Source organism: Ranitomeya imitator, chromosome 2 (genome assembly GCF_032444005.1).
Source record: "Ranitomeya imitator isolate aRanImi1 chromosome 2, aRanImi1.pri, whole genome shotgun sequence".
NCBI lineage: Eukaryota > Metazoa > Chordata > Amphibia > Anura > Dendrobatidae > Ranitomeya > Ranitomeya imitator.
In genome coordinates this window covers 30,468,361-30,753,420 of record NC_091283.1, presented here as the reverse complement: position 1 = coordinate 30,753,420, position 285,060 = coordinate 30,468,361, and the positions used below count along the sequence as shown (strand labels likewise).

Below are 285,060 nucleotides of genomic sequence, written 5' to 3'. Positions count from 1 at the left end.
AATCAATATTTAAACTATTCACCACCTCAGACCACCAGGGATAGATATTTAACTTCTTTCACCATGCCAGACCACCAGAGAAGCCAATATTTCACTACCCCAGACCACCAGGGATGTCAGTAGTTAACCTTTTCACGGCCCCAGACCACCAGGGACGTTGATATTTAATCGCTTTCAACTCCCCAGACCACCAGGGACATTAATATTTAACCCTTTTCACCACCTTAGATCACCAGGAGCATCAATATTTAAGCTTTGCAATACCTCAGACCACCAGAAACATGGATATTTAACTTTTTCAATTCCCCAGACCACCAGGGACTTTGATATTTAACCTCATTCACCACCCCAGACCACCAGGGACATTGATATTTAACCTTTTACACCTCAGACCACCAGGGACATTGATATTTAAGCTTTTCAAGACCTTTAACTTCTATCACCAACCCAGACCACAAGTTACATTGATATTGAACCTCTTTGACCACCCCAGACCACCAGAGAAGTCGATATTTAACCTTTTTTTCACCACTCCAGACCACTAGCAACATCAGTATTTAATTCTTTCACCACCCCAGATCAAGGGGGACGTTGATATTTAACCTCTTTCACCACCCCAGACCACCAGGAACATGAATATTTAACCACCAGGGACGTTGATATTTATCCTTTTCACTACCCTAGTCCACGAGGGACATCAATATTTAACCTCCTTCACCACCCCAGACCACCAGGGTCGTTGACATTTAATCTATTCACCACCCCAGACAACCATGGAAGTTTATGTTTAATCTATTCACCACCAGGGACGTTGATATTAAACCCTTTCAATACCGCAGATCACCAGGTTTGTTGATATCACATTCATCACTCAGACCAGCAGGAACGTCAATATTTAACCCTTTTCACCTCCTCAGGCCACTAAAAATTAGTTTTTTAAATGTTTTCAGCAACTCAAGCCACCAGTGCTGTCACCATATAACCATTTCAGAACCCCAGATAGCCAGGGATGACATCATTTAACGCTTTCACTACCACAGACCAGCTGGGCTATCGCCATCTAATGCTTTTGTTACCACAGACCCCCCTCCGCACACACGTTACAATTTGCTCATTTTCCACCTTCGGGAACCAGAATTTTTACATTCTGCAGCATCCAGAAAAAACTGCTAAAGATGTCCAAACCCTCCTCTGCTACAAGCAACCTCCTAATTTAAGAAACATCATGCTCCGAAGTTCAGCGCCCTCGGATACATCATTCTCTTAGCTCAGTTTCATTGTTTATGTCAGTGCCCATTTATTATGCCATAGCTCTGCTCTTTTTGTGGACAGATTTGTGTTTCTTCAGTTACTTTGTTATCCCATGCCTGAGGAAGAGACCTAAGACGTCTGGAAAGCTGCTGCGTAACATCATTTATGTCATGTAGTGACCTAAGAACTGTGACCGCTGCAGCCAATCATTAACCTTTTCCCTACCCAACTGAGGACGGCAGCAGAAAAATGATCCCTCCTGCAATTCACATCTCAGGATTACGAAGCAACAACGTTTAAAGTTTTTAAAACTTTTTGAAAAAATATTAAAATTGACACAAATTCTTGTAATCAGTGTCCTTGATTATTTTCCTGCATGTCACGGATAACACCGTAGAGATCATGCAGGTCCCACCGCTGCCTCCAATCGTCAAGATAATTACACAATTAACTGACGAGTGATGGACAAGGCCATGGCTATTTCCACTTCTAGGCCGGTTATCGGGGAACCCACAGTGAGCGTATGGTATATACTCCGCCGATTCCAGGGTGGAAAATTATACGGTCACTGCCAAATCCACAATAACCAAAGAGCTACTAGCTGCCACCACCAATTATTTATACCGGCCGATTGGACGCATGTTAGGCTGCTTTCACACATCAGGTTTTTTGCCGGATGCGGCGTCGCGCCGCATCACCGGATCCGTTTTTTTTTTAAAGAAACCGGATGCAACCGGACGAGCCGGATCCGGTTTTTTAGCCGGATCCGTTGTCCGGATCCGGCAAAAAACCTGATCCGGCTCGTCCGGTCGCATCCGTTTCGTCCGTTTTTCTTTCCGGTTTTTTACGGATCCGGCTTTAAAAAACGCCCCCTGAAAGGCTAAGGTGATTGGCCGGCTGAAAACTATATATACAGTGTTCTTAACGGGTTGGAGAGGAGCAAGCTACAGAGCAAGATGGAGGGCATTATTGCAAAGATTCTGCAGAACAACGTGGATTTCATCACAGAGGCGAATCGATTAAAAGCTATTGTGATTGAGAAAGAGGAAGAGAGACAGCGTGTCATGCGTCTGCGACGACGCCGTTTGTGGATCCACCCCATCACGGCACAGAGAATGACCCGGGGAGTCTTTTCAACGTTGTATATGGAGCTTCGAGGTGACCCTGAAAAGTTTTTCTGCTATGTTCGGATGAAAGCGGAGAACTTTGATATATTGGTGGAGCGGGTTCAACATCTGATAAGAAGGAGTGATACCTATTGCCGATTCTCCATTACCCCAGCTGAGCGTCTGATGGTGACTCTTCGGTAAGCATTCTTTTTGCATCAACTTTTGTTGTGGACTCTTTATTTGATATTTTGAATTTGTAGTAATTTCTTCCTTCCTTTTCTTCACAGATTCCTAGCAACTGGTGAATCCCTGTCTTCCCTACATTTTCAATTCAGACTGGGCATTTCCACAATATCAGGAATAGTGAGGCACACTTGCCGTGCACTGTGGAACTGTCTGCATGAAGAATACATTCCACATCCCACAATGCAGACATGGTTGGAAGTAGCTGACAGATACCTGGAAGTGTGCCAGTTTCCCAATTGCTTGGGTGCGGTGGACGGGAAACACATCCGTATCGTGAAACCGGCTGGTTCTGGATCTCAGTATTTCAACTACAAGAAGTACTTTTCCATCGTGCTCATGGCCATCGCCGATGCGGATTACAAATTTGTAGCGGTGGACATTGGGGCGTATGGTCGTTCTAATGATTCGCAAGTTTTCAAACTGTCCTCTATGGGGCGGCATTTATATGGAAAAACCTTTCAATTTCCCCCCCCCAAGACCACTGCCTCAAACTTCCGATCCACCAATGCCATTTGTATGTGTTGGGGATGAAGCTTTTCAGCTTTCAGAGCATCTTTTGAAACCCTACTCCAGCCGTGGTTTAACCAATACCAAAAAAATTTTCAACTACAGACTCACACGTGCAAGGAGAATGGTGGAGTGTGCGTTTGGGATCCTAACCGCCAAATGGAGAGTTCTCTTGACATCCATAAACTTAAACACAAACACTGTGGATGAGGTGGTGAAAGCGTGTGTTGTCCTCCACAATTATGTTATATCCAAGGAACAGCTTTCCATTGAGGACCATTCTGCCGAAACCACCTTGATGGATTACAGCATCCATACATACAGAAGTTCTGCCACAGTGTCCAGAATACGGGATCACTTTGCAGAATATTTTATTTCACCCCAAGGAAGAATACACTGGCAGGATGATATAGTTTAAACACTTTGTGTATACCTAGTAATAACTTTAAACTTTACCCATGTTGCGTACCTGTTGTTTTTACCTTACCCATGTTGTATACCAGTTTGGTTTTTACCCTCATGTTGCGTACCTGTTTGGGTTTACCTTTTAACCATGTTGGGTACCTGTTTGAGTTTATTTTTAAATCAAGATGTGCATACCCAAAGTTCTACTGTTACCAATAAACCTTTTTTTTACACAAGTGTTATTTGTTCCTAATGAATAAATACAAGAGATTTTTCAACCAAAAACTTTTATTAACAATGTAACACACAAAAAAATGGGGTACTAAATGTTTTCATACGTCGGGGTGGAGATACTATCGGAGGCACTGTCTGATAGGGACACTTCGACAGTGGGAGTGTGGAGAGAGGAATGTGATGGTGGTGGAGAATGTTCACCGGTTAGGGGTGAAGGAGTGGAGAAAGCTATTGAGCGGGTGGACAAGAAAGTGGGATTGGGGTTAGAAATTTGGTAGGGTGGAGGGGTGTACGAAATGTTTTGGGAGGACTGGGTGGCAGAATGAGTGATGTGTGTAGAAGATGTTTGGGAAGAGGGTGATACAGTCTGTTGGAAGTGGGCAGGGAGAGGAGGTGAGGATGAAGTAGATGGGAAGTTGTATGGGTCTGGATCATCATATGGGTGTGAAGTGGCACGGGAGGGATGCTGATAGTGTGGATGGTGGGAAGGGGCACGGGGCTGGTGGTGTGGCTGGTGGGACGGGGCACGATGTGGATGATGGCGAGTTGGGCGTGATGGGGCAATGTCTGTTTGGCGATACGGGTCAGGAGGATGGTACTGGCTGTAGTGGTGGACAGTGGAGGAAGGGGGGCAAGTTGGAGGATGGTTGGAAGAACTATCTGCTCTAGAGGCAATTAGCGCTAGAGTAGACTGGCAGGATTCCATTACTTGCATCTGCTGAGAAGTAGATAGCGTCTCCATTTGCTCAAGCACCGACTGAAAAAAAGTGTTGTTCGGGGACTGTTTTGCCTCTGAACGCATCGTTACCAGAAGTGTATGCATCTCGAGCATACTTTTATTTATGAAATTGAATCCTGCAGCCATTTGCTCGGACAAAACTTTCAGACAGTTCTGGAACGATGCGTTCAGGTGCAAGAACTCGGGAGCATAACTATGTATCTGACCCCTCTGGCGAAACCGCCCCGATGATACAGGTGTACTAGAGGTAGCTGCAGCAGAAGGGTGGGGTACAGGAAACGCTATGTTCTCACCAGCAGCTACATGCAATGGAACCGGCCAGGATGCTCCAGTGCTCGTGGATGGGAAAGAGGGATCGGTAGAGTGGGAAGGTGCAGAGTGGGAAAATGCAGAGTGGGAAGGTGCAGAGTGGGAAGGTGCAGAGGGTTCCTCACTGTCAAAGTGTCCCTCGGTGGCGGCCTCTTGAGGGATCGCCCCAGAAGTGTTCAATTGTGCTGCAGGCTCCAGAGTGCTCCCAACGGTACTGTGGAAAAAGAGAGAAACAAACAATTAATATACTATCATTGCATGGCCCTGGCTGAAAGAGCAAAAGAGGTTAGACATGTAAAACATTAGTGCATGTGGTGGGTAATATTTACCTTCGGGTGACCATCGTTGACCTGAGGAACGACAGGGCCCTTGCGTATTTGTACGTGCTCCTGCGTCCTCCAGATCCACTCCGGGCCTGCATCTCTTTATTGAACTCCTTCTTAAAGCGATCCCTGATCGACCGCCACCTTTTCACAATCCGCTCACCTGTTAAAATAGGAGAAAGACAACTTGGTTAGAAACAGCATTTTAGAATGCATCACCAAAACTGAACTGAGGATACTTACGTTCTTGAATCTGGGCCTGAACATCTAGGTCCTCCCACCTCGGAATCAGTTCACTGCAGATTTGCTCCCAGAGTCGACGGGTCACTGAGAGATCAGCATGGCGGCGGTCACCCATATTCCACAACGGCTCCCTGTCTCTGACAAGATCGATGACGAGGTCAATATCAAGGCCGACCTCCTCACCGTCCGAATCTGGAGCACGCTGTGAAACCTGTTTGAAAAGGGGGAAAAAATTAACACCAAATTTGAAACATTGCTAACCTGCACCCAAAAAATAACAAAAAACCTACATGACGACGGCCGCCACGTGAATGTCGCCGACGACCCCAGGAGCCACTGGAAGGACCTATTGCTTGGGCACCAGATTCAGAACTCTAGAATACAAAAATAAAAAATTATGGGGTTGTTGGTAGCCATTCTATGTGTTGTGTGCCATGTGATATATATGTTTTGTATGTGTTGTGTGTGGTTTGAAAGTATCAGTTTCTATGTATTTTGTTGTAAGCATCTAGTGTTATGTTTTGTGTGTAGTGTAGGGTGTGTTTCCGCAATACATCACAGATACATACCAATTGTGAGCCCTCTCCGTGGGTTTCTCCACCCCTTCCCTCATCTTCGGGGACCACCTCTTCTCCGGGGGACTCAGCCTCATCAGATTCCTACGATGAAACATAAAAGAATAGATGATACACACACACACACACACACCTTTGGTTCATACTAACCTCTGTGCGTGGACGGCGAGGAGGAGGAGGCCTCCCCGGAGACATGGCTCTCAGCTCTGTGGAAGTCTCTCGGCTCTGTGGCAGGCTCTCGGCTCCCGGCTCTGTGGCAGGCTCTCGGCTCTGTGGCAGGCTCTCAGCTCTGTGGCAGGCTCTCAGCTCTGTGGCAGGCTCTCAGCTCTGTGGCAGGCTCTCGGCTCTGTGGCAGGCTCTCAGCTCTGTGGCAGGCTCTCGGCTCCCGGCTCTGTGGCAGGCTCTCAGCTCCCGGCTCTGTGGCAGGCTCCCGGCTCTGTGGCAGGCTCTCAGCTCTGTGGAAGGCTCCCGGCTCTGTGGCAGGCTCTCAGCTCTGTGGCAGGCTCTCGGCTCCCGGCTCTGTGGCAGGCTCTCAGCTCTGTGGAATCGGCTCCCGGCTCTGTGGAAGGCTCCCGGCTCTGTGGCAGGCTCTCAGCTCTGTGGCAGGCTCTCAGCTCTGTGGCAGGCTCTCAGCTCCCGCCTCTGTGGCAGGCTCTCAGCTCTGTGGCAGGCTCTCGGCTCTGTGGCAGGCTCTCGGCTCCCGGCTCTGTGGCAGGCTCTCAGCTCTGTGGCAGGCTCTCAGCTCTGTGGCAGGCTCTCGGCTCCCGGCTCTGTGGCAGGCTCTCGGCTCTGTGGAATCGGCTCCCGGCTCTGTGGAAGGCTCCCGGCTCTGTGGCAGGCTCTCAGCTCTGTGGCAGGCTCTCGGCTCCCGGCTCTGTGGCAGGCTCTCAGCTCTGTGGAATCAGCTCCCGGCTCTGTGGCAGGCTCTCAGCTCTGTGGCAGGCTCTCAGCTCTGTGGCAGGCTCTCTGGCTCCTTCCGTCTTGGCAGGGTGTTGGCTCTTCTGCTTTTGGGCTGGAAATGGCTGAAGGCCTCATGGCCCTGCTTTATATATAGTCCAGGGGGCTGATCAAAGTTTTTTGAGCATGCTCAGTGTAAAAAGCTGGATACGGCCGCCGGATCCGATTTTTACCGGATCCGGCGCTTTCCGGCATCCATAGACATGCATTGTTGTAAAAAGCCGGAAAGACCGGATCCGGCCTTTCCGGCTTTTTCGCCGGAGACAAAAAACGTTACAGTACACGTTTTTTCCAGACGCCGGAATCGACTTGACGCCGGATCCGGCATCAAACCGGAAGGAACGCTGGGCTATCAGGCGCCATCCGGCACCAATAATATTCAATGGGGGAAATGCGGGATCCGTCTTCTCCGGTTTTCTATTCCGTTTTTTGTCGGAAGAGCCGGAATTCGCCTGAAACAAAAAACCTGATGTGTGAAAGCAGCCTTACAGGCAGCATACAGCTTCAGGGGTGCGGTTTACAGAGCAAGAGGAACAGAGCTATTACATTTTATATGTTTAATCCAGAAAGGCAGTGTTTATAAAAAATATACAAAGATGAGACAAAATGGGAACAAAATACAATATATACAAATACATAAAAGGGATAACAAAAGAAAATTACTAAACCTGATGACACAGAAATAGCTCAGAGCTTAACGGAAAGAGGTACAGTAATCTCTACCTTCTAGGACTGACAAATGGCCAAAACCCAAACTCTGATTTTTATTGGATCAAGGTTACTCCCACATACCTCTCCTTGGTGAGCTCGCATGTGGGCTGGTTGTGGGATGTGCTAGGTCTTTTAGAAGTTTATGAGATCCCAAACTTACAGGATATCTTCGCCCCCCCTGGAGGTCCCAGGCAGTAGATATTGTTGTCATGTTTTCTATCATGATTTTACCTTTCTATAGAGATGAAACATGGCATGTGCAGCATGATCCATCTGAACGATATTAAGTTTTAGGTCTTCGGCTGGTCTTACGGGGCGGTGAGAGAATGCGTTATGTTCGTCCCTTTGCTATGACGTCAAAATACACTGCTCAAAAAAATAAAGGGAACCCTTAAACAGCAGAATATAACTCCAAGTAAAAAAATTTCTGTGAAATCAAATTGTCCACTTAGGAAGCAACACTGATTGACAATCAATTTCACATGCTGTTGTGCAAATGGAATAGACAACAGATGGAAATTATTGGCAATTATCAAGACCCCCTCAATAAAGGAGTGGTTCTGCAGGTGGGGACCACAGACCACATCTCAGTACCAATGCTTTCTGGCTGATGTTTTGGTCACTTTTGAATGTTGGTTGCGTTTTCACACTCGTGGTAGCATGAGACGGACTCTACGACCCACACAAGTGGCTCAGGTAGTGCAGCTCATCCAGGATGACACATCAATGCGAGCTGTGGCAAGGTTTGCTGTGACTGTCAGCGTAGTGTCCAGCTGGAGGCGCTACCAGGAGACAGGCCAGTACACCAGGAGACGTGGAGGGGGCCATAGGAGGGCAACAACCCAGCAGCAGGACCGCTACCTCCGCCTTTGTGCAAGGAGGAACAGGATGAGCACTGCCAGAGCCCTGCAAAATGACCTCCAGCAGGCCACATGTTAGGTGTCGAGCCCCACCGCTGTACAGGGGGAATCTTGAACCATGTCCACTGCGGTCTCCCATTCTCCAGCCACAGTGGAACCTGCTCAGTGGAGACGTCAGTCCCAACGTCTGGCTCAAGATGATACTGTGCGAATGGTTACTGCTGCCTTTCCAGGCTCTGCCCTTGTAGCCAGCACTGATCAGCAGCAAGCAGGCCTTTCTGGGACTAAGTCCTGCTTTTCCCATACTGAGCATGCCCACGGGACGACCTCCCATTGGAGGTCGGGGGTCACATGCTCAGGTCCTGTTGCGGCACCTATTGGACCATCAGGAAGGTCCTGGAGTGCTACTGCTATAAAAGGTTCGGTCGGCCATGCGCTAGGGTAAACTGATTTACTTGTGCGTGTGTAGATGAATGCCTGTTGATGGATGGAAACTCCGAATCATTCCCATCCCTAGTGTTGTTGCCTGCTCGCAAATGATGGAAGCTACCTAGCGCCTGACTGTGCTACTCTGCACATCCAGCACACAATTCAGCGTCTCTTAGCAGTGACCGCCAGTGCGGCGCCGTGCGCTTTCCGGGCCCTGGTTAGGGTGGTTAGTGGCGTCCGCCAGAGCGGCGTTGTACGCACTCTTGTGCTATAAATTATTATTATTAGTTCAGTTCTACCCCTGACACCACAGTAACGGTGTCGAGCATAAGAGGTCTAGAAGAACTCTTTCCCCGTGTCTTGGGACAGAGTTCTGTGACCCTTTACTTGCTCTCTCTGTGCGGTATCGTGGCCCTGTGACGCAACAGGGTTCGCTTCATACCAGGTGAAGCTAACCCGTGTGTGTATCCACACTATACCGCCATCTAGTCCGCCATTACCGAACAGCAGGTGTCCTTTCTGCATGGTGGACCCCGGAATGTGAATGCACCACATATCCTCTCTAAATATTATTTGGTGCGTTCCGCCAGTCCTAACACCACAAATGTGCATGTGTCTGCACAAACTGTTAGAAACCAACTCCATGAGGATGGTATGAGTGCCCGACGTCCACAGATGGGGGTTGTGCTCACACCATGCAGGACGCTTGGCAAATTCGCCCCTGGTGCCCTGTGCTCTTCACAGATGAAAGCAGGTTCACACTGAGCTCATGTGACAGAGTCTGGAGACGCTGTGGAGAGCGATCTGCTGCCTGCAACATCCTCCTGCATGACCGGATTGGCAGTGGGTCAGTAATGGTGTGGGGCGGCATTTCATTGGAGGACCGCACAGCCCTCCATGTGCTCACCAGATGTAGCCTGACTGCCATTAGGTACCGAGATGAGATCCTCAGATCCCTTGTGAGACCATATGCTGGTGCGGTTGGCCCTGGGTTCCTCCTAATACAGGACACTGCCAGACCTCATGTGGCTGGAGTGTGTCAGCAGTTCCCGCAAGATGAAGGCATTGAAGCTATGGACTGGCCCGCCCGTTCCCCAGACCTGAATCCGATTGAGCACATCTGGGACATCATGTCTTGCACTATCCACCAATGTCACGTTGCACCACAGATTGTCTTGAGGCATTTCCACTGAAGTTGGATCAGCCTGTAACTTCATTTTCCACTTTGATTTTGAGCATCATTCCAACGCCAGACCTCCGTGGGATATTAGTTGTGATTTACGTTGATCATTTTTAGGTTTTATTGTTCTCAACACATTCCACTATGTAATGAATAAAAATTTACAGTTGGAATATTTCATTCAGTGATATCTAGGATGTGGGATTTTAGTGTTCCCTTTATTTTTTTGAGCTATCTCCCATAAATAACGGATCTATGCAAACCCCAATATTCATTACTGAACATTGGCTCCAGAGAGTCTGAGACAAGCCCTTTGAACAGAGGAAGCTCTTGCCTTGGGGAGTGTACTTCTCCTCCGAGTATAGGAATCCTAGACTTGTTGGCAGGTTCTTACACATCTCTTGGTGTAATTACCTGTTCACCGCAGGAGGTCCTCTTTACTACTGTAGCTGTACAAATACGTCACCAGCAGGAAGAGGATTATAATTGGCAGCGGTGATCTTGTACCGATGGCCGAACCTCATGATTCCCGGCAGAAACGGTGCAAATCGATTTGCAGGACCCTGTCCTGTGGCTAACTAAGCAATCTGTGACCGCTCTTCCTTTGATTAGCCAGTCTGGCACAACGTCACACGTGGGTCGCACAGCAGCGATGATGTCAGGCCGGCGAAACCAAAGAAGATCATGGAGGGATGGCGTCGGGTTGGAGGCTCCTGTTCAGTGGCCACAGATTACAGACGTGGGGGCAGGACCGGCTCCTTCCAAGGTTCACACAATCTTTGGTTCCCCAACGTATCTTGAAAACAGGAAGACGTCTCACTCTGGTCTGAGAAGTGGCTGCACAAGCGCAACTCTCGTGCCCCTCACCGACAATTAGGGGGTCACCTCGCAGTTCCAGAATCGCTGCCCCGTAGATTATGACAATAACAAAAATACAGGAAATGTTTATATAAATAATTTTTATTAAATAAAATGTAGTTAAACATTAAGAACAAAGCTCCAGATCCTAAACCGCTACATCTGCCGTGGAGCTTCTGACAAAGATGTGAACATTGCCTAAAAGTCTCTCTGATTAATTTTATTGTACGTTCTCTCCCTTTTTTTAGTTGGTGTTTGGCACTGTGCAAATTCTGTGCTTGAGTTCTGACTAATTCTGATACATTTTTTTAGGATCCCAAAAGGAAGATTATTAATTCAGGCTTTATTAATCTTTCCATGTTTTGGATGATGCATGTTTTTTAACCAAAGGCTCAGAGTGGCATAAAATCCCCCGCAGTGCTTAGCACACCGCTCCCAGACGCTCAGGTGGGCTGTACGCCGGCTTTTATTCACAGTCCAGTATCAGGCAGGACATGCTAGGAAATGCCACTCCAGGGTGGTCTTTGTGCATTTCCCAGTATTTCCTTTGTACAAGATGGCACCGGAAAGCAGAGACCTGAACAGACCTGTAGTGATGGGGATGATCAGTGAGACAAATATTGTTCCTATTTTTTTTCTTGCCTGCTTGGACCCACACCACGGTTCCTATCACCAGATATGGACTATGCCATGCTTTGGACTTGAATGACTTTTTCTGCCATCTGTGGTACCTTGATAGAAATGAACTAGTGTCTGTAATCTGTTTTTTTGTTTTTCCAGAATATATGACTTCTAAAATGTTTAAAAGTTAATTTAATTTCAGAAACATGAGAACAAAAGTCAAGAGATTTGAGAGTTGAATTGTCTCCCAAAGTTTTGGTTTGGTGGCAAATAAAGTAAAGTAAATTACCAGGAACTTTAAAATAGTGTTGAAAAAAAAAAGACTTTAGAAAACAATGGAGCCAATCCAAAAGGTCCAGTTCTCCTCTACTCTTGGACAATGCTTGGGTCATCGGTCTCATCCACATCTTCCCCTAAGGGTATGTGTCCACGTTCAGGATTGCATCAGGATTTGGTCAGGATTTTACGCAGGTAAAATCTGCACCTGAGGTCACTGGCAGGTCACCTGCGTTGTTCATGCGTTGTTTCAACACTGTAAGGACATGCTGCGTTCTGAAAAGTTGCGCCGCACATCCGTTTCCGTGGGTCTGCCGCATGCGTCTTTTACTGCATAGTGGAGATGGGATTTCATGAAATCCCCTCCACTATGCTGTAACATCTGGACGCTGCGTGTTAGACGCTGCGGCTCTACGCAGCGTCAAAAACGCAGCGTTTCCTGAACGTGGAAACATACCCTAAGGTGTTTTCAATATGGACCATGACGGGGGCAGGGGGGGCGGCTTCATCAACAATTGTCAACAGTGGTGCTAATACTCTGGGGGAATCATATGAAGTTTGAAATAGTTCAGTTTTTTTGTTTCCCAAGTTTTTGCTTGTTGATGAATTACTAGTAAACTTTTCCACAACTCATTTTTCCTTATGGGCGTAAAGTGTCAGTCCAGATCATCAGATCTTTCAAAACAAGAACAGAGTTGGAAAGTGTGTAATCCGTCTGCGTTCCGGTGTTGCAAAATCCGATTTTTGTCAATTGTATATCCTGAAGCAATTCTTCGTCGTAGTCGTCGTCATCTTCTTCTTCAGTCTTTACAATGATGTTAGCTGAGGTAGTAGGAGCGGCTGCGACAAAAGGTCTCTTCCTCGCCTTGGCACGGTCTTTTTTTAAGTTTTCTTCGATGATAGTTTCCCCTTCGTCGACAATTGGAAAAATAGAGGGCATGGCATCGACTCGTAAAGTTCTGCCGCAAATGTTCACAATGTAGGAATCCGGGCTGAAGTGGCAGGAGCACAGGCGGTACCTGTTTTTTTTGTTCTCGTTCAATATCCTTAGGGCCACGGCGTTCAGATCCTTGAAGACTTGTCCCGTCTGCTGCAGCCATAATTTTATTCTGGTGATGTCCTTGGGGAAAGGGTGTAATGTTATCTGCTCACTTTGGCCCTTTTTCCCAGTTCGGCTAAGACACTGGTTTACCAAACAGCTAGGCATGATTCTGATTAAAATCGTCCTATAGAACAAAAGAGAGAGAATAGGCAATGCTTTATACACAAAGGAAAAAAAACAAGAAGGTGTTATTGCACATATTCACACAATAGAAATAAAATAAATTACAGCTTAGGAGTGTAATGTGCTGACGGACACGAGTTGTTTCTTTTTTTTTTCGTGGGGTTTTTTTTTGTGCGGGAAATGTTTTACAGTAACGGCAAAGTCAATGAGAAGGTAATGCCAGTGGGATGATGGTGGCCTGCCTGCGGCTTCCTCACGTTCTCCACCTGCCTGCAGTTTCCTCACGTTCTCCACCTGCCTGCAGTTTCCTCACACCCTTTGCCTGCCTGTAGTTTCCTCACGCCCTCCGCCTGTCTGCAGTGTCCTGACGTCCTTCGTCTGCCTGTGGTGTCTTCAGGTCTTATGCCTGCCTGCGGTTTCCTCAGGTTCTCCATCTGTCTGCAGTTTCCTCAGGTTCTCCACCTGCCTGCGGTCTCCTCAGGTTCTCCACCTGCCTGCTGTCTCCTCAGGTTCTCCACCTGCCTGAAGTCTCCTCAGGTTCTCCACCTGCCTGAGGTCTCCTCAGGTTCTCCACCTGCCTGCTGTCTCCTCAGGTTCTCCACCTGCCTGCTGTCTCCTCAGGTTCTCCACCTGCCTGCAGTCTCCTCAGGTTCTCCACCTGCCTGAGGTCTCCTCAGGTTCTCCACCTGCCTGCTGTCTCCTCAGGTTCTCCACCTGCCTGCTGTCTCCTCAGGTTCTCCACCTGCCTGCGGTCTCCTCAGGTTCTCCACCTGCCTGCTGTCTCCTCTGGTTCTCCACCTGCCTGAGGTCTCCTCAGGTTCTCCACCTGCCTGCGGTCTCCTCAGGTTCTCCACCTGCCTGCGGTCTCCTCAGGTTCTCCACCTGCCTGCGGTTTCCTCAGGTTCTCCACCTGCCTGCTGTCTCCTCAGGTTCTCCACCTGCCTGCAGTCTCCTCAGGTTCTCCACCTGCCTGAGGTCTCCTCAGGTTCTCCACCTGCCTGCTGTCTCCTCAGGTTCTCCACCTGCCTGAGGTCTCCTCAGGTTCTCCACCTGCCTGCGGTCTCCTCAGGTTCTCCACCTGCCTGCGGTCTCCTCAGGTTCTCCACCTGCCTGCGGTTTCCTCAGGTTCTCCACCTGCCTGCTGTCTCCTCAGGTTCTCCACCTGCCTGCGGTCTCCTCAGGTTCTCCACCTGCCTGAGGTCTCCTCAGGTTCTCCACCTGCCTGCTGTCTCCTCAGGTTCTCCACCTGCCTGCTGTCTCCTCAGGTTCTCCACCTGCCTGCGGTCTCCTCAGGTTCTCCACCTGCCTGCTGTCTCCTCTGGTTCTCCACCTGCCTGAGGTCTCCTCAGGTTCTCCACCTGCCTGCGGTCTCCTCAGGTTCTCCACCTCCCTGCGGTCTCCTCAGGTTCTCCACCTGCCTGCGGTCTCCTCAGGTTCTCCACCTGCCTGCGGTCTCCTCAGGTTCTCCACCTGCCTGCGGTCTCCTCAGGTTCTCCACCTGCCTGCTGTCTCCTCAGGTTCTCCACCTGCCTGAGGTCTCCTCAGGTTCTCCACCTGCCTGAGGTCTCCTCAGGTTCTCCACCTGCCTGCGGTCTCCTCAGGTTCTCCACCTGCCTGCGGTCTCCTCAGGTTCTCCTCCTCCCTGCGGTCTCCTCAGGTCCTCTGCCTGCCGTCCCTTGACTGTACGTGTCCCGCGTGCTCCAACTAGTTGCTGCACTGACACCTGTGTTCCCACATGGACCTTGGGCTTGGTGGATCCACCTCGCCGTGTGAGCCTAAGGTAACGTTCACACTAGCGTTATGCTAGTGTGCGTGGGTTAGCGTCGGGCGACGCAGCGGCGACGCACGCGTCATGCACCCCTATGTTTAACATGGGGGACGCATGCGTTTTTGTTTGTTGCGTTGTGCGACGCATGCGTCTTTTTTGCCGCAAGCGTCGGACCAAGAAAACGCAACAAGTTGCATTTTTCTTGCGTCCGATTTTCGGCAAAAAACGACGCATGCGTCGCAAAACGCAGCGTTTTTGCGTGCGTTTTGCCGCGTTTTTGCGTGCGTTGTGCGTTGCGTCGCCGACGCAGCGGCGCACAACGCTAGTGTGAACGTAGCCTAACATGTATGATTGGCCGGGGATGGTACCTCTGCCTCATAGTGTGAGATAGAGGTGAGCGGACTGATTATCGAGACCCCGGTGCAGTACCGTCAGTAGTCCGAGGCCACCAGACAGGAGCCATGTGAGCCCACTTCTTACCTGCTGGCATCGGCTGCTCTTCTGATTAGCAATCCTGCATGGATGATGGGCCTGTTAATCAGAAGATGCCCCGGCAGGTAGAGCACAGTCCAGTGTGGTGTCCACAGACCACTAACGTGGCCGCTGGACCAGGGTCCTGCCGATAGATTTGCTCATCTATAGTGTGAGCCTTTTTGCTGACAAATTCCCTGTTAACGGGCTAAATTTGTAAAAATAAAAAAATAACAATAATGTATAAATGTAAAACAATGATATAAAAGATAAGAGAAGAGACACTGACCAGGGACATGCCAGGAGATTCCAGGGAGCAGGGGGAAAGGACCTGTGGTGATGTCATAATCATGTGATCAGCGAGGGGAGGAGTCACAGGCTGGAGTGACAGCTTCATGACTGCCCACTCTAGAGCATGTGACTGATCACATGACAGTGACATCATCACAGGTCCTCTCCCATGTTTATTGTGTTCTGGGCTCTTTAGGTGTCAGATTTGTGAATTATTGGGCCCCTCTGATTTATCTCCATAGGAGAAATATTCTCTAATTATAAGTCGTGGGTTTCCGGGCTAACAGGGGGCTAAGGGGTATCGTTTCTCCTTATGGAGAGTGACATACCAGCTCTGGCTTGTCAAGGTAAGGAGGCTTATTCGCCGTGCAATGCTCCTCTGGGAAACAATATGCAAATTGCCTCTTCAGAGAGAAAGAGGACTTAAACTCTATAGCGCCACCTGTTGGAAGTAGTGAGTAGAGGAGCATTGCACGGAGAATAAGCCTCCTTACCTTGACAAGCCAGAGCTGGTATGTCACTCTCCATAAGGAGAAACGTTGCCCCTTAGACCCCAGTCCAGAGCCTCTCACCTAGCCAAATCATATACTTCATTAATATGGAGTCGCCCCTCTGCAGATATATCAGCTCCGCTCTTCTGGGGAGGATTTCTACAAGATTTTGGAGACGTCTGTGGGAATTTCTGCCCCTTCATCCAGAAGAGCATTTGTGACGTTAGACCCTGATGTTGGGGGAGGGGGGGTAGTCATGAGCTCCAGTATAACATGGGGCTGAGGTCTGTGCGGCCGCTCATGTTCTCCCCTCATGTCTGTATGGAGCTTGTGCACTGGGCACAGTCATTGGGGGGCAGATAAGGGTCTTCACCAAACTGTTCCCACAAAGCTGAAGCTACAATTGTCCACAATGTCTTGTGCTGAAGCAATAACATTTCTTTTCTCTGGAGCTAAGATGACGAGGCCGCCTCCTGATAACGGCCCCTAGCGTTATCCTCCTCCACCATCTGTACAGCAGGCACAATGCAGTCAGGGGGTAACTGTTGTGAATTCCGCTCTTGGGCTCCCTCCGGTGGTTGTAAGTGGCACTTTTGTGAGTTCTGCTCTTGGGCTCCCTCTTGTGGTTTCAAGTGGTATGGCTGCTCCTTGGATTTAGCTGTCAGCAGCTGCTTCTACTGATTGTCTTTTCTGCTCGGCTATTTTTGCCTGTCTCTTTCCTTCAGCCAGTGCCACTTGTCAATGGTTCCTGGTTGGATTCACATCTCTTTGGATTTCCCTGTTATCCTGACCAGTTCAGCAAAGCTAAGTTCTTGCTTGCTCTTTTCTGTCCACAGATTGTGGACTTATCCGTTCTGTGCTTTCTATGTTTGTCCAGCTTATGAGTATGAATTATCTCTATGTTGCTGGAAGCTCTGGGAAGCAGATTTACGCTCCACACCTTTACTCAGGTGTGGAGATTTTTGTAATCTCTGCGTGGATTTTTGTAGTGTTTTATACTGACCGCACAGTATTCCATCCTGTCCTATCTATTTAGCTAGACTGGCCTCCTGTGCTCATCTTGGTTTCATTCTGTTTATGTCTTTTCCCTCTCCACTCACAGTCATTATTTGTGGGGGGCTAATCTATCCTTTGGGGATTTTCTCTGAGGCAAGATAGTTTTCCTGCTTCTATCTTTAGGGGTAGTTAGCTCTTAGGCTGTGACGAGATGCCTAGGGAGAGTTAGGAGCATTCCACAGCTACTTCTAGTGTTGTGTTGAGCTTAGGGACTGCGGTCAGTACAGATACCACTTCCTTCAGAGCTCGTTCCATGTTGCTCCTAAACCACCAGATCATAACAGTACAAGTGGCCATAAATGAATTAAATGCATCTCAAAAAGAAGGAAAAAATTCTGAGCCATTTTTTTTCCTGTGCTCTCTTTTTGTCTTTTTTTTTTTTTTCCTCTTGACCTTTGGGTGGTGCAGGATTTGTGCTCTGGCATGGATGTTCAGGGTTTGTTTTCTCGTGTGGATCAACTTGCTGCAAGAGTACAGAGTATCCAGGATTATGTTGTCCAGACTCTGGCTTTGGAGCCTAGAATTCCTACTCCTGATTTGTTTTTTGGAGACAGATCCAAGTTTTTGAACTTTAAAAATAACTGCAAATTGTTTTTTGCTTTGAAACCCCGTTCTTCTGGCGATCCCATTCAGCGAGTAAAAATCATCATATCCTTGCTGCGTGGTGACCCTCAGGACTGGGCATTCTCCCTTGAATCAGGGGATCCGGCATTGCTGAATGTTGACGCATTTTTTCAAGCGCTCGGATTATTGTATGACGAACCTAATTCTGTGGATCATGCAGAAAAAACCCTGTTGACCTTGTGTCAAGGTCAGGAAGCGGCAGAGTTATACTGCCAGAAATTTAGGCAATGGTCTGTGCTTACTAAAAGGAATGAGGAGGCTCTGGCTGCTATTTTCAGAAAGGGTCTTTCTGAAGCCCTTAAAGATGTTATGGTGGGCTTCCCGTGGGCTTCCCTACGCCTGCTGGTTTGAGCGAATCTATGTCTCTAGCCATTCAGATTGATTGGCGTTTGCGCGAGCGCAAAGCTGTGCACCATATGGCAGTGTCCTCTGAGCAGAGTCCTGAATCTATGCAATGTGATAGGATTTTGACTAAAACAGGACGGCAGGAATTCAAACGTCAGAATAGGCTGTGTTTTTACTGTGGTGATTCTGCTCATGTTATTTCTGATTGCCCTAAACGTACTAGGAGGGTCGCTAGGTCTGTTAGCATTAGTACTGTACAGCCTAAATTTCGTTTATCTGTGACCCTGATTTGCTCATCGTCGTCCTTTTCTATCATGGCATTTGTGGATTCAGGCGCTGCCCTGAACCTAATGGACTTAGAATTCGCCAGGCGCTGTGGTTTTTCCTTGCAGCCTTTACAGAGCCCTATTCCTTTGAGGGGCATTGATGCTACTCCATTGGCCAAGGATAAACCTCAGTACTGGACACAGATGACTATGTACATGGCTCCTGCACATCAGGAAAATTGCGATTTTCTGGTGTTGCATAACCTGCATGATGTTGCTGTACTGGGTTTTCCATGGTTACAGGAACATAATCCGGTGCTGGATTGGAAAACTATGTCGGTGACTAGTTGGGGTTGTCGAGGAGTACATAGTGACGTTCCTTTGATGTCAATTTCCTCTTCCCCCTCTTCTGAGGTCCCTGAGTTTTTGTCGGATTTCCAGGATGTATTTGATGAGCCCAAGTCCAGTTCCCTTCCTCCGCACAGGGACTGTGATTGTGCTATTAACTTGATTCCTGGTTGTAAGTTCCCTAAGGGTCGACTTTTCAATCTGTCTGTGCCAGAGCATGCCGCCATGCGGAGCTATGTTAAGGAATCTTTGGAGAAAGGGCATATTCGGCCGTCTTCATCACCATTGGGAGCGGGTTTCTTTTTTGTTACTAAGAAGGATGGCTCCTTGAGACCCTGTATAGATTATCGCCTTCTTAATAAGATCACGGTCAAATTCCAATACCCCTTGCCTTTGCTTACTGATTTGTTTGCTCAGATTAAGGGGGCTAGTTGGTTTACTAAGATTGACCTCCGAGGGGCATATAATCTTGTTCGTATTAAACAGGGTGACGAATGGAAAACTGCATTTAATACGCCCGAAGGCCATTTTGAATACCTTGTGATGCCATTTGGGCTCTCTAATGCTCCATCTGTGTTCCAATCTTTCATGCATGATATTTTCCGCAAATATCTTGATAAATTCATGGTCGTATATTTGGATGATATTTTGTTTTTTTCCGATGATTGGGAGTCTCATGTGAAGCAGGTCAGGATGGTGTTCCAGATCCTTCGTGATAATGCTTTGTTTGTGAAGGGGTCTAAGTGCCTATTCGGAGTTCAGAAGGTCTCTTTTTTGGGTTTTATTTTTTCTCCCTCGTCTATAGAAATGGATCCTGTTAAGGTCCAAGCTATTCATGACTGGATTCAACCCACATCTGTGAAGGGCCTTCAAAAATTTTTGGGCTTTGCTAATTTCTATCGCTGTTTCATTGCCAACTTTTCCAGTGTGGTTAAGCCCCTTACTGATTTGACGAAGAAAGGCGCTGATGTGACGAATTGGTCCTCTGAGGCTGTTGAGGCCTTTCAGGAGCTTAAGCGCCGATTTACTTCTGCCCCTGTGTTGCGTCAGCCAGATGTTTCTCTTCCTTTTCAGGTGGAGGTCGACGCTTCTGAGATTGGGGCAGGGGCCGTCTTGTCTCAGAGGGAATCTGATGGTTCTTTGATGAAACCGTGTGCTTTTTTTTCCAGAAAGTTTTCGCCTGCGGAACGCAATTATGATGTCGGCAATCGGGAGTTGTTGGCTATGAAGTGGGCGTTTGAGGAGTGGCAACATTGGCTTGAGGGAGCTAAGCACCGCGTTGTGGTCCTGACTGATCATGAGAATCTGATTTACCTCGAGTCAGCCAAGCGGCTGAATCCTAGACAGGCTCGGTGGTCCCTGTTTTTCTCCCGTTTTGATTTTGTGGTCTCGTATCTTCCGGGATCTAAGAATGTTAAGGCTGATGCCCTCTCTAGGAGTTTTTCGCCTGATTCTCCTGGAGTCCTTGAGCCGGTTGGCAGTCTTAAGGAGGGGGTGATTCTTTCTGCCATCTCCCCTGATTTGCAGCGGGTGCTTCTGGAATTTCAGGCTGATAAGCCTGACCGCTGTCCAGTGGGGAAGCTGTTTGTTCCTGTTAGATGGACAAGTAAGGTAATTTCTGAGGTTCATTGTTCAGTGTTGGCTGGTCAGCCTGGGATTTTTGGTACCAGAGATTTGGTTGCTAGGTCCTTTTGGTGGCCTTCCTTGTCGCGCGATGTGCGTGCTTTTGTGCAGTCCTGTGGGACTTGCGCCCGGGCTAAGCCTTGCTGTTCCCGCGCTAGTGGGTTGCTTTTGCCTTTGCCGGTCCCTGAGAGGCCCTGGACGCATATTTCCATGGATTTTATGTTGGATCTTCCTGTTTCCTAGAAGATGTCTGTTATCTGGGTTGTTTGTGACCGGTTCTCTAAAATGGTCCATCTGGTACCTTTGCCTAAGTTGCCTTCCTCCTCAGATCTGGTTCCATTGTTTTTTCAGCATGTGGTTCGTTTGCATGGCATTCCGGAGAATATTGTCTCTGACAGAGGTTCTCAGTTTGTCTCTAGGTTTTGGCGGACCTTTTGTGCTAGGATGGGCATTGATTTGTCTTTTTCTTCGGCGTTTCATCCTCAGACTAATGGCCAAACTGAGCGAACTAATCAGACCTTGGAGACCTATTTGAGATGCTTTGTGTCTGCTGATCAGGATGATTGGGTGTCTTTCTTGCCGTTGGCCGAGTTTGCCCTTAATAATCGGGCTCGTTCGGCTACTTTGGTTTCACCTTTTTTTTGTAATTTTGGTTTTCATCCTCTTTTTTTCTTCTGGGCAGGTTGAGCCTTCTGATTGTCCTGGTGTTGATTCTGTGGTGGACAGGCTGCAGCAGATTTGGACTCATGTGGTGGACAATTTGACGTTGTCTCAGGAAAGAGCTCAACGTTTTGCTAACCGCCGTCGGTGTGTTGGCCCCCGGCTTCGTGTGGGGGATTTGGTTTGGTTGTCTTCTCGTCATGTTCCTATGAAGGTTTCATCCCCTTAGTTTAAGCCTCGGTTTATTGGTCCTTATAAAATTTCAGAAATTATTAATCCGGTGTCTTTTCGTTTGGCTCTTCCAGCCTCTTTTGCCATTCATAATGTTTTCCATAGATCTTTGTTGCGGAGATATGTGGTGCCCGTTGTTTCCTCGGTTGACCCTCCTGCCCCGGTGTTGGTTGAGGGAGAGTTGGAATATGAGGTTGAGAAGATTTTGGATTCTCGTTTTTCGAGGCGGAGGCTTCAGTATCTTGACAAGTGGAAGGGTTATGGCCAGGAGTAGGGTTGAGCGACTTTAACTTTTTTAGGGCCGAGTCAGGTTTCGCGAAACCCGACTATCTCTAAAGTCAAGTCGAGTGAAATCGGCCGATTATGGCGAAAAGTCGGGGATGGACTTTTTTTTTTTTTTTCCTCTCTCTCTCTCTCTCTCAACAGAAAAGCTGGTGTTACACATTTCAAATCGCTACAGCGCACAAGCGACAAGATGACGATAGGCGGCCACGAAACAGCGAAAGTCGCGTACCGCATGGCCGACCCCACACAGGGATCGCTCAACCCTAGCCAGGAGGATAATTCTTGGGTTGTTGCCTCCGATGTCCATGCCGCCGATTTGGTTTGTGCTTTTCACTTGGCTCATCCTGATCGGCCTGGGGGCTCTGGTGAGGGTTCGGTGACCCCTCCTCAAGGGGGGGGTACTGTTGTGAATTCCGCTCTTGGCCTCCCTCCGGTGGTTGTAAGTGGCACTTTTGTGAGTTCTGCTCTTGGGCTCCCTCTTGTGGTTTCAAGTGGCATGGCTGCTCCTTGGATTTAGCTGTCAGCAGCTGCTTCTACTGATTGTCTTTTCTGCTCGGCTATTTTTGCCTGGCTCTTTCCTTTAGCCAGTGCCACTTGTAAATGGTTCCTGGTTGGATTCACATCTCTTTGGATTTCCCTGTTATCCTGACCAGTTCAGCAAAGCTAAGTTCTTGCTTGCTCTTTTCTGTCCACAGATTGTGGACTTATCCGTTCTGTGCTATCTATGTTTGTCCAGCTTATCAGTATGAATTATCTCTGTGTTGCTGGAAGCTCTGGGAAGCAGATTTATCCTCCATACCTTTAGTCAGGTGTGGAGATTTTTGTAATCTCTGCGTGGATTTTTGTAGTGTTTTATACTGACCGCACAGTATTCCATCCTGTCCTATCTATCTAGCTAGACTGGCCTCCTGTGCTCATCCTGGTTTCATTCTGTGTATGTCCTTTCCCTCTCCACTCACAGTCATTATTTGTGGGGGGCTGTCTATCCTTTGGGGATTTTCTCTGAGGCAAGATAGTTTTCCTGCTTCTATCTTTAGGGTAGTTAGCTCTTAGGCTGTGACGAGGTGCCTAGGGAGAGTTAGGAGCATCCCACAGCTACTTCTAGTGTTGTGTTGAGCTTAGGGACTGCGGTCAGTACAGTTACCACTTCCTTCAGAGCTCGTTCCATGTTGCTCCTAAACCACCAGATCATAACAGGTAACGTCCTCCTGGAATCACCAGACTCCTCCATCAGACACAGATAGAGAAGTGTGATCTGTCACCGCACAGAACATGTTTTCTCCAAGGTCCAGTGGTGGCTTTACACCACTCCATCCGGCACTCATCATTGTGCTTGGTGATGTACGGCTGCAGGCAGCTGCTCGGCCATGAAGCTCCCGGCGGGGGGCGCAGAGTTTGTGCTGATGTTATACCCGAGGAGGTCTGGACTCTGCAATTATGGTGTCAGCAGAGCGGTGGTGACTTTTCTGTGACATGTTAGTAAAGGCAGACAGCACAGCGAGGGGCCGGATGTTATACACTGTAGGCGAGGGGATGAATATTATTCTCCTGTGGTGATGGGACTGAATTAGAATCCTGAAATCAGTTAATAAGACTTGTAAAGCAAAGAAGAAAAACAATCATGGACCTGATGACCGGATCGGTGGCTCAAGGCTCATTGATATATTTAGGGTCCGAGGGCTAACGCAAGTGGTCCAGTGGAGAGAAGAGCACCATGCTGCGTATGGCCAGTGTAGCTGCAGACTCATCAGCCATGCTGAGTCCTGTCTGTCATCTGCCTGAAAACCCTGGAATAAATAGTGATGAAAAAGTTGCTTGTATCCAAAATGGTACTAATAAAACTTATAATTTCTCCCACAGTAATCGAGATGAGATCTCATACATCTACATACATTGAAGAAAAAATAAAACGTTATGGCAGCACATAACAGATTACTGTGCAAGAATAGCAACATGCCCCAAAACATTACTCAATGCCAGAATTGCTGCTTTAAATAGTGAATAAAAAGAGTCATTGGTTGGTGATAACTTATTTTAATTGGAGAAATGATCCATATGAAATATTTTGTAAAAATGTTCTTGAATGTTTTTAAAATTGCCGCTAACTTTATAACCTTTATAAGAAGTAAAAACAGATTGAAAAAAGGATTCCAAGACATAGGGAAAAACAGCTTAAGGCTATGTGCAGACGTTCAGGATGTTTTGCGTTTTTTTAGCTATAAAAGCACGATAAAACCGCGGAAAAAAACGCTCACATTAAGCATCCTATTATTATAATGCATTCCGCAATTTTTGAGCACACGTGTTTTTTTCCGCGGCGGAATCACATTCTGGAAAAAAACGCAGCATGTTCATTCTTTGTGCGGAATCATGGCGATTCTGCACACATAGGAATGGATTGATCCGCTTACTTTCCGTATGTGACTATGCACACCATGCGGGAAGTAAGCGGATCATGTGCGGATGGTAACCAGGGTGGAGGAGAGGAGACTCTCCTCCAGACCCTGGGAACCATATAATTGTTAAAAAAAAATAATTAAAATAAAAACTCGTGATATTCTCCCCTTCCAGCGTCCCCCGCAGTCTTCCCGCTCCTCGCGATGCTCCCGTTCCCAGAAATTTCCACGGCAATTCCAGACGTGTGCACATAGCCTTAGATGTAGATGAGAAAAATGCAAATAATTGTGTTTTACCACATTCCAAGAGCAGTAACTTTTTGTTGTTCTTATGTTGATGTCGCTGAGTGGGATATTTTTGGTGGGATGAATTGTAGATTTTCTTAACCCATTATCTAACAATGCCCTTTTTTTGGGACACCTAATCTTTAGCTTCTAGCAACTAAGATTTTATAATTTTTATAATTAGGTCCAATTTTTTGTGTTGTGTTTGTAAAATGAATGTTTTCAAAATAGGAAATCACGCCATTGTCATTTTTAATTGAATATTGGGACGCCCTTTTCCGAAAAATCCGTACTTGTAAAAATTTTAATTTGGCAAGTAATGGGTTAATATCAATTGATTGTTTATTCAGTGCCCTAAAATATTGATTCTGCCGCCCCAGATTCTTTCACAGCACCCTGCCACCTCCGGGGTCTGTCTGGACACTTTTCATAAAATGAGACGCCTGTTTTTTATGGATTCATGGACATTGGGTGCACTGCTCAGGGCCTGTTTTTTTATGGATTCACTGGTGGGCCGGTCCGATCCTGAGTTTGTAAACCTTCAGTTTGATCCTCCTTGCTCCATTACTCCTTCATTCACTTTATGCTGCCGTCTATTCCACAGGAGATTAAGTTAATTCATCCCTTATCCATCTATCCACCTTCATTGACATGATGTTCATGGTAATAAACGACAATCCAGATGATTTTATTTTTGACCACCAGTTTTGATAAACTTCCACCATTGTGATTGCAGCTTTTGAGCACCTTTTCAAATAGGCATTGTACTAAGGTCCAGATATAAAGCCTATCAGCTATAATAATGATGATATTACATGCATTATCTTCTTTATATGTGATTCCCAGACTTATAATATGCTTTTGTATATACTTTGGTTTGATTTCTTTATTATTTTTTGTAGTACTTTGATGAAGGTCGCTGTGACCTGTGGAGATCAGACTGAACTAAAGGAATCCATCTTGTCTTCTTCCTGAGAAATCTCGCTTACAACAAGATACATTTCTGCTGACTTGACATTTCCTTTTATGGAAGTAATCATGTGTGCATTCCTTCTTTCAATAGCAGCCTTTCATTCACCTTCCAGATGATGTAACTTTCTACTGATAAAGACTGGTATAGATTGTTTATGTAAGAGATAGTGAAATATGAGCGCTTGTGCGCATGTTTGTAAAAGAATAATTCTTTTCTATATAAAGGGAGGGCAAAGCCCAGAGAGAGAGATGTGCTCCTGGGCTTCCCCGGTATATGATCACACAATACCTTGTTTGCGTGTCATTTACTCAGGATCCCTACCTCTAGTAAGCCAGGGACTGAGAAGGACTTAACATTTCTTTGGCGCACCGAACAGGGACCCGAGATGAGAGTATTTGCTCGAGATTCACCTGCAGATACGGACAATGGAGATCTGGGATAATGGACGGCAAATGAACTGAAAAACCTGGCCAGGTAAGAGACATTATTAGTTCTCTTTTATCTGCCTTGTATTATCCGAAAGATCTCTATGAGCCGTGTCACGCTGGGTTAGTCTAGTAGTGAGTAGATACCTATAAAACTCGGGTTACTATATTGTATAGATTTATGAGTCCTGTCCCTGGCAGTGTGTGAACAGTGTGAAGGTTGTGGTATGTTGTGAAAGAAGAGCAAAAGTGCGTAGAAAAATAAGCCGAAATAGTTGGGGTATAAGCCTTATACACGGAAGTCAGCCTAACTGGGTCATGTGGTTGCGTCCTTTCGGGGAGACCTCCGCCCATGCTTGACTCTCATTTAAGTGCTTAACCTCCTTCATTTCTGGATAAGGTTTGATAGAATGAGCCCAGGACGCGGGTCCATGAGCCTGGGACAAGTATGCTAACTGACACAGAAAGTTTTGTGATCTGTATGGTGTTGCTGGGTCTGTTTGCGTGCATAATAGCACTTAAGTACATTCTGCACATTAGAAAGAATGGAGCAGATCAGCCCTTCAATATTTTAGCTCCCTAGGAGAGAAGGCAACGAGACATCACCTAGGATAAGTGATTGTCCAAACGTCACCTGGGGTAGAAATAGCTAATATTGAAAAAAAAATAAAAAAGAAAAATGGGAAATAAACAGACAAAAACCGTCTTAGGACAAGTGGAAGCAGCAGATATCATACAGGAAAGATGTGGGAAGACAGTCAGAAGTCAGATTAGAAGGGTAAGAGAAAAATTGGGAATTTCAGAAGCACTTATGTTCAGTACAGAATGGGAAAAACTGAGTAAAGAACGAGGTGGAATTATCAAAGACAATGGGTGGGAAGAAATCATACACTGTATGATAGAGGTCTCAAAAACAGCTAAAGAGGAGAATTGGAAGTATGATCCAGACACTTCCAAATGGATTATGGGGAAGGGAAAAAGTTGTGACATAATCCCACCACCTTACCTAGATCCAAAAGCCCAATCATTTGTACCATCTGGAGGAGCAGAAGGAGGAAAACAATTTCCAGCCTTGTATCCCAATCTTGGTGGGGTAGGAGGATGGGTATGTTCACACTGTGGACAACAAAATCCAGATTGGAGAAATGATTGCCTAGTCTGTGGTACACCTAGACATGGCGCTGTACTTGCCCCTGTTAGGGTAGTACCAAGACCCTTTAGGGAACCTGGTGCTGACGGGGTAATGGGAACTAGATATCACCAGACCCGACAGTATTTTCCTTGGTCCCCTGCTGAAGGTATGTCCCTCCTGCATAATGCGCCTGATCCCACTCAATATCCCATCCGATTTGCACAATACATACAACAAATCATGCAGACTCATGCTGGGGTCTGGGCGGACGGGGAAGAATTATGTAGAATGAAAATGTCCCCCGGACTTTTTCAGGAATTATTGACACACCTACAGCCCAATAGACCAGTGGCAGAAGGGGGTGCCTTACAGACAGAAGCATCAGGTACCCAGTTCACAGAGGCATTAATAATTTTCATGAGAGAAAAACAGAGGGAAAGGGGATCTACGGGTGTGATTATGCAGAAATTTGGGCAAAGTATTGAAGAATATAGTCAAGAATTAGAAAATAGCTTTAGGGATGAAGGATTGGATTTGACTGATGCTTCAGTAAGGAGACTTTTTACAAAACAATTAATAGAGGGGCTAGATCCGAAAATCAGAGAAAAATTTAAATCCTCTACTCCAGATTGGAGAACAATTGAACAACCAAATATTGTGAAACAACGATGTTTAGGAATAGTCATGGATATGAGAGAGAATCGTAAGCCTGTTAGAATAGCACAAGCTAATACAGGAGGAAGAGTGAGACACAACTTTCCTTGCCACTACTGTAAAAAGCCAGGTCATTTCCAAAGAGAGTGCAGGAAGAAGTTGGCAGATATAAAGTCAGGCAAATTTGTTCCCAGAAATAACCCTCCCCAAACGGACAACCAGCAGAAATCTACCATCATAGATGGTCCCATACCAGATTCAGATTGACTCGATGTGTTACAAACTTCCCTACCAGCTAGAAGACCTATGATACAGGTGAATGTGGGGGGGAGAGAGATTCCATTTTTGATAGATACAGGTGCAACTTCCTCAATTTTGAATCAAGATTTTCTTCCGAATCCGGAAGATATTTCAGAACAAACAACTTTTGCTGAGGGTTATGATGGGGTAATTCGAACACTGCCATATACTGTGCCCCTAGAGGTCTCATTAGGACCTAAATGTTTTGCATCCAGATTTTTGTATGCCAGAGGTGCCCCAACATGTTTGTTAGGAACTGATGTCCTAAAGAAATTAGAAGCTAACATCAATTTTAGGGAAGATGGCACAGTTATACTGACTATCCCTGATGATGCAGAAACATTAGAACAATATGTTAGAATTCAGGCTTTTGAGGATTATGCTGAAGAAAAAGAGTACACCACAGATCTAGACCTCTCAACAGTCCCAGAAACACTGTGGGCACAGGGTGACACTGATGTGGGATTATTGCATATCTCTCCTGTAAAACTATCTGTGCAACCAGGAACTGTTCTCCCACAGCTCAGACAATACCCTGTGAGTGCCCAGCAGGAACTAGCGATTACAAAACAGATAGAGGGATATAGAGAGAAAGGGGTTTTGGTAGAGATACAATCACCTGCTAACACTCCTCTGTATCCAGTCAAGAAGAGAACTCTTGATAAGAGTTCTATGCCCAAATATCGTATGGTACATGATTTAAGAGAAATAAACAAAGTTCTAGATCCAATCACCCCAGTTGTACCCAATCCTCATACGTTACTATCACAGATACCAGCCAGTTCTCAAGTGTTTACTGTAATAGATCTTTCAAATGCATTTTTCTCGGTTCCTTTACACCAAGATAGTTGGCATTTGTTTGCATTTACATTTAAGGGCAAACAGTTGGCGTGGACACGCCTTCCACAGGGAATGATACACTCCCCTACTCTTTATTCAAATGCCCTACAAACAGTCCTTCAGAGGTTTGAACCCGAACCACAGGTAGTAATTTTGCAGTATGTGGATGACCTACTACTTTGCTGCCCAGATCTAGAAACTGCAGAAAGGTCCACTGTGAGTTTACTATGTTTCCTAGAAAAAGAAGGGTGTAAAGTGAATAGACAAAAGCTACAAGTTTGTCAGACCAAAGTGGTCTTTCTAGGTCATTGCATTTCTCAAGGTAAAAAGCATCTTACACCACAAAGAACTGAAGCAATAAGACAGATGAATGAGCCTAGAAATCATAAACAGCTACGAGCATTTTTAGGAATAGTGTCTCATTGTAGACAATGGATTATACATGCCAGTCGACTAATGCAACCACTGTATGACTGTGTAAAAAGTGAACCTTACATGTTGACAAAAGAAGGTCAGATTTCGTTCCAACAATTAAAAGATGCCCTTGTTTCAGCTCCAGCATTAGGGCTACCAGACTACACCAAACCGTTTCAGCTTATGGCTGCAGAAGTTGATTCCCATGCTACAGGAGTTCTTACCCAGAAGCATGCAGGGAAACAAAGACCAATTGCATATCTTTCAGCAAGGTTAGATCCCGTAGCTAGAGCAGCGCCAACCTGTGTACGTGTAGTTGTTGCTGTCTCACTATTGTTGGACAAAGCATCAGAAATTGTTCTAGAGTATCCACTCACAGTTCAAACTACACATGATGTTTATGGGATATTAAACCAGGTCCAACCAAAACACATTTCCATGGCCAGACATTTGCGGCTGCAGTGTTCTTTGTTGCTCCCCTCTACTATCACATTTGCTAGGCTTCAGACTCTCAATATAGCTACACTGCTACCTCTCGAGTCTGAAGGGGGGAATAAGGACACTGATCCACACGCAAATTTTTTCCCTACAGACACACATGATTGTACAGAGCTCATTTTACAAGAAACGGTAGGCTTACCCAATGTATCCGAAACACCACTTCAAAATCCAGATTTAGAGCTGTTTATAGATGGTAGTAGGTTTGCAGATGACACAGGTAACTTCCATACAGGGTATGCAGTTGTGTCAGAATCTGAAACTCTCAAAGCAGAACCACTTCCACCGAAACAGTCTGCACAAGAAGCAGAACTAACAGCATTGATTGAAGCTCTTAAAATAGCTGAGAACCAGACAGCTAATATATACACTGATTCTAGGTATGCACATGGTATTGTGTTTGATTTTGGAGTAATCTGGAGAGCTAGAGGTTACATGACAGCGTCAGGACAACCTGTAAAACATGCTTCTCTGATCAAACAGATCTTAGAGGCTGCACAAGAAACAAAAGAAGTAGCAGTAATCAAGGTAGCTGCACATGTGAGACTCGACACTAGGGAATCTAGGGGAAATGATAGGGCTGATAAAGCAGCCAAAGCAGCAGCTGTCAAACCCTTACAACAGGTTCATACTGTAAACCCCACAGAAAATACTGAAGATAGACTGAGACAAGCACAGGAAGATGCAGGAGAAGAGGAGAGGGACAGGTGGAAAAAGGAAGGGGCAGAAGAACAAGCGGGAATTTGGAAGAAAGATGGACTAATATGTCTACCTAGAGCCTGGTATCCGATTGTAGTTGGTGGACTGCACCACCCTACTCATGTGTCTGCAAATGCAATGACACTACTGGCAAAGCAAGTCTGGTTGGCTCCAGGTTTTGGCAACTATGCAAGAGACTATTGTGCTGCATGCGCTATATGCCTGACACATAATCCCGGACAGACAACAAAGACCCCTATGAAGCACCACGTCCGACCTCTCTACCCGTTTCAGCGATTACAAATAGACTTTATCCAGCTGCCAAAAAGTAATGGGTATGAGTATGTGTTGGTATGTGTGGACATGTTCTCGGGGTGGCCAGAGGCCTATCCAGTTCGGAAGGCTTCAGCTAAAAACACTGCTGTAAAGCTAGTTGCCGAACTGATACCCCGTTACGGTCTCCCTGAAGTGATCGAGTCAGATAGGGGTACTCATTTCACTGGAGAAATATTTCAAAATGTACTGAAAATGTTGGGTGTTGAAAGTCAGTTACACACTCCGTACCATCCTCAAAGTTCTGGTAAGGTGGAACGCATGAATGGAACTTTAAAATTAAAAATACAGAAAGCCATGGCTGAAACAGGAAAGCCTTGGACAGAATGCCTTCCACTGGCCCTTTACTCAATACGCAATACCCCAAGGGGTAAGACTAAACTGTCTCCATATGAAATTTTGTTTGGCAGGACTGCCAATTTAGGATGTTATTTTCCACAGCAACTTGTGTTAAATATTGAGTCATTGACTTCTTATGTGCAAAATCTTCAGAAACAATTAACTAAGGTGCATGCACAAGTTTTTGCTTCCCTTCCAGATCCTGACAACACAGAAGGAAGTCACAAGTTGGAACCAGGTGATCAAGTCTATGTAAAAAGACACACCAGAAAGGCTCTAGAACCAAGGTTTGACGGACCCTTCCAAGTCCTGTTGACAACACCTACATCAGTCAAGCTTGAAGGAAAGGCATCATGGATACATGCAAGCCATTGCAAGAAAAGCAGTATAAACTCATGATATTGATGTTAATAATGATAACCTCAACGGAGGCGTGGGATAGACTGAATTCTCTAGCCCCTTTGAACAATAGATTCGTACAACATCATAGAAAATTAGTGCATGACTTGTTAAACAATACACAAACCCTGACAGATTGTTGGATCTGTACCCATTCGCCGGTATCAGCCACAAGTATACCTTTTCTAGCAGTTCCCGTATTAGCAGAAGAAATATTCGCTTGGCCTAATTGTTCAGACAACCTGGCCAACAACCAAATTGGTAATGCTAGGCTGTGGAATACTACAATCGCCATACCAATTGTGGGATGGGTAGAATTTCCTTGGTGGCAGGGTAATCTCTCAGGGAGTAACACACATCTACAATATTTAGCATTTAGGGGAGGAAAATGGGTACCTAGAAATAAGACTGGATTAACTAATTTAGGACAGGTCCCCACAGAAAATCTACAGCTTAGTTTCAGTACAACCGTCCCCCCCTCTGATGCTTTCAAACCTGTAGTATTGGAAAGATACATACATAATAGAAAATGGAAACATTCTAAATTGTTCCCCCAAGGTGATGCAAACAGTTGTACAAGTAAGCTGGGGAACCTGGTTTGTAATAAATCCGATGAGTATATCAAAGGAATGCCTGTATGTGGGAATCCCGCAGCCGGGTACTGTAGCCCCTTGGGACAAAAACCCTCTTGGTGTATGCTTCAGAATGTATCTAGTTTTGTGGACTTGGCTCACAGATTGGTATTGCAGCACTCAGCTCTATGGGATCTGCCTGAAGGTACATTTTGGATATGCGGAGAAGGAGCATATAAATGGCTTCCCGTAGGTATAAAGGGTACTTGTACATTAGGACGCCTAACCCCGGCTACATTCATAATTTCAAATAAACAAGTGAATATGCAAGCCGTACCCAAGCACACACTATATAAAAGAGCTGCAGATAACTCACCACGTCCCTCGGGGAGGCCACATATAGTACAAATGGGAATTCCTAACAAAATTGCTAGTACCATTTTTATTTATCCTATGTTAACACAGATGTGGGATAAATTAGTTAGAGCCACGGATTATCTAGATGATCAGATCTGGGATATATTAGATATACTAAACACTAGTATAGCTGTACAGAATCAGCTTATAATAGTCACTAACCAACATACCCTGGTATTGGATTACCTAACTGCCTCACAAGGGGGTATGTGTCAAATCATCGGACCCACCTGCTGTCATTATATAGACCCGAATAGTACTATGAGTATGACATTTAAATTAAAGGACGTACAACGACTCAGAGATCAGTATGACAAAGACAATGACCAGAATAAGGATAGCTGGTGGTCAGATACCTTTTCTTTTCTTAACCCAGCCAACTGGTTCAGAGGAATCGGTGGGTGGGTTGCTGGGATTAGGCAGAGCATAATACATATAGTTATGATTATTGTAGTCATATACGTACTATTCCAGATTGTGCTCAAGAGTATCTCAGTATGCACAGATAAACTTTGTGTAATAGATGCAAGAGTATAAAGTTTTTTTTCCTTCTTCTCTTATGTTATCCTTTGCTAATACTGATTATTGCGCTTATTTTGCTATCCCTTTGTAATATCTGTACTTATTGCAAAACAAAGAAAAGGTTGCGAGAGTTAAACGGAAGAATTAATACTAGATTTGATTCTCTTATTGAATACAAGCATGTACATGTGTAATACCAAATAAAGGCTTTGTCTTTGGCCCTGTGGTAATAAAATAAATAAAAGAAAATGTCAAAGGGGGGAATTGTGGAGATCAGACTGAACTAAAGGAATCCGTCTTGTCTTCTTCCTGAGAAATCTCGCTTACAACAAGATACATTTCTGCTGACTTGACATTTCCTTTTATGGAAGTAATCATGTGTGCATTCCTTCTTTCAATAGCAGCCTTTCATTCACCTTCCAGATGATGTAACTTTCTACTGATAAAGACTGGTATAGATTGTTTATGTAAGAGATAGTGAAATATGAGCGCTTGTGCGCATGTCTGTAAAAGAATAATTCTTTTCTATATAAAGGGAGGGCAAAGCCCAGAGAGAGAGATGTGCTCCTGGGCTTCCCCGGTATATGATCACACAATACCTTGTTTGCGTGTCATTTACTCAGGATCCCTACCTCTAGTAAGCCAGGGACTGAGAAGGACTTAACAGACCGAAACGTCTACTGTACGTACTGCACGTGATTAAATGTTTCCGCTGCATCCACACAGTGTGTGCCAAGTTTATATATAAACCTTACACGGATTGGGACCCTACTTGAGCACCACAGACATAGTTGTGCTAATGGCTTCGCCTATAATTGTATTAACCCTTACGTTAAGCACACTATCCTCTGGGCAATGACCTCACTTTCTCATATAATGCTGAACAAACGTCTAACATTCTAGCACAATCCACTATACCTAGTGATTTCCTCGAGTTCCCCCTAAGGAGACCAGGGGACAAAATCTAGAGAGAGAACTACGATGGAGCACCAATTTTGAATTACATTGTGCCACCCTCACCGAGTATTTGAAGGTCCAAAGAATACATAGAGGCCTTCGAGTCCCTCTGCGACCTACCCTTTTTTAGTGATTCCCCAGAGTTTTGCTCCCGTTTTGAACAAATTCTCAATAAGTGTTCTTTCGACCTTATAACCCTTACACTAGAACATCTCCATCAAGGGATCACCAACAGTAAAGAGCAAATCACTAACATTGAAAGTCAACCGGCTTCATCTAAAACAGCAGAGGAACTCAACAATTTGAAAGCCAAGATCAACGCTACCATACAACAACATCGTCGAGATACTGAAACAAGGAAACGGAACAAGTTCGCAAGAGATACAGAGGACTACGAATATAACAGATTATATAAATTCTTCCAACTCCGGGAACTTCTCTACTCGTTCAAATTACAGGTCCTCAACTTCCGGCTCAGACTAAGAAAGACAAGACAGATCTCCACCGAGAGGACGTTTTTTAGGACAAGGACGAAGACCAACAAGAAGAAGAGGACCCGCAGAGGCAAGAGGCACTCACAGGCACATGGACTTCACTCGTATAACCCGCTCCCAGGTAACAATCCCCTTGTTGTAAATATTTCGTCCAAAATCTTAGCTGAATACCAGGTATTACAAAAGCGCCTCTCTTTTTGCTCAAGCTACAAATATAATACCTTCAATTTGGAGATGGATTTACAAAGATTCTATAGGTTACTCTGACTTAAATTACATTTTGCCGAATCTGACACCATCACAACATGTGAAACTTCATCACATGGCCTGCTTTTGACCTCTGACAACCTGGGCCCGAGAAACAAAAGCACTTATAGACCACCAACAGGCTCCCATGGCCTCGAAACATTAATTTATTTCATTGATTATTATTATTGTACATTTTTATAGCGCCATTTATTCCATGACACTTTACATGTGAAAAGGGGGCAAATTATGATGCCTTTTAAAATCTGAGACAAGATTTAGACAGAGGTAAATTCCACTATCCCTCTAATCTTACATCTTTAGACCAACAAGACTTAAAAACCCTCCAGGACGACAAAAAACTTATCATTAAACCAGCGGACAAGGGCAGGGCCATAGTGATTTTAGACAGGTCCACTTACACGCCAGGGGTTTACCACCAATTAAGCGATACCTCTGTCTACAAGTCACTCCAGGGTGATCCGACCCATGAAATAAAACACCTCATTCAGGAAACACTCACAAAATACACCAACTTAGGCATTGTAGATATAAAAAAAAACTGTGAGTTTCTAACCAAACAGTTCCCTTTTACTCCCGTATTTTATGTACTCCCAAAAATTCACAAAAGTTTGAACAATCCACCAGGGGACCAATTGTTGCATCCACGGACTCTATCTTGTCAATGATTTCAAGATATTTGGAAAAAATCCTAACACCATTGATAAGACAAACAGCTTATTTTCTACACAGAAACAGAGCAATAAAGAAAGCAGCACTCACCCCAATGCTTCAGATGTGAACGAGTCCTTTAATAGGCATGGCACAATCTTCCAAACTTGGTACAGTACAGGCTACGGCATGAGAGGGAGGCGGTGCGGGAGGGTGCAGTGACGAGACAGACGACGGCCGTTTCGCGCAGAGGCGCTTCTACGGGTCCATGTGAGTTGTGCTGGTGATGTCAGTTCCTTTTATAGGAGTGGGCATCACACATGTGCTACATATAAACATAATTATTAAAAACAACATCACTTGATCTTCTTACACTGTAATTCAAACGGATTAAATAAATACTGCCATGTCTAATTTATCATTTAGCCCCCATGGACCTTGTGCATTCGTTCTAAGAATCCATCTGGCTTCGCACTGCAATAATAATTTATTATGATCGCCACCCTGCTGGGGAAATTTAACTACCTCCAAGCCGGCGAAACTCAGGGAACAGGGGTCGCCACCATGCGCATCATGTATATGCTTCACTAGGCGTACTCGCCCCTTCCCTGTCAGAATAGAATTATAGTGCTCCCGAAACCTAACCATTAGGGGTCTAATAGTTTTGCCGATATAAAATCGGTTACATGGGCAGAAAATCACATACACTAAAAATTTACTTTTACAAGTCACGAAGTCTCTCACGGTGTGATATAGAGTACCCACTTTAAGCGGATTGTTTGTTCTATGCAAGTGACACATGCTGCAATTGCCGCACTTGAAATTACCTTGCGGCAAAGATTTCTTAATCCAATTATTATTGTCAGCAGTAAGGCGGTTTTTTATCACTAGATCCCCTATATTGACCGACCTTTTATAGGCAAAACGAGGGCTACATCTGGTTAAATTACGAAAATCTGAATCGTTAGTTAGCACATGCCAATTTTTGCGTATAGCCGCATGAATCTCATTGTCAAGAGGACTATGCTTAAACACGAACGAAAAACTACCGCTGTCATTGCTGTTATCAGGCCTGCTGTACTTCTTTTTATTCTTACCCCTTCTCAGGAGGTCTATTTGGGACAAGTTAGCCACCCGTAATTCCACCTGTTGCAATATGTGGTAAGGATACCCCCTGTTTTTAAAGCGCAATTTTAATTCCTGTATCTGATTTTTATAGCTTTCCTCGCAGTTATTAATTTTCCTCAGTCTTACCATCTGGCTGTAAGGGATACTATTCTTCGTATGATTAGGGTGGGCGCTATGATAATGTAAAACATTATTGGTCGCCGTAATTTTCCTATGGACACTTGTATTTAATGTCCCCTCCCTAATTTCTATTCTTACATCGAGAAAATCCAGCTCATTGCCTCCAAAAACTGACGTGAATTTCATGTTTTCATCATTGTTTTCATTCAGGAACATCACAAAATCATCAAAGGTCTGTTCTCCTCCATCCCACACAATGAAGACATCATCGGCAAAACGCAGATATAATCGTATATGTTTCAAATAGGGGTTATGGGTCCCGGTGACATGCTTCTCCTCGAACGCTGCTAAAAACAGGTTCGCGAAAACGCATGCCACCGGGGTACCCATCGCGGTACCAACCCTTTGACTGTACCACTTGTCCATGAATTTAAAGGTGTTATTAGATAGAACAAAATCCAACCCCTCCAAAATAAAAGACACAAAGTCCTGATCTTTCTCTGTGTTTGCCAGAATACGCTGAATTGCTTCCAACCCCTTTTGCTGCGGGATTCTGGTGTACAAGTTGACGATGTCAATTGAGGCTAAGGAGAAAGTGGGTTGCCAGATGAAGTCCTTGAGGGCCAACAAAAAATCCCCTGAGTCCTTGACAAAAGAAGGTATTTTTAAGAGCAAGGGTTTTAACAGCCAATCCAAAAATTGAGAAAGCGGTTCTGTCACGGAATTCTTTCCCGAAACAATTGGGCGTCCCGGAGGTTTTTCCGCATTTTTGTGAACCTTCGGGATGCTGTACCAATTTGGATATTGTGGGAATTCTGGTATTAATTTTTCTGCTCGTTTTTGCGTTATCGTCCCTTTTTCTACGTATTTCCGCAAAAAAGTCCTCAATTTTACTTTGATACCATTCGTAGGATTATTTTCTAAGAGCGAATAAGTATTGGCATCGTTTAGCTGGGATAACGCCTCTTCATGAACCTGCCGCTCCTCTTTTCAAGAGTGTGAGAAAGCTGCATCTGTACAAACACTTTTGTAAGAGCAAGGGAAATACATCAGCACCTGTCACCACAGATACACCGACTATAGTGGGACCTCTGGGCTTTATGGCGTACCCCACTACAGATCAAAGGGATATAGAAATGACTACTTTATTGGCTGAGTTGTGCTATAATCATGAAGAAGCATCCGAGGAGCGGCAGGTTCATGATAACCCCACTCTTATGGATCCTTTTGTGGGGGTAGTTCAATCCAGTTGGATGCCTCCTATTTCTCCTGGGAATAATGTAGATCTCTTCCAAGATCTAGTCATCAAAGACGTAGAGGCGATTCTATACAAACAACCGCCACAAAATTTATCTGTGCAGGAGAAGAGAGCACTGGGGGAAATACAAAAATGGGACGACGTCATTATTAGAAAAGCCGATAAAGGCGGCAATATAGTAATTTTAGATAAATCTTATTATATAGAAGAGGCGTTATCCCAGCTAAACGATGCCAATACTTATTCGCTCTTAGAAAATAATCCTACGAATGGTATCAAAGTAAAATTGAGGACTTTTTTGCGGAAATACGTAGAAAAAGGGACGATAACGCAAAAACGAGCAGAAAAATTAATACCAGAATTCACACAATATCCAAATTGGTACAGCATCCCGAAGGTTCACAAAAATGCGGAAAAACCTCCGGGACGCCCAATTGTTTCGGGAAAGAATTCCGTGACAGAACCGCTTTCTCAATTTTTGGATTGGCTGTTAAAACCCTTGCTCTTAAAAATACCTTCTTTTGTCAAGGACTCAGGGGATTTTTTGTTGGCCCTCAAGGACTTCATCTGGCAACCCACTTTCTCCTTAGCCTCAATTGACATCGTCAACTTGTACACCAGAATCCCGCAGCAAAAGGGGTTGGAAGCAATTCAGCGTATTCTGGCAAACACAGAGAAAGATCAGGACTTTGTGTCTTTTATTTTGGAGGGGTTGGATTTTGTTCTATCTAATAACACCTTTAAATTCATGGACAAGTGGTACAGTCAAAGGGTTGGTACCGCGATGGGTACCCCGGTGGCATGCGTTTTCGCGAACCTGTTTTTAGCAGCGTTCGAGGAGAAGCATGTCACCGGGACCCATAACCCCTATTTGAAACATATACGATTATATCTGCGTTTTGCTGATGATGTCTTCATTGTGTGGGATGGAGGAGAACAGACCTTTGATGATTTTGTGATGTTCCTGAATGAAAACAATGATGAAAACATGAAATTCACGTCAGTTTTTGGAGGCAATGAGCTGGATTTTCTCGATGTAAGAATAGAAATTAGGGAGGGGACATTAAATACAAGTGTCCATAGGAAAATTACGGCGACCAATAATGTATTACATTATCATAGCGCCCACCCTAATCATACGAAGAATAGTATCCCTTACAGCCAGATGGTAAGACTGAGGAAAATTAATAACTGCGAGGAAAGCTATAAAAATCAGATACAGGAATTAAAATTGCGCTTTAAAAACAGGGGGTATCCTTACCACATATTGCAACAGGCGGAATTACGGGCGGCTAACTTGTCCCAAATAGACCTCCTGAGAAGGAGTAAGAATAAAAAGAAGTACAGCAGGCCTGATAACAGCAATGACAGCGGTATTTTTTCGTTCGTGTTTAAGCATAGTCCTCTTGACAATGAGATTCACGCGGCTATACGCAAAAATTGGCATGTGCTAACTAACGATTCAGATTTTCGTAATTTAACCAGATGTAGCCCTCGTTTTGCCTATAAACGGTCGGTCAATATAGGGGATCTAGTGATAAAAAACCGCCTTACTGCTGACAATAATAATTGGATTAAGAAATCTTTGCCGCAAGGTAATTTCAAGTGCGGCAATTGCAGCATGTGTCACTTGCATAGAACAACCAATCCGCTTAAAGTGGGTACTCTATATCACACCGTGAGAGACTTCGTGACTTGTAAAAGTAAATTTTTAGTGTATGTGATTTTCTGCCCATGTAACCGATTTTATATCGGCAAAACTATTAGACCCCTAATGGTTAGGTTTCGGGAGCACTATAATTCTATTCTGACAGGGAAGGGGCGAGTACGCCTAGTGAAGCATATACATGATGCGCATGGTGGCGACCCCTGTTCCCTGAGTTTCGCCGGCTTGGAGGTAGTTAAATTTCCCCAGCAGGGTGGCGATCATAATAAATTATTATTGCAGTGCGAAGCCAGATGGATTCTTAGAACGAATGCACAAGGTCCATGGGGGCTAAATGATAAATTAGACATGGCAGTATTTATTTAATCCGTTTGAATTACAGTGTAAGAAGATCAAGTGATGTTGTTTTTAATAATTATGTTTATATGTAGCACATGTGTGATGCCCACTCCTATAAAAGGAACTGACATCACCAGCACAACTCACATGGACCCGTAGAAGCGCCTCTGCGCGAAACGGCCGTCGTCTGTCTCGTCACTGCACCCTCCCGCACCGCCTCCCTCTCATGCCGTAGCCTGTACTGTACCAAGTTTGGAAGATTGTGCCATGCCTATTAAAGGACTCGTTCACATCTGAAGCATTGGGGTGAGTGCTGCTTTCTTTATTGCTCTGTTTCTGTGTGGATCATCCTAATCTTTAAGCAAGCACCTCCCTACCTTCAGTGGAAGCTTGATCCGTCCAGCCTTCTATTGGGATTTTTTCCCCCGCAGCTGCTGTGATTCACAAAAGCTCCTTCAGTGCCGATCAGCTGTGTTTCTTTTTCGCCTGAGCTTATTTTCTATTAGATACAGGAGATTTTCCTGATCTGATCCATAGTCTTGGTCCCATCCATAAAGAAGCACTTTTAGTTACCTTTGACGTAAAAGACCTATATACATCTATACCTCATTTGGAAGGGATTAAATCAGTACATCGCTTACTCTTTTCTGCAAATTTTGATCCCGAACAAATTAATCTATGCTGTGACCTACTTTCTTCTCTTTGAAGACACTTTTTACTTAAAAATTAAGGGCACAGCTAGGGCACAGCTATGGGCTCAAATACTGCCCCACCCTATGCAAACTGTTACATGGCCCACTACGAGGATAGCATCATTTACATCGATGACCTCTTCCGCTCACATGCCCTGGTGTGGAAGAGGCACATTGATAATATTTTCTGCATTTGGGGTGGCTCTCAAGACTCATTAAATTCCTTTTTTCTCCGCCTGCGATCCTCATGGCCAGGCCTTGATTTTACCATGACTCCAAACAAATCCATTTTTTTGACACATCTATATATATAATTGTCTAAGGGGTACTTCCGTCTGTCTTTCTGTATGTCGGCAACTTCCGTCACGGAAATCCAGCGTCGCTGATTGGTCTCGACAGCTGCCTGTCATGGCTGCCGCGACCAATCAACGACGGGCACAGTCTGATTAGTCCCTCCCTACTCCCCTGCAGTCAGTGCCCGGCGCCTGCATACTCCCCTCCACTCACGGCTCACACAGGGTTAATGCCAGCAGTAACGGGCCACGGGTACCGCACATCGTAACCGCTGCTATTAACCCTGTGTGACCAAGTTTTTACTATTGATGCTGCATATCGGGAGCATCTTATTTCCTCTCCGATGGTGACGTGCCCCACGCATGTGCTGTGTTGACCTCACCTGTGGTGAACGGCAGCCCACCCCGCCATCGGGGTGTACACATCATGATGGGTCTCCGTGTCGAATCGCTGAGGGTCCTTCTCACTCCCATATAAATATTCCAGCCCTTTTTTACTTACCATGCCTCCTGATGAAGCCAAGGCGGTGAAACGCGCGTTGAGGCTCCATTCTGCCCTGTCAGAATTCTCCTGCCATCATGTCCCAAGGTACTAGTATATAGCCATCCCTGGCTGAGATTTTGTACCGGTTACCCTAGGTTACATTAATGCTTGTTATCCATCATTTTGGGTCACTAGTTGACCTTTGTAAGGCTATGATGCCCATTTACTCTTTTTGCATGGTCCTCCTAGCACTCTGATTACTGCAGCCATGATTGTCTAGCATTGTATTTTGCAGCTGTTGTGCCAGGACATATGTGCTATTTACCAGTGTACCTTTTTTCCATCTCTTCACACTGGTTGTTTTAGCTGTCATTTCCTACTCACTCCTTATTTTGTCTGTGTGAATTTATATTTTTCTAAATAAAATTGTGCATTGATTAATTATTTACCCCTATCTGGTATGGATTTTGTGCACAACTACATTGTGAACAAATTAACACTCTCCTGATATTACTCATTGATCCATCCTTTCGTTTGTTTGTTGGTTCATAGGAGTGACAGAATCCAGTCTGTAGACAGGGATTAGGCCTGTGCAGTCCGTTGGCAGATACTGTGCATAGCTGCTGCTTTTTTGAGGGGGGGGGGGGAATTGAATATATTTTGATCCATCGTGTATTACATGATTTGTGTTACTTTTTTGTGTTATAAAAAAAAAAAGTTGTTAAAAAATTTCTCTGGGTTAAATTCTTACCCATACACTATTCTGTGTACTGGATTCATTTTTTAATACATAACACTCCAAAAAAGCATTTAAAAATTTTGCAGTCTTAATACATTTGACACCCGTGTGTTACGTGGTCTGGGGTACATTTCCTGTAATTTATAAAGCTGAAAAAAAAAGAGATAATATTTTTTGCAGGCTTAAATTCCTCGCCATACAATTTCACATGGTCTGTGGTACATGTCTGTGATATCTAACACTTTCAAAAAATTAGCTGGATTACCGTTCTCATCCATACACTATTCTGTGTTCTGGGGTAAATTTACTGTGATCTATAAAACTGAAAAAAAAAAACGTTTAAAAATATTATAGGGCTACATTTCTCAGCCACACAGTATTGTGTGGCTGAGGTACATTTCTGTGATTTATAACACTCCAAAAAAGTGTTCAAATTTTCTTCGGGATCGAGACAGTCCTACACTGTCTAATATTAAAATCTCAGTGTGAATAAGGGCAGACAACAGGACTGGGCCCAACCAGTGAAACACCAGTCTAGGGAGGCCTTATATACAATTTCTAGCTCAGGAAAGGGAGGCCACACCCTGGCTTGCATAGAATGCAATAATACAAAGAAAAAACACAAAAATTGAGCTTCATTTGAGTTGTTACACATGCAGCTCATAAAGGCTATGTTCACATCAGCATTTTGCGGGGCAGCGTCGAGCGCAGCTGTGGCGACGCATGCATCATGCGCCCCTACATTTAACATTGGGGGCGCATGGACATGCGTTGTCTTGCGTTTTGTGCAACTGTCAGGGCGCAGAGGACGCTGCATGATGCAGTTTTTTCTGCGCCAAAAATCATGAAAAAATGAACGCATGTGTCACAAAAAGCTGCGTTGTGCATGCGTTTTTGCATGCGTTGCGTCGCCGACGCTGCCCCGCACAACGCTAATGTGAACGCAGCCAAACGCATGTTGACAGTAAGTAAAAAGCAAAAAGTGCTGGCCCAACCTGTGGACTGTCCCATCAGAGTTACCTTGTCGTGGTGGGATGGGTTTTATGCTATTTTTGATCAAAAACAGTACACTGTGTGCAGAATTATTAGGCAAGTTGTATTTTAGAGGATTATTTTTATCATTGATCAACAACTATGTTCTCAATCAACCCAAAAGACTCGTAAATATCAAAGCTTAATATTTTTGGAAGTTGGAGTGGTTTTTTTTTAGATTTGGCTCTAGGCAACGTAATAAAAACCAAATATATTCCCATCTCACTTGTTTATTTTCACCAGGTAAACCAATATACCTGCACAAAATGTAGAAATAAACATTTCTGACATGCAAAAACAAAACCCCCCAAAATGAGTGACCAATATAGCCCCCTTTCTTTATGATGACACTCAGCAGCCTCCATCCATAGATTCTGTCAGTTGTTTGATCTGTTTACGACCAACATGGCGCGCAGCAGCCACCACAGCCTCCAGACACTGTTCCGAGAGGTGGACTGTTCTCCCTCCCTGTAGATCTCACATTTTATGAGGGACCACAGGTTCTCTATGGGGTTCAGATCAGGTGAACAAGGGGGTCATGTCATTATTTTTTCTTCTTTGAGACCTTTACTGGCCGGCCACGCTGTGGAGTAGTTGGAGGCATGTGATGGAGCATTGTCCTGCATGAAAGTCATGTTTTTATTGAACGATGCCGACTTCTTCCTGAACCACTGCTTGAAGAAGTTGTCTTCCAGAAACTGTCAGTAGGTCTGGGAGTTGAGCTTCACTCCATCCTTAACCCCATAAGGTCCCACAAGTCCATCGTTGATGATACCAGCCCATACCAGTCCCCACCTCCACCTTGCTGGCGTCTGAGTCGGAGTGGAGCTCTCTGCCCTTTACTGATCCAGCCTCTGGCCCATCAAGAGTCGCTCTCATCTCATCAGCCCATAAAACCTTTGAAAAGTCAGTCTTAAGATATTTCTTGGCCCAGTCTTGACGTTTTATCTTATGTTTCTTGTTCAGAGGTGATCGTTTTTCCTGCTTTCTTACCTTGGCCATGTCCCTGAGTATCGCACACCTTTTGCTTTTTGTTACTCCAGTAACGTTGCAGCTCTGAAATATGGCAAAACTGGTGGCAAATGGCATCTTGGCAGCTTCACGCTTGATTTTCCTCAATTCATGGGCAGTTATTTTGCGCCTTTTTTGCCCAACACGCTTTTTGCGACCCTGTTGGCTATTCGCCATGAAACGCTTGATTGTTCGGTGATCACGCTTCAAAAGTTTGGCAATTTCAAGACTGCTGCATCCCTCTGCAAGACATCTCACAATTTTGGACTTTTCAGAGCCCGTCAAATCTCTCTTCTGACCCATTTTACCAAAGGAAATAAAGTTTCCTAATTAAGCACACCTTATATAGGGTTTTGATGTCATTAGACAACACCCCTCCTCACTGGCGGACACAGATAGAAAAGGGAACCTAAATAACCTAAAATATAACCTTTATTTATCTCTTTAAAAAACACTTTCTAATGGATAAAACAAAATGAAGTGCATATAGTGCTCAAAAACAACCAGTGCTCAATTAAAAAATGGTTTGATCTCACCACATCAGCCGCTTCTTTAGGAGCATCTTCATGTACATTAGCAGGGAAGGGAAAAGTAGAAAATAACTATGCTACCCGGTCGTGCCCCTGTACTGCTCCCGTCCTGACAAGGACAGTACCCAAGTCAGACTAAATTTTGTACCCACCATAAACAGATAGTTTTCCCTACGCGTTTCCTCTCCCATAGGGGAGATTCCTCAGGGGAACAGAAAAAATCGGGGGTATGTCTCTAATACGATGTGCTATTAAGAGATATAAAGCCCCTGCATTGGCAGGTGGCTCCTATGTGTCCAGTGCACCTGACTTTTAGTGTGGACTAAATAGCACATCGTATTAGAGACATACCCCCGATTTTTTCTGTTCCCCTGAGGAATCTCCCCTATGGGAGAGGAAACGCGTAGGGAAAATTATCTGTTTATGGTGGGTACAAAATTTAGTTTGACTTGGGTACTGTCCTTGTCAGGACGGGAGCAGTACAGGGGCACGACCGGGTAGCATAGTTATTTTCTATTTTTCCCTTCCCTGCTAATGTACATGAAGATGCTCCTAAAGAAGCGGCTGATGTGGTGAGATCAAACCATTTTTTAATTGAGCACTGGTTGTTTTTGAGCACTATATGCACTTCGTTTTGTTTTATCCATTAGAAAGTGTTTTTTAAAGAGATAAATAAAGGTTATATTTTAGGTTATTTAGGTTCCTCCTGGCTTTATACATATTTTCTATTAGAGGACCGTATAGGGGTTCCATATCTGGTTACACCCTAGTATCTAGCTATTTTTGTGCTACAGATAGAAAAGGGCCCTGTGCAAGAACAATATATAGACCCTTTGTAGCCCAAGAGCTCCTAAAAATGCAAAATTGCACCTGCTTTGGAGGTTGAAGCGGGCCCCCTTGCCCCTTGGGCCCCTGTGCGGCAGCACAGGTTGCACCCATGATATGTCCGCCCCTGCGCCCTCCTCATTACAGAGATGCACATCACCTGATTTACTTACTTGGTAGTTGGCTCTCAAGCCTGAACAGCTTGGAGTAGGACAACATGTATAAAAAGTATCATGTGATCAAAATACAACTTGCCTAATAATTCTGCACACAGTGTATTACTAAAAACTCTGTTATTTATATGCACCTTTTGCGTTTTATTTACTTAGTTACAGCAGGGTTTTTGCTCACTTTTTTCTTTTATAGGTTTTATAAAGCCTTTATGAGTGTAGGAGTACAGCAAGTGCACATTTAAAATATTTGAATGAGGCCCGCCAGTTGTTACATTTCAGGGGTCTATGGCTGATCCTCCTATTTTCTGTCTGGCTGTGTACTTCCTGCAAAGCCTTTATGACTGTGTAAGTACACCAACTGCAATTTCAAAATATTTACCTTCAGAATTTTTTTATGGATTCAGTAACATAGTAACATAGTTAGTAAGGCCGAAAAAAGACATTTGTCCATCCAGTTCAGCCTATATTCCATCATAATAAATCCCCAGATCTACGTCCTTCTACAGAGCCTAATAATTGTATGATACAATATTGTTCTGCTCCAGGAAGACATCCAGGCCTCTCTTGAACCCCTCGACTGAGTTCGCCATCACCACCTCCTCAGGCAAGCAATTCCAGATTCTCACTGCCCTAACAGTAAAGAATCCTCTTCTATGTTGGTGGAAAAACCTTCTCTCCTCCAGACGCAAAGAATGCCCCCTTGTGCCCGTCACCTTCCTTGGTATAAACAGATCCTCAGCGAGATATTTGTATTGTCCCCTTATATACTTATACATGGTTATTAGATCGCCCCTCAGTCGTCTTTTTTCTAGACTAAATAATCCTAATTTCGCTAATCTATCTGGGTATTGTAGTTCTCCCATCCCCTTTATTAATTTTGTTGCCCTCCTTTGTACTCTCTCTAGTTCCATTATATCCTTCATGAGCACCGGTGCCCAAAACTGGACACAGTACTCCATGTGCGGTCTAACTAGGGATTTGTACAGAGGCAGTATAATGCTCTCATCATGTGTATCCAGACCTCTTTTAATGCACCCCATGATCCTGTTTGCCTTGGCAGCTGCTGCCTGGCACTGGCTGCTCCAGGTAAGTTTATCATTAACTAGGATCCCCAAGTCCTTCTCCCTGTCAGATTTACCCAGTGGTTTCCCGTTCAGTGTGTAATGGTGATATTGATTCCTTCTTCCCATGTGTATAACCTTACATTTATCATTGTTAAACCTCATCTGCCACCTTTCAGCCCAAGTTTCCAACTTATCCAGATCCATCTGTAGCAGAATACTATCTTCTCTTGTATTAACTGCTTTACATAGTTTTGTATCATCTGCAAATATCGATATTTTACTGTGTAAACCTTCTACCAGATCATTAATGAATATGTTGACGAGAACAGGTCCCAATACTGACCCCTGCGGTACCCCACTGGTCACAGCGACCCAGTTAGAGACTATACCATTTATAACCACCCTCTGCTTTCTATCACTAAGCCAGTTACTAACCCATTTACACACATTTTCCCCCAGACCAAGCATTCTCATTTTGTGTACCAACCTCTTGTGTGGCACTGTATCAAACGCTTTGGAAAAATCGAGATATACCACGTCCAATGACTCACCGTGGTCCAGTCTATAGCTTACCTCTTCATAAAAACTGATTAGATTGGTTTGACAGGAGCGATTTCTCATAAACCCATGCTGATATGGAGTTAAACAGTTATTCTCATTGAGATAATCCAGAATAACATCCCTCAGAAACCCTTCAAATATTTTACCAACAATAGAGGTTAGACTTACTGGCCTATAATTTCCAGGTTCACTTTTAGAGCCCTTTTTGAATATTGGCACCACATTTGCTATGCGCCAGTCCTGCGGAACAGACCCTGTCGCTATAGAGTCACTAAAAATAAGAAATAATGGTTTATCTATTACATTACTTAGTTCTCTTAGTACTCGTGGGTGTATGCCATCCGGACCCGGAGATTTATCTATTTTAATCTTATTTAGCCGATTTCGCACCTCTTCTTGAGTTAGATTGGTGACCCTTAATATAGGGTTTTCATTGTTTCTTGGGATTTCACCTAGCATTTCATTTTCCACCGTGAATACCGTGGAGAAGAAGGTGTTTAATATGTTAGCTTTTTCCTCGTCATCTACAACCATTCTTTCCTCACTATTTTTTAAGGGGCCTACATTTTCAGTTTTTATTCTTTTACTATTGATATAGTTGAAGAACAGTTTGGGATTAGTTTTACTCTCCTTAGCAATGTGCTTCTCTGTTTCCTTTTTGGCAGCTTTAATTAGTTTTTTAGATAAAGTATTTTTCTCCCTATAGTTTTTTAAAGCTTCAATGGTGCCATCCTGCTTTAGTAGTGCAAATGCTTTCTTTTTACTGTTAATTGCCTGTCTTACTTCTTTGTTTAGCCACATTGGGTTTTTCCTATTTCTAGTCCTTTTATTCCCACAAGGTATAAACCGCTTACACTGCCTATTTAGGATGTTCTTAAACATTTCCCATTTATTATCTGTATTCTTATTTCTGAGGATATTGTCCCAGTCTACCAGATTAAGGGCATCTCTAAGCTGTTCAAACTTTGCCTTCCTAAAGTTCAGTGTTTTTGTGACTCCCTGACAAGTCCCCCTAGTGAAAGACAGGTGAAACTGTACAATATTGTGGTCGCTATTTCCTAGATGCCCAACCACCTGCAGATTTGTTATTCTGTCAGGTCTATTAGATAGTATTAGGTCTAAAAGTGCTGCTCCTCTGGTTGGATTCTGCACCAATTGTGAAAGATAATTTTTCTTGGTTATTAGCAGAAACCTGTTGCCTTTATGGGTTTCACAGGTTTCTGTTTCCCAGTTAATAACCGGGTAGTTAAAGTCCCCCATAACCAGGACCTCATTATGGGTTGCAGCTTCATCTATCTGCTTTAGAAGTAGACTTTCCATGCTTTCTGTTATATTTGGGGGTTTGTAACAGACCCCAATGAGAATTTTGTTACCATTTTTCCCTCCATGAATTTCGACCCATATGGACTCGACATCCTCATTTCCTTCGCTAATATCCTCCCTTAAAGTGGACTTTAGACAAGACTTTACATAGAGACAAACCCCTCCTCCTCTCCGATTTTTACGATCCTTTCTAAACAGACTGTAACCCTGTAAGTTAACTGCCCAGTCATAGCTTTCATCTAACCATGTCTCGGTTATTCCCACTATGTCAAAGTTACCTGTAGATATTTCTGCTTCTAGTTCTTCCATCTTGTTTGTCAGGCTTCTGGCGTTTGCGAGCATGCAGTTTAGAGGATTTTGTTTTGTTCCAATCTCCTCACTGTGGATTGTTTTAGAAATGTTCTTACCTCCCTTCTGAGTATGTTTTCCTGGGTCGTCTTTGTTCGAGTCTAATGTTTTTCTTCCCGTCCCCTCTTCTTCTAGTTTAACGCCCTCCTGATGAGTGTAGCGAGTCTTCTGGCGAATGTGTGTTTCCCAGGTTTGTTGAGGTGTAGTCCATCTCTGGCGAGGAGTCCATCGTACCAGTAATTCACACCGTGGTCCAGGAATCCGAATCCTTGTTGTCTGCACCATCGTCTTAGCCAGTTGTTTGCATCAAGGATCCTGTTCCATCTCCAGGTGCCATGCCCGTCTACTGGAAGGATAGAAGAAAAAACTACCTGTGCATCCAGTTCCTTTACTTTCTTCCCCAACTCTTCAAAGTCTTTGCAGATTGTCGGTAGGTCTTTCCTTGCCGTGTCATTGGTGCCAACATGTATCAGAAGAAATGGGTGGATGTCCTTGGAGCTGAAGAGCTTTGGTATCCTATCGGTCACATCCTTGATCATCGCACCTGGAAGGCAGCATACTTCTCTTGCAGTTATGTCCGGTCTGCAGATGGCTGCTTCTGTGCCTCTCAGTAGTGAGTCTTCCACCACCACCACTCTTCGTTGCTTCTTGGCTGTACTTTTTGCTGTCACTTGTTGCTGTGTGCCCTTTTCTTTTTTGCTTGCTGGTAACTCATCCATACAATTTAACACAGTTATCGATGCATTACGGTGGTATGTAAAGCTTACATAAAATGTAGAAAAACATTTTTCTGGATTAGATTACTCATTCATACAGTATTACGTGGTTTGGCACATTTTTATGGTATATAACGCTACAAAATAGCAGTTAAAAATTTTGTATGCTTCTTAACATTTCTTACCCATACACTATTCCGTGTTCGGGGTACATTTTTGTGATATATGTGTTAGGACTGGCGGAACGCACCAAGTACAAGATGGAATAGAACAAGGTGCGTTCGCAGTCCGAGGTCCACCGGGCAGGAGAAACCCTGCTGCTAGTAAATAGCAGACTATATGGCGGTACACTAGAGTATATACACATGGGTTCAACCTCACCCAGCGTGAAGGAAGCAATCCTGTTGAGTCACAGGACTGCGGTACTGCACCTAAAGCGCGAGCAAGTAGTCAGCGTACTTAACCCCGACTGGGATTGAAGTCCGATTAGACCCTTGCTGGCACTACACCGCAACTGGGTGTGTAAGGAAACTAAATGGAAATATATAATGCACAGGAGTGCGAGCAATGTCGCACTGACGGACGCCACCAACCACTGAGGCTTGGGTATGGAAAGCGCAAGGCAAGCGCACGGCGCCGTACAGGCGGACACAGCAAGAGGACGCTGTAATGTGTGTATCGTGCAGATGATAAGTCGGGTGCTAGATAGCAACCAACATCCGCGAGCAGACAACAACTCTAGGGAGGGATATTTAGGAGCTTTCATCCATCGACATACATCCATCTACACACACACATATATATCATAATAAAACAATACTAGCGCATGGCCGTGCGGTCATGCGCAGTTTATATAGTTGCAGCACAGGAAGTGGCCACAGAACTTTTGCCCTTCCAAGACCTGTCAGGAGGGCCAATGAGATGTGCTGCAGCACCTGAGCATGTGACCCTCGATCTCCAACGGGAGACCTTGCCCTGGGCATGCTCAGTGTGTGAAAATAAGGACTTAGTCCCAGAGAAGCCAGCTCGCCGCAAATCAGTGCAGGGTACAACAGGAGAGCCAGAAAAGGCAGCAGTAACCCTCTGCACAGAATCAGTCCCAGCGAGACGCTGGGAGCGACGCCTCCGCTGAGCAGAACCCACTGCAGCCGAAGCAGAGTGGGAGACCGCAGCAGACACGGATCGAGATTCCCCCTGTGCAGCAGAGGAAACTCGACTCCTAACAATATGAGACTCAAAAAAAAAGTTTCAAAATTTTTGTGGGTTACATTTCTATGCCATACATTATTACATATTCTCAGGTACAAGTCCTTGGTATATACGGTAACCCTCAAAAACTTGTTTAAAGATGTATCAGTATCATCCATAGGGCATTACATCTTCTTGTGTACACTTCGTTGCTATATAAGTCTCAAAAAACTTGTCCAAAATTTTAGATTGTGTGTACACATGCAGATTTGTTGTGTTTTTGTCTAATTTTTTTCTGTGTGGAATTGTGATGCCAGCAACGTGAATGAGTAACCTGAAGTGTCATGCACACGTTGAGAATTTTTGAGTTGCAAGTTTGGTACAGAACATAATCTGCAGCGTGTCAATTCTCTGCGTTTTTCACCATTCACTTCACTCAAATCAATAGAGAAAGCGCACCAAAAACTTGGGACTTGTCAGTGCTGCTGCTCCCATATCTTCAGCCTCATCAGATGACAAGTTTGATTTTGAGAAGTATTTAGAAGACGTGGAGCCGGCAAAAGAAAAAAAGATTCCTCTCCCATAGCCAAAAGATTGACCATATTTCAGCAAAAATGTTTCACTTGCTCTCGAAGAAGTAGAAGAGTTCAACCATTCATCAAAACTGACTGCACGAGGCAATTCCTTTATACCCTGAGATTGTTAGAGATGTGGTCAGATGTGAGGTCATCTATGAAGGAGGATCTGATGGAGGCGATACTATTTCTCAGAACAAATTCAGTACGTTTTTGTTGAATACTGTTTTTTTCCCCACTTAGGCTTCTTTCACACTTCCGTCTTCCAAATCTGCGCAGGATCCGTCAAGATGTTAAACTACCGAACCAAATGAAAAAAGGATATATTCTATCTAACAACCAAAAAGACAACAATATCCTAAAAAATATCTGTTTAATGAATAATATTAAAATCTAAATAAATAATTACCACCGACATCAAAAACACCTAGATCCGAACTGGGTAGAAAAAATAGAAAACATACCACAGGAACTCTTTGGATGAAGAAAAAATATTCCTGACACAGTCCCTGTTAGTGGCCCTAATAGAGCTCACACCTTCCTAACAGCTGAGGTTGGCACCCTAAAATTCGATGTGGCGCCCCTGCTCCACGTAGACTGTCCCTTCTTGCCCTCGCTGGGCCCTACCAACTACCCACGCCCGAACCCCAACATGATACACACACAAAGACCTAGGTCACACTAACAAGTGAAAAAAGTGAAAAAAACAAAAACCTAAAAACAGGGCAGCAAAATAGTGCTGCAAAAACGTCACGCAAAATATGTAACCTAAGTGCAGAGCTGTTTGAGACATGTAGGTCTCCAATATATCTATTTTGCTGTAGTAAAACAGTAAAGATACTATGATCTAATAATACCTATAATATAGGATGAAGCTAAATACACAAAGTTACTCATAGCCAGTGGCCAGAGGGTACAATAGAGCACAAATCTCTTATGCTCAAAAGACTAAGAGATCATGTAACAAAGATCTCTTATGTGTATATTCACACGCCGCTGTCTTCAAAAATAGATACAATAGTTTAGTTATGACCTAGAAGTCATCAAGGCAGACTTATACTGAGGCATTCAGATATATAAAAAAACTGAAAAAAATTATTAAAGAAAAGATGAAAAAAACAACACAATGAAAAAAATTATCAACCTTAGTGTTGCATATAGGTACATATATTTTCCATCAGATATCTCATATGGTGTATCTCATATCCGGTTAGCCAATATGATATGAAAGCCCTAGATAGTATATATCATATATTTGTTAATAGCCTAGCAATCCTCAAGGCAAATATGTGTATGGGGCTTGAGCAGAATCAAAAAAATAAATAGAATGATTAAAGCAAAATAGAAAAACCAAGGAAACAAAAAAAATAACTATTGCTGGTTAATACCTACTATTATGCTGCACATGGATACATCTGTATCTTTCAAATACCTTATGCAGTGTATCTCATATCAGGTTAACCGGTACATATAGGAACCCATACACATGAGACCAATCCCTCATGGATTTCCCTCATCTTTTGAACGTAATAGCAACGCTGACGAGTGGCATTTCCCTTATATTGGCTCTATATAGCTTCTTTGAATGGCAACAGGTTACATGAATTACGGTAATTTGAACCTATAAGTATAGCATCGTCACCTCCACATGCTCATATCCTCTTTTCAAGCCACTGCTGCTATATCCCAAATTATCCCCTGATGAGCCCCCATACTGGGAGGGGGCGAAACGCGTAGGGATGGCGATATGTGACACATTACGTCACATATTCAGATAAGTCTATTGTTGTCATGGCAGACTGTATAGAATATTTACTTAGAGCAATATAGCTTTACCTGCGGTATGATGATCATGAGGGATTTTTTCATCTTTTCTTTAATCATTTTTTTTCAGTTTTTTGATATATCTGAATGCCTCAGTATAAGTCTGCCTTGATGACTTCTAGGTCATAACTAAGCTATTGTGTTGTGAATTCTGTGGCAGAGTTCACTCCTGTGGTCACAAGTGGTACTTCGGCTGATTCTCTCTGGGATCTTCCGTTTGTGGAGGAAAGTGGTACTGCAGCTTCTGAGTTTCCTCCCTCAGGTGATCTGGTGAGCTCGTTAGCTTCTTCTCTACCTAACTCCACCTGATGCTTTGATCCATGCTTCCTGTCAATGTTTCAGGGTAGGACTTGTTTTTTCCCTGGATCGTTCCTGTGGCCTGCTGCTCTGCAAAGCTAAGTTTTGCTATTGTTATTTTGTTGCTATTTTTCAGTCCAGCTTGATTTATTTGTTTTTCTTGCCTGCTGGATGCTCTGAGACGCAGAGGGACCACCTCCGTACCGTTAGTCGGTGCGGAGGGTCTTTTTGTCCCCTCTGCGTGGTTATTTATAGGTTTTTGTGCTGACCGCAAAGTTATCTTCCCTATCCTCGTTCTATTCAGCTAGTCGGGCCTCACTTTGCTAAATCTGTTTCATCTCTATGTTTGTGCTTTCATCTTACTCACAGTCATTATATGTGGGGGGCTGCCTTTTCCTTTGGGGAATTTCTCTGAGGCAAGGTAGGCTTATTTTTCTATCTTCAGGACTAGCTAGTTTCTCAGGCTGTGACGAGGCGCCTAGGTTCTGGTCAGGAGCGCTCCACGGCTACCTTTAGTGTGGTTTGATAGGCTTAGGGATTGCGGTCAGCAGAGTTCCCACGTCTCAGAGCTTGTTCTATTATTTTGGGTTATTGTCAGATCACTGTATGTGCTCTGACCTCCATGTCCATTGTGATTCTGAATTGCCTTTCATAACAGTACAGGAAGCCAAAAGTGCTAATGATTCTCAATAGAGGGAAAAAAGAAGTTCTGAGACCATTTTTTTTTCTTTGCACTGTGTTTTGTCTTTTTTTTCCCCTAGACATTTGGGTGGTTCAGGACACAGGTGTAGCAATGGACATTAAAGGTCTGTCTTCATGTGTGGATCAGCTCACGGCAAGAGTTCAAAATATTCAGGATTTTGTGGTTCAGAATTCTTTGTTAGAACCGAGAATTCCTATTCCAGATTTGTTTTTTGGAGATAGAACTAAATTTCTGAGTTTCAAAAATAATTGTAAACTATTTCTGGCTTTGAAACCTCGCTCTTCTGGTGACCCAATTCAACAGGTTAGGATCGTCATTTCTTTTTTGCGCGGCGACCCTCAGGACTGGGCGTTTTCTCTTGCGTCAGGAGATCCTGCATTGAGTAATATCGATGTGTTTTTCCTGGCGCTTGGGTTGCTGTACGATGAGCCTAATTCAGTGGATCAGGCAGAAAAAAATTTGCTGGCTCTTTGTCAGGCTCAGGATGAGATAGAGGTATATTGTCAGAAATTTAGAAAGTGGTCAGTGCTCACTCAATGGAATGAATCTGCGCTGGCAGCAATATTCAGAAAGGGTCTCTCTGAAGCCCTTAAGGATGTCATGGTGGGATTTCCTATGCCTGCTGGTTTGAATGAGTCTATGTCTTTGGCCATTCAGATCGGTCGACGCTTGCGTGAGCGTAAATCTGTGCACCATTTGGCGGTATTACCTGAGCTTAAACCTGAGCCTATGCAGTGTGATAGGACTTTGACCAGAGTTGAACGGCAAGAACACAGACGTCTGAATGGTCTGTGTTTCTACTGTGGTGATTCCACTCATGCTATCTCTGATTGTCCTAAGCGCACTAAGCGGTTCGCTAGGTCTGCCACCATTGGTACTGTACAGTCAAAATTTCTTCTGTCCGTTACCTTGATCTGCTCTTTGTCATCGTATTCTGTCATGGCATTTGTGGATTCAGGCGCTGCCCTGAATTTGATGGACTTGGAGTATGCTAAGCGTTGTGGGTTTCTCTTAGAGCCCTTGCAGTGTCCTATTCCATTGAGAGGAATTGATGCTACGCCTTTGGCCAAGAATAAGCCTCAATATTGGACCCAGCTGACCATGTGCATGGCTCCTGCACATCAGGAGGTTATTCGCTTTCTGGTGTTGCATAATCTGCATGATGTAGTCGTGTTGGGGTTGCCATGGCTACAAGCCCATAATCCAGTATTAGATTGGAAATCCATGTCGGTGTCCAGCTGGGGTTGTCAGGGGGTACATGGTGATGTTCCATTTCTGTCAATTTCGTCATCCACCCCTTCTGAGGTCCCAGAGTTCTTGTCTGATTACCGGGATGTATTTCATGAGCCCAAGTCCGATGCCCTACCTCCGCATAGGGATTGTGATTGTGCTATCAATTTGATTCCTGGTAGTAAATTCCCAAAAGGTCGATTGTTTAATTTGTCCGTGCCTGAGCACACCGCTATGCGCAGTTATGTGAAGGAATCCCTGGAGAAGGGGCATATTCGCCCGTCATCGTCGCCATTAGGAGCAGGGTTCATTTTTGTAGCCAAGAAGGATGGTTCGCTGAGACCTTGTATAGATTACCGCCTTCTTAATAAGATCACGGTTAAGTTTCAGTACCCCTTGCCATTGTTATCTGATCTGTTTGCTCGGATTAAGGGGGCTAGTTGGTTCACAAAGATAGATCTTCGTGGTGCGTATAATCTGGTGCGAATTAAGCAAGGCGATGAATGGAAAACTGCATTTAATACGCCCGAGGGTCATTTTGAGTATCTCGTGATGCCGTTCGGACTTGCCAATGCTCCATCAGTGTTTCAGTCCTTTATGCATGACATCTTCCGAGAGTACCTGGATAAATTCCTGATTGTGTACTTGGATGACATTTTGATCTTCTCGGATGATTGGGAGTCTCATGTGAAGCAGGTCAGAATGGTTTTTCAGGTCCTGCGTGCTAATTCTTTGTTTGTGAAGGGATCAAAGTGTCTCTTTGGTGTGCAGAAGGTTTCATTTTTGGGGTTCATCTTTTCCCCTTCTACTATCGAGATGGATCCTGTTAAGGTCCAAGCCATCCATGATTGGACTCAGCCGACATCTCTGAAAAGTCTGCAAAAGTTCCTGGGCTTTGCTAATTTTTATCGTCGCTTCATCTGCAATTTTTCTAGTATTGCTAAACCATTGACCGATTTGACCAAGAAGGGTGCTGATGTGGTCAATTGGTCTTCTGCTGCTGTGGAAGCTTTTCAAGAGTTGAAGCGTCGTTTTTCTTCTGCCCCTGTGTTGTGTCAACCAGATGTTTCTCTTCCGTTCCAGGTCGAGGTTGATGCTTCTGAGATTGGAGCAGGGGCTGTTTTGTCACAGAGAGGTTCTGGTTGCTCAGTGATGAAACCATGCGCTTTCTTTTCCAGGAAGTTTTCGCCTGCTGAGCGAAATTATGATGTGGGCAACCGAGAGTTGCTGGCCATGAAGTGGGCATTCGAGGAGTGGCGTCATTGGCTTGAAGGAGCTAAGCATCGCGTGGTGGTATTGACTGATCATAAGAACTTGACTTATCTCGAGTCTGCCAAGCGCTTGAATCCTAGACAAGCTCGTTGGTCGTTGTTTTTTGCCCGTTTTGACTTTGTGATTTTGTACCTTCCGGGCTCTAAAAATGTGAAGGCGGATGCTGTCTAGGAGTTTTGTACCCGACTCTCCGGGTTTGTCTGAGCCGGCGGGTATCCTCAAGGAAGGAGTAATTGTGTCTGCCATCTCCCCTGATTTGCGGCGGGTGCTGCAAAAATTTCAGGCTAATAAACCTGATCGTTGCCCAGCGGAGAAACTGTTTGTCCCTGATAGGTGGACGAATAGAGTTATCTCTGAACTTCATTGTTCGGTGTTGGCTGGTCATCCTGGAATCTTTGGTACCAGAGAGTTAGTGGCTAGATCCTTTTGGTGGCCCTCTCTGTCGCGGGATGTGCGTACTTTTGTGCAGTCCTGTGGGATTTGTGCTCGGGCTAAGCCCTGCTGTTCTCGTGCCAGTGGGTTGCTTTTGCCCTTGTCGGTCCCGAAGAGGCCTTGGACACATATCTCTATGGATTTTATTTCTGACCTTCCTGTTTCTCAAAAGATGTCAGTCATTTGGGTGGTCTGTGATCGCTTTTCTAAGATGGTCCATCTGGTACCCTTGTCTAAATTGCCTTCCTCCTCTGATTTGGTGCCTTTGTTCTTCCAGCATGTGGTTCGTTTGCATGGCATTCCAGAGAATATTGTTTCTGACAGAGGTTCCCAGTTTGTTTCGAGGTTTTGGCGAGCCTTTTGTGGTAGGATGGGCATTGACTTGTCTTTTTCCTCGGCTTTCCATCCTCAGACTAATGGCCAGACCGAGCGAACCAATCAGACCTTGGAAACATATCTGAGGTGCTTTGTTTCTGCTGATCAGGATGACTGGGTGTCCTTTTTGCCTTTGGCTGAGTTCGCCCTTAATAATCGGGCCAGCTCGGCTACCTTGGTTTCACCGTTTTTCTGCAATTCTGGGTTCCATCCTCGTTTCTCTTCTGGACAGGTTGAGTCTTCGGACTGTCCTGGGGTGGATACTGTGGTGGACAGGTTGCAGCAGATTTGGACTCAGGTGGTGGACAATTTGACCTTGTCCCAGGAGAAGGCTCAACTTTTCGCTAATCGCAGACGCCGTGTGGGTCCCCGACTTCATGTTGGGGATCTGGTTTGGTTGTCTTCTCGTCATATTCCTATGAAGGTTTCCTCTCCTAAGTTTAAACCTCGTTTTATTGGTCCGTATAGGATTTCTGAGGTTCTTAATCCTGTGTCTTTTCGTCTGACCCTTCCAGATTCTTTTTCCATACATAACGTATTCCATAGGTCATTGTTGCGGAGATACGTGGCACCTATGGTTCCATCTGTTGAGCCTCCTGCCCCGGTTTTGGTGGAGGGGGAATTGGAGTATATTGTGGAGAAGATTTTGGATTCTCGTGTTTCAAGACGGAAACTCCAGTATCTGGTTAAATGGAAGGGTTATGCTCAGGAAGATAATTCCTGGGTTTTTGCCTCTGATGTCCATGCTCCCGATCTTGTTCGTGCCTTTCATGTGGCTCATCCTGGTCGGCCTGGGGGCTCTGGTGAGGGTTCGGTGACCCCTCCTCAAGGGGGGGGTACTGTTGTGAATTCTGTGGCAGAGTTCACTCCTGTGGTCACAAGTGGTACTTCGGCTGATTCTCTCTGGGCTCTTCCGTTTGTGGAGTAAAGTGGTACTGCAGCTTCTGAGTTTCCTCCCTCAGGTGATCTGGTGAGCTCTTTAGCTTCTTCTCTACTTAACTCCACCTGATGCTTTGATCCATGCTTCCTGTCAATGTTTCAGGGTAGGACTTGTTTTTTCCCTGGATCGTTCCTGTGGCCTGCTGCTCTGCAAAGCTAAGTTTTGCTATTGTTATTTTGTTGCTATTTTTCAGTCCAGCTTGCTTTATTTGTTTTTCTTGCCTGCTGGAAGCTCTGAGACGCAGAGGGACCACCTCCGTACCGTTAGTCGGTGCGGAGGGTCTTTTTGTCCCCTCTGCGTGGTTATTTATAGGTTTTTGTGCTGACCGCAAAGTTATCTTCCCTATCCTCGTTCTATTCAGCTAGTTGGGCCTCATTTTGCTAAATCTGTTTCATCTCTATGTTTGTGTTTTCATCTTACTCACAGTCATTATATGTGGGGGGCTGCCTTTTCCTTTGGGGAATTTCTCTGAGGCAAGGTAGGCTTATTTTTCTATCTTCAGGACTAGCTAGTTTCTCAGGCTGTGACGAGGCGCCTAGGTTCTGGTCAGGAGCGCTCCACGGCTACCTTTTGTGTGGTTTGATAGGCTTAGGGATTGCGGTCTGCAGAGTTCCCACGTCTCAGAGCTTGTTCTATTATTTTGGGTTATTGTCAGATCACTGTATGTGCTCTGACCTCCATGTCCATTGTGATTCTGAATTGCCTTTCATAACACTATTGTATCTATTTTTGAAGACAGCGGCGTGTGAATATACACATAAGAGATCTTTGTTACATGATCTCTTAATCTTTTGAGCATAAGAGATTTGTGCTCTATTGTACCCTCTGGCTATGAGTAACTTTGTGTATTTAGCTTCATCCTATATTATAGGTATTATTAGATCATAGTATCTTTACTGTTTTACTACAGCAAAATAGATATATTGGAGACCTACATGTCTCAAACAGCTCAGCACTTAGGGTACATATTTTGCGTGACGTTTTTTGCAGCACTATTTTGCTGCCCTGTTTTTAGGTTTTTGTTTTTTTCACTTTTTTCACTTGTTAGTGTGACCTAGGTCTTTGTGTGTGTATGATGTTGGGGTTCGGGCGTGGGTAGTTGGTAGGGCCCAGCGAGGGCAAGAAGGGACAGTCTACGTGGAGCGGGGGCGCCACATCGAATTTTAGGGTGCCAACCTCAGCTGTTAGGAAGGTGTGAGCTCTATTAGGGCCACTAACAGGGACTGTGTCAGGAATATTTTTTCTTCATCCAAAGAGTTCCTGTGGTATGTTTTCTATTTTTTCTACCCAGTTCGGATCTAGGTGTTTTTGATGTCGGTGGTAATTATTTATTTAGATTTTGATATTATTCATTAAACAGATATTTTTTAGGATATTGTTGTCTTTTCCGTCAAGATGTTGAAATGGGGACTTCCGGAAGGCGGAGCCTCGAGATGGCCGCCTTTTAGATGAGCTCCTGGATCGCTGGCTCCTAACGAGGTGAAAACCCCGATTTCAATCAAGCCCAGTGCCAGGATAAGGTCCGGACAAGGGTCGGTGGCATCGACCCAGCTTTCCGGCTGCCCCGGAGTCACAGGGCGCAGGCAGCGCCGAAGTTAAAGCGGCGCATAGCGGAGCCTCCACAGCGGGAACCCGCGACGGCGATACACCCGCCAAGCTCCCACTCAGCTTACCGGCCAGGTGCGATACACCGGTGAGCAGCGCCGACGAGACCGAGGGATCCCCCCGGCTGGATCAGCAGTAAGAGCGGTGCAGAGGAGGAGAAGGCAGGAGGCGGAGTTAGACCGGCGCCATTTTGCAGGCCCACGTGTCGGGCTCTGGGACAGTGTACAGAGCTGCAGCTCGGAGGGCTAGACGCCGGCACATCCCTCCTAAGCCACCCTAACAGCGCAGCCCCTCTCAAATCATCACACCGCTGACTGTGTTTACATACAGGCTGCAGGATTGCCACTGTCTGGGATAAAGGGGACCATACATAGCTCTTACAAGAAGCTGAATTGGGAGAGGGGAAAGAAGGCAGCACTGACTGACACATCTTCTAATTTAGCTGCTACATGTGAGTGAAGTTTATCGCAACATCGCTGACTCCCTTATATAATATAACAGACTCATCTCATCTCATTATGGATAAATATATGGGCAAAAATGTGAAAGCTGGCAGAAGCTCCACGCGCAATCAGGCAGGTGCATCTCCAACTCCACAGGCTTCGGAGACCAATAATGAGAATACACAATCTATAGTAGATGCCATCTTGGATCGATTAACGCCCGTAATTGATAACCGCCTGGCGGCCTTCCAGTCCTCCTTAGATTCAATTCTGTCACAAGTCAATGCCCAGGGAAGGCGTATAGCAGAAGCAGAACAGAGAATCTCAGACTTGGAAGACTCCACTAAGGCTCTCAAGGACAATTACTAAGAGAACTAAGTAATGTAATAGACAAACCATTATTTTTAGGGACTCTATAGCGACGGGGTCTGTTCCGCAGGACTGGCGCATAGCAAATGTGGTGCCAATATTCAAAAAGGGCTCTAAAAGTGAACCTGGAAATTATAGGCCAGTAAGTCTAACCTCTATTGTTGGTAAAATATTTGAAGGGTTTCTGAGGGATGTTATTCTGGATTATCTCAATGAGAATAACTGTTTAACTCCATATCAGCATGGGTTTATGAGAAATCGCTCCTGTCAAACCAATCTAATCAGTTTTTATGAAGAGGTAAGCTATAGGCTGGACCACGGTGAGTCATTGGACGTGGTATATCTCGATTTTTCCAAAGCGTTTGATACAGTGCCGCACAAGAGGTTGGTACACAAAATGAGAATGCTTGGTCTGGGAGAAAATGTGTGTAAATGGGTTAGTAACTGGCTTAGTGATAGAAAGCAGAGGGTGGTTATAAATGGTATAGTCTCCAACTGGGTCGCTGTGACCAGTGGGGTACCGCAGGGGTCAGTATTGGGACCTGTTCTCTTCAACATATTCATTAATGATCTGGTAGAAGGTTTACACAGTAAAATATCGATATTTGCAGATGATACAAAACTATGTAAAGCAGTTAATACAAGAGAAGATAGTATTCTGCTACAGATGGATCTGGATAAGTTGGAAACTTGGGCTGAAAGGTGGCAGATGAGGTTTAACAATGATAAATGTAAGGTTATACACATGGGAAGAAGGAATCAATATCACCATTACACACTGAACGGGAAACCACTGGGTAAATCTGACAGGGAGAAGGACTTGGGGATCCTAGTTAATGATAAACTTACCTGGAGCAGCCAGTGCCAGGCAGCAGCTGCCAAGGCAAACAGGATCATGGGGTGCTGTTATAAAAGGCAATTCAGAATCACAATGGACATGGAGGTCAGAGCACATACAGTGATCTGACAATAACCCAAAATAATAGAACGAGCTCTGAGACGTGGGAACTCTGCAGACCGCAATCCCTAAGCCTATCAAACCACACTAAAGGTAGTCGTGGAGCGCTCCTGACCAGAACCTAGGCGCCTCGTCACAGCCTGAGAAACTAGCTAGTCCTGAAGATAGAAAAATAAGCCTACCTTGCCTCAGAGAAATTCCCCAAAGGAAAAGGTAGCCCCCCACATATAATGACTGTGAGTAAGATGAAAACACAAACATAGAGATGAAACAGATTTAGCAAAGTGAGGCCCGACTAGCTGAACAGAACGAGGATAGGGAAGATAACTTTGCGGTCAGCACAAAACCCTATAAATAACCACGCAGAGGGGACAAAAAGACCCTCCGCACCGACTAACGGTACGGAGGTGGTCCCTCTGCGTCTCAGAGCTTCCAGCAGGCAAGAAAAACCAATAAAGCAAGCTGGACTGAAAAATAGCAACAAAATAACATTAGCAAAACTTAGCTTTGCAGAGCAGCAGGCCACAGGAACGATCCAGGGAAAAAACAAGTCCTACACTGGAACATTGACAGGAAGCATGGATCAAAGCATCAGGTGGAGTTAAGTAGAGAAGAAGCTAACGAGCTCACCAGATCACCTGAGGGAGGAAACTCAGAAGCTGCAGTACCACTTTCCTCCACAAACGGAAGATCCCAGAGAGAATCAGCCGAAGTACCACTTGTGACCACAGGAGTGAACTCTGCCACAGAATTCACAACAGTACCCCCCCCTTGAGGTGGGGTCACCGAACCCTCACCAGAGCCCCCAGGCCGACCAGGATGAGCCACATGAAAGGCACAAACAAGATCGGGAGCATGGACATCAGAGGCAAAAACCCAGGAATTATCTTCCTGAGCATAACCCTTCCATTTAACCAGATACTGGAGTTTCCGTCTTGAAACACGAGAATCCAAAATCTTCTCCACAATATACTCCAATTCCCCCTCCACCAAAACCGGGGCAGGAGGCTCAACAGATGGAACCATAGGTGCCACGTATCTCCGCAACAATGACCTATGGAATACGTTATGTATGGAAAAAGAATCTGGAAGGGTCAGACGAAAAGACACAGGATTAAGAACCTCAGAAATCCTATACGGACCAATAAAACGAGGTTTAAACTTAGGAGAGGAAACCTTCATAGGAATATGAAGAGAAGATAACCAAACCAGATCCCCAACACGAAGTCGGGAACCCACACGGCGTCTGCGATTAGCGAAAAGTTGAGCCTTCTCCTGGGACAAGGTCAAATTGTCCACTACCTGAGTCCAAATCTGCTGCAACCTGTCCACCACAGTATCAACATCAGGACAGTCCGAAGACTCAACCTGTCCAGAAGAGAAACGAGGATGGAACCCAGAATTGCAGAAAAACGGTGAAACTAAGGTAGCCAAGCTGGCCCGATTATTAAGGGCGAACTCAGCCAAAGGCAAAAAGGACACCCAGTCATCCTGATCAGCAGAAACAAAGCACCTCAGATATGTTTCCAAGGTCTGATTGGTTCGCTCGGTCTGGCCATTAGTCTGAGGATGGAAAGCCGAGGAAAAAGACAAGTCAATGCCCATCCTACCACAAAAGGCTCGCCAAAACCTCGAAACAAACTGGGAACCTCTGTCAGAAACAATATTCTCTGGAATGCCATGCAAACGAACCACATGCTGGAAGAACAAAGGCACCAAATCAGAGGAGGAAGGCAATTTAGACAAGGGTACCAGATGGACCATCTTAGAAAAAGGATCACAGACCACCCAAATAACTGACATCTTTTGAGAAACGGGAAGGTCAGAAATAAAATCCATAGAGATATGGTTCTTTTTCCATAGACATGTCTTTCTCTTTTGCGGTTCACAGGGGGTTAATCTAATGAATGTTCTGATTGCCCACCTGAATTTTAATTTAAGCACTTGTTGTTTTAGTGTTTTGTGTTGTATAAAATGTTAATATGTGGTCCCATTTTCATGCCATGACTAAGACCTGATGGTCGAAACGCGTCGGCGTTGACCACCTGGGACCCCCATCTCTTTTTTGCAAATGTTTGCATTTTAAAGTGTTTTCAATAAATTGACTTTTTAGAAGATCCATGCTGGAGATTGTTTTTTCTTTTTCAAAGCAACCCACTGGCACGAGAACAGCAGGGCTTAGCCCGAGCACAAATCCCACAGGACTGCACAAAAGTACGCACATCCCGCGACAGAGAGGGCCACCAAAAGGATCTAGCCACTAACTCTCTGGTACCAAAGATTCCAGGATGACCAGCCAACACCGAACAATGAAGTTCAGAGATAACTCTATTCGTCCACCTATCAGGGACAAACAGTTTCTCCGCTGGGCAACGATCAGGTTTATTAGCCTGAAATTTTTGCAGCACCCGCCGCAAATCAGGAGAGATGGCAGACACAATTACTCCTTCCTTGAGGATACCCGCCGGCTCAGATAAACCCGGAGAGGCGGGTACAAAACTCCTAGACAGAGCATCCGCCTTCACATTTTTAGAGCCCGGAAGGTAAGAAATCACAAAGTCAAAACGGGCAAAAAACAACGACCAACGAGCTTGTCTAGGATTCAAGCGCTTGGCAGACTCGAGATAAGTCAAGTTCTTATGATCAGTCAATACCACCACGCGATGCTTAGCTCCTTCAAGCCAATGACGCCACTCCTCGAATGCCCACTTCATGGCCAACAACTCTCGGTTGCCCACATCATAATTTCGCTCAGCAGGCGAAAACTTCCTGGAAAAGAAAGCGCATGGTTTCATCACTGAGCAACCAGAACCTCTCTGTGACAAAACAGCCCCTGCTCCAATCTCAGAAGCATCAGCCTCGACCTGGAACGGAAGAGAAACATCTGGTTGACACAACACAGGGGCAGAAGAAAAACGACGCTTCAACTCTTGAAAAGCTTCCACAGCAGCAGAAGACCAATTGACCACATCAGCACCCTTCTTGGTCAAATCGGTCAATGGTTTAGCAATACTAGAAAAATTGCAGATGAAGCGACGATAAAAATTAGCAAAGCCCAGGAACTTTTGCAGACTTTTCAGAGATGTCGGCTGAGTCCAATCATGGATGGCTTGGACCTTAACAGGATCCATCTCGATAGTAGAAGGGGAAAAGATGAACCCCAAAAATGAAACCTTCTGCACACCAAAGAGACACTTTGATCCCTTCACAAACAAAGAATTAGCAAGCAGGACCTGAAAAACCGTTCTGACCTGCTTCACATGAGACTCCCAATCATCCGAGAAGATCAAAATGTCATCCAAGTACACAATCAGGAATTTATCCAGGTACTCTCGGAAGATGTCATGCATAAAGGACTGAAACACTGATGGAGCATTGGCAAGTCCGAACGGCATCACGAGATACTCAAAATGACCCTCGGGCGTATTAAATGCAGTTTTCCATTCATCGCCTTGCTTAATTTGCACCAGATTATACGCACCACGAAGATCTATCTTTGTGAACCAACTAGCCCCCTTAATCCGAGCAAACAGATCAGATAACAATGGCAAGGGGTACTGAAATTTAACCGTGATTTTATTAAGAAGGCGGTAATCTATACAAGGTCTCAGCGAACCATCCTTCTTGGCTACAAAAAAGAACCCTGCTCCTAATGGCGACGATGACGGGCGAATATGCCCCTTCTCCAGGGATTCCTTCACATAACTGTGCATAGCGGTGTGCTCAGGCACGGACAAATTAAACAATCGACCTTTTGGGAATTTACTACCAGGAATCAAATTGATAGCACAATCACAATCCCTATGCGGAGGTAGGGTATTGGACTTGGGCTCATCAAATACATCCCGGTAATCAGACAAGAACTCTGGGACCTCAGAAGGGGTGGATGACGAAATTGACAGAAATGGAACATCACCATGTACCCCCTGACAACCCCAGCTGGACACCGACATGGATTTCCAATCTAATACTGGATTATGGGCTTGTAGCCATGGCAACCGCAACACGACTACATCATGCAGATTATGCAACACCAGAAAGCGAATAACCTCCTGATGTGCAGGAGCCATGCACATGGTCAGCTGGGTCCAATATTGAGGCTTATTCTTGGCCAAAGGCGTAGCATCAATTCCTCTCAATGGAATAGGACACTGCAAGGGCTCCAAGAAAAACCCACAACGCTTAGCATATTCCAAGTCCATCAAATTCAGGGCAGCGCCTGAATCCACAAATGCCATGACAGAATACGATGACAAAGAGCAGATCAAGGTATCGGACAGAAGAAATTTAGACTGTACAGTACCAATGGTGGCAGACCTAGCGAACCGCTTAGTGCGCTTAGGACAATCAGAGATAGCATGAGTGGAATCACCACAGTAGAAACACAGACCATTCAGACGTCTGTGTTCTTGCCGTTCAACTCTGGTCAAAGTCCTATCACACTGCATAGGCTCAGGTTTAAGCTCAGGTAATACCGCCAAATGGTGCACAGATTTACGCTCACGCAAGCGTCGACCGATCTGAATGGCCAAAGACATAGACTCATTCAAACCAGCAGGCATAGGAAATCCCACCATGACATCCTTAAGGGCTTCAGAGAGACCCTTTCTGAATATTGCTGCCAGCGCAGATTCATTCCATTGAGTGAGCACTGACCACTTTCTAAATTTCTGACAATATACCTCTATCTCATCCTGAGCCTGACAAAGAGCCAGCAAATTTTTTTCTGCCTGATCCACTGAATTAGGCTCAGCAACCCAAGCGCCAGGAAAAACGCATCGATATTACTCAATGCAGGATCTCCTGACGCAAGAGAAAACGCCCAGTCCTGAGGGTCGCCGCGCAAAAAAGAAAAGACGATCCTAACCTGTTGAATTGGGTCACCAGAAGAGCGAGGTTTCAAAGCCAGAAATAGTTTACAATTATTTTTGAAACTCAGAAATTTAGTTCTATCTCCAAAAAACAAATCCGGAATAGGAATTCTCGGTTCTAGCAAAGAATTCTGAACCACAAAATCTTGAATATTTTGAACTCTTGCCGTGAGCTGATCCACACATGAAGACAGACCTTTAATGTCCATTGCTACACCTGTGTCCTGAACCACCCAAATGTCTAGGGGAAAAAAAAGACAAAACACAGTGCAAAGAAAAAAAAATGGTCTCAGAACTTCTTTTTTCCCTCTATTGAGAATCATTAGCACTTTTGGCTTCCTGTACTGTTATAAAAGGCAATTCAGAATCACAATGGACATGGAGGTCAGAGCACATACAGTGATCTGACAATAACCCAAAATAATAGAACGAGCTCTGAGACGTGGGAACTCTGCAGACCGCAATCCCTAAGCCTATCAAACCACACTAAAGGTAGCCGTGGAGCGCTCCTGACCAGAACCTAGGCGCCTCGTCACAGCCTGAGAAACTAGCTAGTCCTGAAGATAGAAAAATAAGCCTACCTTGCCTCAGAGAAATTCCCCAAAGGAAAAGGTAGCCCCCCACATATAATGACTGTGAGTAAGATGAAAACACAAACATAGAGATGAAACAGATTTAGCAAAGTGAGGCCCGACTAGCTGAACAGAACGAGGATAGGGAAGATAACTTTGCGGTCAGCACAAAACCCTATAAATAACCACGCAGAGGGGACAAAAAGACCCTCCGCACCGACTAACGGTACAGAGGTGGTCCCTCTGCGTCTCAGAGCTTCCAGCAGGCAAGAAAAACCAATAAAGCAAGCTGGACTGAAAAATAGCAACAAAATAACATTAGCAAAACTTAGCTTTGCAGAGCAGCAGGCCACAGGAACGATCCAGGGAAAAAACAAGTCCTACACTGGAACATTGACAGGAAGCATGGATCAAAGCATCAGGTGGAGTTAAGTAGAGAAGAAGCTAACGAGCTCACCAGATCACCTGAGGGAGGAAACTCAGAAGCTGCAGTACCACTTTCCTCCACAAACGGAAGATCCCAGAGAGAATCAGCCGAAGTACCACTTGTGACCACAGGAGTGAACTCTGCCACAGAATTCACAACAGGGTGCATTAAGAGAGGTCTGGATACACATGATGAGAGCATTATACTGCCTCTGTACAAATCCCTAGTTAGACCGCACATGGAGTACTGTGTCCAGTTTTGGGCACCGGTGCTCAGGAAGGATATAATGGAACTAGAGAGAGTACAAAGGAGGGCAACAAAATTAATAAAGGGGATGGGAGAACTACAATACCCAGATAGATTAGCGAAATTAGGATTATTTAGTCTAGAAAAAAGACGACTGAGGGGCGATCTAATAATCATGTATAAGTATATAAGGGGACAATACAAATATCTCGCTGAGGATCTGTTTATACCAAGGAAGGTGACGGGCACAAGGGGGAATTCTTTGCGTCAGGAGGAGAGAAGGTTTTTCCACCAACATAGAAGAGGATTCTTTACTGTTAGGGCAGTGAGAATCTGGAATTGCTTGCCTGAGGAGGTGGTGATGGCAAACTCAGTCGAGGGGTTCAAGAGAGGCCTGGATGTCTTCCTGGAGCAGAACAATATTGTACCATACAATTATTAGGTTCTGTAGAAGGACGTAGATCTGGGGATTTATTATGATGGAATATAGGCTGAACTGGATGGACAAATGTCTTTTTTCGGCCTTACTAACTATGTTACTATGTTACTATGTAATCTGACTAATAAAGAAAAAGACATTTCAGACCTCCTGGATAAGGTGGATGATCTCGAGAATAGATCCCGCCGCAACAATCTGAGGTTCATAGGCATACCTGAATCTGTCCCCTCATCAGAATTGATTAAACTAACTTCAGAATGGCTCCCGAAATCTCTTGGCATCTCACTACCATCAGGTGCAATGGCCGTAGAGAGAGCCCACAGGCTGGGACCTCTCAGAGATGGAGACGGAGGCAGACCAAGACCAATCATTTTCAAAGTCCTTGATTTCCAAGATAAAACCCGTATCCTATCAGCTTACAGGAAACAGAGATCCCTGTTATATGACAATCACAAGTTACTCTTGTTCCAAGATTACTCGGCTACCGTGGCAGCAAAACGCAAAGCCTTCAACCCAGCCTGCAGAATTCTTGTGGAAAATAACATTCGTTTCAGCTTGCAGTACCCTTCAATTCTGCGATTCATCTCGGCAGGGAAAAGCTGGGTCTTCAATGACTCAAATAAGGCTTTAGAGTTTCTCCGTGGGGAGATCCATCCACCTGCCAACTCTAGCCCTACTTGAACGATGAGTTCTACCAGGATTCTTTCATCGTCGGCGATGTTGAGTACTTAATGTAGATCTTTTGCCCATTGAGTGGCACGTTTTATTCTGTAAGATGCTTATTTTACAGTTAAGATTTCTGATGATAGTTACAAAAGTTATTTGGGTTGGGGGGGGGGGGGATCACTGTGTGCGCATCCAATCTGTTTCTGTAAGGCGCGGTCTCACGCTTACTCGCTGGGATGAGCAGGGATCTCATTTAAAGTATTTACATACTGTACAAATGTATAACCGAACAGGTGTGGGTTGATGACAAACCAAGATAATGTTAAAGATACCACAATCCATTCTCTACAATGGTGTTCATGGAATGTTAATGGGCTGAACTCCCCCATTAAGATGAAAAAGGTTTTAAATTTTTTACATAAACAAAATTTCCATATTATCTTCCTGAAGGAAACGCACTGGATAAAAAAATAATCACCCTTCCTTGCTTAGTAGGAAATATACACTTTGCGCAGAAGCATCGTACTCCAAGAAACAACAAGGTGTGGCCATATTAATCTACAATGGCCTTAAGTATGAAGTTATTGATACCTTAGAGGACCCGCAGGGCAGATTTCTTTTGGCCACGATTGTAATTGAGGGGATAAAATATAGTCTAGTCAATGTGTACGCTCCAAATGTACCGGACGCACAGTTTCCAGTCAAAATATTGGAAGGTATGGCGGGGTGGGATACATCTAGGGTGATTATGGGAGGTGACTTTAACGAGGTGGCTGATGCCTCCATGGATAGATCTGGCTCGACAGTCGCTCATAGACTAGCACAAGGAAACAGCATTCATTCACTTTCGAAACATCTGGACCTGGTGGATATTTGGAGACTACAACACCCTCTTGAAAGAGATTACTCCCATTACTCTCACGTACATGACTCTCATGCTAGGATAGACTGCTGGCTCCTACACTCCTCATTGCTCTCCACACTAATTCAGACAGACATACTCAACATCCATATCTCAGATCATGCTCCAGTGACATTTAAATCAAGATTGGTATCCCCTATACATCAAGAGAGGGGGTGGCGTTTCCCATCTTACCTCTATCAATCAGATGATTTTAAGAAACATTTACAAATGGCATGGGAAGTATACAAACAGGACAATCAAGTTCGTTGTAACGACTCACTCTTGTTTTGGATGGCGTCAAAAGCAGTAATAAGAGGTCAGATCATCTCTTATGTCAGTCATAAAAAGAAAGATCTAATGAAAAGAACCATAGATACACAAAATTCGTTGAAACGGGCCTATAAGACATTTAAGGCAAATAATAACCCTCTAACAAAGACAAAGTTTTTAGAGGCTAGAGAGAGAGCGGAGGCTTTGGCACAGGAAAGGGCTATGTTAAACTTGGATTACCAGAAACACAAATTTTACAGGTGGGGCAATAAGCCAGGTAGGGTTCTGGCCTCACTTACAAAGCCCTATAGGAAAAGAGCAAAGATTCACAAAATACAACACCGCAACGGACACCAAGTATCTAATGACGCAGAAATAATAGAGGAATTTAGACTTTTTTTCAGCGAATTATACAAATCGGAACCTAGGGGGGGAGCAGAGAATGAGAAATTCCTCAAAAGTCATTTAGCACTAACATTAACTGAGGAAGAGAGAGAGACTATTAATGCCCCTATATCCACTTCTGAAATTTTACAGGTTATCAATAATCTCAAAATCTCCAAGGCCCCAGGCCCAGATGGGTTTAGCAATGAACATTATAAGATTTTAGGACCTAGTCTGGCACCCTACCTCTGTGATTTTGGGGGCATCTCCCAGATCGTTTTAATGAAGCGGTCGTCATAGTCCTTCCAAAGCCGGGCAAAGATCATATGCAGGTGGAAGGGTATAGGCCAATATCTTTACTTAACTCTGACTTTAAGATTTTTACAAAAATTTTGGCTGATAGACTTCAAAGAATTATCCCTAACTTAATATCACCACAAACCGGATTTGTTCACGGGAAATCCATCACTTACAATATTAGAACAGCCTTGGGAGTCATATCATATTGCAGAGCACAAAAACATACAAAATCAATTGTGGTCAGCTTAGACGCTGACAAGGCTTTCGACAGGGTGGCATGGGATTATCTGCATGACCTGTTAGCATTCCGCAATTTTGGCCCCTGGTTCTGTGAGGCTATAAAAACAATCTATAAGAATCCGATGTCTAGGTTGTCAGTGAATAACATCTTATCTAAACCATTCGAAATTCAGCGGGGAACTCGTCAGGGATGTCCTTTGTCCCCCCTGCTATTTAATTTGGCTTTGGACCCGCTCCTGAAAACTCTGCAGAATGAAGCGGTTTTTGAAGGGGTTAGGGTGGGAACAAACTTTGTTAAACTCTCAGCATTTGCAGACGACATACTTTTGTTCATCGCCAATCCAGCCCAAGCAATTCCGGCTATCATGAGAATTTTAAGAGATTTTGGCTCGTGCTCGGGTTTTAAAATTAATTATAGTAAATCAGAGGCCCTGGCAATTTTTAGAACTGGTAGGTTGCATGATCCATTGTTCCCATTTCACTGGAGTCAGGGGTCTATAAAATATTTGGGGATATGGCTGACAGCAGATATGTCTAATTTGTATACAGTTAATTGTTCTGTCTCCGCCATCTAATATTGTTACCCTGATTATCTCTTTGCATAATTGCAGGTTTCTCAGTATGGATATTCACACCTTTATTTGTTTGTGATGCTTTGGCTCCCTCTAGCGGTCAGAGTTATGTTGGCAGTTCAATCTTGTTTTTGTATTATCCATGTCTGATTCTCCTCCTCCTTTGCAATGCATTATGGTAGCTCAGCCTCCATTTCCCTCCATTTTTCCTTTCACTTTCTTCAGTTTGCCTTCAAGGAAAGACGCTTCACTTCATCCCCCTTGCGATTGCATTGCCGGTATGTCTTTATGCTTTCTGTAGATATTTCTGCTCCATATTAGCCTAGCCTAGCCAGTTGTACTCCCAGTTTAGTCACTAGCTTTCTAAATGTTATGCATAATGTATATCATGTGTATTATGTATCTGTTCTATACCATGCACTGATTCTATGTATATCATTGTTCACAGTTTCACCGCATCAATATACCACTACGTTTAATAAAGCACAGACTCAACCACAGTCTCCTTATTGGACCCCGGTATAGCGGTTTAGCTGACTGTATAGCTACGTATGAGCCTGCCTCAGCTAGTGAGGACAGAACAGTTAATTATAAACCACTGATATCTTCAATAATTAATCTCCTTCACTCATGGAAACACTTCACATTATCATTCTCAGGCAGGTGCCACTTGATCAAAATGATAGTCTTCCCTAAATTACTATATGCCTTTCAGAACTTGCCCCTTTTGCTGTCCAGGACGGATCTTAGTTTACTTAACTCTAGGTTTCGAAAATTTATTTGGGGCGTGGGAGGAAGGACGCGTATTGGTCTTGCTAAATTGCAGGCGACAAAAAAAGATGGAGGAGTAAATTTTCCGGACATAGGTAGGTACAACCTAGCTGCTAACTTTAGATTTGCCATTGATTGGATAAGGGGTATCTCTCATTTTGCTAATGTGAGTTTAGAACAACAGATGTGCCCACATATCTCGCTGGCGGCATTGTTACATTTGAGGGGGGAGGAGGTCCCGGCGGAAATACTGGAATACCCAGCGCTTTGGCAGACAGTGTTGACTTGGAGACGATGCAGGAGACTTTGCGGGTTGAGTGCTGGGATTTCCCCTTTCCAGCCTTTCCTTAATGCTGTTCTGTTCGGTCTGGGGAGACCTATTTTGAACTTTGGTATTTTTTGGGGTGTTCAAGATGCGGTTCTGAAACTTGTGGTTGATTGACTTAAATGAGGATGGGTCGATCGGCCACGGGTTTCAGAGCCGCATCTTGAATATTTTAAAGAATATTGAAGTTCAAAGTCGGTCATTTTTGACCAACAGAACAGCAGGGTTAAGAATCCAGGTTTTTTGGGGGGCAAGGCTCCGTCATTCTATACTCAATTGGCGACTCAGGGATGCAGACAGGCAATAGATCTGCTAGACCTTAATTCTTCCATATCTTCTTTTGAATCGGCCTCACTCCGTTTCCCATCGTTTGGTAATAAGCCTTTTCTGTTTCTTCAGGCGCGTAGCCTAGTTCAAAAATGCCTTCCTGTAGGGGGGATAGAGCGAGGGAGGACTAATCTGGATGGTTTTATTAGAAACACGAGGTCTCAACCATCGTCAATAAGTTCTATTTACTCAATAATAAGAAGGAAATGGTCGTGGGAAGGTCAGACTACAGGGGCCGCAAGGTGGTCTAGAGATCTTACAGGTTACCAAGCAGGAGACTTTCTTGAAGCAACTATGACGCAGAGGAAATTTATTACATACAGCAGCTACACTGACATGGCCCTTCTGATTTTACATAGAGCCTATGTCACTCCCTACCTGCAATCTAGAATGACTCCCTCAAATGTGTACTTGTGCTCAAAATGTAAATCGCGTAACACCGACATTTTCCACCATCTGTGGAGTTGCTCAAGGATCCGGGATCTATGGGTCAATGTACATTCTGAGCTACAGAGGTTGTGCGGGATCAGCTTTACACTCACGCCGCAATGGGCCATCTTTAACATTATAGATGATGCAAGTCAGAATTGGCCGAAACACATAAAGGCAACTTTAGTAATCTGGGCCTCGGCCACTAGAAAAAGCATACTACAGCATTGGCTGAATCCCGTGGCCCCACCGCTCTCTCTTATATACACAAAGATTAATTTCTTGTTTAAAATGGAGTGGTTGGAAGCTCAGACTAACAAGAAGAGGTTATCGTGTAAATTTTTGAATACATGGTCTCTTTTTATTCCCTCGCTTCCTTTGGAAACCAGGGAGAAACTTCGTACTCAATTTGAAAATACACAATGGTATCTACTGCAACGGATTGGTGGTCGTTCACCAATTCCATAATTTTGTCGTTAAAGATGTGCACACAGAAGGTTTGAGGGAGGGCTAAGGGTGGGTTCAAGAGAAGGGAGTTATTGTTGAATTTATAACTATTGTTTGTCTGTTTTGTAACATGATGAAAAACTCAATAAACAGATTTAAAAAAAAAAAAGATGTTGAAATGACGGATCCTGTGCAGATTGTGGAAAACGTGTGCACTGGGCCCATCTTTCTGACAGACCCATCAAGGCTATGTGCACCTGTTGCGTATGCGTCTTCTCAGTGGTTTTCCACTGCGAAAACGCATACACAACACAAACCAGGTTAAAAAAAAACAAAAAAAATCACAGTATTCTCACCTACAGGCGTCCCGCGCACCACATCGGTGACGCTGCGCGGGACGTCGGTAGGTGAGAATATTCCGATTTTTTATTTTTTTTTAAATTATTTTTCACATTCTATCTTGTTACTATTGATGCTGCATAGGCAGCATCAATAGTAAAAAGAGAAAGAGAGCGAGCGAGAGAGAATTTCCCTGACGGGAAATTCTTCCGCGCATGCTCAGTTTGAAAAGGCGGGACCCGTCGCTGGATTCCTGCTTTTCACAGTCAGCGACACATCCTGCGCCCATAGGCTTCCATTGTAGCCAGAGACGGGCAGCGCAGGATACGTCGCTGAGTGATTCTCCGATGCACAGAAAAAACATTCCTCTGGACGTTTTCTCTGCCTGACGGACCGTTTTTTTTACACAGGATCCAGTGCACGACGGATGAAACGGATGGCGATCCGTAACAATCCGTTGCTAATACAAGTCTATGGGAAAATGCAGGATCCTGCAAATTTTTTTGCAGGATCCTGCATTCTCAAAAATTGACGGATTGTGACGGGAGCTGAAAGACGAAAGTGTGAAAGAGGCCTTACTGCACAGTGTATTGAATGTTTACAGTTTAATCAACTTTTTTTGTGCTCCAGAGTTGTAGTCCAATAAATAGAACATAAAATATATCTAAACAGTTTGATTTTTCTATTATAATGGTGACTAAAAGCCTGAGGTTACTATTTAACTACAGTAAACCTATCACTTAAACATGAGCCATGTATGAGGGATTCGGAGGTTTGGCTTACCGACTCCACAGCCCTATGTAACATAGATAAAAAGCAGATAAAGTGCAACAGCAGAGTTAATTTATTAATACAAAACTAGAACAATTCAACAACAAAATGCTGGGAGCTGGGCCAAATTCAGACGTCCGTGCATGGACCGTGATTTCAGGACTGACCTCGTCCTCATACAGATGTGTAACCAGCAGAAAGAAAAGTATCACTCCAGTTATGCACACCACGTATAAAAAATGAAACCATAATGTAGGAAAAAATACAAGATTTTATTGACACACAACATAATAAAACATACTTAAAAACAGAAAGGCAAGGCCCTGTCCATAACACTCAGTAAATACAGAGTACAATAATATATATAACCCATAATAAGCATACTGATAACCAATGCTATAAGCCTGCCTGTACCCTAGGACTAGATGCAGACCATACGTGGCCAGCTCACAGGACAAACTAACCAACCCAGGCGGATGTATACAAAATCCTAAGTGGCCAGTAAACACCCAAATAGTGCATTTAGCCCGGACCGCTCATGGGACAAAAATATCTACCCTAAGCCAGTAAGGCAACAGGATCCCAAAATAACAGTGGGAGAAAAAAAAAAAAAAAAGAGCACTGGAACCGCCAGGAAAAACCTCAGAGCACTGAGGGGAACTTCCCCTGACGAAGCCCTCTCTTGAAGGGCGATACGCGTGGGGCTGCTCTGGTCCCTGTCCTGCTTGCTTGCCTGGCTACCCACGGACTCCGCTCTGGTCACCATTTGGGTAACCCCTTCTTCTAGTGCTCTGAGGCTTTTCCTGGCGGTTCCAGTGCTCTTTTTTTTTTTTTTCTCCCACTGTTATTTTGGGATCCTGTTGCCTTACTGGCTTAGGGTAGATATTTTTGTCCCATGAGCGGTCCGGGCTAAATGCACTATTTGGGTGTTTACTGGCCACTTAGGATTTTGTATACATCCGCCTGGGTTGGTTAGTTTGTCCTGTGAGCTGGCCACGTACGGTCTGCATCTAGTCCTAGGGTACAGGCAGGCTTATAGCATTGGTTATCAGTATGCTTATTATGGGTTATATATATTATTGTACTCTGTATTTACTGAGTGTTATGGACAGGGCCTTGCCTTTCTGTTTTTAAGTATGTTTTATTATGTTGTGTGTCAATAAAATCTTGTGTTTTTTCCTACATTATGGTTTCATTTTTTATACGTGGTGTGCATAACTGGAGTGATACTTTTCTTTCTGCTGGTTATATTTGGTCGTTTTGTCACTCGCTTGCACCCCGTATTTATGGATATATTTTTTTATATTAGGTTTATATGTTGGTAGTGCGCCCTATTTCATTGCTTATTCTCATACAGATGTGTGGCTATGAGGCTGCTGAGTTCAGGGCAGGAGACGGGTGGTCAGTCCTTATGGGTTGAGCTGCTGTAACACTTGGTCTTTGCCCTCATCAATGGTCGGAAACCAAGGAGACTCTGCCCCTCCACCATCCTACTCTTTCGCCACCATTTGCTGTTTCCTCATAGTCAATAAGTTAAATAATTCGGCCATTAGCACTACTGCCGGCTCCGCCATCAACTTGTATCATCTGAAGATTATTTCATGGTGCGAATGTGTCAACCAGAACTTCCTTATCCCACAAGGAACCTTGCTGACATTATTACCGTCATGCCCTATCGCAGTGTATTCAGACATGCTGATTTTGTAGTTACTTTACCTTTTTTATGAGAAATTACTGGTAAAACTCATTAAAATGCATTTTACCTGTAACTATTGTGTGAAGAAAACGTGCAACTACGACCGCGGTCATTTTCTGTAAAAACGCACAAAGCACTATTGGTGCCCTCTAACATATGGGTACGTACCGTAAAGGGCTTGTCCAGTAAAAAGCTACTGATCATTAGATATCTGAACTCGCAAACTCTCACCGATCGGGGAACTTTTATCCCAGGTAAAATGGAGAGACAAGTTGGATGAGTGATCGCCGCTCTATACATCTTCTCTATGGCTGCCGTAAAAGGCTGAGTGCAGCGCTTGGACACCACGTAGGGAATGATTGTGGCAGCGGTCAAGATTTCGTATTGCCACTCCATTGGTCAGATAGGTTTAGGTCCCAGCAGTCAGATAAAGGGGCCGCTTTTTACTACTAATTGTGGGGGTCACTTGACATGAACCCAACCAATGGCATCTCCTGAGTTTTAGAAAAACCTTCCACCCTTGAGGTCTCCATAAATATTACAATATGTTGCTGCCAGTCACAGGTGGCAACGTCTCATCTCACAAGGCAATAAAGGATTGGGAGTGTTGGAATCCAAAAAGCCCGATCCTCCGTGCCGACAGGGAACCGTCGAGCTGCCTCCATTAGACAACTGGCCATTCTCACGTTGAATTTTATGTCTATAGCCATTTTAATGTGAATGCTGTAGCATCCCTTAATGCGATACCTTATTTCATAAAGTACGAAGAATAAAATGGTTTCTCCCAGTGTAAATTTTTTGATGTTCTACTAAATTTGATTTCTTAGAAAAACTTTTCCCACATTCTGAACACGAATACGGCCGCTCCCCCGTGTGAACTTTTTGATGTTCCGCAAGATTGGATTTTAAAGAAAAGCACTTCCCACATTCCAAACATGAATACGGCTTCTCCCCGGTGTGAATTTTCTGATGTCTCACCAGGTCTGGCTTCCGTGTAAAACTTTTTCCACACTGCAAACAAGAAAATGGCCTTTCCCCTCTGTGAGTTTTCTGATGCTCCACAAGATTGGATCTAATTGCAAAACTTTTCCCACATTCTGTACATGAATATGGCTTCTCCCCGGTGTGGATTCTCTGATGTTCCACAAGATGTGATTTAGAGGAAAAACATTTTCCACAAACCAGGCAGGAATGTGGCTTCACTCCTGTGTGCACCTTCTGATGTTCCCCGAGATTTGATCTCCAGGTAAAACATTTCCCACATTCGAGACATGAGTACGGCTTCTCCCCAGTGTGAATTCTCTGATGTTCCACAAAATTCGGCTTATTTGTAAAACACTTCCCGCATACCGAACAGGAATATTTTCTAGCATTTTTGTGGCTCGTCTTCTGCATTGGCACATGAGACTTCATTGTGAAATCATTTCCAACGTCTGACCATGAAAATGGTGAATGATCAGAGGAAGGTTCTTCTAAGGAAGCGAGATCAGATGGGAGATCTTCACTGTGGATTAATGGAGGCAGATCGGGGGGAAGAGTGAATTCCTCATAACAGTCCTGAGTGATGTCACATTCTTCTTTACAATATGGAGGTGTTGAGAGATAGCTGCACTCTTGGCTCAGGATGACATCTGTTGAGGAAAAAAATCGAGACCATTATTTTCTATGGCCACCCTTCAACAACAAACAGACCTGATGTAATGTTTCCTTTCTCCTATGGTGGCGCTGCAGGATATTAAACACTTAATATCATGGGTTGTTGTGGCGTGCTACTCATAGAAAGCCCAAGTCCATAGAAGACCGTAGTTTTCTAAAAAAATAAATAAATAAAAAAAAAAAAAAAAAAAAAAAAAAATGTTAAATGGAAAAAGGAACGGCAAGTCGTTTTTACATTGCTTAGCATACGGTAATTCTTTTTTACATTTTTTAGCGCTTTTTCAGGGGGATTGAAACAGAATCCACCTAATGAGGACGCCATCTGCACATACCCTAAAGCTGAAGATGTATACAATGCAGACTAAAACAAGTAATCCGTGAAGAGTCCATATCCCCCTGATGGTCTCTTACTCCAGACAGCCAGAGCTTGGTGCTCACTTACTGAGATGACCAGGACGGGGAGTACCATGAATGCTGCCCTGTAATAACACAGAGACCCTAAGATCCTCTCCATCCAATATTTCCTCTTACCCGATGGTGTGGGCGGCCGGGGATCCTCAATCAGGACGTCCTTATACTGGTCCTTGTGTCCTTCCATATACTCCCACTCCTCCATGGAGAGATAGACGGTGACGTCCTGACACCTCACAGGGACCTGAGAACACAACGGTCCCGTCATCACCCAGACACATAAGGTCCCGGCGTTCCCGGCAGCACTCACCTCTCCGGTCACCACCTGAAGGATCTTATTGGTGATCTCCAGGATCCTCTGCTCGCTGCTCATCTCGTGTATCGGTGATGGCGGTGGGCTTCGACTCTCGCTCCACCCTCCTGACACACGGCGATCGGAGCTTGGAGTCAGGCTCTCGTCAGCTTTCCTCACTAGCGTGTAACCCTGTGTATGGAGAGGCACAATCACCTCCGGTCCTGGCTTTATGAATACAGGTAAGAATAATGTCAGAAGCCCTCACCTCTCCGGTCAGCAGGTAGATGATCTCCAGGGTCAGGTCCAATATCTCCTCCACCTTCTTGTTCCTGTCCTTGTCCATCCTCCGTCAGGAAAAGGACAGGATCCTTGTGAATGACAAACCTAGAAAAAAAATAGATTAGAGAATCTAAACCCCGAGAATATAATCCAAGCTGTAATACCAGACACAAACATGGATAAGAGTGGCACTATCGAGACCTTACCCTATAATGCCTGTATAACTGTGCAGCCACATATACAGCCTCTGCCTCCTCTTCCCTCAATAATGGCAGCACCTAGGGAGCGCCAGTGGCGGATATATGCAGAAGTTTCCTCTGTAAAGCAGTATGGCAGAGGAGACTGCTAGGAATGCAGTTCTGGATGGTTTCTTCACTGCCCATGAGATCTGACAACTTAGCGTTATTCCTATCTTCTTAGACGGCTATTGTCAGATGATTCTTGTAAATTCAATCCATTTTGTAATTTTTCATTGACACAATTTTCAGCCGTTCTTTTAACACTTTTTGTTAGTTTACAGCTCATTGCCTAGGAGACCGACCACCGCTGCTAGACGGCAGAAAATGCACAGTGTGTCATGCCGATTACGGCGATAAGGGGCAGGACAGCGTACTGGGACCCGCACCTGTCCCTGCCACTATAAGGGGCCCTGGCTTTACCTTATCTCAGGGGTACGTATGATGGTTAGGAGGCCAGAGCTGCCAGCGTATCCCTGTCTCCTGTGCAGGTCATATCAGTGGCCCCCTCTCCCCCCAGGGAGGAGGACTGCACCAGTGTATAAATACAACAAATAACAGGGTATACAGACAAGGTAACTAAAAGTCTCAAACTCACCAAATGCTCACACAACCACAGAGGTAACACATAGAAGGGAAGAGAAGGAAAAAACTAGGAAAGAAAACAGGTTTAACATGCAACCAAAACAGCAGACACCAATCTCTGTAAATAAACCTCCAAGCTCCTAATACCACGCTCCTTCAACCTCCAAGCCAGGCAGCAGAACTGATCACTGACAACAATTGTAGAAAAGGCTGAGTCTATATAGTAGAGGAGATTGCGAAAACCAATTCAGCTGAGAGTCCTAGCCCTCAGCAACTTTAGCAACAAGGTTTAACTCCTGCTCTGCTGGCACAAGACAGCCAGGTCAGAATTCAGGAGAAGAACTTCTGTTCATCGTGTGTGAACGAGGCCCAGAGCGCTGCGGTTCTCTGGAACCTCTCTGTCGAGGTAGCCCCGTGACACAGTGCTTACAAGCACATTTCTATTGAGATTGTAAGGACTTGTTTTGAAGCTTCACTGGAGTGCTGAAGTACAATGTCACCTCCTGATCCCAGGCCAGCTTCAAGCTAGACAGCAGCGGTGGTCGGTCTCCTAGGCAATGAGATGGAAACAAAAGTGTAAAGTATTATCTGAAGAACGGCTGTAAATTTTAACAAGCAGTAAATTGCAAAAGTGCTTGTTTTCATAAGTGCTATCTGACAATATCCATCTGTGAAGACGGAATAGCCTTTTAAGCTGCCATACACATTAGATATCTGTTAGTCAAAAAATAATTCATCTGATCACTATCCCGCTCAACTCCCAAAACTCTGTAACACTAAGCTCAGCGTACTGCTCCTGCGTGACAGAACGGCTACCAGACTCTCTCCTCCAGTCTCCTCTGTCCTCCTCCAGTATCCTTTGTCCTCCAGACTCCTCTGTCCTCCCCCAGTCTCCTCTTTTCTCCAGACTCCTCTGTCCTCCCCCAGTCTCCTCTTTTCTCCAGACTACTTTGTCCTCCTCTGGTCTCCTCTGTCCTCCCCCAGATTCCTGTCCTCCCCCACATTCCTCTGTCTTCCACATTCCTCTGTCCTCCCCCAGACTCCTCTGTTCTCCCCCAGACTCCCCTTGCTCTCCCAGACTCCTCTTTCCTCCTCCAGACTCCTCTGTCCTCCTCCAGACTCCTCTGACCTCCTCTAGACTCCTCTGTCCTCCTCCAGACTCCTCTGTCCTCCTCCAGACTCCTCTGTTCTCCTCCAGACTCCTCTGTCCTCCTCCAGACTCCTCTGTCCTCCTCCAGACTCCTCTGTCCTTCTCTAGACTCCCATTGCTCTCCCAGACTCCTCTTTCCTCCTCCAGACTCCTCTGTCCTCCTCCAGACTCCTCTGTCCTCCTCCAGACTTTTCAGTCCTCCCCTAGACTCCTCTGTCCTCCCCCAGACTCACCGCATAGATATTTCAAGCCCGGTGGTAAAGCTTTGACGTTCACAGAACGTGGCGAGCTGTGCTTACATCACTATTGATCCTGGTCTTGTGGTCGTAACGTGAACCTGAACACAGGACCTGTATGCTCCATCTAAATAAGACCATCAGCAGATTTGGCTTTCAGTACTAACTTTCTGCTGATGACCCACAACTATACACGTCATCCCCTGACCTTACCCCAGCTGTACTACAGAACGCCACTGACTGTCTGCAGTCTACAACATCAGGGCAGCACGGTGGCGCAGTGGTTAGCACAGCAGCCTTGCAGCTCTGGAGTCCTGGGTTCAAACCCCACCAAGGACAACATCTGCAAAGAGTTTGTATGTTCTCTCCGTGTTTGCGTGGGTTTCCTCCAGGTTCTCCGGTTTCCTCCCACAGTCCAAAGACATACTGATAGGGAATTAGATTGTGAGCCCCATCGGGGACAGTGATGATAATGTGTGCAAACTGTAAAGGCTGCGGGATATGTTAGCGCTATATAAAAATAACGATTATTATTATCATGTCTGCTCTCTATCTGAAACTCAACCTCACCAAAACTGAACTTCTGCTCCCACTGTCTACTATCCTCCCTAAATCTGACATTTCCCTCTCCGTGGGTGGCACCATATTAACACCCCGGCAGCAGGCGCGCTGTCTGGGTGTTATGTTTGACTCCGATCTCTCCTTCACCTCCCATATACAATGTCTTGCCCGCTCGTGCTGCTTACACCTAAAGAACATCTCTAGAATTCAAGGAAACAACAAAAACCCGCACTGTCGCCCTGATCCACTCCCGCCTGGACTACTGCAACGCTCTATTAATTGGCCTCCCCCTCACTCAACTTTCCCCTCTCCAGTCCATCCTTAATGCAGCAGCCAGGGTCGTCCATCTGGCTAATCGTTACTCGGACGCGTCCGCTCTTCACCAGTCGTTACACTGGCTACCCATTCATTACAGGATACAATTCAAAGTACTTGTTCTCCCCCACAAAGCTCTCCACAGTGCGGCCCCCCCTTACATCTCCTCCCTCATTTCGGTTTATCGGCCTAACCGACCGCTGCGCTCTGCAAACGACTTTCGACTGACCTCTGCACTAATCCCTACCTCCCACTCCCGACTCCAAGATTTCTCCTGTGCTGCGCCAATCCTCTGGAATGCTCTACCCCAAGATATTAGGACCATCCACAATTTGCATAGTTTTAGGCTCTCGCTCAAAACACATTTGTTCAGAGTGGCCTATCACGTTCACTAATCAAAGTCATTTCATGTTTGTGTGTGTGTAGCCCATTCACTATCCCCATCTATCCCCACCCCCTGAAGATGGCCGGACCATCATTGTAAATACATCATTGTAAATACACACCTGTACTTTGTATCTCCCCACCTCATTGTAGATTGTAAGCTCTCACGAGCAGGGTCGTCTTATTTTTCTTTAACCCCTTAAAGGGACACTGTCACCTCCAAATTCAGGTGACAGTGTCCCTTTAAGCCCCAAGGGTGGTTTGCTCGTTAATGACCGGGCCAATTTTTACAATTCTGACCACTGGCCCTTTATGAGGTTATAACTCTGGAACGCTTCAACGGATCTTGGCGATTCTGACAATGTTTTCTCGTGACATATTGTACTTCATGATAGTGGTAAAATTTCTTTGATATATCTTGCGTTTATTTGTGAAAAAAACTGAAATTTGGTGAAAATTTTGCAATTTTCCAACTTTGAATTTTTATGCAATTAAATCACAGAGATATGTCATGTAAAATAATTAATAAGTAACATTTCTCACATGTCTACTTTACATCAGCACAATTTTGGAACCAAAATTATTTTTAGTTAGGGAGTTATAAGGGTTAAAAGTTGACCAGCAATGTCTCATTTTTACAACACCAATATTTTTTAGGGACCACATCTCATTTGAAGTCATTTTGAGGGGTCTACGATACGATACGATACGATACACTTTATTGATCCCGAGGGAAATTATGGTATCACAGCAGCACGACTTAAATCATAAAAATCATAAAGGAATTACATAGTTGACATGACAGTGGAGTTGACAGAAGAACATTATACATTATACATTAGAATAGGATATGATAGAAAATACCCAAGTGTGACACCATTCTAAAAACTGCACCCCTCAAGGTGCTCAAAACCACATTCAAGAAGTGTATTAACCCTTCAGGTGTTTCACAGGAATTTTTGGAATGTTTAAAAAAAAATTAACATTTAACTTTTTTTCACAAAAAATTTAATTCAGCTCCAATTTGTTTTATTTTCCCAAGGGTAACAGGAGAAAATGGACTCCAAAAGTTGTGCCATTTGTTCTTAGTACGCCGATACCCCATATGTGGGGGTAAACCACTGTTTGGGCGCATGGGAGAGCTCGGAAGGGAAGGAGCGCCGTTTGACTTTTCAATGCAAAAGTCACTGGAAATTAGATGGGACGCCATGTTGCGTTTGGAGAGCCCCTGATGGGCCTAAACATTAAAACCCCCCACAAGTGACACCATTTTGGAAAGTAGACCCCCTAAGCAACTTATCTAGATGTGTTTTGACAGCTTTAAACCCCCAGGTGTTTCACTACAGTTTATAACGCAGAGTCGTGAAAATAAAAATTAATTTTTACGAACAAAAATGTTTTTTTAGCCCCCCAAATTTTTATTTTCTCAAGGGTAACAAGAGAAATTGGACCCCAAAAGTTGTTGTCCAATTTGTCCTGAGTACGCTGATACCCCATATGTTGGGGTAAACCCGTTTGGGCACACAGGAGAGCTCGGAAGGGAAGGAGCACTGTTTTACTTTTTCAACGCAGAATTGGCTGGAATTGAGATCGGACGCCATGTCGCGTTTGGAGAGCCCCTGATGTGTCTAAACAGTGGAAACCCCCCAATTATAACTGAAACCCTAATCCAAACACACCCCTAACCCTAATCAACACAGTAACCCTAACCACACCTCTAACCCTGACACACCCCTAACCCTAATCCCAACACTATTCCCAACCGTAAATGTAATCCAAACCCTACCCCTAACTGTAGCCCTAACCCTAGCCCCAACCCTAGCCCCAACCCTAACCCTAGCCTCAGGGTCGGTTTTAGACAAAGTGGGGCCCTAGGCAAAAATTTAAAGTGGGGGCCCCAAATGATAACATTGCACTGTGTCCCCCATATTTAGGGGCCTTATATCGGCCAATGGGTCTGCCACTATTAGCTGTATGCAGGGTCACTGCTGGCACTTTGAAAAGCAGCTTTTGGCCATGTTCATAGGCAGAATATTTGCAGCTTTTTCTTCTGCAAATAATAAGTTTACAGCAGTTTACAACACAAGCAAAAACTGAGATTTTCAGAAATCTCCTGCACACCCTTTTATTTTCCGTTGACTGAATTTCACAACTGTGTCTCTCCAGACCCCAGCATGTCAATTTATCTTGCGCAGACGCGAGTCTCCGCAAGATAAATCTCACCCCTGCAATTTATAGGATGCAGGGATTCCACACGGTTCAATGAACACACGCGGAATCACCTGTGTTCAAAAGATGGCAGCACTTTGGACGCAGCACATGTCCGCTGCATCCAAAGGGCTGCCATTTCCGGATCCTCTGCACATACCTTAAAAAATGTGTGTTTTGAAAGCAGTGTTTTTACTGCCAAGAAAGCAGGCTTTGGCTGCAAAAAAATGCACCAAAAATGCTGATTCCTATGCACACCTGTACTATATATGTGTATGGTTTATCCTTATTATTTCACGTGGGAATTAATTTATTTCTATATAATAAATGCCCTGATTCAGCAGACAATATTCCTGTCTTGTGTCATCCAGACAGTAGTGACAGGATGTCGCCCTATCAGATTACAAGCATTGATTTAGTGACTGGTCAGAGCCCATGCTGATCCCTGCTGTATGTGACTGTGAAACCTGATCCTACAGCAATCAGCAGAGAACTGGGACCAAATGAGTAAATCACAGCACTGAGGGGACACAGCACTGTGGACACAGTACACATGGAGTACTGTGTCCAGTTTTGGGCACCGGTGCTCAGGAAGGATATAATGGAACTAGAGAGAGTACAAAGGAGGGCAACAAAATTAATAAAGGGGATGGGAGAACTACAATACCCAGATAGATTAGCGAAATTAGGATTATTTAGTCTAGAAAAAAGACGACTGAGGGGCGATCTAATAACCATGTATAAGTATATAAGGGGACAATACAAATATCTCGCTGAGGATCTGTTTATACCAAGGAAGGTGACGGGCACAAGGGGGCATTCTTTGCGTCTGGAGGAGAGAAGGTTTTTCCACCAACATAGAAGAGGATTCTTTACTGTTAGGGCAGTGAGAATCTGGAATTGCTTGCCTGAGGAGGTGGTGATGGCGAACTCAGTCGAGGGGTTCAAGAGAGGCCTGGATGTCTTCCTGGAGCAGAACAATATTGTATCATACAATTATTAGGTTCTGTAGAAGGACGTAGATCTGGGTATTTATTATGATGGAATATAGGCTGAACTGGATGGACAAATGTCTTTTTTCGGCCTTACTAACTATGTTACTATGTTAGGGGGTCTCAAGGGGGGTTTGGGAGACACGTTCTGGGACTGCTGCTTCACTGCTGTACACCCTCTGGGCACTTCATACAGGGGCTGCAGAGGCAGGGGGCCCCCTTTCTAGGTGGGGGCCCCAGGCGACTGCCTGGTCTGCCTGTGCCAAACGCCGGCCCTGCCTAGCCTTAACCCTAATGGGAAAATGGAAATAAATACATTTTTTTAATTTTTCCCTAACTAAGGGGGTGATGAAGGGGGGTTTGATTTACTTTTATAACGTTTTTTAGCGGATTTTTATGATTGGCAGCCGTCACACACTAAAAGACGCTTTTTATTGCAAAAAATATTTTTTGCGTTACATTTTGAGAGCTATAATTTTTCCATATTTGAGTCCACAGAGTCATGTGAGGTCTTATTTTTTGCGGGACGAGTTGACGTTTTTATTGGTAATATTTTCGAGCACGTGACATTTTTTGATCGCTTTTTATTCAGATTTTTGTGAGGCAGAATGACCAAAAACCAGCTATTCATGAATTTCTTTTGGGGAGAGGCGTTTATACTGTTCTGCGTTTGGTAAAATTGATAAAGCAGTTTTATTCTTCGGGTCAGTACGATTACAGCGATACCTCATTTATATCATTTTTTTATGTTTTGGTGCTTTTTATACGATAAAAACTATTTTATAGAAAAAATAATTATTTTTGCATCGCTTTATTCTGAGGACTATAACTTTTTTATTTTTTTGCTGATGATGCTGTATGGCGGCTCGTTTTTTGAGTGAGATGACGCTTTCAGCGGTACCATGGTTATTTATACCTGTCTTTTTGATCGCGTGTTATTCCACTTTTTGTTCGGCGGTATAATAAAGCGTTGTTTTTTGCTTCTTTTTTTTTTTTTTTTTTTTTTACAGTGTTCACTGAAGGGATTAACTAGTGGGCCAGTTTTATAGGGGGACATCACTGTATAGTGTCAGATCAGCGATCTGGCGTGCCCTGCTGCTGGGTTACCAGAGCCTGCTTTGAAGTGCTCCCTGCAGGACCCGGAAGTAGCCCCGTGGCCATTTTGGATCTGGGGCCTGTAGGGAGGAGACGCTCGGTACAAGGTGAGCACATCGCGTTGTACCGATCGTCTCAGGGAAGCCCGCAGGGAAGGGGCGCGATGCTTCCCTGTACCGCCGGCACACTGTGATCATGTTTGATCGCGGTGTGCTGGGGGTTAATATGTCGGGAGCGGTCCGTGACTGCTTCTGGCACATAGTGCCGGATGTCAGCTGCGATAGCTGACACTCAGCCATGCTCCCCCCGTGAGCGCGGCCGATCGCGTATGACGTACTATCCCGTCACTGGGAATTAAGTCACGGGCAGCACGGTGGCTCAGTGGTTAGCACGGCAGCCTTGCAGCGCTGGAGTCCTGGGTTCAAATCCCACCAAGGACATCTGCAAAGAGTCTGTATGTTCTCCCCGTGTTTGCGTGGGTTTCCTCCGGGTTCTCCGGTTTCCTCCCACATTCCAAAGACATACTGATAGGGAATTTAGATTGTGAGCCCCATCGGGGACAGTAATGATAACGTCTGTAAAGCGCTGCGGAATAAAATAAAGATTATTATTATAAGGCCGGGGTCACACTAGCGTAGAATACAGAGAACATGGCAGCGCTCGGCGCAGTGTTAATCTATGGGGCCGCTCACATCACTGTATATTTTCTCAGGTGTATCCTACACGTGTGTAACATGGCAGCATGCTGTCACCGTACATCGCCCCAGTCTATGGCAGCGAGAAGGCCACACGGAGCATCACTGTCACCACTGACAACTCCCTGCACAGTCTCCTCATTTCAGCCATTATTAGATTGAATGGGGAGAATCAGTGAGAACTGTGAAGCGGCCCGGACGTCACACAATACGACGTGACACCTCCGCTCACTCCCTCCATAGAACGACTCCTGACTGTACCGACGCCGCACAGACCCCGGGAATACGTACACCGAGTCCGGGACCGGTCACAGGGGCTCTAGGACCTGCGCTGCTGTCACCGTCATGTGATCACTGGGGGCGGAGCACCAGCTCATGACGTCACCAAAGGTCCTGCAGCCCACAGTCAAACATCGGAGAAGAGCTCCCCGTTACCATGGCAACCAACCCCCACCGCCTTACATGTGACTCCTCCCTCAACATGACATCACCAAAGGTCCTCCATCCCCTATATATACAGAGCACTGCCAGGTACGTAACTGATCCCGGTACGTGACACGTGTGGCGGCTGGCTGCATTATTATCATGCTTGTGTATATAGCACCGCCATGTTCTGCAGCGCTGTACAGACGTCATCAACCGTCGCAATCCAATATTAACCTCTTCCTGACGTGTGACGTACATGTATGTCGGGTGTGGGCGTGTGCAGCCCTCTCCTCCCACGGCGGCATTCTACAGCCCTCTCCTCCCACGGCGGCATTCTACAGCCCTCTCCTCCAACAGCGGTATTCTACAGTCCTCTCCTCCAACAGCGGTATTCTACAGCCCTCTCCTCCAACAGCGGTATTCTACAGCCCTCTCCTCCAACGGCGGTATTCTACAGCCCTCTCCTCCCACGGCGGCATTCTACAGCCCTCTCCTCCCACGGCGGCATTCTACAGCCCTCTCCTCCCACGGCGGCATTCTACAGCCCTCTCCTCCCACGGCGGCATTCTACAGCCCTCTCCTCCCACGGCGGCATTCTACAGCCCTCTCCTCCCACGGCGGCATTCTACAGCCCTCTCCTCCCACGGCGGCATTCTACACCCCTCTCCTCCACCGGCGGCATTCTACAGCCCTCTCCTCCCACGGCGGCATTCTACAGCCCTCTCCTCCCACGGCGGCATTCTACAGCCCTCTCCTCCAACGGCGGTATTCTACAGTCCTCTCCTCCAACGGCGGTATTCTACAGCCCTCTCCTCCAACGGCGGTATTCTACAGTCCTCTCCTCCAACGGCGGTATTCTACAGCCCTCTCCTCCAACGGCGGCATTCTACAGCCCTCTCCTCCAACGGCGGTATTCTACAGTCCTCTCCTCCAACGGCGGTATTCTACAGCCCTCTCCTCCCACGGCGGCATTCTACAGCCCTCTCCTCCCACGGCGGCATTCTACAGCCCTCTCCTCCCACGGCGGCATTCTACAGCCCTCTCCTCCCACGGCGGCATTCTACAGCCCTCTCCTCCCACGGCGGCATTCTACAGCCCTCTCCTCCCACGGCGGCATTCTACAGCCCTCTCCTCCCACGGCGGCATTCTACACCCCTCTCCTCCCACGGCGGCATTCTACAGCCCTCTCCTCCCACGGCGGCATTCTACAGCCCTCTCCTCCACCGGCGGCATTCTACAGCCCTCTCCTCCAACGGCGGCATTCTACAGCCCTCTCCTCCAACGGCGGCATTCTACAGCCCTCTCCTCCAACGGCGGTATTCTACAGCCCTCTCCTCCCACGGCGGCATTCTACAGCCCTCTCCTCCCACGGCGGCATTCTACAGCCCTCTCCTCCCACGGCGGCATTCTACAGCCCTCTCCTCCCACGGCGGCATTCTACAGTCCTCTCCTCCAACGGCGGCATTCTACAGCCCTCTCCTCCAACGGCGGCATTCTACAGCCCTCTCCTCCCACGGCGGCATTCTACAGCCCTCTCCTCCCACGGCGGCATTCTACAGCCCTCTCCTCCCACGGCGGCATTCTACAGCCCTCTCCTCCCACGGCGGCATTCTACAGCCCTCTCCTCCCACGGCGGCATTCTACAGCCCTCTCCTCCCACGGCGGCATTCTACAGCCCTCTCCTCCCACGGCGGCATTCTACACCCCTCTCCTCCACCGGCGGCATTCTACAGTCCTCTCCTCCAACGGCGGCATTCTACAGCCCTCTCCTCCAACGGCGGCATTCTACAGCCCTCTCCTCCAACGGCGGCATTCTACAGCCCTCTCCTCCCACGGCGGCATTCTACAGCCCTCTCCTCCCACGGCGGCATTCTACAGCCCTCTCCTCCCACGGCGGCATTCTACAGCCCTCTCCTCCCACGGCGGCATTCTACAGCCCTCTCCTCCCACGGCGGCATTCTACAGCCCTCTCCTCCCACGGCGGCATTCTACAGCCCTCTCCTCCCACGGCGGCATTCTACACCCCTCTCCTCCCACGGCGGCATTCTACAGCCCTCTCCTCCCACGGCGGCATTCTACACCCCTCTCCTCCACCGGCGGCATTCTACAGTCCTCTCCTCCAACGGCGGCATTCTACAGCCCTCTCCTCCAACGGCGGTATTCTACAGCCCTCTCCTCCAACGGCGGCATTCTACAGCCCTCTCCTCCCACGGCGGCATTCTACAGCCCTCTCCTCCCACGGCGGCATTCTACAGCCCTCTCCTCCCACGGCGGCATTCTACAGCCCTCTCCTCCCACGGCGGCATTCTACAGCCCTCTCCTCCCACGGCGGCATTCTACAGCCCTCTCCTCCCACGGCGGTATTCTACAGCCCTCTCCTCCCACGGCGGCATTCTACAGCCCTCTCCTCCAACGGCGGCATTCTACAGCCCTCTCCTCCCACGGCGGCATTCTACAGCCCTCTCCTCCCACGGCGGCATTCTACACCCCTCTCCTCCACCGGCGGCATTCTACAGTCCTCTCCTCCAACGGCGGTATTCTACAGCCCTCTCCTCCAACGGCGGTATTCTACAGCCCTCTCCTCCCACGGCGGCATTCTACAGCCCTCTCCTCCCACGGCGGCATTCTACAGCCCTCTCCTCCCACGGCGGCATTCTACAGCCCTCTCCTCCCACGGCGGTATTCTACAGCCCTCTCCTCCCACGGCGGCATTCTACAGCCCTCTCCTCCCACGGCGGCATTCTACAGCCCTCTCCTCCCACGGCGGCATTCTACACCCCTCTCCTCCCACGGCGGCATTCTACAGCCCTCTCCTCCCACGGCGGCATTCTACACCCCTCTCCTCCACCGGCGGCATTCTACAGCCCTCTCCTCCAACGGCGGTATTCTACAGCCCTCTCCTCCAACGGCGGTATTCTACAGCCCTCTCCTCCAACGGCGGTATTCTACAGCCCTCTCCTCCCACGGCGGCATTCTACAGCCCTCTCCTCCCACGGCGGCATTCTACAGCCCTCTCCTCCCACGGCGGCATTCTACAGCCCTCTCCTCCCACGGCGGCATTCTACAGTCCTCTCCTCCAACGGCGGCATTCTACAGCCCTCTCCTCCAACGGCGGCATTCTACAGCCCTCTCCTCCCACGGCGGCATTCTACAGCCCTCTCCTCCCACGGCGGCATTCTACAGCCCTCTCCTCCCACGGCGGCATTCTACAGCCCTCTCCTCCCACGGCGGCATTCTACAGCCCTCTCCTCCCACGGCGGCATTCTACAGCCCTCTCCTCCCACGGCGGCATTCTACAGCCCTCTCCTCCCACGGCGGCATTCTACAGCCCTCTCCTCCCACGGCGGCATTCTACACCCCTCTCCTCCACCGGCGGCATTCTACAGCCCTCTCCTCCAACGGCGGCATTCTACAGCCCTCTCCTCCAACGGCGGTATTCTACAGCCCTCTCCTCCAACGGCGGCATTCTACAGCCCTCTCCTCCCACGGCGGCATTCTACAGCCCTCTCCTCCCACGGCGGCATTCTACAGCCCTCTCCTCCCACGGCGGCATTCTACAGCCCTCTCCTCCCACGGCGGCATTCTACAGCCCTCTCCTCCCACGGCGGCATTCTACAGCCCTCTCCTCCCACGGCGGCATTCTACAGCCCTCTCCTCCCACGGCGGCATTCTACACCCCTCTCCTCCCACGGCGGCATTCTACAGCCCTCTCCTCCCACGGCGGCATTCTACACCCCTCTCCTCCACCGGCGGCATTCTACAGCCCTCTCCTCCAACGGCGGTATTCTACAGCCCTCTCCTCCAACGGCGGTATTCTACAGCCCTCTCCTCCAACGGCGGCATTCTACAGCCCTCTCCTCCCACGGCGGCATTCTACAGCCCTCTCCTCCCACGGCGGCATTCTACAGCCCTCTCCTCCCACGGCGGCATTCTACAGCCCTCTCCTCCCACGGCGGCATTCTACAGCCCTCTCCTCCCACGGCAGCATTCTACAGCCCTCTCCTCCCACGGCGGTATTCTACAGCCCTCTCCTCCCACGGCGGCATTCTACAGCCCTCTCCTCCCACGGCGGCATACAGCCCTCTCCTCCCACGGCGGCATTCTACAGCCCTCTCCTCCCACGGCGGCATTCTACAGCCCTCTCCCACGGCGGCATTCTACAATCCTCTCCTCCCACGGCGGCATACAGCCCTCTCCTCCCACGGCGGCATTCTACAGCCCTCTCCTCCCACGGCGGCATTCTACAGCCCTCTCCTCCCAAGGCGGCATTCTACAGCCCTCTCCTCCCACGGCGGCATTCTACAGCCCTCTCCTCCCACGGCGGCATTCTACAGCCCTCTCCTCCCACGGCGGCATTCTGCAGCCCTCTCCTCCCACGGCGGCATTCTGCAGCCCTCTCCTCCCACGGCGGCATTCTGCAGCCCTCTCCTCCCACGGCGGCATTCTGCAGCCCTCTCCTCCCACGGCGGCATTCTACAGCCCTCTCCTCCCACGGCGGCATTCTACAGCCCTCTCCTCCCACGGCGGCATTCTACAGCACTCTCCTCTCACGGCGGCATTCTACAGCCCTCTCCTCCCACGGCGGCATTCTACAGCCCTCTCCTCTCACGGCGGCATTCTGCAGCCCTCTCCTCCCACGGCGGCATTCTGCAGCCCTCTCCTCCCACGGCGGCATTCTACAATCCTCTCCTCCCACGGCGGCATTCTACAGCCCTCTCCTCCCACGGCGGCATATAGCCCTCTCCTCCCACGGCGGCATTCTACAGCCCTCTCCTCCCACGGCGGCATTCTACAGCCCTCTCCTCCCACGGCGGCATTCTACAGCCCTCTCCTCCCACGGCGGCATTCTACAGCCCTCTCCTCCCACGGCGGCATTCTGCAGCCCTCTCCTCCCATGGCGGCATTCTGCAGCCCTCTCCTCCCACGGCGGCATTCTGCAGCCCTCTCCTCCCACGGCGGCATTCTACAGCCCTCTCCTCCCACGGCGGCATTCTACAGCCCTCTCCTCCCACGGCGGCATTCTACAGCCCTCTCCTCCCACGGCGGCATTCTACAGCCCTCTCCTCTCACGGCGGCATTCTACAGCCCTCTCCTCCCACGGCGGCATTCTACAGCCCTCTCCTCTCACGGCGGCATTCTACAGCCCTCTCCTCCCACGGCGGCATTCTACAGCCCTCTCCTCCCATGGCGGTATTCTGCAGCCCTCTCCTCCCACGGCGGTATTCTACAGCCCTCCCTCCCACGGCGGCATTCTACAGCCCTCCCTCCCACGGCGGCATTCTACAGCCCTCTCCTCCCACGGCGGCATTCTACAGCCCTCCCTCCCACGGCGGCATTCTACAGCCCTCTCCTCCCACGGCGGTATTCTGCAGCCCTCTCCTCCCACGGCGGTATTCTACAGCCCTCCCTCCCACGGCGGCATTCTACAGCCCTCCCTCCCACGGCGGCATTCTACAGCCCTCTCCTCCCACGGCGGCATTCTACAGCCCTCCCTCCCACGGCGGCATTCTACAGCCCTCTCCTCCCACGGCGGCATTCTACAGCCCTCCCTCCCACGGCGGCATTCTACAGCCCTCTCCTCCCACGGCGGCATTCTACAGCCCTCTCCTCCCACGGCGGCATTCTACAGCCCTCTCCTCCACCGGCGGCATTCTACAGCCCTCTCCTCCCACGGCGGCATTCTACAGCCCTCTCCTCCCACGGCGGCATTCTACAGCCCTCTCCTCCCACGGCGGCATTCTACAGCCGGCACCTGCCTGTAACAGCAGTGACTGGAGCCAAACGCCGATGACTTAACTCCTAAAAAGGAATCTGTCAGCAGATTTGTGCTATGTAATCGGAGAGCAGCACGATGTAGGGGCAGAGACCCTGATTCCAGGGATAAATCACTTACTGTGCTGCTTGCTGCCTGTCCGCACTGCTGCACTGTTAGTGGTGGAGGGTTAAAGGGGTGTTCCAAATGTCAGAATGTGACATCACCTCCAACATGCGGGTGATTCACATCACTGCCTTATTCCTTTTCACGTCTCCTCAACAAGATGCTTTTTTTCAGGAATGATCCATCCACAATGGAAAAGGACAGAAACAAAATGACCGAGACGATAATAAATCTCACCTTGGAGATCATTTACCTGCTTACTGCAGAGGTGAGGGATTCTGGGAAATGTGTCACATGACATCAGCTATCTGTATTACTAATGCCGTGACATGACTGCAGAGATGAGGGATTCTGGGAAATGTGTCACATGACGTCACCTCTCTGTATTACTAAGGCCGTGACTGCAGAGGTGAGGGATTCTGGGAAATGTGTCACATGACATCACCTATCTGTATTACTAAGGCAGTGACATGACTGCAGAGATGAGGGATTCTGGGAAATGTGTCACATGACGTCACCTATCTGTATTACTAAGGCAGTGACATGACTGCAGAGGTGAGGGATTCTGGGAAATGTGTCACATGACATCACCTATCTGTATTACTAAGGCCGTGACATGACTGCAGAGATGAGGGATTCTGGGAAATGTGTCACATGACGTCACCTATCTGTATTACTAAGGCAGTGACATGACTGCAGAGGTGAGGGATTCTGGGAAATGTGTCACATGACATCACCTATCTGTATTACTAAGGCCGTGACATGACTGCAGAGATGAGGGATTCTGGGAAATGTGTCACATGACATCACCTATCTGTATTACTAAGGCAGTGACATGACTGCAGAGATGAGGGATTCTGGGAAATGTGTCACATGACATCACCTATCTGTATTACTAAGGCCGTGACATGACTGCAGAGGTGAGGGATTCTGGGAAATGTGTCACATGACGTCACCTATCTGTATTACTAAGGCAGTGACATGACTGCAGAGATGAGGGATTCTGGGAAATGTGTCACATGACATCACCTATCTGTATTACTAAGGCCGTGACATGACTGCAGAGGTGAGGGATTCTGGGAAATGTGTCACATGACGTCACCTATCTGTATTACTAAGACATGACTGCAGAGGTGAGGGATTCTGGGAAATGTGTCACATGACGTCACCTATCTGTATTACTAAGGCAGTGACATGACTGCAGAGGTGAGGGATTCTGGGAAATGTGTCACATGACGTCACCTATCTGTATTACTAAGGCCGTGACATGTCTGCAGAGGTGAGGGATTCTGGGAAATGTGTCACATGACATCACCTATCTGTATTACTAAGGCCGTGACTGCAGAGGTGAGGGATTCTGGGAAATGTGTCACATGACGTCACCTATCTGTATTACTAAGGCAGTGACATGACTGCAGAGGAAAGGGATTCTGGGAAATGTGTCACATGACGTCACCTATCTGTATTACTAAGGCAGTGACATGACTGCAGAGGAGAGGGATTCTGGGAAATGTGTCACATGACGTCACCTATCTGTATTACTAAGGCAGTGACATGACTGCAGAGGTGAGGGATTCTGGGAAATGTGTCACATGACGTCACCTATCTGTATTACTAAGGCTGTGACATGACTGCAGAGGTGAGGGATTCTGGGAAATGTGTCACATGACGTCACCTATCTGTATTACTAAGGCCGTGACATGACTGCAGAGATGAGGGATTCTGGGAAATGTGTCACATGACGTCACCTATCTGTATTACTAAGGCCGTGACATGACTGCAGAGGTGAGGGATTCTGGGAAATGTGTCACATGACGTCACCTATCTGTATTACTAAGGCAGTGACATGACTGCAGAGGTGAGGGATTCTGGGAAATGTGTCACATGACATCACCTATCTGTATTACTAAGGCCGTGACTGCAGAGGTGAGGGATTCTGGGAAATGTGTCACATGACATCACCTCTCTGTATTACTAAGGCCGTGACATGACTGCAGAGATGAGGGATTCTGGGAAATGTGTCACATGATGTCACCTATCTGTATTACTAAGGCAGTGACATGACTGCAGAGGTGAGGGATTCTGGGAAATGTGTCACATGACGTCACCTATCTGTATTACTAAGGCCGTGACATGACTGCAGAGATGAGGGATTCTGGGAAATGTGTCACATGACGTCACCTATCTGTATTACTAAGGCAGTGACATGACTGCAGAGGTGAGGGATTCTGGGAAATGTGTCACATGACGTCACCTATCTGTATTACTAAGGCAGTGACATGACTGCAGAGGTGAGGGATTCTGGGAAATGTGTCACATGACGTCACCTATCTGTATTACTAAGGCCGTGACTGCAGAGGTGAGGGATTCTGGGAAATGTGTCACATGACGTCACCTATCTGTATTACTAAGACAGTGACATGACTGCAGAGGTGAGGGATTCTGGGAAATGTGTCACATGACATCACCTATCTGTATTACTAAGGCAGTGACATGACTGCAGAGGTGAGGGATTCTGGGAAATGTGTCACATGACGTCACCTATCTGTATTACTAAGGCTGTGACATGACTGCAGAGGTGAGGGATTCTGGGAAATGTGTCACATGACGTCACCTCTCTGTATTACTAAGGCCGTGACATGACTGCAGAGATGAGGGATTCTGGGAAATGTGTCACATGACGTCACCTATCTGTATTACTAAGGCCGTGACATGACTGCAGAGGTGAGGGATTCTGGGAAATGTGTCACATGACGTCACCTATCTGTATTACTAAGACATGACTGCAGAGGTGAGGGATTCTGGGAAATGTGTCACATGACATCACCTATCTGTATTACTAAAGGCATGACAGGATGCAGAGGTGAGGGATTCTGGGAAATGTGTCACATGACGTCACCTATCTGTATTACTAAGGCAGTGACATGACTGCAGAGGTGAGGGATTCTGGGAAATGTGTCACATGACGTCACCTATCTGTATTACTAAGGCCGTGACATGTCTGCAGAGGTGAGGGATTCTGGGAAATGTGTCACATGACGTCACCTATCTGTATTACTAAGGCAGTGACATGACTGCAGAGATGAGGGATTCTGGGAAATGTGTCACATGACATCACCTATCTGTATTACTAAGGCAGTGACATGAGTGCAGAGGTGAGGGATTTTGGGAAATGTGTCACATGACGTCACCTCTCTGTATTACTAAGGCCGTGACTGCAGAGGTGAGGGATTCTGGGAAATGTGTCACATGACATCACCTATCTGTATTACTAAGGCAGTGACATGACTGCAGAGGAGAGGGATTCTGGGAAATGTGTCACATGACGTCACCTATCTGTATTACTAAGGCAGTGACATGACTGCAGAGGAGAGGGATTCTGGGAAATGTGTCACATGACGTCACCTATCTGTATTACTAAGGCAGTGACATGACTGCAGAGGTGAGGGATTCTGGGAAATGTGTCACATGACGTCACCTATCTGTATTACTAAGGCTGTGACATGACTGCAGAGGTGAGGGATTCTGGGAAATGTGTCACATGACGTCACCTATCTGTATTACTAAGGCCGTGACATGACTGCAGAGATGAGGGATTCTGGGAAATGTGTCACATGACGTCACCTATCTGTATTACTAAGGCCGTGACATGACTGCAGAGGTGAGGGATTCTGGGAAATGTGTCACATGACGTCACCTGTCTGTATTACTAAGGCAGTGACATGACTGCAGAGGTGAAGGATTCTGGGAAATGTGTCACATGACATCACCTATCTGTATTACTAAGGCCGTGACTGCAGAGGTGAGGGATTCTGGGAAATGTGTCACATGACATCACCTCTCTGTATTACTAAGGCCGTGACATGACTGCAGAGATGAGGGATTCTGGGAAATGTGTCACATGATGTCACCTATCTGTATTACTAAGGCAGTGACATGACTGCAGAGGTGAGGGATTCTGGGAAATGTGTCACATGACGTCACCTATCTGTATTACTAAGGCCGTGACATGACTGCAGAGATGAGGGATTCTGGGAAATGTGTCACATGACGTCACCTATCTGTATTACTAAGGCAGTGACATGACTGCAGAGGTGAGGGATTCTGGGAAATGTGTCACATGACGTCACCTATCTGTATTACTAAGGCAGTGACATGACTGCAGAGGTGAGGGATTCTGGGAAATGTGTCACATGACGTCACCTATCTGTATTACTAAGGCCGTGACTGCAGAGGTGAGGGATTCTGGGAAATGTGTCACATGACGTCACCTATCTGTATTACTAAGACAGTGACATGACTGCAGAGGTGAGGGATTCTGGGAAATGTGTCACATGACATCACCTATCTGTATTACTAAGGCCGTGACATGACTGCAGAGATGAGGGATTCTGGGAAATGTGTCACATGACGTCACCTATCTGTATTACTAAGGCAGTGACATGACTGCAGAGGTGAGGGATTCTGGGAAATGTGTCACATGACGTCACCTATCTGTATTACTAAGGCTGTGACATGACTGCAGAGGTGAGGGATTCTGGGAAATGTGTCACATGACGTCACCTCTCTGTATTACTAAGGCCGTGACATGACTGCAGAGATGAGGGATTCTGGGAAATGTGTCACATGACGTCACCTATCTGTATTACTAAGGCTGTGACATGACTGCAGAGGTGAGGGATTCTGGGAAATGTGTCACATGACATCACCTCTCTGTATTACTAAGGCAGTGACATGACTGCAGAGGTGAGGGATTCTGGGAAATGTGTCACATGACATCACCTATCTGTATTACTAAGGCCGTGACATGACTGCAGAGGTGAGGGATTCTGGGAAATGTGTCACATGACGTCACCTATCTGTATTACTAAGACATGACTGCAGAGGTGAGGGATTCTGGGAAATGTGTCACATGACATCACCTATCTGTATTACTAAAGGCATGACAGGATGCAGAGGTGAGGGATTCTGGGAAATGTGTCACATGACGTCACCTATCTGTATTACTAAGGCAGTGACATGACTGCAGAGGTGAGGGATTCTGGGAAATGTGTCACATGACGTCAACTATCTGTATTACTAAGGCCGTGACATGACTGCAGAGATGAGGGATTCTGGGAAATGTGTCACATGACGTCACCTCTCTGTATTACTAAGGCCGTGACATGACTGCAGAGGTGAGGGATTCTGGGAAATGTGTCACATGACGTCACCTCTCTGTATTACTAAGGCCGTGACATGACTGCAGAGGTGAGGGATTCTGGGAAATGTGTCACATGACGTCACCTATCTGTATTACTAAGGCAGTGACATGACTGCAGAGGTGAGGGATTCTGGGAAATGTGTCACATGACGTCACCTATCTGTATTACTAAGGCCGTGACATGACTGCAGAGATGAGGGATTCTGGGAAATGTGTCACATGACGTCACCTCTCTGTATTACTAAGGCCGTGACATGACTGCAGAGGTGAGGGATTCTGGGAAATGTCACATGACATCACCTATCTGTATTACTAAGACATGACTGCAGAGGTGAGGGATTCTGGGAAATGTGTCACATGACGTCACCTATCTGTATTACTAAGGCCGTGACATGAGTGCAGAGGTGAGGGATTCTGGGAAATGTCACATGACATCACCTATCTGTATTACTAAGGCAGTGACATGACTGCAGAGGTGAGGGATTCTGGGAAATGTGTCACATGACGTCACCTATCTGTATTACTAAGGCAGTGACATGACTGCAGAGGTGAGGGATTCTGGGAAATGTGTCACATGACATCACCTATCTGTATTACTAAGGCCGTGACTGCAGAGGTGAGGGATTCTGGGAAATGTGTCACATGACGTCACCTATCTGTATTACTAAGGCAGTGACATGACTGCAGAGGTGAGGGATTCTGGGAAACGTGTCACATGACGTCACCTATCTGTATTACTAAGGCAGTGACATGACTGCAGAGGTGAGGGATTCTGGGAAATGTGTCACATGACATCACCTATCTGTATTACTAAGGCCGTGACATGACTGCAGAGGTGAGGGATTCTGGGAAATGTGTCACATGACATCACCTATCTGTATTACTAAGGCCGTGACATGACTGCAGAGGTGAGGGATTCTGGGAAATGTGTCACATGACGTCACCTATCTGTATTACTAAGGCCGTGACATGACTGCAGAGATGAGGGATTCTGGGAAATGTGTCACATGACGTCACCTATCTGTATTACTAAGGCAGTGACATGACTGCAGAGGTGAGGGATTCTGGGAAATGTGTCACATGACATCACCTATCTGTATTACTAAGGCCGTGACTGCAGAGATGAGGGATTCTGGGAAATGTGTCACATGACGTCACCTCTCTGTATTACTAAGGCAGTGACATGACTGCAGAGGTGAGGGATTCTGGGAAATATGTCACATGACTTCACCTATCTGTATTACTAAGGCCGTGACATGTCTGCAGAGGTGAGGGATTCTGGGAAATGTGTCATATGACGTCACCTATCTGTATTACTAAGGCAGTGACATGACTGCAGAGATGAGGGATTCTGGGAAATGTGTCACATGACGTCACCTATCTGTATTACTAAGGCAGTGACATGACTGCAGAGATGAGGGATTCTGGGAAATGTGTCACATGACGTCACCTATCTGTATTACTAAGGCAGTGACATGACTGCAGAGATGAGGGATTCTGGGAAATGTGTCACATGACATCACCTATCTGTATTACTAAGGCCGTGACATGACTGCAGAGGTGAGGGATTCTGGGAAATGTGTCACATGACATCACCTATCTGTATTACTAAAGCAGTGACATGACTGCAGAGATGAGGGATTCTGGGAAATGTGTCACATGACATCACCTATCTGTATTACTAAGGCCGTGACATGACTGCAGAGGTGAGGGATTCTGGGAAATGTGTCACATGACATCACCTATCTGTATTACTAAGGCAGTGACATGACTGCAGAGATGAGGGATTCTGGGAAATGTGTCACATGACGTCACCTATCTGTATTACTAAGGCAGTGACATGACTGCAGAGATGAGGGATTCTGGGAAATGTGTCACATGACATCACCTATCTGTATTACTAAGGCCGTGACATGACTGCAGAGGTGAGGGATTCTGGGAAATGTGTCACATGACGTCACCTATCTGTATTACTAAGGCAGTGACATGACTGCAGAGGTGAGGGATTCTGGGAAATGTGTCACATGACATCACCTATCTGTATTACTAAGGCCGTGACTGCAGAGGTGAGGGATTCTGGGAAATGTGTCACATGACGTCACCTATCTGTATTACTAAGGCAGTGACATGACTGCAGAGGTGAGGGATTCTGGGAAACGTGTCACATGACGTCACCTATCTGTATTACTAAGGCAGTGACATGACTGCAGAGGTGAGGGATTCTGGGAAATGTGTCACATGACATCACCTATCTGTATTACTAAGGCCGTGACATGACTGCAGAGGTGAGGGATTCTGGGAAATGTGTCACATGACATCACCTATCTGTATTACTAAGGCCGTGACATGACTGCAGAGGTGAGGGATTCTGGGAAATGTGTCACATGACATCACCTATCTGTATTACTAAGGCCGTGACATGACTGCAGAGGTGAGGGATTCTGGGAAATGTGTCACATGACGTCACCTATCTGTATTACTAAGGCCATGACATGACTGCAGAGATGAGGGATTCTGGGAAATGTGTCACATGACGTCACCTATCTGTATTACTAAGGCAGTGACATGACTGCAGAGATGAGGGATTCTGGGAAATGTGTCACATGACGTCACCTATCTGTATTACTAAGGCAGTGACATGACTGCAGAGATGAGGGATTCTGGGAAATGTGTCACATGACATCACCTATCTGTATTACTAAGGCCGTGACATGACTGCAGAGGTGAGGGATTCTGGGAAATGTGTCACATGACATCACCTATCTGTATTACTAAAGCAGTGACATGACTGCAGAGATGAGGGATTCTGGGAAATGTGTCACATGACGTCACCTATCTGTATTACTAAGGCAGTGACATGACTGCAGAGATGAGGGATTCTGGGAAATGTGTCACATGACGTCACCTATCTGTATTACTAAGGCAGTGACATGACTGCAGAGATGAGGGATTCTGGGAAATGTGTCACATGACATCACCTATCTGTATTACTAAGGCCGTGACATGACTGCAGAGGTGAGGGATTCTGGGAAATGTGTCACATGACATCACCTATCTGTATTACTAAAGCAGTGACATGACTGCAGAGATGAGGGATTCTGGGAAATGTGTCACATGACGTCACCTATCTGTATTACTAAGGCAGTGACATGACTGCAGAGGTGAGGGATTCTGGGAAATGTGTCACATGACGTCACCTATCTGTATTACTAAGGCTGTGACATGACTGCAGAGGTGAGGGATTCTGGGAAATGTGTCACATGACGTCACCTCTCTGTATTACTAAGGCCGTGACTGCAGAGGTGAGGGATTCTGGGAAATGTGTCACATGACATCACCTATCTGTATTACTAAGGCTGTGACATGACTGCAGAGGTGAGGGATTCTGGGAAATGTGTCACATGACGTCACCTCTCTGTATTACTAAGGCCGTGACTGCAGAGGTGAGGGATTCTGGGAAATGTGTCACATGACATCACCTATCTGTATTACTAAAGCAGTGACATGACTGTAGAGGTGAGGGATTCTGGGAAATGTGTCACATGATGTCACTTATCTGTATTACTAAGGCAGTGACATGACTGCAGAGGAGAGGGATTCTGGGAAATGTGTCACATGACGTCACCTATCTGTATTACTAAGGCAGTGACATGACTGCAGAGGTGAGGGATTCTGGGAAATGTGTCACATGACGTCACCTCTCTGTATTACTAAGGCCGTGACATGACTGCAGAGGTGAGGGATTCTGGGAAATGTGTCACATGACATCACCTCTCTGTATTACTAAGGCAGTGACATGACTGCAGAGATGAGGGATTCTGGGAAATGTGTCACATGACATCACCTATCTGTATTACTAAGGCCGTGACATGACTGCAGAGGTGAGGGATTCTGGAAAATGTGTCACATGACGTCACCTATCTGTATTACTAAAGCAGTGACATGACTGCAGAGATGAGGGATTCTGGGAAATGTGTCACATGATGTCACCTATCTGTATTACTAAGGCAGTGACATGACTGCAGAGGAGAGGGATTCTGGGAAATGTGTCACATGACGTCACCTATCTGTATTACTAAGGCAGTGACATGACTGCAGAGGTGAGGGATTCTGGGAAATGTGTCACATGACGTCACCTATCTGTATTACTAAGGCTGTGACATGACTGCAGAGGTGAGGGATTCTGGGAAATGTGTCACATGACGTCACCTATCTGTATTACTAAGGCAGTGACATGACTGCAGAGGTGAGGGATTCTGGGAAATGTGTCACATGACATCACCTATCTGTATTACTAAGGCAGTGACATGACTGCAGAGATGAGGGATTCTGGGAAATGTGTCACATGACGTCACCTATCTGTATTACTGAGGCTGTGACATGACTGCAGAGGTGAGGGATTCTGGGAAATGTGTCACATGACATCACCTATCTGTATTACTAAGGCAGTGACATGACTGCAGAGGTGAGGGATTCTGGGAAATGTGTCACATGACATCACCTATCTGTATTACTAAGGCAGTGACATGACTGCAGAGGTGAGGGATTCTGGGAAATGTGTCACATGACATCACCTATCTGTATTACTGAGGCTGTGACATGACTGCAGAGGTGAGGGATTCTGGGAAATGTGTCACATGACATCACCTCTCTGTATTACTAAGGCAGTGACATGACTGCAGAGGTGAGGGATTCTGGGAAATGTGTCACATGACGTCACCTATCTGTATTACTAAGGCTGTGACATGACTGCAGAGGTGAGGGATTCTGGGAAATGTGTCACATGACGTCACCTCTCTGTATTACTAAGGCCGTGACATGACTGCAGAGATGAGGGATTCTGGGAAATGTGTCACATGACATCACCTCTCTGTATTACTAAGGCCGTGACATGACTGCAGAGGTGAGGGATTCTGGGAAATGTGTCACATGACATCACCTATCTGTATTACTAAGGCCGTGACATGACTGCAGAGGTGAGGGATTCTGGGAAATGTGTCACATGACGTCACCTCTCTGTATTACTAAGGCCGTGACATGACTGCAGAGGTGAGGGATTCTGGGAAATGTGTCACATGACATCACCTATCTGTATTACTAAGGCCGTGACATGACTGCAGAGGTGAGGGATTCTGGGAAATGTGTCACATGACGTCACCTATCTGTATTACTAAGACATGACTGCAGAGGTGAGGGATTCTGGGAAATGTGTCACATGACATCACCTCTCTGTATTACTAAGGCAGTGACATGACTGCAGAGGTGAGGGATTCTGGGAAATGTGTCACATGACGTCACCTCTCTGTATTACTAAGGCCGTGACTGCAGAGGTGAGGGATTCTGGGAAATGTGTCACATGACATCACCTATCTGTATTACTAAAGCAGTGACATGACTGCAGAGATGAGGGATTCTGGGAAATGTGTCACATGACATCACCTATCTGTATTACTAAAGCCGTGACATGACTGCAGAGATGAGGGATTCTGGGAAATGTGTCACATGACGTCAGCTATCTGTATTACTAAGGCAGTGACATGACTGCAGAGGTGAGGGATTCTGGGAAATGTGTCACATGACGTCACCTCTCTGTATTACTAAGGCCGTGACTGCAGAGGTGAGGGATTCTGGGAAATGTGTCACATGACATCACCTATCTGTATTACTAAAGCAGTGACATGACTGCAGAGATGAGGGATTCTGGGAAATGTGTCACATGACATCACCTCTCTGTATTACTAAGGCTGTGACATGACTGCAGAGGTGAGGGATTCTGGGAAATGTGTCACATGACATCACCTATCTGTATTACTAAAGCCGTGACATGACTGCAGAGATGAGGGATTCTGGGAAATGTGTCACATGACGTCACCTATCTGTATTACTAAGGCTGTGACTGCAGAGGTGAGGGATTCTGGGAAATGTGTCACATGACATCACCTATCTGTATTACTAAGGCTGTGACATGACTGCAGAGATGAGGGATTCTGGGAAATGTGTCACATGACATCACCTATCTGTATTACTAAGGCAGTGACATGACTGCAGAGGAGAGGGATTCTGGGAAATGTGTCACATGACGTCACCTATCTGTATTACTAAGGCAGTGACATGACTGCAGAGGTGAGGGATTCTGGGAAATGTGTCACATGACGTCACCTATCTGTATTACTAAGGCCGTGACTGCAGAGGTGAGGGATTCTGGGAAATGTGTCACATGACGTCACCTCTCTGTATTAAGGCCGTGACATGACTGCAGAGGTGAGGGATTCTGGGAAATGTGTCACATGACATCACCTATCTGTATTACTAAGGCAGTGACATGACTGCAGAGGTGAGGGATTCTGGGAAATGTGTCACATGACGTCACCTATCTGTATTACTAAGGCCGTGACTGCAGAGGTGAGGGATTCTGGGAAATGTGTCACATGACATCCCCTATCTGTATTACTAAAGCAGTGACATGACTGCAGAGGTGAGGGATTCTGGGAAATGTGTCACATGACGTCACCTATCTGTATTACTAAGGCAGTGACATGACTGCAGAGGAGAGGGATTCTGGGAAATGTGTCACATGACGTCACCTATCTGTATTACTAAGGCTGTGACTGCAGAGGTGAGGGATTCTGGGAAATGTGTCACATGACGTCACCTATCTGTATTACTAAGGCCGTGACTGCAGAGGTGAGGGATTCTGGGAAATGTGTCACATGACGTCACCTCTCTGTATTACTAAGGCCGTGACATGACTGCAGAGGTGAGGGATTCTGGGAAATGTGTCACATGACATCACCTATCTGTATTACTAAGGCAGTGACATGACTGCAGAGGTGAGGGATTCTGGGAAATGTGTCACATGACGTCACCTATCTGTATTACTAAGGCCGTGACTGCAGAGGTGAGGGATTCTGGGAAATGTGTCACATGACATCCCCTATCTGTATTACTAAAGCAGTGACATGACTGCAGAGGTGAGGGATTCTGGGAAATGTGTCACATGACGTCACCTATCTGTATTACTAAGGCAGTGACATGACTGCAGAGGAGAGGGATTCTGGGAAATGTGTCACATGACGTCACCTATCTGTATTACTAAGGCTGTGACTGCAGAGGTGAGGGATTCTGGGAAATGTGTCACATGACGTCACCTATCTGTATTACTAAGGCCGTGACTGCAGAGGTGAGGGATTCTGGGAAATGTGTCACATGACGTCACCTCTCTGTATTACTAAGGCCGTGACATGACTGCAGAGGTGAGGGATTCTGGGAAATGTGTCACATGACATCACCTATCTGTATTACTAAGGCAGTGACATGACTGCAGAGGTGAGGGATTCTGGGAAATGTGTCACATGACGTCACCTATCTGTATTACTAAGGCCGTGACTGCAGAGGTGAGGGATTCTGGGAAATGTGTCACATGACATCCCCTATCTGTATTACTAAAGCAGTGACATGACTGCAGAGGTGAGGGATTCTGGGAAATGTGTCACATGACGTCACCTATCTGTATTACTAAGGCAGTGACATGACTGCAGAGGAGAGGGATTCTGGGAAATGTGTCACATGACGTCACCTATCTGTATTACTAAGGCAGTGACATGACTGCAGAGGAGAGGGATTCTGGGAAATGTGTCACATGACGTCACCTATCTGTATTACTAAGGCAGTGACATGACTGCAGAGGTGAGGGATTCTGGGAAATGTGTCACATGACGTCACCTATCTGTATTACTAAGGCCGTGACATGACTGCAGAGGTGAGGGATTCTGGGAAATGTGTCACATGACATCACCCCTCTGTATTACTAAGGCCGTGACATGACTGCAGAGGTGAGGGATTCTGGGAAATGTGTCACATGACATCACCCCTCTGTATTACTAAGGCAGTGACATGACTGCAGAGGTGAGGGATTCTGGGAAATGTGTCACATGACATCACCCCTCTGTATTACTAAGGCAGTGACTTGACTGCAGAGATGAGGGATTCTGGGAAATGTGTCACATGACATCACCCCTCTGTATTACTAAGGCAGTGACATGACTGCAGAGGTGAGGGATTCTGGGAAATGTGTCACATGACATCACCCCTCTGTATTACTAAGGCAGTGACATGACTGCAGAGGTGAGGGATTCTGGGAAATGTGTCACATGACATCACCCCTCTGTATTACTAAGGCAGTGACATGACTGCAGAGGTGAGGGATTCTGGGAAATGTGTCACATGACGTCACCTATCTGTATTACTAAGGCAGTGACATGACTGCAGAGATGAGGGATTCTGGGAAATGTGTCACATGACGTCACCTATCTGTATTACTAAGGCAGTGACATGAGTGCAGAGGTGAGGGATTCTGGGAAATGTGTCACATGACGTCACTTATCTGTATTACTAAGGCCATGACTGCAGAGGTGAGGGATTCTGGGAAATGTGTCACATGACATCACCTATCTGTATTACTAAAGCAGTGACATGACTGCAGAGATGAGGGATTCTGGGAAATGTGTCACATGACGTCACCTATCTGTATTACTAAGGCAGTGACATGAGTGCAGAGGTGAGGGATTCTGGGAAATGTGTCACATGACGTCACCTCTCTGTATTACTAAGGCAGTGACATGACTGCAGAGGAGAGGGATTCTGGGAAATGTGTCACATGACATCAGCTGTCTGTATTACTAAGGCAGTGACATGACTGCAGAGGTGAGGGATTCTGGGAAATATGTCACATGACATCACCTATCTGTATTACTAAGGCCGTGACATGACTGCAGAGGAGAGGGATTCTGGGAAATGTGTCACATGACGTCACCTCTCTGTATTACTAAGGCCGTGACATGAGTGCAGAGGAGAGGGATTCTGGGAAATGTGTCACATGACATGACTGCAGAGGTGAGGGATTCTGGGAAATGTGTCACATGACGTCACCTATCTGTATTACTGAGGCAGTGACATGACTGCAGAGATGAGGGATTCTGGGAAATGTGTCACATGACATCACCTATCTGTATTACTAAGGCCGTGACATGACTGCAGAGGAGAGGGATTCTGGGAAATGTGTCACATGACATCACCTATCTGTATTACTAAGGCCGTGACATGACTGCAGAGGAGAGGGATTCTGGGAAATGTGTCACATGACGTCACCTATCTGTATTACTAAGGCCATGACGTGACTGCAGAGGTGAGGGATTCTGGGAAATGTGTCACATGACGTCACCTATCTGTATTACTAAGGCCGTGACATGACTGCAGAGGAGAGGGATTCTGGGAAATGTGTCACATGACATCACCTATCTGTATTACTAAGGCCGTGACATGACTGCAGAGGAGAGGGATTCTGGGAAATGTGTCACATGACATGACTGCAGAGGTGAGGGATTCTGGGAAATGTGTCACATGACGTCACCTATCTGTATTACTAAGGCCGTGACATGACTGCAGAGATGAGGGATTCTGGGAAATGTGTCACATGACATGACTGCAGAGGTGAGGGATTCTGGGAAATGTGTCACATGACATCACCTATCTGTATTACTAAGGCCGTGACATGACTGCAGAGATGAGGGATTCTGGGAAATGTGTCACATGACATCACCTATCTGTATTACTAAGGCCGTGACATGACTGCAGAGGTGAGGGATTCTGGGAAATGTGTCACATGACGTCACCTATCTGTATTACTAAGGCCGTGACATGACTGCAGAGGTGAGGGATTCTGGGAAATGTGTCACATGACGTCACCTCTCTGTATTACTAAGGCCATGACGTGACTGCAGAGATGAGGGATTCTGGGAAATGTGTCACATGACATGACTGCAGAGGTGAGGGATTCTGGGAAATGTGTCACATGACATCACCTATCTGTATTACTAAGGCAGTGACATGACTGCAGAGGTGAGGGATTCTGGGAAATGTGTCACATGACGTCACCTATCTGTATTACTAAGGCCGTGACTGCAGAGGTGAGGGATTCTGGGAAATGTGTCACATGACGTCACCTCTCTGTATTACTAAGGCCGTGACATGACTGCAGAGGTGAGGGATTCTGGGAAATGTGTCACATGACATCACCTATCTGTATTACTAAGGCAGTGACATGACTGCAGAGGTGAGGGATTCTGGGAAATGTGTCACATGACGTCACCTATCTGTATTACTAAGGCCGTGACTGCAGAGGTGAGGGATTCTGGGAAATGTGTCACATGACATCCCCTATCTGTATTACTAAAGCAGTGACATGACTGCAGAGGTGAGGGATTCTGGGAAATGTGTCACATGACGTCACCTATCTGTATTACTAAGGCAGTGACATGACTGCAGAGGAGAGGGATTCTGGGAAATGTGTCACATGACGTCACCTATCTGTATTACTAAGGCTGTGACTGCAGAGGTGAGGGATTCTGGGAAATGTGTCACATGACGTCACCTATCTGTATTACTAAGGCCGTGACTGCAGAGGTGAGGGATTCTGGGAAATGTGTCACATGACGTCACCTCTCTGTATTACTAAGGCCGTGACATGACTGCAGAGGTGAGGGATTCTGGGAAATGTGTCACATGACATCACCTATCTGTATTACTAAGGCAGTGACATGACTGCAGAGGTGAGGGATTCTGGGAAATGTGTCACATGACGTCACCTATCTGTATTACTAAGGCCGTGACTGCAGAGGTGAGGGATTCTGGGAAATGTGTCACATGACATCCCCTATCTGTATTACTAAAGCAGTGACATGACTGCAGAGGTGAGGGATTCTGGGAAATGTGTCACATGACATCACCTATCTGTATTACTAAGGCCGTGACATGACTGCAGAGGTGAGGGATTCTGGGAAATGTGTCACATGACATCACCTATCTGTATTACTAAGGCCGTGACATGACTGCAGAGGTGAGGGATTCTGGGAAATGTGTCACATGACATCACCTATCTGTATTACTAAGGCCGTGACATGACTGCAGAGGTGAGGGATTCTGGGAAATGTGTCACATGACATCACCCCTCTGTATTACTAAGGCAGTGACTTGACTGCAGAGGTGAGGGATTCTGGGAAATGTGTCACATGACATCACCTATCTGTATTACTAAGGCAGTGACATGACTGCAGAGGTGAGGGATTCTGGGAAATGTGTCACATGACGTCACCTATCTGTATTACTAAGGCAGTGACATGACTGCAGAGATGAGGGATTCTGGGAAATGTGTCACATGACGTCACCTATCTGTATTACTAAGGCAGTGACATGAGTGCAGAGGTGAGGGATTCTGGGAAATGTGTCACATGACGTCACCTCTCTGTATTACTAAGGCCATGACTGCAGAGGTGAGGGATTCTGGGAAATGTGTCACATGACGTCACCTATCTGTATTACTAAGGCAGTGACATGAGTGCAGAGGTGAGGGATTCTGGGAAATGTGTCACATGACGTCACCTCTCTGTATTACTAAGGCAGTGACATGACTGCAGAGGAGAGGGATTCTGGGAAATATGTCACATGACATCACCTATCTGTATTACTAAGGCCGTGACATGACTGCAGAGGAGAGGGATTCTGGGAAATGTGTCACATGACATGACTGCAGAGGTGAGGGATTCTGGGAAATGTGTCACATGACGTCACCTATCTGTATTACTGAGGCAGTGACATGACTGCAGAGGAGAGGGATTCTGGGAAATGTGTCACATGACATGACTGCAGAGGTGAGGGATTCTGGGAAATGTGTCACAAGACATCACCTATCTGTATTACTAAGGCCGTGACATGACTGCAGAGGAGAGGGATTCTGGGAAATGTGTCACATGACGTCACCTATCTGTATTACTAAGGCCGTGACATGACTGCAGAGGAGAGGGATTCTGGGAAATGTGTCACATGACATGACTGCAGAGGTGAGGGATTCTGGGAAATGTGTCACATGACGTCACCTATCTGTATTACTAAGGCCGTGACATGACTGCAGAGATGAGGGATTCTGGGAAATGTGTCACATGACATGACTGCAGAGGTGAGGGATTCTGGGAAATGTGTCACATGACATCACCTATCTGTATTACTAAGGCCGTGACATGACTGCAGAGATGAGGGATTCTGGGAAATGTGTCACATGACATCACCTATCTGTATTACTAAGGCCGTGACATGACTGCAGAGGTGAGGGATTCTGGGAAATGTGTCACATGACGTCACCTATCTGTATTACTAAGGCCGTGACATGACTGCAGAGGTGAGGGATTCTGGGAAATGTGTCACATGACGTCACCTCTCTGTATTACTAAGGCCATGACGTGACTGCAGAGATGAGGGATTCTGGGAAATGTGTCACATGACATGACTGCAGAGGTGAGGGATTCTGGGAAATGTGTCACATGACATCACCTATCTGTATTACTAAGGCCGTGACATGACTGCAGAGATGAGGGATTCTGGGAAATGTGTCACATGACATCACCTATCTGTATTACTAAGGCCGTGACATGACTGCAGAGGTGAGGGATTCTGGGAAATGTGTCACATGACGTCACCTATCTGTATTACTAAGGCCGTGACATGACTGCAGAGGTGAGGGATTCTGGGAAATGTGTCACATGACATCACCTATCTGTATTACTAAGGCCGTGACATGACTGCAGAGGAGAGGGATTCTGGGAAATGTGTCACATGACATGACTGCAGAGATGAGGGATTCTGGGAAATGTGTCACATGACGTCACCTATCTGTATTACTAAGGCCATGACGTGACTGCAGAGGTGAGGGATTCTGGGAAATGTGTCACATGACATCACCTATCTGTATTACTAAGGCCGTGACATGACTGCAGAGGAGAGGGATTCTGGGAAATGTGTCACATGACATGACTGCAGAGGTGAGGGATTCTGGGAAATGTGTCACATGACATCACCTATCTGTATTACTAAGGCCGTGACATGACTGCAGAGGTGAGGGATTCTGGGAAATGTGTCACATGACGTCACCTATCTGTATTACTAAGGCCGTGACATGACTGCAGAGGTGAGGGATTCTGGGAAATGTGTCACATGACGTCACCTATCTGTATTACTAAGGCCATGACGTGACTGCAGAGATGAGGGATTCTGGGAAATGTGTCACATGACGTCACCTCTCTGTATTACTAAGGCCGTGACTGCAGAGGTGAGGGATTCTGGGAAATGTGTCACATGACATCACCTATCTGTATTACTAAGGCAGTGACATGACTGCAGAGGTGAGGGATTCTGGGAAATGTGTCACATGACGTCACCTATCTGTATTACTAAGGCAGTGACATGACTGCAGAGATGAGGGATTCTGGGAAATGTGTCACATGACATCACCTATCTGTATTACTAAGGCCGTGACATGACTGCAGAGGTGAGGGATTCTGGGAAATGTGTCACATGACGTCACCTATCTGTATTACTAAGGCCATGACGTGACTGCAGAGATGAGGGATTCTGGGAAATGTGTCACATGACGTCACCTCTCTGTATTACTAAGGCCGTGACTGCAGAGGTGAGGGATTCTGGGAAATGTGTCACATGACATCACCTATCTGTATTACTAAGGCAGTGACATGACTGCAGAGGTGAGGGATTCTGGGAAATGTGTCACATGACATCACCTATCTGTATTACTAAGGCCGTGACATGACTGCAGAGATGAGGGATTCTGGGAAATGTGTCACATGACGTCACCTATCTGTATTACTAAGGCAGTGACATGACTGCAGAGGTGAGGGATTCTGGGAAATGTGTCACATGACATCACCTATCTGTATTACTAAGGCCGTGACATGACTGCAGAGATGAGGGATTCTGGGAAATGTGTCACATGACATCACCTATCTGTATTACTAAGGCAGTGACATGACTGCAGAGATGAGGGATTCTGGGAAATGTGTCACATGACATCACCTATCTGTATTACTAAGGCCGTGACATGACTGCAGAGGTGAGGGATTCTGGGAAATGTGTCACATGACGTCACCTATCTGTATTACTAAGGCAGTGACATGACTGCAGAGATGAGGGATTCTGGGAAATGTGTCACATGACATCACCTATCTGTATTACTAAGCCCGTGACATGACTGCAGAGGTGAGGGATTCTGGGAAATGTGTCACATGACGTCACCTATCTGTATTACTAAGACATGACTGCAGAGGTGAGGGATTCTGGGAAATGTGTCACATGACGTCACCTATCTGTATTACTAAGGCAGTGACATGACTGCAGAGGTGAGGGATTCTGGGAAATGTGTCACATGACGTCACCTATCTGTATTACTAAGGCCGTGACATGTCTGCAGAGGTGAGGGATTCTGGGAAATGTGTCACATGACGTCACCTATCTGTATTACTAAGGCAGTGACATGACTGCAGAGATGAGGGATTCTGGGAAATGTGTCACATGACATCACCTATCTGTATTACTAAGGCAGTGACATGACTGCAGAGGAGAGGGATTCTGGGAAATGTGTCACATGACGTCACCTCTCTGTATTACTAATGCCGTGACTGCAGAGGTGAGGGATTCTGGGAAATGTGTCACATGACATCACCTATCTGTATTACTAAAGCAGTGACATGACTGCAGAGGTGAGGGATTCTGGGAAATGTGTCACATGACATCACCTATCTGTATTACTAAGGCAGTGACATGACTGCAGAGATGAGGGATTCTGGGAAATGTGTCACATGACGTCACCTATCTGTATTACTAAGGCAGTGACATGAGTGCAGAGGTGAGGGATTTTGGGAAATGTGTCACATGACGTCACCTCTCTGTATTACTAAGGCCGTGACATGACTGCAGAGGTGAGGGATTCTGGGAAATGTGTCACATGACATCACCTATCTGTATTACTAAGGCAGTGACATGACTGCAGAGGAGAGGGATTCTGGGAAATGTGTCACATGACATCACCTATCTGTATTACTAAGGCAGTGACATGACTGCAGAGGAGAGGGATTCTGGGAAATGTGTCACATGACGTCACCTATCTGTATTACTAAGGCAGTGACATGACTGCAGAGGAGAGGGATTCTGGGAAATGTGTCACATGACGTCACCTATCTGTATTACTAAGGCAGTGACATGACTGCAGAGGTGAGGGATTCTGGGAAATGTGTCACATGACGTCACCTATCTGTATTACTAAGGCCGTGACATGACTGCAGAGATGAGGGATTCTGGGAAATGTGTCACATGACGTCACCTATCTGTATTACTAAGGCCGTGACATGACTGCAGAGGTGAGGGATTCTGGGAAATGTGTCACATGACGTCACCTATCTGTATTACTAAGGCTGTGACATGACTGCAGAGGTGAGGGATTCTGGGAAATGTGTCACATGACGTCACCTATCTGTATTACTAAGGCCGTGACATGACTGCAGAGATGAGGGATTCTGGGAAATGTGTCACATGACGTCACCTATCTGTATTACTAAGGCCGTGACATGACTGCAGAGGTGAGGGATTCTGGGAAATGTGTCACATGACGTCACCTATCTGTATTACTAAGGCAGTGACATGACTGCAGAGGTGAGGGATTCTGGGAAATGTGTCACATGACATCACCTATCTGTATTACTAAGGCCGTGACTGCAGAGGTGAGGGATTCTGGGAAATGTGTCACATGACATCACCTCTCTGTATTACTAAGGCCGTGACATGACTGCAGAGATGAGGGATTCTGGGAAATGTGTCACATGATGTCACCTATCTGTATTACTAAGGCAGTGACATGACTGCAGAGGTGAGGGATTCTGGGAAATGTGTCACATGACGTCACCTATCTGTATTACTAAGGCCGTGACATGACTGCAGAGATGAGGGATTCTGGGAAATGTGTCACATGACGTCACCTATCTGTATTACTAAGGCAGTGACATGACTGCAGAGGTGAGGGATTCTGGGAAATGTGTCACATGACGTCACCTATCTGTATTACTAAGGCAGTGACATGACTGCAGAGGTGAGGGATTCTGGGAAATGTGTCACATGACGTCACCTATCTGTATTACTAAGGCCGTGACTGCAGAGGTGAGGGATTCTGGGAAATGTGTCACATGACGTCACCTATCTGTATTACTAAGACAGTGACATGACTGCAGAGGTGAGGGATTCTGGGAAATGTGTCACATGACATCACCTATCTGTATTACTAAGGCAGTGACATGACTGCAGAGGTGAGGGATTCTGGGAAATGTGTCACATGACATCACCTATCTGTATTACTAAGGCAGTGACATGACTGCAGAGGTGAGGGATTCTGGGAAATGTGTCACATGACGTCACCTATCTGTATTACTAAGGCTGTGACATGACTGCAGAGGTGAGGGATTCTGGGAAATGTGTCACATGACGTCACCTCTCTGTATTACTAAGGCCGTGACATGACTGCAGAGATGAGGGATTCTGGGAAATGTGTCACATGACGTCACCTATCTGTATTACTAAGGCTGTGACATGACTGCAGAGGTGAGGGATTCTGGGAAATGTGTCACATGACATCACCTCTCTGTATTACTAAGGCAGTGACATGACTGCAGAGGTGAGGGATTCTGGGAAATGTGTCACATGACATCACCTATCTGTATTACTAAGGCCGTGACATGACTGCAGAGGTGAGGGATTCTGGGAAATGTGTCACATGACGTCACCTATCTGTATTACTAAGACATGACTGCAGAGGTGAGGGATTCTGGGAAATGTGTCACATGACATCACCTATCTGTATTACTAAAGGCATGACAGGATGCAGAGGTGAGGGATTCTGGGAAATGTGTCACATGACGTCACCTATCTGTATTACTAAGGCAGTGACATGACTGCAGAGGTGAGGGATTCTGGGAAATGTGTCACATGACGTCAACTATCTGTATTACTAAGGCCGTGACATGACTGCAGAGATGAGGGATTCTGGGAAATGTGTCACATGACGTCACCTCTCTGTATTACTAAGGCCGTGACATGACTGCAGAGGTGAGGGATTCTGGGAAATGTCACATAACATCACCTATCTGTATTACTAAGACATGACTGCAGAGGTGAGGGATTCTGGGAAATGTGTCACATGACGTCACCTATCTGTATTACTAAGGCCGTGACATGACTGCAGAGGTGAGGGATTCTGGGAAATGTCACATGACATCACCTATCTGTATTACTAAGGCAGTGACATGACTGCAGAGGTGAGGGATTCTGGGAAATGTGTCACATGACGTCACCTATCTGTATTACTAAGGCCGTGACTGCAGAGGTGAGGGATTCTGGGAAATGTGTCACATGACGTCACCTATCTGTATTACTAAGGCAGTGACATGACTGCAGAGGTGAGGGATTCTGGGAAATGTGTCACATGACGTCACCTATCTGTATTACTAAGGCCGTGACATGACTGCAGAGATGAGGGATTCTGGGAAATGTGTCACATGACGTCACCTATCTGTATTACTAAGGCAGTGACATGACTGCAGAGATGAGGGATTCTGGGAAATGTGTCACATGACATCACCTATCTGTATTACTAAGGCCGTGACATGACTGCAGAGATGAGGGATTCTGGGAAATGTGTCACATGACATCACCTATCTGTATTACTAAGACATGACTGCAGAGGTGAGGGATTCTGGGAAATGTGTCACATGACGTCACCTATCTGTATTACTAAGACATGACTGCAGAGGTGAGGGATTCTGGGAAACGTGTCACATGACGTCACCTATCTGTATTACTAAGGCCGTGACATGACTGCAGAGATGAGGGATTCTGGGAAATGTGTCACATGACGTCACCTCTCTGTATTACTAAGGCCGTGACATGACTGCAGAGGTGAGGGATTCTGGGAAATGTGTCACATGACATCACCTATCTGTATTACTAAGGCAGTGACATGACTGCAGAGGTGAGGGATTCTGGGAAATGTGTCACATGACATCACCTATCTGTATTACTAAGGCCGTGACATGACTGCAGAGGTGAGGGATTCTGGGAAATGTGTCACATGACGTCACCTATCTGTATTACTAAGGCCATGACGTGACTGCAGAGGTGAGGGATTCTGGGAAATGTGTCACATGACATCACCTATCTGTATTACTAAGGCCGTGACATGACTGCAGAGGTGAGGGATTCTGGGAAATGTGTCACATGACGTCACCTATCTGTATTACTAAGGCCGTGACATGACTGCAGAGATGAGGGATTCTGGGAAATGTGTCACATGACGTCACCTATCTGTATTACTAAGGCCATGACGTGACTGCAGAGGTGAGGGATTCTGGGAAATGTGTCACATGATGTCACCTCTCTGTATTACTAAGGCCGTGACATGACTGCAGAGGTGAGGGATTCTGGGAAATGTGTCACATGACGTCACCTATCTGTATTACTAAGGCAGTGACATGACTGCAGAGGTGAGGGATTCTGGGAAATGTGTCACATGACGTCACCTATCTGTATTACTAAGGCCATGACGTGACTGCAGAGGTGAGGGATTCTGGGAAATGTGTCACATGACATCACCTATCTGTATTACTAAGGCCGTGACATGACTGCAGAGGTGAGGGATTCTGGGAAATGTGTCACATGACGTCACCTATCTGTATTACTAAGGCCGTGACATGACTGCAGAGATGAGGGATTCTGGGAAATGTGTCAGATGACGTCACCTCTCTGTATTACTAAGGCCGTGACTGCAGAGGTGAGGGATTCTGGGAAATGTGTCACATGACATCACCTATCTGTATTACTAAGGCTGTGACATGACTGCAGAGGTGAGGGATTCTGGGAAATGTGTCACATGACGTCACCTATCTGTATTACTAAGGCCGTGACTGCAGAGATGAGGGATTCTGGGAAATGTGTCACATGACGTCACCTATCTGTATTACTAAGGCAGTGACTGCAGAGGTGAGGGATTCTGGGAAATATGTCACATGACTTCACCTATCTGTATTACTAAGGCCGTGACATGTCTGCAGAGGTGAGGGATTCTGGGAAATGTGTCATATGACGTCACCTATCTGTATTACTAAGGCAGTGACATGACTGCAGAGATGAGGGATTCTGGGAAATGTGTCACATGACGTCACCTATCTGTATTACTAAGGCAGTGACATGACTGCAGAGGTGAGGGATTCTGGGAAATGTGTCACATGACGTCACCTATCTGTATTACTAAAGCAGTGACATGACTGCAGAGATGAGGGATTCTGGGAAATGTGTCACATGACGTCACCTATCTGTATTACTAAGGCAGTGACATGACTGCAGAGATGAGGGATTCTGGGAAATGTGTCACATGACGTCACCTATCTGTATTACTAAGGCAGTGACATGACTGCAGAGATGAGGGATTCTGGGAAATGTGTCACATGACGTCACCTATCTGTATTACTAAGGCAGTGACATGACTGCAGAGGTGAGGGATTCTGGGAAATGTGTCACATGACATCACCTATCTGTATTACTAAGGCCGTGACATGACTGCAGAGGTGAGGGATTCTGGGAAATGTGTCACATGACGTCACCTATCTGTATTACTAAGGCCGTGACATGACTGCAGAGATGAGGGATTCTGGGAAATGTGTCACATGACGTCACCTATCTGTATTACTAAGGCAGTGACATGACTGCAGAGGTGAGGGATTCTGGGAAATGTGTCACATGACATCACCTATCTGTATTACTAAGGCCGTGACTGCAGAGATGAGGGATTCTGGGAAATGTGTCACATGACGTCACCTATCTGTATTACTAAGGCAGTGACATGACTGCAGAGGTGAGGGATTCTGGGAAATATGTCACATGACTTCACCTATCTGTATTACTAAGGCCGTGACATGTCTGCAGAGGTGAGGGATTCTGGGAAATGTGTCATATGACGTCACCTATCTGTATTACTAAGGCAGTGACATGACTGCAGAGATGAGGGATTCTGGGAAATGTGTCACATGACGTCACCTATCTGTATTACTAAGGCAGTGACATGACTGCAGAGGTGAGGGATTCTGGGAAATGTGTCACATGACATCACCTATCTGTATTACTAAGGCAGTGACATGTCTGCAGAGATGAGGGATTCTGGGAAATGTGTCACATGACGTCACCTATCTGTATTACTAAAGCAGTGACATGACTGCAGAGATGAGGGATTCTGGGAAATGTGTCACATGACGTCACCTATCTGTATTACTAAGGCAGTGACATGACTGCAGAGGAGAGGGATTCTGGGAAATGTGTCACATGACGTCACCTATCTGTATTACTAAGGCAGTGACATGACTGCAGAGGTGAGGGATTCTGGGAAATGTGTCACATGACGTCACCTATCTGTATTACTAAGGCTGTGACATGACTGCAGAGGTGAGGGATTCTGGGAAATGTGTCACATGACGTCACCTCTCTGTATTACTAAGGCCGTGACTGCAGAGGTGAGGGATTCTGGGAAATGTGTCACATGACATCACCTATCTGTATTACTAAGGCTGTGACATGACTGCAGAGGTGAGGGATTCTGGGAAATGTGTCACATGACATCACCTATCTGTATTACTAAGGCTGTGACATGACTGCAGAGGTGAGGGATTCTGGGAAATGTGTCACATGACATCACCTATCTGTATTACTAAGGCTGTGACATGACTGCAGAGGTGAGGGATTCTGGGAAATGTGTCACATGACATCACCTATCTGTATTACTAAAGCCGTGACATGACTGCAGAGATGAGGGATTCTGGGAAATGTGTCACATGACGTCACCTATCTGTATTACTAAGGCTGTGACTGCAGAGGTGAGGGATTCTGGGAAATGTGTCACATGACATCACCTATCTGTATTACTAAGGCTGTGACATGACTGCAGAGATGAGGGATTCTGGGAAATGTGTCACATGACATCACCTATCTGTATTACTAAGGCAGTGACATGACTGCAGAGGAGAGGGATTCTGGGAAATGTGTCACATGACGTCACCTATCTGTATTACTAAGGCCGTGACTGCAGAGGTGAGGGATTCTGGGAAATGTGTCACATGACATCCCCTATCTGTATTACTAAAGCAGTGACATGACTGCAGAGGTGAGGGATTCTGGGAAATGTGTCACATGACGTCACCTATCTGTATTACTAAGGCAGTGACATGACTGCAGAGGAGAGGGATTCTGGGAAATGTGTCACATGACGTCACCTATCTGTATTACTAAGGCTGTGACTGCAGAGGTGATGGATTCTGGGAAATGTGTCACATGACGTCACCTATCTGTATTACTAAGGCCGTGACTGCAGAGGTGAGGGATTCTGGGAAATGTGTCACATGACGTCACCTCTCTGTATTACTAAGGCCGTGACATGACTGCAGAGGTGAGGGATTCTGGGAAATGTGTCACATGACATCACCTATCTGTATTACTAAGGCAGTGACATGACTGCAGAGGTGAGGGATTCTGGGAAATGTGTCACATGACGTCACCTATCTGTATTACTAAGGCCGTGACTGCAGAGGTGAGGGATTCTGGGAAATGTGTCACATGACGTCACCTATCTGTATTACTAAGGCCGTGACTGCAGAGGTGAGGGATTCTGGGAAATGTGTCACATGACATCACCTATCTGTATTACTAAGGCAGTGACATGACTGCAGAGATGAGGGATTCTGGGAAATGTGTCACATGACGTCACCTATCTGTATTACTAAGGCAGTGACATGACTGCAGAGATGAGGGATTCTGGGAAATGTGTCACATGACGTCACCTATCTGTATTACTAAGGCAGTGACATGACTGCAGAGGAGAGGGATTCTGGGAAATGTGTCACATGACGTCACCTATCTGTATTACTAAGGCAGTGACATGACTGCAGAGGTGAGGGATTCTGGGAAATGTGTCACATGACGTCACCTATCTGTATTACTAAGGCCGTGACATGACTGCAGAGGTGAGGGATTCTGGGAAATGTGTCACATGACATCACCTATCTGTATTACTAAGGCAGTGACATGACTGCAGAGGTGAGGGATTCTGGGAAATGTGTCACATGACGTCACCTATCTGTATTACTAAGGCAGTGACATGACTGCAGAGATGAGGGATTCTGGGAAATGTGTCACATGACGTCACCTATCTGTATTACTAAGGCAGTGACATGACTGCAGAGGTGAGGGATTCTGGGAAATGTGTCACATGACGTCACCTCTCTGTATTACTAAGGCCGTGACTGCAGAGGTGAGGGATTCTGGGAAATGTGTCACATGACATCACCTATCTGTATTACTAAAGCAGTGACATGACTGCAGAGGAGAGGGATTCTGGGAAATGTGTCACATGACGTCACCTATCTGTATTACTAAGGCCGTGACATGACTGCAGAGGTGAGGGATTCTGGGAAATGTGTCACATGACGTCACCTCTCTGTATTACTGAGGCCGTGACTGCAGAGGTGAGGGATTCTGGGAAATGTGTCACATGACGTCACCTATCTGTATTACTAAGGCAGTGACATGACTGCAGAGGTGAGGGATTCTGGGAAATGTGTCACATGACGTCACCTCTCTGTATTACTAAGGCCGTGACTGCAGAGGTGAGGGATTCTGGGAAATGTGTCACATGACATCACCTATCTGTATTACTAAAGCAGTGACATGACTGCAGAGGAGAGGGATTCTGGGAAATGTGTCACATGACGTCACCTATCTGTATTACTAAGGCAGTGACATGACTGCAGAGGTGAGGGATTCTGGGAAATGTGTCACATGACGTCACCTCTCTGTATTACTAAGGCCGTGACTGCAGAGGTGAGGGATTCTGGGAAATGTGTCACATGACATCACCCCTCTGTATTACTAAGGCAGTGACTTGACTGCAGAGGTGAGGGATTCTGGGAAATGTGTCACATGACATCACCTATCTGTATTACTAAGGCAGTGACATGACTGCAGAGGTGAGGGATTCTGGGAAATGTGTCACATGACGTCACCTCTCTGTATTACTAAGGCCGTGACATTACTGCAGAGGTGAGGGATTCTGGGAAATGTGTCACATGACATCACCCCTCTGTATTACTAAGGCAGTGACTTGACTGCAGAGGTGAGGGATTCTGGGAAATGTGTCACATGACATCACCTATCTGTATTACTAAGGCCGTGACATGACTGCAGAGGTGAGGGATTCTGGGAAATGTGTCACATGACATCACCTATCTGTATTACTAAGGCCGTGACATGACTGCAGAGGTGAGGGATTCTGGGAAATGTGTCACATGACGTCACCTATCTGTATTACTAAGGCCGTGACATGACTGCAGAGATGAGGGATTCTGGGAAATGTGTCACATGACGTCACCTATCTGTATTACTAAGGCAGTGACATGACTGCAGAGGTGAGGGATTCTGGGAAATGTGTCACATGACATCACCTATCTGTATTACTAAGGCCGTGACTGCAGAGATGAGGGATTCTGGGAAATGTGTCACATGACGTCACCTATCTGTATTACTAAGGCAGTGACATGACTGCAGAGGTGAGGGATTCTGGGAAATATGTCACATGACTTCACCTATCTGTATTACTAAGGCCGTGACATGTCTGCAGAGGTGAGGGATTCTGGGAAATGTGTCATATGACGTCACCTATCTGTATTACTAAGGCAGTGACATGACTGCAGAGATGAGGGATTCTGGGAAATGTGTCACATGACGTCACTTATCTGTATTACTAAGGCAGTGACATGACTGCAGAGGTGAGGGATTCTGGGAAATGTGTCACATGACATCACCTATCTGTATTACTAAGGCAGTGACATGACTGCAGAGATGAGGGATTCTGGGAAATGTGTCACATGACGTCACCTATCTGTATTACTAAAGCAGTGACATGACTGCAGAGATGAGGGATTCTGGGAAATGTGTCACATGACGTCACCTATCTGTATTACTAAGGCAGTGACATGACTGCAGAGGAGAGGGATTCTGGGAAATGTGTCACATGACGTCACCTATCTGTATTACTAAGGCAGTGACATGACTGCAGAGGTGAGGGATTCTGGGAAATGTGTCACATGACGTCACCTATCTGTATTACTAAGGCTGTGACATGACTGCAGAGGTGAGGGATTCTGGGAAATGTGTCACATGACGTCACCTCTCTGTATTACTAAGGCCGTGACTGCAGAGGTGAGGGATTCTGGGAAATGTGTCACATGACATCACCTATCTGTATTACTAAGGCTGTGACATGACTGCAGAGGTGAGGGATTCTGGGAAATGTGTCACATGACATCACCTATCTGTATTACTAAGGCTGTGACATGACTGCAGAGGTGAGGGATTCTGGGAAATGTGTCACATGACATCACCTATCTGTATTACTAAGGCTGTGACATGACTGCAGAGGTGAGGGATTCTGGGAAATGTGTCACATGACATCACCTATCTGTATTACTAAAGCCGTGACATGACTGCAGAGATGAGGGATTCTGGGAAATGTGTCACATGACGTCACCTATCTGTATTACTAAGGCTGTGACTGCAGAGGTGAGGGATTCTGGGAAATGTGTCACATGACATCACCTATCTGTATTACTAAGGCTGTGACATGACTGCAGAGATGAGGGATTCTGGGAAATGTGTCACATGACATCACCTATCTGTATTACTAAGGCAGTGACATGACTGCAGAGGAGAGGGATTCTGGGAAATGTGTCACATGACGTCACCTATCTGTATTACTAAGGCCGTGACTGCAGAGGTGAGGGATTCTGGGAAATGTGTCACATGACATCCCCTATCTGTATTACTAAAGCAGTGACATGACTGCAGAGGTGAGGGATTCTGGGAAATGTGTCACATGACGTCACCTATCTGTATTACTAAGGCAGTGACATGACTGCAGAGGAGAGGGATTCTGGGAAATGTGTCACATGACGTCACCTATCTGTATTACTAAGGCTGTGACTGCAGAGGTGATGGATTCTGGGAAATGTGTCACATGACGTCACCTATCTGTATTACTAAGGCCGTGACTGCAGAGGTGAGGGATTCTGGGAAATGTGTCACATGACGTCACCTCTCTGTATTACTAAGGCCGTGACATGACTGCAGAGGTGAGGGATTCTGGGAAATGTGTCACATGACATCACCTATCTGTATTACTAAGGCAGTGACATGACTGCAGAGGTGAGGGATTCTGGGAAATGTGTCACATGACGTCACCTATCTGTATTACTAAGGCCGTGACTGCAGAGGTGAGGGATTCTGGGAAATGTGTCACATGACGTCACCTATCTGTATTACTAAGGCCGTGACTGCAGAGGTGAGGGATTCTGGGAAATGTGTCACATGACATCACCTATCTGTATTACTAAGGCAGTGACATGACTGCAGAGATGAGGGATTCTGGGAAATGTGTCACATGACGTCACCTATCTGTATTACTAAGGCAGTGACATGACTGCAGAGATGAGGGATTCTGGGAAATGTGTCACATGACGTCACCTATCTGTATTACTAAGGCAGTGACATGACTGCAGAGGAGAGGGATTCTGGGAAATGTGTCACATGACGTCACCTATCTGTATTACTAAGGCAGTGACATGACTGCAGAGGTGAGGGATTCTGGGAAATGTGTCACATGACGTCACCTATCTGTATTACTAAGGCCGTGACATGACTGCAGAGGTGAGGGATTCTGGGAAATGTGTCACATGACATCACCTATCTGTATTACTAAGGCAGTGACATGACTGCAGAGGTGAGGGATTCTGGGAAATGTGTCACATGACGTCACCTATCTGTATTACTAAGGCAGTGACATGACTGCAGAGGTGAGGGATTCTGGGAAATGTGTCACATGACGTCACCTCTCTGTATTACTAAGGCCGTGACTGCAGAGGTGAGGGATTCTGGGAAATGTGTCACATGACATCACCTATCTGTATTACTAAAGCAGTGACATGACTGCAGAGGAGAGGGATTCTGGGAAATGTGTCACATGACGTCACCTATCTGTATTACTAAGGCAGTGACATGACTGCAGAGGTGAGGGATTCTGGGAAATGTGTCACATGACGTCACCTATCTGTATTACTAAGGCCGTGACATGACTGCAGAGGTGAGGGATTCTGGGAAATGTGTCACATGACGTCACCTCTCTGTATTACTGAGGCCGTGACTGCAGAGGTGAGGGATTCTGGGAAATGTGTCACATGACGTCACCTATCTGTATTACTAAGGCAGTGACATGACTGCAGAGGTGAGGGATTCTGGGAAATGTGTCACATGACGTCACCTCTCTGTATTACTAAGGCCGTGACTGCAGAGGTGAGGGATTCTGGGAAATGTGTCACATGACATCACCTATCTGTATTACTAAAGCAGTGACATGACTGCAGAGGAGAGGGATTCTGGGAAATGTGTCACATGACGTCACCTATCTGTATTACTAAGGCAGTGACATGACTGCAGAGGTGAGGGATTCTGGGAAATGTGTCACATGACGTCACCTCTCTGTATTACTAAGGCCGTGACTGCAGAGGTGAGGGATTCTGGGAAATGTGTCACATGACATCACCCCTCTGTATTACTAAGGCAGTGACTTGACTGCAGAGGTGAGGGATTCTGGGAAATGTGTCACATGACATCACCTATCTGTATTACTAAGGCAGTGACATGACTGCAGAGGTGAGGGATTCTGGGAAATGTGTCACATGACGTCACCTCTCTGTATTACTAAGGCCGTGACATTACTGCAGAGGTGAGGGATTCTGGGAAATGTGTCACATGACATCACCCCTCTGTATTACTAAGGCAGTGACTTGACTGCAGAGGTGAGGGATTCTGGGAAATGTGTCACATGACATCACCTATCTGTATTACTAAGGCAGTGACATGACTGCAGAGGTGAGGGATTCTGGGAAATGTGTCACATGACGTCACCTATCTGTATTACTAAGGCAGTGACATGACTGCAGAGATGAGGGATTCTGGGAAATGTGTCACATGACGTCACCTATCTGTATTACTAAGGCAGTGACATGACTGCAGAGGTGAGGGATTCTGGGAAATGTGTCACATGACGTCACCTCTCTGTATTACTAAGGCCGTGACTGCAGAGGTGAGGGATTCTGGGAAATGTGTCACATGACATCACCTATCTGTATTACTAAAGCAGTGACATGACTGCAGAGATGAGGGATTCTGGGAAATGTGTCACATGATGTCACCTATCTGTATTACTAAGGCAGTGACATGACTGCAGAGGAGAGGGATTCTGGGAAATGTGTCACATGACGTCACCTATCTGTATTACTAAGGCAGTGACATGACTGCAGAGGTGAGGGATTCTGGGAAATGTGTCACATGACGTCACCTATCTGTATTACTAAGGCAGTGACATGACTGCAGAGATGAGGGATTCTGGGAAATGTGTCACATGACGTCACCTATCTGTATTACTAAGGCAGTGACATGACTGCAGAGGTGAGGGATTCTGGGAAATGTGTCACATGACGTCACCTCTCTGTATTACTAAGGCCGTGACTGCAGAGGTGAGGGATTCTGGGAAATGTGTCACATGATGTCACCTATCTGTATTACTAAGGCAGTGACATGACTGCAGAGGAGAGGGATTCTGGGAAATGTGTCACATGACGTCACCTCTCTGTATTACTAAGGCCGTGACTGCAGAGGTGAGGGATTCTGGGAAATGTGTCACATGACGTCACCTATCTGTATTACTAAGGCAGTGACATGACTGCAGAGATGAGGGATTCTGGGAAATGTGTCACATGACGTCACCTATCTGTATTACTGAGGCTGTGACATGACTGCAGAGGTGAGGGATTCTGGGAAATGTGTCACATGACATCACCTATCTGTATTACTAAGGCAGTGACATGACTGCAGAGGTGAGGGATTCTGGGAAATGTGTCACATGACATCACCTATCTGTATTACTAAGGCAGTGACATGACTGCAGAGGTGAGGGATTCTGGGAAATGTGTCACATGACATCACCTCTCTGTATTACTAAGGCCGTGACATGACTGCAGAGGTGAGGGATTCTGGGAAATGTGTCACATGACATCACCTCTCTGTATTACTAAGGCAGTGACATGACTGCAGAGGTGAGGGATTCTGGGAAATGTGTCACATGACATCACCTCTCTGTATTACTAAGGCAGTGACATGACTGCAGAGGTGAGGGATTCTGGGAAATGTGTCACATGACGTCACCTATCTGTATTACTAAGACATGACTGCAGAGGTGAGGGATTCTGGGAAATGTGTCACATGACATCACCTATCTGTATTACTGAGGCTGTGACATGACTGCAGAGGTGAGGGATTCTGGGAAATGTGTCACATGACATCACCTATCTGTATTACTAAGGCAGTGACATGACTGCAGAGGTGAGGGATTCTGGGAAATGTGTCACATGACATCACCTCTCTGTATTACTAAGGCAGTGACATGACTGCAGAGGTGAGGGATTCTGGGAAATGTGTCACATGACGTCACCTATCTGTATTACTAAGGCTGTGACATGACTGCAGAGGTGAGGGATTCTGGGAAATGTGTCACATGACGTCACCTCTCTGTATTACTAAGGCCGTGACATGACTGCAGAGATGAGGGATTCTGGGAAATGTGTCACATGACATCACCTATCTGTATTACTAAGGCCGTGACATGACTGCAGAGGTGAGGGATTCTGGGAAATGTGTCACATGACGTCACCTATCTGTATTACTAAGGCCGTGACATGACTGCAGAGATGAGGGATTCTGGGAAATGTGTCACATGACATCACCTATCTGTATTACTAAGGCCGTGACATGACTGCAGAGGTGAGGGATTCTGGGAAATGTGTCACATGACGTCACCTATCTGTATTACTAAGGCAGTGACATGACTGCAGAGGTGAGGGATTCTGGGAAATGTGTCACATGACGTCACCTATCTGTATTACTAAGACATGACTGCAGAGGTGAGGGATTCTGGGAAATGTGTCACATGACATCACCTCTCTGTATTACTAAGGCCGTGACATGACTGCAGAGGTGAGGGATTCTGGGAAATGTGTCACATGACGTCACCTATCTGTATTACTAAGGCCGTGACATGACTGCAGAGGTGAGGGATTCTGGGAAATGTGTCACATGACGTCACCTATCTGTATTACTAAGGCCGTGACATGACTGCAGAGATGAGGGATTCTGGGAAATGTGTCACATGACATCACCTATCTGTATTACTAAGGCCGTGACATGACTGCAGAGGTGAGGGATTCTGGGAAATGTGTCACATGACGTCACCTATCTGTATTACTAAGGCAGTGACATGACTGCAGAGGTGAGGGATTCTGGGAAATGTGTCACATGACGTCACCTCTCTGTATTACTAAGGCCGTGACTGCAGAGGTGAGGGATTCTGGGAAATGTGTCACATGACATCACCTATCTGTATTACTAAAGCAGTGACATGACTGCAGAGATGAGGGATTCTGGGAAATGTGTCACATGACATCACCTATCTGTATTACTAAAGCCGTGACATGACTGCAGAGATGAGGGATTCTGGGAAATGTGTCACATGACGTCACCTATCTGTATTACTAAGGCAGTGACATGACTGCAGAGGTGAGGGATTCTGGGAAATGTGTCACATGACGTCACCTCTCTGTATTACTAAGGCCGTGACATGACTGCAGAGGTGAGGGATTCTGGGAAATGTGTCACATGACGTCACCTATCTGTATTACTAAGACCATGACGTGACTGCAGAGGTGCGGGATTCTGGGAAATGTGTCACATGACATCACCTATCTGTATTACTAAGGCAGTGACATGACCGCAGAGGTGAGGGATTCTGGGAAATGTGTCACATGACATCACCTATCTGTATTACTAAGGCAGTGACATGACTGCAGAGGTGAGGGATTCTGGGAAATGTGTCACATGACGTCACCTCTCTGTATTACTAAGGCCGTGACATGACTGCAGAGGTGAGGGATTCTGGGAAATGTGTCACATGACGTCACCTATCTGTATTACTAAGGCAGTGACATGACTGCAGAGGTGAGGGATTCTGGGAAATGTGTCACATGACATCACCTATCTGTATTACTAAGGCAGTGACATGACTGCAGAGATGAGGGATTCTGGGAAATGTGTCACATGACGTCACCTATCTGTATTACTAAGGCAGTGACATGACTGTAGAGGTGAGGGATTCTGGGAAATGTGTCACATGACATCACCTATCTGTATTACTAAGGCAGTGACATGACTGCAGAGGTGAGGGATTCTGGGAAATGTGTCACATGACATCACCTATCTGTATTACTAAGGCAGTGACATGACTGCAGAGGTGAGGGATTCTGGGAAATGTCACATGACGTCACCTATTTGTATTACTAAGGCAGTGACTGCAGAGGTGAGGGATTCTGGGAAATGTGTCACATGACATCACCTATCTGTATTACTAAGGCAGTGACATGACTGCAGAGGTGAGGGATTCTGGGAAATGTGTCACATGACGTCACCTATCTGTATTACTAAGGCCGTGACATGACTGCAGAGGTGAGGGATTCTGGGAAATGTGTCACATGACATCACCTATCTGTATTACTAAGGCCGTGACATGACTGCAGAGGTGAGGGATTCTGGGAAATGTGTCACATGACATCACCTATCTGTATTACTAAGGCCGTGACATGACTGCAGAGGTGAGGGATTCTGGGAAATGTGTCACATGACGTCACCTATCTGTATTACTAAGGCCGTGACATGACTGCAGAGGTGAGGGATTCTGGGAAATGTGTCACATGACATCACCTATCTGTATTACTAAGGCAGTGACATGACTGCAGAGGTGAGGGATTCTGGGAAATGTGTCACATGACATCACCTATCTGTATTACTAAGGCCGTGACATGACTGCAGAGGTGAGGGATTCTGGGAAATGTGTCACATGACGTCACCTATCTGTATTACTAAGGCAGTGACTGCAGAGGTGAGGGATTCTGGGAAATGTGTCACATGACGTCACCTATTTGTATTACTAAGGCAGTGACTGCAGAGGTGAGGGATTCTGGGAAATGTGTCACATGACATCACCTATCTGTATTACTAAGGCCGTGACATGACTGCAGAGGTGAGGGATTCTGGGAAATGTGTCACATGACGTCACCTATCTGTATTACTAAGGCAGTGACTGCAGAGGTGAGGGATTCTGGGAAATGTGTCACATGACGTCACCTATCTGTATTACTAAGGCAGTGACATGACTGCAGAGATGAGGGATTCTGGGAAATGTGTCACATGACGTCACCTATTTGTATTACTAAGGCAGTGACTGCAGAGGTGAGGGATTCTGGGAAATGTGTCACATGACGTCACCTATCTGTATTACTAAGGCAGTGACATGACTGCAGAGGTGAGGGATTCTGGGAAATGTGTCACATGACGTCACCTATCTGTATTACTAAGGCAGTGACATGACTGCAGAGATGAGGGATTCTGGGAAATGTGTCACATGACGTCACCTATTTGTATTACTAAGGCAGTGACTGCAGAGGTGAGGGATTCTGGGAAATGTGTCACATGACGTCACCTATCTGTATTACTAAGGCAGTGACATGACTGCAGAGGTGAGGGATTCTGGGAAATGTGTCACATGACGTCACCTATCTGTATTACTAAGGCTGTGACATGACTGCAGAGGAGAGGGATTCTGGGAAATGTGTCACATGACATCACCTATCTGTATTACTAAGGCAGTGACATGACTGCAGAGATGAGGGATTCTGGGAAATGTGTCACATGACGTCACCTATCTGTATTACTAAGGCAGTGACATGACTGTAGAGGTGAGGGATTCTGGGAAATGTGTCACATGACATCACCTATCTGTATTACTAAGGCAGTGACATGACTGCAGAGGTGAGGGATTCTGGGAAATGTGTCACATGACATCACCTATCTGTATTACTAAGGCAGTGACATGACTGCAGAGGTGAGGGATTCTGGGAAATGTCACATGACGTCACCTATTTGTATTACTAAGGCAGTGACTGCAGAGGTGAGGGATTCTGGGAAATGTGTCACATGACATCACCTATCTGTATTACTAAGGCAGTGACATGACTGCAGAGGTGAGGGATTCTGGGAAATGTCACATGACGTCACCTATTTGTATTACTAAGGCAGTGACTGCAGAGGAGAGGGATTCTGGGAAATGTGTCACATGACGTCACCTATCTGTATTACTAAGGCAGTGACATGACTGCAGAGATGAGGGATTCTGGGAAATGTGTCACATGACGTCACCTATCTGTATTACTAAGGCAGTGACATGACTGTAGAGGTGAGGGATTCTGGGAAATGTGTCACATGACATCACCTATCTGTATTACTAAGGCAGTGACATGACTGCAGAGGTGAGGGATTCTGGGAAATGTGTCACATGACATCACCTATCTGTATTACTAAGGCAGTGACATGACTGCAGAGGTGAGGGATTCTGGGAAATGTCACATGACGTCACCTATTTGTATTACTAAGGCAGTGACTGCAGAGGTGAGGGATTCTGGGAAATGTGTCACATGACATCACCTATCTGTATTACTAAGGCCGTGACATGACTGCAGAGGTGAGGGATTCTGGGAAATGTGTCACATGACATCACCTATCTGTATTACTAAGGCCGTGACATGACTGCAGAGGTGAGGGATTCTGGGAAATGTGTCACATGACGTCACCTATCTGTATTACTAAGGCCGTGACATGACTGCAGAGGTGAGGGATTCTGGGAAATGTGTCACATGACATCACCTATCTGTATTACTAAGGCAGTGACATGACTGCAGAGGTGAGGGATTCTGGGAAATGTGTCACATGACATCACCTATCTGTATTACTAAGGCCGTGACATGACTGCAGAGGTGAGGGATTCTGGGAAATGTGTCACATGACGTCACCTATCTGTATTACTAAGGCAGTGACTGCAGAGGTGAGGGATTCTGGGAAATGTGTCACATGACGTCACCTATTTGTATTACTAAGGCAGTGACTGCAGAGGTGAGGGATTCTGGGAAATGTGTCACATGACGTCACCTATCTGTATTACTAAGGCAGTGACTGCAGAGGTGAGGGATTCTGGGAAATGTGTCACATGACGTCACCTATCTGTATTACTAAGGCAGTGACATGACTGCAGAGATGAGGGATTCTGGGAAATGTGTCACATGACGTCACCTATTTGTATTACTAAGGCAGTGACTGCAGAGGTGAGGGATTCTGGGAAATGTGTCACATGACATCACCTATCTGTATTACTAAGGCCGTGACATGACTGCAGAGATGAGGGATTCTGGGAAATGTGTCACATGACGTCACCTATCTGTATTACTAAGGCAGTGACATGACTGCAGAGGTGAGGGATTCTGGGAAATGTGTCACATGACGTCACCTATCTGTATTACTAAGGCCGTGACATGACTGCAGAGATGAGGGATTCTGGGAAATGTGTCACATGACATCACCTCTCTGTATTACTAAGGCCGTGACATGACTGCAGAGGTGAGGGATTCTGGGAAATGTGTCACATGACATCACCTCTCTGTATTACTAAGACATGACTGCAGAGGTGAGGGATTCTGGGAAATGTGTCACATGACGTCACCTATCTGTATTACTAAGGCCATGACAGGATGCAGAGGTGAGGGATTCTGGGAAATGTGTCACATGACATCACCTCTCTGTATTACTAAGGCTGTGACATGACTGCAGAGGTGAGGGATTCTGGGAAATGTGTCACATGACGTCACCTATCTGTATTACTAAGGCCGTGACATGACTGCAGAGGTGAGGGATTCTGGGAAATGTGTCACATGACGTCACCTATCTGTATTACTAAGGCAGTGACATGACTGCAGAGGTGAGGGATTCTGGGAAATGTGTCACATGACATCACCTATCTGTATTACTAAGGCAGTGACATGACTGCAGAGGTGAGGGATTCTCGGAAATGTCACATGACGTCACCTATCTGTATTACTAAGGCAGTGACATGACTGCAGAGATGAGGGATTCTGGGAAATGTGTCACATGACATCACCTATCTGTATTACTAAGGCCGTGACATGACTGCAGAGGTGAGGGATTCTGGGAAATGTGTCACATGACATCACCTATCTGTATTACTAAGGCCGTGACATGACTGCAGAGGTGAGGGATTCTGGGAAATGTGTCACATGACATCACCTATCTGTATTACTGAGGCTGTGACATGACTGCAGAGGTGAGGGATTCTGGGAAATGTGTCACATGACGTCACCTATCTGTATTACTAAGGCCGTGACATGACTGCAGAGGTGAGGGATTCTGGGAAATGTGTCACATGACGTCACCTATCTGTATTACTAAGTCATGACTGCAGAGGTGAGGGATTCTGGGAAATGTGTCACATGACATCACCTATCTGTATTACTAAGGCCGTGACATGACTGCAGAGGTGAGGGATTCTGGGAAATGTGTCACATGACGTCACCTATCTGTATTACTAAGGCCGTGACATGACTGCAGAGATGAGGGATTCTGGGAAATGTGTCACATGACGTCACCTCTCTGTATTACTAAGGCCGTGACTGCAGAGGTGAGGGATTCTGGGAAATGTGTCACATGACGTCACCTATCTGTATTACTAAGGCCTTGACATGACTGCAGAGATGAGGGATTCTGGGAAATGTGTCACATGACGTCACCTCTGTGTATTACTAAGGCCATGACTGCAGAGGTGAGGGATTCTGGGAAATGTGTCACATGACATCACCTATCTGTATTACTAAGGCTGTGACATGACTGCAGAGGTGAGGGATTCTGGGAAATGTGTCACATGACGTCACCTTTGTGTATTACTAAGGCCGTGACATGACTGCAGAGGTGAGGGATTCTGGGAAATGTGTCACATGACGTCACCTATCTGTATTACTAAGGCTGTGACATGACTGCAGAGGTGAGGGATTCTGGGAAATGTGTCACATGACATCACCTATCTGTATTACTAAGGCAGTGACATGACTGCAGAGGTGAGGGATTCTGGGAAATGTGTCACATGACGTCACCTATCTGTATTACTAAGGCCGTGACTGCAGAGGTGAGGGATTCTGGGAAATGTGTCACATGACGTCACCTATCTGTATTACTAAGGCAGTGACATGACTGCAGAGGTGAGGGATTCTGGGAAATGTGTCACATGACGTCACCTATCTGTATTACTAAGGCCGTGACATGACTGCAGAGGTGAGGGATTCTGGGAAATGTGTCACATGACGTCACCTCTCTGTATTACTAAGGCCGTGACTGCAGAGGTGAGGGATTCTGGGAAATGTGTCACATGACGTCACCTATCTGTATTACTAAGGCTGTGACATGACTGCAGAGGAGAGGGATTCTGGGAAATGTGTCACATGATGTCACCTATCTGTATTACTAAGGCAGTGACATGACTGCAGAGATGAGGGATTCTGGGAAATGTGTCACATGACATCACCTCTCTGTATTACTAAGGCAGTGACATGACTGCAGAGATGAGGGATTCTGGGAAATGTGTCACATGACGTCACCTATCTGTATTACTAAGACATGACTGCAGAGGTGAGGGATTCTGGGAAATGTGTCACATGACATCACCTATCTGTATTACTGAGGCTGTGACATGACTGCAGAGGTGAGGGATTCTGGGAAATGTGTCACATGACATCACCTATCTGTATTACTAAGGCAGTGACATGACTGCAGAGGTGAGGGATTCTGGGAAATGTGTCACATGACGTCACCTCTCTGTATTACTAAGGCCGTGACTGCAGAGGTGAGGGATTCTGGGAAATGTGTCACATGACATCACCTATCTGTATTACTAAAGCAGTGACATGACTGCAGAGATGAGGGATTCTGGGAAATGTGTCACATGACATCACCTATCTGTATTACTAAAGCCGTGACATGACTGCAGAGATGAGGGATTCTGGGAAATGTGTCACATGACGTCACCTCTCTGTATTACTAAGGCAGTGACATGACTGCAGAGGTGAGGGATTCTGGGAAATGTGTCACATGACGTCACCTATCTGTATTACTAAGGCAGTGACATGACTGCAGAGGTGAGGGATTCTGGGAAATGTGTCACATGACATCACCTATCTGTATTACTAAGGCCATGACGTGACTGCAGAGGTGAGGGATTCTGGGAAATGTGTCACATGACATCACCTATCTGTATTACTAAGGCAGTGACATGACTGCAGAGGTGAGGGATTCTGGGAAATGTCACATGACGTCACCTATTTGTATTACTAAGGCAGTGACTGCAGAGGTGAGGGATTCTGGGAAATGTCTCACATGACATCACCTATCTGTATTACTAAGGCAGTGACATGACTGCAGAGGTGAGGGATTCTGGGAAATGTGTCACATGACATCACCTATCTGTATTACTAAGGCAGTGACATGACTGCAGAGGTGAGGGATTCTGGGAAATGTGTCACATGACATCACCTATCTGTATTACTAAGGCCGTGACATGACTGCAGAGGTGAGGGATTCTGGGAAATGTGTCACATGACGTCACCTATCTGTATTACTAAGGCCGTCACATGACTGCAGAGGTGAGGGATTCTGGGAAATGTGTCACATGACATCACCTATCTGTATTACTAAGGCAGTGACATGACTGCAGAGGTGAGGGATTCTGGGAAATGTGTCACATGACATCACCTATCTGTATTACTAAGGCCGTGACATGACTGCAGAGGTGAGGGATTCTGGGAAATGTGTCACATGACGTCACCTATCTGTATTACTAAGGTAGTGACTGCAGAGGTGAGGGATTCTGGGAAATGTGTCACATGACGTCACCTATTTGTATTACTAAGGCAGTGACTGCAGAGGTGAGGGATTCTGGGAAATGTGTCACATGACATCACCTATCTGTATTACTAAGGCCGTGACATGACTGCAGAGATGAGGGATTCTGGGAAATGTGTCACATGACGTCACCTATCTGTATTACTAAGGCAGTGACATGACTGCAGAGGTGAGGGATTCTGGGAAATGTGTCACATGACATCACCTATCTGTATTACTAAGACAGTGACATGACTGCAGAGATGAGGGATTCTGGGAAATGTGTCACATGACGTCACCTATCTGTATTACTAAGGCAGTGACATGACTGCAGAGGTGAGGGATTCTGGGAAATGTGTCACATGACATCACCTATCTGTATTACTAAGGTAGTGACTGCAGAGGTGAGGGATTCTGGGAAATGTGTCACATGACGTCACCTATTTGTATTACTAAGGCAGTGACTGCAGAGGTGAGGGATTCTGGGAAATGTGTCACATGACATCACCTATCTGTATTACTAAGGCCGTGACATGACTGCAGAGGTGAGGGATTCTGGGAAATGTGTCACATGACGTCACCTATCTGTATTACTAAGGTAGTGACTGCAGAGGTGAGGGATTCTGGGAAATGTGTCACATGACGTCACCTATTTGTATTACTAAGGCAGTGACTGCAGAGGTGAGGGATTCTGGGAAATGTGTCACATGACATCACCTATCTGTATTACTAAGGCCGTGACATGACTGCAGAGATGAGGGATTCTGGGAAATGTGTCACATGACGTCACCTATCTGTATTACTAAGGCAGTGACATGACTGCAGAGGTGAGGGATTCTGGGAAATGTGTCACATGACGTCACCTATCTGTATTACTAAGACAGTGACATGACTGCAGAGATGAGGGATTCTGGGAAATGTGTCACATGACGTCACCTATCTGTATTACTAAGGCAGTGACATGACTGCAGAGGTGAGGGATTCTGGGAAATGTGTCACATGACGTCACCTATTTGTATTACTAAGGCAGTGACTGCAGAGATGAGGGATTCTGGGAAATGTGTCACATGACATCACCTATCTGTATTACTAAGGCCGTGAAATGACTGCAGAGATGAGGGATTCTGGGAAATGTGTCACATGACGTCACCTCTCTGTATTACTAAGGCCGTGACATGACTGCAGAGGTGAGGGATTCTGGGAAATGTGTCACATGACGTCACCTATCTGTATTACTAATGCCGTGACATGACTGCAGAGGTGAGGGATTCTGGGAAATATGTCACATGACATCACCTATCTGTATTACTAAGGCAGTGACATGACTGCAGAGGTGAGGGATTCTGGGAAATGTGTCACATGACATCACCTATCTGTATTACTAAGGCAGTGACATGACTGCAGAGGTGAGGGATTCTGGGAAATGTGTCACATGACGTCACCTATCTGTATTACTAAGGCCGTGACATGACTGCAGAGGTGAGGGATTCTGGGAAATGTGTCACATGACGTCACCTATCTGTATTACTAAGACAGTGACATGACTGCAGAGATGAGGGATTCTGGGAAATGTGTCACATGACATCACCTATCTGTATTACTAAGGCCGTGACATGACTGCAGCGGTGAGGGATTCTGGGAAATGTGTCACATGACATCACCTATCTGTATTACTAAGGCCGTGACATAACTGCAGAGGTGAGGGATTCTGGGAAATGTGTCACATGACATCACCTATCTGTATTACTAAGGCTGTGACATGACTGCAGAGGTGAGGGATTCTGGGAAATGTGTCACATGACGTCACCTATCTGTATTACTAAGGCTGTGACATGACTGCAGAGGTGAGGGATTCTGGGAAATGTGTCACATGACATCACCTATCTGTATTACTAAGGCTGTGACATGACTGCAGAGGTGAGGGATTCTGGGAAATGTGTCACATGACGTCACCTATCTGTATTACTAAGGCTGTGACATGACTGCAGAGGTGAGGGATTCTGGGAAATGTGTCAGATGACGTCACCTATCTGTATTACTAAGGCAGTGACATGACTGCAGAGGTGAGGGATTCTGGGAAATGTGTCACATGACGTCACCTCTCTGTATTACTAAGGCCGTGACATGACTGCAGAGGTGAGGGATTCTGGGAAATGTGTCACATGACGTCACTTATCTGTATTACTAAGGCAGTGACATGACTGCAGAGGTGAGGGATTCTGGGAAATGTGTCACATGACGTCACCTATCTGTATTACTAAGACATGACTGCAGAGGTGAGGGATTCTGGGAAATGTGTCACATGACATCACCTATCTGTATTACTGAGGCTGTGACATGACTGCAGAGGTGAGGGATTCTGGGAAATGTGTCACATGACATCACCTATCTGTATTACTAAAGCAGTGACATGACTGCAGAGATGAGGGATTCTGGGAAATGTGTCACATGACGTCACCTATCTGTGTTACTAAGGCAGTGACATGACTGCAGAGGAGAGGGATTCTGGGAAATGTGTCACATGACGTCACCTATCTGTATTACTAAGGCAGTGACATGACTGCAGAGGTGAGGGATTCTGGGAAATGTGTCACATGACGTCACCTATCTGTATTACTAAGGCAGTGACATGACTGCAGAGGTGAGGGATTCTGGGAAATGTGTCACATGACGTCACCTATCTGTATTACTAAGGCCGTGACTGCAGAGGTGAGGGATTCTGGGAAATGTGTCACATGACATCACCTATCTGTATTACTAAGGCAGTGACATGACTGCAGAGATGAGGGATTCTGGGAAATGTGTCACATGACATCACCTATCTGTATTACTAAAGCCGTGACATGACTGCAGAGGTGAGGGATTCTGGGAAATGTGTCACATGACGTCACCTATCTGTATTACTAAGACATGACTGCAGAGGTGAGGGATTCTGGGAAATGTGTCACATGACATCACCTATCTGTATTACTGAGGCTGTGACATGACTGCAGAGGTGAGGGATTCTGGGAAATGTGTCACATGACGTCACCTATCTGTATTACTAAGGCAGTGACATGACTGCAGAGGTGAGGGATTCTGGGAAATGTGTCACATGATGTCACCTATCTGTATTACTAAGGCAGTGACATGACTGCAGAGGTGAGGGATTCTGGGAAATGTGTCACATGACGTCACCTCTCTGTATTACTAAGGCCGTGACTGCAGAGGTGAGGGATTCTGGGAAATGTGTCACATGACATCACCTATCTGTATTACTAAAGCAGTGACATGACTGCAGAGATGAGGGATTCTGGGAAATGTGTCACATGACATCACCTATCTGTATTACTAAAGCCGTGACATGACTGCAGAGGTGAGGGATTCTGGGAAATGTGTCACATGACGTCACCTCTCTGTATTACTAAGGCAGTGACATGACTGCAGAGGTGAGGGATTCTGGGAAATGTGTCACATGACGTCACCTCTCTGTATTGCTAAGGCAGTGACATGACTGCAGAGATGAGGGATTCTGGGAAATGTGTCACATGACATCACCTATCTGTATTACTAAGGCAGTGACATGACTGCAGAGGTGAGGGATTCTGGGAAATGTGTCACATGACATCACCTCTCTGTATTACTAAGGCCGTGACATGACTGCAGAGATGAGGGATTCTGGGAAATGTGTCACATGACGTCACCTATCTGTATTACTAAGACAGTGACATGACTGTAGAGGTGAGGGATTCTGGGAAATGTGTCACATGACATCACCTCTCTGTATTACTAAGGCCGTGACATGACTGCAGAGATGAGGGATTCTGGGAAATGTGTCACATGACATCACCTATCTGTATTACTAAGGCCGTGACATGACTGCAGAGGTGAGGGATTCTGGGAAATGTGTCACATGACATCACCTATCTGTATTACTAAAGCAGTGACATGACTGCAGAGATGAGGGATTCTGGGAAATGTGTCACATGACGTCACCTCTCTGTATTACTAAGTCCGTGACTGCAGAGGTGAGGGATTCTGGGAAATGTGTCACATGACATCACCTATCTGTATTACTAAGACAGTGACATGACTGTAGAGGTGAGGGATTCTGGGAAATGTGTCACATGACATCACCTATCTGTATTACTAAGGCCGTGACTGCAGAGGTGAGGGATTCTGGGAAATGTGTCACATGACATCACCTATCTGTATTACTAAAGCAGTGACATGACTGCAGAGATGAGGGATTCTGGGAAATGTGTCACATGACATCACCTATCTGTATTACTAAAGCAGTGACATTACTGCAGAGATGAGGGATTCTGGGAAATGTGTCACATGACGTCACCTCTCTGTATTACTAAGTCCGTGACTGCAGAGGTGAGGGATTCTGGGAAATGCGTCACATGACATCATCTATCTGTATTACTAAGGCAGTGACATGACTGCAGAGGTGAGGGATTCTGGGAAATGTGTCACATGACATCACCTATCTGTATTACTAAGGCAGTGACATGACTGCAGAGGTGAGGGATTCTGGGAAATGTGTCACATGACATCACCTATCTGTATTACTGAGGCTGTGACATGACTGCAGAGGTGAGGGATTCTGGGAAATGTGTCACATGACATCACCTATCTGTATTACTAAGGCAGTGACATGACTGCAGAGGTGAGGGATTCTGGGAAATGTGTCACATGACGTCACCTCTCTGTATTACTAAGGCCGTGACTGCAGAGATGAGGGATTCTGGGAAATGTGTCACATGACGTCACCTATCTGTATTACTAAGGCAGTGACATGACTGCAGAGGAGAGGGATTCTGGGAAATGTGTCACATGACGTCACCTATCTGTATTACTAAGGCTGTGACATGACTGCAGAGGTGAGGGATTCTGGGAAATGTGTCACATGACATCACCTATCTGTATTACTAAGGCTGTGACATGACTGCAGAGGTGAGGGATTCTGGGAAATGTGTCACATGACATCACCTATCTGTATTACTAAAGCCGTGACATGACTGCAGAGATGAGGGATTCTGGGAAATGTGTCACATGACGTCACCTATCTGTATTACTAAGGCTGTGACTGCAGAGGTGAGGGATTCTGGGAAATGTGTCACATGACATCACCTATCTGTATTACTAAGGCTGTGACATGACTGCAGAGATGAGGGATTCTGGGAAATGTGTCACATGACATCACCTATCTGTATTACTAAGGCAGTGACATGACTGCAGAGGAGAGGGATTCTGGGAAATGTGTCACATGACGTCACCTATCTGTATTACTAAGGCAGTGACATGACTGCAGAGGTGAGGGATTCTGGGAAATGTGTCACATGACGTCACCTATCTGTATTACTAAGGCCGTGACTGCAGAGGTGAGGGATTCTGGGAAATGTGTCACATGACGTCACCTCTCTGTATTACTAAGGCCGTGACATGACTGCAGAGGTGAGGGATTCTGGGAAATGTGTCACATGACATCACCTATCTGTATTACTAAGGCAGTGACATGACTGCAGAGGTGAGGGATTCTGGGAAATGTGTCACATGACGTCACCTATCTGTATTACTAAGGCCGTGACTGCAGAGGTGAGGGATTCTGGGAAATGTGTCACATGACATCCCCTATCTGTATTACTAAAGCAGTGACATGACTGCAGAGGTGAGGGATTCTGGGAAATGTGTCACATGACGTCACCTATCTGTATTACTAAGGCAGTGACATGACTGCAGAGGAGAGGGATTCTGGGAAATGTGTCACATGACGTCACCTATCTGTATTACTAAGGCTGTGACTGCAGAGGTGAGGGATTCTGGGAAATGTGTCACATGACGTCACCTATCTGTATTACTAAGGCCGTGACTGCAGAGGTGAGGGATTCTGGGAAATGTGTCACATGACGTCACCTCTCTGTATTACTAAGGCCGTGACATGACTGCAGAGGTGAGGGATTCTGGGAAATGTGTCACATGACATCACCTATCTGTATTACTAAGGCAGTGACATGACTGCAGAGGTGAGGGATTCTGGGAAATGTGTCACATGACGTCACCTAACTGTATTACTAAGGCCGTGACTGCAGAGGTGAGGGATTCTGGGAAATGTGTCACATGACATCCCCTATCTGTATTACTAAAGCAGTGACATGACTGCAGAGGTGAGGGATTCTGGGAAATGTGTCACATGACGTCACCTATCTGTATTACTAAGGCAGTGACATGACTGCAGAGGAGAGGGATTCTGGGAAATGTGTCACATGACGTCACCTATCTGTATTACTAAGGCAGTGACATGACTGCAGAGGAGAGGGATTCTGGGAAATGTGTCACATGACGTCACCTATCTGTATTACTAAGGCAGTGACATGACTGCAGAGGTGAGGGATTCTGGGAAATGTGTCACATGACGTCACCTATCTGTATTACTAAGGCCGTGACATGACTGCAGAGGTGAGGGATTCTGGGAAATGTGTCACATGACATCACCCCTCTGTATTACTAAGGCCGTGACATGACTGCAGAGGTGAGGGATTCTGTGAAATGTGTCACATGACATCACCCCTCTGTATTACTAAGGCAGTGACATGACTGCAGAGGTGAGGGATTCTGGGAAATGTGTCACATGACATCACCCCTCTGTATTACTAAGGCAGTGACTTGACTGCAGAGGTGAGGGATTCTGGGAAATGTGTCACATGACATCACCTATCTGTATTACTAAGGCAGTGACATGACTGCAGAGGTGAGGGATTCTGGGAAATGTGTCACATGACGTCACCTCTCTGTATTACTAAGGCCGTGACATGACTGCAGAGGTGAGGGATTCTGGGAAATGTGTCACATGACATCACCCCTCTGTATTACTAAGGCAGTGACTTGACTGCAGAGGTGAGGGATTCTGGGAAATGTGTCACATGACATCACCTATCTGTATTACTAAGGCAGTGACATGACTGCAGAGGTGAGGGATTCTGGGAAATGTGTCACATGACGTCACCTATCTGTATTACTAAGGCAGTGACATGACTGCAGAGATGAGGGATTCTGGGAAATGTGTCACATGACGTCACCTATCTGTATTACTAAGGCAGTGACATGAGTGCAGAGGTGAGGGATTCTGGGAAATGTGTCACATGACGTCACCTCTCTGTATTACTAAGGCCATGACTGCAGAGGTGAGGGATTCTGGGAAATGTGTCACATGACATCACCTATCTGTATTACTAAAGCAGTGACATGACTGCAGAGATGAGGGATTCTGGGAAATGTGTCACATGACGTCACCTATCTGTATTACTAAGGCAGTGACATGAGTGCAGAGGTGAGGGATTCTGGGAAATGTGTCACATGACGTCACCTCTCTGTATTACTAAGGCAGTGACATGACTGCAGAGGAGAGGGATTCTGGGAAATGTGTCACATGACATCAGCTGTCTGTATTACTAAGGCAGTGATATGACTGCAGAGGTGAGGGATTCTGGGAAATATGTCACATGACATCACCTATCTGTATTACTAAGGCCGTGACATGACTGCAGAGGAGAGGGATTCTGGGAAATGTGTCACATGACGTCACCTCTCTGTATTACTAAGGCCGTGACATGAGTGCAGAGGAGAGGGATTCTGGGAAATGTGTCACATGACATGACTGCAGAGGTGAGGGATTCTGGGAAATGTGTCACATGACGTCACCTATCTGTATTACTGAGGCAGTGACATGACTGCAGAGATGAGGGATTCTGGGAAATGTGTCACATGACATCACCTATCTGTATTACTAAGGCCGTGACATGACTGCAGAGGAGAGGGATTCTGGGAAATGTGTCACATGACATCACCTATCTGTATTACTAAGGCCGTGACATGACTGCAGAGGAGAGGGATTCTGGGAAATGTGTCACATGACGTCACCTATCTGTATTACTAAGGCCATGACGTGACTGCAGAGGTGAGGGATTCTGGGAAATGTGTCACATGACGTCACCTATCTGTATTACTAAGGCCGTGACATGACTGCAGAGGAGAGGGATTCTGGGAAATGTGTCACATGACATCACCTATCTGTATTACTAAGGCCGTGACATGACTGCAGAGGAGAGGGATTCTGGGAAATGTGTCACATGACATGACTGCAGAGGTGAGGGATTCTGGGAAATGTGTCACATGACGTCACCTATCTGTATTACTAAGGCCGTGACATGACTGCAGAGATGAGGGATTCTGGGAAATGTGTCACATGACATGACTGCAGAGGTGAGGGATTCTGGGAAATGTGTCACATGACATCACCTATCTGTATTACTAAGGCCGTGACATGACTGCAGAGATGAGGGATTCTGGGAAATGTGTCACATGACATCACCTATCTGTATTACTAAGGCCGTGACATGACTGCAGAGGTGAGGGATTCTGGGAAATGTGTCACATGACGTCACCTATCTGTATTACTAAGGCCGTGACATGACTGCAGAGGTGAGGGATTCTGGGAAATGTGTCACATGACGTCACCTCTCTGTATTACTAAGGCCATGACGTGACTGCAGAGATGAGGGATTCTGGGAAATGTGTCACATGACATGACTGCAGAGGTGAGGGATTCTGGGAAATGTGTCACATGACATCACCTATCTGTATTACTAAGGCCGTGACATGACTGCAGAGGTGAGGGATTCTGGGAAATGTGTCACATGACATCACCTATCTGTATTACTAAGGCAGTGACATGACTGCAGAGGTGAGGGATTCTGGGAAATGTGTCACATGACGTCACCTATCTGTATTACTAAGGCCGTGACTGCAGAGGTGAGGGATTCTGGGAAATGTGTCACATGACATCCCCTATCTGTATTACTAAAGCAGTGACATGACTGCAGAGGTGAGGGATTCTGGGAAATGTGTCACATGACGTCACCTATCTGTATTACTAAGGCCGTGACTGCAGAGGTGAGGGATTCTGGGAAATGTGTCACATGACGTCACCTATCTGTATTACTAAGGCTGTGACTGCAGAGGTGAGGGATTCTGGGAAATGTGTCACATGACGTCACCTATCTGTATTACTAAGGCAGTGACATGAGTGCAGAGGTGAGGGATTCTGGGAAATGTGTCACATGACGTCACCTCTCTGTATTACTAAGGCCGTGACATGACTGCAGAGGTGAGGGATTCTGGGAAATGTGTCACATGACATCACCTATCTGTATTACTAAGGCAGTGACATGACTGCAGAGGTGAGGGATTCTGGGAAATGTGTCACATGACGTCACCTATCTGTATTACTAAGGCCGTGACTGCAGAGGTGAGGGATTCTGGGAAATGTGTCACATGACATCCCCTATCTGTATTACTAAAGCAGTGACATGACTGCAGAGGTGAGGGATTCTGGGAAATGTGTCACATGACGTCACCTATCTGTATTACTAAGGCAGTGACATGACTGCAGAGGAGAGGGATTCTGGGAAATGTGTCACATGACGTCACCTATCTGTATTACTAAGGCAGTGACATGACTGCAGAGGAGAGGGATTCTGGGAAATGTGTCACATGACGTCACCTATCTGTATTACTAAGGCAGTGACATGACTGCAGAGGTGAGGGATTCTGGGAAATGTGTCACATGACGTCACCTATCTGTATTACTAAGGCCGTGACATGACTGCAGAGGTGAGGGATTCTGGGAAATGTGTCACATGACATCACCTATCTGTATTACTAAGGCCGTGACATGACTGCAGAGGTGAGGGATTCTGGGAAATGTGTCACATGACATCACCCCTCTGTATTACTAAGGCAGTGACATGACTGCAGAGGTGAGGGATTCTGGGAAATGTGTCACATGACATCACCCCTCTGTATTACTAAGGCAGTGACTTGACTGCAGAGGTGAGGGATTCTGGGAAATGTGTCACATGACATCACCTATCTGTATTACTAAGGCAGTGACATGACTGCAGAGGTGAGGGATTCTGGGAAATGTGTCACATGACGTCACCTCTCTGTATTACTAAGGCCGTGACATGACTGCAGAGGTGAGGGATTCTGGGAAATGTGTCACATGACATCACCCCTCTGTATTACTAAGGCAGTGACTTGACTGCAGAGGTGAGGGATTCTGGGAAATGTGTCACATGACGTCACCTATCTGTATTACTAAGGCAGTGACATGACTGCAGAGATGAGGGATTCTGGGAAATGTGTCACATGACGTCACCTATCTGTATTACTAAGGCAGTGACATGAGTGCAGAGGTGAGGGATTCTGGGAAATGTGTCACATGACGTCACCTCTCTGTATTACTAAGGCCATGACTGCAGAGGTGAGGGATTCTGGGAAATGTGTCACATGACGTCACCTATCTGTATTACTAAGGCAGTGACATGAGTGCAGAGGTGAGGGATTCTGGGAAATGTGTCACATGACGTCACCTCTCTGTATTACTAAGGCAGTGACATGACTGCAGAGGAGAGGGATTCTGGGAAATGTGTCACATGACATCAGCTGTCTGTATTACTAAGGCAGTGACATGACTGCAGAGGTGAGGGATTCTGGGAAATATGTCACATGACATCACCTATCTGTATTACTAAGGCCGTGACATGACTGCAGAGGAGAGGGATTCTGGGAAATGTGTCACATGACGTCACCTCTCTGTATTACTAAGGCCGTGACATGAGTGCAGAGGAGAGGGATTCTGGGAAATGTGTCACATGACATGACTGCAGAGGTGAGGGATTCTGGGAAATGTGTCACATGACGTCACCTATCTGTATTACTGAGGCAGTGACATGACTGCAGAGGAGAGGGATTCTGGGAAATGTGTCACATGACATGACTGCAGAGGTGAGGGATTCTGGGAAATGTGTCACAAGACATCACCTATCTGTATTACTAAGGCCGTGACATGACTGCAGAGGAGAGGGATTCTGGGAAATGTGTCACATGACGTCACCTATCTGTATTACTAAGGCCATGACGTGACTGCAGAGGTGAGGGATTCTGGGAAATGTGTCACATGACATCACCTATCTGTATTACTAAGGCCGTGACATGACTGCAGAGGAGAGGGATTCTGGGAAATGTGTCACATGACATGACTGCAGAGGTGAGGGATTCTGGGAAATGTGTCACATGACGTCACCTATCTGTATTACTAAGGCCGTGACATGACTGCAGAGATGAGGGATTCTGGGAAATGTGTCACATGACATGACTGCAGAGGTGAGGGATTCTGGGAAATGTGTCACATGACATCACCTATCTGTATTACTAAGGCCGTGACATGACTGCAGAGATGAGGGATTCTGGGAAATGTGTCACATGACATCACCTATCTGTATTACTAAGGCCGTGACATGACTGCAGAGGTGAGGGATTCTGGGAAATGTGTCACATGACGTCACCTATCTGTATTACTAAGGCCGTGACATGACTGCAGAGGTGAGGGATTCTGGGAAATGTGTCACATGACGTCACCTCTCTGTATTACTAAGGCCATGACGTGACTGCAGAGATGAGGGATTCTGGGAAATGTGTCACATGACATGACTGCAGAGGTGAGGGATTCTGGGAAATGTGTCACATGACATCACCTATCTGTATTACTAAGGCCGTGACATGACTGCAGAGATGAGGGATTCTGGGAAATGTGTCACATGACATCACCTATCTGTATTACTAAGGCCGTGACATGACTGCAGAGGTGAGGGATTCTGGGAAATGTGTCACATGACGTCACCTATCTGTATTACTAAGGCCGTGACATGACTGCAGAGGTGAGGGATTCTGGGAAATGTGTCACATGACATCACCTATCTGTATTACTAAGGCCGTGACATGACTGCAGAGGAGAGGGATTCTGGGAAATGTGTCACATGACATGACTGCAGAGATGAGGGATTCTGGGAAATGTGTCACATGACGTCACCTATCTGTATTACTAAGGCCATGACGTGACTGCAGAGGTGAGGGATTCCGGGAAATGTGTCACATGACATCACCTATCTGTATTACTAAGGCCGTGACATGACTGCAGAGGAGAGGGATTCTGGGAAATGTGTCACATGACATGACTGCAGAGGTGAGGGATTCTGGGAAATGTGTCACATGACATCACCTATCTGTATTACTAAGGCCGTGACATGACTGCAGAGGTGAGGGATTCTGGGAAATGTGTCACATGACGTCACCTATCTGTATTACTAAGGCCGTGACATGACTGCAGAGGTGAGGGATTCTGGGAAATGTGTCACATGACGTCACCTATCTGTATTACTAAGGCCATGACGTGACTGCAGAGATGAGGGATTCTGGGAAATGTGTCACATGACGTCACCTCTCTGTATTACTAAGGCCGTGACTGCAGAGGTGAGGGATTCTGGGAAATGTGTCACATGACATCACCTATCTGTATTACTAAGGCAGTGACATGACTGCAGAGGTGAGGGATTCTGGGAAATGTGTCACATGACATCACCTATCTGTATTACTAAGGCCGTGACATGACTGCAGAGATGAGGGATTCTGGGAAATGTGTCACATGACGTCACCTATCTGTATTACTAAGGCAGTGACATGACTGCAGAGGTGAGGGATTCTGGGAAATGTGTCACATGACGTCACCTATCTGTATTACTAAGGCCATGACGTGACTGCAGAGATGAGGGATTCTGGGAAATGTGTCACATGACGTCACCTCTCTGTATTACTAAGGCCGTGACTGCAGAGGTGAGGGATTCTGGGAAATGTGTCACATGACATCACCTATCTGTATTACTAAGGCAGTGACATGACTGCAGAGGTGAGGGATTCTGGGAAATGTGTCACATGACATCACCTATCTGTATTACTAAGGCCGTGACATGACTGCAGAGATGAGGGATTCTGGGAAATGTGTCACATGACGTCACCTATCTGTATTACTAAGGCAGTGACATGACTGCAGAGGTGAGGGATTCTGGGAAATGTGTCACATGACATCACCTATCTGTATTACTAAGGCCGTGACATGACTGCAGAGATGAGGGATTCTGGGAAATGTGTCACATGACATCACCTATCTGTATTACTAAGGCAGTGACATGACTGCAGAGATGAGGGATTCTGGGAAATGTGTCACATGACATCACCTATCTGTATTACTAAGGCCATGACATGACTGCAGAGGTGAGGGATTCTGGGAAATGTGTCACATGACGTCACCTATCTGTATTACTAAGGCAGTGACATGACTGCAGAGATGAGGGATTCTGGGAAATGTGTCACATGACGTCACCTATCTGTATTACTAAGACATGACTGCAGAGGTGAGGGATTCTGGGAAATGTGTCACATGACGTCACCTATCTGTATTACTAAGGCAGTGACATGACTGCAGAGGTGAGGGATTCTGGGAAATGTGTCACATGACGTCACCTATCTGTATTACTAAGGCCGTGACATGTCTGCAGAGGTGAGGGATTCTGGGAAATGTGTCACATGACGTCACCTATCTGTATTACTAAGGCAGTGACATGACTGCAGAGATGAGGGATTCTGGGAAATGTGTCACATGACATCACCTATCTGTATTACTAAGGCAGTGACATGACTGCAGAGGAGAGGGATTCTGGGAAATGTGTCACATGACGTCACCTCTCTGTATTACTAATGCCGTGACTGCAGAGGTGAGGGATTCTGGGAAATGTGTCACATGACATCACCTATCTGTATTACTAAAGCAGTGACATGACTGCAGAGGTGAGGGATTCTGGGAAATGTGTCACATGACGTCACCTATCTGTATTACTAAGGCAGTGACATGACTGCAGAGATGAGGGATTCTGGGAAATGTGTCACATGACGTCACCTATCTGTATTACTAAGGCAGTGACATGAGTGCAGAGGTGAGGGATTTTGGGAAATGTGTCACATGACGTCACCTATCTGTATTACTAAGGCCGTGACTGCAGAGGTGAGGGATTCTGGGAAATGTGTCACATGACATCACCTATCTGTATTACTAAGGCAGTGACATGACTGCAGAGGAGAGGGATTCTGGGAAATGTGTCACATGACATCACCTATCTGTATTACTAAGGCAGTGACATGACTGCAGAGGAGAGGGATTCTGGGAAATGTGTCACATGACGTCACCTATCTGTATTACTAAGGCAGTGACATGACTGCAGAGGAGAGGGATTCTGGGAAATGTGTCACATGACGTCACCTATCTGTATTACTAAGGCAGTGACATGACTGCAGAGGTGAGGGATTCTGGGAAATGTGTCACATGACGTCACCTATCTGTATTACTAAGGCTGTGACATGACTGCAGAGGTGAGGGATTCTGGGAAATGTGTCACATGACGTCACCTATCTGTATTACTAAGGCCGTGACATGACTGCAGAGATGAGGGATTCTGGGAAATGTGTCACATGACGTCACCTATCTGTATTACTAAGGCCGTGACATGACTGCAGAGGTGAGGGATTCTGGGAAATGTGTCACATGACGTCACCTATCTGTATTACTAAGGCAGTGACATGACTGCAGAGGTGAGGGATTCTGGGAAATGTGTCACATGACATCACCTATCTGTATTACTAAGGCCGTGACTGCAGAGGTGAGGGATTCTGGGAAATGTGTCACATGACATCACCTCTCTGTATTACTAAGGCCGTGACATGACTGCAGAGATGAGGGATTCTGGGAAATGTGTCACATGATGTCACCTATCTGTATTACTAAGGCAGTGACATGACTGCAGAGGTGAGGGATTCTGGGAAATGTGTCACATGACGTCACCTATCTGTATTACTAAGGCCGTGACATGACTGCAGAGATGAGGGATTCTGGGAAATGTGTCACATGACGTCACCTATCTGTATTACTAAGGCAGTGACATGACTGCAGAGGTGAGGGATTCTGGGAAATGTGTCACATGACGTCACCTATCTGTATTACTAAGGCAGTGACATGACTGCAGAGGTGAGGGATTCTGGGAAATGTGTCACATGACGTCACCTATCTGTATTACTAAGGCCGTGACTGCAGAGGTGAGGGATTCTGGGAAATGTGTCACATGACGTCACCTATCTGTATTACTAAGACAGTGACATGACTGCAGAGGTGAGGGATTCTGGGAAATGTGTCACATGACATCACCTATCTGTATTACTAAGGCAGTGACATGACTGCAGAGGTGAGGGATTCTGGGAAATGTGTCACATGACATCACCTATCTGTATTACTAAGGCAGTGACATGACTGCAGAGGTGAGGGATTCTGGGAAATGTGTCACATGACGTCACCTATCTGTATTACTAAGGCTGTGACATGACTGCAGAGGTGAGGGATTCTGGGAAATGTGTCACATGACGTCACCTCTCTGTATTACTAAGGCCGTGACATGACTGCAGAGATGAGGGATTCTGGGAAATGTGTCACATGACGTCACCTATCTGTATTACTAAGGCTGTGACATGACTGCAGAGGTGAGGGATTCTGGGAAATGTGTCACATGACATCACCTCTCTGTATTACTAAGGCAGTGACATGACTGCAGAGGTGAGGGATTCTGGGAAATGTGTCACATGACATCACCTATCTGTATTACTAAGGCCGTGACATGACTGCAGAGGTGAGGGATTCTGGGAAATGTGTCACATGACGTCACCTATCTGTATTACTAAGACATGACTGCAGAGGTGAGGGATTCTGGGAAATGTGTCACATGACATCACCTATCTGTATTACTAAAGGCATGACAGGATGCAGAGGTGAGGGATTCTGGGAAATGTGTCACATGACGTCACCTATCTGTATTACTAAGGCAGTGACATGACTGCAGAGGTGAGGGATTCTGGGAAATGTGTCACATGACGTCAACTATCTGTATTACTAAGGCCGTGACATGACTGCAGAGATGAGGGATTCTGGGAAATGTGTCACATGACGTCACCTCTCTGTATTACTAAGGCCGTGACTGCAGAGGTGAGGGATTCTGGGAAATGTCACATGACATCCCCTATCTGTATTACTAAGACATGACTGCAGAGGTGAGGGATTCTGGGAAATGTGTCACATGACGTCACCTATCTGTATTACTAAGGCCGTGACATGACTGCAGAGGTGAGGGATTCTGGGAAATGTCACATGACATCACCTATCTGTATTACTAAGGCAGTGACATGACTGCAGAGGTGAGGGATTCTGGGAAATGTGTCACATGACGTCACCTATCTGTATTACTAAGGCCGTGACTGCAGAGGTGAGGGATTCTGGGAAATGTCACATGACATCACCTATCTGTATTACTAAGGCAGTGACATGACTGCAGAGATGAGGGATTCTGGGAAATGTGTCACATGACGTCACCTATCTGTATTACTAAGGCAGTGACATGACTGCAGAGGTGAGGGATTCTGGGAAATGTGTCACATGACGTCACCTATCTGTATTACTAAGGCCGTGACATGACTGCAGAGATGAGGGATTCTGGGAAATGTGTCACATGACGTCACCTATCTGTATTACTAAGGCAGTGACATGACTGCAGAGATGAGGGATTCTGGGAAATGTGTCACATGACATCACCTATCTGTATTACTAAGGCCGTGACATGACTGCAGAGATGAGGGATTCTGGGAAATGTGTCACATGACATCACCTATCTGTATTACTAAGACATGACTGCAGAGGTGAGGGATTCTGGGAAATGTGTCACATGACGTCACCTATCTGTATTACTAAGACATGACTGCAGAGGTGAGGGATTCTGGGAAACGTGTCACATGACGTCACCTATCTGTATTACTAAGGCCGTGACATGACTGCAGAGATGAGGGATTCTGGGAAATGTGTCACATGACGTCACCTATCTGTATTACTAAGACATGACTGCAGAGGTGAGGGATTCTGGGAAATGTGTCACATGACGTCACCTATCTGTATTACTAAGACATGACTGCAGAGGTGAGGGATTCTGGGAAACGTGTCACATGACGTCACCTATCTGTATTACTAAGGCCGTGACATGACTGCAGAGGTGAGGGATTCTGGGAAATGTGTCACATGACATCACCTATCTGTATTACTAAGGCAGTGACATGACTGCAGAGGTGAGGGATTCTGGGAAATGTGTCACATGACGTCACCTATCTGTATTACTAAGGCAGTGACATGACTGCAGAGGTGAGGGATTCTGGGAAATGTGTCACATGACGTCACCTATCTGTATTACTAAGGCCATGACGTGACTGCAGAGGTGAGGGATTCTGGGAAATGTGTCACATGACATCACCTATCTGTATTACTAAGGCCGTGACATGACTGCAGAGGTGAGGGATTCTGGGAAATGTGTCACATGACGTCACCTATCTGTATTACTAAGGCCGTGACATGACTGCAGAGATGAGGGATTCTGGGAAATGTGTCAGATGACGTCACCTCTCTGTATTACTAAGGCCGTGACTGCAGAGGTGAGGGATTCTGGGAAATGTGTCACATGACATCACCTATCTGTATTACTAAGGCTGTGACATGACTGCAGAGGTGAGGGATTCTGGGAAATGTGTCACATGACGTCACCTATCTGTATTACTAAGGCAGTGACATGACTGCAGAGGTGAGGGATTCTGGGAAATGTGTCATATGACGTCACCTATCTGTATTACTAAGGCAGTGACATGACTGCAGAGATGAGGGATTCTGGGAAATGTGTCACATGACGTCACCTATCTGTATTACTAAGGCAGTGACATGACTGCAGAGGTGAGGGATTCTGGGAAATGTGTCACATGACATCACCTATCTGTATTACTAAGGCAGTGACATGACTGCAGAGATGAGGGATTCTGGGAAATGTGTCACATGACTTCACCTATCTGTATTACTAAGGCCGTGACATGTCTGCAGAGGTGAGGGATTCTGGGAAATGTGTCATATGACGTCACCTATCTGTATTACTAAGGCAGTGACATGACTGCAGAGATGAGGGATTCTGGGAAATGTGTCACATGACGTCACCTATCTGTATTACTAAGGCAGTGACATGACTGCAGAGGTGAGGGATTCTGGGAAATGTGTCACATGACATCACCTATCTGTATTACTAAGGCAGTGACATGACTGCAGAGATGAGGGATTCTGGGAAATGTGTCACATGACGTCACCTATCTGTATTACTAAAGCAGTGACATGACTGCAGAGATGAGGGATTCTGGGAAATGTGTCACATGACGTCACCTATCTGTATTACTAAGGCAGTGACATGACTGCAGAGATGAGGGATTCTGGGAAATGTGTCACATGACGTCACCTATCTGTATTACTAAGGCAGTGACATGACTGCAGAGGTGAGGGATTCTGGGAAATGTGTCACATGACATCACCTATCTGTATTACTAAGGCCGTGACATGACTGCAGAGGTGAGGGATTCTGGGAAATGTGTCACATGACGTCACCTATCTGTATTACTAAGGCCGTGACATGACTGCAGAGATGAGGGATTCTGGGAAATGTGTCACATGACGTCACCTATCTGTATTACTAAGGCAGTGACATGACTGCAGAGGTGAGGGATTCTGGGAAATGTGTCACATGACATCACCTATCTGTATTACTAAGGCCGTGACTGCAGAGATGAGGGATTCTGGGAAATGTGTCACATGACGTCACCTATCTGTATTACTAAGGCAGTGACATGACTGCAGAGGTGAGGGATTCTGGGAAATATGTCACATGACTTCACCTATCTGTATTACTAAGGCCGTGACATGTCTGCAGAGGTGAGGGATTCTGGGAAATGTGTCATATGACGTCACCTATCTGTATTACTAAGGCAGTGACATGACTGCAGAGATGAGGGATTCTGGGAAATGTGTCACATGACGTCACCTATCTGTATTACTAAGGCAGTGACATGACTGCAGAGGTGAGGGATTCTGGGAAATGTGTCACATGACATCACCTATCTGTATTACTAAGGCAGTGACATGACTGCAGAGATGAGGGATTCTGGGAAATGTGTCACATGACGTCACCTATCTGTATTACTAAAGCAGTGACATGACTGCAGAGATGAGGGATTCTGGGAAATGTGTCACATGACATCACCTATCTGTATTACTAAAGCAGTGACATGACTGCAGAGATGAGGGATTCTGGGAAATGTGTCACATGACGTCACCTATCTGTATTACTAAGGCAGTGACATGACTGCAGAGGAGAGGGATTCTGGGAAATGTGTCACATGACGTCACCTATCTGTATTACTAAGGCTGTGACATGACTGCAGAGGAGAGGGATTCTGGGAAATGTGTCACATGACGTCACCTCTCTGTATTACTAAGGCCGTGACTGCAGAGGTGAGGGATTCTGGGAAATGTGTCACATGACATCACCTATCTGTATTACTAAGGCAGTGACATGACTGCAGAGATGAGGGATTCTGGGAAATGTGTCACATGACGTCACCTATCTGTATTACTAAAGCAGTGACATGACTGCAGAGATGAGGGATTCTGGGAAATGTGTCACATGACATCACCTATCTGTATTACTAAAGCAGTGACATGACTGCAGAGATGAGGGATTCTGGGAAATGTGTCACATGACGTCACCTATCTGTATTACTAAGGCAGTGACATGACTGCAGAGGTGAGGGATTCTGGGAAATGTGTCACATGACGTCACCTATCTGTATTACTAAGGCTGTGACATGACTGCAGAGGAGAGGGATTCTGGGAAATGTGTCACATGACGTCACCTCTCTGTATTACTAAGGCCGTGACTGCAGAGGTGAGGGATTCTGGGAAATGTGTCACATGACATCACCTATCTGTATTACTAAGGCTGTGACATGACTGCAGAGGTGAGGGATTCTGGGAAATGTGTCACATGACATCACCTATCTGTATTACTAAGGCTGTGACATGACTGCAGAGGTGAGGGATTCTGGGAAATGTGTCACATGACATCACCTATCTGTATTACTAAAGCCGTGACATGACTGCAGAGATGAGGGATTCTGGGAAATGTGTCACATGACGTCACCTATCTGTATTACTAAGGCTGTGACTGCAGAGGTGAGGGATTCTGGGAAATGTGTCACATGACATCACCTATCTGTATTACTAAGGCAGTGACATGACTGCAGAGGAGAGGGATTCTGGGAAATGTGTCACATGACGTCACCTATCTGTATTACTAAGGCCGTGACTGCAGAGGTGAGGGATTCTGGGAAATGTGTCACATGACATCCCCTATCTGTATTACTAAAGCAGTGACATGACTGCAGAGGTGAGGGATTCTGGGAAATGTGTCACATGACGTCACCTATCTGTATTACTAAGGCAGTGACATGACTGCAGAGGAGAGGGATTCTGGGAAATGTGTCACATGACGTCACCTATCTGTATTACTAAGGCTGTGACTGCAGAGGTGATGGATTCTGGGAAATGTGTCACATGACGTCACCTATCTGTATTACTAAGGCCGTGACTGCAGAGGTGAGGGATTCTGGGAAATGTGTCACATGACGTCACCTCTCTGTATTACTAAGGCCGTGACATGACTGCAGAGGTGAGGGATTCTGGGAAATGTGTCACATGACGTCACCTATCTGTATTACTAAGGCCGTGACTGCAGAGGTGAGGGATTCTGGGAAATGTGTCACATGACGTCACCTATCTGTATTACTAAGGCCGTGACTGCAGAGGTGAGGGATTCTGGGAAATGTGTCACATGACATCCCCTATCTGTATTACTAAAGCAGTGACATGACTGCAGAGGTGAGGGATTCTGGGAAATGTGTCACATGACGTCACCTATCTGTATTACTAAGGCCGTGACTGCAGAGGTGAGGGATTCTGGGAAATGTGTCACATGACATCCCCTATCTGTATTACTAAAGCAGTGACATGACTGCAGAGGTGAGGGATTCTGGGAAATGTGTCACATGACGTCACCTATCTGTATTACTAAGGCCGTGACTGCAGAGGTGAGGGATTCTGGGAAATGTGTCACATGACGTCACCTATCTGTATTACTAAGGCCGTGACTGCAGAGGTGAGGGATTCTGGGAAATGTGTCACATGACGTCACCTATCTGTATTACTAAGGCCGTGACTGCAGAGGTGAGGGATTCTGGGAAATGTGTCACATGACATCCCCTATCTGTATTACTAAAGCAGTGACATGACTGCAGAGGTGAGGGATTCTGGGAAATGTGTCACATGACGTCACCTATCTGTATTACTAAGGCAGTGACATGACTGCAGAGATGAGGGATTCTGGGAAATGTGTCACATGACGTCACCTATCTGTATTACTAAGGCAGTGACATGACTGCAGAGGAGAGGGATTCTGGGAAATGTGTCACATGACGTCACCTATCTGTATTACTAAGGCAGTGACATGACTGCAGAGGTGAGGGATTCTGGGAAATGTGTCACATGACGTCACCTATCTGTATTACTAAGGCCGTGACATGACTGCAGAGGTGAGGGATTCTGGGAAATGTGTCACATGACATCACCTATCTGTATTACTAAGGCAGTGACATGACTGCAGAGGTGAGGGATTCTGGGAAATGTGTCACATGACGTCACCTATCTGTATTACTAAGGCAGTGACATGACTGCAGAGATGAGGGATTCTGGGAAATGTGTCACATGACGTCACCTATCTGTATTACTAAGGCAGTGACATGACTGCAGAGGTGAGGGATTCTGGGAAATGTGTCACATGACGTCACCTCTCTGTATTACTAAGGCCGTGACTGCAGAGGTGAGGGATTCTGGGAAATGTGTCACATGACATCACCTATCTGTATTACTAAAGCAGTGACATGACTGCAGAGGAGAGGGATTCTGGGAAATGTGTCACATGACGTCACCTATCTGTATTACTAAGGCAGTGACATGACTGCAGAGGTGAGGGATTCTGGGAAATCTGTCACATGACGTCACCTCTCTGTATTACTAAGGCCGTGACTGCAGAGGTGAGGGATTCTGGGAAATGTGTCACATGACGTCACCTATCTGTATTACTAAGGCAGTGACATGACTGCAGAGTTGAGGGATTCTGGGAAATGTGTCACATGACGTCACCTCTCTGTATTACTAAGGCCGTGACTGCAGAGGTGAGGGATTCTGGGAAATGTGTCACATGACATCACCTATCTGTATTACTAAAGCAGTGACATGACTGCAGAGGAGAGGGATTCTGGGAAATGTGTCACATGACGTCACCTATCTGTATTACTAAGGCAGTGACATGACTGCAGAGGTGAGGGATTCTGGGAAATGTGTCACATGACGTCACCTCTCTGTATTACTAAGGCCGTGACTGCAGAGGTGAGGGATTCTGGGAAATGTGTCACATGACATCACCCCTCTGTATTACTAAGGCAGTGACTTGACTGCAGAGGTGAGGGATTCTGGGAAATGTGTCACATGACATCACCTATCTGTATTACTAAGGCAGTGACATGACTGCAGAGGTGAGGGATTCTGGGAAATGTGTCACATGACGTCACCTCTCTGTATTACTAAGGCCGTGACATTACTGCAGAGGTGAGGGATTCTGGGAAATGTGTCACATGACATCACCCCTCTGTATTACTAAGGCAGTGACTTGACTGCAGAGGTGAGGGATTCTGGGAAATGTGTCACATGACATCACCTATCTGTATTACTAAGGCAGTGACATGACTGCAGAGGTGAGGGATTCTGGGAAATGTGTCACATGACGTCACCTATCTGTATTACTAAGGCAGTGACATGACTGCAGAGATGAGGGATTCTGGGAAATGTGTCACATGACGTCACCTATCTGTATTACTAAGGCAGTGACATGACTGCAGAGGTGAGGGATTCTGGGAAATGTGTCACATGACGTCACCTCTCTGTATTACTAAGGCCGTGACTGCAGAGGTGAGGGATTCTGGGAAATGTGTCACATGACATCACCTATCTGTATTACTAAAGCAGTGACATGACTGCAGAGATGAGGGATTCTGGGAAATGTGTCACATGATGTCACCTATCTGTATTACTAAGGCAGTGACATGACTGCAGAGGAGAGGGATTCTGGGAAATGTGTCACATGACGTCACCTATCTGTATTACTAAGGCAGTGACATGACTGCAGAGATGAGGGATTCTGGGAAATGTGTCACATGACGTCACCTATCTGTATTACTAAGGCAGTGACATGACTGCAGAGGTGAGGGATTCTGGGAAATGTGTCACATGACGTCACCTCTCTGTATTACTAAGGCCGTGACTGCAGAGGTGAGGGATTCTGGGAAATGTGTCACATGATGTCACCTATCTGTATTACTAAGGCAGTGACATGACTGCAGAGATGAGGGATTCTGGGAAATGTGTCACATGACGTCACCTATCTGTATTACTGAGGCTGTGACATGACTGCAGAGGTGAGGGATTCTGGGAAATGTGTCACATGACGTCACCTCTCTGTATTACTAAGGCCGTGACTGCAGAGGTGAGGGATTCTGGGAAATGTGTCACATGACGTCACCTATCTGTATTACTAAGGCAGTGACATGACTGCAGAGGAGAGGGATTCTGGGAAATGTGTCACATGACGTCACCTCTCTGTATTACTAAGGCCGTGACTGCAGAGGTGAGGGATTCTGGGAAATGTGTCACATGACGTCACCTATCTGTATTACTAAGGCAGTGACATGACTGCAGAGATGAGGGATTCTGGGAAATGTGTCACATGACGTCACCTATCTGTATTACTGAGGCTGTGACATGACTGCAGAGGTGAGGGATTCTGGGAAATGTGTCACATGACATCACCTATCTGTATTACTAAGGCAGTGACATGACTGCAGAGGTGAGGGATTCTGGGAAATGTGTCACATGACATCACCTATCTGTATTACTAAGGCAGTGACATGACTGCAGAGGTGAGGGATTCTGGGAAATGTGTCACATGACGTCACCTATCTGTATTACTAAGACATGACTGCAGAGGTGAGGGATTCTGGGAAATGTGTCACATAACATCACCTATCTGTATTACTGAGGCTGTGACATGACTGCAGAGGTGAGGGATTCTGGGAAATGTGTCACATGACATCACCTCTCTGTATTACTAAGGCAGTGACATGACTGCAGAGGTGAGGGATTCTGGGAAATGTGTCACATGACGTCACCTATCTGTATTACTAAGGCTGTGACATGACTGCAGAGGTGAGGGATTCTGGGAAATGTGTCACATGACATCACCTCTCTGTATTACTAAGGCAGTGACATGACTGCAGAGGTGAGGGATTCTGGGAAATGTGTCACATGACGTCACCTATCTGTATTACTAAGGCTGTGACATGACTGCAGAGGTGAGGGATTCTGGGAAATGTGTCACATGACGTCACCTCTCTGTATTACTAAGGCCGTGACATGACTGCAGAGATGAGGGATTCTGGGAAATGTGTCACATGACATCACCTATCTGTATTACTAAGGCCGTGACATGACTGCAGAGGTGAGGGATTCTGGGAAATGTGTCACATGACGTCACCTATCTGTATTACTAAGGCCGTGACATGACTGCAGAGATGAGGGATTCTGGGAAATGTGTCACATGACATCACCTATCTGTATTACTAAGGCCGTGACATGACTGCAGAGGTGAGGGATTCTGGGAAATGTGTCACATGACGTCACCTATCTGTATTACTAAGGCAGTGACATGACTGCAGAGGTGAGGGATTCTGGGAAATGTGTCACATGACGTCACCTATCTGTATTACTAAGACATGACTGCAGAGGTGAGGGATTCTGGGAAATGTGTCACATGACATCACCTCTCTGTATTACTAAGGCCGTGACATGACTGCAGAGGTGAGGGATTCTGGGAAATGTGTCACATGACGTCACCTATCTGTATTACTAAGGCCGTGACATGACTGCAGAGATGAGGGATTCTGGGAAATGTGTCACATGACATCACCTATCTGTATTACTAAGGCCGTGACATGACTGCAGAGGTGAGGGATTCTGGGAAATGTGTCACATGACGTCACCTATCTGTATTACTAAGGCCGTGACATGACTGCAGAGATGAGGGATTCTGGGAAATGTGTCACATGACATCACCTATCTGTATTACTAAGGCCGTGACATGACTGCAGAGGTGAGGGATTCTGGGAAATGTGTCACATGACGTCACCTATCTGTATTACTAAGACATGACTGCAGAGGTGAGGGATTCTGGGAAATGTGTCACATGACGTCACCTATCTGTATTACTAAGGCAGTGACATGACTGCAGAGGTGAGGGATTCTGGGAAATGTGTCACATGACATCACCTATCTGTATTACTAAGGCAGTGACATGACTGCAGAGGTGAGGGATTCTGGGAAATGTGTCACATGACATCACCTATCTGTATTACTAAGGCAGTGACATGACTGCAGAGGTGAGGGATTCTGGGAAATGTCACATGACGTCACCTATTTGTATTACTAAGGCAGTGACATGACTGCAGAGATGAGGGATTCTGGGAAATGTGTCACATGACATCACCTATCTGTATTACTAAAGCAGTGACATGACTGCAGAGATGAGGGATTCTGGGAAATGTGTCACATGACATCACCTATCTGTATTACTAAAGCCGTGACATGACTGCAGAGATGAGGGATTCTGGGAAATGTGTCACATGACGTCACCTATCTGTATTACTAAGGCCGTGACATGACTGCAGAGGTGAGGGATTCTGGGAAATGTGTCACATGACGTCACCTCTCTGTATTACTAAGGCCGTGACATGACTGCAGAGGTGAGGGATTCTGGGAAATGTGTCACATGACGTCACCTATCTGTATTACTAAGACCATGACGTGACTGCAGAGGTGCGGGATTCTGGGAAATGTGTCACATGACATCACCTATCTGTATTACTAAGGCAGTGACATGACTGCAGAGGTGAGGGATTCTGGGAAATGTGTCACATGACATCACCTATCTGTATTACTAAGGCAGTGACATGACTGCAGAGGTGAGGGATTCTGGGAAATGTGTCACATGACATCACCTATCTGTATTACTAAGGCAGTGACATGACTGCAGAGGTGAGGGATTCTGGGAAATGTGTCACATGACGTCACCTCTCTGTATTACTAAGGCCGTGACATGACTGCAGAGGTGAGGGATTCTGGGAAATGTGTCACATGACGTCACCTATCTGTATTACTAAGGCAGTGACATGACTGCAGAGGTGAGGGATTCTGGGAAATGTGTCACATGACATCACCTATCTGTATTACTAAGGCAGTGACATGACTGCAGAGATGAGGGATTCTGGGAAATGTGTCACATGACGTCACCTATCTGTATTACTAAGGCAGTGACATGACTGTAGAGGTGAGGGATTCTGGGAAATGTGTCACATGACATCACCTATCTGTATTACTAAGGCAGTGACATGACTGCAGAGGTGAGGGATTCTGGGAAATGTGTCACATGACATCACCTATCTGTATTACTAAGGCAGTGACATGACTGCAGAGGTGAGGGATTCTGGGAAATGTCACATGACGTCACCTATTTGTATTACTAAGGCAGTGACTGCAGAGGTGAGGGATTCTGGGAAATGTGTCACATGACATCACCTATCTGTATTACTAAGGCAGTGACATGACTGCAGAGGTGAGGGATTCTGGGAAATGTGTCACATGACGTCACCTATCTGTATTACTAAGGCCGTGACATGACTGCAGAGGTGAGGGATTCTGGGAAATGTGTCACATGACATCACCTATCTGTATTACTAAGGCCGTGACATGACTGCAGAGGTGAGGGATTCTGGGAAATGTGTCACATGACATCACCTATCTGTATTACTAAGGCCGTGACATGACTGCAGAGGTGAGGGATTCTGGGAAATGTGTCACATGACGTCACCTATCTGTATTACTAAGGCCGTGACATGACTGCAGAGGTGAGGGATTCTGGGAAATGTGTCACATGACATCACCTATCTGTATTACTAAGGCAGTGACATGACTGCAGAGGTGAGGGATTCTGGGAAATGTGTCACATGACATCACCTATCTGTATTACTAAGGCCGTGACATGACTGCAGAGGTGAGGGATTCTGGGAAATGTGTCACATGACGTCACCTATCTGTATTACTAAGGCAGTGACTGCAGAGGTGAGGGATTCTGGGAAATGTGTCACATGACGTCACCTATTTGTATTACTAAGGCAGTGACTGCAGAGGTGAGGGATTCTGGGAAATGTGTCACATGACATCACCTATCTGTATTACTAAGGCCGTGACATGACTGCAGAGGTGAGGGATTCTGGGAAATGTGTCACATGACGTCACCTATCTGTATTACTAAGGCTGTGACTGCAGAGGTGAGGGATTCTGGGAAATGTGTCACATGACATCACCTATCTGTATTACTAAGGCCGTGACATGACTGCAGAGGTGAGGGATTCTGGGAAATGTGTCACATGACGTCACCTATCTGTATTACTAAGGCAGTGACTGCAGAGGTGAGGGATTCTGGGAAATGTGTCACATGACATCACCTATCTGTATTACTAAGGCCGTGACATGACTGCAGAGATGAGGGATTCTGGGAAATGTGTCACATGACGTCACCTATTTGTATTACTAAGGCAGTGACTGCAGAGATGAGGGATTCTGGGAAATGTGTCACATGACATCACCTATCTGTATTACTAAGGCCGTGACATGACTGCAGAGATGAGGGATTCTGGGAAATGTGTCACATGACGTCACCTATCTGTATTACTAAGGCAGTGACATGACTGCAGAGGTGAGGGATTCTGGGAAATGTGTCACATGACGTCACCTATCTGTATTACTAAGGCCGTGACATGACTGCAGAGATGAGGGATTCTGGGAAATGTGTCACATGACATCACCTCTCTGTATTACTAAGGCCGTGACATGACTGCAGAGGTGAGGGATTCTGGGAAATGTGTCACATGACATCACCTCTCTGTATTACTAAGACATGACTGCAGAGGTGAGGGATTCTGGGAAATGTGTCACATGACATCACCTCTCTGTATTACTAAGGCCATGACAGGATGCAGAGGTGAGGGATTCTGGGAAATGTGTCACATGACATCACCTCTCTGTATTACTAAGGCTGTGACATGACTGCAGAGGTGAGGGATTCTGGGAAATGTGTCACATGACGTCACCTATCTGTATTACTAAGGCCGTGACATGACTGCAGAGGTGAGGGATTCTGGGAAATGTGTCACATGACGTCACCTATCTGTATTACTAAGGCAGTGACATGACTGCAGAGGTGAGGGATTCTCGGAAATGTCACATGACGTCACCTATCTGTATTACTAAGGCAGTGACATGACTGCAGAGGTGAGGGATTCTGGGAAATGTGTCACATGACATCACCTCTCTGTATTACTAAGGCAGTGACATGACTGCAGAGATGAGGGATTCTGGGAAATGTGTCACATGACATCACCTATCTGTATTACTAAGGCCGTGACATGACTGCAGAGGTGAGGGATTCTGGGAAATGTGTCACATGACATCACCTATCTGTATTACTAAGGCCGTGACATGACTGCAGAGGTGAGGGATTCTGGGAAATGTGTCACATGACATCACCTATCTGTATTACTGAGGCTGTGACATGACTGCAGAGGTGAGGGATTCTGGGAAATGTGTCACATGACGTCACCTATCTGTATTACTAAGGCCGTGACATGACTGCAGAGGTGAGGGATTCTGGGAAATGTGTCACATGACGTCACCTATCTGTATTACTAAGTCATGACTGCAGAGGTGAGGGATTCTGGGAAATGTGTCACATGACATCACCTATCTGTATTACTAAGGCCGTGACATGACTGCAGAGGTGAGGGATTCTGGGAAATGTGTCACATGACGTCACCTATCTGTATTACTAAGGCCGTGACATGACTGCAGAGATGAGGGATTCTGGGAAATGTGTCACATGACGTCACCTCTCTGTATTACTAAGGCCGTGACTGCAGAGGTGAGGGATTCTGGGAAATGTGTCACATGACGTCACCTATCTGTATTACTAAGGCCGTGACATGACTGCAGAGATGAGGGATTCTGGGAAATGTGTCACATGACGTCACCTCTCTGTATTACTAAGGCCGTGACTGCAGAGGTGAGGGATTCTGGGAAATGTGTCACATGACATCACCTATCTGTATTACTAAGGCCTTGACATGACTGCAGAGATGAGGGATTCTGGGAAATGTGTCACATGACGTCACCTATCTGTATTACTAAGGCCTTGACATGACTGCAGAGATGAGGGATTCTGGGAAATGTGTCACATGACGTCACCTCTGTGTATTACTAAGGCCATGACTGCAGAGGTGAGGGATTCTGGGAAATGTGTCACATGACATCACCTATCTGTATTACTAAGGCTGTGACATGACTGCAGAGGTGAGGGATTCTGGGAAATGTGTCACATGACGTCACCTTTGTGTATTACTAAGGCCGTGACATGACTGCAGAGGTGAGGGATTCTGGGAAATGTGTCACATGACGTCACCTATCTGTATTACTAAGGCTGTGACATGACTGCAGAGGTGAGGGATTCTGGGAAATGTGTCACATGACATCACCTATCTGTATTACTAAGGCAGTGACATGACTGCAGAGGTGAGGGATTCTGGGAAATGTGTCACATGACGTCACCTATCTGTATTACTAAGGCCGTGACTGCAGAGGTGAGGGATTCTGGGAAATGTGTCACATGACATCATCTATCTGTATTACTAAGGCAGTGACATGACTGCAGAGGAGAGGGATTCTGGGAAATGTGTCACATGACGTCACCTATCTGTATTACTAAGGCAGTGACATGACTGCAGAGGTGAGGGATTCTGGGAAATGTGTCACATGACGTCACCTCTCTGTATTACTAAGGCCGTGACATGACTGCAGAGGTGAGGGATTCTGGGAAATGTGTCACATGACGTCACCTCTCTGTATTACTAAGGCCGTGACTGCAGAGGTGAGGGATTCTGGGAAATGTGTCACATGACGTCACCTATCTGTATTACTAAGGCTGTGACATGACTGCAGAGGAGAGGGATTCTGGGAAATGTGTCACATGATGTCACCTATCTGTATTACTAAGGCAGTGACATGACTGCAGAGATGAGGGATTCTGGGAAATGTGTCACATGACATCACCTCTCTGTATTACTAAGGCAGTGACATGACTGCAGAGATGAGGGATTCTGGGAAATGTGTCACATGACGTCACCTATCTGTATTACTAAGACATGACTGCAGAGGTGAGGGATTCTGGGAAATGTGTCACATGACATCACCTATCTGTATTACTGAGGCTGTGACATGACTGCAGAGGTGAGGGATTCTGGGAAATGTGTCACATGACATCACCTATCTGTATTACTAAGGCAGTGACATGACTGCAGAGGTGAGGGATTCTGGGAAATGTGTCACATGACGTCACCTCTCTGTATTACTAAGGCCGTGACTGCAGAGGTGAGGGATTCTGGGAAATGTGTCACATGACATCACCTATCTGTATTACTAAAGCAGTGACATGACTGCAGAGATGAGGGATTCTGGGAAATGTGTCACATGACATCACCTATCTGTATTACTAAAGCCGTGACATGACTGCAGAGATGAGGGATTCTGGGAAATGTGTCACATGACGTCACCTCTCTGTATTACTAAGGCAGTGACATGACTGCAGAGGTGAGGGATTCTGGGAAATGTGTCACATGACGTCACCTATCTGTATTACTAAGGCAGTGACATGACTGCAGAGGTGAGGGATTCTGGGAAATGTGTCACATGACATCACCTATCTGTATTACTAAGGCCATGACGTGACTGCAGAGGTGAGGGATTCTGGGAAATGTGTCACATGACGTCACCTATCTGTATTACTAAGGCAGTGACATGACTGCAGAGGTGAGGGATTCTGGGAAATGTCACATGACGTCACCTATTTGTATTACTAAGGCAGTGACTGCAGAGGTGAGGGATTCTGGGAAATGTCTCACATGACATCACCTATCTGTATTACTAAGGCAGTGACATGACTGCAGAGGTGAGGGATTCTGGGAAATGTGTCACATGACATCACCTATCTGTATTACTAAGGCAGTGACATGACTGCAGAGGTGAGGGATTCTGGGAAATGTGTCACATGACATCACCTATCTGTATTACTAAGGCCGTGACATGACTGCAGAGGTGAGGGATTCTGGGAAATGTGTCACATGACGTCACCTATCTGTATTACTAAGGCCGTCACATGACTGCAGAGGTGAGGGATTCTGGGAAATGTGTCACATGACATCACCTATCTGTATTACTAAGGCAGTGACATGACTGCAGAGGTGAGGGATTCTGGGAAATGTGTCACATGACATCACCTATCTGTATTACTAAGGCCGTGACATGACTGCAGAGGTGAGGGATTCTGGGAAATGTGTCACATGACGTCACCTATCTGTATTACTAAGGTAGTGACTGCAGAGGTGAGGGATTCTGGGAAATGTGTCACATGACGTCACCTATTTGTATTACTAAGGCAGTGACTGCAGAGGTGAGGGATTCTGGGAAATGTGTCACATGACATCACCTATCTGTATTACTAAGGCCGTGACATGACTGCAGAGATGAGGGATTCTGGGAAATGTGTCACATGACGTCACCTATCTGTATTACTAAGGCAGTGACATGACTGCAGAGGTGAGGGATTCTGGGAAATGTGTCACATGACGTCACCTATCTGTATTACTAAGACAGTGACATGACTGCAGAGATGAGGGATTCTGGGAAATGTGTCACATGACGTCACCTATCTGTATTACTAAGGCAGTGACATGACTGCAGAGATGAGGGATTCTGGGAAATGTGTCACATGATGTCACCTATTTGTATTACTAAGGCAGTGACTGCAGAGATGAGGGATTCTGGGAAATGTGTCACATGACATCACCTATCTGTATTACTAAGGCCGTGAAATGACTGCAGAGATGAGGGATTCTGGGAAATGTGTCACATGACGTCACCTCTCTGTATTACTAAGGCCGTGACATGACTGCAGAGGTGAGGGATTCTGGGAAATATGTCACATGACATCACCTATCTGTATTACTAAGGCAGTGACATGACTGCAGAGGTGAGGGATTCTGGGAAATGTGTCACATGACGTCACCTATCTGTATTACTAATGCCGTGACATGACTGCAGAGGTGAGGGATTCTGGGAAATATGTCACATGACATCACCTATCTGTATTACTAAGGCAGTGACATGACTGCAGAGGTGAGGGATTCTGGGAAATGTGTCACATGACATCACCTATCTGTATTACTAAGGCAGTGACATGACTGCAGAGGTGAGGGATTCTGGGAAATGTGTCACATGACGTCACCTATCTGTATTACTAAGGCCGTGACATGACTGCAGAGGTGAGGGATTCTGGGAAATGTGTCACATGACGTCACCTATCTGTATTACTAAGACAGTGACATGACTGCAGAGATGAGGGATTCTGGGAAATGTGTCACATGACATCACCTATCTGTATTACTAAGGCCGTGACATGACTGCAGCGGTGAGGGATTCTGGGAAATGTGTCACATGACATCACCTATCTGTATTACTAAGGCCGTGACATAACTGCAGAGGTGAGGGATTCTGGGAAATGTGTCACATGACATCACCTATCTGTATTACTAAGGCTGTGACATGACTGCAGAGGTGAGGGATTCTGGGAAATGTGTCACATGACGTCACCTATCTGTATTACTAAGGCTGTGACATGACTGCAGAGGTGAGGGATTCTGGGAAATGTGTCACATGACATCACCTATCTGTATTACTAAGGCTGTGACATGACTGCAGAGGTGAGGGATTCTGGGAAATGTGTCACATGACGTCACCTATCTGTATTACTAAGGCTGTGACATGACTGCAGAGGTGAGGGATTCTGGGAAATGTGTCAGATGACGTCACCTATCTGTATTACTAAGGCAGTGACATGACTGCAGAGGTGAGGGATTCTGGGAAATGTGTCACATGACGTCACCTCTCTGTATTACTAAGGCCGTGACATGACTGCAGAGGTGAGGGATTCTGGGAAATGTGTCACATGACGTCACCTATCTGTATTACTAAGACATGACTGCAGAGGTGAGGGATTCTGGGAAATGTGTCACATGACATCACCTATCTGTATTACTGAGGCTGTGACATGACTGCAGAGGTGAGGGATTCTGGGAAATGTGTCACATGACATCACCTATCTGTATTACTAAAGCAGTGACATGACTGCAGAGATGAGGGATTCTGGGAAATGTGTCACATGACGTCACCTATCTGTGTTACTAAGGCAGTGACATGACTGCAGAGGAGAGGGATTCTGGGAAATGTGTCACATGACGTCACCTATCTGTATTACTAAGGCAGTGACATGACTGCAGAGGTGAGGGATTCTGGGAAATGTGTCACATGACGTCACCTATCTGTATTACTAAGGCTGTGACATGACTGCAGAGGTGAGGGATTCTGGGAAATGTGTCACATGACATCACCTCTCTGTATTACTAAGGCAGTGACATGACTGCAGAGGTGAGGGATTCTGGGAAATGTGTCACATGACATCACCTATCTGTATTACTAAGGCCGTGACTGCAGAGGTGAGGGATTCTGGGAAATGTGTCACATGACGTCACCTATCTGTATTACTAAAGCCGTGACATGACTGCAGAGGTGAGGGATTCTGGGAAATGTGTCACATGACATCACCTATCTGTATTACTAAAGCCGTGACATGACTGCAGAGGTGAGGGATTCTGGGAAATGTGTCACATGACGTCACCTATCTGTATTACTAAGACATGACTGCAGAGGTGAGGGATTCTGGGAAATGTGTCACATGACATCACCTATCTGTATTACTGAGGCTGTGACATGACTGCAGAGGTGAGGGATTCTGGGAAATGTGTCACATGACGTCACCTATCTGTATTACTAAGGCAGTGACATGACTGCAGAGGTGAGGGATTCTGGGAAATGTGTCACATGACGTCACCTATCTGTATTACTAAGGCAGTGACATGACTGCAGAGGTGAGGGATTCTGGGAAATGTGTCACATGACGTCACCTCTCTGTATTACTAAGGCCGTGACTGCAGAGGTGAGGGATTCTGGGAAATGTGTCACATGACATCACCTATCTGTATTACTAAAGCAGTGACATGACTGCAGAGATGAGGGATTCTGGGAAATGTGTCACATGACATCACCTATCTGTATTACTAAAGCCGTGACATGACTGCAGAGGTGAGGGATTCTGGGAAATGTGTCACATGACGTCACCTCTCTGTATTACTAAGGCAGTGACATGACTGCAGAGGTGAGGGATTCTGGGAAATGTGTCACATGACATCACCTATCTGTATTACTAAAGCCGTGACATGACTGCAGAGGTGAGGGATTCTGGGAAATGTGTCACATGACGTCACCTCTCTGTATTGCTAAGGCAGTGACATGACTGCAGAGATGAGGGATTCTGGGAAATGTGTCACATGACATCACCTATCTGTATTACTAAGGCCATGACAGGATGCAGAGGTGAGGGATTCTGGGAAATGTGTCACATGACATCACCTATCTGTATTACTAAGGCAGTGACATGACTGCAGAGGTGAGGGATTCTGGGAAATGTGTCACATGACATCACCTATCTGTATTACTAAGGCCGTGACTGCAGAGGTGAGGGATTCTGGGAAATGTGTCACATGACGTCACCTATCTGTATTACTAAGACAGTGACATGACTGTAGAGGTGAGGGATTCTGGGAAATGTGTCACATGACGTCACCTATCTGTATTACTAAGGCCGTGACATGACTGCAGAGATGAGGGATTCTGGGAAATGTGTCACATGACGTCACCTCTCTGTATTACTAAGGCCGTGACTGCTGAGGTGAGGGATTCTGGGAAATGTGTCACATGACATCACCTATCTGTATTACTAAAGCAGTGACATGACTGCAGAGATGAGGGATTCTGGGAAATGTGTCACATGACGTCACCTCTCTGTATTACTAAGTCCGTGACTGCAGAGGTGAGGGATTCTGGGAAATGTGTCACATGACATCACCTATCTGTATTACTAAGACAGTGACATGACTGTAGAGGTGAGGGATTCTGGGAAATGTGTCACATGACATCACCTATCTGTATTACTAAGGCCGTGACTGCAGAGGTGAGGGATTCTGGGAAATGTGTCACATGACATCACCTATCTGTATTACTAAAGCAGTGACATGACTGCAGAGATGAGGGATTCTGGGAAATGTGTCACATGACATCACCTATCTGTATTACTAAAGCAGTGACATTACTGCAGAGATGAGGGATTCTGGGAAATGTGTCACATGACGTCACCTCTCTGTATTACTAAGTCCGTGACTGCAGAGGTGAGGGATTCTGGGAAATGCGTCACATGACATCATCTATCTGTATTACTAAGGCAGTGACATGACTGCAGAGGTGAGGGATTCTGGGAAATGTGTCACATGACATCACCTATCTGTATTACTAAGGCAGTGACATGACTGCAGAGGTGAGGGATTCTGGGAAATGTGTCACATGACATCACCTATCTGTATTACTAAGGCAGTGACATGACTGCAGAGGTGAGGGATTCTGGGAAATGTGTCACATGACATCACCTATCTGTATTACTGAGGCTGTGACATGACTGCAGAGGTGAGGGATTCTGGGAAATGTGTCACATGACATCACCTATCTGTATTACTAAGGCAGTGACATGACTGCAGAGGTGAGGGATTCTGGGAAATGTGTCACATGACGTCACCTCTCTGTATTACTAAGGCCGTGACTGCAGAGATGAGGGATTCTGGGAAATGTGTCACATGACGTCACCTATCTGTGTTACTAAGGCAGTGACATGACTGCAGAGGAGAGGGATTCTGGGAAATGTGTCACATGACGTCACCTATCTGTATTACTAAGGCTGTGACATGACTGCAGAGGTGAGGGATTCTGGGAGATGTGTCACATGACGTCACCTCTCTGTATTACTAAGGCCGTGACATGACTGCAGAGGTGAGGGATTCTGGGAAATGTGTCACATGACATCACCTCTCTGTATTACTAAGGCAGTGACATGACTGCAGAGATGAGGGATTCTGGGAAATGTGTCACATGACGTCACCTATCTGTATTACTAAGACATGACTGCAGAGGTGAGGGATTCTGGGAAATGTGTCACATGACATCACCTATCTGTATTACTGAGGCCGTGACTGCAGAGATGAGGGATTCTGGGAAATGTGTCACATGACGTCACCTATCTGTATTACTAAGGCAGTGACATGACTGCAGAGGTGAGGGATTCTGGGAAATGTGTCACATGACGTCACCTCTCTGTATTACTAAGGCCGTGACTGCAGAGGTGAGGGATTCTGGGAAATGTGTCACATGACATCACCTATCTGTATTACTAAAGCAGTGACATGACTGCAGAGATGAGGGATTCTGGGAAATGTGTCACATGACATCACCTATCTGTATTACTAAAGCCGTGACATGACTGCAGAGGTGAGGGATTCTGGGAAATGTGTCACATGACGTCACCTCTCTGTATTACTAAGTCCGTGACTGCAGAGGTGAGGGATTCTGGGAAATGTGTCACATGACGTCACCTATCTGTATTACTAAGGCAGTGACATGACTGCAGAGGTGAGGGATTCTGGGAAATGTGTCACATGACGTCACCTCTCTGTATTGCTAAGGCAGTGACATGACTGCAGAGATGAGGGATTCTGGGAAATGTGTCACATGACATCACCTCTCTGTATTACTAAGGCCATGACAGGATGCAGAGGTGAGGGATTCTGGGAAATGTGTCACATGACATCACCTATCTGTATTACTAAGGCAGTGACATGACTGTAGAGGTGAGGGATTCTGGGAAATGTGTCACATGACATCACCTCTCTGTATTACTAAGGCCGTGACATGACTGCAGAGGTGAGGGATTCTGGGAAATGTGTCACATGACGTCACCTCTCTGTATTACTAAGTCCGTGACTGCAGAGGTGAGGGATTCTGGGAAATGTGTCACATGACATCACCTATCTGTATTACTAAGACAGTGACATGACTGTAGAGGTGAGGGATTCTGGGAAATGTGTCACATGACATCACCTATCTGTATTACTAAGGCCGTGACTGCAGAGGTGAGGGATTCTGGGAAATGTGTCACATGACATCACCTATCTGTATTACTAAAGCAGTGACATGACTGCAGAGATGAGGGATTCTGGGAAATGTGTCACATGACGTCACCTCTCTGTATTACTAAGTCCGTGACTGCAGAGGTGAGGGATTCTGGGAAATGTGTCACATGACATCATCTATCTGTATTACTAAGGCAGTGACATGACTGCAGAGGTGAGGGATTCTGGGAAATGTGTCACATGACATCACCTATCTGTATTACTAAGGCAGTGACATGACTGCAGAGGTGAGGGATTCTGGGAAATGTGTCACATGACATCACCTATCTGTATTACTAAGGCCGTGACATGACTGCAGAGGTGAGGGATTCTGGCTAATGTGTCACATGACATCACCCCTCTGTATTACTAAGGCCGTGACATGACTGCAGAGGTGAGGGATTCTGGGAAATGTGTCACATGACATCACCTATCTGTATTACTAAGGCAGTGACATGACTGCAGAGGTGAGGGATTCTGGGAAATGTGTCACATGACATCACCTCTCTGTATTACTAAGGCAGTGACATGACTGCAGAGATGAGGGATTCTGGGAAATGTGTCACATGACATCACCTATCTGTATTACTAAGGCCGTGACATGACTGCAGAGGTGAGGGATTCTGGGAAATGTGTCACATGACATCACCTATCTGTATTACTGAGGCTGTGACATGACTGCAGAGGTGAGGGATTCTGGGAAATGTGTCACATGACATCACCTATCTGTATTACTAAGACATGACTGCAGAGGTGAGGGATTCTGGGAAATGTGTCACATGACATCACCTATCTGTATTACTGAGGCTGTGACATGACTGCAGAGGTGAGGGATTCTGGGAAATGTGTCACATGACATCACCTATCTGTATTACTAAGACATGACTGCAGAGGAGAGGGATTCTGGGAAATGTGTCACATGACGTCACCTATCTGTATTACTAAGACATGACTGCAGAGGTGAGGGATTCTGGGAAATGTGTCACATGACATCACCTATCTGTATTACTAAGGCCGTGACTGCAGAGGTGAGGGATTCTGGGAAATGTGTCACATGACGTCACCTATCTGTATTACTAAGACAGTGACATGACTGTAGAGGTGAGGGATTCTGGGAAATGTGTCACATGACGTCACCTCTCTGTATTACTAAGGCAGTGACATGACTGCAGAGGTGAGGGATTCTGGGAAATGTGTCACATGACATCACCTCTCTGTATTACTAAGGCAGTGACATGACTGCAGAGGTGAGGGATTCTGGGAAATGTGTCACATGACATCACCTATCTGTATTACTAAGGCCGTGACTGCAGAGGTGAGGGATTCTGGGAAATGTGTCACATGACGTCACCTCTCTGTATTACTAAGGCCGTGACTGCTGAGGTGAGGGATTCTGGGAAATGTGTCACATGACATCACCTATCTGTATTACTAAAGCAGTGACATGACTGCAGAGATGAGGGATTCTGGGAAATGTGTCACATGACGTCACCTATCTGTATTACTAAGACAGTGACATGACTGTAGAGGTGAGGGATTCTGGGAAATGTGTCACATGACATCACCTCTCTGTATTACTAAGGCCGTGACATGACTGCAGAGGTGAGGGATTCTGGGAAATGTGTCACATGACGTCACCTCTCTGTATTACTAAGGCCGTGACTGCAGAGGTGAGGGATTCTGGGAAATGTGTCACATGACGTCACCTATCTGTATTACTAAGGCCATGACAGGATGCAGAGGTGAGGGATTCTGGGAAATGTGTCACATGACGTCACCTATCTGTATTACTAAGACATGACTGCAGAGGTGAGGGATTCTGGGAAATGTGTCACATGACATCACCTATCTGTATTACTGAGGCTGTGACATGACTGCAGAGGTGAGGGATTCTGGGAAATGTGTCACATGACATCACCTCTCTGTATTACTAAGTCAGTGACATGACTGCAGAGGTGAGGGATTCTGGGAAATGTGTCACATGACATCACCTATCTGTATTACTAAGGCCGTGACTGCAGAGGTGAGGGATTCTGGGAAATGTGTCACATGACATCACCTATCTGTATTACTAAGACAGTGACATGACTGTAGAGGTGAGGGATTCTGGGAAACGTGTCACATGACATCACCTCTCTGTATTACTAAGGCCGTGACATGACTGCAGAGGTGAGGGATTCTGGGAAATGTGTCACATGACGTCACCTCTCTGTATTACTAAGGCCGTGACTGCTGAGGTGAGGGATTCTGGGAAATGTGTCACATGACATCACCTATCTGTATTACTAAGACAGTGACATGACTGTAGAGGTGAGGGATTCTGGGAAATGTGTCACATGACGTCACCTATCTGTATTACTAAGGCAGTGACATGACTGCAGAGGTGAGGGATTCTGGGAAATGTGTCACATGACATCACCTATCTGTATTACTAAGGCCGTGACTGCAGAGGTGAGGGATTCTGGGAAATGTGTCACATGACGTCACCTCTCTGTATTACTAAGGCCGTGACTGCAGAGGTGAGGGATTCTGGGAAATGTGTCACATGACATCACCTATCTGTATTACTAAGGCAGTGACATGACTGCAGAGATGAGGGATTCTGGGAAATGTGTCACATGACATCACCTATCTGTATTACTAAAGCAGTGACATTACTGCAGAGATGAGGGATTCTGGGAAATGTGTCACATGACGTCACCTCTCTGTATTACTAAGTCCGTGACTGCAGAGGTGAGGGATTCTGGGAAATGTGTCACATGACATCACCTATCTGTATTACTAAGGCAGTGACATGACTGCAGAGATGAGGGATTCTGGGAAATGTGTCACATGACATCACCTATCTGTATTACTAAGGCCGTGACATGACTGCAGAGGTGAGGGATTCTGGGAAATGTGTCACATGACGTCACCTCTCTGTATTACTAAGGCCGTGACATGACTGCAGAGGTGAGGGATTCTGGGAAATGTGTCACATGACATCACCTCTCTGTATTACTAAGGCAGTGACATGACTGCAGAGATGAGGGATTCTGGGAAATGTGTCACATGACATCACCTATCTGTATTACTAAGGCCGTGACATGACTGCAGAGGTGAGGGATTCTGGGAAATGTGTCACATGACGTCACCTATCTGTATTACTAAGACATGACTGCAGAGGTGAGGGATTCTGGGAAATGTGTCACATGACATCACCTATCTGTATTACTGAGGCTGTGACATGACTGCAGAGGTGAGGGATTCTGGGAAATGTGTCACATGACGTCACCTATCTGTATTACTAAGGCAGTGACATGACTGCAGAGGTGAGGGATTCTGGGAAATGTGTCACATGACGTCACCTATCTGTATTACTAAGGCAGTGACATGACTGCAGAGGTGAGGGATTCTGGGAAATGTGTCACATGACGTCACCTATCTGTATTACTAAGGCCGTGACTGCAGAGGTGAGGGATTCTGGGAAATGTGTCACATGACATCACCTATCTGTATTACTAAAGCAGTGACATGACTGCAGAGATGAGGGATTCTGGGAAATGTGTCACATGACATCACCTATCTGTATTACTAAAGCCGTGACATGACTGCAGAGGTGAGGGATTCTGGGAAATGTGTCACATGACGTCACCTCTCTGTATTTCTAAGTCCGTGACTGCAGAGGTGAGGGATTCTGGGAAATGTGTCACATGACGTCACCTATCTGTATTACTAAGGCAGTGACATGACTGCAGAGGTGAGGGATTCTGGGAAATGTGTCACATGACGTCACCTATCTGTATTACTAAGGCAGTGACATGACTGCAGAGGTGAGGGATTCTGGGAAATGTGTCACATGACATCACCTATCTGTATTACTAAAGCAGTGACATGACTGCAGAGATGAGGGATTCTGGGAAATGTGTCACATGACATCACCTATCTGTATTACTAAAGCCGTGACATGACTGCAGAGATGAGGGATTCTGGGAAATGTGTCACATGACGTCACCTATCTGTATTACTAAGGCCGTGACATGACTGCAGAGGTGAGGGATTCTGGGAAATGTGTCACATGACGTCACCTCTCTGTATTACTAAGGCCGTGACATGACTGCAGAGGTGAGGGATTCTGGGAAATGTGTCACATGACGTCACCTATCTGTATTACTAAGACCATGACGTGACTGCAGAGGTGCGGGATTCTGGGAAATGTGTCACATGACATCACCTATCTGTATTACTAAGGCAGTGACATGACTGCAGAGGTGAGGGATTCTGGGAAATGTGTCACATGACATCACCTATCTGTATTACTAAGGCAGTGACATGACCGCAGAGGTGAGGGATTCTGGGAAATGTGTCACATGACATCACCTATCTGTATTACTAAGGCAGTGACATGACTGCAGAGGTGAGGGATTCTGGGAAATGTGTCACATGACGTCACCTCTCTGTATTACTAAGGCCGTGACATGACTGCAGAGGTGAGGGATTCTGGGAAATGTGTCACATGACGTCACCTATCTGTATTACTAAGGCAGTGACATGACTGCAGAGGTGAGGGATTCTGGGAAATGTGTCACATGACATCACCTATCTGTATTACTAAGGCAGTGACATGACTGCAGAGATGAGGGATTCTGGGAAATGTGTCACATGACGTCACCTATCTGTATTACTAAGGCAGTGACATGACTGTAGAGGTGAGGGATTCTGGGAAATGTGTCACATGACATCACCTATCTGTATTACTAAGGCAGTGACATGACTGCAGAGGTGAGGGATTCTGGGAAATGTGTCACATGACATCACCTATCTGTATTACTAAGGCAGTGACATGACTGCAGAGGTGAGGGATTCTGGGAAATGTCACATGACGTCACCTATTTGTATTACTAAGGCAGTGACTGCAGAGGTGAGGGATTCTGGGAAATGTGTCACATGACATCACCTATCTGTATTACTAAGGCAGTGACATGACTGCAGAGGTGAGGGATTCTGGGAAATGTGTCACATGACGTCACCTATCTGTATTACTAAGGCCGTGACATGACTGCAGAGGTGAGGGATTCTGGGAAATGTGTCACATGACATCACCTATCTGTATTACTAAGGCCGTGACATGACTGCAGAGGTGAGGGATTCTGGGAAATGTGTCACATGACATCACCTATCTGTATTACTAAGGCCGTGACATGACTGCAGAGGTGAGGGATTCTGGGAAATGTGTCACATGACGTCACCTATCTGTATTACTAAGGCCGTGACATGACTGCAGAGGTGAGGGATTCTGGGAAATGTGTCACATGACATCACCTATCTGTATTACTAAGGCAGTGACATGACTGCAGAGGTGAGGGATTCTGGGAAATGTGTCACATGACATCACCTATCTGTATTACTAAGGCCGTGACATGACTGCAGAGGTGAGGGATTCTGGGAAATGTGTCACATGACGTCACCTATCTGTATTACTAAGGCAGTGACTGCAGAGGTGAGGGATTCTGGGAAATGTGTCACATGACGTCACCTATTTGTATTACTAAGGCAGTGACTGCAGAGGTGAGGGATTCTGGGAAATGTGTCACATGACATCACCTATCTGTATTACTAAGGCCGTGACATGACTGCAGAGGTGAGGGATTCTGGGAAATGTGTCACATGACGTCACCTATCTGTATTACTAAGGCAGTGACTGCAGAGGTGAGGGATTCTGGGAAATGTGTCACATGACATCACCTATCTGTATTACTAAGGCCGTGACATGACTGCAGAGATGAGGGATTCTGGGAAATGTGTCACATGACGTCACCTATCTGTATTACTAAGGCAGTGACATGACTGCAGAGGTGAGGGATTCTGGGAAATGTGTCACATGACGTCACCTATCTGTATTACTAAGGCCGTGACATGACTGCAGAGATGAGGGATTCTGGGAAATGTGTCACATGACATCACCTCTCTGTATTACTAAGGCCGTGACATGACTGCAGAGGTGAGGGATTCTGGGAAATGTGTCACATGACATCACCTCTCTGTATTACTAAGACATGACTGCAGAGGTGAGGGATTCTGGGAAATGTGTCACATGACATCACCTCTCTGTATTACTAAGGCCGTGACATGACTGCAGAGGTGAGGGATTCTGGGAAATGTGTCACATGACGTCACCTATCTGTATTACTAAGGCCATGACAGGATGCAGAGGTGAGGGATTCTGGGAAATGTGTCACATGACATCACCTCTCTGTATTACTAAGGCTGTGACATGACTGCAGAGGTGAGGGATTCTGGGAAATGTGTCACATGACGTCACCTATCTGTATTACTAAGGCCGTGACATGACTGCAGAGGTGAGGGATTCTGGGAAATGTGTCACATGACGTCACCTATCTGTATTACTAAGGCAGTGACATGACTGCAGAGGTGAGGGATTCTGGGAAATGTGTCACATGACATCACCTATCTGTATTACTAAGGCAGTGACATGACTGCAGAGGTGAGGGATTCTCGGAAATGTCACATGACGTCACCTATCTGTATTACTAAGGCAGTGACATGACTGCAGAGGTGAGGGATTCTGGGAAATGTGTCACATGACATCACCTCTCTGTATTACTAAGGCAGTGACATGACTGCAGAGATGAGGGATTCTGGGAAATGTGTCACATGACATCACCTATCTGTATTACTAAGGCCGTGACATGACTGCAGAGGTGAGGGATTCTGGGAAATGTGTCACATGACATCACCTATCTGTATTACTAAGGCCGTGACATGACTGCAGAGGTGAGGGATTCTGGGAAATGTGTCACATGACATCACCTATCTGTATTACTGAGGCTGTGACATGACTGCAGAGGTGAGGGATTCTGGGAAATGTGTCACATGACGTCACCTATCTGTATTACTAAGGCCGTGACATGACTGCAGAGGTGAGGGATTCTGGGAAATGTGTCACATGACGTCACCTATCTGTATTACTAAGTCATGACTGCAGAGGTGAGGGATTCTGGGAAATGTGTCACATGACATCACCTATCTGTATTACTAAGGCCGTGACATGACTGCAGAGGTGAGGGATTCTGGGAAATGTGTCACATGACGTCACCTATCTGTATTACTAAGGCCGTGACATGACTGCAGAGATGAGGGATTCTGGGAAATGTGTCACATGACGTCACCTCTCTGTATTACTAAGGCCGTGACTGCAGAGGTGAGGGATTCTGGGAAATGTGTCACATGACGTCACCTATCTGTATTACTAAGGCCTTGACATGACTGCAGAGATGAGGGATTCTGGGAAATGTGTCACATGACGTCACCTATCTGTATTACTAAGGCCTTGACATGACTGCAGAGATGAGGGATTCTGGGAAATGTGTCACATGACGTCACCTCTGTGTATTACTAAGGCCATGACTGCAGAGGTGAGGGATTCTGGGAAATGTGTCACATGACATCACCTATCTGTATTACTAAGGCTGTGACATGACTGCAGAGGTGAGGGATTCTGGGAAATGTGTCACATGACGTCACCTTTGTGTATTACTAAGGCCGTGACATGACTGCAGAGGTGAGGGATTCTGGGAAATGTGTCACATGACGTCACCTATCTGTATTACTAAGGCTGTGACATGACTGCAGAGGTGAGGGATTCTGGGAAATGTGTCACATGACATCACCTATCTGTATTACTAAGGCAGTGACATGACTGCAGAGGTGAGGGATTCTGGGAAATGTGTCACATGACGTCACCTATCTGTATTACTAAGGCCGTGACTGCAGAGGTGAGGGATTCTGGGAAATGTGTCACATGACATCATCTATCTGTATTACTAAGGCAGTGACATGACTGCAGAGGAGAGGGATTCTGGGAAATGTGTCACATGACGTCACCTATCTGTATTACTAAGGCAGTGACATGACTGCAGAGGTGAGGGATTCTGGGAAATGTGTCACATGACGTCACCTCTCTGTATTACTAAGGCCGTGACATGACTGCAGAGGTGAGGGATTCTGGGAAATGTGTCACATGACGTCACCTCTCTGTATTACTAAGGCCGTGACTGCAGAGGTGAGGGATTCTGGGAAATGTGTCACATGACGTCACCTATCTGTATTACTAAGGCTGTGACATGACTGCAGAGGAGAGGGATTCTGGGAAATGTGTCACATGATGTCACCTATCTGTATTACTAAGGCAGTGACATGACTGCAGAGATGAGGGATTCTGGGAAATGTGTCACATGACATCACCTCTCTGTATTACTAAGGCAGTGACATGACTGCAGAGATGAGGGATTCTGGGAAATGTGTCACATGACGTCACCTATCTGTATTACTAAGACATGACTGCAGAGGTGAGGGATTCTGGGAAATGTGTCACATGACATCACCTATCTGTATTACTGAGGCTGTGACATGACTGCAGAGGTGAGGGATTCTGGGAAATGTGTCACATGACATCACCTATCTGTATTACTAAGGCAGTGACATGACTGCAGAGGTGAGGGATTCTGGGAAATGTGTCACATGACGTCACCTCTCTGTATTACTAAGGCCGTGACTGCAGAGGTGAGGGATTCTGGGAAATGTGTCACATGACATCACCTATCTGTATTACTAAAGCAGTGACATGACTGCAGAGATGAGGGATTCTGGGAAATGTGTCACATGACATCACCTATCTGTATTACTAAAGCCGTGACATGACTGCAGAGATGAGGGATTCTGGGAAATGTGTCACATGACGTCACCTCTCTGTATTACTAAGGCAGTGACATGACTGCAGAGGTGAGGGATTCTGGGAAATGTGTCACATGACGTCACCTATCTGTATTACTAAGGCAGTGACATGACTGCAGAGGTGAGGGATTCTGGGAAATGTGTCACATGACATCACCTATCTGTATTACTAAGGCCATGACGTGACTGCAGAGGTGAGGGATTCTGGGAAATGTGTCACATGACGTCACCTATCTGTATTACTAAGGCAGTGACATGACTGCAGAGGTGAGGGATTCTGGGAAATGTCACATGACGTCACCTATTTGTATTACTAAGGCAGTGACTGCAGAGGTGAGGGATTCTGGGAAATGTCTCACATGACATCACCTATCTGTATTACTAAGGCAGTGACATGACTGCAGAGGTGAGGGATTCTGGGAAATGTGTCACATGACATCACCTATCTGTATTACTAAGGCAGTGACATGACTGCAGAGGTGAGGGATTCTGGGAAATGTGTCACATGACATCACCTATCTGTATTACTAAGGCCGTGACATGACTGCAGAGGTGAGGGATTCTGGGAAATGTGTCACATGACGTCACCTATCTGTATTACTAAGGCCGTCACATGACTGCAGAGGTGAGGGATTCTGGGAAATGTGTCACATGACATCACCTATCTGTATTACTAAGGCAGTGACATGACTGCAGAGGTGAGGGATTCTGGGAAATGTGTCACATGACATCACCTATCTGTATTACTAAGGCCGTGACATGACTGCAGAGGTGAGGGATTCTGGGAAATGTGTCACATGACGTCACCTATCTGTATTACTAAGGTAGTGACTGCAGAGGTGAGGGATTCTGGGAAATGTGTCACATGACGTCACCTATTTGTATTACTAAGGCAGTGACTGCAGAGGTGAGGGATTCTGGGAAATGTGTCACATGACATCACCTATCTGTATTACTAAGGCCGTGACATGACTGCAGAGATGAGGGATTCTGGGAAATGTGTCACATGACGTCACCTATCTGTATTACTAAGGCAGTGACATGACTGCAGAGGTGAGGGATTCTGGGAAATGTGTCACATGACGTCACCTATCTGTATTACTAAGACAGTGACATGACTGCAGAGATGAGGGATTCTGGGAAATGTGTCACATGACGTCACCTATCTGTATTACTAAGGCAGTGACATGACTGCAGAGATGAGGGATTCTGGGAAATGTGTCACATGATGTCACCTATTTGTATTACTAAGGCAGTGACTGCAGAGATGAGGGATTCTGGGAAATGTGTCACATGACATCACCTATCTGTATTACTAAGGCCGTGAAATGACTGCAGAGATGAGGGATTCTGGGAAATGTGTCACATGACGTCACCTCTCTGTATTACTAAGGCCGTGACATGACTGCAGAGGTGAGGGATTCTGGGAAATATGTCACATGACATCACCTATCTGTATTACTAAGGCAGTGACATGACTGCAGAGGTGAGGGATTCTGGGAAATGTGTCACATGACATCACCTATCTGTATTACTAAGGCAGTGACATGACTGCAGAGGTGAGGGATTCTGGGAAATGTGTCACATGACGTCACCTATCTGTATTACTAAGGCCGTGACATGACTGCAGAGGTGAGGGATTCTGGGAAATGTGTCACATGACGTCACCTATCTGTATTACTAAGACAGTGACATGACTGCAGAGATGAGGGATTCTGGGAAATGTGTCACATGACATCACCTATCTGTATTACTAAGGCCGTGACATGACTGCAGCGGTGAGGGATTCTGGGAAATGTGTCACATGACATCACCTATCTGTATTACTAAGGCCGTGACATAACTGCAGAGGTGAGGGATTCTGGGAAATGTGTCACATGACATCACCTATCTGTATTACTAAGGCTGTGACATGACTGCAGAGGTGAGGGATTCTGGGAAATGTGTCACATGACGTCACCTATCTGTATTACTAAGGCTGTGACATGACTGCAGAGGTGAGGGATTCTGGGAAATGTGTCACATGACATCACCTATCTGTATTACTAAGGCTGTGACATGACTGCAGAGGTGAGGGATTCTGGGAAATGTGTCACATGACGTCACCTATCTGTATTACTAAGGCTGTGACATGACTGCAGAGGTGAGGGATTCTGGGAAATGTGTCAGATGACGTCACCTATCTGTATTACTAAGGCAGTGACATGACTGCAGAGGTGAGGGATTCTGGGAAATGTGTCACATGACGTCACCTCTCTGTATTACTAAGGCCGTGACATGACTGCAGAGGTGAGGGATTCTGGGAAATGTGTCACATGACGTCACCTATCTGTATTACTAAGACATGACTGCAGAGGTGAGGGATTCTGGGAAATGTGTCACATGACATCACCTATCTGTATTACTGAGGCTGTGACATGACTGCAGAGGTGAGGGATTCTGGGAAATGTGTCACATGACATCACCTATCTGTATTACTAAAGCAGTGACATGACTGCAGAGATGAGGGATTCTGGGAAATGTGTCACATGACGTCACCTATCTGTGTTACTAAGGCAGTGACATGACTGCAGAGGAGAGGGATTCTGGGAAATGTGTCACATGACGTCACCTATCTGTATTACTAAGGCAGTGACATGACTGCAGAGGTGAGGGATTCTGGGAAATGTGTCACATGACGTCACCTATCTGTATTACTAAGGCTGTGACATGACTGCAGAGGTGAGGGATTCTGGGAAATGTGTCACATGACATCACCTCTCTGTATTACTAAGGCAGTGACATGACTGCAGAGGTGAGGGATTCTGGGAAATGTGTCACATGACATCACCTATCTGTATTACTAAGGCCGTGACTGCAGAGATGAGGGATTCTGGGAAATGTGTCACATGACATCACCTATCTGTATTACTAAAGCCGTGACATGACTGCAGAGGTGAGGGATTCTGGGAAATGTGTCACATGACGTCACCTATCTGTATTACTAAGACATGACTGCAGAGGTGAGGGATTCTGGGAAATGTGTCACATGACATCACCTATCTGTATTACTGAGGCTGTGACATGACTGCAGAGGTGAGGGATTCTGGGAAATGTGTCACATGACGTCACCTATCTGTATTACTAAGGCAGTGACATGACTGCAGAGGTGAGGGATTCTGGGAAATGTGTCACATGACGTCACCTATCTGTATTACTAAGGCAGTGACATGACTGCAGAGGTGAGGGATTCTGGGAAATGTGTCACATGACGTCACCTCTCTGTATTACTAAGGCCGTGACTGCAGAGGTGAGGGATTCTGGGAAATGTGTCACATGACATCACCTATCTGTATTACTAAAGCAGTGACATGACTGCAGAGATGAGGGATTCTGGGAAATGTGTCACATGACATCACCTATCTGTATTACTAAAGCCGTGACATGACTGCAGAGGTGAGGGATTCTGGGAAATGTGTCACATGACGTCACCTCTCTGTATTACTAAGGCAGTGACATGACTGCAGAGGTGAGGGATTCTGGGAAATGTGTCACATGACATCACCTATCTGTATTACTAAAGCCGTGACATGACTGCAGAGGTGAGGGATTCTGGGAAATGTGTCACATGACGTCACCTCTCTGTATTGCTAAGGCAGTGACATGACTGCAGAGATGAGGGATTCTGGGAAATGTGTCACATGACATCACCTATCTGTATTACTAAGGCCATGACAGGATGCAGAGGTGAGGGATTCTGGGAAATGTGTCACATGACATCACCTATCTGTATTACTAAGGCAGTGACATGACTGCAGAGGTGAGGGATTCTGGGAAATGTGTCACATGACATCACCTATCTGTATTACTAAGGCCGTGACTGCAGAGGTGAGGGATTCTGGGAAATGTGTCACATGACGTCACCTATCTGTATTACTAAGACAGTGACATGACTGTAGAGGTGAGGGATTCTGGGAAATGTGTCACATGACGTCACCTATCTGTATTACTAAGGCCGTGACATGACTGCAGAGATGAGGGATTCTGGGAAATGTGTCACATGACGTCACCTCTCTGTATTACTAAGGCCGTGACTGCTGAGGTGAGGGATTCTGGGAAATGTGTCACATGACATCACCTATCTGTATTACTAAAGCAGTGACATGACTGCAGAGATGAGGGATTCTGGGAAATGTGTCACATGACGTCACCTCTCTGTATTACTAAGTCCGTGACTGCAGAGGTGAGGGATTCTGGGAAATGTGTCACATGACATCACCTATCTGTATTACTAAGACAGTGACATGACTGTAGAGGTGAGGGATTCTGGGAAATGTGTCACATGACATCACCTATCTGTATTACTAAGGCCGTGACTGCAGAGGTGAGGGATTCTGGGAAATGTGTCACATGACATCACCTATCTGTATTACTAAAGCAGTGACATGACTGCAGAGATGAGGGATTCTGGGAAATGTGTCACATGACATCACCTATCTGTATTACTAAAGCAGTGACATTACTGCAGAGATGAGGGATTCTGGGAAATGTGTCACATGACGTCACCTCTCTGTATTACTAAGTCCGTGACTGCAGAGGTGAGGGATTCTGGGAAATGCGTCACATGACATCATCTATCTGTATTACTAAGGCAGTGACATGACTGCAGAGGTGAGGGATTCTGGGAAATGTGTCACATGACATCACCTATCTGTATTACTAAGGCAGTGACATGACTGCAGAGGTGAGGGATTCTGGGAAATGTGTCACATGACATCACCTATCTGTATTACTAAGGCAGTGACATGACTGCAGAGGTGAGGGATTCTGGGAAATGTGTCACATGACATCACCTATCTGTATTACTGAGGCTGTGACATGACTGCAGAGGTGAGGGATTCTGGGAAATGTGTCACATGACATCACCTATCTGTATTACTAAGGCAGTGACATGACTGCAGAGGTGAGGTATTCTGGGAAATGTGTCACATGACGTCACCTCTCTGTATTACTAAGGCCGTGACTGCAGAGATGAGGGATTCTGGGAAATGTGTCACATGACGTCACCTATCTGTGTTACTAAGGCAGTGACATGACTGCAGAGGAGAGGGATTCTGGGAAATGTGTCACATGACGTCACCTATCTGTATTACTAAGGCTGTGACATGACTGCAGAGGTGAGGGATTCTGGGAGATGTGTCACATGACGTCACCTCTCTGTATTACTAAGGCCGTGACATGACTGCAGAGGTGAGGGATTCTGGGAAATGTGTCACATGACATCACCTCTCTGTATTACTAAGGCAGTGACATGACTGCAGAGATGAGGGATTCTGGGAAATGTGTCACATGACGTCACCTATCTGTATTACTAAGACATGACTGCAGAGGTGAGGGATTCTGGGAAATGTGTCACATGACATCACCTATCTGTATTACTGAGGCTGTGACATGACTGCAGAGATGAGGGATTCTGGGAAATGTGTCACATGACATCACCTATCTGTATTACTAAAGCCGTGACATGACTGCAGAGGTGAGGGATTCTGGGAAATGTGTCACATGACGTCACCTCTCTGTATTACTAAGTCCGTGACTGCAGAGGTGAGGGATTCTGGGAAATGTGTCACATGACGTCACCTATCTGTATTACTAAGGCAGTGACATGACTGCAGAGGTGAGGGATTCTGGGAAATGTGTCACATGACGTCACCTCTCTGTATTGCTAAGGCAGTGACATGACTGCAGAGATGAGGGATTCTGGGAAATGTGTCACATGACATCACCTCTCTGTATTACTAAGGCCATGACAGGATGCAGAGGTGAGGGATTCTGGGAAATGTGTCACATGACATCACCTATCTGTATTACTAAGGCAGTGACATGACTGTAGAGGTGAGGGATTCTGGGAAATGTGTCACATGACATCACCTCTCTGTATTACTAAGGCCGTGACATGACTGCAGAGGTGAGGGATTCTGGGAAATGTGTCACATGACGTCACCTCTCTGTATTACTAAGTCCGTGACTGCAGAGGTGAGGGATTCTGGGAAATGTGTCACATGACATCACCTATCTGTATTACTAAGACAGTGACATGACTGTAGAGGTGAGGGATTCTGGGAAATGTGTCACATGACATCACCTATCTGTATTACTAAGGCCGTGACTGCAGAGGTGAGGGATTCTGGGAAATGTGTCACATGACATCACCTATCTGTATTACTAAAGCAGTGACATGACTGCAGAGATGAGGGATTCTGGGAAATGTGTCACATGACGTCACCTCTCTGTATTACTAAGTCCGTGACTGCAGAGGTGAGGGATTCTGGGAAATGTGTCACATGACATCATCTATCTGTATTACTAAGGCAGTGACATGACTGCAGAGGTGAGGGATTCTGGCTAATGTGTCACATGACATCACCCCTCTGTATTACTAAGGCCGTGACATGACTGCAGAGGTGAGGGATTCTGGGAAATGTGTCACATGACATCACCTATCTGTATTACTAAGGCAGTGACATGACTGCAGAGGTGAGGGATTCTGGGAAATGTGTCACATGACATCACCTCTCTGTATTACTAAGGCAGTGACATGACTGCAGAGATGAGGGATTCTGGGAAATGTGTCACATGACATCACCTATCTGTATTACTAAGGCCGTGACATGACTGCAGAGGTGAGGGATTCTGGGAAATGTGTCACATGACATCACCTATCTGTATTACTGAGGCTGTGACATGACTGCAGAGGTGAGGGATTCTGGGAAATGTGTCACATGACATCACCTATCTGTATTACTAAGACATGACTGCAGAGGTGAGGGATTCTGGGAAATGTGTCACATGACATCACCTATCTGTATTACTGAGGCTGTGACATGACTGCAGAGGTGAGGGATTCTGGGAAATGTGTCACATGACATCACCTATCTGTATTACTAAGACATGACTGCAGAGGAGAGGGATTCTGGGAAATGTGTCACATGACGTCACCTATCTGTATTACTAAGACATGACTGCAGAGGTGAGGGATTCTGGGAAATGTGTCACATGACATCACCTATCTGTATTACTAAGGCCGTGACTGTAGAGGTGAGGGATTCTGGGAAATGTGTCACATGACGTCACCTCTCTGTATTACTAAGGCAGTGACATGACTGCAGAGGTGAGGGATTCTGGGAAATGTGTCACATGACATCACCTCTCTGTATTACTAAGGCAGTGACATGACTGCAGAGGTGAGGGATTCTGGGAAATGTGTCACATGACATCACCTATCTGTATTACTAAGGCCGTGACTGCAGAGGTGAGGGATTCTGGGAAATGTGTCACATGACGTCACCTCTCTGTATTACTAAGGCCGTGACTGCTGAGGTGAGGGATTCTGGGAAATGTGTCACATGACATCACCTATCTGTATTACTAAAGCAGTGACATGACTGCAGAGATGAGGGATTCTGGGAAATGTGTCACATGACGTCACCTATCTGTATTACTAAGACAGTGACATGACTGTAGAGGTGAGGGATTCTGGGAAATGTGTCACATGACATCACCTCTCTGTATTACTAAGGCCGTGACTGCAGAGGTGAGGGATTCTGGGAAATGTGTCACATGACGTCACCTATCTGTATTACTAAGGCCATGACAGGATGCAGAGGTGAGGGATTCTGGGAAATGTGTCACATGACATCACCTCTCTGTATTACTAAGGCCGTGACTGCAGAGGTGAGGGATTCTGGGAAATGTGTCACATGACATCACCTATCTGTATTACTGAGGCTGTGACATGACTGCAGAGGTGAGGGATTCTGGGAAATGTGTCACATGACATCACCTCTCTGTATTACTAAGTCAGTGACATGACTGCAGAGGTGAGGGATTCTGGGAAATGTGTCACATGACATCACCTATCTGTATTACTAAGGCCGTGACTGCAGAGGTGAGGGATTCTGGGAAATGTGTCACATGACATCACCTATCTGTATTACTAAGACAGTGACATGACTGTAGAGGTGAGGGATTCTGGGAAACGTGTCACATGACATCACCTCTCTGTATTACTAAGGCCGTGACATGACTGCAGAGGTGAGGGATTCTGGGAAATGTGTCACATGACGTCACCTCTCTGTATTACTAAGGCCGTGACTGCTGAGGTGAGGGATTCTGGGAAATGTGTCACATGACATCACCTATCTGTATTACTAAGACAGTGACATGACTGTAGAGGTGAGGGATTCTGGGAAATGTGTCACATGACGTCACCTATCTGTATTACTAAGGCAGTGACATGACTGCAGAGGTGAGGGATTCTGGGAAATGTGTCACATGACATCACCTATCTGTATTACTAAGGCCGTGACTGCAGAGGTGAGGGATTCTGGGAAATGTGTCACATGACGTCACCTCTCTGTATTACTAAGGCCGTGACTGCAGAGGTGAGGGATTCTGGGAAATGTGTCACATGACATCACCTATCTGTATTACTAAGGCAGTGACATGACTGCAGAGATGAGGGATTCTGGGAAATGTGTCACATGACATCACCTATCTGTATTACTAAAGCAGTGACATTACTGCAGAGATGAGGGATTCTGGGAAATGTGTCACATGACGTCACCTCTCTGTATTACTAAGTCCGTGACTGCAGAGGTGAGGGATTCTGGGAAATGTGTCACATGACATCACCTATCTGTATTACTAAGGCAGTGACATGACTGCAGAGATGAGGGATTCTGGGAAATGTGTCACATGACATCACCTATCTGTATTACTAAGGCCGTGACATGACTGCAGAGGTGAGGGATTCTGGGAAATGTGTCACATGACGTCACCTCTCTGTATTACTAAGGCCGTGACATGACTGCAGAGGTGAGGGATTCTGGGAAATGTGTCACATGACATCACCTCTCTGTATTACTAAGGCAGTGACATGACTGCAGAGATGAGGGATTCTGGGAAATGTGTCACATGACATCACCTATCTGTATTACTAAGGCCGTGACATGACTGCAGAGGTGAGGGATTCTGGGAAATGTGTCACATGACGTCACCTATCTGTATTACTAAGACATGACTGCAGAGGTGAGGGATTCTGGGAAATGTGTCACATGACATCACCTATCTGTATTACTGAGGCTGTGACATGACTGCAGAGGTGAGGGATTCTGGGAAATGTGTCACATGACGTCACCTATCTGTATTACTAAGGCAGTGACATGACTGCAGAGGTGAGGGATTCTGGGAAATGTGTCACATGACGTCACCTATCTGTATTACTAAGGCAGTGACATGACTGCAGAGGTGAGGGATTCTGGGAAATGTGTCACATGACGTCACCTATCTGTATTACTAAGGCCGTGACTGCAGAGGTGAGGGATTCTGGGAAATGTGTCACATGACATCACCTATCTGTATTACTAAAGCAGTGACATGACTGCAGAGATGAGGGATTCTGGGAAATGTGTCACATGACATCACCTATCTGTATTACTAAAGCCGTGACATGACTGCAGAGGTGAGGGATTCTGGGAAATGTGTCACATGACGTCACCTCTCTGTATTTCTAAGTCCGTGACTGCAGAGGTGAGGGATTCTGGGAAATGTGTCACATGACGTCACCTATCTGTATTACTAAGGCAGTGACATGACTGCAGAGGTGAGGGATTCTGGGAAATGTGTCACATGACGTCACCTATCTGTATTACTAAGGCAGTGACATGACTGCAGAGGTGAGGGATTCTGGGAAATGTGTCACATGACGTCACCTATCTGTATTACTAAGGCAGTGACATGACTGCAGAGGTGAGGGATTCTGGGAAATGTGTCACATGACATCACCTATCTGTATTACTAAGGCCGTGACATGACTGCAGAGGTGAGGGATTCTGGGAAATGTGTCACATGACGTCACCTATCTGTATTACTAAGACATGACTGCAGAGGTGAGGGATTCTGGGAAATGTGTCACATGACATCACCTATCTGTATTACTGAGGCTGTGACATGACTGCAGAGGTGAGGGATTCTGGGAAATGTGTCACATGACGTCACCTCTCTGTATTACTAAGGCAGTGACATGACTGCAGAGGTGAGGGATTCTGGGAAATGTGTCACATGACATCACCTCTCTGTATTACTAAGGCAGTGACATGACTGCAGAGGTGAGGGATTCTGGGAAATTTGTCACATGACATCACCTATCTGTATTACTAAGGCCGTGACTGCAGAGGTGAGGGATTCTGGGAAATGTGTCACATGACGTCACCTATCTGTATTACTAAGACAGTGACATGACTGTAGAGGTGAGGGATTCTGGGAAATGTGTCACATGACATCACCTCTCTGTATTACTAAGGCAGTGACATGACTGCTGAGGTGAGGGATTCTGGGAAATGTGTCACATGACATCACCTCTCTGTATTACTAAGGCCGTGACATGACTGCAGAGGTGAGGGATTCTGGGAAATGTGTCACATGACGTCACCTCTCTGTATTACTAAGGCCGTGACTGCTGAGGTGAGGGATTCTGGGAAATGTGTCACATGACATCACCTATCTGTATTACTAAAGCAGTGACATGACTGCAGAGATGAGGGATTCTGGGAAATGTGTCACATGACGTCACCTCTCTGTATTACTAAGTCCGTGACTGCAGAGGTGAGGGATTCTGGGAAATGTGTCACATGACATCACCTATCTGTATTACTAAGGCCGTGACATGACTGCAGAGGTTAGGGATTCTGGGAAATGTGTCACATGACATCACCTATCTGTATTACTAAGTCCGTGACTGCAGAGGTGAGGGATTCTGGGAAATGTGTCACATGACGTCACCTATCTGTATTACTAAAGCCGTGACATGACTGCAGAGGTGAGGGATTCTGGGAAATGTGTCACATGACGTCACCTCTCTGTATTACTAAGTCCGTGACTGCAGAGGTGAGGGATTCTGGGAAATGTGTCACATGACGTCACCTATCTGTATTACTAAGGCAGTGACATGACTGCAGAGGTGAGGGATTCTGGGAAATGTGTCACATGACGTCACCTATCTGTATTACTAAGGCAGTGACATGACTGCAGAGGTGAGGGATTCTGGGAAATGTGTCACATGACGTCACCTATCTGTATTACTAAGGCAGTGACATGACTGCAGAGGTGAGGGATTCTGGGAAATGTGTCACATGACATCACCTATCTGTATTACTAAGGCCGTGACATGACTGCAGAGGTGAGGGATTCTGGGAAATGTGTCACATGACGTCACCTATCTGTATTACTAAGACATGACTGCAGAGGTGAGGGATTCTGGGAAATGTGTCACATGACATCACCTATCTGTATTACTGAGGCTGTGACATGACTGCAGAGGTGAGGGATTCTGGGAAATGTGTCACATGACATCACCTCTCTGTATTACTAAGGCAGTGACATGACTGCAGAGGTGAGGGATTCTGGGAAATGTGTCACATGACATCACCTCTCTGTATTACTAAGGCAGTGACATGACTGCAGAGATGAGGGATTCTGGGAAATGTGTCACATGACATCACCTATCTGTATTACTAAGGCCGTGACATGACTGCAGAGGTGAGGGATTCTGGGAAATGTGTCACATGACATCACCTATCTGTATTACTAAGACATGACTGCAGAGGAGAGGGATTCTGGGAAATGTGTCACATGACGTCACCTATCTGTATTACTAAGACATGACTGCAGAGGTGAGGGATTCTGGGAAATGTGTCACATGACATCACCTATCTGTATTACTGAGGCTGTGACATGACTGCAGAGGTGAGGGATTCTGGGAAATGTGTCACATGACGTCACCTCTCTGTATTACTAAGGCAGTGACATGACTGCAGAGGTGAGGGATTCTGGGAAATTTGTCACATGACATCACCTATCTGTATTACTAAGGCCGTGACTGCAGAGGTGAGGGATTCTGGGAAATGTGTCACATGACGTCACCTATCTGTATTACTAAGACAGTGACATGACTGTAGAGGTGAGGGATTCTGGGAAATGTGTCACATGACATCACCTCTCTGTATTACTAAGGCAGTGACATGACTGCTGAGGTGAGGGATTCTGGGAAATGTGTCACATGACATCACCTCTCTGTATTACTAAGGCCGTGACATGACTGCAGAGGTGAGGGATTCTGGGAAATGTGTCACATGACGTCACCTCTCTGTATTACTAAGGCCGTGACTGCTGAGGTGAGGGATTCTGGGAAATGTGTCACATGACATCACCTATCTGTATTACTAAAGCAGTGACATGACTGCAGAGATGAGGGATTCTGGGAAATGTGTCACATGACGTCACCTCTCTGTATTACTAAGTCCGTGACTGCAGAGGTGAGGGATTCTGGGAAATGTGTCACATGACATCATCTCTCTGTATTACTAAGGCAGTGACATGACTGCAGAGATGAGGGATTCTGGGAAATGTGTCACATGACATCACCTATCTGTATTACTAAGGCCGTGACATGACTGCAGAGGTGAGGGATTCTGGGAAATGTGTCACATGACATCACCTATCTGTATTACTAAGACATGACTGCAGAGGAGAGGGATTCTGGGAAATGTGTCACATGACGTCACCTATCTGTATTACTAAGGCAGTGACATGACTGCAGAGGTGAGGGATTCTGGGAAATGTGTCACATGACATCACCTCTCTGTATTACTAAGGCCGTGACATGACTGCAGAGGTGAGGGATTCTGGGAAATGTGTCACATGACGTCACCTATCTGTATTACTAAGACATGACTGCAGAGGTGAGGGATTCTGGGAAATGTGTCACATGACATCACCTATCTGTATTACTGAGGCTGTGACATGACTGCAGAGGTGAGGGATTCTGGGAAATGTGTCACATGACATCACCTATCTGTATTACTAAGACATGACTGCAGAGGAGAGGGATTCTGGGAAATGTGTCACATGACATCACCTCTCTGTATTACTAAGGCAGTGACATGACTGCAGAGGTGAGGGATTCTGGGAAATGTGTCACATGACATCACCTCTCTGTATTACTAAGGCAGTGACATGACTGCAGAGGTGAGGGATTCTGGGAAATTTGTCACATGACATCACCTATCTGTATTACTAAGGCCGTGACTGCAGAGGTGAGGGATTCTGGGAAATGTGTCACATGACGTCACCTATCTGTATTACTAAGACAGTGACATGACTGTAGAGGTGAGGGATTCTGGGAAATGTGTCACATGACATCACCTCTCTGTATTACTAAGGCCGTGACATGACTGCAGAGGTGAGGGATTCTGGGAAATGTGTCACATGACGTCACCTCTCTGTATTACTAAGGCCGTGACTGCAGAGGTGAGGGATTCTGGGAAATGTGTCACATGACATCACCTCTCTGTATTACTAAGGCAGTGACATGACTGCAGAGATGAGGGATTCTGGGAAATGTGTCACATGACGTCACCTCTCTGTATTACTAAGGCCATGACAGGATGCAGAGGTGAGGGATTCTGGGAAATGTGTCACATGACATCACCTCTCTGTATTACTAAGGCAGTGACATGACTGCAGAGATGAGGGATTCTGGGAAATGTGTCACATGACATCACCTCTCTGTATTACTAAGGCCGTGACATGACTGCAGAGGTGAGGGATTCTGGGAAATGTGTCACATGACATCACCTATCTGTATTACTAAGGCAGTGACATGACTGTAGAGGTGAGGGATTCTGGGAAATGTGTCACATGACATCACCTATCTGTATTACTAAGGCAGTGACATGACTGCAGAGGTGAGGGATTCTGGGAAATGTGTCACATGACATCACCTATCTGTATTACTAAGGCCGTGACTGCAGAGGTGAGGGATTCTGGGAAATGTGTCACATGACGTCACCTATCTGTATTACTAAGACAGTGACATGACTGTAGAGGTGAGGGATTCTGGGAAATGTGTCACATGACGTCACCTATCTGTATTACTAAGGCAGTGACATGACTGCAGAGGTGAGGGATTCTGGGAAATGTGTCACATGACATCACCTATCTGTATTACTAAGGCCGTGACTGCAGAGGTGAGGGATTCTGGGAAATGTGTCACATGACGTCACCTATCTGTATTACTAAGACAGTGACATGACTGTAGAGGTGAGGGATTCTGGGAAATGTGTCACATGACATCACCTATCTGTATTACTGAGGCTGTGACATGACTGCAGAGGTGAGGGATTCTGGGAAATGTGTCACATGACATCACCTATCTGTATTACTAAGGCAGTGACATGACTGCAGAGGTGAGGGATTCTGGGAAATGTGTCACATGACATCACCTATCTGTATTACTAAGGCCGTGACTGCAGAGGTGAGGGATTCTGGGAAATGTGTCACATGACGTCACCTATCTGTATTACTAAGACAGTGACATGACTGTAGAGGTGAGGGATTCTGGGAAATGTGTCACATGACATCACCTCTCTGTATTACTAAGGCCGTGACATGACTGCAGAGGTGAGGGATTCTGGGAAATGTGTCACATGACGTCACCTCACTGTATTACTAAGGCCGTGACTGCTGAGGTGAGGGATTCTGGGAAATGTGTCACATGACATCACCTATCTGTATTACTAAAGCAGTGACATGACTGCAGAGGTGAGGGATTCTGGGAAATGTGTCACATGACATCACCTATTTGTATTACTAAGGCCGTGACATGACTGCAGAGGTGAGGGATTCTGGGAAATGTGTCACATGACATCACCTATCTGTATTACTAAGTCCGTGACTGCAGAGGTGAGGGATTCTGGGAAATGTGTCACATGACGTCACCTCTCTGTATTACTAAGTCCGTGACTGCAGAGGTGAGGGATTCTGGGAAATGTGTCACATGACATCACCTATCTGTATTACTAAGGCAGTGACATGACTGCAGAGGTGAGGGATTCTGGGAAATGTGTCACATGACATCACCTCTCTGTATTACTAAGGCCATGACAGGATGCAGAGGTGAGGGATTCTGGGAAATGTGTCACATGACATCACCTATCTGTATTACTAAGGCCGTGACATGATTGCAGAGGTGAGGGATTCTGGGAAATGTGTCACATGACGTCACCTATCTGTATTACTAAGACATGACTGCAGAGGTGAGGGATTCTGGGAAATGTGTCACATGACATCACCTATCTGTATTACTGAGGCTGTGACATGACTGCAGAGGTGAGGGATTCTGGGAAATGTGTCACATGACATCACCTATCTGTATTACTAAGGCCGTGACTGCAGAGGTGAGGGATTCTGGGAAATGTGTCACATGACGTCACCTATCTGTATTACTAAGACAGTGACATGACTGTAGAGGTGAGGGATTCTGGGAAATGTGTCACATGACATCACCTCTCTGTATTACTAAGGCCGTGACATGACTGCAGAGGTGAGGGATTCTGGGAAATGTGTCACATGACGTCACCTCTCTGTATTACTAAGGCCGTGACTGCTGAGGTGAGGGATTCTGGGAAATGTGTCACATGACATCACCTATCTTTATTACTAAAGCAGTGACATGACTGCAGAGATGAGGGATTCTGGGAAATGTGTCACATGACATCACCTATCTGTATTACTAAGGCCGTGACATGACTGCAGAGGTGAGGGATTCTGGGAAATGTGTCACATGACATCACCTATCTGTATTACTAAGGCCGTGACATGACTGCAGAGATGAGGGATTCTGGGAAATGTGTCACATGACGTCACCTCTCTATATTACTAAGGCCGTGACATGACTGCAGAGGTTAGGGATTCTGGGAAATGTGTCACATGATGTCACCTATCTGTATTACTAAGGCAGTGACAGGATGCAGAGATGAGGGATTCTGGGAAATGTGTCACATGACATCACCTATCTGTATTACTAAGGCAGTGACATGACTGCAGAGGTGAGGGATTCTGGGAAATGTGTCACATGACGTCACCTATCTGTATTACTAAGGCAGTGACAGGATGCAGAGATGAGGGATTCTGGGAAATGTGTCACATGACATCACCTATCTGTATTACTAAGGCAGTGACATGACTGCAGAGGTGAGGGATTCTGGGAAATGTGTCACATGACATCACCTATCTGTATTACTAAGGCAGTGACAGGATGCAGAGATGAGGGATTCTGGGAAATGTGTCACATGACATCACCTATCTGTATTACTAAGGCAGTGACATGACTGCAGAGGTGAGGGATTCTGGGAAATGTGTCACATGACGTCACCTATCTGTATTACTAAGGCAGTGACAGGATGCAGAGATGAGGGATTCTGGGAAATGTGTCACATGACGTCACCTATCTGTATTACTAAGGCAGTGACAGGATGCAGAGATGAGGGATTCTGGGAAATGTGTCACATGACGTCACCTATCTGTATTACTAAGGCAGTGACAGGATGCAGAGGTGAGGGATTCTGGGAAATGTGTCACATGACATCACCTATCTGTATTACTAAGGCAGTGACATGACTGCAGAGGTGAGGGATTCTGGGAAATGTGTCACATGACATCACCTATCTGTATTACTAAGGCAGTGACATGACTGCAGAGGTGAGGGATTCTGGGAAATGTGTCACATGACATCACCTATCTGTATTACTAAGGCAGTGACATGACTGTAGAGGTGAGGGATTCTGGGAAATGTGTCACATGACGTCACCTATCTGTATTACTAAGGCCGTGACTGCAGAGGTGAGGGATTCTGGGAAATGTGTCACATGACGTCACCTATCTGTATTACTAAGGCAGTGACATGACTGCAGAGGTGAGGGATTCTGGGAAATGTGTCACATGACATCACCTCTCTGTATTACTAAGGCCGTGACATGACTGCAGAGGTGAGGGATTCTGGGAAATGTGTCACATGACGTCACCTATCTGTATTACTAAGGCCGTGACTGCTGAGGTGAGGGATTCTGGGAAATGTGTCACATGACATCACCTCTCTGTATTACTAAGGCCGTGACTGCTGAGGTGAGGGATTCTGGGAAATGTGTCACATGACATCACCTATCTGTATTACTAAGGCAGTGACATGACTGCAGAGGTGAGGGATTCTGGGAAATGTGTCACATGACGTCACCTCTCTGTATTACTAAGGCCGTGACTGCAGAGGTGAGGGATTCTGGGAAATGTGTCACATGACGTCACCTCTCTGTATTACTAAGGCCGTGACTGCTGAGGTGAGGGATTCTGGGAAATGTGTCACATGACGTCACCTATCTGTATTACTAAGGCCGTGACATGACTGCAGAGATGAGGGATTCTGGGAAATGTGTCACATGACGTCACCTCTCTATATTACTAAGGCCGTGACATGACTGCAGAGGTGAGGGATTCTGGGAAATGTGTCACATGACGTCACCTATCTGTATTACTAAGGCCATGACGTGACTGCAGAGGTGAGGGATTCTGGGAAATGTGTCACATGACATCACCTATCTGTATTACTAAGGCAGTGACAGGATGCAGAGATGAGGGATTCTGGGAAATGTGTCACATGACATCACCTATCTGTATTACTAAGGCAGTGACATGACTGCAGAGGTGAGGGATTCTGGGAAATGTGTCACATGACATCACCTCTCTGTATTACTAAGGCAGTGACAGGATGCAGAGATGAGGGATTCTGGGAAATGTGTCACATGACGTCAGCTATCTGTATTACTAAGGCAGTGACATGACTGCAGAGGTGAGGGATTCTGGGAAATGTGTCACATGACATCACCTATCTGTATTACTAAGGCAGTGACTGCTGAGGTGAGGGATTCTGGGAAATGTGTCACATGACATCACCTATCTGTATTACTAAGGCAGTGACATGACTGTAGAGGTGAGGGATTCTGGGAAATGTGTCACATGACGTCACCTATCTGTATTACTAAGGCAGTGACATGACTGTAGAGGTGAGGGATTCTGGGAAATGTGTCACATGACGTCACCTATCTGTATTACTAAGGCAGTGACATGACTGCAGAGGTGAGGGATTCTGGGAAATGTGTCACATGACATCACCTATCTGTATTACTAAGGCAGTGACATGACTGCAGAGGTGAGGGATTCTGGGAAATGTGTCACATGACATCACCTATCTGTATTACTAAGGCCGTGACATGACTGCAGAGGTGAGGGATTCTGGGAAATGTGTCACATGACGTCACCTATCTGTATTACTACGGCCGTGACATGACTGCAGAGGTGAGGGATTCTGGGAAATGTGTCACATGACGTCACCTATCTGTATTACTAAGGCCGTGACATGACTGCAGAGATGAGGGATTCTGGGAAATGTGTCACATGACATCACCTATCTGTATTACTAAGGCAGTGACATGACTGCAGAGGTGAGGGATTCTGGGAAATGTGTCACATGACGTCACTTATCTGTATTACTAAGGCAGTGACATGACTGCAGAGATGAGGGATTCTGGGAAATGTGTCACATGACATCACCTATCTGTATTACTAAGGCAGTGACATGACTGCAGAGGTGAGGGATTCTGGGAAATGTGTCACATGACATCACCTCTCTGTATTACTAAGGCAGTGACATGACTGCAGAGGTGAGGGATTCTGGGAAATGTGTCACATGACATCACCTCTCTGTATTACTAAGGCCGTGACATGACTGCAGAGGTGAGGGATTCTGGGAAATGTGTCACATGACATCACCTATCTGTATTACTAAGGCAGTGACATGACTGCAGAGGTGAGGGATTCTGGGAAATGTGTCACATGACATCACCTCTCTGTATTACTAAGGCAGTGACATGACTGCAGAGGTGAGGGATTCTGGGAAATGTGTCACATGACATCACCTCTCTGTATTACTAAGGCCGTGACTGCAGAGGTGAGGGATTCTGGGAAATGTGTCACATGACATCACCTCTCTGTATTACTAAGGCAGTGACATGACTGCAGAGGTGAGGGATTCTGGGAAATGTGTCACATGACGTCACCTATCTGTATTACTAAGGCCGTGACTGCAGAGGTGAGGGATTCTGGGAAATGTGTCACATGACATCACCTATCTGTATTACTAAGGCAGTGACATGACTGCAGAGGTGAGGGATTCTGGGAAATGTGTCACATGACATCACCTCTCTGTATTACTAAGGCAGTGACATGACTGCAGAGGTGAGGGATTCTGGGAAATGTGTCACATGACATCACCTCTCTGTATTACTAAGGCCGTGACTGCAGAGGTGAGGGATTCTGGGAAATGTGTCACATGACATCACCTATCTGTATTACTAAGGCAGTGACATGACTGCAGAGGTGAGGGATTCTGGGAAATGTGTCACATGACGTCACCTATCTGTATTACTAAGGCAGTGACATGACTGCAGAGGTGAGGGATTCTGGGAAATGTGTCACATGACATCACCTATCTGTATTACTAAGGCAGTGACATGACTGCAGAGGTGAGGGATTCTGGGAAATGTGTCACATGACGTCACCTATCTGTATTACTAAGGCAGTGACATGACTGCAGAGGTGAGGGATTCTGGGAAATGTGTCACATGACATCACCTATCTGTATTACTAAGGCAGTGACATGACTGCAGAGGTGAGGGATTCTGGGAAATGTGTCACATGACGTCACCTATCTGTATTACTAAGGCCGTGACATGACTGCAGAGGTGAGGGATTCTGGGAAATGTGTCACATGACATCACCTATCTGTATTACTAAGGCAGTGACATGACCGCAGAGGTGAGGGATTCTGGGAAATGTGTCACATGACGTCACCTATCTGTATTACTAAGGCAGTGACATGACTGCAGAGGTGAGGGATTCTGGGAAATGTGTCACATGACGTCACCTATCTGTATTACTAAGGCAGTGACATGACCGCAGAGGTGAGGGATTCTGGGAAATGTGTCACATGACATCACCTATCTGTATTACTAAGGCAGTGACTGCAGAGGTGAGGGATTCTGGGAAATGTGTCACATGACATCACCTATCTGTATTACTAAGGCCGTGACATGACTGCAGAGGTGAGGGATTCTGGGAAATGTGTCACATGACGTCACCTATCTGTATTACTAAGGCAATGACATGACTGCAGAGGTGAGGGATTCTGGGAAATGTGTCACATGACATCACCTCTCTGTATTACTAAGGCAGTGACATGACTGCAGAGGTGAGGGATTCTGGGAAATGTGTCACATGACGTCACCTATCTGTATTACTAAGGCCGTGACATGACTGCAGAGGTGAGGGATTCTGGGAAATGTGTCACATGACGTCACTTATCTGTATTGCTAAGGCCGTGACATGTCTGCAGAGGTGAGGGATTCTGGGAAATTTGTCACATGACATCACCTATCTGTATTACTAAGGCCGTGACATGACTGCAGAGGTGAGGGATTCTGGGAAATTTGTCACATGACGTCACCTATCTGTATTACTAAGACAGTGACATGACTGTAGAGGTGAGGGATTCTGGGAAATGTGTCACATGACATCACCTCTCTGTATTACTAAGGCCGTGACATGACTGCAGAGGTGAGGGATTCTGGGAAATGTGTCACATGACGTCACCTCACTGTATTACTAAGGCCGTGACTGCTGAGGTGAGGGATTCTGGGAAATGTGTCACATGACATCACCTATCTGTATTACTAAAGCAGTGACATGACTGCAGAGATGAGGGATTCTGGGAAATGTGTCACATGACGTCACCTCTCTGTATTACTAAGTCCGTGACTGCAGAGGTGAGGGATTCTGGGAAATGTGTCACATGACATCACCTATCTGTATTACTAAGGCAGTGACATGACTGCAGAGGTGAGGGATTCTGGGAAATGTGTCACATGACATCACCTATTTGTATTACTAAGGCAGTGACATGACTGCAGAGGTGAGGGATTCTGGGAAATGTGTCACATGACATCACCTATCTGTATTACTAAGGCCGTGACATGACTGCAGAGGTGAGGGATTCTGGGAAATGTGTCACATGACGTCACCTATCTGTATTACTAAGACATGACTGCAGAGGTGAGGGATTCTGGGAAATGTGTCACATGACATCACCTATCTGTATTACTGAGGCTGTGACATGACTGCAGAGGTGAGGGATTCTGGGAAATGTGTCACATGACATCACCTATCTGTATTACTAAGGCAGTGACATGACTGCAGAGGTGAGGGATTCTGGGAAATGTGTCACATGACATCACCTCTCTGTATTACTAAGGCCGTGACTGCAGAGGTGAGGGATTCTGGGAAATGTGTCACATGACATCACCTATCTGTATTACTAAGGCTGTGACATGACTGCAGAGGTGAGGGATTCTGGGAAATGTGTCACATGACATCACCTCTCTGTATTACTAAGGCCGTGACATGACTGCAGAGGTGAGGGATTCTGGGAAATGTGTCACATGACGTCACCTCTCTGTATTACTAAGGCCGTGACTGCTGAGGTGAGGGATTCTGGGAAATGTGTCACATGACATCACCTCTCTGTATTACTAAGGCCGTGACTGCAGAGATGAGGGATTCTGGGAAATGTGTCACATGACGTCACCTCTCTGTATTACTAAGTCCGTGACTGCAGAGGTGAGGGATTCTGGGAAATGTGTCACATGACATCACCTATCTGTATTACTAAGGCCGTGACATGACTGCAGAGGTGAGGGATTCTGGGAAATGTGTCACATGACGTCACCTCTCTATATTACTAAGGCCGTGACATGACTGCAGAGGTTAGGGATTCTGGGAAATGTGTCACATGACGTCACCTATCTGTATTACTAAGGCAGTGACAGGATGCAGAGATGAGGGATTCTGGGAAATGTGTCACATGACATCACCTATCTGTATTACTAAGGCAGTGACATGACTGCAGAGGTGAGGGATTCTGGGAAATGTGTCACATGACGTCACCTATCTGTATTACTAAGGCAGTGACATGACCGCAGAGGTGAGGGATTCTGGGAAATGTGTCACATGACGTCACCTCTCTGTATTACTAAGTCCGTGACTGCAGAGGTGAGGGATTCTGGGAAATGTGTCACATGACATCACCTATCTGTATTACTAAGGCCGTGACATGACTGCAGAGATGAGGGATTCTGGGAAATGTGTCACATGACGTCACCTCTCTATATTACTAAGGCCGTGACATGACTGCAGAGATGAGGGATTCTGGGAAATGTGTCACATGACGTCACCTATCTGTATTACTAAGGCAGTGACAGGATGCAGAGATGAGGGATTCTGGGAAATGTGTCACATGACATCACCTATCTGTATTACTAAGGCAGTGACATGACTGCAGAGATGAGGGATTCTGGGAAATGTGTCACATGACATCACCTATCTGTATTACTAAGGCCGTGACATGACTGCAGAGGTGAGGGATTCTGGGAAATGTGTCACATGACGTCACCTCTCTATATTACTAAGGCCGTGACATGACTGCAGAGATGAGGGATTCTGGGAAATGTGTCACATGACGTCACCTCTCTATATTACTAAGGCCGTGACATGACTGCAGAGATGAGGGATTCTGGGAAATGTGTCACATGACGTCACCTCTCTGTATTACTAAGTCCGTGACTGCAGAGGTGAGGGATTCTGGGAAATGTGTCACATGACATCACCTATCTGTATTACTAAGGCCGTGACATGACTGCAGAGATGAGGGATTCTGGGAAATGTGTCACATGACGTCACCTCTCTATATTACTAAGGCCGTGACATGACTGCAGAGATGAGGGATTCTGGGAAATGTGTCACATGACGTCACCTATCTGTATTACTAAGGCAGTGACAGGATGCAGAGATGAGGGATTCTGGGAAATGTGTCACATGACATCACCTATCTGTATTACTAAGGCAGTGACATGACTGCAGAGGTGAGGGATTCTGGGAAATGTGTCACATGACATCACCTATCTGTATTACTAAGGCAGTGACATGACTGCAGAGGTGAGGGATTCTGGGAAATGTGTCACATGACGTCACCTCTCTGTATTACTAAGGCCGTGACTGCAGAGGTGAGGGATTCTGGGAAATGTGTCACATGACATCACCTATCTGTATTACTAAGGCCGTGACATGACTGCAGAGATGAGGGATTCTGGGAAATGTGTCACATGACGTCACCTCTCTATATTACTAAGGCCGTGACATGACTGCAGAGGTGAGGGATTCTGGGAAATGTGTCACATGACGTCACCTATCTGTATTACTAAGGCCATGACGTGACTGCAGAGGTGAGGGATTCTGGGAAATGTGTCACATGACATCACCTATCTGTATTACTAAGGCAGTGACAGGATGCAGAGATGAGGGATTCTGGGAAATGTGTCACATGACATCACCTATCTGTATTACTAAGGCAGTGACATGACTGCAGAGGTGAGGGATTCTGGGAAATGTGTCACATGACGTCAGCTATCTGTATTACTAAGGCAGTGACATGACTGCAGAGGTGAGGGATTCTGGGAAATGTGTCACATGACATCACCTATCTGTATTACTAAGGCAGTGACATGACTGCAGAGGTGAGGGATTCTGGGAAATGTGTCACATGACATCACCTATCTGTATTACTAAGGCAGTGACATGACTGCAGAGGTGAGGGATTCTGGGAAATGTGTCACATGACATCACCTATCTGTATTACTAAGGCAGTGACATGACTGTAGAGGTGAGGGATTCTGGGAAATGTGTCACATGACGTCACCTATCTGTATTACTAAGGCAGTGACATGACTGCAGAGGTGAGGGATTCTGGGAAATGTGTCACATGACATCACCTATCTGTATTACTAAGGCAGTGACATGACTGCAGAGGTGAGGGATTCTGGGAAATGTGTCACATGACGTCACCTATCTGTATTACTACGGCCGTGACATGACTGCAGAGGTGAGGGATTCTGGGAAATGTGTCACATGACGTCACCTATCTGTATTACTAAGGCCGTGACATGACTGCAGAGATGAGGGATTCTGGGAAATGTGTCACATGACATCACCTATCTGTATTACTAAGGCAGTGACATGACTGCAGAGGTGAGGGATTCTGGGAAATGTGTCACATGACATCACCTCTCTGTATTACTAAGGCCGTGACATGACTGCAGAGGTGAGGGATTCTGGGAAATGTGTCACATGACGTCACCTATCTGTATTACTAAGGCAGTGACATGACTGCAGAGGTGAGGGATTCTGGGAAATGTGTCACATGACATCACCTATCTGTATTACTAAAGCAGTGACATGACTGCAGAGATGAGGGATTCTGGGAAATGTGTCACATGACATCACCTATCTGTATTACTAAAGCAGTGACATTACTGCAGAGATGAGGGATTCTGGGAAATGTGTCACATGACGTCACCTCTCTGTATTACTAAGTCCGTGACTGCAGAGGTGAGGGATTCTGGGAAATGTGTCACATGACATCACCTATCTGTATTACTAAGGCCGTGACATGACTGCAGAGGTGAGGGATTCTGGGAAATGTCACATGACGTCACCTCTCTATATTACTAAGGCCGTGACATGACTGCAGAGGTGAGGGATTCTGGGAAATGTGTCACATGACATCACCTATCTGTATTACTAAGGCCATGACGTGACTGCAGAGGTGAGGGATTCTGGGAAATGTGTCACATGACATCACCTATCTGTATTACTAAGGCAGTGACAGGATGCAGAGGTGAGGGATTCTGGGAAATGTGTCACATGACGTCACCTATCTGTATTACTAAGGCCATGACGTGACTGCAGAGGTGAGGGATTCTGGGAAATGTGTCACATGACATCACCTATCTGTATTACTAAGGCAGTGACAGGATGCAGAGGTGAGGGATTCTGGGAAATGTGTCACATGATGTCACCTATCTGTATTACTAAGGCAGTGACATGACTGCAGAGGTGAGGGATTCTGGGAAATGTGTCACATGACATCACCTATCTGTATTACTACGGCCGTGACATGACTGCAGAGGTGAGGGATTCTGGGAAATGTGTCACATGACGTCACCTATCTGTATTACTAAGGCTGTGACATGACTGCAGAGATGAGGGATTCTGGGAAATGTGTCACATGACATCACCTATCTGTATTACTAAGGCAGTGACATGACTGCAGAGGTGAGGGATTCTGGGAAATGTGTCACATGACGTCACTTATCTGTATTACTAAGGCAGTGACATGACTGCAGAGGTGAGGGATTCTGGGAAATGTGTCACATGACATCACCTCTCTGTATTACTAAGGCCGTGACATGACTGCAGAGATGAGGGATTCTGGGAAATGTGTCACATGACATCACCTATCTGTATTACTAAGGCCGTGACATGACTGCAGAGGTGAGGGATTCTGGGAAATGTGTCACATGACATCACCTCTCTGTATTACTAAGGCCGTGACATGACTGCAGAGGTGAGGGATTCTGGGAAATGTGTCACATGACATCACCTCTCTGTATTACTAAGGCCGTGACATGACTGCAGAGGTGAGGGATTCTGGGAAATGTGTCACATGACATCACCTCTCTGTATTACTAAGGCAGTGACATGACTGCAGAGGAGAGGGATTCTGGGAAATGTGTCACATGACGTCACCTATCTGTATTACTAAGGCTGTGACATGACTGCAGAGGAGAGGGATTCTGGGAAATGTGTCACATGACGTCACCTATCTGTATTACTAAGGCCGTGACATGACTGCAGAGGTGAGGGATTCTGGGAAATGTGTCACATGACATCACCTATCTGTATTACTGAGGCTGTGACATGACTGCAGAGATGAGGGATTCTGGGAAATGTGTCACATGACATCACCTCTCTGTATTACTAAGGCAGTGACATGACTGCAGAGGTGAGGGATTCTGGGAAATGTGTCACATGACGTCACCTATCTGTATTACTAAGGCCATGACAGGATGCAGAGGTGAGGGATTCTGGGAAATGTGTCACATGACATCACCTCTCTGTATTACTAAGGCCGTGACATGACTGCAGAGGTGAGGGATTCTGGGAAATGTGTCACATGACATCACCTCTCTGTATTACTAAGGCCGTGACATGACTGCAGAGGTGAGGGATTCTGGGAAATGTGTCACATGACATCACCTCTCTGTATTACTAAGGCCATGACAGGATGCAGAGGTGAGGGATTCTGGGAAATGTGTCACATGACATCACCTCTCTGTATTACTAAGGCCATGACAGGATGCAGAGGTGAGGGATTCTGGGAAATGTGTCACATGACATCACCTCTCTGTATTACTAAGGCCGTGACATGACTGCAGAGGTGAGGGATTCTGGGAAATGTGTCACATGACATCACCTCTCTGTATTACTAAGGCCATGACAGGATGCAGAGGTGAGGGATTCTGGGAAATGTGTCACATGACATCACCTCTCTGTATTACTAAGGCAGTGACATGACTGCAGAGGTGAGGGATTCTGGGAAATGTGTCACATGACATCACCTATCTGTATTACTGAGGCTGTGACATGACTGCAGAGGTGAGGGATTCTGGGAAATGTGTCACATGACATCACCTCTCTGTATTACTAAGGCCGTGACTGCAGAGGTGAGGGATTCTGGGAAATGTGTCACATGACATCACCTCTCTATATTACTAAGGCCGTGACATGACTGCAGAGGTGAGGGATTCTGGGAAATGTGTCACATGACGTCACCTATCTGTATTACTAAGGCCATGACGTGACTGCAGAGGTGAGGGATTCTGGGAAATGTGTCACATGACATCACCTATCTGTATTACTAAGGCAGTGACATGACTGCAGAGGTGAGGGATTCTGGGAAATGTGTCACATGACGTCACCTATCTGTATTACTAAGGCAGTGACATGACTGCAGAGGTGAGGGATTCTGGGAAATGTGTCACATGACATCACCTATCTGTATTACTAAGGCAGTGACATGACTGCAGAGGTGAGGGATTCTGGGAAATGTGTCACATGACGTCACCTATCTGTATTACTAAGGCAGTGACATGACCGCAGAGGTGAGGGATTCTGGGAAATGTGTCACATGACGTCACCTATCTGTATTACTAAGGCAATGACATGACTGCAGAGGTGAGGGATTCTGGGAAATGTGTCACATGACGTCACCTATCTGTATTACTAAGGCTGTGACATGACTGCAGAGGTGAGGGATTCTGGGAAATGTGTCACATGACATCACCTCTCTGTATTACTAAGGCAGTGACATGACTGCAGAGGTGAGGGATTCTGGGAAATGTGTCACATGACGTCACCTATCTGTATTACTAAGGCCGTGACATGACTGCAGAGGTGAGGGATTCTGGGAAATGTGTCACATGACGTCACTTATCTGTATTGCTAGGGCCGTGACATGACTGCAGAGGTGAGGGATTCTGGGAAATTTGTCACATGACATCACCTATCTGTATTACTAAGGCCGTGACATGACTGCAGAGGTGAGGGATTCTGGGAAATGTGTCACATGACGTCACTTATCTGTATTGCTAAGGCCGTGACATGACTGCAGAGGTGAGGGATTCTGGGAAATTTGTCACATGACGTCACTTATCTGTATTACTACGGCTGTGACATGACTGCTGAGGTGAGGGATTCTGGGAAATGTGTCACATGACGTCACTTATCTGTATTACTACGGCCGTGACATGACTGCAGGGATGAGGGTGGATTGACATTATATTTACCACTTTTCTCTCCGTACACAGGATTACACCGTAGTGAAGAAGTCGGCTAAACATGTGACCCCCGGTGTCTTTCCCTGGGTGTCAGGAGGACGGAGCACAGCCCAGGACACAGTCATGTCCCCTCCTCATCAGTCACTTATTTATGAGAACGGGAACGCACAGAAGATAATACAACTGAGCAACAAGATCACTGAGCTGCTGAGCGGAGAGGTGAGCGCTGCCGGGGACGCCGGGACCTTATATAATGTGTCTGGGTGATGACGGGACCGTTGTGTTGTCAGGTCCCTGTGAGGTGTCAGGACGTCACCGTCTATCTCTCCATGGAGGAGTGGGAGTATATGGAAGGGCACAAGGACCAGTACAAGGACGTCCTGATGGAGGACCCCCGGCCCCTCACACCACCGGGTAAGAGGAGATTTATACTGACAAATGAGACCACTACTTGCAATCAACTGCAGGAGAAATACCTGACCCCGCACTGATTTTCTGGAAATAACAGTTTACATCTGACATGTCAGCTCCTGGACCGGCGACAATCAGCTGAGTTTTAGAAGGTCCATGTTTTGCCCATTGTCATCGATAGCTACTCACGCGACCAGGTATAAGAAGACGATGGTGCTGGTCCCCAGTCACTGGTCTCCGCATGGAACAATGGCCGTACACAATTCAATAAAGTCTATGGGATCCAAGAGTGGGGAATACCGGACCGCCACCATGCCAATAGGCGGGGGTCCTAAAGTGAGGCCCAATATCTATCCGGCATTCATGGAAAGTCATGTGGGAGATAGGAATTACCCTTCTATTTCAAGGAGGAGCTTTAACATCCTTTTTAAAGGGGGTGTCTATTTCAAAATGGGTCCAGTTTGGGGGTCACTTATTGTCACTGCTAGAAGATAATGTAGACGGTGTAGACCTGATCCTTGTATCAGAGGAATCGTGAGACGAGCCCTTTATTACTCTTTATATTACTTTATATTGACATATTTCTTGCAGATGAGCACAGCAGAGATGATTCTCCAGAGGATTACGCCAGGCTTTCTGATTCTTCGCACGGTTCAGTGGACATTCACGATGTCGCAGACGATGATCAGGTAGGATGAGTTGATATATTAACACTACGCGTGCACATAATGTAATACGCAGAATACATGGAGGATAAGTCGGAATTACAGCGCCCACTACTACTCAGTGCTTCAGAGACTTCACTGATGAAAAACTTTGACTTGGACCAAACAATGATCAGAATCGGATCTCAAACTCCCATGAGAAACAATCTGTGATTTCATATAAAAGAAAAATTAGGGACGTCTAAATGGTGTCTAACATATAACCCGACGTTCTGTCTTCCATATATTATTTCAGGGTGAAGATCTGATTAATAGTACAGTTGAATTGATAGTAAAAGAAGAGGACGACCTATGTATGACGACCTATGGAGAAGATACTGAAGATTTCAGCGCAGGTGAGGACAAAGCTAACGTCAAGGGCAATGGTGGGGACCAAACCAGATGGCTCTATAACTCAGATGAGGATGGCAATGCAATGCTCAGACTGGCCGGCAGGTCTCCCGAAATACATGCTGATACATTCGGGGCAGAAGAGCCGCCAGCCAGTCTGAGCATTGCATTGCCATCCTCATCTGAGTTATAGAGCCATCTGGTTTGGTCCAGATTATATGGCCGTCTGACTCTTCTCTTAACGTTATCTACAAAACTCTCCTGAATACTTTCCATACTTTCCAGACAAGACAGGCAATAGTTCTTGATACATCTGGATTCACACGGACGCAGATCCACGGAAGTGGACACAGATCTCATGACCCAAACTCGACAGCCTCATGGGCATATATCGGGCTGACGAGTTTGGGTCAGGATGATTGTAACAGAGGACATTTCAGAAAAGCAGGAAGATGTTGTATGTGGTTTTGTTCACAACACTCTAATGTTTGGAAGTGGGTGATATCTCAGACAGAGGAAAGAAAATGGGCCAGACACGTGGGCATCAAATTTTAGAATTTGTAGAGAGAGGAGTTGGTTGAATACTGCGACGTGTAAGAAGCACATGACCGATGGCCAACTCAAATTGTTCCATTAAATAGTTCATATTGTGACACGTGTCAGCATTACTCATTAATAGAAGACAACCCCAATAGATTTGTTGCTAGCAGCATGCTTCTAGGAAGTCGCCCAGGTGGTTCCTGAGATTTTACCTGTTGACTTTTGGAAATAACCAATAATTAAAATCTCTTTTCAATTTCCAGAAGATTATTTCTACGCCGACAATGTAGACGGAACCATCCCTACATACGGAGAGGTTAAAGTAGAACTTTCAGATACATCTGGAGAACATTCCATTCTTCCACATCCTTCATATATATGCACAGATCAGCCATTTGATTCCAAGGGACCTTTTTATGATCATTCCGAGAAAGGCAAATCTTTCCAATGTTTTGAGTGTAAAAAATGTTTTAAACAGAAGTTTAACCTTATGGCACATATTAGGACTCACAATGAAAACAGGGCAATTTCTTGTTTTGAATGTGGGAGATGTTTCACTAGGAAAGCAAGTCTTGTTTCCCATGAGAGAATCCACACGGGGGAGAAGCCATTCTCATGTGCTACATGTGGGAAATGTTTCGCTTGGAAAACAAGTCTTGTTTCACATGAGAGAATCCATATCAAGGAGAAGCCATTCTCTTGTTCTGATTGTGGGAAAGGATTTATGCATAGGTCGCGTCTTGTGATGCATCAGAGGATCCACAATGGGGAGAAGCCGTTCTCATGTGCCGATTGTGGGAGACGTTTTACCCAGAAATCAGTTCTTGTTGAACATCAAAAATCCCACACCGGGGAGCAGCCGTTTTCATGTTCTGAGTGCGGGACAGGATTTGACCACAAATATCGCCTTGTGATGCATCAGAGGATCCACTCAAGGGAGAAGTTGTTCTCATGTTCTGAATGTGGTAAAGGGTTTAGGCGAAAGTCAAGCTTTATTAGACATCAGATAGTTCATACGGGGGAACGCCCATTTTCATGTTCACAGTGTGGGCAATGTTTTACCCAGAAGTGGCACCTTATCAGTCATTATAGAATTCACATGGGGGAGAAGCTGTAATCACGTTTTGATTGTGGGACAGCATTTAGGGATAAGTCACGCTTTGTGATGCATCAAAGCATCTACATCCCTGGGGAGAAGCCATTCTCATGTTCTTAATGTGGTAAAGTTTTTAGACAAAAGTCAGATGTTGTCAGACATCAGAAGGTTCACACAGGGGAGTGCCCATTTTCATGTTCAGAGTGTGGGCATTGGTTTAGCATGAAGTGGGACCTTATCAGACATCAGAGAATTCACACTGAGGAGAAGCCGTATTCACGTCCTGATTGTGGGCAGTAAACACATGGGACAATTCTCTTTCCTTAAAGAGCCTGAAACTGTTTAAAATATTAATTAGACAAATTCTTTTGAATGATATAATAAATATATTGTGTGAAGATTATCTTGAATTGTTTCTTAATTAGTTCTCTCTTTTTGAAATCTAAAGCATGCTTAACAGTATAAAACTAAAATTGTAAGCACTCCTTAGACTGCTCAACCAAATATGGATTTCTACCATAAATTGATCTTTTCCCATGAGGATCAGTCAGTACCAGCACTGATGAGCACAACCATTGTGATTCAGACAAATGGACAGGAGGTTCATAGTAGGAGAGCAGAAGGTAACGATGCCCTTGGATCACTTCATGGAGTGGTGACACTCAAAGCCCCAGTCTGATTTAGATAGGCCAGTGGATTTCGTGGTATTCGTATTTAGACCCGTGGAATCTGGACAAGATTGTAGGAAATTCCCAGTTTCCAACTTCCAGAATAGTCTCGAATTGGTGACTATGATGTTAAGAGAGATCATGTACAAGCTGAAGGTCATAACTGGGAAAGAGGATGAGGAGTTCAAAGGATGAATCCAGAAGCAAAGCTATGATTCAGTCATAGGTCAGGACGAGAAGAATGCAACAGAGCCAGGAAAGGTATCCGAGCAGTGATGAGCAAATCTGACAAAGTTCAAATTATTCAGTTCTCGTGAATTTGACCAGGAAACTTAAAATGTATTCAATCTGAATGAATTATGAATTATTGTGTGCTGGAGCCTCCCCAGTGGCCATTCTCTGGTACTGCAGCTCTTGTTCATTTCAATTGAAACTGAGCTACGTAATGAGCGAAAGCTGCAGTACCAGAGAATGGCCACTGGTGAGGCTGCGGCACACACAGTAATTAGCATCACAGGGGTCTACAGACTTGTAATCAGTCAGTCTGCCTATTGAAGGGGTGAAAAGTAGTCACTGTGCTGTTTGTTATCATGGTGTCTACCACACTGAGCATGGACCAAATACATCCCAGGAAAGAAGTCTCAGGACATTAGAAATAAAATGATAGACAAACATGTTTAAGGTTCTGAGACATCTCCACACAGCTCGATGTTCCTGTTACTACAATTGCACGTTATTCACAAGCTTAAGGTCTATGGCACTGTAGCCCACCTCCCTAGACGTTACCAGGGAAAAGTGATGAAAAATTGAAGAGAATGATAATACGATGGTAACTAAAGATCTCAGAACAACTTCCAAAAAGATTAGAGGAGAAATCCAAGATCAAAGTGGACTTCATGTCAATTATTGACAAGCCGCTGAGCTCCCTGGAGAACGTCCTGTGGACAGATGGACAAAACTGGAGCTTTTTGGAGTCACATCAGCTTTATGATCTCAGAAGTAAAAATGAAGCCTACAAAGAAAAGAACAGTGTATCAACTGTGACAAGTGGCAGAGGCCCGGAGATGTTCTGGGGAGGCTTTGCTGCCCACAAGGGGTCTTGAATTTGTGCAGGGTACAATGAAATCCCAAGACTATCAAGGCGTTCTGGAGTGGGAAAGAGTCTGAGTCGCAGGTCATCGGTCCTCCAACGGGATAATGACTCAAAACACAGATAAAAAAATATCCAAGAATGACTGAGAGCAAAGCATCGGGGACGCAGTGCACGGACTGGCCGGCAGCTCTCCAGACCCAAGAGTGAAGGTCTCCATGTATTTCAGTCATGCTTGGGTCGGGAGAGCGGCCGGCCAGTCCATGCACTGTCTACTTTATACGACTGTCTGACTGCGCCCTTACCAAAATTGTTTCTTTGCTGTGATTACCTCAAATGGTTAGGCAACAAAATAGTTCGGAATATATGCAAGTATTTGTATTTATGTGTCGATCTGTAGCACAGACTGTAGCATGTTCTTCTGACCCACTTAGGTTTCGTTTTTGCATCTTTTGCTGCCTAAACTGCATATTATGACTCATTTTTTGGTTTTGTATATTAATACTCTATATATGTCTCTACACAGATATTTTGCTTGGAAAAGGCTTATTGTAGCCGAAAGGTTGTTGAAACCATATCTGTCTCCACAAGGGTCGTTTTTCTTTGTCCGGTGAATTTTTTGTTTCCTATGCTGCATACAACAATAACATTTCACTTTGAGTGCCAAAGTTTTTTGCTATTTTTCTCATACTGTTTTCTTCAGAGCACCAACGTCCTTTTGTGACAGTGAGCACCCCTTAATCTTTTGACTCATATTTTTGACAAGTGACAGGTCCTCTTTAACCCCTTAACACCCAACGATGTGCAGTGTCTGTCATAGGGTGCCACCCCCTGTTTGGTGATCTGAACAGGTGACATGTGCCCCTAACAGTCGCCGGTGAAACTCAGCAACTGTTAACATGTTAAATGTGGCTGTCAATCTCTGACGGCGGCATTTAACTTGCATTTCCCAGAAGTGCGTCGCAAACCACGACCATCGGCGCCCATGTCACATGGCCGCGGGTCGCCGATGGGTTGGCATGACAACCCGGGGTCTGCAGCAGACCTCTATGGTCGACAGAGCCATATAGCTATGAGCGCCGCCCCACGGTCGGCACTTATAGCAAGTGATCATTTCTGCTACACAGAGGCGATCTGATCATCACCTGTGTGTAGGAGAGGAGATCAGATGATCGCAGCTTCTAGACTCCCATGGAAACTATTGAAGCATGCCAAAAGTAAAAAAAAAAAAAATTTAAATATTAAAAAATATTCGCCCCATACAAAATATTTTTTTTAAAAAATACACATATCGCCCGATCTATCAATGTATAAAAATAATTTACCTGATTTGTAAATGTCGTAGCAAAAAAAAAATCGACACCAGAGTTACGTTTTTTTTTTTGGTTGGCGCAACATTGCATTAAAATGCAATAATGGCGATCAAAAGAACGTATCTGCACCAAAATGATGTCAATAAAAACATCAGATCGGCGCGTAGAAAATAAGCCCTTACCCAACCCCAGATCCAGAAAAATGGAGGTGCTATGAGTCTTGGAAAACTTTTTTTTTTTTTTTTACAAACTTTGGATTTTTTTTTCACAACTTAAATAATCCCATCATGGATTCTCGGGTTTTGGTTTTACGTTGCACACTCTACCATAAAAAATATTCAGAATCCTAATTCTCCCGCTCGGTGTGATTACGGACAGAATTATTTTCTTTTAAGTGGAGAAAAAAAAAAATCTAAAGTTTATAAAATAAAACTTTCAATTTGTGTCACCGTTTTCCAGGACCTGTAACCTTCTTATTTTCCGTCTATTGACCTGTGAGGGGTTTTATTTATATATACACTGCACAAAAAATAAAGGGAACACTAAAACCCCACATCTTAGATATCACTGAATGAAATATTCCAGCTGTAAATCTTTGTTCATTACATAGTGGAATGTGTTGAGAACAATAAAACCTAAAAATTATCAACGTAAATCACAACTAATATCCCACGGAGGTCTGGAGTTGGAATGATGCTCAAAATCAAAGTAGAAAATTAAGTTACAGGCTGTTCCAACTTCAGTGGAAATGCCTCAAGACAAGCAAATGATGCTCAGTAGTGTGTGTGGCCTCCACGTGCTTGTATGATCTCCCTACAATGCCTGGCATGCTCCTAATGAGGCGGTGGATGGTCTCCTGAGGGATCTCCTCCCAGACCTGGACTAAAGCATCCACCAACTCCTGGACAGTCTGTGGTGCAATGTGACGTTGGTGGATGGAGCGACACATGATGTCCCAGATGTGTTCCATTGGATTCAGGTCTGGGGAACGGGCGGGCCAGTCCATAGCTTCAATGCCTTCATCTTGCAGGAACTGCTGACACACTCCAGCCACATGAGGTCTGGAATTGTCTTGCATTAGGAGGAACCCAGGGCCAACCGCACCAGCTTATGGTCTCACAAGGGGTCTGAGGATCTCATCTTGGTACCTAATGGCAGTCAGGCTACCTCTGGCGAGCACATGGAGGGCTGTACGGCCCTCCAAAGAAATGCCACCCCACACCATTACTGACACACTGCCAAACCGGTCATGTTGAAGGATGTTGCAGGCAGCAGATCGCTCTCCACGGCGTCTCCAGACTCTGTCACATGTGTCACATGTGCTCAGTGTGAACCTGCTTTCATCTGTGAAGAGCACAGGGCGCCAGTGGTGAATTTGCCATCCTGGTGTTCTGTGGCAAATGCCAAGCGTCCTGCACGGTGTTGGGCTGTGAGCACAACCGACATCTGTGGACGGTGGGCACTCAGATCAATCCTCATGGAGTCTGTTTCTAACCGTTTGTGCAGACACATGCACATTTGTGGCCTGCTGGAGGTAATTTTGCAGGGCTCTGGCAGTGCTCCTCTGTTCCTCCTTGCACAAAGGCTGAGGTAGCGGTCCTGCTGCTGGGTTGTTGCTCTCCTATGGCCCCCTCCACATCTCCTGGTGTACTGGCCTGTCTCCTGATAGCACCTCCAGCCTCTGGACACTACGCTGACAGACACGGCAAACCTTCTTGCCACAGCTCGCATTGATGTGCCATCCTGGATGAGCTGCACTACCTGAGCCACTTGTGTGGGTTGTAGAGTCCGTCTCATGCTACCACAAGTGTGAAAGCACAACCAACATTCAAAAGTGACCAAAACATCAGGCAGAAAGCATTGGTACTGAGATGTGGTCTGTGGTCCCCACCTGCAGAACCACTCCTTTATTGAGGGTGTATTGATAATTGACAATAATTTCCATCTGTGTCTATTCCATTTGCACAACAGCATGTGAAATTGATTGTCAATCAGTGTTGCTTCCTACGGGGACAGTCTGATTTCACAGAAGTTTGATTTACTTGGCGTTATATTCTGTTGTTTAAGTGTCCCCTTTATTTTTTTGAGCAGTGTATATATATATATGTGTGTGTGTGTGTATATATATTTATATACACATATATTAGAGAGGAGCTGTGACTGAGTCGGTGTTTTTTTTCTTTATCGGGTTATTTTTTCAATTTAATACATCGGCGTTTTATAAACGAGTTGATACAACATTTGTGTATTTTTTACATTTCTCTTTTCTTAATGGGAGGAAAAAGGGGGAAAGTTGATCTTTTTTTTTTTTTTTTTACACTTGTTATTTATTTTATTAGTCCCCTTTGGAGAACTGACCCTGCGATCGTCCAGGCTCCTTCTGTGATAACATAGTATTGCAGAGTACGGGGTAAACTGTGGCGCTCGGCACAGACATTCTGCAGCTGGTCACATACAACCTTACCAGCACCGACTGTCATCTCCTAGCTCCGCAATCTGGAGAGAAAGAAGCAGATGTCTGTGATAAGATATATTATAAAGTTGCTTATTGTCACGTGCACTATTGATGTAATAACAAATATACAGTAATGACGGTTTCTCGTTTAGCTTTTATCAGTAGCATTTCTCTATTCTCAGTAAACTACAACTCCCGACACCCCTGAGCTCACATTACAGCGCATGCGCCAAACAGCACTGCATCTTGGGTCTTCTGTCAAATGATGACTCTTCCTTTCTGTCCAATCGGATAACAGCGGGAAGGTACTTTCCACTTTCTATTGGGCCACTCCTTTCCTGTATCTTATTGGCTTACCTGCACGACACTCAAGTCGTTTGTAGCAGCTGATTGGCCAGCACCTCCGCACTGTCTCCCTCTATTGATAATCGGTTAATACCTGGAGGAGGCGGGACAATTGCTTTCTCCTACACTGATTGGCTGAACCCTTACGGTCGTGAGCAGTGATTGGTGGAAACGTGTGTCTGTGACCTTACACTTCCTGGCTGTGGCTGCGGTGTCTTCCTAGCATCGGTGAGCACCGGGTAATGATGTGACTGCGTCCTGCGGTACCGCCTCCATGTGGACTGCATCTTTTTTTTTACAAACTGACGTCATAACGTGGAGTTTCATGGGAAGTGACGTCACCCAGGCCGAGCAGACCCCTCACAGATTGGCCATGCTGTACAATCCCAGTGACCCTGTGTGTTGGCGACTTGTAGTTCTCCAGTCACGTGATTTTAGTCTTCTCACCCCTATAGTAATGTCTGACAGGCCGCCATGTTTGTTTCCTGTCGCCCTCACGCCTTGTGTTTCTCCCTACAGGCGCCGAGGTCGCCGCGAGAGATGGTCACCATGGCGACGGACCTGCTGCTCAACGACCTGGACTCCAAGTTCTGTGCCGACAACCTGCTGACCAGCGAGGACTGGGGTATATACGCCATATACCTGTGCGGAGCGCCACGTGGCTGAACATATCGGGGAAATGGCCACAGAGCCGCCAGAAGGGGATGACCGGGGGGCTACAGCACGGCGCCCTCCAGTGTAGACCTGAGCAGAGGCGTTATCCCGGCAGTGTGTGGCGGTACTGTCCGCGGGGCCGGAGATCGGGCAGAACAGCGCTCCGCCTCCTCCATCAGTCCCGTACCGCATGTGCAGCCCCCGTTCTCGGAATCTGGGGGTCCCGGCGGTCAGATCTCCAGCGACTTATCACAATCTCCAGGGCGCCAAAGGGTTCTTATAGCAGTTTGGGGTCTACTGGAAGCCCCCATCACTTCTGTGCCTCCATAGAGGGGCGGCGTATATACTGCGGTGCTGGGGTGTTACCGTGTATAGTACGAGCGATGAAGCGATCGCCGGCTCAGAGGGAAAAAAAGATGTTCTGGATAAAAGTAATGGCGCCCCTAGATAATATGGCCGTAAGGACCGGTGCTTCCTGTAATCAGCATCACGGGAGGCTGCAGACTTGTAATCAGTCGCCTGTTGATAGGGTGAAAAGTAGTCACTGTGTTGTTTGTGATCACGGTGTGTACCACACTGAATGTGGAGGAAAGAAAGCCGACGCGAGCCGTGTCTCAGGAGATTTACTGCATCTGGCACAGGGGGTCTTGTATCTGTGTGAGGGGGACAATGAAACCTCAGGACTGTGGCGGCTTATGCAGGTTATTTCAGTGACCGGTGTGCGGTTTTCTTACTGTAATGGATGTTACCGACAATCACGTTCTGTGCAGCTGCAGGGGTCCGATCCGTGAAAATATAGCATGATCGGACTGCCGATGGACGACCCCTTTAGAGCCGCTCCGCTCAATCTCTGAATCATTTCTGGGTGACTTTAGTTTATGTAAACCTCAAGGACAATGCTGCACACTGGCGCTCCGTGTATGGAGGCGTTCTCCCGTTGTGGAGCCGTACTCCGGTTGTGGAGGCGTACTCCGGTTGTGGAGGCGTTCTCCCGTTGTGGAGGCGTTCTGCGGTTGTGGAGGCGTTCTCCGGTTGTGGAGGCGTTCTCCGGTTGTGGAGGCGTTCTGCGGTTGTGGAGGCGTTCTGCGGTTGTGGAGGCGTACTCCGGTTGTGGAGACGTACTCCGGTTGTGGAGGCGTTCTCCCGTTGTGGAGGCGTTCTCCCGTTGTGGAGGCGTTCTCCCGTTGTGGAGGCGTTCTCCCGTTGTGGAGGCGTTCTCCCTTTGTGGAGGCGTTCTCCCTTTGTGGAGGCGTTCTCCCGTTGTGGAGGCGTTCTCGCGTTGTCGAGGCGTACTCCCGTTGTCGAGGCGTACTCCCGTTGTCGAGGCGTTCTCCCGTTGTGGAGGCGTTCTCCCGTTGTCGAGGCGTTCTCGCGTTGTGGAGGCGTTCTCGCCTTGTTGAGGCGTACTCCGGTTGTGGAGGAGTACTCCGGTTGTGGAGGAGTACTCCGGTTGTGGAGGCGTTCTCCGGTTGTGGAGGCGTTCTCGCATTGTTGAGGCGTACTCCGGTTGTGGAGGAGTACTCCGGTTGTGGAGGCGTTCTCCGGTTGTGGAGGCGTTCTCCGGTTGTGGAGGCGTTCTCCGGTTGTGGAGGCGTACTCCCGTTAAGCCGTTCTCTCGTTGTGGAGGCATACTCCCGTTGTGGAGGCGTCCTCCCGTCATGCAGGCGTTCTCCCGGTGACACATATTGTACTTCAGGGAGAGGTCTGCGGGGGCTTCCCTCTCACTTCTCTCCGCCCGGCTTTGGTAAATTGACCGCCCGTCCCTAATTTGCTTATAGTAGCAATTTGGTCAGTGAAGCCTTGCTGGTAGAAGCACCTGTGTTTGAGCCGTCTTGGTGTGGGTGGCCCTCTTAAAGGGGTTGTCCCATGTGGGAATTAGAACCTGGCAGTGGAGTCCTCCACTTTCATCACGTGGTCCATCCGTCTCTCTACTTATGGCGGCGCCATTTGTTACGTTGATTACTTGTAGACCGTTGTGGTGGATGAGGCCTCTTACGTTTTCGTTGTTTCTCAGATGCAGGCCTGTACGGTTACTCCGACGTGTCAGACGACTATGGCGACCTGTTTCCATCCGGGTTCGGATCTTATCCTCTACATCTGGTAAGTGACCCCCTGCCGTTTTGGCACTTGTCCCTTTGCATCTTCTACATCACTTCTCTCCTCTCCCCAGTATGACAACCAGATGGACGTAGAGTCGTGTTCCGTGTCCTCATCTCTGGATGAAATCCACAGCATCAACTTATCCGGTGAGTGTAATAAATATATATATATATATATACATACATACACACCTCGGTAGGGTCACTGCCAACTCCACAATAACCCAAGAAAGATTATTAGCTTCCACCACCCATCGTTTATACCTGCCGATTGTACACCTGTTACAGTTTCAGGGTGCGGTTTACAGAACAAAAGGAACCGCTATTAAAATGTATATTTAATCCAGAAAGGTAGGCAGTGTTTTGTAAAATCTTTTGTATATTTTTTATAAAGGGGAGAAAATAATACCGCACATACAATTACATAAAATAAAAAAAGGATTAACAAAAGAAACTTCTTAAACACTGATCACAGAGAGAAGGGGAGCACTTTGGTTGGGTAAAGTCTGGTGAGCGTGGATCAAGCCTACACGGCAATGTATCTTCCGACATTAAACAGATCATAATTTGCGTTGTCTTTTTATCAGAACCTAAGTTCCACCCACACATCCCAAGTGGGTCACATTATGTGATGTGGCTTCAGTTTCAGAAAATTATGAGATTCCTAACTGCCAGGATATCTCTGCCCCTGAAGATCGCAAGCATTCCATATTGTCGTCATATTTTTTATCGTGATTATCTGACCACTGGCACCTAACTGTCTAGTCGCATAATGTCCGGTTACCTCTAAAGGTGTTAGATATCCCACTTCACTGCCTCATGAATTTACAAACCTCAGACTTTCTGACTTTTCCCTACAGTAGATATCCTGCTTTATCCATTTGGTCACCGCAGGCAGTCCCTGCTTCAAAAGATGTTTGAAGCTGGAGCTTCCTGTGATTTGATTAGTTTTCTTCACTGTATATGTTCAATATGGTTCTTCGTCAAAGAAGTGTAAGCTCTTTCTCTCTGATGTTCTGTGTGGGGAGGTGAATGTGCCCTCCTTGGAGATGTTTTATGGATCTAAATTTTGTTTTTTTTTGTTACAAAGCTTATCAAGTGTGAGGGGGTGCTGTTTATAAAGCATCCTCTGCTCAGATCTGGCAGGATTCGGCCTTCTTCACCATTTTTCAACTTGCTTCTCCATAGAATACAATGGAAGAATTAATTCACCTACTTTTCCCCTAAATTTCCGCAAGAGATAATATCTGACAAAGATCTTCTATGCATCCCTATGTTCTGTGACCAGGCAAAAATGCAAAATCGGGTGGAAACTTGCCTCGCCTCCTGCCAGGAGGAGAAACTTTGCTTAATGCAAAATTATTATTATTCAGCTATGTAATACGATGTCTCTGTGTATTATACAGCCCCGATAAGGAAGATACAGCTTCATCTAAAGGTTTAATCTGACAGACCAGGACATAGCTGCTTCTAAAGGGTTAATCTGACAGAACAGGACATAGCTGCTTCTAAAGGGTTAATCTGGCAGAACAGGACATAGCTGCTTCTAAAGGGTTAATCTGGCAGAACAGGACATGGCTGCTTCTAAAGGGTTAATCTGGCAGAACAGGACATGGCTGCTTCTAAAGGGTTAATCTGGCAGAACAGGACATGGCTGCTTTTAAAGGGTTAATCTGGCAGAACATGAGAAGCCTCAAATGGCTGTCAAAATAGTGAGCCTACAGAGAGCCCCTTCTTATTCTTCCTCCTTCGTCAAAGCTTTCATCACTAAATTGCACAGGAGTTTTTTTCAGTTTTCCTAATTTTATGTTTATTGGAGAATTTTGTATTTGTTTTCCTTGAGGGGAAAAGTCCACTTTAATGGGGTCTTTGAGGGGAAAATTAATATTGTTAAAGATAAGAACTAGGATGCCTTGCAGAAATGAACCCCATCTGGAATGGATATTTAAAGGGACAGTGCCACTAGGATAAATGCGGTCCTTATGACTTGTGTGTATAGCTGAATATTAGGGACCCCGCTCTGTGGCATTGGTGGTCCCGTGCTTACAAGGAATCCCTGTTTCCCTTTAGATCTCTTAGTGAAGACAGAGCCGGTGTCCCCCTTCTCGTCATCCTCCTGTGATTCCTCCTCCTCCTGTGACGGCCTCTACATGGTGAGTACATTATTACTAGGGCCGTAGATCTCCTGCCTGCGGTGGTGGCACTCATGTCCCGCCTTGTCTCCGGCGGTGGCTGTGCGCCGCTTATCTCCCCCATAATTCCCTGCATGTTCTAGTTTCTGCTCCGGATATTGTGAATGTCTTTGTGCACAGTCCTCTCTAGGAGACTCCGGGACCTCCGTGAAGGTGGAGCTGCCGCCATCACCCCCATGTACAAGCCTGGAGGCGCCTCCTGCTCCGTGCAGCGCTCTGCAAATAACTCTGCTGCCAGTGACGTCCACAGGTGAGGGCATTGTATCTACGAGATCGTCATATGTCCTGCTGTGCCGAGATGGAGGGGTACAGCGCCACACCTGGCCATGGGTATGATACTGCATTAACTTACATGAGACTGGTATGCAGTACCAGAAATGGCCTGTAGACAACAGTGGCTCTGCTTCTAATAATAATCTTGCGCTGTCTCTTTATATATAGGACCCATCACCCTTCCTGATTTTTGTCAGTTTTAGTACAGATTAATGTTTCCTGTGAAATAACAATTCGGGATCTTTATTGGTTTCACTCCTCCGTTATTCCTGACCTTGTAATCAGTGATTGGCAGTGTATGGACACCGCTCCAGCTAGTGGATTTGTGCGTGTGTTTCCAGGAGGAGAAACGGAGGAATGGCATGAGATGAGTTATAGGAGCAGAGGCTGCGGGGTTATTTTATAAAAGGGCGCAGGGACACGTCCTCCGCCAGTAATCAGTACACCCCGGAGAAAGAGAAAGACATAGTGTTCAGCATAAACCAGGAGATCGTGTGGCTCTGGGTACGGCTCTCTGGTGACAGCGCTGTGGCTCTGGGTACGGCTCTCTGGTGACTGCGCTGCGCCTCTGGGTACGGTTCTCTGGTGACGGCGCTGTGGCTCTGGGTACGGCTCTCTGGTGACTGCGCTGTGGCTCTGGGTACGGCTCTCTGGTGACGGCGCTGTGGCTCTGGGTACGGCTCTCTGGTGACTGCGCTGTGGCTCTGGGTATGGCTCTCTGGTGACGGCGCTGTGGCTCTGGGTACGGCTCTCTGGTGACGGCGCTGTGGCTCTGGGTACGGCTCTCTGGTGACGGCGCTGTGGCTCTGGGTACGGCTCTCTGGTGACGGCGCTGTGGCTCTGGGTACGGCTCTCTGGTGACGGCGCTGTGGCTCTGGGTACGGCTCTCTGGTGACGGCGCTGTGGCTCTGGGTACGGCTCTCTGGTGACGGCGCTGTGGCTCTGGGTACGGCTCTCTGGTGACGGCGCTGTGGCTCTGGGTACGGCTCTCTGGTGACGGCGCTGTGGCTCTGGGTACGGCTCTCTGGTGACGGCGCTGTGGCTCTGGGTACGGCTCTCTGGTGACGGCGCTGTGGCTCTGGGTACGGCTCTCTGGTGACGGCGCGGTGGCTCTCTGACTCAGGTGATGGTGCTTTGGCGATGGCACTCTGATGATGGCGCTGCAGCTCTGGCTACAACACTGTGTCTCTGGTGACGCCACTGTAGTGCGACGCTGCGGCTCTGGTCAGGTTATGGTGCTGTGGCGATGGCGCTGCAGCTCTGGTGACTGCTCTAGTACGACGCTGCGGCTCTGGGTACTGGTCTTTGGCCAACTGGTGATAGCACTCTGGCTATGGCGCTGTGGATCTAATAATGGAGCTGCTGTGCCAGTGATTTTTTTTTCTTTTTCTCGCTATATTCTCAGGACTGATATTACTCCCTGTCATTGCTTTCTTGTAGCTCAGCCCGGATGTCTCCCCAAGTCCAGCGTCTCTATTTCCAAGAAACCGGCCTTACAACCGAGACCTGCACCAGGGGCCAAACCAGCCGCAGCTCCCAGCAGCGCCCCACACACCATCATCCTGCAGCCGGTGACCAGCGCGCCTCCGCCCGCTATAGTGCCCACTCTCACAGGTAAAAGCTCACCCGGCTGTTCTCACGGTGCAGGGACCCCCACATCCCCAGGACAGGGGGGCGGATGCCGGATCACTGGGGATTGCATCTGATTCGCTGTTCCTCAGTGAGGTCATAAGTGCTATTAGGATATCATCCCGGGCGCTGCCCTGCTCGGGACCCTCTATGAGGAGTGCGTGTTCTGCTGGAGTCCACGGTCAGCCATCTGTAGTACTGCATTACATCTGGAGCCAATTGACTGGCTGGATCTAATGCATGACATTAACCATTTGTAACCTGCAGTAGCTCTTGGAAACCAGGAGGGGGCACTACTGCAGCTTCTAAATCCGGTTAATGCATGATATTCTCTGTTATCAGCCATTTTTTACTGATGAAAGACTGAAGGGCTGAATACTCCTGACCGTATGAGCCCAGCTTTTTATTCCCAGCCCTACATACAGAAATGCCTTTTTTCCTTTTATTGGTGCCATTCCCAGTAATGGGGTTGTCCATCTCGGCTGCAAAGCTAAACACAACCTGCAGACAGAGGTGGCGCAGCTTTCAAAGGAGGAGAGCCATGTTAGTTTTCCCCCTTGATATCGGCATTGAACCATTTTCAGAAATGCACAGGAAAGGCCGTAGCAGAATGCGGCCGTGTACAGCCCAGTGCAGAGAGCAGGACTCCGGTTGTGGCACATAATGCCAGAAATCTGCCTGCAGGAGCCACCGGCAAAACAACATAGTTGGCAATCTGGATTAGCAAGAAATAAAGTTTCAATGTTTGGGTGAGAAATATAAAATGTGACTGAGGTCATGAGACGGAGGCTGACACCAGAGAGCAGCAGAGAATACTTGGCCGGGGTTTTATTGGGGTAGTATGGGATTTAGTGTAACCAAAAACTAAAAAAAGAAGTGATGTGTGTATAGCACAAGCGATCAGACGATGTCAGAACAATCAATTTAAAAAAAAAAAATGTAAAAATAATTTCACATCACCTCCCTTTTCCCCTATTAAACATAAAGATGTTAAAAGAAAATCCACTTATGAGGCATTATCGCGTTCACAAAAGTCCGATGGGGCAAAATACACTGCTCAAAAAAAATAAAGGGAACGCTTAAACAACAGATTATAACTCCAAGTAAATCAAACTTCTGTGAAATCCAACTGTCCACTTAGGAAGCAACGCTGACTGACAATCAATTTCACATGCTGTTGTGCAAATGGAATAGACAACAGATGGAAATTATTGGCAATTATCAAGACCCCCTCAATAAAGGAGCGGTTCTGCAGGTGGGGACCACAGACCACATCTCAGTACCAATGCTTTCTGGCTGATGTTTTGGTCACTTTTGAATGTTGGTTGTGCTTTCACACTTGTGGTAGCATGAGACGGACTCTACAACCCACCCAAGTGGCTCAGGTAGTGCAGCTCATCCAGGATGGCACATCAATGCGAGCTGTGCAAGGTGGAACAGGAGGAGCACTGCCAGAGCCCTGCAAAATTACCTCCAGCAGGCCACAAATGTGCATGTGTCTGCACAAACGGTTAGAAACAGACTCCATGAGAATGATCTGAGTGCCCGACGTCCACAGATGGGGGTTGTGCTCACAGCCCAACACCGTGCAGGTCGCTTGGCATTTGCCACAGAACCCCAGGATTGGCAAATTCACCACTGGTGCCCTGTGCTCTTCACAGATGAAAGCAGGTTCACACTGAGCACATATGACAGACGTGACAGAGTCTGGAGACGCCGTGGAGAGCGATCTGCTGCCTGCAACATCCTTCAGCATGACCGGTTTGGCAGTGGGTCAGTAATGGTGTGGGGTGGCATTTCTTTGGAGGGCCGCACAGCCCTCCATGTGCTCGCCAGAGGTAGCCTGACTGCCATTAGGTACCGAGATGAGATCCTCAGACCCCTTGTGAGACCATATGCTGGTGCGGTTGGCCCTGGGTTCCTCCTAATGCAGGACAATGCCAGACCTCATGTGGCTGGAGTGTGTCAGCAGTTCCTGCAAGATGAAGGCATTGAAGCTATGGCCCGCCCGTTCCCCAGACCTGAATCCAATTGAACACATCTGGGACATCATGTCTCGCATCATCCACCAACGTCACATTGCACCACACACTGTCCAAGAGTTGGCGGATGCTTTAGTCCAGGTCTGGGATGAGATCCCTCAGGAGACCATCTGCCGCCTCATCAGGAGCATGCCCAGGCATTGTAGGGAGGTCATACAGGCATGTGGAGGCCACACACACTACTGAGCATCATTTCCTTGTCTTGAGGTATTTCCACTGAAGTTGAATCAGCCTGTAACTTTTCCACTTTGATTTTGAGCATCATTCCAACTCCAGACCTCCGTGGGATATTAGCTGTGATTTACATTGATATTTTTTAGGTTTTATTGTTCTCAACACATTCCACTATGTAATGAATAAAGATTTACAACTGGAATATTTCATTCAGTGATATCTAGGATGTGGGGTTTTAGTGTTCCCTTTATTTTTCTGAGCAGTGTATACAAATAATTTAGCCCATCGGTAAACTCCGTAGATGGAAGAATATCTAGAATGCCAAAATTACATTTTTTGGGGGTTGCTGTAATTCCACAAAAAATGCTGATACCAAACCAGTATCAATAGAACAGTCGTCTCATCCTGAAGCAAATGCACCATCACACGGCTCCATTGCCCAAAAAATGAAAGCGTTATAGGTCTTGGAACATGGCGACTCAACCCCCTAAAAAACATTTTTTTGGGGAGGGGATTTTTTTCCGCACTGAAATAATAAAATGTCTGGACATGTTTGGTATCGCCGTAATCATACTGATGAGCAGAATCATATTGTACGGTCACTCCGACCAATAAATGTACACCGTAAAAACAATTCCCGAAATGCAATGTCAGAATTGCTGTTTTTTTCACAATTTCTCCCCATTTGGAATTGTTTTCCCGTTTTTCAGTGCACTGTGGGGTAAATTGAAAGGTGTCGTTCAAAAGTGCAACTCATCCCGCAAAAAAAACAAGCCTCATACAGCTATAGAGACAGAAAAACTACACCCATGGCTCTGGGGAGGGAAAACGAAGACCCAAAATCGGAAATTGTTTAACCATTCTGATGCCGCTCTCCATCTCTGACAACAAATGGCTGAGATTGGGGCCCAGGGATGGATAAGCTATGTAACCATCACAGCCGGGGGCTTACGTGAGACCCCCGTCACCGCCATCTTTGTACTCCCCTAATAGCCAACTCTAATGTCATGTTGTTGTTTCGCAGTTTATATCCCCAGCGATCGAACAATTGAAGGTCGCAGTCCCCTGGGGAGAAATAAAGTGAAAATTAGTAAAAAAAAGTTACACACATTTGCGTTCACCCCCTTTTCCCAATCTAACGTATTCGATGTTATCATCTGCAAATGTCTGATTTTTAAACATATAATAAAATTACTTGTCCAAGACGGCAAACTGCATAAGATAACAAAAAGTAACAAGAAATGAAGAGTGAGCTGTGTTTCTAGCAGCTGCCACCAGAGGGCGACCTGCCACGTGCGTTGCTGGGCGGCGGCGCCTCCCAGGAGCTCCCAGCACTTAGGTTTATTGCTCCTGTCGGGGGTCCCGGCGCTGCTCCTCGGTAGCGCCTGCGCTGCGTTCTGGCGGAGGCCCCCTTCTCCTGGATTGTGTGCGGAGGCCCCTACATTCCAGCTACTAACAAACAACCTCCAGTGTGTCCGGATCTGCTCGCTATACAATGATTTCATTGTTGGCAGGACATCATTATTTCTTCCTACCAAGACACTTACTTCACTGATTGGCGGCTCCAGAGCTGCGCTCGTCTCCTGGCTACTCAGGACGGGATCCATGGCTCGCCTCCATCATTGTGAAAATGTTCTTCTGAGATTCGGTGGGCCGTACAGGCGAGTGACCTGAAGACGCTGCTATACCTTTTGTCGCCTCGCTCCCCCAGTCACACAGTGGCTTTCTGCTCTCGTCATGTCTAAAGCTAAACAAACAGGTTTCCTAATGACAGCAGTGCAATGAGGGAGCTTAGGTGACATTTACAGATGGCTATAATGTCACCTAAGCTCCCTCAGTGAACTACTGTCAATAGAAAAGCTGCAAACAGATGATCAGCAGAAGTGTCGGGTGTTGGACCTCGGTCCTGAACAACCCCTTTAACAGCTAAAAACCTGAACTGATCCTTTAAAATCCTCTCTAAATGTCATAGTAACTGTTTAGGACTTGTATATGACGGTCCAGCCCCCGGTACCTCCGCTGATCAGCTATTTTCAGCTAAAACATAGGTTTTCTTTTGACAGCAGTTCATTGAGGGAGCTTAGGTGACATTATTGCTGAATGTAAATGTCACCTAAGCTCCCTCAATGCATCGGTCTTTATCAATAGAAAACGTGATCAATCCTTTGAGCAGTTGTACAGCTATTTTAAGGTCTGCTGTTAGCAGGCCGGATGTGCACAGTATACAGAGCTGTGTAGTGGCCGTTCTCAGTACCGAAGATCACATTCACTTTAATAAGAGCTGCAGCACCTCCAGAACACTGCTCATGTGACTGCTGCAACCAGTCGCTTGCAGCAGATTTATTATGTTATCCTTCCCTGGTGAATCGCTGTTTCTTGATCCCTGACAATCCCTTTAAGAGCCCCATTTAAAGCCCATCTTTAGGGTAAATATACCATGAACGTACAAGATGGAAATAGCCGTCCCTTTGAGCTAGAATCATCCAGGCCCTGTGCTCTCCGTGAGGTGGGGCAGAGCGCGGTGGGCCAGTCCTGTCGCTGTCCCGTGGCTGCTCAGGAATACGCCACTAGCCATGGCCGCAGATTCCTGTATAGTCTCATTATGTGCAGCCTCTCGCCCCCCGCGGGGGATCGTCTTCTCTGAGGGCGCACCGTCCACAATGCAGCATAGTCCGGGGATCGGCCACAGATGTTCCTGGTTATTACATGGCTCGGTAATTTCATGCCTGATTAGAAGAGTTTGGTAACGAGCCTCCCCCTGTGATTATAAGCCTCCTCATAGACTTCCAATAATTACTGCTTCCTGCAGATACCCCGGCCCCCCGTCCTGACTCCGCTCCCCTCCTGCTACCCCTCTAATCCCCTAATGGTGTCACATCCTCACTTCCCGGCCAGGATCGTCACCTGCGGATCATAAGTCATGGGCTCGGCTCTCCCGATTCTCTCCTGTATCGTCGTGGGATCACACCATGTATCGTACAGTGCTGCATTATGGCGTGCCTCTGTTACTCCTCCTGGAAATGGGAAGGTATAGCAGGCGGAGAGTCGTTGTCTCCACTTTTGTCACTGAATGTGACTTTGCAGCCCATTCTTAACCATTTCTTCACCGGTCACCTTCTTGCTCTGTGATGACCAATGTCTCCGGTATATAACGCCGTCTGTTGATCTGTATCGCCCTTCTCCTTCATCTCTTCAGCCTCCACACCAGTGATGGTGTCTCAGCTCATGACAGTGCAGAGCGGGGGGACCGTGACATCACCTGTTAAACATGAAGCCAAGACCATTGTGCCTGCCCCGACTACTGGCAAAAGCAGCCCGGCCGAGGTGGATGTGAGTCTTTCAAGGTTACACCTTGTAAAATCATTAAAAAAAATTTTTTTTCATTAAATTAATCTGTCAGCAGCCACCACTAGGGGGAGCTCCCTGTATACAGAGATACATGATAAGATCCTCTCTGCAGCCACCACTAGGGGGAGCTCCCTGTATACAGAGATACATGATAAGATCCTGCCTGCAGCCACCACTAGGGGGAGCTCCCTGTATACAGAGATACATGATAAGATCCTGTCTGCAGCCACCACTAGGGGGAGCTCCCTGTATACAGAGATACATGATAAGATCCTGTCTGCAGTCACCACTAGGAGGAGCTCCCTGTATACAGAGATACATGATAAGATCCTGCCTGCAGTCACCACTAGGGGGAGCTCCCTGTATACAGAGATACATAAGATCCTGTCTGCAGTCACCACTAGGGGGAGCACCCTGTATACAGAGATACATGATAAGATCCTGTCTGCAGCCACCACTAGGGGGAGCTCCCTATATACAGAGATACATGATAAGATCCTGCCTGCAGTCACCACTAGGGGGAGCTCCCTGTATACAGAGATACATGATAAGATCCTGTCTGCAGCCACCACTAGGGGGAGCTCCCTGTATACAGAGATACATGATAAGATCCTGTCTGCAGCCACCACTAGGGGGAGCTCCCTGTATACAGAGATACATGATAAGATCCTGTCTGCAGTCACCACTAGGGGGAGCTCCCTGTATACAGAGATACATGATAAGATCCTGTCTGCAGCCACCACTAGGGGGAGCTCCCTGTATACAGAGATACATGATAAGATCCTGTCTGCAGCCACCACTAGGGGGAGCTCCCTGTATACAGAGATACATGATAAGATCCTGTCTGCAGCCACCACTAGGGGGAGCTCCCTGTATACAGAGATACATGATAAGATCCTGTCTGCAGCCACCACTAGGGGGAGCTCCCTGTATACAGAGATACATGATAAGATCCTGTCTGCCGTCACCACTAGGGGGAGCTCCCTGTATACAGAGATACATGATAAGATCCTGTCTGCAGCCACCACTAGGGGGAGCTCCCTGTATAGAGAGATACATGATAAGATCCTGCCTGCAGCCATCACTAGGCAGAGCTTCCTGTATACAGAGATACATGATAATATTCTGTCTGCAGCCACCACTAGGGGGAGCTCCCTGTATACAGAGATACATGATAAGATCCTGTCTGCAGCCACCACTAGGGGGAGCTCCCTGTATACAGAGATACATAAGATCCTGTCTGCAGTCACCACTAGGGGGAGCTCCCTGTATAGAGATACATAAGATCCTGTCTGCAGTCACCATTAGGGGGAGCTCCCTGTATACAGAGATACATGATAAGATCCTGTCTGCAGCCACCACTAGGGAGAGCTCCCTGTATACAGAGATACATAAGATCCTGTCTGCAGTCACCACTAGGGGGAGCTCCCTGTATAGAGATACATAAGATCCTGTCTGCAGCCACCACTAGGGGGAGCTCCCTGTATACAGAGATACATGATAAGATCCTGCCTGCAGCCACCACTAGGGGGAGCTCCCTGTATACAGAGATACATGATAAGATTCTGTCTGCAGTCACCACTAGGGGGAGCTCCCTGTATACAGAGATACATAATAAGATCCTGTCTGCAGCCACCACTAGGGGGAGCTCCCTGTATACAGAGATACATGATAAGATGCTGTCTGCAGCCACCACTAGGGGGAGCTCCCTGTATACAGAGATACATAATAAGATCCTGTCTGCAGCCACCACTAGGGGGAGCTCCCTGTATACAGAGATACATGATAAGATCCTGTCTGCAGCCACCACTAGGGGGAGCTCCCTGTATACAGAGATACATGATGAGATCCTGTCTGCAGCCACCACTAGGCGGAGCTCCCTGTATACAGAGATATATAAGATCCTCTCTGCAGTTACCACTAGGGGGAGCTCACTGTATACAGAGAAACATGATAAGATCTTGTCTGCAGCCACCACTAGGGGGAGCTCCCTGTATACAGAGATACATAAGGTCCTGTCTGCAGCCACCACTAGCGGGAGCTCCCTGTATACAGAGATACATGATAAGATCCTGTCTGCAGCCACCACTAGGGGGAGCTCCCTGTATACAGAGAAACATGATAAGATCTTGTCTGCAGCCACCACTAGGGGGAGCTCCCTGTATACAGAGATGCATAAGATCCTGTCTGCAGCCACCACTAGGGGGAGCTCCCTGTATATAGAGATACATGATAAGATCCTGTCTGCAGCCACCACTAGGGGGAGCTCCCTGTATACAGAGATACATGATAAGATCCTGTCTGCAGCCACCACTAGGGGGAGCTCCCTGTATACAGAGATACATGATAAGATCCTGTCTGCAGCCACCACTAGGGGGAGCTCCCTGTATACAGAGATACATGATAAGATCCTGTCTGCAGTCACCACTAGGGGGAGCTCCCTGTATACAGAGATACATGATAAGATCCTGTCTGCAGCCACCACTAGGGGGAGCTCCCTGTATACAGAGATACATGATAAGATCCTGTCTGCAGTCACCACTAGAGGGAGCTCCCTGTATACAGAGATACATGATAAGATCCTGTCTGCAGCCACCACTAGGGGGAGCTCCCTGTATACAGAGATGCATAAGATCCTGTCTGCAGCCACCACTAGGGGGAGCTCCCTGTATATAGAGATACATGATAAGATCCTGTCTGCAGCCACCACTAGGGGGAGCTCCCTGTATACAGAGATACATGATAAGATCCTGTCTGCAGCCACCACTAGGGGGAGCTCCCTGTATACAGAGATACATGATAAGATCCTGTCTGCAGCCACCACTAGGGAGAGCTCCCTGTATACAGAGATACATGATAAGATCCTGTCTGTAGCCACCACTAGGGAGAGCTCCCTGTATACAGAGATACATGATAAGATCCTGTCTGCAGCCACCACTAGGGAGAGCTCCCTGTATACAGAGATACATGATAAGATTCTGTCTGCAGCCACCACTAGGGGGAGCTCCCTGTATACAGAGATACATGATAATATCCTGTCTGCAGTCACCACTAGGGGGAGCTCCCTGTATACAGAGATACATGATAAGATCCTGTCTGCAGCCACCACTAGGGGGAGCTCCCTGTATACAGAGATACATGATAAGATCCTGTCTGCAGTCACCACTAGGGGGAGCTCCCTGTATACAGAGATACATGATAAGATTCTGTCTGCAGCCACCACTAGGGGGAGCTCCCTGTATACAGAGATACATGATAAGATCCTGTCTGCAGTCACCACTAGGGGGAGCTCCCTGTATACAGAGATACATGATAAGATCCTGTCTGCAGCCACCACTAGGGGGAGCTCCCTGTATACAGAGATACATGATAAGATCCTGTCTGCAGCCACCACTAGGGGGAGCTCCCTGTATACAGATACGTGATAAGATTCTGTCTGCAGTCACCACTAGGGGGTGCTCCCTGTATACAGAGATACATGATAAGATTCTGTCTGCAGCCACCACTAGGGGGAGCTCCCTGTATACAGAGATACATGATAAGATCCTGTCTGCAGCCACCACTAGGGGGAGCTCCCTGTATACAGAGATACATGATAAGATCCTGTCTGCAGCCACCACTAGGGGGAGCTCCCTGTATACAGAGATACATGATAAGATCCTGTCTGCAGCCACCACTAGGGGGAGCTCCCTGTATACAGAGATACATAAGATCCTGTCTGCAGCCACCACTAGGGGGAGCTCTCTGTATACAGAGATACATGGTAAGATCCTGTCTGCAGCCACCACTAGGGGGAGCTCCCTGTATACAGAGATACATGATAAGATCCTGTCTGCAGCCACCACTAGGGGGAGCTCTCTGTATACAGAGATACATGGTAAGATCCTGTCTGCAGCCACCTCTAGGGGGAGCTCCCTGTATACAGATACATGATAAGATTCTGTCTGCAGTCACCACTAGGGGGTGCTCCCTGTATACAGAGATACATGATAAGATTCTGTCTGCAGCCACCACTAGGGGGAGCTCCCTGTATACAGAGATACATGATAAGATCCTGTCTGCAGCCACCACTAGAGGGAGCTCCCTGTATACAGAGATACATGGTAAGATCCTGTCTGCAGCCACCACTAGGGGGAGCTCCCTGTATATAGAGATACATGATAAGATCCTGTCTGCAGCCACCACTAGGGGAGCTCCCTGTATAGAGAGATACATGATAAGATCCTGTCTGCAGGCACCACTAGAGGGAGCTCCCTTAATGCAGAGATACATGATAAGATCCTGTCTGCAGTCACCACTAGGGGGAGCTCCCTGTATACAGAGATACATGATAAGATCCTGTCTGCAGTCACCACTAGGGGGAGCTCCCTGTATAGAGAGATACATAAGATTCTGTCTGCAGCCACCACTAGGGGGAGCTCCCTGTATACAGAGATACATAAGATTCTGTCTGCAGCCACCAATAGGGGGAGCTCCCTGTATACAGAGATACATAAGATACTGTCTGCAGCCACCACTAGGGGGAGCTCCCTGTATACAGAGATGCATAAGATCCTGTCTGCAGCCACCACTAGGGGGAGCTCCCTGTATACAGAGATACATGATAATATCCTGTCTGCAGTCACCACAAGGGGGAGCTCCCTGTATACAGAGATACATGATAAGATCCTGTCTGCAGCCACCACTAGGGGGAGCTCCCTGCATACAGAGATACATGATAAGATCCTGTCTGCAGTCACCACTAGGGGGAGCTCCCTGTATATAGAGATACATGATAAGATCCTGTCTGCAGCCACCACTAGGGGGAGCTCCCTGTATACAGAGATACATGATAAGATCCTGTCTGCAGCCACCACTAGGGGGAGCTCCCTGTATACAGAGATACATGATAAGATCCTGTCTGCAGCCACCACTAGGGGGAGCTCCCTGTATACAGAGATACATGATAAGATCCTGTCTGCAGCCACCACTAGGGGGAGCTCCCTGTATACAGAGATACATAAGATCCTGTCTGCAGTCACCGCTAGGGGGAGCTCCCTGTATACAGAGATACATAAGATCCTGTCTGCAGCCACCACTAGAGGGAGCTCCCTGTATACAGAGATACATGATAAGATCCTGTCTACAGCCACCACTAGAGGGAGCTCCCTGTATACAGAGATACATGATAAGATCCTGTCTGCAGCCACCACTAGGGGGAGCTCCCTGTATACAGAGATACATGATAAGATCCTGTCTGCAGCCACCACTAGGGGGAGCTCCCTGTATACAGAGATACATGATAAGATCCTGTCTGCAGTCACCACTAGGGGGAGCTCCCTGTATACAGAGATACATGATAGATCCTGTCTGCAGCCACCACTAGGGGGAGCTCCCTGTATACAGAGATACATAAGATTCTGTCTGCAGTCACCACTAGGGGGAGCTCCTTTTATACAAATGACTATAGCTCGTCTTTATCTCTTTATATTTATATACCGAGTTATCTTTCTTTTATGTGACCCCCCTCCCTCTTCCTTCTCAATTATAATCCACAATACCCCCCCTTTTTAAGCCAAAGCTCTTAAAGAGACAGCAGCGCATGATTAAAAACCGTGAATCTGCATGTCAGTCACGGAGGAAGAAGAAGGAATACGTCCAGAGTCTCGAGGCAAAACTGCAGGAGACGGAAAGACACCTTGAGATCGCCCGCCGAGAGAACCGAGAGCTGCGGGAAACTGTGCAGCATCTGATGAGGGAGGTGAGCGGACGCCGTGAAGTGTCGGGGAAATCATTAATATAAGTTTCTGCTCCTCACCCCTCCTACTTTATGATTTATTGCAGAACTCGTCGCTCCGCGGCTCCACCAACAATCGGAAGGTCGTCTGCATCATGGTGGTCCTACTCTTCATTGCATTCAATTACGGGCCCACCAGGTGAGCGTGCGCAGCCCCTGAGATAGCGGGTCACTTGTCAACCGCACATAGACTCGGGGTGGTTAGAGCGCCCCCAGTGAATTTTCTAGGCATTAATAGAAGTATAACGGATGGGACATTGTCTCTTTCTGTCCAGTGTGACTCGTAACAATATGGCGGAGGAGACGATGAAGAGTCCGGAGGTTTCCTACAGCGGCCGCAACTTGCTGACTTTCAACAATAAAGAGGATTCGTCTGATCCCCCAAGACCAAAATACTACGCGCCTCATCCCGCCAAACGCAAAAGCTCATTCAGGTAAGAAGCAACGGCGAGTTCACGCCGCAGGGTCAGACGTGGGGGCCGCAGGGTCAGATGTGGGGGCCGCGGAGGTGATGTGGGGGCCCGCTGGGGTCCAGACGTGGGGGCCCGCTGGGGTTAGACGTGGGGGACCGCGACGTGGGGCCCGCGTGGTCAGACGTGGGGGCTGCTGTTGTGAGACGTGGGGGCCCGCTGGGGTGAGATGTGGTGGCTGCGGGGTCAGATGTGGGGACGCGAGAGTCAGACGTGGGGCAACGAGGCCTGAGCTATGTCGGCTGATGTATTAGGGAGAATCATTCATTGTTCTTTAGTGTTGATATTTATGAAGTCTTAGATATTCGTGTCGTCTTCTCAGTAACTCGTCGGGGTCGCTGGCAAACGTCAAGCACTTAATGGTTCGGGACCTGGACCAGCTCTTCCTCTCCTCGGACTGCAGACACTTCAACCGCACAGAGTCGCTCCGGTAGGTGCCGCGTCGTTGATTATTATATCTGTCGTTACCTCGTAGTCCACGTCTAAGACGCGGGGAGCAGTGGGGCTGCGTACACGGGGATCTCCCGAGGTCAGAGCCAGGGATTTTGTCAAGTTTCACCATAGTTTGGGGTCTTGTGTCAGGACTATTCCGGGACTGTTGCCATCATATTCCTGCCCCAGGAGAGCTCCTCCTTTCTTCTCTTAAGGGGAAGGTGTAAGGGAAGAGTTTAGTAACTGGGTCAAATAATGGTGTGAATGGAAAAGACCGCCCCTGATCTATTGCTGCTTTTATGGCGAGGACAAACACTTTCTTTGAGACAACCCCACTCTAAGAGTCCATTTTTCCTCATTTTTGGTTCTGGTTTCACAGTGTAGTAATTTGATGAGTAGCACTGTTTGGTTTTCATGTCCTCACCAGTCGGTCTCCATAACCTCCTCGTCCTTACCATATCCTCCTCATCCTCTCTGTATCCTCCTCGTCCTCACATGTTGATCTGCATATCCTCCTCACTGGTCAGTCTCCCACAACCTCGTCGCCCTCGCAGGTCGCTCTCCCACAACCTCGTTGCCCTCGCGGGTCGCTCTCCCACAACCTCGTCGCCCTCGCGGGTCGCTCTCCCCCAACCTCGTCGCCCTCGCGGGTCGCTCTCCCACCACTCCGTCACCCTCGCGGGTCGGTCTCCCACAACCTCGTCGTCCTCGCGGGTCGCTCTCCCACAACCTTGTCTCCCTCGCGGGTCTGTCTCCTACAACCTCGTCGCCCTCGCTGGTCTGTCTCCTACAACCTCGTCGCCCTCGCTGGTCACTCTTCCACCACTCCGTCGCCCTCGCGGGTCGCTCTCCCACAACCTCGTCACCCTCGCGTGTCGGTCTCCCACGACCTCGTCGTCCTCGCGGCTCGCTCTCCCACAACCTCGTCACCCTCGCGGGTTGTTCTCCCACAACCTCGTCACCCTCGCGGGTTGCTCTCCCACAACCTCGTCGTCCTCGCGGGTTGCTCTCCCACAACCTCGTCGTCCTCGCGGGTCCCTCTCCCACAACCTCGTCACTCTCGCGGGTTGCTCTCCCACAACCTCGTCACCCTCGCGGGTTGCTCTCCCACAACCTCGTCGTCCTCGCGGGTCCCTCTCCCACAACCTCGTCACCCTCGCGGGTCGCTCTCCCACAATCTTGCCGCTCTCATGGGTCGCTCTCCCACAACTTTGTAGCTCTCGTGGGTTGCTCTCCCACAGCCTCATCGTCCTCATCTTTCTGTTTCCTGTGCAGGTTAGCGGACGAGCTCAGCCTGTGGGTTCGCCGGCATCAGAATGAGAGGAAGACGGGAAAGCAGATCCCGAAAAAACAGCGTAAAATAAAGGTTTGTGTGCGAGTGAGCGGCTGATGGATGTTACCGGCATTGCTCATTTTCCCGTGTTCACTTCTTCCCTTATTGTAAAGCTCTGGCAGTATCAGTGATTAGTATGATCTCTTGTGTCAGACACTTCACTGTTGTTTTCTCTTCCAGAAACCGCTGATCAGGAACAATATGGCGCTGTCAGATCTGGTGCCGGCTCACATGTCCAGACTGCAGCCTCACAGGTCCGGCTCTTCACTTTCTCCAGATTCTCCTCCTCCCGTCCATCTTCCTATTATCCACATTGTTCCGATATTAGTTCTGGCGTCACCGTTGGGAGCGTTCTCCGCTGTCCACCTCTGTCTCTTCCTCGTGTCTCCTGTTCTGTCCATCCCACACCTGCCTCTCCAATCCCCCCGACTGTGCTGCCGTCACGCCCGTCTGGCTGTCTATTCTGCATTACACCCTATGTCTCAGCATTTTGCATTTCTTTCCTATTTCCTTAAAGGGATCTTTTTTACATCTCCCAGTTATGAATATCTTGTTGGAAGGGGATTCTGTTACTCAGGACCATCATGTATTCATCAGAGCACAGAACAGCTGCTGTTTGTCTCTGGGGACCTGGTGCGTCCATGTATTCCTAGAACTTCCCATTGATTTCTGTGCACACAGTGTAATACTTCATTACTCCTGTGGGGGCGCTGAAGAAAACCTGAGCACTTGTTTTAGGTTCCTCTACAGATTACAGCTTATGTCTGAGGGTCCTGAATGTAAGACCCCCTGTGATCCACTCCGTTCTGCTGTGAAACTTACATTTTTGAAGTGACCGTCCTATCATTCCCATAGGTTACAGAGTTCTCCGCTGCAACTGTTCGGCCCCCAGGAGGCCAGCGATCACTTTCTAATGGACGCCATTGAACGGCGGGAAGATACGTTCTACGTGGTCTCATTCCGCAGGGTCAGTGTAGTGGTTCGCACGATGCGAGGACGAGCTGCTGTCCTGCCCCAGGGGCATCACAATCACTCCCATCCTCTGTCTTTCAGGATCACCTGCTGCTTCCAGCAATAAGTCACAATAAGACGTCACGTCCGAAGATGTCCCTGGTGATGCCGGCCATGTCTGTCAACGGTGAGTCCTAAAACGCGTGTCCAAAAAGGGGTAGAACAGAATAGGCGAGATGAGCGAATCTGACAAAATACGGCGGAGAAATTTGTTTCATATCGAATTTATTTGAGCCCAATTTACCATAACACAACCAATTCGATATTCTCTAAGGACTCCTGAACTCAAATAAGGGAAGGGGTTAAAAAAACAATAAGATATACTCAACTTGCCCCCGTTCCTTCCACTCCTGGACAGTGACTCACAAGTGGTGCCTGCCCTTCACTACAATGAACGATCAAATGATTTTTATTTTCGGCAATCCAAATAAAGTGTTAGAAGTTTCGGTCACGTTCCCTGACCTTCCTCAGATACGTAAACTGTGGGGGTCCGACTACTGAGACTGTAGACTGGGGTCAGATCTTGTGGGGCTCTGTACAGCCTGGTTCCTGAATTCCAGATCCCCAATCTCAGGACCCCCCATAGTTCATGTATCTGAGGAAGGTAAAGGAATGTGACCGAAACCTTAGAATATAAGGTGGAAGTTTTAATTGTCTCAGTTTCGCCGCAGTCGTTCGCTCCCTTGCCAGTTCGATTGTCTCCTGCCTCCGCAGTCGTTCGCTCCCTTGCCAGTTCGATTGTCTCCTGCCTCCGCAGTCGTTCGCTCCCTTGCCAGTTCGATTGTCTCCTGCCTCCGCAGTCGTTCGCTCCCTTGCCAGTTCGATTGTCTCCTGCCGCCGCAGTCGTTCACTCCCTTGCCAGTTCGATTGTCTCCTGCCACCGCAGTCGTTCGCTCACTCGCCAGTTCGATTGTCTCCTGCCGCCGCAGTCGTTCACTCCCTTGCCAGTTCGATTGTCTCCTGCCGCCGCAGTCGTTCGCTCACTCGCCAGTTCAATTGTCTCCTGCCGCCGCAGTCGTTCGCTCCCTTGCCAGTTCGATTGTCTCCTGCCGCCGCAGTCGTTCGCTCCCTTGCCAGTTCGATTGTCTCCTGCCGCCGCAGTCGTTCGCTCCCTTGCCAGTTCGATTGTCTCCTGCCGCCGCAGTCGTTCGCTCCCTTACCAGTTCGATTGTCTCCTGCCGCCGCAGTCGTTCTCTCACTCGCCAGTTCGATTGTCTCCTGCCGCCGCAGTCGTTCGCTCACTTGCCGGGGCGCCCACTCTTCTTCGTTTTTCACTCTTCGCCGGTGTTTCCGGCACATTGGAGAGCTGTGGTGCCGAGGACAGGTGAGAGGGGAAATGAGTATGACATATATTTTTATATTATACATTTTTTAATCATTTTTTGATCTCCAAAACTTCAGCAAAATTCCGACTGGTTTGCCGGCCTTGCGCCAATCAAAGGATTAAAAATTCAGATATGTGTATTTTGGAAAATTCTAAATATTCCTATAGGATTCCTATAAGATTACTTCTCCTTTCATTAGTGATTGTAAGTGCTGGGGGTCCTGCCACCGGGACCTCCGCCGACCATGAGAACTCGGCGCTGTTGGTTCCTATGTGATTGGAACGATAGATCTGATGTGATTCATTGTTTATGGGACTTACGGGGAAAGCCCCATATGGTGGTCGTCTATTACGGGGGGGACAGCCCCTTTAAGGCCGTCATCTCAGGGCTTGGTTACTGACGATCTGACCCTTGTGCCTCGCAGACAGCGTCTATAACAGCACGCGGGGGTACGAGACCATGATGCAGATAGACTGCGAGGTGATGGACACCAGGGTGATCCAGATCAAGTCGTCCACGGTGCCCCCCTCACTACGCACACCCCGGACGCCCCCTCCACAGCAAGGGAGCGCAAGCGGGAACCAGTCCCTCTATCTTCAGGACCAGACGTCAGTGGCCGACGGGCCGAACTGAGGAGGCAGCGATCAGCGTTTTATACTGTAAATACAGATATATGTATATAAGATGTGTAAGTAATAATGCAGATATATATGGGGTGGGATTCTGGGGTGACGGATGATGGCCCCCTGCCGAATTTACACCAGCCCTTAAGGGGCGGGGCATGACAAGGATTCTCCGCCCCCTAAGGGTCCGCCATGGCGTCTCAGCCGGAGTGTTCCTTTAATCACAATTCAGTGTGTTTTTATGTTCTACTAACGGCATGAAGCTAAAGGGAAAAATGAAGGTCGATGCACTATTTCTATTTTTTGTTATTCTGTTAGTTTTTTTTCTGTGTTTTTTTTATGTGATCTAAATTATATTTCCTCCCCCCTCCCCCCAAAATAGTTCATTAAGATAAACTGAAGCGCGTCCACCCCCATCCCCCCACTCACATGGTAGAGTCCATAGATTCCCATTGGCGCTGACCACGGACACAATATGGCGCCTCTTCCATGGTCGCACTATGGGGTGGAGCAGAATATCTGTGGTCGTCGTTACTAATCAGTGATGAACTTTTAGATACTGACATTTTGTACCTAAAGCAAAAACGGGAAAAAAAAGTGAACCCCTCTAAATGCCGGCTCAGTCCTCCGAGCTTATGTCGTGGGGGCCGCACAAAGCTTCTGCCGTCCAACAGGAGAAGGATCCAACCCAGGACGTAAACCGTCTGCAGACATGACGTGTGGGAGTTGTAGTCCCTCTGCAGTGATGAAGGAAAAAAAATGAATTCCGGATGATCGGACAGTCCGGATGATCGGACGCCTGTATATAAGGGGATGTCGGTGTGTGTGTGCACAAGTCTCTGTAGGGTCTCGTCTCCCGCTGTACATATGTTCAGGTTCTATGTATATGACATTGTGTGTACAGAGAAATAAAAGGTAAAGACGGACCCCCGCACATAACCAGAGCCACATATAGGGGGACCCCCGCTGCCTGCTGGCCCCACCAAACAGGACAGTGAGGGCAAACAGCTCCTGGAAGGACGGAGAGCAGAATTCTGTATTAAAGGGGCATTTCCATCCCATCCACTCATGATGGAGCTGGGAGGAGTACCTGTGCAAATGCTGGGGGTGGTCAGGAGTACAAAATATCCGGGGGGGATTGTGCTCAATCCCATTGATTTGTATGAGAGTTGCCCCCCGCTCAGTGGTGTCAGTGATCCCGGCCACCTCCAGCATATAGACAGGTGTTGCCATGAGTGGCTAAGATGGAAGCGCCCCTTTAATTGTCATCACTCTTGATTTTGCAAGATTGCAGTGGATTTCCCCTTTAAGCCATTATATAGGGTCTAACGAATATATAAAAGGGTGGGACGTCGCGCCCGGACCCTGAGCATTGCCCTGTGCCCTCGTCTGTCTCATGGGGGCTTTGTCTGTATATTGTATACGAGGTTTGTCGGGGGGTTTATAGAGTCTGCTGCTTTTATTGAAGACACATAGGATGCGAGTGCGGGGGGACGTGCAGCCCATCGCGTGCCGATCCTCCGGAGCTGCAATCTTTACTTTGTATTTTGTTAAGGTGACATTCTTTTTTATAATAAATCATGAAAAACTCAAGTTTTGTGTCTCATTCATGGACGAGTGCGACGATGACATTTATTGTTTTCCAGCGCTGTTGATTAGGAAGAAGCTTGCAGTACCAGTCACAGCCACCACAGGGTGTGTGGCGCTGTGCCAGTTCCATACACTGCAACATCAGCGATCAGGTGATCAGTTTCAATTCTGGAAATTGGACCGCAACCAATCTAATATGGAGGACCTATCCTAAAGATAGACTGAATAGTATATTAATATTCAATATTAATATTAAAGTCACGGAAAATCCCTTTAATCCATCGTACACCCCTGGAATAGGGGAGAGAAAAAAAAGTCAGCATGCTACGTATAGCCGTGTAAAACGGCCAAAACTCACCAATGCAAGTTCATGGGTGCGATGTGTTGATTAACATCAACCTGTAGCTGTTTGCTTAGCCTTTGCTGGTTATTAAAATAGGGGAGGTTCCATGTCATCTTTTATTTTTATTTTTTTTTTGGGGGGGGGCATTCCCCCTTGAATCTGTAAAGGCTAAGTAGACATCTGTGAGCTGATATTAATACCCCGGGAAGCTCCATGTTTATAATCCCCTTCCCAGACTATAACAGCCCTCAGCTGTTGTCTTTCTCTTAGCTGGGTAAAGTGCCCCTGTCAGAAGGATTGTGCTCAGTAACCTCCAGACAGTGTCGGGTCGGTGCCGTTATACTGATTACACTGATACCTGGTGATGAAATCCGTCTTGTGGTTGTTTTAATCTTTATTTTCAGTGGGCGGGGCTTTATGTGGTGCTCTGATTAGCTATTCATAATGCAGACTGCTGACAGGTCACTGATCCCTCACTGACCGCCCCCTAGTTTACATAATGAATATGTATACATACTGGGGAAAAAAACCCTTCTACAGGCAGGCAGGCGCCGGCCGTGGCCCCTGCGCTGTAGCATAATTGCATGTGTAATTTGCATATAATTATGGTTGAGGTTATCCAGATATTAAAAAAAAAAAATCCATTTGAAAATGGCGCCTTCTGCACCTTCGCAGGAGCGGCTATCTGTGCATTATGAATACCTAATCAGCGCACCACATGAAGACCCCCCCCACGGGCCGCCCTGGTGCACGGGCATATCATTAACTCAAAACTGAAAATAAAGATTACACAAGAACCACAAGACTGATTTCATCACCAAGTATCATTGTAATCAGTATAACGGCGCCGACCTGACACTGTAGTTACTGTGCACAATCCTGCTGACAGGGGCACTTTAAGAAAAATAAGGGGGACACGACGCCATTTTTTTACTTATATTTATTAGCTAAATACATATACAATAAGCTGCACTGATTATTTCTCTTACTGGCATCTATCATCTATCTATAACGGTATATAATTTTGTTTTGTTAGAAAACTAGCTTAACTCCTTAACGTCCAATGACAGACATAGTCCGTCATTGGACGCCTCCCTCTGTTTGGTGCGGGCTCCGGCGATGAGCCTGCAGCTTTTCTGGCACATGTCAGCTGATCTAATCTGCTGACATGTGCCCCTAACAGCCGCTTGTGAAATCGCGATCTACCCCCGGCTGTTAACATGTTAAATGCGGCTGTCAAACTCTTGACAGCGGCATTTAACATGCACGCACAGGAAGCGCGTCAGTAACCCCGCCCATCTGCGCCCGTGTCACATGACCCCGGTTTGCCGATGGATTGGCTGCAGCCAAGCGATTGGATGATTGCAGCTTCTAGTCTCGCATGGAGACTATTGAAGCAAGTAAAAAAAAAAAAAAAGGTTTTAAAAATATAAAAAAATATAAAAGTTCAAATCCCCCCCCCTTTTGCCCCATTCAAAACAATTAAAAAAAATTAAAACCTAAACATATTTGGTATCGCTGCGTCCAGAATCGCCCGATCTATCAATATATATAAAAAAATTAATCCAATCGGTAAACGGCGTAGCGAGAAAAATCGAAACGCCAGAATTACGTTTTCTTGGTCACTGCAACATTGCAATAACGGGCGATCAAACGATCATATACTCACCAAAATGGTATCAATAAAAACGTCAGATCGTGGCACAAAAAAATAAGCCCTCACCCAACCCCAGATCCGGGTCTCGGAAAAAGACTTTTTTTTTTTTTCACTCTTGTTTGGTGTCTGTGAACTCGTAATCTCCTGGAGAATCATAATGGCAGCTCAGTTATAGAATTTAATAAACATGGCAACAAAAAAAATCCAAAAAAACAATTGTGGAATTGCACTTTCACCGCATATGAAATTTTGTTTCCCCGTTTTCCAGTACGTGATATGGTAAAAAATCAATGGTGCCGTTCAAAAGTACAACTCGCCCCGCAAAAAAACAAGCCCTCACATGGCCACAGCGAAGGAAAAATAAAAAAGTTATGGCCGTGGGAAGGAGGGGAGCGAAAAATGGAAACACCCCAGGTCCTTAAGGGGTTAAAATGAGAGGATTACAGTATGTAAAAGCTGAGGAAAAAACGCACGACGCTCGCTCTCCAACGTCTGTGGCTGAGAATCTCCGCTACTTTATATACACAGATGTGAGCGCATCGATCAATGAAATCACTTCTCTATAAATACGCTACAATCTACAATCTGATTGGTAGCTACAAAATAAAGTTCTTGAAAATGCCTCTTTTAAAGGGATATTCCCGTTTCTGATATTTTGAGCACCGGTGCGGGCCCTTTACCTCCCTTAGGAATGGGCCTCCTTACACCATGGGTAACGGTGCGGTCACCGAGCACTTGCCCCTATTGTTCTTCACTTTTTTGGGAAATCGGATATTGCTTCCATAGAAGTGAATGGTGATGTCACGGCCACTTTTGAGAATAGGAGAATACCCCTTTAAGTCAGTGAAGGAGCGCTGCGTAGCCCCCCGCCACTCACTGGTCAGGCCGGAGGACCTGGCAGTCCGTTATCTTCTGATACATGGCGCCAGATTCATGGGGAAGGCCAGAGATGACGGCTGACAGCCTGACCCGAGTCCTCCTCGCCCCGGACTGCGCGCTGTTGTGTTTGGCAGCTGCTGTGGTTTTCAGGATGTAGAGCTGGAAAGTTCTGGAGATGGCGATGTCCTCTGTGGGAATAGCACGTGGTCAGATAGGATCGGGAATGTGTACATGTCGTGCCTGTAGTACCTGGTATTGCTCCAATGCATGAAAAACGAAGCCATTCTGCTAAAAAAAAATCCTAATTAAAATGTTTCATCTGTTTGTGTATGCAGTTCTCATGCCCAGCTATGCGTCTCCATGGTAACAGACTACAAACAATCCCTCTGTAGTCTGATCCTGACGTGTTGTCTCCTTCCATCTATCCCCTGTCCCCTACGTCCTGAGCTCCAGGACCTGCACGGACACTACGAGCAGCATACGAGGCCGGTACCTCCACTACTTTATATACGCTGGAGGCCTGTACTTATGTGGGCACCCTTAAGGGGCTGCGCAGGATTAGGAAGACACGGCTGCTCTCTTAAAAGTCCAGTCATAGGTTGTATCTGTCTGAAAGTAAATGGTGTGGAGCTGCAATACCGGACACGACCTGTGGAGAGCGGTGGCACTGTTTTTTTTTAAACATGTTTTATTAATTCTATACAACCCCTTTAAAGGGACACTGTCACCTGAATTTGGAGGGAACAATCTTCAGCCATGGAGGCGGGGTTTGGGGTTTTTTGATTCACCCTTTCCTTACCGGCTGGCTGCATGCTGGCTGCAATATTGGATTGAAGTTCATTCTCTGTCCTCCGTAGTACACGCCTGCGCAAGGTGTAATCTTGCCTTGCGCAGGCATGTACTATGGAGGACAGAGAATGAACTTCAATCCAATATTGCAGCCAGCATGCAGCCAGCCGGTAAGGAAAGGGTGAATCAAAAAACCCCAAACCCCGCCTCCATGGCTGAAGATTGTTCCCTCCAAATTCAGGTGACAGTGTCCCTTTAAGATTTTAGAGGGTAGTGAGAGCTTTACAAGAGGGCGTGAGACCGTCCGTAGACAAAAGTTGAAAACGACCCCGTAAAGTTAGACCTCACTGCCTCGGCTCTCTACGAGGGCGGCCATGACCAGCTCTGGTCACTGATATCTCACCAATGGCGCCCGATGTGCAGGGACTGGCCGATCTCTGGGCCAAAGTGCGTCACCGCTGAATCCTCCCCGTCTCCATAGCCGGTCAGTACAGGAGTCACAAGACCCGAGAAACAGGGCTGCTGTCTTCCAAGAAAAGACAGCGCCACCCCGTGTGCAGGTTGTATGTGGCATTGCAGCTCGGCCTAGTAGGCTGCAATACCTGACACATCCTGTGCACAGGGGTGGCGCTGTTTTAGGAAGAAAGCTGCCGTGTTGTCTAATCTTGGTTGTTTTTTTTTGGGGGGTGGATTAATAAAGACCCCCCTAGATCTGTGGATGGGTTAATACGGATGACGTCCGTTTGGGATTTCAGCAGATTTCTCGCATCTCGTCCTGTTATGTAGCTGTTGGGTGCAGTAGTCCGCGGCACCTCCACCCTTGGGGTGCTGACTACATTGGGGGCTCCTCGGGCTATAACCTGCCAAGCACGGGGCGCAGCGGCCACTTCCCCTCCGCTCGCTCGCTCTCACATTCCTGCCCTTCCCTCCCTTTCCTCTGTTTACCAAACCCCAACCCCGTCGCCATGGGAACGCGCTCCTCTGTATGACATCATCACTTTTCCGCTGACCTCACTTTGAACTCGTCCTGACCTGCGTAACGCCGTCTTCGTTAACCCCTCCTTTGCCACGCCGTCACCTTTTTTTTTTTTTTAATGAGTGGCGGTGTGCAGACTATTACCGATGATCGCACGTACCACGCCGGCTCTGCTTTTCCATTAACCGTTTGATTGCTGCCTATATTATCCCACATCTGTAGACAATTCTCCGCTCCGCTATAACGAGCCGGTGTGTGGTGTAATGGTCGCCATCTGCAGCGAGCCAAGACTGCCCAACGGGGGCGAATATCGCAGATCAGGATCTGCCGAATGTCTGACGGGTCAGGGTCCCTCCGTTCGCCTTCGAGGCTTGGGGAAAGGACAGGAGGTCGCACGTCTGACTCTACATTCACTTCTATGGGAGTCCGGAAAGTAAGGAGCAGCGCACGTGCAGCCACCTCCATACCAGGCCCCGTCCACGAGATAGGCGCGGGTCACAAATGTCAGCTTGCGAATATCCCTTTAATTAGTTCATTGCTGCTTAAAGGGTTAATCTGGCTCCGGTGACCTCACAGATATCTGTAGATGTGACATCACCGGCCGCGCTCGTCTCGCTATGCAATTTCCTAAAAGTTTCAGGTTATAACGTTTTACCAGTATTATCAACAAAATAGAATTGGAAAATATGAAAAAAAGACGTGAAAAATGTAATATTTTGTCTGTTTTTTTAAAATTATGTCTCGTACTCCATTCACAACCAAAGCTGCTGGTAAAACTGTAGTAACTGGATGGTGACTTATTGCTTTCCGGGAGCTTTGGATGTGGAGGGAGCAGAACTCACAATCAGTAATTTACACAATACAATATTACAACGTTCTGTTCCTTTCTGCAGCGACTTATTGGTGCGGCGACTTATTGGTGCGGCGCCGGCTCGTCAGCTGCGCTGTTCAGTGTAAACACCCGACTGAGAAGATTGATGAGCCGCTAAGATGAATGTACCCCCCCGGTGCCGCTAATTGCCCGTGTGTGGTGACGCCTGGGGTGGGTTTCTTGCGTGCGGCGGGAATACATCAGCTATAAGCTTTCATCAAGCCCCCCGGAGAACAAACCTTCAGGTCCAAAAGAAAGAAACACTGTGACCCTCCAGGAGCCGTAACACCAGGACGATGTCAGCAAATCCAGGGGACCGTGATGGGAGTTGTAGTACCAGCGAACTTAAAGGGGCTCCAAACTTATATATTGTCAGTGTGTGAATCTATGGACCCCAGGACACAAGGTTTCCCAGCAGATCAGCCATTGCCCAGTGCGTCAACTACCTCTGCTGGCTTTCCTTTTACCCAAAGTATAGCCTGATGTCATCACTTTATCACGTCAAACCCAGCTTTCCTACATCACTGGGCAACTCTGCTGTACTGTCGGCCATCTCTCCTTTACTGGACTCTGATTAGCTCAGCTTTGCTGTACTGCTGCCAGCTCTGCATGGGACTCTGTGACAAACCCAGCTCTACTGCATTGCTGCAACCCTACTATGCCGATGGTCAGTTCTGCCTTGGTTCTGGTGAAAAGCTCAGCTCTGTTATATGGCAGAGTCATCTCTGCCTTAGTGTTGCCATCTCTGCATAGGACTCTGTGACAAACCCAGCTCTGTCGTATGGCCGAGTCATCTCTACCTTATTGTTGCCAGCTCTGCATAGGACTGTGACAAACTCAGCTGTGTCGTATGGCCGAGACAACTCGTTGACTTATTGTTGCCAGCTCTGCATAGGACTCTGTGACAAACTCAGCTCTGTCGTATGGCCGAGACAACTCTGACTTATTGTTGCCAGCTCTGCATAGGACTCTGTGACAAACTCAGCTCTGTCGTATGGCCGAGACAACTCTGACTTATTGTTGCCAGCTCTGCATAGGACTCTGTGACAAACTCAGCTCTGTTGTATGGCCGAGGCAACTCTAACTTATTGTTGCCAGCTCTGCATAGGACTCTGTGACAAACCCAGCTCTGTAGTATGGCCGAGACAATTCTGACTTATTGTTGCCAGCTCTGCATAGGACTCTGTGACAAACTCAGCTCTGTCGTATGGCCGAGACAACTCTGACTTATTGTCGGCAGCTCTGCATAGGACTCTGTGACAAACCCAGCTCTGTAGTATGGCCGAGACAACTCTGACTTATTGTTGCCAGCTCTGCATAGGACTCTGTGACAAACTCAGCTCTGTTCTATGGCTGAGTCAATTCTGCTGTGCTAGCTCTTCATTGAGCTCTGCAGCAATCTCAGCTCTGCTACACTACTGAGCCAACTTTGCCATATTGTTGTGTAACTCAGCTGGCACTGCATTTGGTCTGCTTCGCATCACATCTGATTCCATTTTCTCAGCTCTGCTTCATCGGCCCCTGTGGTTCCTTTTTGTGCCTCCTGTTGCAGTTCTGCTTCCATTGTTCCATCCGGATCACCCTGCTGCACCAACATCATCGGTCCACGCTGCTTCACAACTACTGATCTGGACCAAGGGCTTCAAGGATCCACCTCCTTGGGGCAGACATTACACTCCTCACCCGTTAAGTGCCGCACACCCATCTGGCCATCCACGTGCCGTAAAACATCGTTTATCAGCTCAGGCCGCCTTTATCTGTTGCTCTATGGTGCAGTTTTGATGCTCACGTGCCCATTGTAGGCACTTTTGGTGGCCTTCAACTCAATTGAAGACCACTTTTATAGCCCCCGGATGTGGCTTCTATTAAAAAGTGTAGGGTCACCAGTAAAATACTGGAGGGCTACAGACTGAACTCCAATGGCCACAGGCAATCAAGGCTGGCTCTGGATTGGGTTAAGGATTCCCCACAGCTATACAGATCCCTCAGTTGCCAAGCTGTACATTTCCACCTATGGTCTTTTTAATATAAATATGTTCACATTATATTAACCTTTTTTTATTTTTATTAAGTAATACATTAATTTTGCCTTCAGCCACCACTAGGGGGAGCATAGGAGCTTTCTGAAGACAGATTTATGCATCTCCCATTACACTGATACAGTGAGCTCCCCCTAGTGGTGGCCCCAGGTACACAGAAATATATCATAGGGAAGAAGGGGATATGGAGCTGTGTATTAAGAAGGCCGTGCCATCAGTACAGAACTTGGACTGGGCAGGAAGACCAAGCTTTTGGAGTGCCCAATACAGAGTTTAGATTGCACGCCCCCCCTCAATGGTGCCCTAGAGCAGAGGTCCCCAACTCCAGTCCTCAAGGCCCACCAACATGTCATGTTTTCAGGATTTCCTTAGTCTTGCCCAGGTAATAATTGCATCACCTGTGCAATGCAAAGGAAATCCTGAAAACATGACCTGTTGGTGGGCCTTGAGGACTGGAGTTGGGGACCTCTGCCCTAGAGAGCTGCCTACTACACTTCGCCCTTCTCTTATCATACTTTTGCTAGGAGCGTGTTTTCAGGGTAGGGCGAGCACAGTGAGAATATGTTCCTGAGATTGAATTTGGACCCCTTGCCCCAGGGTTAACCGTTGAGCCACCTAGTCCTCTCCCCAGTGACCCCCACAGACGGTTGCCCCATTTTTTGTTTCCCTAAGTCACTCAGCTTTTCCTGGCCGGTCCAGCAGTCTCCTCGCTGATCCCTCCTTTCAGACACGGCCCGCAGAGCATTGCACCTTTAACCCCGTCTTTCGTCAGATGTTGCAGAACATTGTCCTTCTGGCATCCCCCGTCCCGCAGAACAGAGATCGTTCTTCTGTGGGAAAGATCTTTGGAAAGACATGAGAAAGAAATGAGTTCATTGAAGAGCGAGCGCTGGGAAACGAGCGTGGGCCAAACGCAGTCAGATACAGAAGGGAGAGGGCCGTAGGGTTCTGCTAACCGTAATTACGGGAAGGCCGGGTCCCCTAAGGATTCTGGCAAATGGAAACTCGCAGTCACCAGATCCCTTTAATCCTGGACAGAATAGAGGGACTGTGCGGAGTATGGAGGCGACGCCAGGACGGGCAGGCATGTAACGGGCCTGGCAGCGTCGGGCGGGGGACACGTGGAGGGTGACAATGTTTTCCTGAGCCGCGACGTAAAACAGATGTGGATATGGAAGCACACGGTCACAGCAGACAGGGAGTTTCTCCGGGGTGACAACGGCCGGACAGGGGGTAGATCAGGACATGGTTGTCGGGCCACCACATGGAGACGGCTCTGGGCCGGGCACGTGTATCGGCACAGATACACCGCAGGGACCAGGAGGCCAGGGAGGGTGACGGCTGTGGGAGCCGGGATAATGGCACGGCCGAGGTCACACAGGACACTTCTCAGGGCATGGAAAGTCTCGAAGATTCAAAACAATGGAAATCAACACGTCCATTTCTGTAGAACCTGAGGGAAGCCAATATGGCCTCGGATTCATCTCCTACGGGTCGTGCAGACTCCTGGTTGTACAATATGTCCCCGAGAACGTCCCCTCCGCCACACACCAGTATAATAAGGGCTCCTACTTGTAATGATCGGAACGAGGACCACGTATCGCAGCGTATTTCTCTATGCTAGGCCACGCACCTAACCACGCACAGAAATAGAGCCGTGAGTGGAAGCCCCTGTGTGTTCCCAACCACTATAATACACCGATCAGGGCCCCCATATATAATGACATCAGTATGGTGCCCCCAACATGCCCCTCACATAGAATGGTATTATCTCCACAGTGTTATGCCCCTCACACACAATGATGCTCACAGTGCCACTGCTATACATTTTACATGCCCACAAACTGCCATCTCAACACATTACAATGCTCCTCATCTTGACATCCACACAGTATGATGCCCTCATAGTACCACCTCAATACAATATGATACCACCATAATGGCCCCACACAGCATGATGTCACAATATGATATGGTATGATGCTACCATAGTGCTCCACACACGCAGTATGATGTCCTACTGTTCTCCAATACACAGTATGATGTCCCATGGTTTCCCCATACACAGTATGATGCCCCACTATTTCCCCATACACAGTATGATGCCCTAACAGTGCTCCCCATACACAGTATGATGCCCCACTATTTCCCCATACACAGTATGATGCCCTAACAGTGCTCCCCATACACAGTATGATGCCCCACTATTTCCCCACACACAGTATGATGCCTCAACAATGTTTTTCACACACAGTATGATGTCCTACTGTTCCCCTATGCACAATATGATGCCTCCACAGTACTGCCCACAACATTATGATGTCCTGCTATTCCCCCATGCAGAGTATGATGCCCCAACAGTGCCCCCACACACAATAAGATGCCCACCTATTCCCCTATACACAGTATGATGCTACCACAGTGCCCACCCACACAGTATGATGCCCCTAAGTGCTCCTCACACAATATGATGCCCTAACAGTGCTTGCCACACAGAATATTATGTCCCCACAGTGCCGCCTGCACAAAGTATGATGCCTCCATATAGTACTGCCCATGCCGAGTATGATGCCTCTATAGTGCTGCCACACAGTATCAGAGTATGATGCCTCCAACACATAGTATGATGCCCCACATACCCTGCACAATTGAGCCGCACATCCCTTCTTAATGAGTCGCTTCTCCAGCACATGTTGCGCTGTCCACCTCCATCCCTTGAGGTGCTGCCTCGGTTCCCTGTGTACCATACGGGTATGTGCACACGATGCAGATTTAGTGCCGAATTGGTGCAGAACTGCAGCAGATTTTTCTGCTGCAGAAACGCTGCAGAACTGCACTGTGATTTACAGTACAATGTAAATCAATGTGAAAAGAAAAAAGCTGTGCACATGGTGCAGAAAAATCTGCGCAGAAACGCTGCAGATTTCAAAGAAGTGCACGTCGCTTCTTTTGTGCAGTTCTGCAGCGTTTCTGCGCAGATTTTTCTGCACCATGTGCACAGCTTTTTTCTTTTCACATTGATTTACATTGTACTGCACAGAAACTGCACAGAAACTGCATCAAATCTGCAGATGCAGATTTAGTGCAGAAAATTCTGCACCACATTTCCTACGTGTGCACATAGCCTACTTGTGCACCTCACGTTGCAGATCTCCTGAATGTCCCCCTAACACGGTCCGTCCAGTTCTCTTGGCTCCTGTCCCACTCTGTTCTGGCCCTTGTTCAGTTAGTCCTGGTCTCTGTCACTCAGTCCTTCTCTTGGTTTGGGTTCCAGTCTGACCTCCCTGTTCTCTACTTGGATCTGGTCACTCGATTCTCCTCTTGGATCAGATCACTCTGTTTTCCACTCAAATCAGGTCACTCATAGTGGCTTCTAAAAACCAACGTTGCCGCACCGCACATCCATCCTACTACAGGTCCAGGTGCCGACTCTTCCCCTTCACTGCCCTCCTGGGCCTTTTGTAATTACTAACTGTGCCACAGCTATCCCCTGACCTGATGCCTCCTCCAACCTCTTACCCTCAGGAGCCATGCTCTTCCTCATACAGTTCCAGTTGATGCAATTGTTTCCACTTTCTCGTCCTACAATCTTTGACCTGTAGATGGCGGCGCTTACTTGCAGACACTCTGTTATACATTAATTGTGGAAACCTTCCATTCATCCATCTCCTTACATGCACATGCCATGTAGTGGGGAGGTCTGATTCATTGCTTGTATTTCATGCCTCTTGTTGGCACCCAGCTTTCCTAGGAACAGATATAACAGAGGATTTATATTCACTGCTGTTTGTCTTCTATGTGAAGGGAAAAGCTTCATAAGAAATTTGGGCTGAGACGAATCATTCCTTACATGTCCCCGAGGGCCGACTGTGCATCTGGAGCCATAGGTCAGTGCCGCAGCTGCAGCCAAGTATGTAAAGGTCTACAGTATATCCAACTCGCAGGCAGCTGCTTGATCTGTAATGAAGAGTAAACCATGCCAAATGTCTTTTTTTTTTTTTGCTAAAATAATTCATGTACATATCCGAAATCTTGTTCTATATCTAAGATAACATCTTCCTCAGATTCTATGTAAAAGCTCAGAAACCTCCTCAGTCTCTGATGTGTAGCACAGTAAATAGGAGGGAGAGGAGGGGGATGCAGCTGCAGATTCTCTGTGTCTGTGAGGCTGCACGCTGTGAGAGGGGGGAGGGAGCAGAAGGACTTAAACAGTTGAAATCTCTACTCACCCCAACCTCCTGGGACAGCCTGACAGCTTTGTAAATCTGGGAATGTTCCGCTAGATCAGGGTCGGTTGGGTGGTATGCAGATGCTATGTAGTAGGGGGGTCTGGTTTATGGTTTGTATCAAGGCCCAGGAGCGGTAATTCATGCCCATTTTAATATTTACACACATTTCTATTCACACTTCTGCTGGCATTGTATGATTGGCCAGGACTGGATGCCCCCGTTTCTCAATTTTGGCACTTTTAACATTTAGTTAGTAGAAGAAGACTCCAAGATGAGTCATCTGTTTGGTGTGATATTTTATAGGCCACGCCCCATCATATTGACCACGCCCACCTTTCCGCTGTTAATGTGTCAGGTGCCTCTCCCTTTAAGAATACGGCCCAGATGCAGCAGCAGCACATTACGTAATATCACACATCATTCCTCTAGACGCGAGTCTTCGCTCTTTGGCTTCACGGCAGCGGGGAGGCCCCGCGGGTGCACGTGCTGGCGGCTCCATCATCTCGGCTTGCTAAGGATGGCGCCGGTCCATTCCCAGATGCTACGAACAGCATGGAGTGATGGTGGCGTTGCGTGCACACGATGCGTCAGGCGCTTCTGGAAACTCCAATGAATGTTTTGTATGGCCAAACATCGGAGAATGGAGCAAAGATGAGAGCGAAGGAGCAGAAACGATCAAGTGAAGGGCACATTCACCACATCCTAAAATGACACTGCCCCATCTGGTGGGGAGGGGAATGACAACAGCCTCAAAACGGGAAAGGCTTCTCTACTGCCAATGATGGGATGTTCTCCCACATTAGTTATTACAGTGGAAAAGTATTTGGAGGTAATTACTCCTACCCCCAATATCCATAGTTTATCAACTGAACGGAAACACAGGACAGATCTCTATACCAAAGCCATGTATAACGTTCCTTCCAAGGGCAAGCATAATGGTAGCTTCCACTTAAAGGCGAAGTGATACTCGCCATAAAGATGTAATTTTTCTACCTGATGTAAACGCCGCTGTTCTCCTGAATCCGGCGATGTTTTTCTTTTGTTCCTGCTCCTCTCCGTTCCTGAGATACGACCTCCTCTTTCTTGTATGTAAATCTAGTTTTGTTAGTGAAAAGGGCGTGACCCTGAGCTCTTCTCTATGGGCAGGTTCATGAAGACCACGCCCACTTATCTAACTAGGCTAGATTTACATTCAGGGAAAAAGAGGCCATATCTCAGGAATGGAGAGGAGTAGGAACATAAGGAAAACATTGCCGGATTCAGGAGAACAGCGGCGTTTACAAAAAATGACGTATTTATGGCAAGTGACAAGTCCTCTTATAGCGGCAGTGGGGTTTAATTTCTGGAGATCTTAATCAGTTTTTGGGCTTCCATAACAAACCACAACATTAAATAATCTGTGGATACGACATGGGCTTTAAAAGAATTTGGTATCAAGTCAAAGCGTTACATGATATGGAAAGCCGAAAGTCCTGGCAAGAAAATAGTGTGATTCGTGTAATTTTGTAGCTGTTTGCGTACAATGGGGGTGATGACAATGAGAGGATGGAGGGAGTAGTGTGTGCGGATAGTAGGAAGGAATGCAGCGAGGAGCGAGGGGGTTTAGACCAGAAACCATCCAATGTCCGAGTGCCCAATCTAGCACCTTGGATGCCAAGAGCTGGGATTGAAACCAATATATGCATCTACATAGTAAAGGGCAGGGATCAGTAGTCACCTACACCTATATAATGCCCTTGTGCCAGCCCCCACCTCCGCTCTCATCATCCCTGCCCGCTCCTTCACCTCTCCTTTTATTCTCATCAATTCCTCCTGGTGTCTTATTACTTTCCATATTTTCTCTGCTCCCAAAAGTCACTTTTTCCCGAGACGCCTCTTCCCTGTGTTCCTTCTGGCTCCATCTTCATGAGTGGGGGAGGCCGCGTCCTGTCCCCCCCATCTAATCTCGGGCCAGTGATTATGCCGGAAGCGCAGACAATGGGATTATAATCTGAGTATGGATATTAAGTGGCTGATTGATTGCAGAGTCGGAATCTTATTGCAGTGAGTCGCTCTGTGTCGTCTGTTACTGACAGGTCGTGGCGGTATTTGTTCCGGTCCTTATCACTTCAGATGTAAAACATTCGGGGACGGGAAAAAGGGGCACGTGTCCCTCGGCTTCCATCAAGTGGATTCCCTTCACCTATCAGGACTGTTATTTCATATTATATAGTGGTATTATGTGGACTCTGCGTTGCAGAATGATTTCAGCCCTGTATGGCGGCACTATTCATATAGTGGTAGTACCGGAGTTCCATATAGTGCTATTATACAGTGTCGTACGGTGGTAATGTATAAGAACTGTATGGTAGTGATATTGAATTTCTATAAAGTGGTGTTATTCAGCATCATATAGTGGTATTATGTGGACTCTTGAGTTATAGAATGATTTCAGCTCTGTATGGCGGTACTTTTCCTATAGTGGTAATGCTGGAGGTCCATATAGTGGCTTATCCAGCGTTGTACGGTGGTAATGTATAAGCACTGTATTGTGGTAATATTGAATTTCTATTAAGTGGTGTTATTCAGCATCATATGGTGGTATTATTTGATGCTTAGATAGCAGTGTTTTTCAGCACTGTTTAGTTGTATTGTGGGGAGAATAAGTATTTGATCCACTGCCGATTTTACAAGTTTTCCCACCAACAATGAATGGAGAGATCTGTAATTTTTATCGTAGGTACACTTCACCTGTGAGAGACAGAATCTAAAAATTAAAAACTGAAAATCACATTGTAGGATTTTTACATAATTAATTTGCATTTTATTGCATGAAATAACTTGATCACCGACCAACCAGCAAGAATTCTGCTCTCATAGTCTTGTTAGTGTTTCTGTAAGAAGCCTCCTACTCTGCACTCATTACCTGGATTAATTGCTCCTGTTTCAGCTCCTTACCTGTATAAAAGACACCTGTCCACATACTCAATCACACTCCAACCTCTCCACCATGGCCAAGACCAAAGAGCTGTCTAAGGACATCAGGAACAAAATTGTAGACCTGCACAAGGCTGGGATGAGCTACAAGACAATAGGCAAGCAGCTTGGGGAGAGGGCAACAACTGCTGGTGCTATTATTAGAAAATGGAAGAAACACAAGATGACTGTCCATCTTCCTTGGTCTGGGGCTCCATGCAAGATCTCACCTCGTGGCGTAAGGATAATTGTGAGAAAGGTCAGGAATCAGCAAAGAACTACACCGGAGGACCTGGTCAATGATCTGAAGAGAGCTGGGACCACAGTCTCAAATATTACTGTTGGTAACACACTACACCATCATGGATTAAAATCTTGCAGGGCACGCAAGGCCCTCCTGCTCACGCCAGCATTTGTGCGGGCCCGTTTGAAGTTCACCAATGACCATCTGTATGATCCAGAGGAGGCATGGGAGAAGGTTATGTGATCAGATGAAACGAAAATAGAACTTATTGTTATCAACTCCACTCGCCGTGTTTGGAGGAAGAAGAAGGATGAGTACAACCCCAAGAACACCATCCCAACCGTGAAACATGGTGGGGGAAGCATCATACTTTGGAGGTGCTTTTTCTGTAAAGGGGACAGGATGACTGCACCGTATTGTAGGGCGGATGGATGGGGTCATGTATTGCGAGATTGTGGCCAACAACCTCCTTCTCTCAATAAGAGCATTGAAGATGGGTCATGGCTGAGTCTTCCAGCATGACAATGACCCCAGACACACAGCCAGGGCAACTAAGGAGTGGCTCCGTAAGAAGCATTTAAGGGTCCGGAAGGGGCCTAACCAGTCTCCAGACCTGAACTCAATAGAACATTTTTGGAGAGAGCTGAAACTCAATGTTGCCCAGCGACAGCCATGAAACCTAAAAGATCTGGAGAAGATTTGTACGGAGGAGGGGGCCAAAATCCCTGCTGCAGTGTGTGCAAACCTGGCCAAGACCTACAGGAAATGCCTGACCTCTGTAATTGCAAACAAAAGTTTCTGGACCAAATACTTATTTCATGCAATAAAATGCTAATTAATTATGTAAAAATCTTACAATTTTATTTACTGTTTTTTTTATTTTTAGTTTCTGTCTCTCACAGGTGAAGTGAACCTATGATAAAAATTACAGATCTCTCCATTCTTTGTAGGTGGGAAAACCTGAAAAATCGGCGGAGTATCAAACACTTGTTTTCCCCACTGTAGATTGTAGACGTTAAGGGGAAGCTTCTCAGATTCTGAGTTTTCTTCTCTGTAATAATCCAGAGCTGCATTCACCATTCTGCAGACACTCTGGTGAACTGGAAATATGGGAGTTTATTTCCGAATTCTGTTTTTTCATAGTTACTAACGATCAGGGTATTGTGGGATGACACACACATATGCATTGAGCTTATGTAAAATATTTTATTTTTTTATTGAATTTTGAATTCCGCTCTGGAGGTGTATGGATTAGAATGCTGATTATAGGACACTAGTGCCTGAAGTGTGTAAGCCATATTTACATCTTCTGTATCTGATTGGTTATGTCATTTGAGCCTGAAGAAATATATTAATTAATGTTCGTTTGTTCCTGAAAGCTCCTTGTGGAGATGTGTACAGTCTGCGGATATCAAGGATTCCTGGAAGTTGTGTTTTTGCAACATCTGGAGATCCACGGGTGAAGAAGCGGCGGTGACCAGAAGGAAGGATGGTCGCAGATCCAGCACCGGACAGATCGTTAGATTTCCTTTTTTTCGTTCTTTCTTTCTCTCGCTCCCTTCTTACGTTCTCTCGGCCCCCCATCCCTCGGGTCGCTGTGTCTATGGGATGCTGTAATGTTTCTGCACATCTGTGTGTGACACATCCTCTGTTCTTATGTCCAGGACGTCTTCCTCCTCCCTCGGTCCTTCTTGCCCATTCCTTTATTGCTCTGTCATCTCCTCCTCACACCTCTGCTCTTGTTCTACCACATTCACTCCTTCCGCAAAACGGACGAGCGGAAAATACTGAAAAGGACGAGAGTTGTATGAAGACGTTGGGGAGCCTGGGAGCAGGGGTATGGGAATGTTCGGGAATTATGTAAAGTGGGAGGATGACCCCCCGCTTCCTGCACCGTCCCCTGTGAGCGCACTCATGACTCTACAATATACACGGGTGCACCGTGTCCTACTGCCTCTTCCTCCCTTGAGGACCCCTGTTCCCCCTACAGCCCCCTTTATGTCAGTGGTAGGAGGGGGGAGCGGACTTCTCCTATTTTCTGGGGGTGATGTCATCTTCTCGCTATGTTAAATGTTTATTTATCTGCTGGCGTCTGGATATAAACAGGGAGAGGCGCCGGACTCCGCTCTGCCACCGGCGTTATGTGTGACCTCCAATACTGACCGCTAGAGTTGAGCGACCTTGACCTTTTTAGAGTCGAGCCGGGTTTTGCGAAACCCGACTATGTCCAAAGTCGGGTCGAGTGAAATCGGCCGATTATGACGTAAAGTCGGGATCGACCGAAACACGAAACCCAATGCAAGTCAATGGGGCAGCATAGTCGGCAGTGAGTGGGGGCCAGGAAAACACCTAGAGTGCCCATTTTAATGTCAAAACCATCCATTCTTCTTAATGAAGCTTGTCAAGCGTAATTTACCTTAAAATAATTGGAAGGCATTTGAAATTGGGGGTCATTTGGCTAAAGTTGTGGGGGGTAGGGCTGGTTCAAGTAATTAGTGGGCCCAGTAAATCTGGACCACGTCACGGCAGTGGAGCAGGGAGAGGTAAGTATTTCAACTTTGCAAGTGCTGTGATCCTGAGCAAGCAGGGGGGGCCCACTCGTTGGCATTGGCACTGGCACAGGGCCCCTCAAAGTACAGCGGTGTGTTTGCACGGCGGGGGCGCCTCCCACCGGCAGCAACACTTTTGCGTACTATGAGAGGCCCTGTGCCAGTGACGTCGCCAACTAGTATTCCTCCCCCCACCTGATGAAGGAACCTGCACTTTCATCTGCACCTTCCTCTTTGTCCCCGTGTAAGGTGGTATGGTATGCGGGAAGAGCAACCTGACTTTCAGCAGGGTCACAATGTTGTTGTGTAGCGTGCACGGGGAATGTTGCGTTATGGGTCAATGTACCAGCAGACTCATCTATCACTGGCTGGGCAATGGGCACGATGAAGTGGAAACACAGATATAGGCCCAAAGAAGAAAGTGGGCTAAATGCAGTTCAAAATTGGTAACACAGGAATAACCAGGGGGCATTGCAGTGGAGGACAACTGGAATGAGAGGCTGACACAGAGAGTAGGGCCAAATCAGTAAGTAGTCGAAATGCAGTTCAAAATTGGCAACCGTAGTAAACAGGCGGCACAGCTTTGTTCAGTGGAGGAGAACAGCAAGGAGTGGCAGACACCGATAGTAGGCCCCAACCCAACTAGTAGGCCAAATGCAGTCTAACATTAACAACTACTTAACGAGAGGCTGAAAATGGAATTTCAGGACAGGAAACCAGGAGAACAGCAAGGAGTGGCAGACACCGATAGTAGGCCCCAAACCAACTAGTACGCCAAATGCAGTTGTTCCATTTAACCACAATTTAATGAGAGCCTGAAGATAGAAGCTCAGGAAAGGCAACCTGGGGAACACCTTGGAGTGTAACACACCATCTCTCTCCACCCCATACCCATTTTGTAGGCCTAATGCTGTGTACTTTTCTACAACTACTAAACGAGAGTCGGAAGACCGAAGCAATGGCAAGGAAACCTGGGGAACACCTTGGAGTGTAACACACCATCTCTCTCCACCCCATACCCAATTTGTAGGCCTAATGCAGCCTACTTTCCGACACCTACTAAACGAGAGCATGAAGATCGAAGCTCAGGAAAGGCAACCTGGTGAAAACCTTGGAGTGTAACACAACCTGTCTCTACACCCCATACACAATTAGTAGGCCTAATGCAGCGTAGTTTCCAACAGCTACTAAACGAGAGCCGGAAGATCGAAGCTCAGGAAAGGCAACCTGGGGAACACCTTGGAGTGTAACACAACCTCTCTCTACACCACGGAAGGGCTGATTCTTAGGAAGGAAGGCTGTTGTAAATAAGCATTGCGCGTCCGAGGGTGATTATATTCTTATTCGGTATCTACTCACCCTCGGACGCGCCATGCTTCTTGATTTGTAATTAATGTTTATTTGCAATGTGCTTTTGACTTACTCAATTATTTTTTTAATTATTGATTTTATTAAATTAATAGTTTAACATCTTATTGGAAATAATTTAAAGGAGACGCGACAGGACAACACTCGGTGGATGCCATATCTGTGTTAACAACTCCAAAAAACTTTCAGTTAACTTCTTGCAGGAGAAAGAAATTGTAGCTGTTGGACCTTTGTAGTACAGTTCCAGATATTTGTTGTGTGTTTGTTTTGATTGTTAAAATGTCTGCATTTGAGATCTCAACACGATCTTATTTTTTATAATCAAATTAATTTTTTAAATATTTTATTAGGTTGGTTCAAGGGGTACACGGGCCGCAGTAGACAGGTCAGTGGAGGCCTAGTGGAAGGAGGGACCGCAGATGCGCCACTGTTTCACCCATACACAATTAGTAGGCCTAATGCAGCGTAGTTTCCAACAGCTACTAAACGAGAGCCGGAAGATCGAAGCTCAGGAAAGGCAACCTGGGGAACACCTTGGAGTGTAACAACAACCTCTCTCTACACCACGGAAGGGCTGATTCTTAGGAAGGAAGGCTGTTGTAAATAAGCATTGCGCGTCCGAGGGTGATTATATTCTTATTCGGTATCTACTCACCCTCGGACGCGCCATGCTTCTTGATTTGTAATTAATGTTTATTTGCAATGTGCTTTTGACTTACTCAATTATTTTTTTAATTATTGATTTTATTAAATTAATAGTTTAACATCTTATTGGAAATAATTTAAAGGAGACGCGACAGGACAACACTCGGTGGATGCCATATCTGTGTTAACAACTCCAAAAAACTTTCAGTTAACTTCTTGCAGGAGAAAGAAATTGTAGCTGTTGGACCTTTGTAGTACAGTTCCAGATATTTGTTGTGTGTTTGTTTTGATTGTTAAAATGTCTGCATTTGAGATCTCAACACGATCTTATTTTTTATAATCAAATTAATTTTTTAAATATTTTATTAGGTTGGTTCAAGGGGTACACGGGCCGCAGTAGACAGGTCAGTGGAGGCCTAGTGGAAGGAGGGACCACAGACAGGCATCGAAGGCCTAAAATAATAACACATGGCTGTAGGCAATTTTAAATTGGTTCCAGGGGTACACGGGCAGCAGTGCCCTGGTCAGTGTAGTAGTAGTTGAAAGAATGGACCGCAGACAGGCATCGAAGGCCTAAAATAAAAAAATTGGGCTGGCTGTAGGCAATTTTAAATTGGTTCCAGGGGTACACGGGCAGCAGTGGTGTGGTCAGTGGAGGCCTAGTGGAAGGAGTGACCGCAGACAGGCATCGAAGGCCTAAAATAATAACACATGGCTGTAGGCAATTTTAAATTGGTTCCAGGGGTACACGGGCAGCAGTGCCCTGGTCAGTGTAATAGTAGTTGAAAGAATGGACCGCAGACAGGCATCGAAGGCCTAAAATAAAAAAATTGGGCTGGCTGTAGGCAATTTTAAATTGGTTCCAGGGGTACACGGGCAGCAGTGGTGTGGTCAGTGGAGGCCTAGTGGAAGGAGTGACCGCAGACAGGCATCGAAGGCCTAAAATAATCACACATGGCTGTAGGCAATTTTAAATTGGTTCCAGGGTTACACGGGCAGCAGTGGTGTGGTCAGTGGAGGCCTAGTGGAAGGAGTGACCACAGACAGGCATCGAAGGCCTAAAATATTAACACATGGCTGTAGTCAATTTTAAATTGGTTCCAGGGGTACTTGGGCAGCAGTGCCCTGGTCAGTGTAGTAGTAGTTGAAAGAATGGACCGCAGACAGGCATCGAAGGCCTAAAATAAAAAAATTGGGCTGGCTGTAGGCAATTTTAAATTGGTTCCAGGGGTACACGGGCAGCAGTGGTGTGGTCAGTGGAGGCCTAGTGGAAGGAGTGACCGCAGACAGGCATCGAAGGCCTAAAATAATAACACATGGCTGTAGGCAATTTTAAATTGGTTCCAGGGTTACACGGGCAGCAGTGGTGTGGTCAGTGGAGGCCTAGTGGAAGGAGTGACCGCAGACAGGCATCGAAGGCCTAAAATAATCACACATGGCTGTAGGCAATTTTAAATTGGTTCCAGGGGTACACGGGCAGCAGTGGTGTGGTCAGTGGAGGCCTAGTGGAAGGAGTGACCACAGACAGGCATCGAAGGCCTAAAATATTAACACATGGCTGTAGTCAATTTTAAATTGGTTCCAGGGGTACTTGGGCAGCAGTGCCCTGGTCAGTGTAGTAGTAGTTGAAAGAATGGACCGCAGACAGGCATCGAAGGCCTAAAATAAAAAAATTGGGCTGGCTGTAGGCACTTTTAAATTGGTTCCAGGGGTACACGGGCAGCAGTGGTCTGGTCAGTGGAAGTCTAGTGGAAGGAGTGACCGCAGACAGGCTTCGAAGGCCTAACATAACAAACTTGGGCTGGCTGTAGGCACTTTTAAATTGGTTCCAGGGGTACATGGGCAGCAGTGTATGGTCAGTGGAAGTCTAGTGGAAGGAGTGACCGCAGACAGGCTTCCAAGGCCTAACATAACAAACTTGGGCTGGCTGTAGGCACTTTTAAATTGGTTCCAGGGGTACACGGGCAGCAGTGGTCTGGTCAGTGGAAGTCTAGTGGAAGGAGTGACCGCAGACAGGCTTCGAAGGCCTAACATAACAAACTTGGGCTGGCTGTAGGCACTTTTAAATTGTTTCCAGGGGTACATGGGCAGCAGTGTATGGTCAGTGGAAGTCTAGTGGAAGGAGTGACCGCAGACAGGCTTCCAAGGCCTAACATAACAAACTTGGGCTGGCTGTAGGCACTTTTAAATTGGTTCCAGGGGTACACGGGCAGCAGTGGTCTGGTCAGTGGAAGTCTAGTGGAAGGAGTGACCGCAGACAGGCTTCCAAGGCCTAACATAACAAACTTGGGCTGGCTGTAGGCACTTTTAAATTGGTTCCAGGGGTACACGGGCAGCAGTGGTCTGGTCAGTGGAAGTCTAGTGGAAGGAGTGACCGCAGACAGGCTTCGAAGGCCTAACATAACAAACTTGGGCTGGCTGTAGGCACTTTTAAATTGGTTCCAGGGGTACATGGGCAGCAGTGTATGGTCAGTGGAAGTCTAGTGGAAGGAGTGACCGCAGACAGGCTTCCAAGGCCTAACATAACAAACTTGGGCTGGCTGTAGGCACTTTTAAATTGGTTCCAGGGGTACACGGGCAGCAGTGGTCTGATCAGTGGAAGTCTAGTGGAAGGAGTGACCGCAGACAGGCTTCCAAGGCCTAACATAACAAACTTGGGCTGGCTGTAGGCACTTTTAAATTGGTTCCAGGGGTACACGGGCAGCAGTGGTCTGGTCAGTGGAAGTCTAGTGGAAGGAGTGACCGCAGACAGGCTTCGAAGGCCTAACATAACAAACTTGGGCTGGCTGTAGGCACTTTTAAATTGGTTCCAGGGGTACATGGGCAGCAGTGTATGGTCAGTGGAAGTCTAGTGGAAGGAGTGACCGCAGACAGGCTTCCAAGGCCTAACATAACAAACTTGGGCTGGCTGTAGGCACTTTTAAATTGGTTCCAGGGGTACACGGGCAGCAGTGGTCTGGTCAGTGGAAGTCTAGTGGAAGGAGTGACCGCAGACAGGCTTCCAAGGCCTAACATAACAAACTTGGGCTGGCTGTAGGCACTTTTAAATTGGTTCCAGGGGTACACGGGCAGCAGTGGTCTGGTCAGTGGAAGTCTAGTGGAAGGAGTGACCGCAGACAGGCTTCCAAGGCCTAACATAACAAAATTGGGCTGGCTGTAGGCACTTTAAATTGGTTCCAGGGGTACATGGGCAGCAGTGTATGGTCAGTGGAAGTCTAGTGGAAGGAGTGACGGCAGACAGTCTTCGAAGGCCTAACATAACAAAATTGGGCTGACTGTAGGCACTTTTAAATTGGTTCCAGGGTAACACGGCCAGCAGTGGCCTGGTCAGTGTAGTAGTTGTAGAAAGAAGGGACCGCAGACAGGCTTCGAAGGCCTAACATAACAAAAATGTCAAAACAATGGTATTGTCAGTGCCAGGCATTGAAGGATGTCAGCGCCTAGACTACACATTGGTGAAGCTGTGAGAGATAATTTTGCTAGTGGTAGAGCACTGTTTGAGCTGGGGGGGGGGAACTGGCTTGTGGCCGGCGGTACAGGCACAGGGCCCCTCATATTACAACGGTGTGTCTGACGTTGGGTGCGCACCACCACCGCCAGAGACACTTTATTGTACTATGAGGGACCCAGTGGCAGTGCCGTCGACCAAAAGCGGCCACACCCACCTCTTCAGACAAACAGCACTCTCAAGGGTCCAAGCGCAAAGTGGCGATAGCACGGCCCCGTGTGGGGAGTTTGGCCATTTCGTGAGGTGGAAACATGTCGTATGCTGGACAATCAGGTGAAGAAAATTACGAGATTGGAAAAGTCATTCAGAATAGTCCACAGGCAAGACCTTTTCATAGGAAAGCTAGGTGTCAGCCGGGCAGGGTGGGGCAAAAGATTTTGAAATCCAGTTGTGGTTCATTTTAATGAAGGTTAGATCATCTACATTTTGGGTAGCCAGACGAGTCCTTTTTTCTGTTAGTATTGAACCTGCAGCACTGAATACTCTTTCTGATAGGACACTAGCTGCCGGGCAAGCAAGCTCCTGCAATGCATATTCTGCCAATTCTGGCCAGGTGTCTAATTTGGATGCCCAGTAATCAAATGGGAATGACGGTTGAGGGAGAACGTCGATAAGGGATGAAAAATAGTTTGTAACCATACTGGACAAATGTTGTCTCCTGTCACTTTGAATTGATGCTGCAGTACCTGTCCTGTCTGCGGTCATAGAAAAATCACTCCACAACCTGGTCAGAAAACCCCTCTGGCCAACGCCACTTCTGATTTCTGCCCCTCTAACACCTCTGGTCTGCTGGCCCCTGGAGCTCGTGTGAGAACGATCACGGGCGCTGTGTGCAGGGAATGCCAGAAGCAAACGGTCAACAAGAGTTGATTGTTTTGTTGCTAATATTAGTTCCAAGTTCTCATGTGGCATAATATTTTGCAATTTGCCTTTATAGCAAGGATCAAGGAGGCAGGCCAACCAGTAATCGTCATCGTTCATCATTTTTGTAATGCGTGTGTCCCTTTTGAGGATACGCAAGGCATAATCCGCCATGTGGGCCAAAGTTCCCGTTGTCAAATCTGCGGTTGTGCTTGGTTGAGGGGCAGTTGCAGGCAAATCTACGTCACTTGTGTCCCTCAAAAAACCAGAACCCGGCCTTGCCACGCCACCAATTTCCCGTGCCCCCGGGAAAGCTTCCTCATTAAAAATATACTCATCCCCATCATCCTCCTCATCCTCCACCTCCTCTTCGCCCGGTACCTCGTCATGTACACTGCCCTGACCAGACAATCGCTGACTGTCATCAAGGCTTTCCTCTTCCTCTGGTGCAGACGCCTGATCCTTTATGTGCGTCAAACTTTGCATCAGCAGACGCATTAGGGGGATGCTCATGCTTATTATGGCGTTGTCTGCACTAACCAGCCGTGTGCATTCCTCAAAACACTAAAGGACTTGACACATGTCTTGAATCTTCGACCACTGCACACCTGACAACTCCATGTCTGCCATCCTACTGCCTGCCCGTGTATGTGTATCCTCCCACAAAAACATAGCAGCCCGCCTCTGTTCGCACAGTCTCTGAAGCATGTGCAGTGTTGAGTTCCACCTTGTTGCAACGTCTATGATTAGGCGATGCTGGGGAAGGTTCAAAGAACGCTGATAGGTCTGCATACGGCTGGAGTGTACAGGCGAACGGCGGATATGTGCGCAAAGTCCACGCACTTTGAGGAGCAGGTCGGATAACCCCGGATAACTTTTCAGGAAGCACTGCACCACCAGGTTTAAGGTGTGAGCCAGGCAAGGAATGTGTTTCAGTTGGGAAAGGGAGATGGCAGCCATGAAATTCCTTCCGTTATCACTCACTACCTTGCCTGCCTCAAGATCTACAGTGCCCAGCCACGACTGCGTTTCTTGCTGCAAGAACTCGGACAGAACTTCCGCGGTGTGTCTATTGTCGCCCAAACACTTCATAGCCAATACAGCCTGCTGACGTATGCCAGTAGCTGCCCCATAATGGGAGACCTGGTGTGCAACAGTGGCAGGTGCGGATGGAGTGTTTGTGCGACTGCGGTCTGTGGACGAGCTCTTGCTTCTGCAGGAGGACGAGGAGGAGGAGGAGGAGGAGGGGGTGCGAACGGCTACAGACAACTGTTTACTAGACCGTGGGCTAGGCAGAACTGTCCCAAACTTGCTGTCCCCTGTGGACCCTGAATCCACCACATTTACCCAGTGTGCCGTGATGGACACGTAACGTCCCTGGCCATGCCTACTGGTCCATGCATCTGTTGTCAGGTGCACCTTTGTGCTCACAGATTGCCTGAGTGCATGGACGATGCGCTCTTTAACATGCTGGTGGAGGGCTGGGATGGCTTTTCTGGAAAAAAAGTGTCGACTGGGTAGCTCGTAGCGTGGTACAGCGTAGTCCATCAGGTCTTTGAAAGCTTCGCTTTCAACTAACCGGTAGGGCATCATCTCTAACGAGATTAGTCTAGCTATGTGGGCGTTCAAACCCTGTGTACGCGGATGCGAGGCTAAGTACTTCCTTTTTCTAACCATAGTCTCATGTAGGGTGAGCTGGACTGGAGAGATGGAGATCGTGGAACTAGCGGGGGTGCCGGTGGACATGGCAGACTGAGAGACGGTGGGAGATGGTATTGTTGCCGCCGGTGCCCTAGATGCAGTGTTTCCTACTACGAAACTGGTGATTCCCTGACCCTGACTGCTTTGGCCTGGCAAAGATACCTGCACAGATACAGCAGGTGGTGCGCTAAATGGTGGTCCTACACTGCCGGAAGGGATGTTGCGTTGATGACTAGCTTCATTGGCCGAGGGTGCAACAACCTTAAGGGACGTTTGGTAGTTAGTCCAAGCTTTCAAATGCATGGTGGTTAAATGTCTATGCATGCAACTAGTATTGAGACTTTTCAGATTCTGACCTCTGCTTAAGGAAGTAGAACATTTTTGACAGATGACTTTGCGCTGATCAATTGGATGTTGTTTAAAAAAATGCCAGACTGCACTCTTTCTAGCATCGGATACCTTTTCAGGCATTGCAGACTGAGCTTTAACCGGATGGCCACGCTGTCCTCCACCAGGTTTTGGCTTTGCCACGCGTTTTGGGCAAGATACGGGCCCGGCAGATGGAACCTGTGGCGATGTTGATGCCTGCTGCGGCCCCTCCTCCTCCTCTGCTTCAGAACTGCTGCCGCCTGCACCCTGTTCCCCCAATGGCTGCCAATCGGGGTCAAGAACTGGGTCATCTAATAACTCTTCTTGTACCTCCTGCGCAACTTCGTCTGTGTCACCGTGTCGTTCGGTGGTATAGCGTTCGTGATGGGGCAACATAGTCTCATCAGGGTCTGATTCTTGATCAGCACCCTGCGAGGGCAATGTTGTGGTCTGAGTCAAAGGACCAGCATAGTAGTCTGGCTGTGGCTGTGCGTCAGTGCACTCCATGTCAGATTCAATTTGTAATGGGCATGGACTGTTAACTGCTTCACTTTCTAAGCCAGGGACGGTATGTGTAAAGAGCTCCATGGAGTAACCCGTTGTGTCGCCTGCTGCATTCTTCTCTGTTGTTGTTTTTGCTGAAGAGGACAAGGAAGTGACTTGTCCCTGACCGTGAACATCCACTAACGACGCGCTGCTTTTACTTTTACCAGTTTCACGAGAGGAGGCAAAAGAGCTAGAGGCTGAGTCAGCAAGATAAGCCAAAACTTGCTCTTGCTGCTCCGGCTTTAAAAGCGGTTTTCCTAATCCCAGAAAAGGGAGCGTTCGAGGCCTTGTGTAGCCGGACGACGAACCTGGCTCCACAGCTCCAGACTTAGGTGCAATATTTTTTTCCCCACGACCACCTGATGCTCCACCACTACCACTACCCTCATTACCAGCTGACAATGAACGCCCCCGGCCACGACCTCTTCCACTAGACTTCCTCATTGTTTTAAAAACGTAACCAAACTAACGTTATTTGTTGCAGTCACACAACTTACACGGTGAGCTATAACTTCAGTATGATTTAGCTACCCCTTTACAGGTTGGTGAGACCACAGCGAAAATCAGGCCCAATGTTACACACTCTTTTTTTGGTGGCTGCAAATTAGAGAGATGCCCCACACGCAGGACTGTCACTGAAGCACAAATGTTAATATTAATGTCACACTATTATTTTTTTTTTATTTTTATTTTTTTCAGGAACACTTTAGAAACCCCCCCAAAAAAAAAACATTGATTTTTGCAGGGAGAATTTAGAAAACAAATGTAACAAACTATATGCTTTCTATGGGCCACTGAGTGAGAGATGACGCACACAGGAATCAGGAGTGGCACACAAGCCCAGAGGCCAATATTTTTCTACCAATGATTGATGGAGTTATTTTCTCTGGTAGATTTTGGAACCCAAATCAAGGAAAAAAAATATAGGCTTTCTATGGACCACAATTGGAGAGAGAGAGAGATGGCACACCCAGGAGTCAAGACTGGCACACAAGCAGAAAGGCCAATATTAATCTCCCACTGTTTTTTTTTTTTTTTTTTTTTTTTTTCAGGGAGACTTTAGAAAAAAAAATAATAAAAAAAATATGATTTTATCAGGAAGAATTTAGAAACCAAATAAAATAAAATGATTTTTTCAGGGAGAATTTATAAAACAAATAAAACCAAAAATAGGCGTTCTATGGCCCACTGACTGAGAGATGACGCACCCAGGAGTCAAGACTGGCACACAAGCAGAAAGGCCAATATTAATCTCCCACTGTTTTTTTTTGGTTGTTTTTTTTTTTTTTTTTCAGGGAGACTTTAGAAAAAAAAAATAATAAAAAAAATATGATTTTATCAGGAAGAATTTAGAAACCAAATAAAATAAAATGATTTTTTCAGGGAGAATTTATAAAACAAATAAAACCAAAAATAGGCGTTCTATGGCCCACTGACTGAGAGATGACGCACCCAGGAGTCAAGACTGGCACACAAGCAGAAAGGCCAATATTAATCTCCCACTGTTTTTTTTTTTTCAGGGAGACTTTAGAAAAAAAAATAATAAAAAAAATATGATTTTATCAGGAAGAATTTAGAAACCAAATAAAATAAAATGATTTTTTCAGGGAGAATTTAGAAAACAAATAAAACCAAAAATAGGCGTTCTATGGCCCACTGACTAAGAGAGAGAGAGAGAGATGGAACGCTTAGTACTGGCACACAAGCCCAAAGGGCAATATTAATCTCCCTTTTTTTTTCCAGGGAGAATTTCTAAAACCCCCCAAAAAAAAAAAATAGGCTTTCTATGGCCCACTATTTGTGAGAGAGATGGGACGCTCAGGACTGGCACAGATGGCACGCTCAGGACTGGCACAGAAGCCCAGAGGCCAATATTAATCTCCCTTTTTTTCTGGGAGAATTTATAAAACCAAAAAAATATTTAAATAGGCTTTCTATGGCCCACTATTTGTGAGAGAGATGGCACGCTCAGGACTGGCACAGATGGCACGCTTACAACTGGCACACAAGCCCAGAGGCCAATATTAATCTCCCTTTTTTCAGGGAAAATTTATAAAACCAAAAAAAAAATTAAATAGGCTTTCTATGGCCCACTATTTGTGAGAGAGATGGCACGCTCAGGACTGGCACAGATGGCACGCTCACAACTGGCACACAAGCCCAGAGGCCAATATTAATCTCCCTTTTTTCAGGGAAAATTTATAAAACCAAAAAAAAAATTAAATAGGCTTTCTATGGCCCACTATTTGTGAGAGAGATGGCACGCTCAGGACTGGCACAGATGGCACGCTCACAACTGGCACACAAGCCCAGAGGCCAATATTAATCTCCCTTTTTTTCAGGGAGAATTTATAAAACCAAAAAAAAAATTAAATAGGCTTTCTATGGCCCACTATTTGTGAGAGAGATGGCACGCTCAGGGCTGGCACAGATGGCACGCTCAGGACTGGCACACAAGCCCAGAGGCCAATATTAATCTCCCTTTTTTTCAGGGAGAATTTATAAAACCCAAAAAAAAATAAAATAGGCTTTCTATGGCCCACTATTTGTGAGAGAGATGGCACACTCAGGACTGGCACACAAGCCCAAAGGCCAATATTAATCTCCCACTGTATTTTTATCAGGGAGAATTTATACACCCCACAAAAAAAAATACAGAAAAATGAAAAGGCTTTCTATGGCCCACTATGTGAGAGAGATGGCACACACAGGGATGGCACTCTAGCAGAAATGCCAAATTGCCAATCTTAATCTCCCACCAAAAAAAAAAAAAAACAGGGAATGTCCTACAATTACTATCTCCCTGCCTGCAGTAATCTCAGCCAGGTATGGCAGGCAGCTACTATCTCCCTGCCTGCAGTAATCTCAGCCAGGTATGGCAGGCAGCAATAAGGAGTGGACTGATGCACAAATGAAATAAAAAGTGTGGACAAACAAAAAAGATAGCTGTGCAGAAAGGAAGGAACAAGAGGATTTGTGCTTTGAAAAAAGCAGTTGGTTTGCACAGCGGCGTACACACAGCAATGCAGCTATCAGGGAGCCTTCTAGGGCAGCCCAATGAGCTACAGCGCTGAGGGGAAAAAAAAAAAAAAAAAACTTCCACTGTCCCTGCACACCGAGGGTGGTGTTGGACAGTGCAAATCGCTGCAGCACAAGCGGTTTTGTGGTTAATGGACCCTGCCTAACGCTATCCCTGCTTCTGACAAAGCGGCAGCAACCTCTCCCTAAGCTCAGATCAGCAGCAGTAAGATGGCGGTCGGCGGGAACGCCTCTTTATAGCCCCTGTGACGTCGCAGACAGCAAGCCAATCACTGCAATGCCCTTCTCTAAGATGGTGGGGACCAGGACCTATGTCATCACGCTGCCCACACTCTGCGTTTACCTTCATTGGCTGAGAAATGGCGCTTTTCGCGTCATTGAAACGCGACTTTGGCGCGAAAGTCGCGTACCGCATGGCCGACCCCGCACAGGGGTCGGATCGGGTTTCATGAAACCCCGACTTAGCCAAAAGTCGGCGACTTTTGAAAATGTTCGACCCGTTTCGCTCAACCCTACTGACCGCTCCTCTGCGAGCAATCAGAACTACAAGCCCCAGCATTTTATGCCATCCTTGGGTTCATATGCTCTAAAGCAGTGCTTTCCAACATGCTCAATGAAACTACAACTCCCAGCATGCCATAAGCCCCACTTTTGCATGCCCCCTTGTAATTGCACTTTTCTAGATTCCACAATGACTTCCTGAAATACCAAGTAGAGGGGTTAATTGGCCATGTTGGAAGCTCTGGGAGCCTTTGCTCTCAGCTGATATTGGTTAGCCACTCCTGTCCCCTTTATAATCTGGGTCCTGACTGAAACACATTGTCAGAGATAGCTTATGCTACATGGCTTGGGAGGAGTGGTATTTTGGTGGTTATATGAGAAGGCGTTTGATGGATTTATCTGTGATTGTTGCGTGGGTTTCTGAGTGTGATAATTCCCTTCCCTCCTCTTATCTTGTTTTTTCCCCATCCTCTACTCCCCGGTTCATTCCTCTGTTATATGTGAGTGAATATTTGTATGCGTGGTATTTTCAGTTACCCTTGTTCGTGTTGCCTTGTTCGTTGGGTTGATGTACTGCTGCACATGGCAGCTCCCCTTTTCACTGGGTGGGGGAAGAGAACAGACGGAGGGCTGATTCAGGAGATGAGGCAAGGGTGGAGGCCCCGGCATCTTCACCTTCAGAAGTATACCGGGGATTAGGGCAAGGTAGGACGCTCCCTAGTGTTAGGGACAGGGAAGGAGCCCCTGGTCCCGGGTCACCCGACAGCTGTGTCGTGACACAGGCTCTCCGTGGTCATATATTGAATATGTATCATCAGAAATTTGGAGACTACTCTAAATTTCCAGAAAAGTAAAGCTGGGCATACACAATAGATAGCTGTAAGTGTCAATGTTCGTAAAGCCAACAGTTATTTATTTTGAGCATAGGCGGACACAGACAGAAAAGGTTCACTGTGCAAGAACAATATATGGGCCCTTTGCAGTCCAAAATCTCATCAAAATGCACAACTTCACCTGCTTTAGAGGTGGAAATGGACCCCCTTACCTCTTGGGCCCCAGTGCAGCTGCACAGATTGCACTAACAAAATGACCACCCCTGCTATTGAGTACCCTATACACAGGAGGGCCGGACTCATGGAAGTGTAGCACTGCCAGACACTTTTAGACCGTGCTTATTCCACCCAGAATAAAAGGATGAGATATTAAAATTCAATAATCTGGATTCTCATCATCTATTGAGAAAGAATCGGAAGGCCAGATATACTCAAAACTGTTGAAATCGGTGGATTCGGCCATCTTGCATCGTATGTGTATGGGGGACTTTAGGTTGGACATGCTGGACAGCCGCATTGGGCTTCCATTGTAAAAACTGTCATAATTCACTGAAAGAATAGTCATCCAAAGCAATGGGCACTAATATAAGTAAATGGGTCCATTGGGCATTGTTGCGATAGATCCGACACTCTGATAATTTTTTTCTGCTCCTATGATGAAATAGAGGAACAGTCAGAGGTGTCATGATGATCATGGTCACAGAGGGGGGGTCTGCTGAAGGCAGCAGCTATTTCAGCTGGATGTGTGCTTAGCGATGCACATTCAGCTGAAATGTATTACAATGCATAGACCTGCCGGGTCCATGCACTGCATACACACTGCCGGCCAATCAGAGGCCGGCAACTGACATTAGCATGCAAGTCATTAGCGGACCATGGTAATGCCATCATGCACTCCAGCCGCTTACACGCTGAAGTCAGCTGCCGGAGCAGGGGAAAGTGAGTAGAATTGGAAGGGGTTCCAAGATGGGGGGCATTATACCAGGAAGGGACCCAGGATGGATGACATTATACCAAGAAAGGGAGACAATATACCAGGAAGGGACCCAGGATGGAGGACATTATACCAAGACATAGAGACATTATACCAGGAAGTGACCCAGGATGGAGAACATTATACCAAGACATAGAGACATTATACCAGGAAGGGATCCAGGATGGAGGACATTATACCAAGACATAGAGACATTATACCAGGAAGGGACCCAGGATGGAGGACATTATACCAAGACATAGAGACATTATACCAGGAAGGGACCCAGGATGGAGGACATTATACCAAGACATAGAGACATTATACCAGGAAGGGACCCAGGATGGAGGACATTATACCAAGACATAGAGACATTATACCAGGAAGAGACCCAGGATGGAGGACATTATACCAAGACATAGAGACATTATACCAGGAAGGGACCCAGGATGGAGGACATTATACCAAGACATAGAGACATTATACCAGGAAGGGACCCAGGATGGAGGACATTATACCAAGACATAGAGACATTATACCAGGAAGGGACCCAGGATGGAGGACATTATACCAAGACATAGAGACATTCTACCAGAAAGGGACCCAGGATGGAGGACATTATACCAAGACATAGAGACATTATACCAGGAAGGGACCCAGGATGGAGGACATTATACCAAGACATAGAGACATTATACCAGGAAGGGACCCAGGATGGAGGACATTATACCAAGACATAGAGACATTATACCAGGAAAGGACCCAGGATGGAGGTCATTATACCAAGACATAGAGACATTATACCAGGAAGGGACCCAGGATGGAGGACATTATACCAAGACATAGAGACATTATACCAGGAAAAGGAAACATTATACAAGAAAGGGACCCAGGATGGAGGACATTATACCAGGAAAGGGAGACATTATACCAGGAAGGGGCCCAGGATGGAGGACATTATACCAAGACATAGAGACATTATACCAGGAAGAGACCCAGGATGGAGGACATTATACCAAGACATAGAGACATTATACCAGGAAGGGACCCAGGATGGAGGACATTATACCAAGACATAGAGACATTATACCAGGAAGGGACCCAGGATGGAGGACATTATACCAAGACATAGAGACATTATACCAGGAAGGGACCCAGGATGGAGGACATTATACCAAGACATAGAGACATTATACCAGGAAGAGACCCAGGATGGAGGACATTATACCAAGACATAGAGACATTATACCAGGAAGGGACCCAGGATGGAGGACATTATACCAAGACATAGAGACATTATACCAGGAAGGGACCCAGGATGGAGGACATTATACCAAGACATAGAGACATTATACCAGAAAGGGACCCAGGATGGAGGACATTATACCAAGACATAGAGACATTATACCAGGAAGGGACCCAGGATGGAGGACATTATACCAAGACATAGAGACATTATACCAGGAAGGGACCCAGGATGGAGGACATTATACCAAGACATAGAAACATTATACCAGGAAGGGACCCAGGATGGAGGTCATTATACCAAGACATAGAGACATTATACCAGGAAGGGACCCAGGATGGAGGACATTATACCAAGACATAGAGACATTATACCAGGAAGGGACCCAGGATGGAGGACATTATACCAAGACATAGAGACATTATACCAGGAAAAGGAAACATTATACAAGAAAGGGACCCAGGATGGAGGACATTATACCAGGAAAGGGAGACATTATACCAGGAAGGGGCCCAGGATGGAGGACATTATACCAAGACATAGAGACATTATACCAGGAAGAGACCCAGGATGGAGGACATTATACCAAGACATAGAGACATTATACCAGGAAGGGACCCAGGATGGAGGTCATTATACCAAGACATAGAGACATTATACCAGGAAGGGACCCAGGATGGAGGACATTATACCAAGACATAGAGACATTCTACCAGAAAGGGACCCAGGATGGAGGACATTATACCAGGAAAGGGAGACATTACACCAGGAAGGGGCCCAGGATAGAGGACATTATACCAAGACATAGAGACATTATACCAGGAAGGGACCCAGGATGGAGGACATTATACCAAGACATAGAGACATTCTACCAGAAAGGGACCCAGGATGGAGGACATTATACCAGGAAAGGGAGACATTATACCAGGAAGGGGCCCAGGATGGAGGACATTATACCAAGACATAGAGACATTATACCAGGAAGGGACCCAGGATGGAGGACATTATACCAAGACATAGAGACATTCTACCAGAAAGGGACCCAGGATGGAGGACATTATACCAAGACATAGAGACATTATACCAGGAAGGGACCCAGGATGGAGGACATTATACCAAGACATAGAGACATTATACCAGGAAGGGACCCAGGATGGAGGACATTATACCAAGACATAGAAACATTATACCAGGAAGGGACCCAGGATGGAGGTCATTATACCAAGACATAGAGACATTATACCAGGAAGGGACCCAGGATGGAGGACATTATACCAAGACATAGAGACATTATACCAGGAAGGGACCCAGGATGGAGGACATTATACCAAGACATAGAGACATTATACCAGGAAAAGGAAACATTATACAAGAAAGGGACCCAGGATGGAGGACATTATACCAGGAAAGGGAGACATTATGCCAGGAAGGGACCCAGGATGGAGGACATTATACCAAGACATAGAGACATTATACAAGGAAGGGACCCAGGATGGAGGACATTATACCAAGACATAGAGACATTATACCAGGAAGGGACCCAGGATGGAGGACATTATACCAAGACATAGAGACATTATACCAGGAAGGGACCCAGGATGGAGGACATTATACCAAGACATAGAGACATTATACCAGGAAGGGACCCAGGATGGAGGACATTATACCAAGACATAGAGACATTATACCAGGAAGGGACCCAGGATGGAGGACATTATACCAAGACATAGAGACATTATACCAGGAAAAGGAAACATTATACAAGAAAGGGACCCAGGATGGAGGACATTATACCAGGAAAGGGAGACATTATACCAGGAAGGGGCCCAGGATGGAGGACATTATACCAAGACATAGAGACATTATACCAGGAAGGGACCCAGGATGGAGGACATTGTACCAAGAAGGGGTCCAGGTTTGAGGACATTATACCAGGAAAGAGAAACATTATACAAGAAAGGGACCCAGGATGGAGGATATTACACCAAGAATGGGAGACATTATACAAGGAAGGGGCCCAGGATGGAGGACATTATACTAGGAAAGGAAGACATTATGCCAGGAAGGGCCCCAAGTAGGAGACAGTATACTAGGATGGGGGACATTATTACTAAAAGGGGCTCAGGATGGGGGACATTATACCAGGAAAATGCCCAGGATGGAGGACATTATACCATGAAAATGCCCAGGAATGAGGACATTATACCTGGAAGAGGCCCAAGATGGAGATTATTGCAGGAATGGGCAAGGATGAAGGACATTATTACGGGAATGGGCCAGGATCAAGACACTATTACAGGATAAGGGACATTGTTACATGAGAGGTTACACATATCTTCACAGGATCTGGAAAGCAAGAAAGGCCCTAAATCTACTGAACATGCGGGTAGAGGCCCAGGTCCAAATTTTTCAAATTTTTTTAGACATGCAACATTTGCGCTTCTCGGGTTTTCGTGAGCAGTCTCTAGCTTGTAAAGCAGTGAAGTTGACGTACGTTTGGTAATATTTGCCAACTGCTCGTGTAAAATCGCTTTTATTAATGTAAATTGAAGCGAGTCTTCTAATGATTCATCTCCCATCGGGATTGTAGAGAAGCCAATAAACACCCACATTGCACAAACCGCAGAAACAGACCCTACTGAACTGGCTGCAGACTGGCAATGATACGGCCAGTGCCTTCCGTTGGTTTCGGATGTGCCCGCCACCCAGGCTGCCGCTTCCTCTCCCATTGCCTGCCCTTCAGCAATGCTATCCCCGACCAGTTGCTCGTGCTCCCACCATCATCAGGTCTGCGGTTAGTTTACCTTTCACCGCCGGCTATTAGAGGACATTATCATCCTCCTGCAGATCTGCTCTCCCTGACCTCTCTCCTCCCTGTAAACCGCAGACTCCTCACCGCTCCTCTTGTTTTTTTGGGGATTTGGAGTGATTATATCCCAAGTATTTTTTAATTTCCCTGCAGCTTTGGCCCCGGTTGTCTGCACTGGCAGCAAGTAGCATGAATCACAGCACGCTGATCCTCGCCACTGACTTCATGGCATATGCAATGTGCTGCGCTTCTCCAGAAGACGCAGGAAGGCTCTGCTGGAAAAGCCTTAAAGGGGTTATCCCATAATTAACACATATGGCCCATACACGATGTAGGTGATAAATGTATGATTGCCAGGGGTCCGAAGGCTGGGATTCTGCCGATCATGATAACGAGGGTCTCAAAACCCCCTGTTGAATGAAGCCGTTGTGAGCATGTGCGACTCCTGCTCCATCCACGGGACTTATGGTCGCACATGCTCACTACCGCTCCATCCAGACTTTGGACTCCCGTTCTTAGGGTCTCAGCAGCCAGACCCCCAGTGATCATACATTTATCATCCGATGGATAAGCCATGAATGGTATTCATGGGACAACCCATTAACCCCAATTTTCATTTTTGAGGTTCCATTTTCTCCTTCCCTTTTTCCAAAAGCCATCTTTTTTTTTCTCCTTGACATGGCCGTTTTGAGTGGGAAGTGTGATTACTACTAAATGGCAATTCTGGTGTTTCCATCTAGGCCTCATTTATCAAAGCAGTGCTTGTTACCCATAGCAACCAATCAGAGAGCAGCTTTCATTTTATAAATGGCTCTGGTAACATGAAAGCTGCACTGTGATTGGTTGCTATGGCCGACAAAGACCATTTCTCTCTTTGACAGTTCTGACAAATCTTCCCAGTTGTTTTTGGATTATTTATCTGTTTCAAGATCTCTGTTTGCTGTCTGTGAATATCTGCAAACCTGTTTCCTAGTCATATTCTGCTTGCAGGGTTGCAGAGTTTGGTATAGGAGAGTTAATACACAGTAATGGGACTAGGTTTGCTCCACATGATCAAAACTTGGCGTAAGCTGAATGTTTCCAGTCACTGACATCCAGCTGGGATGTAGAAAATGGTGGAAACTCCCTAAAATGCCCCATTTCTAAGTCGGGAGAGACAATTATAGCACAGCTGCTTTGTTAGCATGCGCTGACACACTATAACAAATTCTCAGAAGTTGGAAATGAGAAAATGTCACTGCCAGCAAGCAGAGATCTTGAAAATGGTGAAACTTTGCTTTCCAGTAATGCCTTTCATTGCTATTCATTCTTATTTTTATTCATCCCTGAATCTCCTCACAGTTTCCTCTTCATTATCATTACTTAAATGTCAAACAACAATCAACTCGTCTCATAAACGACGCACATTTTCCGACCCCTCCTGATCTGCCTCCCTCATCCAGCTGACCCCTCCGGGGAAAGGAGGGGTTAATACCGGCAGCACAAGAAGGCCAGGCCGGCACCTAGGAAACTCTGACAGAGGAAAAACATGGAAAAAGTCACATAATACGTGGAAGGGAATCAGAGAAAGATGAATAAAATGATGAGAAATGAGGGAATGAATGATATAAAGGTGAGGGAATGAATGAAGTAAGTGAGGGGAAGATGAATGATATAAAGATGAGTGAAAGACGGACGATGTATGAATGACAAAAAGATGAGGGAATAAGAGAATAATGAAAGAAATGACACAGAATGAGGGAAATATGAATGATAGAAAGCTGAGGGAATGAAAGAATGAATGATAGTAAGATGAGGGAATTAATAATGTGGAGATGAATGAAATAAAGAGGAATGAAATAAAGAGGAACAAGAGGAAGATGAATGATATAAAGATGAGGGAAGAAATGAAATAGAGATGATGGAATAAGGGTAGATGCATGAAATGATTAGGAATGAGGGGAAAGATGAATGATAGAAAGCTGAAGGAATGAAAGAATGAATGATAGTAAGATGAGGAATGAATGATGTAGAGATGAATGAAATAAAGAGGAATGAGAGGAAGATGAATGATATAAAAATGAGGGAAGAAATGAAGTAGAGATGAGGGAATAAGGATAGATGAATGAAATTATTAGGAATGAGGGAAAGATGAACATTCAAAGATGAGAGAATGATGAATGAAATGATGACGAGGAGTGAGGGAAAGTTGAATAATATAAAGATGAGGGAAATAATGATATAACGATGATTTAATCAGAGAATGAAAGATATAAACATGAGTGAAAGAGGGATGATGAATGAAATGACGAGGACAAAGTGTATGAATGGTTAAAAGAAGAGGGAACTAAATAAAATTGAATGAAACGACAAGGAATGAGGGAAACTGAAAGCTATAAAGCTGAGGAAATGAAAGAATGAATGATACAAAGATGACAGAATGAGGAAAGATGAATGAAATAATGAGGAATGATGGAAAGATTAATGACACAAAGATGAGAGGATGATGAATTAAATAGCGAGGAATGAGAGAAAGATGAATGATACAAAGATGAGGGAATGAATTATGTAAAGTTTATGGAAAAAGAAAATGATGAATGGAATGGCAAATAGTGAGGGAATGAATGAAATGGTGAGGAATGAATGATCAAAAGATGAATGAAATAATGAGGGAATGATTGATATCAAGAGATATGAGAGAATAAATTATATAAAGATGAGGAAATCAGAGAATGATGAATGAAATGAGGAATTATATAAAGCCGAGGGAATGAATGAATGATATAAAGATGAGAGAATACATGATAAATATGAGGGAATTAGTAATATAAAGATTGATGAGGAAAGATGAATGAAATGACATGGAAGATGAGAGAATGAATTGTATAGAGATGGGAGAATTAGAGAATGTTAAATATAATGACGAATAATGAAGGCATAAATGATATAAAGATGATTGATGAATGCCATAAAGCTGATTGAATGAAAGAGTGAATATTATAAAGATGATGACATTAGAAAAATTATTTTATAAAAATCAGAGAATGAGGGAATTAATCATATAAATCAGGGAATAAGAAAATAAATTATATAAAGATGAGTGAGTGAGAGAATGAATGACTATAGATCAAGAAACGAGACAGAATAAGTAAAGAAAAATTAGGGGATGATTTATATAAAGATGAGGGAATGAGGGAGATGGATGGAATGATGAATGAATGCTATAAAGAGGAGGGATGGGAAATATGAATAAAATAATAAGAGAATATGAGAAAGATGAATTAGATAAACATCAGGTAGAATGAGATAGTGAATGAATAAAGATGGCAATATGAGAGAATGAATGACATAAAGATGAGAGAAAGGTGAATGAAATAGAGATAATGAGGAATGAGAAAATGGATGATATAAAGATGAAAGCCAGATGAATTAAATTATGAGGAACGAGGGAATGAATTAAATATGAGAGCATGAGCGAAGATAAATGAAATGATGAGGGATGAATGCTATTAAGAATGAGGAAATGAATAATATAAAAATATAGGAAGGAAAGGTAAATGAATTAAATATTGATCATGAGGGATGAATTGTAGACAGATGAGAGAATAAGAAAATGAATGATGTAGAAATTATATAAAGATGAGGCAATGAATGAGTAGAATGAAATTATGATAAGAGTGAATTGGGCAATGAATGTTCTAAATTTTGCCATCCCTTTATCTGTAACATGGGCGTTAGACCCCAGCCATCCCTCCAGTCACAGTTATGCACTCAGGACCCTGTAGCTCTGGAGGAAGCGCTGAATGTTTAGGTTTTTAGTGGAGTTGAGATTTGAAATCTTCAGGAACAGAAAACAAAATCTTTCCTGCTCTTGACATTCAGCAATCACCGCGGGTCGCCATGTCCTATGGGACCTCCAAGCCATGGACCTCCCAGAAACAGCCTGCAAGAGCAGCAGGAAAACATCACTGCCCTGGACCACAAGGGCACATCAACCTCTCTGCTGCTCCAGACCACCAGGGACCACCATTAACCCTTCTACATCTCTAGGCCACCGGGCACCATTAACCCTTCTGCTGCTCTAGATCACCACAGCCCATTAACCCCTCTGCTGCTCTAGACAACCAGGGACCCTTAACCCTTCTGCCGCCCTAAACCACCAGAGACCATTAGCCCCTCTGCTGCTCCAGACCACCAGGGACCACCTTTAACTTCTTTGCTGCTCCAGACACCACTAGGACCACCATTAAGCCCTCTACAGCTCTAGACCACCAGTGACCATTAATCCCTCTACTGCTTTAGACCACTGGGGACCATTAACCCCTCTGCTGCTTTAGATCAGCTGGTACCATTAACCCATCTGCTACTCTAGACCAGTGTTCCCCAACTCCAGTCCTCAAGGCCCACCAACAGATCATGTTTTCAGGTTTTCCTTTGTTTTGCACAGGTAATGCAATTATCACCTGGGCAATACTAAGGAAATCCTGAAAACATGACCTGTTGGTGGGCCTTGAGGACTGGAGTTGGGGACCCCTGCTCTAGACCACTGGGGACCATTAACCCCTCTGCTACTCTAGATCAGCTGGTACCATTAACCCCTCTGCTGCTCTAGATCAGCTGGTACCATTAACCCCTCTGTGGCTCTAGATCAGCTGGTACCATTAACCCCTCTGCTACTCTAGATCAGCTGGTACCATTAACCCATCTGCTACTCTAGATCAGCTGGTACCATTAACCCCTTTGCTACTCTAGATCAGCTGGTACCATTAACCCCTCTGCTGCTCTAGATCAGCTGGTACCATTAACCCCTCTGTTGCTCTAGATCAGCTGGTACCATTAACCCCTCTGCTACTCTAGATCAGCTGGTACCATTAACCCCTCTGCTACTCTAGATCAGCTGGTACCACTAACCCCTCTGCTACTCTAGATCAGCTGGTACCCTTAACCCATCTGCTACTCTAGATCAGCTGGTACCATTAACCCCTCTGCTGCTCTAGATCAGCTGGTACCATTAACCCATCTGCTACTCTAGATCAGCTGGTACCATTAACCCCTCTGCTACTCTAGATCAGCTGGTACCACTAACCCCTCTGCTACTCTAGATCAGCTGGTACCATTAACCCATATGCTACTCTAGATCAGCTGGTACCATTAACCCCTCTGCTGCTCTAGATCAGCTGGTACCATTAACCCATCTGCTACTCTAGATCAGCTGGTACCATTAACCCATCTGCTACTCTAGATCAGCTGGTACCACTAACCCCTCTGCTACTCTAGATCAGCTGGTACCATTAACCCCTCTGCTACTCTAGATCAGCTGGTACCATT

The 285,060-nt window shown here is 46.5% G+C and overlaps 4 protein-coding genes across 6 annotated transcripts; 2 read left to right on the top strand and 2 right to left on the bottom strand.

The window, feature by feature from the left end:
* Positions 1 to 3,788: 3,788 nt before the first annotated feature.
* Positions 3,789 to 6,014, bottom strand: LOC138661570 (melanoma-associated antigen C1-like). The gene is made up of 5 exons (XM_069746380.1): positions 5,936 to 6,014; positions 5,657 to 5,740; positions 5,367 to 5,577; positions 5,130 to 5,286; positions 3,789 to 5,014 (listed from the first exon to the last, which is right to left on the bottom strand). Exons 3-5 carry the CDS (start codon positions 5,479 to 5,481, stop codon positions 3,841 to 3,843), a joined length of 1,446 nt encoding a protein of 481 aa, XP_069602481.1. The 5' UTR covers positions 5,482 to 5,577; positions 5,657 to 5,740; positions 5,936 to 6,014; the 3' UTR covers positions 3,789 to 3,840.
* Positions 6,015 to 75,854: 69,840 nt separating this feature from the next.
* Positions 75,855 to 88,071, bottom strand: LOC138661567 (gastrula zinc finger protein XlCGF57.1-like). 2 transcript variants are annotated; one of them, XM_069746378.1, is made up of 5 exons: positions 87,983 to 88,071; positions 79,221 to 79,339; positions 78,971 to 79,144; positions 78,781 to 78,904; positions 75,855 to 78,224 (listed from the first exon to the last, which is right to left on the bottom strand). In XM_069746378.1, exons 2-5 carry the CDS (start codon positions 79,296 to 79,298, stop codon positions 77,347 to 77,349), a joined length of 1,254 nt encoding a protein of 417 aa, XP_069602479.1. In that variant the 5' UTR covers positions 79,299 to 79,339; positions 87,983 to 88,071; the 3' UTR covers positions 75,855 to 77,346. The 2 variants fall into 2 exon arrangements, with proteins under 2 accessions (XP_069602479.1, XP_069602478.1); XM_069746377.1 differs by having other exon boundaries at positions 76,119 to 78,224; positions 78,781 to 79,144; positions 87,983 to 88,036.
* Positions 88,072 to 88,077: 6 nt separating this feature from the next.
* Positions 88,078 to 213,379, top strand: LOC138661564 (zinc finger protein 154-like). Its single transcript, XM_069746374.1, has 7 exons — positions 88,078 to 88,222; positions 94,170 to 94,263; positions 209,910 to 210,098; positions 210,170 to 210,293; positions 210,882 to 210,979; positions 211,251 to 211,350; positions 212,149 to 213,379. The coding sequence occupies exons 1-7, from the start codon at positions 88,128 to 88,130 to the stop codon at positions 213,000 to 213,002; spliced, it is 1,554 nt and encodes a 517-aa protein (XP_069602475.1). The 5' UTR covers positions 88,078 to 88,127; the 3' UTR covers positions 213,003 to 213,379.
* Positions 213,380 to 219,000: 5,621 nt separating this feature from the next.
* Positions 219,001 to 243,826, top strand: ATF6B (activating transcription factor 6 beta). 2 transcript variants are annotated; one of them, XM_069746373.1, is made up of 17 exons: positions 219,001 to 219,080; positions 219,372 to 219,477; positions 221,521 to 221,606; positions 221,677 to 221,752; positions 223,676 to 223,758; positions 223,918 to 224,047; positions 225,511 to 225,684; positions 231,112 to 231,245; positions 236,818 to 237,003; positions 237,087 to 237,178; positions 237,315 to 237,473; positions 237,832 to 237,939; positions 239,217 to 239,307; positions 239,455 to 239,528; positions 240,130 to 240,241; positions 240,328 to 240,412; positions 242,035 to 243,826. In XM_069746373.1, the coding sequence occupies exons 2-17, from the start codon at positions 219,393 to 219,395 to the stop codon at positions 242,241 to 242,243; spliced, it is 1,884 nt and encodes a 627-aa protein (XP_069602474.1). In that variant the 5' UTR covers positions 219,001 to 219,080; positions 219,372 to 219,392; the 3' UTR covers positions 242,244 to 243,826. The 2 variants fall into 2 exon arrangements, with proteins under 2 accessions (XP_069602474.1, XP_069602473.1); XM_069746372.1 differs by having other exon boundaries at positions 219,013 to 219,091.
* The last annotated feature ends 41,234 nt before the right edge of the window (positions 243,827 to 285,060 follow it).

Coding starts and splice junctions, on each gene's coding strand:
- LOC138661567 (XM_069746377.1), bottom strand. CDS start 79,298: ATGGACAAGGACAGGAACAAGAAGGTGGAGGAGATATTGGACCTGACC. Junction 79,145..79,220: donor TCTACCTGCTGACCGGAGAG/GTGAGGGCTTCT, acceptor CTCCATACACAG/GGTTACACGCTAGTGAGGAA. Junction 78,225..78,780: donor CCGGCCGCCCACACCATCGG/GTAAGAGGAAAT, acceptor TTTCCTCAACAG/ATGTCATCCTGAGCCAAGAG.
- LOC138661564 (XM_069746374.1), top strand. CDS start 88,128: ATGGCAACCAACCCCCACCGCCTTACATGTGACTCCTCCCTCAACATG. Junction 210,980..211,250: donor ATGTCGCAGACGATGATCAG/GTAGGATGAGTT, acceptor ATATTATTTCAG/GGTGAAGATCTGATTAATAG. Junction 211,351..212,148: donor TACTGAAGATTTCAGCGCAG/GTGAGGACAAAG, acceptor TTCAATTTCCAG/AAGATTATTTCTACGCCGAC.
- ATF6B (XM_069746373.1), top strand. CDS start 219,393: ATGGTCACCATGGCGACGGACCTGCTGCTCAACGACCTGGACTCCAAG. Junction 231,246..236,817: donor GCAGCCCGGCCGAGGTGGAT/GTGAGTCTTTCA, acceptor CCCCTTTTTAAG/CCAAAGCTCTTAAAGAGACA. Junction 237,474..237,831: donor AAACGCAAAAGCTCATTCAG/GTAAGAAGCAAC, acceptor TCGTCTTCTCAG/TAACTCGTCGGGGTCGCTGG.
- LOC138661570 (XM_069746380.1), bottom strand. CDS start 5,481: ATGGGTGACCGCCGCCATGCTGATCTCTCAGTGACCCGTCGACTCTGG. Junction 5,287..5,366: donor TCAGGCCCAGATTCAAGAAC/GTAAGTATCCTC, acceptor CTATTTTAACAG/GTGAGCGGATTGTGAAAAGG. Junction 5,015..5,129: donor TCAACGATGGTCACCCGAAG/GTAAATATTACC, acceptor CTTTTTCCACAG/TACCGTTGGGAGCACTCTGG.